Below are 208,868 nucleotides of genomic sequence, written 5' to 3'. Positions count from 1 at the left end.
TTATTTTTATACCTAACCCATAACCCAGACTCAGAGAAGGTCTGGAAAGAATGAATCTTTTTACTTTGATGCCTGATGCTGTATTCTTTCTAGCTAGTGTCTTCTATTTGGAAGGCTGTAGACCTCTATCTTGAGGTCTGAACTTTAGTTTCAAGGGCAGGTCAAATAGGCTGCTGCCCTGAGCCAACACACCACCTGCCCTGGGCTAGTTGTTTGTGCTACCGACTTGACATTCTTTTCTTAGAAACTGTACTCAAAATGCAACCATGTGGCTTAATAAAAGTTTTCAAAAATGACACAGAAAAGAAATACTTTCAGATATTGTAAAATCACTTTTATTTTTTTACCATATCCAACATTTCAGTGACCCATACATGACTGATTTAGGAGAAAAGATCTGGTTTTATGATTTTTCATGTCTTCTGTGGGGGTGAATATATTTTTTCCAAAGAACAGAGAAGGAAGCTGAATCATGAAATCATATGGTGAACACTGTCACAGCAGTTGTCCCGAAGCTTAAAGGAAATAGTTTTCAGACATACAAAAATATGTACTTCTTTATGGGAAGGGAGAATAACCATTGGAACTCTAGCCTTAGAGCCTATATGGAGAAAAAAAATTAATATGTCAAATGTGAACTCACAGATGATCACTTTATAATGGATTATGAAAATGAATTCAGAGATGTTTGGAGCCCTTAACCTATGAGGGCAATTTAATGGAAGAACTCTAACTTCCACTTCTGGGGCTAGGTAAGCTGCTTGTCTGACCCAATGTGGAGTTTATGACTTTTACACTCCTCTAGTGAGTTGAAGCCAGCTACTGACCCTTAATGGTGTCATCAAACTCAGCTCTGGGAGCCGGCACTCCAGAACCTCAGGTTAGGGGATCAGGGGAATGTGTAGGTAGGAATAGGTTCTGATTCCTATCTCTTTGTTTGGTACTCCCTTTGAAGTCCTCTGTGGACTAAAAAACTGGTTCCCACTTAGTCATGAAGAAACCATGAGAAATGAGTTGCATTTCTGAGATATTTCTATCTCTTCAGTCTGATGTTGAAAGCAAAGGGCTTTCTTTTGGGAGTGAGTGGACTGACTAAGCACACAGTAAGAAGCAAGAGGCCCTCTCATTAGCTGGACACTGAGACTGAAATTCTGGTGACTAGAATGAACTCAGAGGAGCTGAGCTTGTGGATGGATGAGATACAAGGGACGTGGGGGTCTGAAACACTGTTTTATGGGACTGTAGAACACAAAGGGTAATGTCTCTCCTTTTTCCTCCCCCACTTTCCTCCCTTAGGAAACCCCAGGAGTAGAGGTTGCTTTCAAACAAATAGCTGTTTCCATTTAACAATTATGTGCATTGCATTTTTCTGCTTGCTGAACAGCAAACTGGCTTTCCTCCTCTTTGTTCTTCTCTTTCTGCCTATAGGGCAATTTCCGCCTCTCTATTTTGCAAGGCCGGTAGTTCAAATACAGTGCTATGGTGATTACACCCACTCCAAGAGCGACAATAATGATGACAAAGATGGTGGAGCTGATTCCTTCATCCAGTCCTGCCCAAGCACAGAAGACAGAGAATTGGGAGGGGCAAGAGGGCAAGAGAACCACCCCCCCTCTCCAGCTTACCATGCCCACCTCTCAGTCTCACCCTTCCCTACCCACTGAAATTTTTCTTCTTTCTCTATTTGGGTAAGAATCCCAAACCCCTTGGGCATTTCCATCCTAGGCCTGGCAGCAGGAAAGCCACAGTCACCTCGAACGATGACAGCAATGTCTTTGCTGACAGAGCCCAGTTGGTTAGAGGCTGTGCAGCAGTAGGTTCCTGTGTGGTTCTGGGTTGCTTTCCGTGGCACTTCAAAGTTGAATATCACTCCATTCCAGGTACACACCAAGGTTGGAGCTGGGTTTCCCTTTGGGACGCAGGCAAGCAGCTGCTCTGTCCCCTTCACCCACGTCTGGTTGCCAGGGCAGTCAGCTTCCTCTAACCGGGGCTTGTCTGGAAAAGAGAGTCCCCCAAGGAGCTGAGCTCAGTGTGCCACATTCCTTCCTCACTGAGATGCTTAGCTTCCTGTCCCCTAATCCAAAAGCTGTGTCCCTCCCACCTGACAGCTTTACTTCCCAAGGGAAGGAGCACTGTTGCCTGCTTTGGGGCACTCTTCTGTCTTCCATTTTCTAGGGGCAAGGAGTCAGAGATGCAGCAAAGGCATCTTAATGGATTCAGACTCAATGATCTGGCCTGTCCTATCAATGCTGGCTTCCCTGCTTCCCATCTTTGCTTCTCAGTGAGTGAGGAGATGGGTAGGGGCGAACCCAGAGATGAGGGATTTTCTACTTTTCAAAAACACAGATTTTTATATGAAAATTTCCCTCCTCAGCATAAACTCCAACTATCACTTCCTGTGTTCTCGGCCATCAACCCTCAACTAATACCAGCTAATCACCCTGCATTCTCTTTTCCGTTCCCAGGTCCCCCTCATGTTTCTCTCAGCTTACTTTCCTGGGGATAATGTAAGCTTGGGGAGCTTTAATTTTATTTCACCCTTTGATGTTTTATTTTAATGAGAAAAATGTAGCAACTCTAATAATGAAGTTGCTGGCCAAGAACTCTGGAGATGAGAGACTAATAATAATCCTTGTTTTGACAAGAAAGATCAGGCCTCTACTCACATAAGACATGGAGCTGGACCGCAGTGGTTTTGCTCAACCGCTGACCCTGAACCTCCAAAGAGGCCTCACAGGAGAAATTTCGGCCGTTATCTTCCTCCCTGGTGGTAAGTAAAAGCCAGGCAGGTTCCCCAGGGGCAGGGAGATCTGGGGCTCCCTTAAGCCGAAGAGTAGGGCTGGGTGATGTTAACACATGCCCCAAACAGGTCACATTAATGTCTGTCCCTGCCAATGGGTATAATTCTTCTATCTCTAGGATTGGTGGAGGGAAGCCTATAAGAAAAGGAAAGAGAGAATCAAACATATTTCTCAAAATTCTCAGCCAGTTCTATACTCTTGCTTCTGATGGTATGGTATCTAGGCAGATAAGACAGGGAAAACTTTGGATACCCTACTGCTTCTGTGCTGAATGGCAAGAGCAGTGAGATTTGGGAATTTGAGAGCTCTTCTTATGACAAATGCAGTGTCCATACATTTGGCTATTGCCTCTGTGGCAAGGACAGCAAGATGGGTTTTCATCTTATAAATTTCCTCCCCACCTCAAAAAGTTGTTCCCAGAAACAAGCTGAAGGACCTATAATCACTCTGTAAGTAAGATGGCCACAAGAAACGGTGAAGGCTGAACACAACTACTGTCTCAATGCATGTCTCCAACCTGCCTGCACTCATCAGAGAAAGATCACATGAGAGTGTACCGAGGAAAGGTTAATAGGGATATTTGCAGTGGAACCACCAAGGATTTACTGTGGAAGTTTCAGTGGCAGAGAACCCTCGTGAGGAAGGGAAGAGGCAGCTCACTTACTATAGACATGCACTGGCTCTCTTGTTTTCTGTTCCATTGGACCCAGAGATACAAGGCAAGACAGCTCCTGATCACCAGTCTCCATGGCCCGAACTGTGGCATTGGCCCATGCTGTGTCTCCCTTCCAGGAGACAAACAGGCTCAGCTCTTGGTCTCCCAGGAACATGTGGAACATTACCTCTCTGGCGGGGAACACCCTAGCCAACTCGCAGCTCACAGCCTCTGCCATCCCAATCTCCAAAAGTGAGGAGACCCAGATTTGGGGACTCTCAGAGAATTCTGCCAAAAAATGAAGAAAAGGAAAGAAAGGAGAAAAGCCATGATAAATCATGTGCTATATAGGACCCCACAATTTAGGAAGGGAGTGTGGCTTAAAGCTCTCTGTCCCCCAGGGTAAGATTACAGCCCAGGTAAAGATGGGGCTCAATTACTCTCACACCCTAATCCTAAACTCTGTGGGAACTTAGTCCCAAAAGGCCAAGGTAAGATAAAGAAACTGAGCCTCAGGATCCTTCCATACCTGGGCACTGACTCACCAAAGATCCGGAGTACCTTGATGGCTGAGCTACTGTGAAAGAGCCCTCCACCATGTGAACTCAAGTCCAGTTCTGCACGGCAGGAGAAATTGCACCTATCATCTTCCCTTTGGGCTTTGACATTGATGGTGATCTCAGCTCTTTGGGAGGCCACAGCCAAGTTCATAAAGTCCTTTCTGTGTAGTTCCTGGTTACCCTGGAGAAGGGTAAGGGTGAGGTTCTCCAGGGGTGCTACACTGGGCACGTGGCACTTCACTGTGAAGGCTTCATCCATGGCTACCCATGCAGGCTGCAGCTCCAGGATCACCTGCTCGGGTGGCTCTTTAAGAGAAAAAGGTGGGCTTGATGAGAGAAGGCTACTCACCTCTCCAGAAAGAAATGGTATAGGACAGAAAGCTGGTGATACAAGGTGACCGTTACTCTTAAACCATCCGATCAACTGTGTCAGCTTTCTGCCAACCCTGCCCTACATAAGACAAGTCAGTCTTCTGGCTCTTCTTCTGCCCGTCAAAGGTGGCTAAAGTCATAGCCAAGAAATGTGACTGTTGAGGGGCAGGTCCCTTGCGTTGACTGTTGCTGCCATTCTGGAGAACTTTTATCTCTTACCAGAGGTGCTTCAGAGGCATGAGCAGCTTCTGAGGAGCTCCTTAGCATCACACAAAAACTACACCCTAGTCTACCAAGCTTTTACCCCAAAGAGATCACACTTACTCTTATGGCCATATCCTTGCCAATGCTATTTGCCCACCTGAAAGATCTTCCTCACCCATGCCCTTCACTTCAAATCCTTACCATTCTGCAGGAGTGAAGCTCAAGAGCCTCCTTTTCCATGGAGACAGAGACCCTCCTTTTTCCAGTCCCTATTTATTCTAAGAACTTGTGCCAAATAATTTACCACAAGTTGTATACTTTTCTGATCATTTATAAGCTGGCATTATTAGTATATGCCTCCTATACCTGAACATATTCTCAAGCACGATGTCTGGATGCCCTCTGTGGTCTGCTCCTAATTTAAAATCCTTCACCAAAGGGAAATAGAAGTAATTGGCTCTAGAATTCCTGAAGTATAACAGAAATCTCTACTAAGGGCCCAAACTGTCTCCCCCAAAAGAAATCTCTAATTTTTCCCTAAAGACATAGTCATGTTCCCCCAGTCTTCCCTTCCTCCTCAGCCCTACTCACGATACACAGTGATGTCAAGGCTTGTGTCCTTTTGGATCCCTGCACAAGAGAAGAAGCACTGCAGAACAGAATTCTCTGTGACATCCTCCAGAAGAAACTCCTTCCACTGAGGTCCTTTGTCCACCTGGGTTTTCTTCAAGTAAGTCTCAATTCCACCGGGTCCTGGGTCTGGACAGGTAGTGCTGCAGTTGATCATGAGGGACTGTCCAAGCTTTACCAGGGCCTGATCTGGCCAAATGGAAACCTCAAATATCTCTTCAGTTGCTCCTGAAATGATCAACCACACACATATGCCAAAGACTTTGGTGAGGACCACAAGACCCTAGTCTATCAAGAAGGCCTAGTCTATCAATTTGTAGGTTATAAATAGGAAACCTACCCTGAAGAAAAAGTTACAAAGAACCAGACAAGAAAAAGACCCTTAATGAACAGGTAGAACCCTGATTCCACCATTCCCTGCATTCATTATCTTTCTAGTAATCTTGGTTTCTCCATTAGTGTCACCTTGGAAACTAGAGTTGTTAAAACTCATGCCAAGGAAACCATTCGCTTCCTAAGCTTCCAGATGTCTTAGAAGCTCCCAGGACTGGCTGCTGAGGGCCCTCAAGGGCTTAGTAGGCCCTAGAGAAAAGAGCTCTGTGCTTACACCTCAAATCAGTGTTTCTCTGAAATTATGGTCTAAGAATTGCCTTCACCAGAATCACCTGGAATGCTTGTAAAACTACAGACTCTAGCTCCACCTCAGACTGAATGATTAAGAACTTGTGAAGGTGGGATGTGGAAATACGCAGTGAACAGAACAAGCACTCCTGATGATCCTTATGCACACTGAATTACGAAACCCACTAGCCTAAAGGTGACTCCTAGGGTCATTCATTTCCCAGAATTTTTCACCTCTTCTCAAAATAAGACTATTCCTTTTTTGCTTTGGTACTAAGGCAACATGTTTTTGGATGCTTAAGAGTTTAGTCTGTTAGGGAAATCTCAGGTGCAATGAGAGAGACATCAGGTAAAACTTTCAGATGCCTTATGTAGGTGAGAGGCACAGTCTCCTGGAAGCTTCCCCACAGGTCCCCTTTAGCTACGCCATGTCCACCATCTGTTTCGTCTACCAAACACCGGGCCCTTCTAGGAATACACAACTCATGTAGCAGTGTTACCCACTAAGGCTCCAGTTCCTTTCTTGCCGTCTAGAGCACTCGCTCCTCACAATTAAGCTATGGGTCCTCTCCTATCAAGACGCTATTGCAACTTCATGACACAAAAGGTGGCAACAAAGAAGTAAAAATATTCTTAAGAACAGAAAACTAGGACAGTCCTGGGCTGGCAGGGGGCCAAAGAGAGAAGGCATATTTCTTAGGGGAGAGTTTTCTCTGATGGTTTGTTATCCTGTTCCTCAATTTGGGTTCCCCAATTATAAGCTAGAGACACCTACAGATTCTGTGTCCTAATGATCCAAAAATAGGAATCTCTCCCAAGGGTCCAGACAAATGAATAGTATATTTTTGCTCCATTCAGTACTTCTTATACTCTTACTGACCAGCCACCTGCACTTTGGCACATACTGACTAAAGAAACTATCCCAAATAGTCTTACCTGGGCCAGGGTTCAAAGCCAGCAGGGCCCAGACACAAAACAGTAGCATTTCCATCCTTGTGAAAAGGGCCAAAAGCTGGAGAGAAAAGAGAAAACAGTGCTGGAGAAAAGTGACCAAATAAAATAAAAAGGATATAGAGAACTATTTCTTTGGTATTGCTAAAGATCAAACCCTTTCCTGACACCTTGAATAGTCTGGAGAAATTATAACAAGAGTAACAGTGGTATGGTGTGGATGCACTAAAAGGACGTAGCAAGGGGCACGTGGCGTGGGTGGCTCAGTTGAGCTTCCAACTTCTGGTTTTGGCTCAGGTCAGGATCTCGCGGTTTGTGGGTTCGAGTCCCATGTTAGGCTCTGTGCTGGTGATGCAGAGCCTGCTTGGGATTATCTCTCCCTCTCTTTGCCCCTCCCCACTCGTGCTGTCTCTGTCTCAAAATAAATAAAAACTTCTTAAAAATATACAAAAAAAATTAAAGGACATAGGAAAATAGTAGGGGATATTAGATTAAGTGAGATTCCTGTATATGTTTGTGTTGCAGTTATCTGTTTACATATTTGTCTCCATCTACTTGAGTCAGTAGAAGGCTATTAGCATGGAAACATGAAAAACGAAGTTTGGAGAGATGTAATCAATGTTTATCTAGCACTGTCCAGTGGGAAATGACCATGAATCTAAAAAACATGGTCACAGGAGTCCTGTTCTCGGATGTAAGGGAGAAATGTTTCATCAGGGCTCCGTTCATGACCTCTATGAGATATCCCTCAAGATAATCCATCTCTTTCTGCTCTGCCTCCATGTTCACCAAGCAACCTTTGGATTATTTCGTTGGCTGAGTTAAGTCCTAATTGTCCACCTCTCTTTTCTCCACCGATCTGTACCAAGTTTTTTTTCTTTTAAAGCCCCCCACTGAAGCTAATTTATTCTAAGAAAGGTTTCTTAACTAATCCTGTCCCTCTTCACAACCCCTCACTTACAGCAGATTGTCTGCACCTCCCTTTACACCAAATGTGATTTCTGAAGCTACATGTTAAAATGCAATTCACTTTAGTGAATTATTTTTAATGATGAATTCATTACTATGCTAGAAATTCCCTGAGGACAAGAGACTATATTTATCTTGCATCTCCACCTCCTAGCACAGCGCCTGGCATGTTATGGATACCCCACGAAGTGGATGACTACCCTCTAATTCTGTAGTATTTGAATTTTCATACGTTGGGTTTTATACAGGTGTACCTTTACTTATATTCTGGTCTGAAAGAGCATATAAGGTGTGGGGTTTTTTTGGTCTTTTTTATACATGCATAAGATAACAGGCATATCAAAATTTATATTTCCAAGTGAATGTTACTCTTCGAATACTGTGGGAGGCTATAAATTTATTCCAGTAATGACACCATTATTCAAAACTTTTTTTTTTAAATGATTTAGAGCTGGCTTGTAAGCTACACAAGAAAAATCAGTCTATTAAACTATTTTGTTATTCTTTGAGGAATAAATGATATGACTCAGACACCTTATTCACCAGATTTAGCTCTGAGTGCCTTAACATCTCTTTCCAAGGAAGATCTCCTATCAACTGAAGACATTCCTAAGTACCCCAGACTTTGAAGGAATTTCAAAATAAGAGTTTTAAGTAATAACAGCTGTTTGAAAAAGTACAAAAGCCCTGAGTGGAATTGCTTATATTCATACATTATTTCAGCAAACAATTATTGAGCACCTACAATATTCCAGGCTCTTTGAAAGGTATAGAAGTTACCAGGATTTATCCCATGACAATAGGAATCCCTGGAAGTTAGTGGGAAAGACAAATGTAAATAAAAATAACAATATTATTCCAAGTGTTACTACAAAAATGGGGGGGGGGTGACAGTAAAGTGAGAATTAAATGACTAAATTCAAGCCAAGTGTTTATCCCAACTCCTGGCACATAAGACTTCAATATGTTAGTGAATGATGGTGATTGTGCCACTGCTACTGATAATGATAAATTGATCCAGGAGCCTTGAGGAGGGAATCTTTACCTCTCTCTGAAGGAGCTGAGGTTTCTCAGGTCTCCTTTGAACTGCATTTTCTATTATGACTGGAAGTTTATTAAGGGATGAGGTGATACAGAGAGGAGGTCAGGTCAGACTTATTTGAGAAAATTCAATAAGTTCAGTATGGGTAGCATACAGGAAAAAGGATTGTGGGATAAAGAAGTAGGTATACAATTGGGTCAGTAAGCAGGAATTTACAGAGCTTTTAAAGCAGGGGGGTGAGATAATCAGCTTTATTTTTCAAAATGACAACACTGGCAGTGTGTGGAAAAAGAAAGATGGAAGAAAAGACTGATGGCCACGAGATCTGGTAGAAGGTGACTGCGGTAATCTAAGGGAGATCCAAGAGGGCCTGAAGGCATTAGTGACTGCAGAATTTTTATATAGAGGATATTCAGGGGGATCTCTGTCTGGTTGAAAATGGGGGTTAGAGGTTATGTTTGCATAGTAAACATACTTGTTTTACTTAAAAGCGTATGTTACAGATTAATAAAATAGCAGTGTTCTACATATTTTTTCACATCGCATAATATTTAGAATATATCAATTATTCATATCTACTTTTAAAAGCATCAAGGGGAGGACAGAGGAAAATGGCATTCCCCACTGTTTGAAGGGCATGCATAACATTCATTTAGCTATATAATTTTTTTTTAAATTTTTTTTCAATGTTTATTTATTTTTGGGACAGAGAGAGACAGAGCATGAACGGGGGAGGGGCAGAGAGAGAGGGAGACACAGAATCGGAAACAGGCTCCAGGCTCTGAGCCATCAGCCTAGAGCCCGACGCGGGGCTCGAACTCCCGGACCGCGAGATCGTGACCTGGCTGAAGTCGGACGCTTAACCGACTGCGCCACCCAGGCGCCCCTAATTTTTTAAAAATATCAGTCACGTTGGACACTGTAGAATCCCAATTTACTGTTGAATTCGTTGAGGTGCTCTCTTCCTAACACCCATTCCAAGCTAGGCACTTACTACGGATCTGTATCTCACTTCATTGACTCTTTTCTCAACCACATCTTGTCTAATAGCTTCTAACATTTAGTAACCATATACAGTACTATGTTCCAGGCACTACACTGACTGGTTTACTTTAGTTATCTCATAGCAATCTTACGATAATTGCCACTTTTACAGATGAGGAGATGGAGACTGGAACAGGTAAAGTAACTCACCCCAAATCACACAACTAATTAAGAGGTGCAGCCAGCATTCAAACCCAGGCATCTTTACTGCTGGGCAATTCTTACTACTTCACTGCTTCTTTATATTCAGTGACTCTCGATTATCTGTGCTTCAATGGGGCCACTGTGCCACAAACCATCCTGCATAGTGGTTAATCCAAGAGCTCCTGTTTCATTCATCTCTCCTTAGCTTGCTGATGGTACCTTTCTCTGCAAACCTAATCTTGCTGTGAATTAATCTTATAGATTATATTCTCCTAGAGCCTTGGCTAAAAAAGATCTCCCATCTTTGATCTCTATAAGCCAACCTAGGTGGTTTTCCCTTGTGGTTGCCACTAGTACATGCCACATAGATATAAGAAAATGGAGGGGGGGGGGCGGGGTTGTGCTGATTCTTGTTGTTTTCATTCTGGGATACTGACAATACTTTGTTCTATGTTGTTCCAAGTGCCCTCTCCCCGCCCAACTATCCTCACAGCTGTAAGAGTTCATCCTTGGGGGAGCCTGGGTTGCTCAGTCGATTAAGGGTGGGACTTCTGCTCAGGTCATGATCTCACAGCTGATGAGTTTGAGCCCCATGTCAGGCTCTGTGCTGACAGCTCAGAGCCTGGAGCCTGCCTTGAATTCTGTGTCTCCCTGTCTCTGAACCTCTCCTGCTTGTGCTCTGTTTCTCTCTCAAAAATAAACGTTAAAAAAAAAAAGTTCATCCTTGTTTTCACCTAGCATGTTACGATCAGGTACTGAAACGTTACGTTTTTTATTCATTCATTTTCTTTTAATTTTTTTAACGTTTAATTATGATTGAGAGACAGAGAGAGACAGAGCATGAGCAGGGGAGGGGCCGAGAGGCGGGGAGACACAGAATGTGAAGGAGGCTCCAAGGTCTGAGCTGTCAGCACAGAGCCTGACGCGGGGCTCGAACTCACAAACTATGAGATCATGACCTGAGTTGAAGTCTGACGCTCAACCGACTGAGCCACCCAGGTGCCCCTTATTCGTTCATTTTCTTAGAAAGCAAGCAGCATCCCTAAGAGGAAATGAATTTTTAAATCTTTTTTAACTCCTTGGGCTTACTTGCTTTGTAGTATTATATGCCAAATGAAAGGTTTAAAGTGTCTGAAATCCTAGGCCTCTAATCCAGCCACTGAAGGGTTGCAGGGAGGGCATACATAGGCAGGTGAGGGGAGGACGGCACACGCCGACATGCCCTTGGGATGGCTTTGGCTGTGGAGCGCACCTGGCCTTCCGGTCCGAATCTGGGGCGCTCCCAGGGTGTCGTGCAGTTTCTCATACATCCGGGAGTCACATCCCACCCTCTGCATGGTCTTCTCCCTCGAATTCCCTGGAATTCGCTTCCTCCTCGCGGAACACTCCCCCCCAGGTGAGCGTACGTTCGTGATCAGGGCTCAGCACGAGCACCCCCGTGTCCTCCCCCCATAGTGCCCAGGCCGCTGCCCGCCAGCCCCACGCTACTGCTTTCGGGACGCGCACCTCCCTGACACCTCGCTTGTCAGGCCGGCGGGTCTACCTCCCCTGCCGGACTGTCGGCCCCGGGAGGGCAGGGCATCCACACCTCGACCCGACACAACAGCTACAAAGACTCGAGGGCAGGACCGAGCCCGGCGCTCGGACGCGGAGCGCAACGCCCGTTCCCGCTCGGAAGGAGTCTCCCGTCTGGCCTGCACACAGTGTGGCTCTCACGCTCTCGGCCCGACAGGCCGGGAAGGGCTTCAGAGGCGGATGGTATTTAAAACGTGAAAGGTATGTGGAAAAACCACTCCAGCGAGTGCCCCTCTGGGTTTCCGGCCCACTGCCGCGTGACAAGGCGAAGCCCGTCACACGAGGTCAGGCCTCTGCAGACCTGACGGAAAAAGCCAGGAGGAGACACCGGCATGAACCTAAGCACACAAAGCAAGACCTAAATCCTCACGGAGGGCCGCTCCTCGCCGCTCGCCGCTCCTGTCACTCCTGGGATAGCTAGACCGCTCCGCTGCCTCGCCCGCGCTGTTCTCAGAAACTTGCCACGCGCTCAGACCGTTTGGTAGGCAGCGCCAGGCGGGGGCGCGCGCGCGAGCTTCTGGCCGGAGGATTTCCTGATCTGCCCAGAAACTCGTGACGTTTAGCCAGAAGCTTAGCAAGGGTTGGCCGAGGCCAATGGGGCAGACCAGGAAGCTGAACTCACAGGAGGGGGTTGCAAGGGAAAATAAAGGTAGAGAAGCCTGTGTCTCGCTTGGTAGAGAGCTCATGTTTGATTCAAGATAATAGGTACTAAGCAAAACAAAGTGAACACAAAAGAGTAAGGGTTGTTGTAGGAAATAGTGGCTCTGTTAGAAAAACAAAGGATTGTCCACCCCTGTGCCTATTCGTTGTGTGACGCGGCCTGAGCATGTGCGAAGTCGCGCGCGGAAGCTGGCTGCGCGCGCAGCTGCGTTCCCGTGTTGGGCCGCGCAGGTTGGCGTTGGGTGTCGGTTTCTCAGTTGCTCAAAAATCTAGCTGGCGTCGGTCTCGTCTCTTCCTGGGTGGCCTGGCAAATTGGTTCCACGGGACTTTTTGCCAGTATCAAAAAGACTTTTTTCGTACACCCCCGTTTCTCCACATACAAGTAACACGCTTGAGTAAACGAGCATTCCCTTCCTCACTTCCTACCAAAGGTGCCTGCGCTCTTGCTCCCCCGCCCGGCAGCTATCAATAGCCATAAAAATGGGGGTGAGTAAATCCTCCGTTGTGTCTCTCCACCCCGGACCCCTTTCCACCGCTTTCGTGGCAAACGTCTTCGGAGAGTTGTTTCTCAGAACGCTTTTCCGGCGCCCAGGTCGGGCCATTCTCATGGGCATCCTGTTGTGTCCTTGTCTCCCACAGTCCTTGGCTGACCGTGAGCCATGGGCTGAGCTCCTTGGTGCAGTGAAATTTGAGGATTTGGGAGTTTTCAGGGGACCAATTACGTGCATTCCCTATCTCATTTACTGTAACTCCTTTGAGGAGGCGCTACTATTACCTCTTTTGTGGAAGAGGGTTTATTTCTTTTAGATTATGAGTGAGTGACTTCTTGTCCAAGAAGGGCAGCTGCCTTTCTTGTACCCTAGTTGTACCAATGCTTTGTCGTCTTCCATACTGACATTTTGGTGGAGAATGTCACCTGGAATAGAAGCTTTGGGGCCAGACAAACCCCAAAGAGGAATCTAGGAAATTCCAAAGAGGAATCTATGAATTCCTCTACGATGTCTTAACTAACTTTGACACTGTGGGAAAGTTACATAACTTCTAGTTCTTCTGTTAAAAGGAATGACATTTAGTTTATGTATTTGAAAGTGCCTGCCATTGTTTTTGACACTACATTGGTGTTTGATAAATGATAGTCTGTCTTCCTTTTGTGATCACAGGAAAGGCCTTTCCTGACGACTCCCCACTAAAACTGCCAGGCTTTATTTGAGGCTAGTTTATAAGACCTATCAGAGTAACCCCTTTAGGCTACCCGCATTTCTCTTTTATGGCTTCGAATGGTTTTGCTCACTTATGTTAAATATTTCTACATAGTGATACCAAATCAACATCATAATCACCGCTTGCTAGAAACCAAAATCTCTGTGCTTATGCTTAGTGGGATTTTTTTCAGCTCCTTGTTTTTAGGAGGTGCCTTTGAACGTCGTTTTCTATTTTGTCATATGCTAGTATTTTTAATGTCCTTTTCCCAATTCCTGAATGGTGTATCAACCTTAACTTTGATTTCTTCAGTGGAAATCTTAAATTTTAATATTTTAAAGGCTGCTAATATAATCCCATCTAATAAAAATAGCTGTATCATATAAAAATGGTTTTTAAAAATTTACGGTAATTTTATAAATTGGCCAGTGAATTGAATCTTGGCAAATGGGCTTGCTCCAGGTGACCCATTTCTTTATGTGGATGGTGCTTTCCTAGGGAAGTTGAGAAGTCGTTCCTTCAAATGGGTAATTGCTTTGGCCTGGGTCAAAGTTATGACTGTGGGAGTGGGTTATAGTAGTAGTGAGTTTGAACCTGACAAAAGCAAGAGAAACTGCAGCTAGAGGGACGTCGTCTTCTGAAGTGGCACCTCCCTTTTAACTGCTTTACTTGGTTTCTGGGCTCCCCAGATCTGCTACTTCCCTGATCCCTCAAGACTCTTTTTCTCCCTTACCTGTTTTTTACTCCTGGAGCTGTCAATGCCCAAATCAGAGGCACCTTGTTTATAGAAGCTAAATGGTTAGGTGGGATCAGTACAGTCTTTTTTTTTTTTTTTTAATGTTTATTTATTTTTGAGACAGAGACAGAGCATGAGCGGGGGAGGGGCAGAGAGAGAGGGAGACACAGAATTCGAAGCAGGCTCCAGGCTCTGAGCCGTCAGCACGGAGCCCAACACGGGGGCTCAAACTCGTCAACTGCGAGATGGTGACCTGAACCGAAGTCGGATGCTCAACCGACTGAGCCACCCAGGCGCCCTAGGATCAGTACAGTCTTTTTTTTTTTAATTTTTTTTTTCAACGTTTATTTATTTTTGGGACAGAGAGAGACAGAGCATGAACGGGGGAGGGGCAGAGAGAGAGGGAGACACAGAATCGGAAACAGGCTCCAGGCTCTGAGCCATCAGCCCAGAGCCTGACGCGGGGCTCGAACTCACGGACCGTGAGATCGTGACCTGGCTGAAGTCGGACGCTTAACCGACTGCGCCACCCAGGCGCCCCTAGGATCAGTACAGTCTTAACCAGAATTAGAAGAGCAGATAAATTAAGGGTTAAAATCAGTAGTTAGTACTAAGTGAATCAACCTTGACCAGCCCATCAGAGTCAAGGTGAGGATAAGATCTGAGCTAAGAGTAAACAAAGAAAAATCCAAGAATCCAGGTGGAAGGTCACTAATCAGTAAAGTCTAAGAAAGCAAGAGCATAAAGCTTGAGAAAGATTTGGGAACCAAAGTTAACTGTTAAGATCTAAGCTGGTTTTAACCTTCTGCCCTGATGGGGTAACTCCTGATCAGGACTGACTTGGAACAGAGTTCTGGGGTGGGGAAGCGGAGGTAACTTTTATCAGAGCTATTTCCTGAGCAGGCATTGTTTCTGCACTGTCCTTGTCCTCTTAGAGTTCACACTGGAGGGGTGTGTGGTGGAGGCAGAACCCTAAACAAAAGCCACAGCACAATACGATGAGTACTCTTACAGAAATTTTGGCTGAGTGTTAAGGAAAACAGAAAACAACAAATTGATGATAGCAGTTAGAAGGTGGGGATAGAAAGTCATGGAAATTCCAGAGGCGGTGACATTTGAGTTGGCTTTGAAGAATAGACACTTGAATAGCAGAGAACTGGGGAGGAACACTTATTCATTTAATCAATGTGAATTGAGTACTTAACTTTGTTCCAGGTATTGTTCTAGGTAGTGGGGACACAGCAGGAAACAAAGCCCCAGCCTTGGAGGAGCTTACATTCTAGTGACGTCATAGGCACAAGAATCAGCGTGAAAGAGCTTGGTGTATTCAGGGAAGGTTAAGTTCAGTTGGGATGTTGGTGGAAAATAAAGCTATAGAGGTAAGAGGAGGACAGAGTAAGAGCCAATTATCCCATGCTGAAAAGTTTAGATACAGACTCTTCTGCAAGCCCTTGCCTTTAAAAAAATTTTTTTTTAATATTTACTTATTTTTGAGACAGAGAGAGACAGAGCATGAACAGGGGAGGGTCAGAGAGAGAGGGAGACACAGAATCCGAAGCAGGCTCCAGGCTCTGAGCACAGGCTCTGAGCCTCAGCACAAAGCCCAACACGGGGCTCAAACCCACAGACCGTGAGATCATGACCTGAGCCGAAGTCGGATGCTCAACCAACTGAGCCACCCAGGCGCCCCAAACCCTTGCCTTTTAAATATTTTAGAGCTGTGGAAACCTTTCTGCCAAAGAATCTTGCAAGGTCACTCAATATATAAAACAGTAAAAGCTGAACTCCTTGTTGAAGCAGGGAGGAGAGGTGGGGGTGACACAAGAGAGGATCTCCCAGTGCTGCCCTCCCTCTCACTCTCAGGTTGCCACAACAGCTCTAAGAAACCCGAAGGACCCCAGTGGGTTTAAAGCCTACTGCTAAATGTAATGGAGGGCACACAAATATGGGAAAATGGAGAGATGTGATATTTGCTGCCTTGGGATAAAATTGCCAGGAGGGATAGGGTAGGATGGCCTTTTAGCAGAGAAACTAGTTAGGTGGGTTATGGAAGAGATGCTGAGGACCTGACCTAGGTGGGTAGGATAGATCCAAAAAAGATTTAGGAGGGAAAATCAACAGAACTTGATGACTGAAGGGGAGCAAGAAAGGGAGAAGTGAAAGATGACTTCAAGAGAGCACAGTGAAGGTCCTTAAGACTTTCTTTATTCACCTCTTTGCTTTTTTATTTTATTTTATTTTTTTAAAATTTTTAATGTTTTTTATTTTATTTTTTGAGACAGAGAGAGTGTAAGTGGGGGAAGGGTAGAGAGAGAGAGAGACACACACAGAATCCAAAGCAGGCTCCAGGCTCTGAGCTGTCAGCACAGAGCCCGACATGGGGGTCGAACCTACAAGCTGTGAGATCATGACCTGAGCTGAAGTCAAACGCTTAACGGACTGAGCCACCCAGGCACCCCTCACCTCTTTGCTTTTGATTACAGGTGTCCTGGGCATCTGGTTGGGTCACCCCGTCTTTGGCTTTCATCTGCCTACAAGACCAGTTTGAATGTCTCATCAAGGCCCTTTGCCATGTCCTCATGCTCTGTATCAGGATAGACACAGGAGAGGAGACTGGGAGGGAGGACAATGAGACCTTGATTTTGGACAGATGGGTTTACATGACCTATGGAGCGTCTAGCAGTGAATTGGAAATACGGATCTGAATCTCAGGAGAGGGGTGGTGATTGGAGTTAGATATTTAGGCTCATCAGAAAGTAGGCAGTAATTGAAGGGATGGGAATAGATGAGTATGTCTGGGTAAGTCATGTATAGAGAAAAGAGCTAAGGATCGAACTGCAGAGGACCAGAGGGGAGGGAGAAGTCAGAGATCCCAGGGGAGACCTTTGCCTTATCTTCCCTCTGTCTTACTGGTCTGTTTTTCAGTCATACCAGTAGTTCTGGGTCCAAACTCAAGAGCCAGGAGGTCGCCTCTGAGGGGGTCTGGGAAGTGACCAGGAAGAGGACTCAGACTACAGTGCCACCCAGGTCTCTCAATGCACCATAAACGTCTACCTTGAATGGGGAGAGAACAAATGGTAGAATCATGCCCCAGGCCTTAGCTCCAGAGATTTCCAGAGTGTCACCTGGGCTGTAGACCTGAAACTCACTTCTTGAATCCTGGTATATACTCCCACTATTGGAAGACACTATTCTTGAGTTTTACCTGCTAGACTGTGAACTATGAAAATATGTATCTGTGACTTCATTGTGTACATAGAGGAGGAACTTTTGTACACTTGATGATCCGGCAAAATCGGATTCTCTTCACCCTGGGCTGTTTCATGCCTTTTAGCCTTATTCCATTATCTTTGCCTAACTCATTCATAGCCTTTTTTACATAACATCCCCCAAGAAGTCTTCACTAATCTGTTTCCTTCATTAAAGATTTCCCCATGGTACCTTATGAATACCTTTATGTTCGCAATTGTCATGTGGAGAAATGATCTGTTTATGCATTTACCTTCTTTACTAGAAGATGTCAGTGACTGGCACATAGAAGCTGCTCACTGAGTGTTTCTTTGCCATCCAGCACTTCTGCTGCTCTGACTGTGCGGTGCCCCAGGCCTGCCTCACCACCACAAATGGAAAATGGATGTGTCAGCTGCTTGGGATGCCACCTCGGCCAGGCTCCTGGTACATCCCCAGTAGTGCTGCCATTGTGCTAAGTGTTTCCCACCATGACCTGTCTACCCATACTTCTTCTTCTGAAATTCTAACCTCCTGTGGGCCATCAAACCAAGGAGTGATCTTTGCTGGCCTGCTGTAGCACAAGTACTGGGCCATCTCGCTCCAAGGGCCTTTCTCCTATGAACTCTTTGGCAGCTATTTTGTCCACCAAACAGCTGGGTCAGGAAGCATAGACCCACTGGGAATTGTCCCTCTGGTTTGGGTTTATTAAATACTTTTAAAATACTTTAATAAATTAAATACTTTAGTTCCATTAAGTCTTTGAGTGCCTGTAGATGCAATAGGGTCAGAGGTTATAGGAAAGTACCTCTTCTGAAACCATAGAATGTTTCAGAATGAAATTCTGAAAAGTGGTCAGTGAGCAGAGTAAGTATCAAGGGAAGAAGAGAGGAAGAGAAAAAAGGCATTCCAAGTCAAGGGAATAAAGGCATGGGAATGCTGCCTCCAGGACTGCAAGTCCTGTAACTGGCTACAACATTAGGTCCTATGAGGGTGGTGTGGGAATCGTCTCCCCTCCCCCCATCTCTTTTGATTCTTCAGCATTAACTTAGTGCTTTCACAAGGTCTTGAATTGCCCCTAGTGATGCATCAAATCCCATTTGCCTATTGGGTGACCATCAGTAGTATCTCCTTCAAATCAAAATGCTTCTAATTAATCAGGTCCTACCAATTAGCCTCTTTTCTTTGAGTCCCCATAGCACTGGCTTTTCAGTTTGAAAACTTTCTTTGCATGTGATAACAGACCAGAGGTAATAACAGAGAAATAACAGCTACGAACAAGAAGTCATACATAGCGTTAAGTGCCTGGATTTTGGATTCCAGAGCCAGCTCAGAACCAGGTTTGAATCCTAAAACCATCACAGTGAGAGCAGGGGAAGTAACTGAATCTCTCTGCCTTGATTTCTAAAATAGAGGTAAAATGAGTATTTACCTCATATGCATAGTGAAGGTTAAAAGAAGTAATACGGGGGCGCCTGGGTGGCTCGGTCGGTTAAGCGTCCGACTTCGGCTCAGGTCATGATCTCACGGGCCGGGCCGTGAGTTCAAGCCCCGCGTTGGGCTCTGTGCTGACAGCTCAGAGCCTGGAGCCTGCTTCAGATTCTGTGTCTCCTCTCTCTCTGCCCCTCCCCTGTTCATGCTCTGTCTCTCTCTGTCTCAAAAATAAATAAACGTTAAAAAAAAATTTTTTTTAAATAAAAGAAGTAATACGTGTGGTACTTAATAAGTGTCAGCTATTCTCTGCTTAATGAATAGGAAATCTTCTTTATCCTTACCATAACTTAGATATCCTATTTTCCCCCTAACACCTTGAGGATGTTTTATCATAGCAATTAACTCATTGTTGGTATTGTTTATCATTCTCTCTCACTAAAAGATCATTCACTTGTTTAAACACATGTATTGATTAGGTTACGACAGTGGTTAAAAGTAACACAATATATACCCCAAATTATTGAAAACAGGTACTTAAATACGTGTACATGCACATTCACAGCGGCATTACTTACGATAACTGAGAGATGGAAACAACCCAAATGTCTATCAATAGATAAATGGGTAAGCAGATGATGGCATATACATACAACGGAATATTATTCAGCCATAAAAAGAAATGAAGTGCTGGCACATACTACAACATGCATGAACCTTGAAGACATTATACCAAATTTAAAAAGCCAGACACAAAAGTCACATGTTATATAATTCCATTTATATGAAATAATCAGAAAAGGTAAATCCATAGAGACAATGCAGATTGGTGTGTACCAGGGGATAGGAGAAGAGAATAAACAACTGCTTAATGGGTATGGAATTTTCTTTTGGATGAAAATGTTTAGAACTAGATAGAGGTGGTGGTTGTACAACACTGTGAATGTACTAAACGCCAATGAATCGTTTGCTTTCAAATGGTTAATTTTACATTATGTGAATCTCAATAACAAAGAAAAAAGAGAAAGAATTCCCACCTTCAAAGAATTTGTATTTTAGCGAAGGAGCCAGATCAGACAGTAAGCCAGTTCACACCTAGGCAAGCAATTACATATTGTGATAATTGCTTGGTGAGAAATAAAGTAAGGGGAGAGTATGGAAAAGATAACAAAGGGCTGGAAGTAGAGAGGCTCTGAGGTTGGAAGGGGCTTAGCAGTTTGAGAAATGGCCAGGAGAACCTCTGGACTCACTCTTAGAGAACCAAAGGCAATGGTTTAAAATGAGCCCAAGGAGGTAAGCAGGAGCCAGGCCTTGCAGAATCTTACATGTCATGAGGGGGGAGTATGATATTCAACCTAAGAGCAATGGGAAGCTGGGGAGGGTTTTAATCAAGGGGAAAACGAGGACCTGAATTACATTTAACTGTTTTATCTTTTTTAAATTAAAAAAATTTTTATTAAGATTTTATTTTTAGTTATTTTTATTTATTTGAGAGACAGAGAGACAGAGGGAGGGAGGGGCAGAGAGAGCGGGGGGGGGGGGGGGGGAAGAGAGAGAATCCCAAGCAGGCTCTGTGCTGTCAGTGCAGAGCCCAACACAGGGTTCCACCCCACAAACCATGAGATCATGACCTGCACCGAAATCAAGAGTTGGATGCTTAATCGCCTGAGCCACCCAGGTGCCCCAAGATTTTATTTTTTTCTTTCTAAAATTTTTAGGGAGAGAGGGATACCTGGGTGGCTCAGTCGGTTAAGTGTCTGACTTCAGCTCAGGTCATGATCTCACGGTTGGGGAGTTTGAGCCCTGCATTGGGGTCTCTGCTGTCAGCGCAGAGCCTGCTTCTGATCCTCTGACCTCCTGTCTCTCTGCCCCTGCCCCACTCATGCTCTCCTCTCTCTCAAAAATAAATAAAAACACTAAAAGATTTTTAAAAAATTTTAATGTTTATTTTTGAGAGAGAGAGGGAGGGAGGAAGAGAACGGGGGAGGGGCAGAGAGAGAGAGGGAGACACAGAATCCGAAGTAGGCTCTAGGCTCTGAGCTGTCAGCACAGAGCCTGACGTGGGGCTGGAACTCACAAACCATGGGATCATGACCTGAGCTGAAGTTGGATGCTTAACTGACTGAGCCACCCAGGTGCCCCCATTACAAGATTTTTTTTTTTTTTTTGAGAGAGAGAGAGAGAGAGAGAGAGAGAGACTATCCCAAGCAGGCTCCACGCTCAGTAAGGATCCCATGACCCTGGATCATGACCGAAGCCAAAATCAAGAGTTGGATGCTCAACCCACTGAGCCACCGATTGTGCTCTACTCTCCGATTTTATTTTTTAAGTTATCTTTACACCCAGTATAGGGCTCGAACTCATGACCCAAGATCGAGAGTCGTATGCTCTACTGACTAAGCCAGGCAGCTGCCCCTTATCTCTTTTTTAAATGCACTTATTAGCTTGTCTGTTTTCTAGTGTAAAGGTTCTCTACAAGGCAGGTTGTATCAGAATTACTTGGCAGGCTTATTCTATTATTTTTCTGTAAATTTAAATTCCAGTATAATTAACATACAGTGTTCTATTAGTTTCAGGTGTATAATACTGGGAGGCTTATTTTTTTAAGTTTATTTTGAGAGAGAGAGCATGCAAGTGTGCATGGGAAAGGGGCAGAGAGAGGGCGGGGGGGAGGGGGGGAGAGAGAGAGCGAGAGCGAGAGAGAGAGAGAGAGAGAGAGAGAGAGGGAGGGAGGGAGGGAGGGAGAATTCTAAGCAGGCTCCACACCCTTAATGCAGAGCCTGATGCAGGGCTCGAACTCTTGAGCCAAGAGATAATGCCTAAGCTGAAGTCTGTTGCTTAACCAACTGAGCCACCCAGTCACCCCTGGGAACCTTATTCTTAAAATATAATACTGGAAGCCATTGGATTGTGTACGTGTGTTGTTTAGTGGGGGTGGCTAGAAGGGATAGTTTGGAATAGCTCCCCAGGGGATTTGCCCCTACTGCTCCCTCAAACTCCTTGGAACAAGCTTGAAAGTCTTGAAATGGGTACTAATTACATTATCGTGAATTCTTTACGCACTTTACAGGGGTGGAGAGGGGCCCTGATTCAATGACTGTAACAATTTCAGTGGCCTGTTCCGAGACTGGCAGTGAACCCAAAGGCGGAAGGAGGAGCATGATCTCTGAGAAGACCCAGAGGCAGGAAAGCAACAGCAAAGTAGGGTTCATCACTGGAGGAAAGATACCAGCAAGTACAGGTGAGCAGAACTGATTTCTAAAAAGGGTGGAGAACTGTACTATGAAGAGGATCTGGGTGCTATGATGCAAGACTTTGTTAGGGGTGAAAACAAAGCAGAGAATTTATATAGTGAAAATCTATCTTGGCTGCTCAAAACTGTTGTCTGAGTAGCAACAGCATTGCTTTTGGAGCTTGTTAGAAATGCTGAAGCTTAAGCCCTGTCTCAGACCCCAAACCTACTGAATCATAATCTGCATTTTGAACAAGAGCCCCAGATGTTTCTCTTGCTCATTGAAGTTTAAGCAGCACTGGTCTAGATCATGGGGAGAAAATCCCAGACGACCAGAAGGTAGGCTCTCTGACACAGCTGAAGCACTTTATTTGAATACTTTATGATACAGGACAGTGGCTTCTGAAAAGGTACTGCATTTTTTTCAATTAAGTACTATAAATCCTGGAGAAAAAAACCTTATTTAACTACAGGGAGGTTTCTCATAATGCAAATTTCCACCCACTAGAAACATTTCCTGTGGAGTAAAGTACTAGGCTTCCTTAAAGTGAGGCAGAGCACGTTAAAAATATGCAAAAAAACTCGGATCTTGGCCAAGTCAACCCTTCACACAGCTGGATCGGGTCTGGGGCAGCTGATATCCCTTGGCAGCTCTGAGCCACCAGGATGGGCTTTTAAACAAAGTCAAAAGTTGGAGGCTCTTCTGCCCCAGAGAACAGCTCTGTGTTGTCTTTAATGCTGAAAATGTAGGAAGGCGACTCGAGAAAACTATTTTCAGAGAGAGTAGGTATCTCGGGGAGTCGGCTACACCTGGGAGCTCTCAGCAACTACCCATTCTCTGTTGAAGCCCTAAGTGACCTTCGACCTCTGACCCCGCGCCTTGCACAGCGCTTCCTGCGCAGCTTTTCGCCCCCGCCTCTCCGGCCAAGGGCTGGTCCAAGGGGTGTGGGCGTGGCTCTGGGGCTGACGGTTAGGGGCGGTGCCCGTCAGGGGCGGGTCTCGCGATGGGCGGGATTTGAGGAGGCATCCTGGCATTGGGCCGCTGGGTATAGGTGGGGCCTAGCGCTGGGCTTGTTTGGGCGGGGCAGGGAGTTAGTTGCCGCCTCTGGGTAACTGGACTCTGTCGGCCAAACCTCCGGAGGCCGCGGGCGGCAGGCGGGCCTGCAGCAGATCCCGGATCCGGAATTCCCCGGGCAGGACCGGAATCAGGATCGGCCCTGCCCCAAACCGGGTCTGTGGGGAACTCGAGGTCTTGGACTAGGAAATCCCGGAACCCGGATCAACAAACCCCAGAACCCGGAATTTAGATCGGAAAGTCCCGGATCACGGATCGCGGAGCGGACTCGACACGGAGCCCGGAGCCCGGATCGCGACACCGCCGGACGGGACGGAGCGATGTCGGGCCGTGTCGCGGGCGGGTTCCCGCTGCCTCCGCTGAGTCCTGGCGGCGGCGCAGTTGCCGCGGCTCTGGGGGCGCCGCCTCCGCCAGCGGGACCCGGCATGCTGCCCGGACCGGCGCTCAGGGGGCCAGGACCGGCTGGAGGTGTGGGGGGTCCCGGGGCCGCCGCCTTCCGCCCCATGGGCCCCGCGGGCCCCGCGGCTCAGTACCAGGTGAGGAGCGCGGATGGGCAGGCGGCGCCGCGAGCACGCCCGGGGCATGGAGCTACTGGGGCCTCGAGTGAGGGCCCCGGGGCAGCCGACGGACAGAGGGCACAGGGGCCCAGCGTGCGGAGTGCACGGGACAGGGAGGAGGGCAAGGCCGGGTGGTGGGGCAGTTGGGGGAGAGGGTAAGAACGATTCTGGGGTGGAGGGTTTGAAGCGGTTGGAAGGGCCTGGAGGCTTTCTTGGAACCGGGATTCTGAGTAACTGAGAGATGGAGGAGTTGGAGCTAGTGAGTTGTAGGCGACTGGGTTGAGAATGCTGGTGTAGATCCTAGGGTAGGGGGTTCTGGGAAGTGCTGAGAAAGTTTTGCAAAAGGGCCCTCACTGAGAAACCAGGGTTACCCTGCATTGGCCTTGGTCCCACTCCAAGTCTGCGCTGTTTTGTTTTTTTTTTTCTAGTTGGGAACTGGCAGAGTTCTAGCGAGTCTGAGATGGTTCCCAGCTGCTGATGAGGAGGAAGAAGGGCCTGGCTTCCCAGGCATGGGAGGTAGAAGATAGAGGAAGAGGATTCCAATCTATGCCAGGCAGGGTCTACTCCTGGTCAGGCCCAGGAGCCCTTGCATGGGATGGTTCTGGGTTCGACCACAGATGGTGGTGGCGGGGCCCGAGGAAGGCGGAAAACCCAGCCCATTCTGGGCAGACTCTCTTTTTGGCTTCCTGCCTGGTGTCATAGTGTCCAGGAGTTGATTAGTCTGCAGGAGCAGAGAGGCTCCACTGAGCCCTGATGGTCTGGGGCTGGAGGAGCCTGTGAGAGTTGTTCAAAGAGTTCTGTCCTGACTCCTTTGGAGTTTGGCTTCAAAGAGAGAGCTTCTCAGGTTGCAGCTTCAAAGGCCATTGAGAAGCAGAGACTTCATCCTTAGGGTCAGTGTATGAGGAACTCATACAGTATGAGGATCCTGCTCATCAGTCCCCGCCAAGTGCATTGTTTCTGGTTACCCCAGAATGCTTAGGAATTGTGCCTGTCCTTTTCCCCACTCCCTCTCCACTTTTATTTAGACTTTAAGTTCTAACATGGCCATATTCCACCCAACCTGTGTGCCCCAGCATTTGGCACTGGCTTCTTTGCTAATCTCCCAAGGAAGCTGGGGCTTACTCTGTTATCTCCAGGTAGAGCCTCCAAAAATGGATCCTCATGGAGTAGGATATGCATTCCTCCCCTACCCATGAGCCTTGGGCCCTCGCTTTCGAAAGAGATTCTTAACTGAGGAGTGATTTTTCCCTCTAACTCCTCATTCTCACTCCTCCCTGTAAAGAAAAAGGGTCTGGGTATTGACAGAGATAGACCTGGTCCCAACCACTCCCATCTTGCTTTCCCACTTGGGGATTCGTGGCTCCAAGGTGTTGCTGAGGGGTCCCTGCATCAGTCATTCCATTCCAGCCCCTGGGCTACCTAGCTGAGGGCTGGCCTTGGAGCCTCCTTGTGGGCCTTTGGCCTGAGAAGGATCTAAGGAACAGATAGGAGCCTCTCCAGTTCCTTTGCTGGAAACCCATGGGCACTGTGGCCTGGGGAATGCCCCTGAGAAAATGAATTCCACAACCATACGTAGGGAGTGGACTAGGGCCAGTGGCAAGGTTTGGCTGGCTGGCTGGCTGGGTAGTCCCAGGCTGCTAGGGTTGGGAACCAAGGGGAAGGCACTGAGCCTCTGCTTCCCCAGGCTTTCTAGCCCACCAGCTTTTCATCACCTCCTCTTCTTCTGGGGAGGGGCATTAGAGGTAGAAAGGGAGAGGGCGGACCCAGTTCACTCTGGCTAAGTTTGAGGAAGATCTTGCTTGGCCTCTTTCCAAGTCCAGTTGTGTGACTTCAGGAGATGGGACTTGAGATCTCAGGAGCAAAGGGGTTCCTGTCAGAGCACGTGGGGTGAGCTAGAAGAGCAAGGGTTTCAGGGCCCAAGTTGGGCAAGTAGGGGAGCCAATGAAAGAAGGGAAGTGACGACCCATCTCCCTCCACACAGTGGAAGGAGTTCTAGCTGTGGATCATACTCAACGGAGGAGCTTAAGGAAAAACAAAACCCAAAGAAACACAGATTGTTGGGTTCACTCCAGAGTTCAAAATATTTTCTAGTTAGGGAGGGGTATGTTCTCTTCTCCTAGGCCCGGCCACCAGGAGCGCCAGGGCCACAGGCTTTGAGGCAGGGCTGTGTGTGTGCTCTCTGGAGACAGCAGCATCAGGCCCGGCCACGCGCCGCTGCTGTCCTGGGTGGTGGAGGTAGAATCACACTTAGGTCGTGGGCTGCTGCTGGGCTAGGGAGAGGACGTTGTTGCACACTTCCGAGGTTCAGGGCACTGAGCCAGGCCTACCTCGCTCAACTGCAGGCGAGGGACTTATAGAGCCTGAGAGGCCTGACCTGGGCTTTGTATTTTTTTTTTTTAAACTCTTGGGGTTTTTATTTTGAAGAGGAGTTACTGGTGCTTCAAAGAGCAGGTGTGGAGCTTGGCAAGACTAAGCTGGGACTAAGCAACCTTCCCCTGGGCCTCTTCTCCCTCTTGGGAGAAGCCTGGGGCCTGGGGTGAGCTGGGGGCCCTGCGCCTGGGAAGTTTGGAGCAGATGTCTGGGAGGGGCCTATTCCAGGCCCTGCCCCTGCAGCCTTGACTGGGGACTTCCTGCTACAAGAGCACCTGCCTAGGAGGGGTGGGTGGTGCCGAGGAGGTTTTGTGAAAGTCCTAGTGAGTGGCTTCTTGGGGACCTCAGGGCCCTGTCTCACTCTGTGCAGGTCCCACTGCTCCAGCTGTTCTTGCCCTCTGGCTCATGTTCAGGGTGGGGAAAATATGTCTAGCGTGTCTGGAGCCTGGGTTTACAGCTGTGGCCACACTGAGTTTGTTTCCTGTAATCTCTGGCCATGGCTCATTAAGGCCGAGAAACAGGCTTTCCTTTGCCTTTCAGCAGCTTGGACAAATCTCTTCGCGGCAGGCCTCCTGAAGCCCCAGAGTCCCCCACGTTCAACTCCATTCCCCCAGATGGCTTTTCCCACCCTACTCCCCCTTTGCCCTTCCCTACATCTCTGGGTCACTTTTCTTCATCTCTCCCTCTGGTCAGGAGTCTGACCCTCTGTGCTGAGAACATGAGTTTGGCGCTAGATGAAAAAGTGGGGGGAAAATTCTCATCTCCATGATACCGGGCTGGGGGTAGGAGGTTCTCTGATTTGGTGCAAGTCCCCACCTAGCCTGGCTTGGTGGGGTAGTTGTGCTGGTTGCATAATCTAGGCCCTGGGGCCAGCCCTGCGAAGCTGCCAGGGACAGTGTGTGCAAAGCAGAGCTGCCAAACAGGCCTTGCAGGCAGCAGCTATAGAGGGGGAGGCGGGGGGGGGGGGGCAGGGTTACTCCCAGAAATGTTGGGGAGCTGGACCTCAGTGGGAAATCCTTCTGCAGACTTCTACAGAAGTCGTTTCTGTAACCCGGGCTCCTGGTGACCCTATGACTGATCTTGCATAATCTTCCCTCCGTTCTCCAGTTTGGGATCGTGAGGGCTGAGTTAAGCACCCAACAGCCCCAGCCGCCAGGTGGTGCACGGACCGCGGACAGAGCCCGGGTGCCAGCCGCTCTCTGATAGGCCACACAGGAGCCACAGCTTTCCTCTTGGGGTCTCTCGGCATAGGGGTAGGGAACAGGGCAGTAGGGAGGTGGAGAGAAGGGTCCAGTTCTGGGTTGTGAATAGGGGCCATATGGTGACCAGATGGTCTCTGTACTGTACCCGAGGCCACCCGTACCGGTTGGGACATGCTCCGGCCCATCCTGTTGTGGCTTGCTCACCTAGGGTGCCCCTGCCTGACAGGCTTGCCAGCCCATTGGACTGTCTTCCTCCCTTTAGTCACACCACTAGGCTGGTGCCAGGAGATGGATGTTGGGGCCTTGCCTGCTCATATCACAGTGCACCCTTCCATCTGGCTGTCACACTGCCCCCAGGCCATGCTTCTGTCTCCAGCTGGGGAAGGAAGTAGATAGGAGTGCTTGGTGGGATCACGCGATGGTGTTGGGAGTGTCTTAGAGCCGGCTGGTTCCAGGGAGCAGGGCGTCGTGCGCTCGGGTTGGAAGGTGGCAGTGGGCCCCAAAACACTCCTGCGGGCCCTTCCCTCGCAGGCAGGACTCTCCTTCCCACCCCAGACTCTGGCAGGCCTCATTTGCTGGCACTGACGCCAGGGTGGTTGAAGGGGGCGGGGCAGGTGTGGTTTACATTTCTGCTCTTGGGCACCTGCTCCCCTTTGTTCCTGTCCTCCAAGAGGGGCTCTGCGGTGTGCTGCTCAGGGCCAGACCCAGCCCAGAGAGGGATGGAGGGAATGGGCTATGGGCCCCGTGGGGCTCTGCCGCTGACCTATGCACCCCCATTGGCTTGCTTCTTCCAGCGGCCCGGTATGTCACCAGGGAGCCGGATGCCCATGGCTGGCTTGCAGGTGGGGCCCCCTGCCGGCTCCCCATTTGGCACAGCTGCTCCACTTCGACCTGGCATGCCACCCACCATGATGGACCCGTTCCGAAAACGCCTGCTGGTGCCCCAGGCCCAGCATCCAATGCCGGCCCAGCGCCGGGGGTAAGACCATCTTGTTTCTCCTGCTCTGCCCGGCACAGCTCTGGTGGTAACAGAGCAGTTCCTTCTGTCCTAAGCGCTCTAATGACTGAGGGAGACTCCTGGTTCTTCTGGGGGAGGGTCCTAGGGACTGGAGGGGGAAGGGAGGGGGAGGTGTTTTGGACCATTGACCCCTTAAATGGGTTTCTGTCCTCCCCAGGTTAAAGAGGAGGAAGATGGCAGATAAGGTTCTACCTCAGCGAGTGAGTATGTTGGGTGGGGGCCTAGGAGGCCTTACCCAGTGGCTGGCAGGCTGCGGGTACAGTCAGGTTCCCCCAACTCTGGGATAGCGGAGCAAGGAGCCAGAGCTGCAGCTGAAACAAACTAATGAATTCCTCTCTTCTTCTAGATTCGGGAACTTGTCCCAGAGTCTCAGGCGTATATGGATCTTTTGGCTTTTGAGCGGAAGCTGGACCAGACCATTGCCCGAAAGCGGATGGAGATCCAAGAGGCCATCAAAAAGCCTCTGACGGTGTGTGCAGCCCCGGCCAGTCCTGGGCCTTCCCAGACTTCTCTGCCTCCCCCTGATGTTGTGTTCCGGCCTGGGTCTGCCAAGCATGGGTCTGTGATTTCTCACGCTGCAGGATGCAGCCCATTAGTGGAACATGAACTCAATTTAATGTGGTGGGGCCAGCATTTTTTTTTTTTTCAATGTTTTAATGTTTTTATTCGTTTTTGAGAGAAATGAGGGACAGAGTGTGAGTGGGGGAGGGGCAGAGAGAGACGGAGACACAGAATCCGAAGCAGGCTGCGGGCCCTGAGGTATGAGCACACAGCCTGATCCAGGGCTTGAACTTGTCAACTGTGGGACCATGACCTGAGCCGAAGTCAGAAACTTTAACCAACTGAGCCACCCAGGTGCCCCAGGCCCAGCCTGTTTTTAACAAAACATAAAATAGTAGAAATTATAATACTTCACAGTAGTATAATACTTACCATAGTAGTAAAAGTATTGTTTAATGATGTTTTGTTTCAGATATTTATATATGTATGTGCCTCCTGAGTCATTTAAGATGTAAACCTTACGGATCACAGTCAGAAGTTTGCAGGGCAAGACTAGAGATGGATAAGCATAGTTCCTACCTCCATGCACACACTCCCCTGGTTTAAAGATAATAATCTAGAATAATCCCCTGAGTGGTAAAAGCTTTCCAGAGGCCAGAATACTTTGGGGCCAGTGTTTGAGTTTCGTGTAAAATGTGTGCTGGAAGCTTCCAACTTGCCCGATGGCACCCTGTGCGCACCTGTCAACACCACCAATTGCACTGTGTTGGAGTTGTCAGTAGTGCCTTTCTCTCCTCCGTAGTTGTGAGTTCTCTGAAGTCTGGGACTGGGATTTCCTACTCCCGATTTCCGGTACCTAACAAGGTACCTGGCCCCTAGACAGCATTCAGTATTGATGTCGAGTGGGTTCAGACAAAGATTGGGTAGCATTGTTTTCCAACGTGTTGGCCCACCTCTAGCTGGTTGTCTTTCTCTCTTTAGCAAAAACGAAAGCTGCGGATCTATATTTCTAATACATTCAGTCCCAGCAAAGCAGAAGGTGATAATGCAGGAAACGCAGGGACCCCCGGGGGAACCCCAGCAGGGGACAAGGTGGCTTCCTGGGAACTCCGAGTGGAGGGAAAACTGCTGGATGATGTGAGTTGGGAGAGGTGGTGTCTGGAGGGGAGGTGGCCTGTGTGGGCTTAAGAGTGAAGTCCTGCCTGAGGGAGAGGGCACTGCTGGGTCACAGCTCCAAGCCAGAGCTTGAAGATTTGTATGGTGGTTACAAGAGCTATCCTGCGGGTGGCAGTGAAGTGTCTTGAAGAAGGGGTACCCCTTTCTAATTCAGTCCTCGTTGGCTGCCAGCGGGGTGCACCCAGAGTCCTTTCCCTGCATCCGGCGCCTCATTTTGCCCTGTCTCCTTGCTTCCTTCGGGGCCCAAGAGTCTCACTACCCTGAGATGCAGGATGGAAATAGTACTTTTTTGGGGGCTTAGCCTAGGTTAGGTTGAGAGGTCAGCAGCACCCCCAACTCACACCCATTACTGTTCCCCAGCCTAGCAAACAGAAGAGGAAGTTTTCTTCATTCTTTAAGAGCCTCGTCATTGAGCTGGACAAGGAACTGTACGGGCCTGACAACCACCTGGTGGAGGTAAGAGTGGCCCTGGGGTGTGGGGAGCACAGGCTGACATGCTGGGTGGGCAGAGAAGTGGCGTCGGTCCTGTAGAGGGCGAGGTGTGTGTGCTCCGGCCCCACTCCCTTGGTGATGAGGTCTGCTCCCCTCCTCCCTGCCAGTGGCACCGGATGCCCACCACCCAGGAGACTGATGGCTTCCAGGTGAAACGGCCTGGAGACCTCAACGTCAAGTGCACCCTCCTGCTCATGCTGGATCATCAGGTGATGAATGTCTGGGGCCCCAGGGAGTCATCTGGGGGAGGAGAGCCGGGTACCTGTGGTAAACCCTTTCTGTCCTGCCCGATCCTTCCACTTTGGTTTCTCACAAGACCACACCCCCCTGACTCCCCTCTGTCTATCTCCAGCCTCCCCAGTACAAGTTGGACCCCCGACTGGCAAGGCTGCTAGGGGTGCACACACAGACCAGGGCCGCCATCATGCAGGCCCTGTGGCTTTATATCAAACACAACCAGCTGCAGGACGGGCATGAGCGGGAGTACATCAATTGCAACCGTTACTTCCGCCAGGTGAGCTGGCGGCCATCCCCCCCCCGTCTCGTGGCCCTTGCCCTGCCCACTGCTTCACCTCCCTGCGGGGCTTGTTCTTGGCCACATTCTCCACACTGACCCTGGGATGGCCCATTTCCCTCTGTGCCCTCCAAGGCATCACCAGGCCTTTGGTACTCTCCCTAGATCTTCAGTTGTGGCCGACTTCGTTTCTCGGAGATTCCCATGAAGCTGGCTGGATTGCTGCAGCATCCAGACCCCATTGTCATCAACCACGTCATTAGGTAAATGGAAGGGGGGGGAATGGGAAGGCTCTTTGAAGAGCCATTTACCTCGGGGCGCCTGGGTGGCTCAGTGGGTTAAGCGTCCGCCTTTGGCGTAGGTCATGGTTTCATGAATTCACGGACAGCGGTGCAGAGCCTGCTTTGGATCCTGTCTCCCTCTCTTTCTCTGCCCCTCCCCTGCTCACACGCTCTTTCTCACGCTCTCAAAAAGAAATAATACATTAAAAACAAAAAGCCTTATACCTTAAGAACAAAAACCGTTTACTTTCGGCTTGATGTAAAACCAAAGAAAAGCAGCAGGTTTGGTTTCTTGCTACCTGAGCACGTGCAGGTTTGGCCCTGGTGGGTGGGATGAACGTAGCTGTGTGCTGACCCCTCCCCTCCTGTGTCCTGCCTACAGCGTAGACCCTAATGACCAGAAGAAGACAGCGTGTTATGACATTGATGTGGAGGTAGACGACCCACTCAAGGCCCAGATGAGCAATTTTCTGGCCTCCACCACCAATCAACAGGAGATTGCCTCCCTTGATGTCAAGGTGGGCCCTCTGCCTTCCCAGCCTCCTCAGGGACCCAAGATGAGGGTGGGTAGGCTGTGTTGGGGGACATTTCTGTACATGTAGCACCTTGGGAAGGGATCTTGCTCTGAGTCCTTTGGGGTTAGGCCTGGAAACAGGACATGCTAAGAGTGGGGACCAGTCTGACACACGGACTCCTTTCTCCAGATCCATGAGACCATTGAGTCCATCAACCAGCTGAAGACCCAGAGGGATTTCATGCTCAGCTTTAGCACTGACCCTCAGGACTTCATCCAGGAGTGGCTCCGATCTCAGCGCCGAGATCTGAAGGTGTGGTCCTCCTCCTGAGCTTGATCCCATGCTAAGCCCTGGGGGGACTTTTACCCCCTCCCCGTCACTACTTCTGCTCGCAGGGGTGGGAATGGCACCGCATACAGCTCTCCTCCTGGCTCTCTGCAGATCATCACTGATGTGATTGGGAATCCTGAGGAAGAGAGACGAGCTGCTTTCTACCACCAGCCCTGGGCCCAGGAAGCAGTGGGGAGGCACATCTTTGCCAAGGTGAGGCTCTGCCCTGTGTGCCCTCTTGAGGCTGCAAGTGGCAGAGGCCTGAGCCGCCGGTCTCTCCTTTCTCCAGGTGCAGCAGCGGAGGCAAGAACTGGAACAGGTGCTGGGAATCCGCCTGACCTAACTGCTCAGGGACCCCCCCCCCCCCCACCTCCACCTGGAAGGGGACCACCCTCTGGGGCCACAGACCCATAGGCTAAGGATGGGGTGAAGGGTGTCTGCTGTCACCCTGTGTTCCCCGGCTGTAGTTTCGTAAATGTAGTGATAGGATTCCTTGTTGCTTGGTCCCCGAAGCCTTATATTTACTTTACACTTTGGCTTTAAATGGGTTCAGAACAGATGCCTCCTCTGCTCCCTGCGGGCAGGCAGGCCCAAGTAGGTCCGCTGGAGGCTGTAGTTTGACATTGCAATGGAGACTTCAGAACCAGGCCCGCCAGCTTTGCTTGTTTACAGACCCCCTCGGAGCTAGCATCAGTGCTGGCTCCGAGGAGCTGGGTGAGGAAGAGGGGCACAGCTCACACTCTTCCTGGCCTTTCTAAACCAAAGTTCTTTGCCATTCCTACCAGCGCAGTCTTGCTGCTGGTTTTTTCCTTTCCTTTGGGTATTTGCACTATTTGGGAAGCAGGTTTTTCTATGCGGGAGCCACTTTTTTTGTACAGGGGTAAGTTGGGGTTTTCAGGGAGCCCTGTTTGGTGCCTCCTTCCTTATTTTCTTTCCTCAATCTATGCAAGCGGCTCTGGCCGCCATCATCTCCTGGGATGCCAGAGGGCGGCCACCCCAGCTCTTGGGCCCAGGGTGGTAGGGCCTCCTTGGAGGGGACTCCAGTTCTCTGGCATGGCCTGAGGTACGGGTGTGCGTGAGCGGTGGAGGGGGAGGTGGGGAGAACCGTTGTTGCCCTTTGGAACTCGGTAGGGAGGGCGGACCCCAGGGCTTGGCAAGTGCCACTTCTGGCAGGTTTGGAAATTTCCAAATAAATCCTTGTTTATCGGTGATACCCAGACTTGGTCATTGAACGGTGTGGCCACGCATTAACAGACCGAAGTCCTTAAGAGCTTGTCCTGCAGAGCTTTATTTGAAGGAGCCACACAAAAGACCACCGCTTCACTTCCATAGCTTCTTGATAGACATGTTCTTCTCGCTGTCCTTCTGCATGACCTGGAGGGAGAAAGCATTGGGTTACAAACTGAGCCGACACACGCTCTCTTCCCACTGCTCCAGAGGCCCCGTCCACAAAGGCCGGAAGGTAGAGGCCTGTACCTTGGCCACTGCCATCTCAAAGTCCTCCTGCGTGACGTGGACTCGCCGCTCCCGCAGGGCATACATGCCGGCTTCGGTGCACACGCCCTGAGCAGAGAAAGGAAGCCAGGCACTGTTGCCGTATGCCCTCGAACTCGGACCTTTCTGCCTCTGCCCCTTTCAACTCGGGCTCTCCGATTACCTTTACTTCAGCCCCTGACGCTCCAGGCATGAGCTCAGCAATCTTCCGCAGGTTGATCCCCCGGGTCAGGTTCATTTTCCGAGAATGAATCTTCAAAATGTCCAGCCGGGCCTAGAGAAGAGAGAGGAAAAGCCTGAGCCCCGTGGCCTCCCCCCCCCCACAGCCGGAGCCGCTCCCGGCACTGCCCGTCACAAACCTCCTCATTGGGGGGTGGGAATTCAATTTTCCTGTCGATGCGCCCAGGGCGGAGCAGCGCCGAGTCCAGGATGTCAATCCTGTTAGTAGCCATGATAACCTGAGTGGAGAAAGCGGCGTGGTGGCATCAACCGAGCCCTTCCTCGGGCTCACCTCACCCAGGGCCTTTCCTTGGACACCACCTCACCTTGATATTCTTGGTGGCCTCAAAGCCATCCAGCTGGTTGAGCAGCTCCAGCATTGTGCGCTGCACCTCACTGTCCCCTCCGGAACCCCCCTCCAGCCGTGAGGAGCCAATGGAGTCGATTTCATCCATGAAGATGATAGAAGGAGCATGTTCTCGTGCCATGACAAACAGCTCCCTCACCATTCTTGCCCCTGTGCAGAGGCCAGGCGGGCGTTAAGGAGGCAATGAGTCCCCTACCCTCACTTCCCCCCACTCGCTTCTTCGTTTTCAGGTGTCTAGTCAGTTACCTTCCCCGATGAATTTCTGTACCAATTCAGAGCCAGAGACACGAATAAAGGTACAGTCTGTATGATGAGCCACAGCCCGGGCCAACAGTGTCTTCCCAGTGCCTGGGGGCCCATATAGCAGCACCCCCTAGAGAGAAACGGGAGAACTCAGGGCAGAAGCCAGCCCCCACACCACACTCCGTGAACATTTCCTGAGCGCTCGCTCTGGGCTAGGTCTCACACTAGATGCTAGGAGCATAAGTACCGAATGCCAAGGTCCCTCATAAAGCTTCTTTCTGAACCACCTCAGTGCTGCTGCGGCAGCCCTCTCCCCCAGCCCCTCTTCCACGGGGAGGGCCAGCTTAAGCGGGGTCCAGTCTGTCCTGAGCCCTGTGCTCACTCTGGCCGGGACAGGACGAACAGTAACAGCAGGGCCCTCCCACAGAAGCCTTGCTTCTCACCTTGGGCTGTGCAATGCCCAGCGCTTCAAAGAGCTCAGGATGCTTGACAGGCAGCTCGATCACTTCTTTGATCTCCTTTATCTGCTTGTCCAGTCCACCGATCATCTCATAGGTTGAATCTGGCACTTTCTCCACCATCATCAGTGACACCAGGGGGTCCACCTTGTTGGGCAATATCTTGTGCAGAGTGTAGCTGTCGTTTCTTAGAGCCACTCGGCAATTGGGTGTCACCTGGGCGGGAGGAGAGACGTCAGCAAGTGTTGTGGGGAGAGCTGACCCCAAACCCCCACACGCCACACTCACATCGTTGATGTCGATGTTCTTGTCCACATCTACGACAAACTTGCCTTCGGGATGCACCTAAAGAAACGAGCGCTCGTGACCTTTCCTGCCGGCCACTAAACCACCCACCTTGCCCAGGAAGACCTAGGAGTCCTAAAAGAACAGTAACAGGTGTCCCGGCAAGGCTACACACAAAGGTATGGGAACGCCCTGGGCATTGGGCTGCTTCCTGGGGGCCATGGTGCCTTTACCTTAACCAACACTTTCTTCTTATCCATGGCCCGGACTACTTCCCCTACATAGGAGCCCTGTTCCTGCAGCAGCTGTAGCTCTTCCCGCAGTAGGCGAACTGGATGGGAAAGAGTCAGGGGTCACTCAGCTGCTTTGGTGTCCCCTCTCCCGTGAGTCAATTCAGTATGCGTGAATTAAGCACCATTTTAAAGTTTTGGAAGAAAGACCGCAAAAAGAAAGTCAAAACTTAGGTCTTCAAGGGAGTTACAATGGAGCTCAGGAGAGGCATGCGCATGAACAACCATATAACAGTGCAAAGCATGACCTTGGACTCTAGGAGAAAACAATAAGCACCACATGTGAAGTCTCAATTTAGGGAAATCTGAACAATCAGACTTCGGACAAAATGCCCATATAGTCTTCCCATCTTTTCCTCCTCACCTTTCGCATTGAGCTCATTCCTCTGTGCCTGCAGCCTGCGGAGATTCTGGCTCTTGTCATTCACAATCAGCTGTGGAGGATAAGAAACATAGAACAGAAAATATTAGAAGATTCAACTCTTGGCCAAGATCCTCAAGGCTGGTATGAGCTGAGGGACAGAAGAGTACAAGGCACCTGAACGTTACAGATTGTCTAACATGATCCTAATGACGCTATCCTTTCTTCCAAGATTCCCCCTGGGACCAAGGGCAGGCCTCAAACAGGCTAGTTGTCCTAATGCTGGTCCAGGAATAATAAGCCCTAATGGAGAAATGTTACAGCTGGCTGTCCTAGTTAATTTCTCATGGGTCAATAACATGATAGAGTGAAAAGATCATTGGATCAGAAGGCTAAATTCTAACCCCACTGCTGCCAATAGGTAGATAAGGCTAAAGAAAGCCATTTAAAAGGTCTGTTACCAAACTGTAAGTACACATGGATAACATCACCTATCCTGCCTCTCTTCAGGACCATCATGAAGAACAAACGAAATCACCTGTAAAAGCACTTCAAAAATGATAAACCTGATAGGTGCAAAAGTACCAAGAGTTCAGAAATTGTCCTTGTGGTTGTCCTTCAACATTTTCCTTCAATATTATCCTTCAATAATTTCCTTATTGCTGTAGTTCTTGCTCGATCTGTAGGCTAGAGCTCTGGGTTGCCCAATTTTCATTCAGTCCCATGGAATCAGCATTATACAGACTGGGCAATTGTCTGCCCTCCTCCTCTCACCCTGCCCCAACCCCAGTGTGCTAAATCTTTTCTGAGCTTATGTCTTCTCTTATATAAGAAACCCACTCGTTCAGGCTTCTTCTAAAAAGAACGATCTTTGGCTAAAAGGAATCTTTTAGGTTAAAATTTGACTCTTCGCGATGTATAATAAACTGAATATTGATGACTTTCAAAGGGGTGGGAGTGAAGAGAAACCAGAGACAACTTGTATACTTGTTATGGTTGACTAGTTATTTCTTCCACTGCGCCCCCAGGGGAATGATATGGATTGGTAGACACATGCTCCATCAATCCTTCATCCCCTTTCTACCTAGAAGGGGGATGCCTCTGGACCTCTGGAGTCCGTCCTCACCTGCAATTCTTCAATCTTGGACAGATAATATTGGCGGAGTCCACTGCCTGCTTTTCCCTCTTCCAGCTCCATCTGAAGACACAGTGTAATTATTGAAAAGGCTAAAAATCCAAGGGAAAATCCCATTTCCAGCCCGGACTTTGGAGGAATGATTTGGGTTCGAATTTCTCAGTCCATCTCTTTAGAACCCTCCACTCCCCATGACTAAACTAAAAGCAGAATAAGAATGCCGCCTACCTCCTAAGACTTTCAGGAGGATCAAGAGACAACATACACGGGAGTGCTTTGTAACGAATCAAGCGCTATAGAAACCCGAGGTATCATTACTTACAAGCGGAGCCACCAGGAGGATCGGGGGCCCTGCCTCCTGCGACTCGCGGACGGGCCGGTTTCCGTTCCCACCCTTCCCCTCACCCACTCTGGCTTCCACGGGGTCTTGTCTTCCTCTCCCGGCCCTTACCCGCCGGGGGCGGCACTGACACAGCAGATCCAGTCCCAGGCAGGGCCCCCTCTGGATTGGTCCGCCCAACCCCGACTCACCCGACCCTCTTGCCCCCAGCTGGCAGTCCACCTCGGATCACGCCTTCTTCGCATCGAGCCCCCAGTCCCCGCCCGGCCGCCGCAGCCGCCATACCTGCTCCGGTCCGTCAAGCGCCATCTTCCCTCTCCCGCAGAGACTGCCGGCATCTGAGCCGCCTTGGCGCGCAGGCGCAGAAGCAGGGGTTAGGGGCCCAACAACCCTGGCAGAGAAGAGTTCCGGGTCAATGGGCGGGTTGTGCGGCGAGAAGTTTACAAAAACAGAGGCCATGATGGGAAGGTGGCTACGCGAGGTCAGGCGCTTTGGAAAGGGATGAAGAGGCCACGGAATTCCTAAATTTTGCTCCCTAGGAACTCAGTTTTAATTCAGGTAATCTGTTCCTCTGGCCCCAACTTCCAACTTACAGTACTTGAGGCCACGCTCAAAATGGCGGACACTTGGAGCCGGGGACGCAAGCGACGCAAGCGGAAGCGGAAGTACGTGTGCTGCCCACGTGTGCCGCTACCCGAGTAGTGAAAAAGGTGGTGGGGGTAGGTGTTTGCCGCACCGAAGTGGACTGTAGCGCTTCGGGAAGAGGCTTTTCGATTTCTACCTTGTTTCCAGATTGAGTGACACTACTCCCACACACCCCGTTCCACCATGGGCAAGAAAGGCAAAGTCGGGAAGAGCCGGAGGGACAAGTTCTATCATCTGGCGAAGGAGACCGGTGAGTCAAGGCCCGCGCCGTTGCCACCAAGGGAGAGAGCGAACGAATGACCTTTTCGATTCGCCCCTTTCCGAATACTGAGTTTGAGTTTAGAAGACGGGGTGGTGGGTTGTGAGACCGCAGAACTCTTGGGAAAACGCCCCGCCGAGTTTAACGTTTTGTCGGTGCCCCCAGGTTACCGCTCCCGCTCTGCTTTCAAGCTGATCCAGTTAAATCGCCGCTTTCAGTTCCTGCAGAAAGCCCGAGCCTTGCTGGACCTGTGTGCTGCGCCAGGGGGATGGTGAGTAACAGCCGGTACCTGTGGCCCTTCATGGCTGTTCCTTGGTTTCCGGCCTTGGATGGCTGAGAGTTGCATTGGGGGAGGGAGGAATGCGGTAACAATATCAGCCTCAAATTTCTCTATTGTAGACGTAGGTCGCAGAGAAGTTTGAAACGTGTATTTTACATGCTCTGGCCGGTGCACCTGATAGCGGTTCTAATACGCATGGTGAGAGTTCACGTTGTCAAGAGAGGAAAAGGAACGGTCTTGGATTATTTTAATCGTTATTATTCTTTTTTTTACTAAATTTTTTTTTAACGTTTATTTATTTTTGAGACAGAGACAGAGCATGAAGGGGGGAGGGGCAGAGGGAGAAGGAGACACAGAATCGGAAGCAGGCTCCAGGCTCTGAGCCATCAGCCCAGAGCCCGACGCGGGGCTCGAACTCACAGACCGCAAGATCGTGACCTGAGCTGAAGTCGGACGCTTAACCGACTGCGCCACCCAGGCGCCCCAATCGTTATTATTCTTTAATAGGTTGCAGGTGGCTGCTAAGTTTATGCCTGTATCCAGCCTTATTGTGGGTGAGTAACAGGTGGCCCTCCTGAGGGTTTAAAGGGGTGGGAGTGTGAGATACTGATTGTGTTCTCCGTTTTCTTTCTCCCTGCTTGAGGCAGGCTTTTGGAATTCTCTGACCTGATTTCTTCCAGGAGTGGACCTGGTTCCAATCAAGCCTCTTCCCAATGTGGTGACACTCCAGGAGGACATCACAACAGAACGCTGTAGGCAGGTAATAGGAATCTCTCTGTCTCTCTCTCTCTCTCTCTGTCTCTCTCTCTCTCTCTGGTTTACATGCACGCAGCCACATCTGACTTCTCACTACCCAGATCCCCTGAACGCAAGCTTTTTTCTGTGTAACATGCCTTGAGCAGTGTCTGCACATTCTGTATGACAAGGCTTGTGATATGCTTAGTCTCCACTGCAGGTTTTATTTTAATCAGGAATGAGGTGTTTAGAGTTGGAAGTGCAGAGATATCATTGAAATCTTTTCCAGTAGGCTTCTTAGTAGAATGTAACTCCCTTGAAGGTGTGTTGTTGTTGTTGTTATTATGTTACTATTATATATTTTTATCATTGTGTCTCCTGTGCCTGGCACAGTATTGGGCCCATTGTGGGCATTCAGCAAGTGACTGGGTAGACAAATCACTGGACCAGAGACCCCGTTCATGGCCGTTTCTGTGTTCCTGTTGCTCTAGTCCCTCTTCTTCTCTGTAGGCCCTGAAGAAGGAGCTGAAGACCTGGAAAGTTGATGTTGTGCTCAATGATGGGGCCCCCAACGTTGGGGCTAGCTGGGTCCACGATGCCTATTCACAAGGTGCCAAGAGTGGGGGGCCTGGAGAGGAGAGCGGAGGTGGGCAAGCCCTCTCAGGCTGCAGAGGTCCTCAGCTAATTGTCTCTTTCCCACAGCCCACTTGACACTGATGGCTCTGCGTTTGGCTTGTGATTTTCTGGCCCGCGGTGGCTGGTTTATCACAAAGGTTTTTCGCTCTCGTGACTATCAGCCCCTACTGTGGATCTTCCAGCAGCTCTTTCGCCGTGTCCAGGCCACTAAGCCCCAAGCCTCCCGCCATGAATCTGCGGAGATCTTTGTAGTCTGCCAGGGTGGGCATCGCATTTTTGTTCTCGTGACTCGGTTTCTTAGCTGCCAAAGCACACTTGCTTATATATCGTATCGTCTTAGGATTCCTGGCTCCTGACAAGGTTGACAGTAAATTCTTTGACCCCAAATTTGCCTTCAAGGAGATTGAAGTTCAGGCCAAGACTGTTACCGAATTGGTGACTAAGAAGAAGCCAAAGGTGTGTTTGGGGAATGGGACCACTCTCAGGTTCTGGAACTCAGGGGAGGTTGGGCCTGGTGGTTCTTAGACAGCTTAGAAGGGCCTTTTTAACTTTCTTTATTTCCCTCCCTAAGGCTGAAGGCTATGCTGAGGGCGACCTCACCCTTTATCACCGAACTTCAGTCACCGACTTTCTCCGAGCTGCCAACCCTGTTGACTTCCTCTCCAAAGCCAGCGAAGTGAGTCCTGAGATTTGAGGGGTGGAAGGAAGCCTCAGAAACGTGAGCCCCAAATCTCCCGATTCCTTTCCTTACTCCCAAACAGATCTTGCTAGATGATGAAGAGTTGGCACAGCATCCAGCCACCACTGAGGATGTGCGGGCCTGCTGTCAGGACATCAAAGTGCTAGGGCGCAAGGAACTTAGGTGTGTGGCAGGGGCGGGCATAGGTGCCAGGAGCCCCAAAGGCAGGGAAAGGCCTTTGAAGACGCAGCAGCGGTTTTCTTCCTCAAGGCATTTGAGGAATTCAGCTAGCATCGGATTTCTGGGAACAGGATGCTGCTGTGCTAGAGATTGGGAGGGCGGGGCTAAAAAGGGGGCAGGGACAAAGAGGGAAACGGCAGGGTCAGTAACGGTATTTCTGGGGCAGGTCCCTACTGAACTGGAGAACGAAGCTTCGGCGGCACGTGGCCAAGAAGCTGAAAGAGCAGGCGAAGGCAATGGACATCAGGTGAGGAGGGAATTAGACCAGGGTAGGTGTTGACTGTGTGTTGGTGGGGAAGCATGTTGAGAAAATAAGCAAAGTTGGTGGGGAAGTGTGATGAGAAAATAAGTGCTTGGACCCCGTGGTCAGTCTCAGCTCGGGAGAGGAAGAGGAGGAGGCTGATGAAGAGTCAGCAGCCGGGACTGTGCGGCAGCCCTCGAAGGAGGAAGAAGAGGAGGAGCAACTCGACCGGACCCTGGCGGAGATGAAGGCCCAGGAGGTGGCGGAATTAAAGAGGTGAGGGGAGTGGGGAGGCGCTTGGGGAGCCCCGCTGCGGAGCGCCTCGGTGTGTGAAGCTGGAGGAGGGGGTGAAGGCACAGATGGGGAACCTTTAGAGCTGGGCAGGCAGGATTCCTCAATTGTCCGTCCCCTCAGGAAGAAAAAGAAGCTGCTGCGTGAGCAGAGAAAACAGCGGGAGCGTGTGGAGCTGAAGATGGACCTTCCTGGGGTTTCTATTGCAGATGAGGGGGAGACTGGCATGTTCTCCCTGCGCACCATCCGGGGTCACCAGGTGAGGGTGGGGTTAGGGCACACTGAGGAGACCGAATGATCTCATTAGGTATTTGGACGTGGGGGGCACTGAATGTCTGTTTTAAGTGTGCTGAATGTTCATGGCTCACGTTTGCTGTGTTCACCCATAAAATGAGAGGGGCCTCATTTTTGGGGAGAGGAGACGGGGGAAAGAACCCAGAGCTTTGTGCCTGAAAAGCCGGAAGAAACATACGACTAAAATGACGAGATTAGGGGCACCTGGGTGGCTCGGTTGGTTGAGCGTCCAACTTGGGCTCAGGTCATGATCTTGGGCTTTGTGAGTTTGAGCCCCGCATCAGGCTCTGTGCTGACAGCTCAGAGCCCACTTCACATTCTCTGTCTCTGCCCCTCCCCTGCTTGCACGATAAAAAAAATAAGTAACGTTTAAGGACATTTAAAATGATAAGCCCAGGAACGTTTATGAGTAGGATGTGCATTTATTCTCATAGAACTAGAATATTAGAACTAAGAGACACTCTTTGCAGTAAGCTTAGGTGCTAGTAGATGCAGCCAGGGTAACTGGGATACCAGGACGCATGATGGTTTCCTTCGGAGGAGGGCAGCCTTCTTCCATTCACCAAGACCGAGTTAGCACCTTGACGCCATAGGCTGCTAGGTGGTGCTTTCTGCCAAATACTGGAGAACTTGCTTTTCCATCATAAAAGCAGCATCAACAAGCACAGTGAACTTTTGTGGCCCTTGTGGGAAGGGAAACCAGGTCATCTTTGGTACAAGTGCAGGAGGGAGAGAGCACGGTGGTTCTGGAGCAGACTGCCAGAGTAGTTCTTTGCCTTAGTTTCCTTATCTGTGAAAGAATAATAGAACCTACTGACCAGGGTTTTGGGGACGAATCGAAAGAGGGTTTAGGTATAATCACTGCTAATGTGGTAAACTCGCAAGAACAGCTAGTTTTGTTATTAGGAAAATGGATTTTGAGGTTGAGTTTGTAACTGAAATCATTCTTGTTAGATGTATGTTGCCTGGGCTCTTTTATTCCGTGGAAACAAAACTCGTAGATTTATTTTCAGAAGGCGATGTGCTTTCTGAGAGTAATTTTTTAAAGAATAACCAGCGTTTCAGACTATTTTAACATTTGATGTTATATATAGGCTTTGGGGTATTTTTTAAAATTTATTTCTGGGACTACTGGAAGACAGCGCAGCACGTGGGATAGTGGCCTGGTCTGGAACGGGAGGTGTTAAACATTTAGTCCTGCCACTTCTCTGTATTTGCCACAGAGTATTTTCAAGCTCTGCTGATAACACAGCCGGGCGGGGGGAAGCAGTAGTATGTTCCTTAGGAGTACCCTTGATCTCTCTGTTTCTGTCAAACTCTAGTTGTTAGAGGAGGTAATACAAGGGGATATGAGTGCTGCGGACACATTTCTGTCTGATGTGCCAAGGGATGACATCTATGTATCAGATGTCGAGGATGACGACACATCTCTGGACAGTGACTTGGATCCAGAGGAGCTGGCGGGAGTTGGAGGATCTCCGCGTCTAAAGGACCAAAAGCGGTAAGGGCGGCGGTGCCCATGCAGGAGGGAGTACTGACCCCCTCAGTGTGAGTTTTGAAGCACAGCTGGTCGTACGGATTGCCAGAGGGTGTCAGGGAGCAGGTCCTCCGGGGCACCCATCCTCCACCCATTCTCCTTGGGTCTGCAGTGTACGATTTGCTGAAGTAGAAGATGGTGACAAAGAGGAAGAAGAGGAGAATCCGCTGCTGGTACCACTGGAGGAAAGGACGGTACTGCGGGAAGAACAAGCCAGTCTGTGGTTCTCTAAGGTAAGAAGAGGTTGGCAGCCCAGAAAGATAGGGAATGAGCATTCCCTGGGAGAAAGGCGGCTTGAATATTCCCCTTCTCAATCACAGGATGGCTTCAGTGGGCTTGAGGATGATGCGGATGAGGCCCTGGAGATCAGTCAAGCGCAGCTGTTGTATGAGAGCCGTCGGAAAGGGCGGCAGCAGCTGCCACCTCCTTCCAGTTTGAAGACCGAGGAAAAACCTCCCCCGTGCCAGGAGAAGGATCCAGCAGGGGCAGGGGCTCCGTCAGAGGCAGAGGCCACCAGTGGGCCTGGCGGGGAAGAAAGAGATGGCAGCTCAGACAGCGATAGCAGCAGCGAGGATGGGGAGAGGTGAGTGCCTGCAGGTGACGGGAGAAGGGATGAAAAAGCAGTGGTTATGACCGTTTCTCCACGTTCGGGGTTTTCACCTTTGGCTGTAGACCGTGAGTTTTAAGAAGTACCAACGGTTCTGATTTAAGTGGTGTGCGGTATGGCCTGGGAGGGTGTTTTTGGAAGTTCAAGTCTTAAATAGGAAGCGTGGTTGAGGCGTGAGGCAGGAGTGGGTCTGGGGAATGGCAGAACAGTACATGATTGTCCCCCTTCTGCAGTTGGGAACCAAAGCATGGAAAGAAGCGAAGCCGTGGGCCCAAGTCAGATGAAGACGGGTTTGAGATTGTGCCCATCGAGGACCCAAGTGAGCTCCACGCCTTATGGAATGGGAGGCGACATTGGAAGTTTCCGTGTTGGGAAGGAGGCTTTGACATTGTCCCTTTTTCTCTCTAGTGAAACGTAGGATACTAGACCCTGAAGGCCTTGCCCTAGGTGCTATCATTGCTTCTTCCAAAAAGGCTAAACGAGACCTCATAGATGATTCCTTCAGCAGGTAAGAGGGCCAGAAAGTCATGAGAAGTGGCCCTGACTGGGGGGTGGGTAAGGGGGTGATTTCTGCTTTAGGAAGCCTGGAGGGGTCCTCAGGGCTGCTGTTCTCTTTCTGCTTAGGTATACGTTTAACGAGGAGGAGGGAGAGCTTCCGGAGTGGTTTGTGCAGGAGGAAAAGCAGCACAGGGTACGGCAGCTGCCCATTGACAAGAAGGAGGTGGAACACTACCGCAGACGCTGGCGGGAAATCAATGCGCGTCCCATCAAGAAAGTTGCTGAGGCCAAAGCCAGAAAGAAACGGAGGGTAGGAGGGTAAATAGTGGGGCTGCCTGAGTGCAGGGAAGGGAGCTGGGAAAAGGTCTCACTGAGCACCTACCCCCCCGCCCCCACCCGACAGATGCTAAAGAAGCTGGAGCAAACCAAGAAGAAGGCAGAGGCTGTGGTGAACACCGTGGACATCTCTGAACGAGAGAAAGTGGCTCAGCTTAGGAGGTGAGGGAGAGGGATCACCCACAAAGGTACGTGGGGTTGAAAAGTAGCAGGAAGCCTTGAACCTGTTCCTTCCATTTACAGCCTCTACAAGAAGGCTGGGCTCGGCAGGGAGAAACGCCAAGTCACCTATGTCGTAGCCAAAAAAGGTGTGGGCCGCAAAGTGCGCCGGCCAGCTGGGGTCAGAGGTCATTTCAAAGTGGTGGACTCAAGGATGAAGAAGGACCAAAGAGCACAACAAAGGAAAGAGCAGAAGAAAAAACACAGACGGAAGTGAGCAGAGCCTCTGAGAAGACAGTGTGAGGACGCAGAGGGGTGATTCTGACCCCCCTGGTACCAGCTACAGTCTCGTTTGTATCCCAGTCAGCGGGTGGACACACAGGTGGGGTGCCTAGAACTCTCAAGGTGGTCCTGCGTGGTGAGGAGACGTCCTCCTGCCTGAAGGCAGGTCTTGGATCCGTCCTGTGGGGGTATTGAACACACATACCTTTTTTAAGGTTACTGTTGGGGTGGCGTATCGCTGGTCTTCCCCCATCCTCCTCCATTCATCCAAATAAAAACCAGGGTACTTTTTTTTCCGGACAGTTTAGTTCTGGGTGTTCACACCATGTGCTGCACTGTTATAAATCCTACTTTGTATGTACTCACTGTGAAGTACAAATGACAAACAATCCACAGGTCCCAGTAGTAAAACATTTACTAGAGCAAGCAGAAAGGAATGCACATCTTAAAGAAACCTTCACAAAGTCACAAAATTCGAAGGATGTATATTTCTTTTCCTTTTATAAACAAGATAGAACAAAAATCATCAAAATCATTTCAGCAAAAGATTTTTCTACCATTGTGGCAAGTTAAAAAAAAAAATACAATGAAATAGAAGACACTTTAAAAGCTGTCAGAGTTTTTGTTTAAATTTAGCAACACTTCAGACCTGGAGCAGTCTTGTTTCCAGGATCATCTTTTCCTCTTGAAGGGCAGAGGTTCTGGGTCTGGCAGGCGGCTGCTGCTTCCTGTCTCAGGACTGGATACAAACCTGGCTGGGGAACCTGACCATGGACTCCTGCTTAGAATCAGACATCTCCCTTCCCTGCAAAGTCTAGAAGCACCAAAATGCTTCCCCAAATCTCTAACAAACACTTCAGTGGGTTGGGTTTGCAGAAAGCCAACTCCTAAAAGGGACTGCCTGGCCACACAGCTAAGAAAAGGAATTTTATTTGTAGATGTTTATAAGGTGACAGTTTAGTAAAAAATATACGCTACATATAATATAAACCTAGAGTGAGTTTTGTGCCCTAGAAGGCCCTTTCTTCCAAGGTATTCTCAACTGACCTTGACAACTCACCCAGAGCCCAAAAGGAAGTTCCCAGCGCTCGCTGCTTCCAAGGACCAAAGCAGCTTGCTAAGAAGACATCTGAAAACTGATCCAGATGAAAGGGTAATGTCTCCAAGCTCCAGCTATCCACTAAGGGCAGGGGGTCCTTACACCGTGGGCCCCAACCCAGCCCTGAGACACCTAGTTACCAAAAATCTTTCTAAAAATAAAATTAAAGACAATTGATTCCACACTTCAGCACATACCCTCTAACTGTCCCATCGACTTTTCTTGCGCTTGGGTGGCTCGGGGACAGCAAAACCGTCAGCTGTCTTATCTGTCTTGCTGTCCATCTTGTCCATCTTGCTGTCCACCTTGGGGTCCACCTTGCTCTCACGATTGCAACCTTCTTTCCTGCTTTCACCATTCCGACCATCGTTTGCGCCTCGGCTCTCTCCATGTCGGCCTCCACCTCCTCCATGTCTGTTCTCCCCGTGACGGTGACCATCAGCATGACGGCTGCCGCTTTCTGGGTAGCGGTATCCATCTCCATGGCGACCACCATCTCCGTGACGTGGGCTGTCGCCATGCCGATTGCCACTCTCTCCGTGACTGTGGCGGCTGCCACCCCGATTTTCAGTATATCGCTCTCTCTTCCCGTTGCCTCCCCCAGGCCCTTCTCGGCTGTTATTCCCTGAAGCTGTGTTGTTGACTCCCTGGGCTCCAGCGGAAGGGTAGGTCACTGGAGCACTGCTGACGTTCCCGGTGTTGCCAAAGCCTGGGATGCCCTTGGCGGCGCTGGCGATGGGGCTGTCTGGACTGTTATGGCCCTGTTGGGCTGAATTGGTTGGAACAGAATTCAAGCTCCCTGCACTAGTCCATCCACTTGCCCCAGCAGCAGAGCTTCCTGCCTTCTGGTTGCTTAAGCTGGCAGCAACAAAGTGACTCTTGTACTGTGACTAAAAGACAACAGGAGTAGGTAAGATAGCGGGTTCAAGAAAATTGGACAGATAAGCTTGGCAATAGAAGGTACACAAATTCTATGTTATCCTGGCACGATGATTTGAGCATCCTGATGGCCCCATTACTCTGTGGTCTCTATGTTCCTCTATTAATGAGAGAGAATAAACCTAGGAATCCAACTGAAACATCACTGAGGGCAGGTAAAATGTATAAATTAAGGCTCAGCTGGTTAGCCAGCCAACTGGAGGATAAGTATAGAAGACGTGTTCAGAATTCGTAAGAACTACAGAATCAAACTTGTCTTAGCTGGAAAATGGCAATTACTCTCAATCAGATTACAACGGTCTTAGAGGCAGGCAAACTCTTGGCTGTGGAGGCAGGGAGGGAACACCAGCCCTGCTGCAGCACAACAGTCCTGGGCTTTGGGATGACGGAGGTCAGTGACCAGCAGGAGGAGATTCCCTAGCTTCTACACCTACACCTCTAGGTAAGCTACCACTAAGTTTATACTCCAAACTGAAAGCAGTGAGAAGGCTCTAAATCCAGCATCAAGCATATAAGCCCAGCCATCATCTCAGAAAGACTAGGCCCGTCATCACAGCCCAAGAGTTACCAGTGAAAGCTTGTTTATATGTTTAAATCCAGACCTGGAAAGCTGCTTTCATGGCCGTCAGCCGATCTCCCATGGCTCCTGTGGAGGGCTTGTAGGCCTCATAATTGCTCATTACATTGTTGTTATTTCCTCGGTCCTAAAAAACAAGCATACCCATGAGGACAGAATGGGCCTCAATATACTGGAAACAGAAGTGGGCGCTGCAATGGGAACAGGATATTTTTATTTATATTTTGTGGAAAAAGGTACAGTAATAATCATTTTAAAATGTTTTATTTACGACTTTTAACCCAGTGATTCTGTTTTGGGGGAATTAACCCTAATATATTAGAAATGAAGTCAGATAATGCTCAAAGCTGATCATGTGGTACTATTTATGCACACAAACCTGATATTTATATAATTCTGTGGAGCTTTATGCTACGGACAAAGAGGCCACAAGGCAGTATACAGCGTATGCATGTAGCATATACACTGTTCCACTCTTAAGTCTGAGTCTCCGCTTCAACACTTACTGGAGTGTAACTTGGGGTGCCTCAGGTTTATCACCTGTACTTGCTTTCACTGGGTGGATGTAAAGATGGACTTAATACACAGGACGGCCTGCAGTGGCTGGCCCTGGCATACAGTAAGTGCTCAATGGTAGCTATCGCTAGCATCTGTGTCCTGTGCATCATTGTTACTGAGACACAGGAGCAGATTCTTCTCAAAGACACTGAGTTAACTGTAACGCTCCAGAAACAGACTGGCAGCTTTCTACTTTGGTTTGGAATCAAAGTTAAGAAAGCCAGTGAGGGGACACTTTTGTTAACTGTTCTGTGAGAAAAGCTAGCTCTCACCTCACTCTGGTGCTATTTCCCACCGAATGTAGGAAGCATTCCTGAGTTTAGTTACAAGATACAGTAGAGTTTACAGAGTGACCCTGTGTTCGTAGCAGCAGGCTCTAGGCCATTGCTGGAGGGCTTGTAACAACAGACTGCTGGGCCCCACCTCCCAGAGTTTCTAACTCACCAGGCCTGGGATAGTGCACAAGTTTGCAGTTTGCTGCTGCCAGAGACCACAGTTTGCAAACCACTGCTAATCTAGACTATTTCCTGAGCAGGTCTAGTCACCACGTACACATGGGTGCTTCTTCAATAGAAGTCACAACATTCCCTTCTAGACAAGGTTCTGAACTCAGAGAGGCTTTCACAGGTAGATGAGGACAGTCATAACCTCTTCCAGGACTCAGGACCAGCCCTAAGGGCACTACTGTAGTCTGGACTCACCGTGTTCTCTGAGCCTAGGCCAGGCCGCTCCCTGTAGCCTAGGCCACCTCCACCAATGTTCAGCTTTTTGCCTTTGCCTCCTTTAAAGCGGGATTTCCGAAACCAGGCATTCTGTGTTGAACATAATTCAAGGTTAGGCGAGGGGAAGAAGAGGCGGCCAGAGAAAGAAGACAACATCAAACAGGAAATTAAGGGGGAGGGAGGAACTTACTGCTTCATGTTTAGCCAACGTTTTTATGGCAACTGTTCATAGGAACAGTTTAGTCCACCAAATTTGTCAGGAGTCTTAGCACCAGGAAGGGAAGTGATCACACAAGCCTCAGATATGAAACACTTACTCTGGCCTCTTCTAATTTCCTAGAGGAAAATGAACTGATTTTCTAGATCTCAATCTATACATACCACTGGACTATACAAATAATGGAGCTTTTAAGAACTGGTGGGTTCAGAAGTAAAGGAAAAAGGCTATGTAAAGTGAGGCTCATCAGAATTGGCTCTAGGGGCAGACGTCCAGGACTGGTAGCCCCATAACTGAAAGTTTTATTTACCCATAGCCCAAAATGTTCCTTGAACTTATCACTAGCAGAACACTACTCATGAGATTTATTCACATTCTCTTCAGAATGCCAACATGACTGGGAGAGGTTAGTCCTTTATCTGACAATCACATGTTACAATCTAAATGAAGTACTTAAGAGGTAGGGCTGGCTTCAGAAAGGCACTGGCCAGGGAAGCTGATCACACAGTCTGAGAGCACAGGAAACATGAGGCACAAAAAGGGATGTAGGAAAAAGCCAAAGACAAGATATATCCTGTTTGAAAATGTAGTTTACGACTGGCTCTCTGTACCCAGGAAAGAGAAGGAAACCGTATCCTATTCCTTCCTGCAATGCAGGTCCTTTATTCCCAGAACCCCGAGCATGGACAGCAGTACCACACTGTGAGTACATTATGGATAAGCTATTCTGTGAGCTGGCTTGTAAATCTAAAAAACACAAAGTCTTTACTATCAGAATGTTTATACTGAATCCATTTGTAATATGGGGATGATGTGTTCAGATGACTCGAGATTTAGGGGCGCCTGGGTGGCTCAGTCGGTTGAGCGTCTGACTTCGGCTCAGGTCGTGACTTCACAGCTCGTGAGTTCAAGCCCTGCGTCGGGCTCTGTGCTGACAGCTCAGAGCCTGGAGCCTGCTTCCGATTCTGGTCTCCCTCTTTCTCTGCCCCTAACCCACTCGCATTCTGTCTCTCTCAAAAATAAATAAACGTTAAAAAAAATAAAATAAAAGATGACTCAAGACTTAATTCAGTAGAACGCCCAGCTTTGGATCGGTAATCAAGGTTATCAAAGGTCTGAGACCTAAGTCTACGTAAAATAGTTAAATATATCGTTTTCTTAAGACATCACACATTTTTAACCCCCCAAGGAGAAGACTGGGAGAAAGAGTGGTAAGGGTAATAGTAGCCATCTTTGAGATTAAACTTACAAGTATGCTATGAGGCAAGCAGGCAGAAATTTCAGAGGGACAGATTTTTGCACAAAAAGGAATAGCTTTTCAAACAGATGTTGCTGAAAGGAGAGGATCAGCAGATGGACCAGATGAATTTTAATGTCCTATAATACCGATCTGTCATAAGCACTGTCCCTACCCACGGCACCAACTTTCCTGTCCTGTTTCTATGTTATCTTCTCAAGCTTGTTGAATTTTTTTCACTTAGTTTTATAACCTGGGGCAATGTGAAGTGTGCCCAGCCCCTCACCTGCATTGCTAGATCTAGGAGTTCCTTGGAAACATGTTGATTGGCTCCTTCCAAGTTCCGGACAAGGTCACCAGCAAAATTGCTGTCCTTGGGGGTCAGCAAGGTATATGCCACGCCCTTCTCACCCGCTCGTCCTGTGCGGCCAATCCTGTGAGTATGAGTATCAATGTCTCGTGCCACATCATAGTTAATGACGGTCTTAATTGAAGGAATATCCAGACCACGGGCTGAAATAAAAACAACCAAATTCTTTTATTTTTCAGCATGAGTCAGAAAAAACAATGTAATCCAAAATGCTAGCTCTTTAAGAAACCACGTTCCTCTACTCTAGGCAAAGTGTATGGTTTGGTGAGCTAATACACAAGCATTTAATTAAAGTTACCCTTCAAGAGCAAATCCCACCATTGTCGATTCTATGATGCCAGGCCATCTAGCCTGAGACAGATGCCTTCTGCCATGGCCTCTCTCTTGCACCAAGAACATATAAAATAACTAAAGCCAGCATCAAATTGCCTTGAAGCTGAGAAATTATCTCCTTTTGGGGAGAAAACACGAGTTTTTAGGGGCAACTATTAAACTGAAAACACGGGGCACCTGGGTGGCTCAGTCGGTTGAGTGTCCAACTTCGGCTCAGGTCATGATCTCACAGTTCACGGGTTTGAGCCCCATGTCGGGCTCTGTGCTGACAGCTTGGAGCCTGCCTCAGATTCTGTGTCTCCCTCTCTCTCTGCCTCTCCCCTGCTTATACTGTCTCTCTTTCTCATAAACAAGCATTAAAAAGAAAATTGGAAAACAAAAATAAAAAACAAAAAACCGAGAATACAATGCAAGCCAAGAACCATACTTAAAAACCTTTTTGATCTTGAGTGAAGTAGGCCCAATTAACATAAGACAGTGCTACATTCGGACATACAACAAAGGCCTCGCCTATGATTAACTGACTCAACATTTTTTTTCCCCCCTGAGTGTCTTCCCACTGCAGGGATTCTTTTTTTCTTTTAAATTTTTTTTTTTCAACGTTTATTTATTTTTGGGACAGAGAGAGACAGAGCATGAATGGGGGAGGGGCAGAGAGAGAGGGAGACACAGAATCGGAAACAGGCTCCAGGCTCCGAGCCATCAGCCCAGAGCCTGACGTGGGGCTCGAACTCACGGACCGCAAGATCGTGACCTGGCTGAAGTCGGACGCTTAACCGACTGCGCCACCCAGGCGCCCCAGGGATTCTTTTTTTCAAAGAGAAACATTAAGTGAAAAGTGGTACCCAAAGCTCCGGATTGTGATCACTATACTCTGAACCGCTTGTTCCATTTGGTGTGGCCAGCCAGGCCAGCAGAATGCCATCTCTCGGCCTGTTCAGAACACAGAAATGTAAGGTCACTGGGGGAAGTCATACTCTACCTGCAACATCTGTGGCCACCAGGACTGGGATGTCCTTTTTCTTAAAGTCTGAAATGACTTTGTTTCTTTCACTCTGATCCATGTCCCCATGAAGCAGCCCAAGATTATGACCCTCCTGCTTAAGGTTATTGGCTAACTCTTCAGCATTGGCTTTTTTAGTAACAAACAGGAGGACACTTCCTGAAGAGGTAAATTCCACCAGACGACGGGTAAGCCAGTTCCATTTACTAGGCCCAGAGTGAAGAATCTCCACAATCTGTGTCACATCTTCATTTGCCTGAAAAAGAGGAAACAGATGACTATAACATCTGCACCAAGGGGCACCTGAGCAAGGACCAGATGGCACACGTTCCACCTGCATCTAGAAGAACCCTGAACAGTCCCTCTTCTCCTTGGGCCTTCCTTCAGCAAGTCAAGTACAACTCAAAACCTGCATTCCTTCTCAAATTGCTGTGCTCTCCATCTCCCTTGATTTGTACATACACCTAAGTCGTAAGCCCAAGTACTTCGCAAGACCTCTTTATAGGCCTGTTCAGATTATCCCTAATCAATTAAGCTCCTTTTCTGTCCTTCCCACTCACTGCTCCTAGTACAATTCATACATGCACATAGAAGGCACTAAAAAACAAAATGCAGACAGGGGTGCCTGGGTGGCTCAGTTGGTTAAGTGTCTGACTTTAGCGCAGGTCATGATTTCATGGTCAGTGAGTTCGAGCCCCTAATTTTAGATGTAAATTTTAAAAAATTAAATTAAATTAAAAAAAGAATCAAAACGCAATATATTGTTTTGGCAATGCTGATGGAAATGTTAACCTTAAAAATAAAACTTCCAGGGGCGCCTGGGTGGCTCAGTCGGTTAAGTGTCCAACTTCGGCTCAGGTCATGATCTCACAGCTCGTGAGTTCCAGCCCCGCGTCGGGCTCTGTGCTGACAGCTCAGAGCCCGGAGCCTGCTTCAGATCCTGTGTCTCCCCCTCTCTCTGCTCCTCCCCGCCCCCCCTCCCCCAACTTGCACTCTGTCTTTGTCTCTCAAGAATGAATAAACGTTAAAAAAAATTTTTTAAAGAAAAAAAGTGGGCAGTGTCAAAACACTAACTGTACAGAACTTAAGGAATTCAAACAACTTAAGGAATTCTCTAGGCAACTTTAATTCCAAATCACAATTCAGAGATCTCCCACACAGGACGTATGCACAGGTAAGGAAAATGCCACGAGCTCGTTTTCACCAGGGCTTTCAAGTCTCACCCACTCCATGCTGTGCACTTAGCCTGCTACTCCTATAAGCATTCAAAATGTCAGTTCCATCCTAACTGACTAGTAGTCTTCCAGGCAAAGCCTTTTCTTTCCCCCTAAAAGTTTTTAACTTTTATTATGGAAAATTTTATTTTATTCTTTTTTTTTTTTTTAATTTTATTTTTGGGACAGAGAGAGACAGAGCATGAACGGGGGAGGGGCAGAGAGAGAGGGAGACACAGAATCGGAAACAGGCTCCAGGCTCCGAGCCATCAGCTCAGAGCCCGACGCGGGGCTCGAACTCCCGGACCGCGAGATCGTGACCTGGCTGAAGTCGGACGCTTAACCGACTGCGCCACCCAGGCGCCCCTATTATGGAAAATTTTAAACATTCAAAAAAAAAAAAAACCAAAAAACCCAAAATGAACGTAATCACCTCCCATGTACCCATCACCCAGCTTCAATAATTATCCCTATTTTGACAATTTAGTTGTCTCCTCTATCCTCCTACCTTGTGTTTTTTAAAACAAATCTGAATCGTGTTGCCTCATTTGTAAATACATAACAACATAATTTTCCTCTCAAAAGGGAGAAATTAATTCTGTTTTCTTCATAATTTGAGAAATAACCCACTGGGGTCCCATCTGGCCCTGCTTATTAGGGTTACCTCGCCAATGTCTCCCTGCACCACACGAATAGGGTCGATCAGGATGTCTCTGGCCAGTTTTTCAATCTTTTTCCGAAAAGTTGCACTGAATAAGAGGGCTAAAAAGTAGAGTAAATTCTGTTACATAAACAGTATGACTTCTTTTTTGAATATCCACTAAGCCTCCTACTAACATTCAGAATTATTCAGCTTATAAAATAAACCCACCTGAACTTTAAACTTAGTTTCAAAACTGATTTACTAAGGAAAAAACATTTTCCTTTTTCTATTTTTATACATTTTCAGGTAAGACAGGGACTGTCCGCATGGTTCAAAGAGGCTCCTGACTTCAAATCAGCAGATCTGCACTGTGCTTTGCCTCTACATACTGATAACATCGTGTAACTTGGGACAAGTCACTTAATCCTCAGCCTGGGGTTATCCTCCGCAAAAACAAGTGAGTTACATCTGATGATCTCTAAAGTCCTGTCAAGTTCAGACAGACTATTTTTATATCCTCCTCTATGGCTCTCACCAGGACACACATGATCATTTTTGCTGCCATACTGTGAGTGCTTATAAAATACTTAGTTGTTTATTCTGAATATAAATGTGACTTAATAAAACTGCTTCATACATACTCTGTCTGTCAGGACGGACATGACTTGCTATGGATCGCACCTGGTACTCTGGAAGCAGAATAAAATAACATTAGAAGTCTGTACTATAGTTTGGGATGCTTGGGAAAAAGTCATTTTAGTAAAAATCTTCCTGTGAGAAGTTATAACTATTAAGGAAAATTTGAAACTCTTAGACCTATCATTTAGTATGAAACCCAGAAACACTTTCCCTCCTCCCAGCTGGGCTGGGCCCAGCAGTGTTCCAATCAGGAAAGATGGGTTATTCAGAATTTCACACATCTGGCTTAGTCAGGGAGGACAGGAAAGCAAAGGGCCTTCAATGATACGACATCCACCTACCTAAGAACACAGAACTTGACCTCTATGATTAAAGGCATATGAATAAAAATATAGAGAAAATATTCCTCCTATATACAAAGGCACTTCCAAATATCTGTAACCCAGCCAAGCCTAATGTATACTTCCTGAGAGAACTCCTAAAAATAGCTAACGATCTAATCCTGTACAAGAGTATTTTTAGCTTCTCTCATACAGAAAGAAAAAAAGTTAAGTCTAGAAAGACAAGGAAAAAGCAAGTATCATGAGGATGGGAGCAGAAGAAACTAGTATTAAAGGCATACCAAATCCCATGTCAAACATGCGATCTGCTTCATCAAACACAAGGTAAGAGACCCTTTGAAGATTGGTAGCTTTCTTCTTCACATGATCAATCAGTCGACCCTATAAGATTCACAACATGCATAGTGAGTACAATTAAAGGCATTTACAAGAACTTTCTATAATTGTGTTCCTGGCAAAAGTGCTAATAATCCAGTTGTAGACTGTAAGACACTGGGTCTGACAGCCTTGGACTTCATGCACTACAGAGCACAAAAGAACAGAAAAATTAAAAACCTAAACCTAATTGTGAGAAAATGGCCAGAACTATTTTGTGAGGTATTTTAAAATGACCTAATTTAAAACCTTATTGATGGGCTTTAATGTTTAGACTATACTCTTCTAGGCAATTCTGACTATATTCCAAATATCTTTCTGATTCTTGATGCTCTCAGTAACCACAGACCCATTTTCCAAGAGAGCATTAAAAAAAAAAACAACACAAAAACCGATTTAAAACAAAGGAGAATTTACACCTATTAATCTTAATAGACTGCTAATCTAGTCAACCAGTCAAAATTAAACCAAAGTCACAGGGTGAGTATTCTTCACCCAGCTATATCACATTTTAGGGGGCATGCCATTCAATAACCAACCCTTTTTCCATACCATTCCGTAAGTGGCCGAGGAGCCATTTAAACCTAAGACATACTTACTGGGGTACACACAACAATCTCTGCCCCTTCCTGAAGAGCCTTGGCTTGCTCCCACATGCTCCCTCCTCCATACACAGCCACTGATCGAAGATTATACGCTTTCCCAAACCGCTTACATTCTGCATGGATCTGCAAAGTTGTGGACACAATGACATGAACAAACCATGACACTGACAAGTACCTGTTACTACGCAAAAGTGAGTTCTAAAAGTAAACGAACCATTATCACGTACATCCCAACAGACTGTCTACAATCTAGATTATTCATTTTTTTAACTTTTTGCCATTATAATTATAATCCATTCTACCCAAACAAAATGAATTAACCCAGGAGGAAAACACAAACAATTCCCATGCATTTTTTCTCTTAAAACAGTTTTTTTTAGGGAAAAGTATGTACTTCATTATGTAGAAAATACGTAACAGTATTTTCCAAAAGTTTCCTGGTAGCACAACATGAATGTACTTAATGCCACTGGACCATACACTTAAAAAATGATCAAAATTATAAAATGTTATGTTCATTTCACCATATTTTTGAAAAAAGTTTCCCGGGGCACCTGGGTGGCTCAGTCGGTTAAGTGTCTGACTTTGGCTCAGGTCATGATCTCATGGTTTGTGAGTTCAAGCCCCATGTCAGGCTATGTGCTAATAGCAGATCCTCTGTGCCCCACCCCCTCTCTCACTCCCTCTCTCTAAAATAGACATATTTTTGAAATAAATACATAATTAAAAAATGAAAAAAGTTTCCCAGTTAATCCTATCCAACTGACTGGCTAGTCCCACATTAGTTCACATACGAAAGGGAGCATTCTACACCAAGTACATACCTGCTGGCAAAGCTCCCTAGTAGGACACACGATCACTGCAATCGGTCCATCACCTGGTTCCAGTTCCTTCTGGTCCATTATATGAATCAACATCGGCCAGATAAAGGCGGCCGTTTTTCCACTGCCTGTTTTGGCAATACCAATCATGTCTCTACCACTTAACGCCACAGGCACGCCCTACAGAAAAAATAAAATATATCTACCCTAAACTTTAAAATTTTAAAGATGTACTGAAGGAAATCTTGGGGAAATCAATGACATTCATTTCCAAAGAAACAAGAAATAACCTGATGGGTTATGCACACTGTCTATAAATTAACAAGAAATACCTAGCATTTCCATAAAATTCCTGATTTATAGGAAATAATATTATCATTCTCTTCAGGTGGATCAGCCACCATTTACAAAATATGAATGACTATATTTAGCCTGAGATACAGAAATGAAAAATTGCAATTCATAGTGTAAGTGGATTGCTAAAATTAAAAAATAAAATTTCCCCATGAGAAGGTAGACTATCTCACTCATCCAGAAAATTCTCATATTCTGCATAGGAATGAATAAATCCAACATATAAATGGAAAACAAGTTATTACTTCCAGTTACAGAGGTGAGAATTTTCATATCAGAGACAAAGGATTCCTAGTCACTGACAGTGCTATATTTGTCTACACACAAATCTTTTTTGTTACGTTTAGGCCTAATGAATTGCTTTCTTCAGGATGTATCTTTAAGACATTTATCAGATACAAAAGAATATTTCCCAGCCCTATTAGCAACATCTTAGAATGGTAAATAATTCACTTCTGCTCTTTAATTTTTAAAGATTTCAAAAATATTCTTGGATTTCATGTATGTTCTCCCCACCCCCCCCCCCCCACCTTAATTAAAGCAAAAGGACTAAGCCAAAGAGGAAATATTTAGACCACTTCTTTCCACGTCAATATAATTCTGGACCAAATGCTGTTTTACTGTTTTGCATTGTTTGTAGAATACGTATGGTCACTGGATATGATTCTACCTTGTTTTTCTTTCATTATGTTTTACTTACCTGGCACTGTATTGGAGTGGGCTGTGTGTACTCAGATTTCCGAATCTGGTGCATAAGTTGTTCATCAAACCCAAAATGAGCAAAACTACTTCCTGGTCTAGGAGGTGCAGCACCAGAGACCTAGAGATAAAGACAACTCCCAGGAATGACTCATACTTCAAAATAAGCAGCATCGGAAGTTCAATGGTGTTTACCTGTATCTTATACTTAGCTTGAGTATAAAAAAGGGAAAATACAAGTCTGTGGCCAAACACATACACTGTTTGAAAAGGTAGAACTCAAATAATAACGGATCTAAAACCTCACATAAAAAACTCCATGTTAAATATTCCTGAGATAATTGTCATATGATTGAAAATGATTAAGTGCCCCTTTTGCAATGACATGGATGGAGCTAAAGTGTATTATGCTACACAAAATAAGTCAGAGAAAGACAAATACCATTATGATTTCACTCACAGGTGGAATTTAAGAAACAAAACAGATGAAAATAGGGGGAGGGAAGGAAGAGTAAGATAAACAGAGAAGGGAGACAAACCATAAGAGATTCTTCAACTATGGAGAACAAACTGAGGATTGCTGGAGAAGAGGTGGGGGACAGGGAGGATGGGCTAAATGGGTGATGTGCATTAAGGCGGGCACTTGTTGGGATGAGCAGTGGGTGTTATATGTAAGTGATGAATCACTAAATTCTACTCCTGAAACCAATATTACACTACAGGTTAACTAACTTGAATCTACATAAAATCTTGGAAGGAAAAAAACAAAACAGATAAACTGGGAAAGATTTGAAAAAAATTTTTAAATGATTAAGAGCCTAGAAAGCTCTTAAATCAAGATTTCCTTTTAAGAAATAAAAAATATTGCTCAATGATTGGAAAAAGACATGAGTATTTTTTGCCATTTTGCAGTAACTATTAACCAGATGGTAGAAAAAAATTAAAATTTACTCTTCAAATAAAAAGGGCAAATGAGCTCCAAATAAGACATGTCTATACCCACTGGATACAATCTATTGTTTCCAGTTTTAGTTCTGTCTGAAGAATTAAGTATCCCACTTAATGATGGTCCACAGCCACAGTAAAACATTGTTCAAACTACTCAGGTGAAGAATGGGGTTTATAGCCTCCTTTTTGACTCTAACAGTAGTAGCCTTGCAATGCTTCTCATACTGATATATCTAATCAGTATTTCACTTAAAGGGCTTTTTTGAGGGGGAGGAGTGGGGGGCGGTTAGCCTTGGAAAATAGACAATACGTGCATATGCATGCATCCTCTCTGGGAAAACAGAAGTTCAAATGTCACATAGAAACTGGTAAGGCAGATACAGGCCAGAAAGCTGTCTGCACTAGAGTAGATATTACTGTACCATCTGTGTGTTTCACTTAACTAACATCCAGGAGTGCCTAAACAATGTGGTCAATGTGCAACCCAAAGCTTTTTGGCAATTTAAAACTATTATTCTGAAATGAGTGCATATTCTAAGGTGTTAATTTCTTCTTCTTCTAATTATTTTAAACATATGCTACATATTAATTTGAGTATACCTTAATTTAAAAATATCCTAGGATTCCACATATTGTTTCCATCTATTAATCTTGTCTCCTTTTCCTGAAGTTGGGACTTACATTCTTCATTTCTAGCCCACCCAACACAGTTCCTAGCACACTGTACTCGTTGCAGAATTACTTACTGATTTTAAGGTCACAATGACTTATTATTTCAATACAACATTCAAAATTGAATATTCATGTGTGTTGCATTAAAGATATAACAATTCTATCCCCAAATAGGTGGAAGACTAAAACAATAAAATCAAGACACAGGAGCCTTGCTATCAAAGATAGTCCAAGGACCATTAGAAAAGAAGGTTATTTTAGTTTGGATAAGCAATAATAGTAACTGTCAACTAATTAATATAAGAATATTTAGCACCATGGCTGACTTACCCGAAGATTGAGCTTATGACGGAGATCTATTAGCTGCTGAGGGGTGAGGTTGGTTATCTCTTCATGCTCATTGTAAAAATTTTTTTCAAATGGTGGATAGTCAATCTGCAGGTCCAATTATTCAAAGTTAGTCTAGAATTCAAGAGTCAATCCTGTAAGTTTGATTTTAATGCAAAATAACCTTTTACACATATTACACAAGTAAAGCCTTAACCAGTTAGTGAGGACAAAAGAATTCACTTATTCATGACACACATCCCAAATGTACAGCCAGTATCTTTTCCTGTATTCATTTTCTATATAAACACCAACCTACTTTTTTTTAATTTTTTATTATTTTTTTTTTTTAGCGTTTATTTAATTTTGAGAGAGAGAGAGAGAGACAGAGCATGAATGGGGGAGGGTCAGAGACAGGGAGACACACAATCTGAAACAGGCTCCAGGCTCTGAGCTGTCAGCACAGAGCCCAACGCGGGGCTCGAACCCACGGACTGCGAGATCATGACCTGAGCCGAAGTCGGCCGCTTAACCAACTGAGCCACCCAGGTGCCCCACCAACCTACTTCCTAAAGACACTCTTAAAGGATACCTCAGATCTGAACAACCGTGATGCAGACTAAGGAATCTACAATGCCAAAGGCCTCAGAAGACAAGTATTTTAAAGACATTCCACCTTATAACATTTAAATACATGTTTTGGAATAAGCTGTTCACACAGCTCTGGCATTTTTAAAAAACTTTTTTTTAAATGTTTATTTATTTTTGAGAGAGAGAGAGAACAGGGGAGGAGCAGAGAGATAGGGAGACAGAATCAGAAGTGAGCCCCAGGCTCCAAGCTGTTAGCACAGAGCCCAAGGCAGGGCTCGAACTCACAAGCTGGGAGATCATGACCTGAGCCAAAGTCGGATGCTTAACCAACTGAGCCACCCAGGTGCCCCTCATAGCTCTAGCATTTAGAAACATTTCTAATATTTCCTCTGAGGAGAGCTCTGCCTTTAGAGGGAGTTCTACTCTTTTTAAAACCTGAAACGCTTTATGTAACTTTTAAAAACTGTATGGCTAAGTATTTCTTATTCTAAAGAGGGAAGAAGTCATTCCTGACACTCTTTTCATAACTTATTGTACCAGGACTATAAAAAGAGGCATATCAGGGGTGCCTGGGTGGCTCAGTCAGTTAAGCACCTGACTTTGGCTCAGGTCATGATCTCACAGTTAGTGGGTTCAAGCCCCGCGTCAGGCTCTGTGCTGACAGCTTGGAGCCTGGAGCCTGCTTCGGATTCTGTGTCACCCTCTCTCTCTCTGACCCTCCCCGCTCACACTCTGTTTCTCTCTCTCATAAATAATAAACATTAAAAAAAAAAAAAAAAAAAAGGCATATCACCACTTACACATTTGGCTGATTCTCTTTAACCACATAAGAGATCTACAATAAAATGACATTAATTGTGGATGCAACCTAAAGTTTAATTATATTTCTATGGTATGATCAACAAAAAAAGTAAGCATTGCTTTAAAGGTTCCCCTTTAGCACTACTAATAGAACCTTTTGGAATGCTCCCCACACTGTTGCACTAAGCTGTAACAGGATGTTCTTCAGTTCTCTTTATCAGAATGGAAGCTCCACAAGGGCAAGAATTCTTGTTCACAAATTTTACATACAAATATGTAATTTTTTGCATATGGGTATGAAATAGAGTCATAAAGTATTTATTTGTATAAATAAATACTTAATGTGAATGTGAACAAAGCTACTTATAGGCAGAAGGGTTATCCTTTTCCTTACTGCTGGTCTCTCTGGGCAGACTGCCCACACTACATGTGAACAACTGTGGGCCACCCTAGCATGATGATGAGATTTGAGAGCTTCACCAAGGATCTCAAATATTTTATGAGATGATTATTTCAAGTACTTATGTGTTTTTCCTTATTAGGCCGTCATCCTTTGTCATAGATGCTTCCTCTCACATCAGTCTCACATACTTAGTTTCATCTGCCACATGTAAAATACCAAGGCATTATTTGGTAGCATCTGTGCAAAAGGAAACATTTCAAAAACTGAATATAATCCATAGTCTAGACCAGTCGTTTTCAAACTTTTTTGTCTCAGATGCCCTAAAAAACACGAACTTTTGCTTGTGTGGGTTTCATGCATTGACATTTACCATATTAAAACTAAAACTGAGAAATGTCTTTAAGATCTACTCATTTGAAAATAATACACTCGTTATACTCTAACATAAAAGCTTTAATTTTTAAAAAGTCATAACCTTGTTTTACATTTTTACAAATCCTTTTTAAAGTTTTACTTAAGTGATCTTAATCTCTTCACCCACTCTGGCGCTCAAACTCACAACCCCAAGATCAAGAGTTGGATGCTCTACCGACCAAGCCAGCAAGGTGCCCCTTTTTTACAAATCTTTTTACAAGTCTGACTTAAAAGAAATTGGTTCCTACTATATTTAGATTGTTGCAACATATTGCTTTGATTGAAACCTATGAAGAAAATCTGGCCTCACAAACATGTAATTGGAAAGGGAAGAGAGTATTTAATAGTCTTCAAATTATTGTGGATTTTTACTCTTCTTTGATAGTATACTAAGACTTGATCAGTGGTCACTTTTTTTTTTTTTTTTTTTTTACAATGTTTGTTTATTTTGAGAGAGAGAGAACAAGCAGGGGAGAGGCACAGAGAGAGGGAGAGAGAATCACAAGCAGGCTCCATGCTCAGCTTGAGGAGCCTGACGTGGGGCTTGATCTCACTACTGACAGATCACGACCTGAGCTGATACCAAGAGTCAGATGCTTAAGTGAGCCACCCAGGCACCCCTGAAAATTCTTTTGGATTTTGTGGACTCCCTGAGAAGTTCCTTCTAGGAGTCCTTGAACCACAATGTGAGAACCACTGTCTTAGACCTAGACTCCCTAAGGCATGCAAAGTCTAGTCTGATATTTAACCTGAATGAAACACAAATTTTTTTCAAGCGGATATACCAATATCCTCATTCTCTTTTCCTGACTTAAGGAAACTAAAATTCCTAGTTCCACTTTGAAGCAACAGTCTCTCATCTGCTCCAGATCTGAGAAACAAGACTTAACGGCAATTAAAAAAACATCTGTGTTTTTTCACAGATGTTTCAACATCATCATTTTGAAAGGTAGATGATGGTCTGGAAAACAAGTACAAAACACTGCTTTAAAAACTTCTTAGCCTAAAATCAAACGGGAGCAAGAGATTCAGCTAAACCTTGAACAACAACATAGGCTATAAAGCCTGAACCACTCAGTCACTTTCAGTCTCAACTACACAGCAGACATGAGAAGATCCCAAAGAACACATATTTTCGTGACATAAGGAGTATGAATCAGGATTACTCAAATATTGCAAAAACCTAGTATTAAAGCTGAAGAGAACTATCAGCTTTTGAAATGAGAATCAAATTTAGCAGGAAACACCATACCTCTGAATGATCAATGGGAGGAAGAGGATCAATGATTTTCTTGGAAGGTGCAATTGGATTTCCATCACTATCATATTCCAAATTATCTTCTTCTTCCTCCTGAACCACACCAGCAGTTGGGTTCTCTGCCATGTACCGAAAATAAGCTTCCTGCAGGAAAGCACAAGAACATAATCATATTCAAATACAACTAAGAACATTTCTGCTCCTGTAATTGGTGCACACAGTGTACCAGATGACTGCACAGTTTAATACCTACCAAGTAAGGCAAAACTTTAACTAGCAATGATTCCTTTAACAACAGCAGTATTCATAGGGACAATCAGAAAAAACGAATGAGACAGTTAGTACTACACAATGATTTAACAAGAAGCTTTACAAATCTGTCTGTCCCACAGTCTTCCTGGGGTGGGGTGTCTACCTATCCTGTCCAGAGCTGTGGAACACATGCTATGGATTTACCATCCAAGTTTGGAAGTTGACACTGATTAGAAGGGTCACAAACCTGGAAAGGGCTACTGCTCATTCTGTTTCCCTTCTCACCATCCCACAACTGGACATTGGTGGAAAAATACTAAAGGCCAGTCATTAAATTAATGTTCCATCTTGAAATACAAAAATCACAAACAGACCCTTAGAAAGAGGTAGAGGTTAGATGTTGCTAGAGGCCATCAGTAGATCCCATATTACTTCTTGATTCAGCAGTATAAACATTAATTTTGAAAAAAAAAAAATCAGGCTGAATAAAGCTCATGATTTGTTTTTGATGTCCTAGTTGATCAAAAGTTCCATCTTCAACATGGGGGAAAGCCATGTGAATTTTTCTATTACCAACTAGTCATACATGTAGAAAAGGAGCAAGGAATGGCCATTTCAGTGAAGGCAAGCTCTAGCTTGTCCCCAGTATAGACTTTGTGGGGTAAAAATAAAAGATAGAAATACTGCATAGGAACTCACTTGGTCATCTTCCTCTTCAATGTCATCTCGAATACCCCTGGAAAAACAAGCGGAGAAACAAACTTCCCTGCAAATGTTCCACATACCCAGCTCCATACTTATAGCAGATTAGTGTTGAATTCCATACAGTAGCACAGGAACACTCAACACTAACAATAACAAAGCAACAATAAGCACACTGTAAACTATCCATCCATCATACATGTGTGGCTTCACTCTAGAAGCTGCAGTTTGCATGGGATGATATGGTACTCCTAGAAACATCAATTACTAACGAGGATAAGGAGTAAAAACTTTTGAAGATAGATACCCAAGGATCCTAGCCTTGTTGACCCCATACGACAAACACAATACAGTTGTAAAACGCATCTTAAAAAGCAAACTGCATTTTATAAAAAGACAAAAAAAAATAACCCTCTCTATTTGGCATACACTAAAAAGAATATCACAATTTTAATGTTCCCCGGAGTTTCTAATCTGGAGTGACTGGATTCAGCCAAAGTCCTTGGGGACAAAGAAAAACTATCTTAACTCTTTTGTAACTTTGGTACTAAAACTCCTAAGCAGTTCCCATGGAGAAGGGGGGCCATCGCCACTTGCAGCGCCTGTCAGGAGCTACAGAAAGTTCGGCTGCTAAGTTCCCACAACCATGTCTTTCTAATCAGACTTTCTGCCTGACCTAGAGCACTTGTTGTTCTCAAGGCAGGCAATATCACCAGTGCAGGGCAGCTGGAAGAGGGTACAACACACGGTAAGCACCAAAGAGAGGGCCGAACCTCCATATGGCACAGGAACCTTGCGGGGGGCCTGAGGCACTGACTGCCACACAGGAGGAAATCCAACCACGCCTACCTGTGCCTGGTAGCAAAAGCCTTAAGAGGGGTGTATTCAGAAAGGGAAAGAGGAGAATTCTCTTTCCCAGAAAATAAAGTATTTCAAGTTCTGATTAGATGCTAAAGCATGATATCACTCCTTAAGTAAACCAAGTTAATCATTTGTTAATAACACACTTTTTTATGGTAATCACCATTACTCCTCATAAGCAATCATACAGACATTAACCTACTTTATATTAATTATGGGACAAAACTCAGAACAATGAGCCCAAACTTTAGTAATTGTACTCTCTTAATTCCTACTGTAACTCACTCTTGTATCTACTAAAAACTATTTACAATTAAACACCAAATACTATTATACTAAAAAGAATGCTTATTATTGCAAATGCAAGACTTTTGTGATGTCTATTACCTACAAAAATAATATTCAAGATACAGGAGTAACTTCAAGTCAAGACATTTGAGAATTTTAATGTTTCTCTATAAACTTTGGGGGAATAAGCTTTGCAATACTTTAGCATTTTTCATGTAACCTTTGTGAGGGAGAAGAAAACAACTTACTTTACGTTTTTTCTTTCCTTGTCCTTTTCTTCAAGCCTCTTCATGTCTCTAGCCGCCTGATCCTAATGAAACAAAAGCCTGTATGGAATCATATCCACTAAAAACATTATGAAGGGAATTTCTTTATAAAGAATTTTTAGATTTGAACTAGTGAAATCACAGTTTTGGCTATGCATTTTGACAATTATATCTTGATGCAATCAAAGTGCACTTCTGACAATTTTTAAAATATTTATTTTGAAAGACAGAAAGCAGGGGAGGGGCAGAGAGAGAGAGAGAGAGAGAGAGAGAGAGAGACAGAGAGAGAGAGAGAGAGAGAGAGAGAGAATCCCAAGCAGGCTCTGCGCTGTCAGTGCAGAGCTCGATGTGGGGCTTAAACTCACAAACTCTGAGAGCTTGACTTGAGCTGAAATCAAAAGTCAGACTATTAACCAACTGAGTCATCTAGGCGCCTAACAATTATTTTTTCAAAGAGAAATGTTCTAAAATCTTGGTTATATATGGACTGCATTGCATACATGGAAAAATTAGAAAAAAATTCCTTGATTGGTTACTCTTTAAAAAAATGAATTGTGGCTGTAAAACGCCTTAAATTCAGGCAAATTAGCCTTTCTCAAAGCATAGCTTAAGACCTTTTACATCAAACTACCAATGGAGTTAGTAAAAAAAAAAAAAAGCAAATTTCTGGATCTGACTTTGGAAAAACTGTTCTCACCATTTGGCAATGTCTGGAGACATTTCTGGTTGCTTCTGGGTGGAGGGTGTGGGAAACAGGGGGGGTTGTTACTAGTATCTAGTGGGTAAAGGCCACAGATACTGAAAAACATCCTACAATACACAGGACGGCCCCCATAACAAATTAGCAAACCCCAAATGCCAAAGTCCTGAGGTTGGGAAAACACTGCTCTGAACCTACCAAATCAGAATCCTTGGAGATGGAGTTAAATGCATGTACTTCACATTTTTCACAGGCAAGTCTTGTATACAGCAAAGTGATAATCACTGATCTAACTCCCTGTTTTATACATGTGAAAATCAAGGTCAGAAGAATTAAGTAATTTTCCCCAAGGTTAAACACATCCTTGCACTATTGTTTCTTGTTACAAAGCAAGTTTTTCTGATTTCTGTGATTTAAAAAACTGTCACTAACTATAACCTAGCATGGTCAGGTGTTCTATCTAATCAAATGTTCGCGATAAAGAGGAGTTATTCTAAAATGAAATACTACATACAAACAAATCTACTTTTTAAGGAACTGAGACAGACATACACTATACTCGAGACTGTAACTGAAGTGAAAATGACATAATGTAACATAAGGAAAGGGCCACAAACACAGGACATATTTTTTTAAGCCCATATGAATCTTTTTTTTTGAAACACTTGCTAAAAATACATCTTCATGGTGAGTTCAAACACTAAAAAGTTTACACTTTCCAGAACAGAATATACCTGAGATCAAGGATTAATGCAATATCGTGGCAACAACACTCTCTCCAAGATCAGACAATATCCAGTCTCTCTATCCTAAAATCAGCAAAACCCTTTCCGACACTATCCCAAAAAACACCCAGGAGAATGATGCCATGTCAAAAAGATTTACCCTCCTACAGCTTCAACTACTTGAAATGCCAAACAGGAGAAACTGGGACATTCTTGGATACTTCCACTCAAAAAGGGTTACACCAACTTGTGTTACTAAAAATTTAAATCTGAATTAAAACTGAGAAAATCAAGAAATGATTTTACTTATTCACCATCAGGGATTGCAAGATATAATGAGAAACAGCCCTTTGGGAAATGTCCGAACGTCAAGAAGAGAGAGGGGGGAGAAAGATACATATACATATAAGACACCCCAAACATGACAAACCATTTATTGCCTTTACTTGCAGAGAGAACAGCTTAACATACTTACTAAATTGTTACCATGTTGCAAAGCACGTGAAAGTTCTGAATAGTTCTGGTAAGTGTTATGGCAGAAATACAGTACTACAAGAACTCAGATACAAAATGACACAGCAGAAAAGAATATGAGATTTGGAACTGATTCCGGCTCAGCTACTTATAAAGTGCATATTCTTTAAGAGGCAAGTAATTGGGGTTATTCTAAATCAAAGATGGGAAACTGAGTAATGGGTACCAATCTGACAATCGGTAGGAAGTAAACCAGGATAAGAAAAGTTTTCTTTTTCTTTAGGTATAGACATGCTTTGTTTGCATTTTAACAAGCAGGAATATTCTAAAGAAGCAACCTCTAATTTTTCCTGTATCAATCACATGGCCCTGAGTCTTTTATTTTCTGATATTTGACAAGAGACCTAAGCTCAGAAAAATATTTCTCCACCGTAAGAAAACTACAACACGAGTGTGATGATAAACAGTTCTAAGTGGCAGCCTCAAAGTCAGGAAGATAAAACAGCCTGATAGAACTAAGGTGAACCAGAAAAAGTGAGCCCTATCTAAAGGAGGCAACCATTTGCTCAGCACAAGCCTATTTTTGCCATGCAAAATGCAGGCTTAATACTGCCAGTGTCCACTTTTCAAGAGTCTGCACTTTTAGACAAAATCTCCTGATCTTAAAAATTCTGGCCCACATATTTAAAAAGCAGTATCTAGGCCAAACAAAAATATCTATATTGGATTCTCTCTTCCCTCTTTTCTTAGAGAGGAGATCTGGCTTAAAACTTAGGTTACAAGTAACTGAGAAACCTGGAAGGACTTTATTTCATAAGCAATGAAGTGACAGTTTTTAAGTAAGAGGAATAACACCATAAGCAACATGCTTTAGTCTAATTACTCTGTTTTTGTATACCACATAAATGGGAGAACAGAAAGCCTAAAACAGGGAGAAAATTTAGATAAGGCAAGAGGTAATGAAAGTGTAAAGCACACTGACTATAGTGGAAGCAGAAAGGAACAGACACAAAAAATACTACAAAGATGAACAGAACTTGCCAAAGGAGGGGAAAGGTAGCATGATTTACTGGAAAGAGCTAGGTTCTCAGGACTACTAAGCAAGAAAAAATATGGTCCCAGCTCTACCACAAAGCACCAATGGGATTTAGGACAAGGGCTCTGAATTACCATAGGGTTCAATTTATAATCTTCTTAGTTAAAAAATTACATTTCTATGTATTCTTTTCTGCCAATCCCTATTGTTATTTTGAGCATTAAATGAAGTCATGAACATGTTTGATTATCTGGCATTAAGAGGAATATATAAGACAAAGATCTGGTTGAGGAAGAAAAAGATGCCAGGGGGACACCATCCATGTAAAAATGGCCAATATGTTTTAGAAAAACAGAGCTGAAACCAAAGAGAGACTGTGGAACTAAAGGCATGAATTATTCACACAGAAGTTAAGTTTTAGAAGTGAATGAGGTCACTAGGAATGTATAAAGAGTGAAAATAGCAAATCGACATAGAGAACTGTAACAATAATCATATCTGAGAAACTGGAAGAGGATCTTAATAACAGTAACAGACAACAGAGAGATATGTAATGATTTTTCTTGGTATGATATGGTAGTTATGTTTTTTAAGTGTTATAGAGGTGCAGAAATACAAATGGATGAAATGGTACGTCTGAGATTTACTTTAAAATAATCTAAAAGAGAGGGCTAGATAACACAAGATGGGCCAAAAGTTGCTTACTGATAAAGCAGGGTGAAGGGTACGTGGGAGCTCATTATTCTACTTACATGCGTTTGAAATTTTTCATAATAAAAAGTAAATAAATACAAAAGTCAGAGAAATGGAGAAAAAGGACAAAATGCAAAATCACTAAAGCCTAGTGAGAAGAGTTTTAAGAAGGAAGTGGTTACAAATTTCAATTTCTACAGGGAGGTCATAGATGCTGATATTAAAAAATAAACATTAGAAGTACAGAATACAGGGGCGCCTGGGTGGCTCAGTCGGTTAAGCGGTCGACTTCGGCTCAGGTCATGATCTCATGGTTTGTGAGTTCGAGCCCCGCATCCAGCTCTGTGCTGACAGCTCAGAGCTTGAAGCCTGCTTCAGATTCTGTGTCTCCCTCTCTCTGACCCTCCCCCGTTCATGCTCTCTCTCTGTCTCAAAAATAAATAAACGTTAAAAAAAAAATTTTTTTTAATAAAAAACAAAGTACAGAATTCATAATTTTAGCAAGTTCCTTAGAAGTTTAACTGCCTTACATAAATTGACACTGAATGAAATAATGTTCATTCCATTTAAGAATATACAAAGAAATATTAAAACTTACACACATACAAATCTTGAGCTACCCTTGTTCAAGGGACACAGTTAAAATTTTTAGGCATTGATCATCTCTGAAAATGCTACAGGGCATGTGGATGTATGTTTAAGAAACTATAGAGTAGGAGAGCAAAATCCTCCCCAAAAAGGGTCAGAAAGCAAATTCTGAATGACTGAATAACTAGGTTAATTTGGTATCTTTCTAACTGCTGCAACTTCTAACAAAACAGCCACGATACTTGCCTCCACTTCAGCCATGAATGCCTCCAAGGGATCATCATCGCTGTCAGAATCTGGTGGCTTGGAATGGAACTGCTGGCGGGTAGGTGAGTTTTCAGCAGGAATATAAGGCAAATCAACATTGCTAGAGTCTTCTTCCTCATCTTCAAAATATCTGAAAATTAAAATGCACAATTAATAAAGGGAGTGTTTACTTTGGGGTTGGTGGATCCTTTGTTCAACAGAAATTTTTACTATGGTATGTGTAGGTTACTATTAAAAGATCTGAACTCTACATGTTAAATTAGAGATCTCCAGGCTTTAGCAAACAACCTAATTATTATTGTTTAATATATACAAAATTCTAATACCGAGAAAAAAAAAGCGGGGGGAAAAGCAGTCACACCAAATTCTCCCATTTCTGGCGTCTATTCAAATCACATTCTAGTTCTGTTAAAAGGGATGAGTTTTCAGTACAAATTTAGTATATCATTGTTGAATAGATATATCAAATATTAGAGTTTGTGCTATGGAAAAAATTACTTTTGTATGAAATATTAAAAATCTAGTGTGTTTTTTTTAATATAATCCTTCAAAAACATTTTAGCAATATATTCACAAGGCTAGGTAGGGACTTCAGAAATGTTGGGCTACTTTCTGAGGACAGAACACTTACAGTTAAACATATATGCTCAGGGACACCTGGGTGGCTCAGTCGGTTGAGTGTTGGACTCCTGATTCTGGCTCAGGTCATGACCTCACTGTTCTGTGAGTTTAAGTCCCATGTGGGCTCTGTGCTGACAACACGGAGCCTGGTTGAGATTCTCCCTTTTCCTGCCCTTCCCCTACTCATGCACGCATACGTGCACTCTCTCCCTCAAAATAAATAAATAATCTTTAAAATAAATAAATAAATAAATAAATAAATAAATAAATTCTTAATCTAAAATCATTCCCCATACTTAAGTATTCAGAAAAACAACTTCAAGGTCTGGAAAAGTATCCTTCTCTATAGCTCTTTATAAACTAAAACACAACAAAAACAATGTTTACATTTAACCTCAAAATTAAATAGTAATACAACCAAATATTTTTTTTTTTAATTTTTTTTTCAACGTTTTTTATTTATTTTTGGGACAGAGAGAGACAGAGCATGAACGGGGGAGGAGCAGAGAGAGAGGGAGACACAGAATCGGAAACAGGCTCCAGGCTCCGAGCCATCAGCCCAGAGCCTGAGGCGGGGCTCGAACTCACGGACCGCGAGATCGTGACCTGGCTGAAGTCGGACGCTTAACCGACTGCGCCACCCAGGCGCCCCTACAACCGAATATTAAATAAATAACAATTGCAGTTTAAAATTTTAAAGCATTTCAGGTTTTTGCAGGAATTATCTTAAAAGCTCTAACAACTGTTATATGCTATACACACACACACGCATATTCATTTATATAGGTCTCATTTAACTAATGAAAAAGTATCCTTGAACTGGTAAAATGCTCTTTAGAATAATGATCCTTGACTTTTCTAAGTCTTAAACATCTACTTCTGTATTCCTGCCACATACCAGTTTTTTTAACGTTTATTCATATTTTGAGACAGAGTGTGAGTGGGGGAGGGGCAGAGAGAGAGGGAGACAGAATCCGAAGAAGGCTCCAGGTTCTGAACTGACAGCACAGAGCCTGACGTGGGGCTCGAACTCACAGATTGTGAGATCATGACCTGGGCTGAAGTCGGACGCTCAGGCGCCCCGCAACAAACCAGTTTTTAAAGACACCGCTGTGTACTTGAAAAATTCCCATCTTGAGTTCTTTTTTTTTTTTTTTATTTTTTTTTTTTCAACGTTTATTTATTTTTGGGACAGAGAGAGACAGAGCATGAACGGGGGAGGGGCAGAGAGAGAGGGAGAGGCAGAGAGAGAGGGAGACACAGAATCGGAAGCAGGCTCCAGGCTCCGAGCCATCAGCCCAGAGCCTGACGCGGGGCTCGAACTCACGGACCGCAAGATCGTGACCTGGCTGAAGTCGGACGCTTAACCGACTGCGCCACCCAGGCGCCCCTTGAGTTCTTAATTAAAAAAGGAAAACTCTCAAGCATGTCACAACCAGGTTGGAAATAATAGCAGTGAGAGATTTCTTTAGAGTCAGTAAAAAATTTATAATCTATAGGAATTAAGAGTTCCAACCTTTAAACCCCAGCTTTTATTAACAACCACTTTACCAAGTTTAAAAAGATAATTGTTAAATATGTTTCCTGTGAACTGCTGGCAAAAACCTGAATAGATTTTTCTCCCACCATAAGATGTTGCAACCTGACAGTTTTCAGACTTGGGAGTTGAGACCAAATGTGTCTCTCTACCAGCTGTGACAACTGCCTGTGACAAAAACTTATCTGGGGTCAATAAAAGGCTTCAGTAAAGGTCATCAAAAACCACACGAATTATTTAAAACTCTTCAGTCATATTTAGGTTTCAATGGCCTCAAATCTTTTTTGGAGCAAGGAAAGATATAAGCAAGCACATAAGCATTAGGTTCCTTACAAATGAGTAAACTCAACAATTTAATTTATTAGGAACAACACAATTCAGTGGGAAAAGCAATTGAAGAGGTCTTATTATTATTTGGGAAACAAAGGGTTTCTTCATCTCACTTTCTGTTGATGGAATGAGTATCTCAAAGCCCAACCTTTGCTCAATTACCAGGATTACCACTTACGCATTTTCTTCATCAAAGTTGGCCCGTTTAGATCCAATTTTGTAGAAAGAAGGGAGCTGTGGTGGAGCTGACTTTCCAAATCCGGAAGAAGAGCTGGTTGCCCCAAAGGCACTGTGGGACTGTTGTGGGAGTTTGGGTTCCTCCTTCTTTCCAGCACTGATGGCAAAACCCCCAAAGCCAAATCCCCTCTTGGTGCCTGGACCACCTTTATTCCAATTCATGGTGTCAATGACTTATCTGTTAGGAACAAGATACATTAATAATAAATTCAACTTTTATCAATAGCTCACGGAGTTTTATGTCCCTTCCAACTTCTACCTACATCTTTAAACTTCTGCCTCTCGATGAAAACTCTAACTTTGTACTTCAGCTATACAATATGCTAACCTCAACAAACTGTCATATTTTCTAAAACACTGAAAAAAACTGTTGTTCATTTTTTGGAATCACAATCCAAACAGGAATGCAAGATTTAATATCATCCTCTTCAAAATGATTTGACCACTAATTTAACATCTTTAAGCTGCCAAAAATACTCACAAGGTAACAAATATTTTGGGGATATGATAGGTACTTGTGTTTGGCAACAAAAAGTACCAACAGAAAAAGACTTTAATCTCTTAATATTTATTCCCAGGAGTTTATATTATTGTCTACCAGGAAATAGATGATCCTCACCCCCCAAAAGAGACTAAAACAACCTATAATTACAATATAATGTAATGCCTATTGTAACAAAATCAAAGATTGTTCTCCAGTAATGATACCAAGAATGAAAGAATCGAAACTTAAAAAGATTAATTTAGTTATTTGTAGATAGTATCTATGTAAGTGTCTCTGAAGGATACTTATGAACCACACATTAATTGAGCAATGCCCACTAGAACACTAGCCAGGAAGAAACCATGATTCACTGATCTGTTGCTTGAAGTACTAGTTAGCCAATGGTTAAGGATTACAACGAAATTTCCTGAGCATCAATCAAATCAGTTTAAAAACAATACTGTATTTTAAAAAATGCTATATTATCTTATTAGTCTTGGCTCCAAAAAACCTTTTTTAACAACAGAAGCTACCTAAGTTTATAGAAAAGCAGAAAACCCACAAAGCAAAAAGGAACAAAATTTTAAACTACTTGAAATTTCCTCTCCTAGATACATAATTTTAATATCTTTGCTATTTTTTCTGTACTACGTGTACACACACACACAAACACACAATTTAAAAACAAACCATACTATATTGTTTTAGTTACCAATTTCTTCACCTAAAGATACACTATGAAAATCTTTAAATGTCAATACATCTCTCCACTACTGTTTTATGATGTTGTGAAAACTATCACTTACCTTTGTGCATACCTATAATTATTTCTTCAGGATCAATTTTCAAAATGCAATTGCTTAGCCAAAGGGAATATGTACTTTAACTTTTTAAAATTTTAATTACTACTTACATTTATGGAAAAGTACCTGATACACACTGAGTAAAATAAGAGCGTGAAACAAGGTGGGTGGTATGGTTCAATGTAACTCAATATAAAAGCATGTGTTACATATACAGATAGCTGGAGGGCTGTTTCTCAAAATTTTAATAGCAGTTATTCCATTTTTACTTATTTCTTTGTATTAAGGTTTACTATTAACAGGAAAAATTAAAATGTTTATAATGGACTCTGAAGCCAATGTGGAAAAAAGTTCCTAAAGCTGCTTTTTATGATGACATTGTTGAAAAGACCATTAACAATATGCTCTACTTTTCTGGTTCTATGCCCCTCCCCATATACACCTTGTAAGTTTTGTTTGAACTGTTATTATACAGCACGTAGTCCAGTCTACTGAGTATTAAATCTGATTTATGCTGTGTCAATCTCCACCCTTAGTTTCAAATAAGGAATTTCCTTTTTTTGGGGGGGGGGCGGGGGGGGACTGTCTTTAATAATTTTAGACCTTTTGGGGTACCTGGTTGGCTCAGTCAGTTAATCAGTTAAGTGTCTGACTTCAGCTCAAGTCACGATCTTACAATCTTTGACTTCGAGCCCAGCATCGGGCTCTATGCTGACAGCTCAGAGTCTGGAGCCTGCTTTGGATTCTATGTCTCATCTCTTCTGCTCCTCCCCTGCTGACACTCTCTCTGTCCTTAAAAAATAAACATTAGGGGCGCCTGAGTGGCTCTATCGGTTGGGCGACCAACTTCGGCTCAGGTCATGATCTCACGGTTTGTGGGTTCGAGCCCTGCGTCAGGCTCTGTGCTGACAGCTCGGAGCCTGGAGCCTGCTTCAGATTCTGTGTCTCCCTCTCTCTCTACCCCTCCCCTGCTCACATCCTGTGTCTATCGATAATGAATACACGTTAAAAAAATTAAAAAAAAAAAAAAACATTAAAAAAATAATTTTGGACCTTTTATTACAGTTACACATGGCTAAAATAAGTACTTAATAAGTACTAGTTCGCTTGAATTTAATTAAGACCATCTACTGCTTTCTTCTTGAATCCCTTAGGGAGAATCAACATAATTCTAATCAGATGGATGAAATTTAGTTACAATATTTATAAGCAAGAAAATTTTAGTATCTGATAATGTTGTTTAACCAATCTGTGAACCTGGGTTTACAAGAGCTATTCCCAAACAACAAAAATGATGGATCTGAATTTTAACCTCATTTTTCCTAATGTATATAAAATATTGCAATGGGCTAATACATAAACAGAAATCAGAATGTAAGCAAAGGAAGGATGAAAAAAAACATTCTGTAGGTTTGGGTAGATTTTAGGAATCACATGGGGGCAACAGGGTGGCTCAGTTGTTTAAGCATCTGACTTTCGGCTCAGAGCATGATCTCATGGTTCACAAGTTTGAGCACCTGCATCGGGCTCTGTGCTGACAGCTCAGAGTGTGGATCCTGCTTCAGAATCCGTGTCTCCCTCTTTCTCTGCCCCTCCCCAACTTGCACTCTGTCTCTCTCTCTCTCTCTCTCTCAAAAATAAAAAAAATTAAAAAAAAAAAAGAATCACATGAACAATCTCCTAGCAGGGAAACTTTCAGTGGTTTACTGAAAGCTTGCTGAGAAATGTCAGGCAGTGTACCAGATGCTGGGGATTTATTTTGTTTATTTAAGTCTATTTATTTTGAGAGAGAGTACACATGAGGGAGGAACAGAGAGAGAGAGACAGAGAGAGAGAGAGAACCCCAAGCATACTCCGCACTGTCAGTACAGAGCATGACGTGGGGCTCCATTTCACGAACCAGGAGATCATGACCTGATCCAAAATCAAGTCGGACACTCAACCAAGTCACCCAGATGCCCCCAAGTTCTGGGCATTTACATATGAAAAATACAGTCCCATTTTCAAGGGGTTCATGGTGTGGTTGCTAATAAACCAACATGATGTGCTGTAGCACAGGTACTGCACAAAGTGCATTCACTCGTGGCCCAGGAAGGAGGTATTAAACCCAGGATGAATGGAGAAGACTCAGCTTTTCTGGAGATGATGCTGGTGTTCGGTTTTAAAATCTGAAGAGGCGGGGCGCCTGGGTGGCGCAGTCGGTTAAGCGTCCGACTTCAGCCAGGTCACGATCTCGCGGTCCGTGAGTTCGAGCCCCGCGTCGGGCTCTGGGCTGATGGCTCAGAGCCTGGAACCTGTTTCCGATTCTGTGTCTCCCTCTCTCTCTGCCCCTCCCCCGTTCATGCTCTGTCTCTCTCTGTCCCAAAAATAAATAAACGTTGAAAAAAAAAAATTAAAAAAAAAAAAAATCTGAAGAGGCATTAGACCAGGGTAAAAGGGTGAGAGGAGGGCTTTTTTTTTTTTTTTTTTTAATTTTAGTTGGAACACATATAGTGCAATATTGGTTTCAGGAGAATTCAGTGGTTCATCAGTTACACACAACACCCAGTGCTTATCACAACAGGCCCCCGCCTTAGTACCCATCACCCATCTAGCCCATATCCCTCCGTCAACCCAGAATTTGTTTTTTATCATTAAGAGTCTCTTGTGGTTTGTTTCCCTCTCTTCTCCCCGCCCCCAACAAACATTCATCTGTTTTGTTTCTTAAATTCACACGAGTGAAATCATATGGTATTTATTGTCCTCTGAATTATTTCACTTGGCATAGTACATTCTAGCTCCATCCATGTCATTACGAATGGCAAGAATTCATTCTGTTTCACGGCTGAGTAATATTCCATTGTATGTATACACACCACATCTTCTTTATCCATTCATCAGTTGATGGACATTTGGGCTCTCTCCATAGTTTGGCTATTGTTGATAATGCTGCTATATAAGCATTGAGGTGCATGTACCCCTTCGAATCTGTATTTTGCTAACCTTTGGGTAAATACCTATAATAATGCAATTCTTGGCTTATAGAGTGGTTCTATTTTTGGTTCCCCCCTCCCCCTTTTTTCTTTTTTGAAGTTTATTTTGAGAGAGAGAGTGAGAGCACTCGGGGGAGGGGCAGAGAGAGAGAGGGAGAGGGAGAAAGAACCCCAAGCAGGCTCCGTACTGTCAGCAAGGAACCTGATGTGGAGCTCAACCTCATAAACCCGGAGTTGATGACCTGAGTTGAAGCCAAGTCAGATGCTTAACCAACTGAAACACCCAGGCACCCCTGTTTTTAGTTTCTTAAGAGAGGAAGGCATTTTAGATTGAGGAAACTGTAAGCAGTACCACGGAGAACTGGAAATAGTGCCGTGCAGCTAGAGTTCAGTGAGACTTCTAGGAAAGTTGTAGGTCACATATTCAGAAAGACAGACAGGGCCCAGATGTTGCTATGCTAAAAATATACACAACTGTACTTTACCAGCTATAAGAAATCATTACTTTTAAGCAAACAGGGGACATGTTTCAGATCAGTGTTGAAGAAAGATTAAATGGTAGACAATATGAAAAGTAGGAGGCAAGGAAAGTGGCTAAGAGGTTATCATAAAAATACAGATGTGGGGCGCCTGGGTGGCGCAGTCGGTTAAGCGTCCGACTTCAGCCAGGTCACGATCTCGCGGTCCGGGAGTTCGAGCCCCGCGTCAGGCTCTGAGCTGATGGCTCGGAGCCTGGAGCCTGTTTCCGATTCTGTGTCTCCCTCTCTCTCTGCCCCTCCCCCGTTCATGCTCTGTCTCTCTCTGTCCCAAAAAAAAAAAAAAAAAAACCAAAAACAGATGTAAAGTAACATGGTACTGAACTAAGGAAGTGGCTACAAGGAAGGAGAAGGAGTGGGTGGATCTGAGTTATTAAGTGTCTATGAGAAAGTTCAATAGGGGCGGGTGAGTGACAAGTGGATGTGGAAGCTAAGGAGCAAGGAAAGGTCTAGAATAAGTTTGGAAGTGTCTGGCTTTTACAGATTGGGGGAATGGTGGGGCCATTTACAGAGATAGAAGCCTAGAAAAGCCACGCTTGGAGAAGCAGGCAGAACAGGAGATGGGAGAGCTAAGGAAAGATGCTAACTTCATCTTTCTATAACTTCAAAAAGGGTCTGTGATGGAGTACAGATGTGATACAAGACATGTGCATTTGAGGTTAATGGTATAGATAAGCTAGCAGAGAGAGGGCACAGAGAGTGAGAAAAGGGACAAGACAAATGTTAGGGTTGATCAACAGTTAGGAATGGGCAGGGGAAAAGAAACTCATGTGGCAACCTGAGAAGGAAAGGAGGAAGGGGGCACAGTAGAGAATAGTGGCATAGAAGAGGAGAGAAATTTTACAGGCAGAAAGAAATGTCCAATGTTCCATTTTCAATGGAAATATGTTTGTTTGGTTTTTTTTTAATGGAAATATGTTTGAAGGGGAGCCTGGGTGGCTCAGTCAGTTAAGTGTCCAACTTCAGTTCATGTCATGATCTGGTGGTAGATCCTCGATTGGGCTCTTTGCTCACAACTCAGAGCCTGGAACCTATTTCAGATTCTTTTTCCCTCCTCTCTCTGCCCCTTCCCTGCCCTCTCTCTCTCTCTCTCTCTCTCAGAAACAAAATAAATATTAAAAATATTGTTTTTTGTTGGATGAATAAATATACATTCAGGCTCTTCAAAATTCACCCCAGTATTTGTGAAAACCATCATCTTCCATTATTACAAACCCTGCCATCCAACCTTCCTGATTAAATCTAAGCCAATCATCCTCAATGTACCATTAATTCCTTAGGGTTGACAATAATTCTTCCTATTCAACTATGTAGGCTTTACTACCTAGGTATATGACTACAGATCCTTGACAATCAGAGGTTTGAGGGATAACTGATACAACAAGCAAAAGACAGCTAACCTAATCTCCATTTGGTTGCATGTTTAAAAAAAAGAAAAAGATGAACCCTCCTCTGTTTTAAAACTAATTTCCATTCTCTAAGCAAATATTGTTTGGAGAAGAGACATCTAGTGGAGAGTTAAGAAAGAAATAAACCTAGTGAGATTTAAAAATTAACTATAGTCCTGCTATTTGTGGGTCTTCTCAAAGCTCCCTTTATTTGGTCTTAACATACATGCACACATACCCATGCTTCTAAGCCTCCTCTCAGATAATAATAACATAATAATATGCCTGGTACATCCTTCCTACCAAGCTGGCAAACTCCTATCAAACAGCTCTGAAACTTCACCTCTGCCTCCCTAAACACTTCTCACATTGACAAGATGAAAACACCTGCAAGCTTCAGTCCCTGTAAAATCACCACATGGCTTCCACACCCAGTTAAAGTTCAGACTTCCTTAAAAACAACAAACCACCAAAAAATCCTAAATAACCCAAGTTAAACATAGGCAAAGTACTTGAATAGACATTTCGCCAAAGATATATAAATGGTCAATAAGCATATGAAAAGATGCTCATCCCTAGTGAAGGGAAATGTAAATGAAAACCACATCCCCGGGGCGCCTGGGTGGCTTGGTCGGTTAAGTGTCCTACTTCGGCTCAGGTCATGATCTCACGGGCCGGGCCGTGAGTTCAAGCCCCGCGTTGGGCTCTGTGCTGACAGCTCAGAGCCTGGAGCCTGTTTCTGATTCTGTGTCTCCCTCTCTCTCTGACCCTCCCCTGTTCATGCTCTCTGTCTCAAAAATAAATAAACGTTTAAAAAAAAAGAAAACCACACCCCCTCATACTCTTTAGGATGACTACTAAAAAACAAAACAAAAACAAACAACACAACAGAAAATAACAAGTGTTGGCAAGGATATGGAGAAACTGGAACCCTGTATAGTGCTGGTGGTAACATAAAATGGTTCAGCCACTGTGGAAAACATTATGGTGGTTCTTCAAAAAACGAATCCTAGAACTACCATATAATCCAGCAATTCCACTTCTGGGTGGAATATCCCCAAAAGAACTGAAAGCAGGAACAGACATCTGACCTATGATTTTTTTTTTTTTTTTTTTTTTTTTTTGACAGAGACAGAGAGAATGAGCATGGGAGAGTGCAAGGGGGGTAGGGGCAGAAGGAGAAGGAGAGAGAATCTCAAGCAAGCTCCACACCCAGCACAGACCTGACGTGGGGCTCAATCTCATGACTGTGAGGTCATGACCTGAGCTGAAATCAAGTCAGATGCTTAACCTACTGAGCCATTGAGGTGCCCTCTGAACCATGATCTTAGCAGTACAATTCACAACAGTCAAAAGATGGCAGGAACCCAAGTGTCCATTGATAGATGAGTAAACTAAACGGGATATGTATACACACACACACACACACATATACACACACACATACCCTATGTAAACACGTACATATATCAACATTATTCAGCCTTAAAAAGGAAGGAAATTCTGACACGTGCTACAACAACATGAATGAAACTTGAGGACATCACGTTAAGGAAATAAGCCAGTCAAAAAGGACAAACAGTGTATGATTCCACTTGTATTAGGCAGAATATAGTCAAACTCAGAGACAGAAAATAGAACAGGTTGGGGCACCTGGGTGCTCAGTCTGTTAAGCGTCCAACTCTCGATTTCAGCTCGGGTCATGATTTCACGGTTTGTGAGATTGAGTCCCGCATCAGGCTCTACGCTAACAGCATGAAGGCTGCTTGAGGTTCTCTCTCTCCCTCTTTCTCTACCCCTCCCACACTTGTGCTGTCAAATAAACAAACCAATAATTAAAATTTATAAATAATAAATTTAAAAAATTAAAAAATAATTAAAATAAATATATAATTAAAATACTAAATTTAAAAAATAATAATAAAGTAGAATTGGTTGCCAAAGCCCAGGAGTGCAGAGGAATGGGGAGTTATTGCTTAATGGGTATACAGTCTCAGTCTTACAAGATAAAAAGAGTTCTGTGAACACTATGGTGGTGATGGCAGCACAACAATGTGGATGTAATCAACGCCACTGAACTATACGCTCAAAATGGGTTAAGATTTTTCTATGCGTATTATAAAAACAAAAAAAATCATGAAAATTAAAGGATTAGAATTCCATTTGCACAAGTGTTTTTAGGTTGCTATTTTATTAGTTTATAAGGAATAATGCTGTCTAGACCTCAGTCTCTACTCTGAAATGCAAACATATTTGTGAAAATTTGATTACATCTTTTTCTTAAAAAAAAAAAAAAAAACCCGCTTTTTAAAATTTCTAATTTGATGGGGCGCCTGGGTAGCTCAGTCGGTTAAGCAGCCGACTTTGGCTCAGGTCATGATCTCGCGGTCCGTGAGTTCGAGCCCTGCGTCGGGCTCTGTGCTGACCGCTCAGAGCCTGGAGCCTGTTTCAGATTCTGTGTCTCCCTCTCTCTCTGACCCTCCCCCATTCATGCTCTGTCTCTCTCTCTGTCTCAAAAATAAACAAACATTAAAAAATTTTTTTTGAAAAATAAAATTTCTAATTTGAGGGGCACCTGGGTGGCTCAGTAGGTTAAGTGTCCGACTCTTGATTTCCGCTCAGGTCCCAGATCTCTCAGTTGATGAGATGGAGTCCTGCCTCCATCTGTGCTGACAGGGTGGAGGCTGCTTGGGATTCTCTCTCTCCCTCTTTCTGCCCCTCCCCTGCTCTCACATACTCATGCCCCCCCCACCCCGTGTTCTTTCTCTAAATAAATAAACATCTAAAAATAAAATTTCTAATTTAAAAATAATTAGCTCTGTAATAGAAGCATAAACAAAGTTTAGTGAGCACCTGCTTTAAAGAGAACCTAAGTCTGGTCTTAGTAATAACTTTATTTTATACTGACCACTAACTACTTTGTTATGTGTCGATGCTATGAGGGATACCTCTCCTTACCATTTCCATCTCCACTATAGCAAGAATTTCTTAACAAGTCCCTGTTATCCAGCCTCTACACCACGACCAGAGTGATCAATAATTCACAATGTACTGAGTACCTATTTTGCCAGACCCTTTTCTAGGTGCTTTGGACATAGTAACACAATCAGACACAGTCCCAGCCCTCAGGGAGTTCAGTCTAGTCCAGGAGAAAGAAAAACCAAATCATAATTTCAGGTAGTAAAAGTGCTATCAAACCAAACCAAGAAAAAAGCAAGCAAGAAGAGGTAAGCTATTACAAGAGAAAGAAATCAGGTAAGGCCTCTCTGAGATGACTGATGTTGACAATTAACAAGTGACCCTCCACCCCCTCAACTCTACTATTCTAAGAATGTCTGTTTTATTGGAAAATTCTTGATGATGTACACCTAGAGAATGTATCTACAACCAGCAAATATTCCGTAAGCTATGAAAAATGTCTATGTGCTAAAGTATAAAAAAAATGAGAGATACATAACAAAAGAGAAAATGAATTTTCACCTCCTTTGGTCTGTTAATAGTGTGGAACTAGGGAAAGTCATATGACTTTTGGTGGGCCAATGCTTAGAAAAAACCCTCTTCCAGGTTTTTCCAGATCCTGACCCCGAACCTTCCTGCCGCATTTCTCATTCTGTCATTCCCTTCAGTTCAGTAGCTCTCCACAGTTAGTCAATCAAGCTGGAATGAGACTCTCCATTGTGGCAACAAACTATATATACTTCACCATTCATATCTCCCAGGGTTTTCATGCATGCATCAGTGTTCCCAGAAAACCAAGCACTTTGGTAAATGCCCTTCCCTTAACCTGGATTCCTTCCCCACCAAATCTCTCTCTTATACCTACCTAAGTCTTCTCCTTCAAAGCCCATCTCACATACCAACTCCTAGAACCTATGACATGAATACAACTCCCCCAGAGAAGTGGTAGCTCATTCCTTAAACTCCTTTTCTAGTCTTAAAACACCCAATATTTAATCATAACTATTAGTGCTCTTTCTCTCACCAACTCCAAGTTACAAGTTTTATAGGTGAAGAAGCTGACTTACTCATTTTTTATCTCTTTTCTTTTCCACAGCATGTAGTCATTATTCATGTTTATTCAATATGCAGGAGTCCCAAGGAGAAAAACTAAAGACAGCATAAAGTCTCACTTGGTATGGTTCTAGGTAATAAAATGCTATGACTTAGTAGAAAATCGTAACAGCATCGTAAACTAGCACAGACTATGCAACCAGAATATGTTCACAAACTCTAGCTTTGCCACTAACTTGATGTGAACCTCAAAAAAGTCATTTGGCTTCTCTAGGCCTATAAGATAGTGAGAATATCACCTACTTGACAGGGTTGGTATGAAAAATTGAGTTCATACAGAAAAATACACTTACAAGAAAGCTTGGCACATAGTAGGTGCACAATATGTATTAGCCATCATGTTTATCATTATTATTATTATTTCTCCAGAAGTCAATTTCTCCACTAGTAAATGGAGAATATCAAGCCAGAGTTCTCTAATCTCTTTCAACTCAGGGATCCCATACAAGTGCCACAAGACACTGAAGATGTCAGAGATCACGAAGAGCTGACAGGTGGGGATGGCTTCATAAGACAGCTAGAACCCCAGGCACAGAAAGATGCAAGCTGATTAGAGAAGTGTGAAGAAAGAAAACATGTTAAGGAGGAAAGCTAGATATAGCCAAGGTTAGGAAGAATAAGCAAAGGCAGAATAAGCGTGGAACATAAGGAAGATAATTTGGCTAGGGTACATGTTTTGGGCAATGGTGAAAAATAAGATCTGATCTAAATGACTTTTAATAACAGTGGACTACAAAACAATTGATTATAAAACCATGTTACTTATCATTTGTTTCTGGAATTGGAGAAACCTCTAGTGACGATTTGCATCCACTCTAATAATCTGCCCTGAGAACACCTCACACACTATACACTGGGCACTATACATTCTTAAATTAGAATCTATACAAAACCCAAGAATTTCTTCATATTCTTCTAAAGCCAAATACGAGTAAATTCTGGTTACATTTATTCTGGAAGCCTTTTTTCCCTCTCCGTTAGCTTAAAGAAACTAAGATGATCATATGAATTTGATAAAATTAGAATATAAAGAAATTCATTTCTCTGTGAATTACAATAAATTGTAACAATGTAAGTCAGATCATACCACTCCTCTGCTCAAAAGCCTCAGATGAGGGGCGCCTGGGTGGCTCAGTCGGTTGAGCGTCCGACTTCGGCTCAGGTCACGATCTCACGGTCCGTGAGTTCGAGCCCCGCGTCGGGCTCTGGGCTGATGGCTCAGAGCCTGGAGCCTGCTTCCGATTCTGTGTCTCCCTCTCTCTCTGACCCTCCCCCATTCATGCTCTGTCTCTGTCTCAAAAATAAATAAAAACGTTAAAAAAAAAAAAAAAAGCCTCAGATGATTCCCAACTCAGGCAGAGATAAAGTGAAATCCTCATAACAGCCTAAAAGTTCCTAGTTGTTCTGGCGCTCCTCCTCCAGATCCTCCCTGACCTTCTCTCCTACTACTCCTTTGCTCACAGTGGTCCAAAGCACAATGGTCTTCTAACTGTTCCTCTAACAGGCCAGCATTGTCCTCTTCAAGGTCTTTACACTTGCTGTTCCCTCTGCCTGGAACCCTCCTTTCCCCAGATACTACTGGGCTCACTCCCTCATCTACTTAAATATCAGCTTGTTTGTACTGATCTCCCTGACCGCCCTATTTCAAAATGCAATGCCTCCCAACCTTCTTTCTAGCCCCCCCCTTTTTAAGCCTAAATCCACAATCATCTTCTAACATACAGCATAATTTACTTATTTATTATCTCTCTTCCCCCCACTATAAAGTAAGACGCAGGACGGCAAGGGTCACAGACGTAGAACAGTGCTAGAAAACAGGCACGCAGCAAATGTCAATAAAAATATTCCTTGAATGAACTGCAGATTAGGCCATATAATTCCCCTTCTAGGTAAAGGAACATACAACATACTTTTCCCCTCCCACCGCTGAAAGTCTAAAATTTAATTTTTGTATGAAACACATATTGTTCACCTCCTATGTGCCAGAACTGAGCTTGGTTCTGGAAAGTTCAAGTGAATTAAGACATAATATCTGCCTTTTAGGAGCTCCAGGGCGTGCATATGGAGAATGGACATAAAGATATCATTTCCAAAAAAACCCAATATACAACTAGAGAAAATTAAATGACCACCTAAACAACTGAGGAGCAAAGGGGGAATCACCACTAAGGTAATAAGGAAAGCTAGGATTCCCCCAAATACTCGACTGGTAGGATAGTTCCTCCTTATAGTATTGGTGTGTATACTTGCAACTCCACATAAATTATTTACTCGCATCAGATAAGCTCTTAAGTAGGCCGCAAAAAAGTTTGTGCGACGATAGTGATGTACTCAAGTCTGCACAAAGATCACTTTTCTGTCTTCCGATTTGGCAACTTTTGCCTATCGGGTCTCCCCGATTTGGAGGCCTGCATCTGCCAAGTGCTGCCGACTTGGGTAAGAACCCTCCTTGTGGCTATCCCTGCCCAGAGACCGGCACCCTGCAAATCCCTTTCTTAGCAGGACGGGCGGGCGCCGCCTCCGGAAAGCCGCCAACTGGGCCAGAATGAGAGTTACGGGAGAAGCGGGAGCCGTGGGAGGGCAACGAGATTGGGGAGGACCCCTAGAGGCCTCGGCCTCGCACTCCCACCCCTCCCGGCCCCCTGGGTCTCCGGTGCCCCAAAGCTCCGCAGACTCTTTGTTAAGCGAGGCCGCGGTTCCCTGGCCCTCGCTAGGCCCCGCAGTTGCCTCCAATGGCCCCGAGGGGTAGCGACCCTGAGTCCAGAACCTCCTCGCACAGACCTGCTGCTTTGGCTGCAGCGGCAGCTGATACTACCGCCGACGCGGAGAATCCCAAGGCCAGAGGACGCGCGGTCCAGGCCGCGTCCGCCGCGCTCCTTCCTCTCCGCCCCCTTCACCACCGCCGCCGCCTCCGCCGCCGCCGCTTCTCGGCCCGTTGCTGACCGGGGGGAGGGGAATGCAAAGCTGACATGCGCAGTGCAGAGAGAGCGGGCCGGAAGGCGGAGCCTCGGGCTACGGTTCCCGGAAGGCGCCGCGGGCTCCGGACCTTAAAGCTCTAGAACGCCTCGCAGAATTTCACTCTCCGGACACTGATGCTTTGAGGGGGGCAGTGCTTGTAGCCCGAGAAGTGGGCCTACGGGTGAAGAAAGCGTAGCAGTGATAGCCGCCTAGAAATCTCAAGAAAAGGCCTTGGGCGGAAACTACTTATACATAAAATTGTGGACTCCCTAAACTCTGGTCCTTTTTAAATACGACCTAGGCAACATTTCTCTGCATGCCTCTAGCCACGTGGTCCCATAGAGCATGGCCACCTTTAGCTTCCGGAGCACCCAGCTCAGAGTGATGACAATTTGAACCCTAGTGGAGAGGGTTGGGAACAGCGTGGGCGGTTCCGGCCAGGGGGCCGGGATTATGTAATTTTCCCAGCAGCCCCACCTTGTCTCAGCAGGGCGGGGGAGGAGGAGGTCTCGCGCGGTTCCCGAGGCTGCGTCCCGCCCCCGCTCCCCAACTGCGCGCAGGCGCGGACAGTCCGCACGCATTCTACGTAACGGATAGCGGAGGGTACGTGAAGAGTGGCTCAGCGTGACTGAGCTACCTGGTACGGCTGTGTCCTAGAGGGATCGGGAGTGGTGAAATCTCGGTGATCGCGCAGGTGGCGGCCGGGCGGAGAAACGACGGCTGCAGGAGCGCTTGGCTAGGTTCTAGCCGCCGGTACAGGTAGGAAACGGGCCATGACGCGTTAGTTGGTGGGGCCGGGCCGGACCGAGCGGTGACTTTTAAGTTGCGTGGCCTACTCCGGTCCTGATTCCCACCCAACCCCCCTGTCAGGCTCAGGGTGACATGGATCGCTCCTTCTCACCTCTGCTGACCTTAAAAACAAAAAACAAGCTTTGCCCACACCAAAGCCCATTTTCTTTTGGTCTTCGAGGTTGGAGTGATTTTAACGGTTTTTGAGAACTTACCCGCAGAGCTGTGGGCAGATGCCAACTAGAAGGGCAAAGTTACGGGAAGCTTAAAGTGTGCAGCAGGAAGAATGGAGTATGACCGTTGGGATGAATTGACTCTCCATGGAAAAACCCTGGTGGTTTAACAGAAGCAACAATTTCTGTGGCCATTTCTAACATAAAAGTATTTTTATCCAACGGGTGTAAAGAGACACGGGAATGTCTGCATGTTTTCCAGAAGTCTCATAGTCTGGCAGTTGTCAGAAAGGCCTAATCTGAAACGACAACAAGGAGTGATTTCTCCACTTCTTCCTCTTTGGTTTTTAAGTCCAGATCCAGTTTTGGAGAGACTACCGGGTGAGCTAGCAGGAGATAATCAAACCAGACTTGTTAGTGCTTGTGTTCCCTGCCCCAGGACTCTCAGGACTGGGTGGCCTGGCAGGGAGTTGTGCTTTTGAGAAATGAAATGACAGGTGCAGCTGAGAAACTTCTCAGAGGGAAGGCCAAGGTATAAGTGACTTGGATAATTTTAACCTAAATAACCTTGAAGGTGGCTTGTTACAGTGCTGAGTTTTCTTCAAATGTTTCTATGGTGTGAACATTCTAAGTGGAAGTTCAATTGGAAATGATCAGACTTTTTGGCAGTTAAGCAAGTTGACTGTGCTAATGTTAATCTTTATTTGCTTCTATTTGAAAAAGTATAAAACTGGGATCTGAAAAGGGAAGCACTAAAAGTTAAGGTTTTTAAATCTTAAAGGGTGTTCCTAAGGCACAGGGGAAGGAAATAATGAGAACTAGTATTTAATGAATACTTTACATGTGCCAGGCACATATCTCCTGTAATAGCAACTACAGCCCTATGAGGCATGTAGTGAATGGATATCCCTTTTTTGTATGTGAGGAACAGGGAATTTTAAGTAATTAGTTTAAGATCATATGACTTGTAAATGGTAGGGCTGATGTTTTAAACTAAATGTAACTCCACCAAAGTACATACTCTTTTTCATATTTCTTTCAATTTTGACTATAATAAAGATAATTAAAGGAAGCTAACAATGTTTGGAGACACATCACAAACCTCTTTTGAGGTTGGTGTTGAGAAGGCAACTATGTTTTTCCATAAAATGTCCCCTGGTGCTAACTTTAAAGATCAGATATTGGAAAGGATTAGCCTGTCCTTTATGGCATTTCTCAAATCATTTGTGCCTTTCAAATTTTATGAACTTTGTTCAGTTCGGAGTATATTTCTTGAGCAGCCTTGCATTGCAAGGTATTAGGCAATAACCTTTGATTGAACTGATTCCTTTAATAATTTACAGTGTTGTTGGGGCACCTTGGTGGCTCAGTCACAAGAGCATGAGACTCTTAATCTCAGGGTCATGAGTTCAAGCCCCATGTTGGGCATGGAGCCTACTTTAAAAAAAAAAGAATTTACAGTGTTGTAAATATGAGATATAGAATATTCACTGTCCCAGAGCACCTTGAAAGAGTAGTGCATCGGGACACCAGGGTGGCTCAGTCGATAAAGCGTCTAACTTCGGCTCAGGTCATAATCTCGCAGTGCATGGGTTCAAGCCCCGTGTCAGGCTCTGTCTGCAGCTCAGAGCCTGGAGCCTGCTTCAGATTCTGTGTCTCCCTCTCTCTCTCTGCCCCTCCCCTGCTCACACTCTCCTTTCAAAAATAAATAAACATTTAAAAAAAAAAGAAGAGTTGTGCATACTCCCTTTTGCCACCACTCACCCTGTTAGTACTAAACTCCCTGCATTCTGATTTTCATCCTAACCACTTCCCTGCAGTTGCCAGTAATGATTTCATTGTTAGCATTTGGAAATTTCTGGTCCATATCTTACTTGAACTTTCTGCAGCAATTGAAACTGAGCTCTGTTTCCTTCTTAGAAATATACTTCTCCTTTTGACTTCTATGTTACCTCTTTGACCAGAGTCTCTTCTTTTTCTCTAACCATTCCTTACTTTCCCATTCCAGTTCTTAGCTGTAATGATATGTTTCAAGAGTTTTTGGTGCTTTAAAAAAATTTTTTTTTAATGTTTATAAGTGGGGTAGGGGCAGAGAGACAGGGAGACAGAATCTGAATCAGGCGCCAGGCTCTGAGCTGTCAGTGGGGCTTGAACCCATGAACCATGAGATCATGACCTGACCTGATATTGGATGCTTAACAACTGAGCCACCCAGGTGTCCTGGTGCTTTTTTTAAAAACCTAACTCTTAATACTCCATGGTGATCTCATCCATTCCTGCACCGTCTCTGTTTGCATCTTAGACTTGTATGCTGAACTCCAGACTTATATTTCAAATATAAGTATTTGAAATACTTATATAAGTATTATATACAATACTTACACAATATAAGTATTTCAAATACTTCCTTTTCTCCCTCTCTAAAATAAGTTATACTTTTTGTAGGGATTTTGTGAAAATCAAGAGATAAATGTTAATCATCTAACATACTGCCTGAACATACTCCAGACTTTTCAACAGGTAGTAAATTTAATTTATTGTCTTCCCCCTCCCGCTTTTTTCTTTATCTCAAGGATGACTTTGTCTGGCTATGAATCAAGCCAAAATTTGGGATCACCCAGATTTTCCTTTCCCACATTCCCTGCATCCCGTCACTGCATGCTGACATGTATAATTCTTAGTATCTGTCAAATCTGTTTTCCTCTTCATTCCCAATACCACTGCCAGTTCAATCTTATCTGACTATCTCAACACTTCTACTTTTCCAATTCTTCCTGTATATGAGCTGTCAGGGTTAACTTGCAAATGTGATAGTGCCACTCCTACCTAAATCCTTTAGGTGATTCTAATTATTCAGACTTCTTAGTGTGGTATTTAAATAAGGACCATCATGATCTGGCTCCTGCTGTCCTTTCTAGCCTAATTTCTCTGACTTGGGTCTACAAACCCAATGCTCTATCATACCAGACTTTAAAATACATTATTTCAGGAGTCTGTGATATAGCTATTCCATAGTCTGCAGCACCTTCTTTCATGCAGGAACCATGCTTTTAGTTTTTAAGAGAATTTTTTTTACAAAAACACATCATAGGGAAAAAAAAGTAAAGGCAAAATGCTCATTATCTTACCATACAAAATAATTACTTATATTTATGTCCTTCTAAACCTTTTTGGTTTTGTGTATGTGCTTCTAAAACAACAGGTTTCTCGCTTCATTTGTAACGATTTTTTGTTTATTTTTTTGAAAGAGAGTGTGTGAGCAGGGGAGGGGTAGAGAGAGAGGGAGAGAGAGGAATCCCAAGCAGGCTCTGCACCATCAGTACAGAGCCCAATGTGGGGCTCATGACCTGAGTGGAAATGGAGAGCCGGACACCTAACGGACTGAGCCACCCAGGTGCCCTATTTGTAATGATTTTTAATGGACAAAAAGTAAATTTATTTTTTGTATGTGTCCATAGTTTAACCTAAGAGTTGCAAATTTTTTACTATCATAATATTGTAACACATATCCTTGAAGCTAAAGTATCATGCAAATTTATGATTATTCAGGAATCATGTTTTACTTCTCTTGCCATAGTTAATCTGATGTGGTGATATGTTCAATGAGGGTAATTTGATTGGATATGGTAGGATCATCTTCTGAAAAGCAGTAAAAGCCAGAGGAGTTTATAATATTCTGTAGGAATTTGTTAGCCTTTGGTGGTTATTGAATTCTTAGGTAACAAAAGTTGTATTTTAGGAAGACGATACAGTTTTTTTGGTAAGAGAAGTAGGGAGCGAGTTGAGATGGGGAGACCATTTAGGATAATACTTTGATTGTTCAGCAGGTGATGGTAACTTGGATTATCATGGTGACTTTGGGAACCAAAGAAGGAAACACAAGGATTAGATATGTCACTCTTTTCAACAAGTTAAGACTGGAAAAATGGGATTGATATTAATGGAGAAATTCAGGTACCTGTTGATTTTGAGATGATCGTCAGGCAGTAATCAGCAGACTGCAGCCTGAGAGACAGACTGTTTCTGTATAGCCTATTAAATAAGAATGGGGTTTTTTTTTTTTTGCATTTTTAAAGGGTTGTTTTAAAAAAGAATATGCAATTGAGACCAATATGTTGTTCACAGAGCCTAAAATGTTTATTATTTGACCTTGTACAGAAAAAAAGTCTGTAGGACATGAAAATGGATGTGTCTGTTAGAAAATCGGTGCTATAGGGCTGGTGTTTAGATGAGAGATGAGGACTGGAAGTACAGCCTAAATAGATTTGATGGTTTAAATCTAACTACTTTTCAAACTCTAGATCAAATGTTCTCCTTTTTTTGGTAAAGCCTTACCTGTTTGATAAGATGATTTCATTGTCCTCTATGTTTTCATATCATTTGGCACATTTTTGTCACAGATCTGATTTCATTTTATTTGTTGGTTCAGAAACTTATTTGGGTGGTGGAACATCTAGTGTTCTTTTTAGAAAGCTGTGAAATACTGATGAATTTAGTTCCATTTATTTAATTACTACTTTAAGTAAGTAAGTGATATAAAAATCATAGTCACTGGCCTACATTTGAGAAGCCACTTGAGAAGTGGTTCATATGGTAGGGATTCTGGAGACATAACTGGGATCAAATCATAGCTCTATGCCACTTGGTAGTTGTGTTACTTAGCGTAACTAGTTGTGTTATTCTGCCTCCTTTTACTTGTCTGTGAAATGGGGATGTTAATATGTTACTTTCCTCAAAGGGTTGTTATGAGGATTAAATTAGTTGCTTTTTGTAAAGCCTTTAGGACAGGGCCTAGAACTTTTGTATATTAAACATGTGCTTTGATTATTGATGTTGAGATATCCGGATACACACAAAGTTGATCTAAGGATGAGTAGCTTTTCTAACCATGTATTACTGCTAATAGATCAATAGTTGGATCTCATTCTTATTTCATTATACCACTTCCCAGTTCCTGTATAAAGCTTTTATAGGCTCTCAAAAACAAAACAAAACAAAACAAAACAAAACAAAACTTAATACCCAGTGTTAATGGAAACCAACCTAAAGAAATTAAACGACTTGTCCAGGATTTAACAGATAAGTAGTGACACAGTCCAGACTAGTACCCAGATCTCTTGACCCTCACCATTGCTCTTTATATAACACTGTTTGAAATGAATAGTATTAAATTTTTTTAAAGCAGGAGAGAGTCATAGATGTATTTTTTATTACAAAATTTGGTATGTGCAGAATGGCTGTCCATTAAGGGTTTTTGTTTTTTATTTTTTTTAACTCATTTTTAAGGTGCAATGAAAGCCTTCCTTGCTTTCTGTGTTATCCTTTTGGTGTTTGAGAGTGTCTCTGAAGCCAAATTTGATGATTTTGAGGATGAGGAAGACATAGTAGAATATGATGATAATGACTTTGCTGAATTTGAAGATGTCACAGAAGATTCTATTACTGAATCTCCTCAACGGGTGATAACTACTGAAGATGATGAAGATGAGACCACCGTGGAGTTGGAAGGGCAGGATGAAAACCAAGAAGGAGACTTTGAAGATGCAGATACCCAGGTGAAGTTCTTTTTCTTGATTTTTTAAGAAAGTGGAACCATGGGAAAATTTGTAACTGACACTTTCCCTAGACATGAAAAGTAACACCCAGGGGTGCCTGGGTAGCTCAGTCAGTTAAGCGTCTGACTTCAGCTCAGGTCATGATCTCGTGGTCTGTGAGTTCAAGCCCCGTGTCGGGCTCTGTGCTGACATCTCAGAGAATGGAGCCTGCTTCAGATTTTGTGTCTCCCTCTCTCTCTGCCCCTTTCCTGCTCTCACTCTGTAGAGACAGAGTGAGACACTCCCTCTCTCTCAAAAATAAATAAACGTTAAAAAAAAAAAAAAGTAACACCCACATCTAGGGAGTGATATCTTACCCTCTGGTATCTTTATTTTTGTTTGGTAGGTGGAACTCTTCTAAATGTTTTTGGTAGGTCCCCACCTTTTACATTGATGGAAGAATGGATTGTATTTTTCTCCTATGGAGAGCCTGGCTGGAAGGGGTAGTGAATACCATGTGTGGGTGGGAATTGTATCAGAGTTGAAATGCACGGAGAGTTATCATTTGTTACAAACATGGAATATCTGTGTTCTGTGCTGCTGCTTACATGTTCTGTTTTCCTCTACAAATACTGCCTACAAAAATGAGATGCAATTGCTGGCCACATTTGTAGGGGGAAACAGATTGTGCCTCGTTTTTGTAGGAGGGAGATACGGAGAGTGAGCCATATGATGATGAAGAATTTGAAGGTTATGAAGACAAACCAGACACTTCTTCTAGCAAAAATAAAGACCCAATAACAATTGTTGATGTAGGTATACAGGATTCTGAATTCCAAACTAACCAACAAAATATCTGGTTGTCATTAATCCCAGAAATATAACTAGTGACATGTAGCTGGTGTTGATGTAATGGTGGGAGCTGTGAAAGAGTTTGTCATCAATTCTTCTGATAAAACCACACCTAGAGAAGCAACCCCTATGTTCTTATTCTGGCCCTCCTAGTTTTATTTATCGAGGAATGATAAGACTAGAAACTGGCTTTATTTGGGGTGGGACTCAGAATCAAGTTTAATACAGAGGGCTTTCCAGCTTTTCATTCTGTTTGATTGTTCTCACATTTCCTTAAAGAATCTTTTTGAGGCTGACCTAGAAAACAAAATGGGCATATTTTTCAAAGTATAACCATGATCAATGACAGTTATCTAAATTATCCACTTCTCTTTATGGGTTTTTTTATTCTCCTTTATCTCATGAGTTGGATGGATTCCATCTCCTTCAGCCTCAGCCAACATTAAATGGAATGATTGTTCATCTTTAGGTTCCTGCACACCTCCAGAACAGTTGGGAGAGTTATTATCTAGAAATTTTGATGGTAACTGGTCTGCTCGCCTACATCATGAATTATATCATCGGGAAGAATAAAAACAGCCGCCTTGCCCAAGCCTGGTTTAACACTCATAGAGAGCTTCTGGAGAGCAACTTTACCTTAGTAGGTAAGTTGGGCCAATACAAATCCAGCTGCATGCTCGAACGCCACCTGGTAAGAACTATTTGTTGCCCTCAGTATAAGCCTCTAACTGCTTTCGTGGACTGCTGAAGAGGATGCTTTTTTTTCCTCAAGGACCCCATTTTTATTAGGTTGCATGTACTGAATTAATTGCATTTATGAAGTAATTTTCTAATTTTTCATTAGTCAGTAAGGAATTTTGACATTTTAGGTAGCTTGATAAATGCTTTCAGTTCATCTTTTAGAAATTAGAAATCCCTTAGAATTCCCTCAAGTTCTGGGAACTTTAGTTTTGGATCTACTGAGAAGGTACGTACTAAAGTACCTTAGAGGAACCCCTGGACTTGTGTGACCTAGAGAGTAAAGTGAACTCAACCCACCTTCACCTCAGTTTGATCTTTCATGCTTTGTTTCCTTTCAGTAAGCAAGTAAGTATCTATCTGCTCAGCTCTTTAGCAGATTGCCTTTTTGTTATATTAGGTCCTTTGCATACATTGTTTCTTATTTAATCCTTGTAACAACACTTATTTGGAAACAGTTTCTGTTTTCTAGAGGAACTAAAGTCCAAGAATGTTACAATTTGTCTAAGCTAGTACATTGCAACATGATACTAGAATGTAGTCTACCTGCTTTCAAAGTCTGTGCTCTCTCCACTGTACCATAGTATTTCAGAGTACTTTTTGACTTGGAAATTAGGAAAAAAAATAAACAGCCTTTAATGCCTTCCACTTCCCCTCATGTGTTTTCATTTGGTGTGTCAGTCTGCTTTACCTTGTGAGGTCGAGCAATTTCTTTTGTACACTTAATGGATTAAATGAAGGGAGGAAATGATTGGAATTTGAGGTCTTTCTAGATCTAAAATACAACTCAATGCCAATGTTACCATGTTGCTGTTGGAAAAGCAAATTTGGTTAAAGTTAATCCATAGGATACACAAGAGGGAGTGGTGAATAGTTTGTATTAATGGTATTTTTTATTTACTGCATAGGAGTTTCTTTTTTGTTAGTTTTAACTTTTGACAGACATTTAAACTGAGTTTGCTCCATTTTGTATCTAATTCTGAGGCATTTATATTCCAATCAGATCATCATTAATAAGTCATCTTGAGTCCATAATTTAAAAATAAATGTTTTTTTTTTTAAAGTTTATTTATTTTGAAAGAGAGAGAGCAAGCAGGGGAGGGGCAGAAAGAGGAGGAGAGAGAATCCTAAGCAGGTTCCATGCTGTCCGTGCAGAGCCTGTGAGATCATGACCTGAGCTGAAACCAAGAGTCAGAGGCTTAACTGACTGAGCCACCCAGGTGCCCCTTTAAGATTATATTTTTAAGTAATCTCTACACCCAACATGGGGCTCGAACTCACAACCCCAAGATGAAGAGTTGCATGCTCTACCAACTGAGCCAGCCAGGCACCCTGGAGTCTAGTTTTTTTTGGTAGAGACAATAAAGAATATTAAAAGGAATGATGCCCATCTGTTGTAACATATGTCCAAAGAAGAGTTCTATAAGATAGCAAAGTATTGCTTCACTAAAGGTATGATCATTTGGGGGTCAGAATGGAGGAAGATGTGGTGATTAGGCCCCAACATTCTCAGTGAATCACATTAAGTGGGTTTACCCCTAGGGGATGATGGAACTAACAAAGAAGCCACAAGCACAGGAAAGCTGAACCAGGAGAATGAACATATCTACAACCTGTGGTGTTCTGGTCGAGTGTGCTGTGAAGGGATGCTTATCCAGCTGAGGGTAAGTACAGAATTTCTGGTACAATGTATATCTTCCTTTAATTTTTCTCCAGTATGATTTCAAGTCCAAATTCAGTGTCTTATCCTTTCTTTTTTTTTTTTTTTTTCCAACGTTTATTTATTTTTTGGGGGACAGAGAGAGACAGAGCATGAACGGGGGAGGGGCAGAGAGAGAGGGAGACACAGAATCGGAAACAGGCTCCAGGCTCTGAGCCATCAGCCCAGAGCCTGACGCGGGGCTCGAACTCACGGACCGCAAGATCGTGACCTGGCTGAAGTTGGACGCTTAACCGACTGCGCCACCCAGGCGCCCCTTATCCTTTCTTTTTTGACTAAATTAGGTCTAAAAAATCATCTTTCTACTAACTGGTAAATGTAGAGTATATTTGATAAAACATGTGATTCCCCTTTCAAGGTCTTTTCTTTATAGTAATAAAAGTTGCAACTATTCCCTTGTTTTCTCAGTTCCTCAAGAGACAGGACTTACTGAATGTCCTGGCCCGGATGATGAGACCAGTGAGTGATCAAGTGGTATGTATTTTTAATAGTTTTCTATGTATACATTGAATTCTTAACTTCTTAGAGTCTATTCCATTCCTTGCCTGGATTCTGTTTGAATTTCAGGCAACTTGTGTCCCTTGCCAAAAATGGACCTTTTTCTATTTCAACAGATTACCTTCTACTTAGGGTGCCAACTGTGAGGAGTGGGAACATGTGCTTTTTGTAGGGAAGGAGATAATACTGTATCACTAGGTAGGTTTGCTGAGTTAGCCTGGATGATGGGGGGGGGGGGGGTGGGTATAGTTGTCACAGACAGTTTGCCCTCATGTCTTACTCTGTGCCTTGTGTATGCTTTTATCTTGACAGCAAGATGGGTTTCTTTTCAAATATTTTTTGCTTCAAATAATACGTCTTTGGCTGAATGAGCTTAAATTGTGATCTGGGGACCTTATTGTTTGGTATACCTTCTTCCCTTTATTTAAATCAACATGTTGATCTGCAGATTGTGTCCTTTGTCAAAAATGCCACATTCCCCCCTCTCCATTCATTAAGTAAGTGCTGCCTCCCAATGCTACAAGAATCCAAAATATAAAAAAATACAGTCTCTCATATATACTAGTAGAACAAGAAATGGCTGCATATGTGTCAAAATACAAAGCAGTATTTGGTTAACAATTGCTGTATAAGTAATATAATTAGATACTTTGAAATGTCATTGGATTGGGGTACTTGGCTGGCTCAGTCTGGAGTGTATGACTCTTGATATTGGGGTTGTGAGTTCAAGTCCCACATTGGGCACAGAACTTGCTGGGGGGCCAGGGGGAGGTCATTGGCTTGAAACTCATTTTAAAGGTCTCATTTTTAGTTGCAAACCTATCTTTTATTCATTTAATTTTTCTAATATGGCCGCTGATTGTTCAATCTACTAATTTTTAGAGACTCGTCAGTTAAGAGTCCTGTCATTCTTTCTCCTACTAGTTACCATCTGATTAGGTAGAAAGGAGGAAATTTTGCTGCATCTTCAGCTATCTTTTTGTGGAAATTCTTCTTTAGAGTGTTGTTTTAATCCTTTTCAGTTCTTCCCTGAGGTAGATTTAATCTCTTTTCCCTCAGCCAGCAATCATTTTATCCCTTTTTTTCTGCAAAGATAAACAGCCTCAACAAACATGATTTTCTATATTTTTTAGTCCTTTTCCTGGGTTTGTTTGTTTTCTTTTAAGGTGTTGTTTTGTGTAATTTCTGCTCAACAATGGAAAAGCAGAAAATCTTTCCTTTTATAGCTGCCATCTTGCCAGGTCTTTGCTATATTTCTGTACTAACACTTCCCTTCGAAATACTGATCATTTTTGGCCCAGACGTTTTAAAATATGGTTAACATGACAAATAGTGTCATGTTTTATCATACCAGACTCTTTAGGTTTTTTTACTTTATCTCCCTGGTCCAATGCAGTTTATTAAAAACTATTTACCTATCTCTGTGGTATTTTCCAACATGAGCAAGCAATTCTCTGATTGTCCAGATACCAGCTGTTTATGTCCAGCAATTCAGTTCTATTCACTTCTGATACTGTATACTTGGAGTTAGTGCCAGATTCCACAAATTAAAAAATCTCAGTCCCATAAGACTGCTCGCACTTCAGATGCCAGTTGCAAGTCCCAGGCCATCGTACTTCTGATCACCTGGCTATAAATCAAGAGTTCCTTGGCTCAGTTGGTAGAGCATGGGACTCTTGATCTTGAGGTTGTGAGTTCAAGACCCATGGTTGGATGTGGAGATTATTTAAAAATGAAATCTATTCAGGAATAGCCACATGGAAGAGAGGCATCAGGTAAGGTGTGGGGGTGGAGGTGGTGTGCAGAGCTTCCAGGCTCTCTTTGGATTGTACTGCCCTCCCAGCAAATCTAAATGTTCGGCAACTTGAAGTTCTAGAGCATGGGGTCCTCTTCTCAGGGTCATTTAGGTGGTTGGCAGAAGTCATGTCCCCATGGTTGTTAAGTTCCCAGTTTCCTACTGTTGCCAACTGGAAACCATTCAGCTCCTAAAGGCCATTCTGCAGTCTTTGGCACATGGTTCCCCCCATAAGCCCTTTCCCTCTTCAACTAGGGCCCTGTCCCTTTTGAGTTGAGGGCTCACTTGGTTAGATCATTCCAGGATAAAGTCCCTTTTGACTAACTCGGTCATCTAATCAGCAACCTTCTGCCACACGACACAACATAATCATGGGAATGATATCCATCATTTTCACAGGTTCCTCCCATTCAAGGGGAGGATGTACACACCAAGGGGTGGGAATCTTGGGGGCTATCATAGGAAACTAACAGGTGAGTTTTGTAATTGTTTTTAAAGCAAATAAAAGTAACCATGAACGATGAAGACATGGATACCTATGTATTTGCTGTTGGCACTCGGAAAGCCTTGGTGCGACTCCAGAAGGAGATGCAGGATCTGGTATGTTGTTCCAACTAAATACATGTAAAACTGTCCCTCTTTATTACATAGACATTCAACTTGAGGGCATAGGGTATTTAATCATATCACTTGAATCGTTAAGCACCACTTTGAAAGAGGTCAGAACATACTCTCTTGAGAAAGAAAGTTTGTTTATAATAAAATGTCATGTCTTATCTTCAATTACTTCTTCCTCTAGAGTGAGTTCTGTAGCGACAAACCTAAGTCTGGAGCAAAGTATGGACTGCCAGACTCCTTGGCCATCCTGTCAGAGATGGGAGAAGTCACGGAGGGAATGATGGATACAAAGGTAAATGCAATAGAAGACAGAACATTTGCAGACCTCAGCATTTACAGGGCACAAGTCCTTCATTTTATGACAATGCTCTATTCCTTTCCCTCAAAAACATTAAAATACCTTCTTTAAGCAATAGATTAGTTTGTCAAAAAAGATAGCTTGATTAGTCAAGTAAATCTCTCTAAACCAAGAGCAAGTTATTCCTAGGATTGCTAGTGGCTTTCAAGTTTTTTGCTCAAGGACTACAACATTAATCCTTATCACCATGGCATTTAGTCCATTTTTTTTTTCTATTGATTGTGGAATGGTAGTAGCACATCTCAGTATCTTAAAAACATGGAGTAGCTTAAAGACAGTTCTCATGTAAGTTCAAGTTGATGTGCTTATGAAGACTCCCCTGAAACCATTTTAGATTTTATCTTCATGCTTTCATTCTTGTTTGGAACATTATTTTGAGACGTATTTTCAGCTGTTCAATAAGAAATTCGATCATTGGTATGACCAAAGAAAGATGCTATTTTCATCATAGACATCCCTTATCTTAAATTTCATTTTTTAAAAGCTTTAACCTTAATGCCATTTTGAAAAAGGAGGATTAAAAAGTGAATATCTTTATGAAAAAAAGGGAAATGCATCAAACCCTACATAAAAAAAAATTTTTTTTCTTTATTTCAGATGGTTCACTTTCTTACTCACTATGCTGACAAGATTGAATCCGTTCATTTTTCAGACCAGTTCTCTGGTCCAAAAATTATGCAAGAGTACGTATGAGATAAAAATATTGAAATTAACTGTCCCCGCTAGCTTTCTGTGTTGAAACACCCACAAGGTGCTTCTGCAGTTTTTCTTGTTGAATGAGGGAAGTTGATGACAGGCATCCAAAGTTTTCCTTTGCTTGGACTGCATGTGTCATGAAGGTAACTGAAAACCTATGGGAGACAAGCCTCCCAGTTTGCTGTGTGTCACCGAATGTATGCACCAGCCGCTCAGTGAGGTGTATGATAATCTTACAGAATGGCAAATACTAAGAAAATGTAATTGCTAATCTCTTTGTCCTTTGTAATCGAGATTTTTCTTTCCTTTTTTAATTTCTAATATGAATCTGTGATGTTTGACTTATGTTTGATTGCAAGTCTCTGCATTTTATAGTTCGTGGCCCTTTCTGGCTTCCTTCTTTGAATAGTTCAGTGATTGTATTCTTTCGTGGTATATTATCAGATGCTGTCAATGTGATAAGAGTTTCTGGCTTTAGAGTAATACTGTTTGAATGTTCACATTCAGGACCCGAATTTGTTTGAAATCACATCCTGTCTCAGGAGCGCATACTCATTTAAGTTTACCCTTGGTGTAGAATTGGTTCTGACCTAAATTTTTGGTTAGGGGCTTCTCTCTCATAAACTATGGAGTTGGGTTAAAAGCCAATCCAGATTTTAGTTGCGTGTCAAAATTATTCAGGTCCTTATGCCTCTGGATAGTATTGCATCATCCTTGCTTTGCTCAACTTAGTAACAACACTGTGGGCAAAGTATCACATTGTGACATTCATGGAGCCTTTTATGTGTAGGGGGAAGAGAGGAGGGTTGATAGTCAAAGATTACAAAGGAATCTTTGGTGAGTAGGAACTAAATTCTGTATGCTATAGTAGGTCATTTATAAATTTATTCTGAGCCCTGACTCAAAAATAAGATGTTTCATTATAGGAAGATAGAAGTTGGAAGTAAAACATAAAAATCCATCAAAATAAGTAAACATATTCTTTAAATGCGGGCCTCATACTTAAATACAAGTTCATTTCTGGCTCCCCAGGTAAGAGGAATATATCCCGCCTGGGGAGCATCACTGGAATTCCCAGGTGTAAAATGAAGATGACTTGGGAATGCATCCATTAGATAGACGAGTGGACCAGGGGATCTGTAAAGCTCCTTCAGGCTTTGAGATTCTATTCAACTTTGGGATGCCAAGCCAAATACTGTGCTGATTATTTGCAGGTATCTGATCATCTAAGTGAATTGAGTGACTTATGTGAATGGAAAGTATCTTTCTTATGTTCTAAAATAGCCTTTCTTTTATGACAGGGAGGGTCAGCCTTTAAAGCTACCTGACACTAAAAGGACACTATTGTTTACATTTAATGGTAAGTGTTCTGTGCTTAGCCTGAGTTCTTCATTTTCTGTGAGACGATCTTAAGGAGAGTATTGTTCCCTCCTAAAAGCCACAAAAACTTACCTTAAAATTACCTCCATGCCTGCTTTTTGGTTTTTGGGTTTCTTCAATAAGAGATCCTTTTATTTATTTTAATTTGTTTTTTCCTGCTGCATTTTAGCTGCCTAAGACACTAAGGAGAAAGGAGCCTATTTAAAACAAAACAAAACAAAACAAAACACCAGAGTTGGGTGACCCAGAAGTATTAATGCTGCCATTAACTCAATAGGTAAATGGCTTTGTTTTCCAGTGCCTGGCTCAGGTAACACTTACCCAAAGGATATGGAGGCTTTGCTACCCTTGATGAACATGGTGATTTATTCTATCGATAAAGCCAAAAAGTTCCGACTCAACAGAGAGGTAAGACCCACAGCCTTTATTATAAGTTGGCACCTTTTATTGTTATTTTCCCCCCAGGGGAGTCAGTGAGCAATGATTTCAGCAATTATATCTTTGCTAGTTTGCTAGTTGACTTGAAAGTACTAAATGGGAATAGTTTTTAAAAAAATACTAACGGTCGTCTGGGTGGCTCAGTGGGTTGAGTGTCTGACTCTTGATCTCAGCTCAGGTCATGATCTTGTGGTTTGTGGGATTGAGCCCCACGTTGGTCTCTGCGCTGACAGCTCCTTCTCTGCCTCTCTCTCTCAAAATAAACCAACTTAAGAAAAAGAAAAGTAAAAGAATACTAAAGGGGACTTGAAATGGATTGAAATGGATTTCTTATGAAACACTTTGTTTCTTGGGGAAAAGGGCAAACAAAAAGCAGATAAAAATAGAGCTCGAGTAGAAGAAAACTTCCTGAAGCTAACACATGTGCAAAGACAGGAAGCTGCACAGTCTCGGCGTGAGGAAAAGAAAAGAGCAGAGAAGGAGCGAATCATGAATGAGGAAGATCCTGAGAAACAGCGCAGGCTGGAGGTAAGACTTTTCTTCTCCCTGCTTAGTGGTAAAACTAGGATTTATTAGGATACCTATTGTGCCATATTGACTGTTAAGGTAATTCTGTGTAGGAATGTACACAGACTTAAAGGTTTAGCATTTTCTCAGTACTTGGGATATTATTAGTTACTTGATAGCACTATAAAGGAGAATAAATTATCCTTCCTTTTCAAACCATCTTAGATTGAGTCTGTGATCCTGGAGGATGATATAAATGATCCTTTCCCCAGCACAATCCCATTTTGAAAGTTCCACTATGATTTTTCAAACCAAACACCTAACTTAAGTAGAAAGAAATTAGGAATTTTAATAGAAGCCAGCATGTGTCCAAATACATCTTGTTTTATGAGATTTTTAATTTGATTATAGAATTAGACAATTCTAATATTTTTGTTTGTATTTTTGTTTTCTATTTTGTATGTAACCAAAATCTCAAACTCAAGAGCTTTATAGGTTGTGGTATGTTTTAAACATCAGCACAGTCTCACATTTTTTTGAAATAAGATGCCATGGTCCATCTCTAAATTTTAAACCCTGTGAATGCTGGTCAAAAAAAAAGAGAGAGAATAAAGTTCTGGGAGATGTGAATTCTAATGAGAATAATCTCGACAACTGAAGAAAATCCTTAGAAATGAAGGAGACCTGCTGCCAAGAAGCGGTGAGGCTGCTGAGTGGCACTGCAGTTGCAGTGGTGTCATTAATGCCGTTGAGTACAGTCCCCAGGATACCACAGGCCTCCTCCCATTTTATCCTTTCCACCATTTTTCATTTGATTTTGTTTTCCTATAAAAGCAGTGTTAACGGGACACTGGGTGGCTCAGTTGGTTAAGTGTCCGACTCCTGATACCAGCTCAAGTCGTTGCTTTTGCAGTCATGAGATTGAGCCCCACGTGAGGCTCTGCATTGACAGCACAGAGCCTGCTTGGGATTCTCTCACTCACTCTCTCAAAATAAATAAATGAACATTAAAAATAAAAGCAGTGTTAACAATGATGGTTCGGTTCTTTGGGGTACTTACACAATAGCACAGCTATGTTTGGATAAACATTCAAGCTTCCCACTGCTGCACTGGTAAATAGTTTTTCCTTATCTAATGTTGAAACCTAACATAGTCAAAAGTTCCCAAACCACTAATTTTACAAGTCACCCTTTGAAATGTAATTTGTTATGCTGTCAATAACTGTCCATACTACGTGCTTCTGTTTTCCCTATTCCATATCTTCTCAATCCTATACCAATAGGGGAGTATATTTCTCAGCACATTTCTACCCCAAACCTCTACAAATATTAAGTTTGAGATTACATATGAAATAATCTTTAATCAGTTGTGACCCCTAGTAACCAACAGTGAAGTCATACTTTGGCTTGGCCTCTAAGGTTTCCCTCCGTACAGGTAATAATAACCAGTGACTTTTACCACCAAAATAAGGTGTTTGGAGCTTCTTTTTCTCTTTCTATCTAACCTCGTAATTCCTAAATAAAAATAGGATAAAAATTCCCAATTGAACATTACACATTGAAATATTGTGCTTAGGTTTAACATCTATGCTAATAAGAGATGCACAATTAACATCTCTTGTTAGCCTGAACAAACAAGATCTTAAGGTTTTCTGAACTGCAGTACAAATCCTTGGCAGCTACATGTAAATGTGATGATAAAAGTTAAGTTGGTGTTTCCCGAGTATAGGAAAAGTCAGTATTCTGATTTACTGCTTAAATGCTGTTTAAGGCTGCTTAAACGTAGTGTTTAATTTCTTTCTAATTTGAGATTTGAGTTACCTTTACTTCATTTCAAGCTAATTTTCTTTAACCACCATAGATACAAGGAATTTTTATAACTATTTTTTCAAATGTTATTTATGGTACAAGCCTAGGTTTTTGAATAATAATATAGTCAGTATTCTAGTTTTGATTTTTTTGTGTGTGTGCTTAGAACTTTAGATTCCCTTTTTTTTTTCTAGGAAGCTGCCTTGAGGCGTGAACAAAAGAAATTAGAGAAGAAGCAAATGAAAATGAAACAAATCAAAGTGAAAGCCATGTAAAGTCATCCCAGAGATCTGAGTCCTGGTGCCACCTGGAAGCTCTGAATTCACAGAGAACAAAAAATACCAGTCCCTTTCTCATCTTAAAGTCCAAACACTCCCAAGTGACTAAGAAATCCTTATTTCATCATCTGTTCTGTTTTTGGAGTTTTACAGATGCAAGGGAAGGACTCTGTTTCTGTAATTCTCGTCCAAATAACCAAATTGTTTTGATTATTTTATGAAAGGAATATACAAGATTTGTGTAGTGTTAAGATATTTTTAAAATTATAACACAAATCATCAGTGCTTTTAGTGCTTTGATGTTTGAAGAAATATCACGAAGTTTATAGATATATAATTAGATTGTTGCTTTTTGTTTAAACTGGGTAGTTGCAAAGGCTATGAAGACTGACTCTAAACCAAGATTCCACAAATAACTATTGGAATTGCACAATAAACATTGCTTGGTGTTTTCTTCTGTGTGTACATTAACATTATAAAAAAGTAAAATTTAGAACACTATGTGTGGTAGTGCAATTTCAGGGACTCAAAACATAATGTAGTTCAATGTATGTTTTGTAGGTGGGAGGTGCTGATGACAGTGTTATATCTATAGGGTTTAGGATACTTACATGTACATGGAAAATTCTAAGGATAGGTAGTACAGGAGCACAGTTTCTTCCTTACCTGATACCATGAGCTAACGACAATGTGAATGCTGTATTTAAGTGGGTGTATGTTTTCCTTGAGTAACAAATGCATGAAAAATTAACTGCTTCACCTAGATCAGATCAGTGGTCTATGTGAAGTCACACATGTTTTTCCTTCTTGGTTGTTGCAAACTATTGGATGTTCATAGAGAAGCTCTATTCTCTGTGTATGGCTGTGTCCCTTTGCTTCTCCTTCTGCTTTTATTTCTTCCACAGTTGAGGCTGGGTATGTTCTTTCAAAGAAATAGCCATGAATATGCATAAATATACTTTTAAAAATGAGCTTTCCTAAACTATTGAGAGTTCTTTCTGCCTCTTGAGGAAGGAACTCTTTGAGGAGAGGCCCATCTATCTGCACGAGCATTTAGCTTGTTCAGATTTCTGCATTTTATAAATGCTTCCTACTAAGAAAGCATTTTTTAAGTCACTGCTTGTACCAGGTAATTTTTGCTGGGGATGGGAAAAGGTTGGGTTTTTTGGTGGGAGAGGGGTGGGTGGATATTTTTTTGTTGATGCTTTATGTACAGGTGTGTTCTTAGGCAATAACAAGTTGCTGTGAAAACAGTATGTGCTGCTGCCTTTGTAACTGCATGGAAACTTTCCACATGGGTTTTTCTCTAAGTTAATGCAGAAATGTGTAAACTGGGAGATGCAAATGTAATATTTTTTTTAACAGTTCATGAAATTAAGTTATTAAAATAACAAAAATAACATTTAATTACTTTAATGCTATAGAATTCTAGAATTCGCCTTGTTTTACAAAGTTTAAAATAGGTTTTAGAAATCAAAGTTGATATGCTTAGCTATCTTTTGATTAATAAAAGCTTTCTTAAAGTCCCACACATTTGGACCATGGCAGCTAATTTTGTAATTTAAGCATTCATATGAACTACCTATGGACATATATTAAACTAATTGACAAAAATCTCAGAGTGCCGCCTTTACTTTTCTGGGGTTGCCCTATTAAAAGTATAAGCCCATAGAAGTGTTCTTTCTGTTCCACGCAAGTCAGCACTGAAATGCTTTTCCTTCAAAAGAGTTGGCCTTGATATTAATCCCTTAGTTGTTACCAGTTATTTTTAGGATGTTTTCTATTTTTAGAGCCATATATATTATTAACGGGCTCCTCAAAGTCCCCCCTCTTTAGTTAAGGCACCATTATCTCTTTCTCCTATAAATGAGAGAATGTTGTTGACTGTCACACATTGGAAAACCATTAAGCCCTCCTTTTCTGCATTGCCTGGGCGCTTAGCAATGACAAAACAGGCACTGGCCAGGAAGATAAAGACCTGGCTTTAGTGCCAGCAAAATCAATACTAAGCCCTTGACTTTGGGCAAGTCACTAGCCTCTTTGAGTCTCTGTTCTGTTCCTCTTCCTAGAAAGTAAGGATAGTAATTATTTTCTTTCCTACTCCATAGGTAGGTCAACACTAAGAGGTAATGTGTAAAATTCTCTTATAAACTATAGCACTTTAAAAATGTAAGGTATCATTGTGTCTCCCTCTCTCTGCCCCTCCCTGGCTCACACTCTCTCAAAAATAAACATTAAAAAGAAAAAAAATTTTTTAATTAAAAAAAAAGGGAGCACCTGGGTGGCTCAGTCGGTTGGGCGTCTGACTTCAGCTCAGGTCATGATCTCATGGTCCAGGCGTTCAAACCCTGTGTTGGGCTCTGTGCTGACAGCTCAGAACCTAGAGCCTGTTTCAGATTCTGTATCATCTAGGACTATTCTCCAAATAGTGTATCTTTGCTTTACTCTCTTTTGCTTTCCTTTATCCCAATGGAAACCAAGCAGATCTTCTCAGAGTTCTCTAACTTTAGCTGCAAAATCTGACAGGGTATTTTGGAATGAGGCGTGGATGATATACATTTCTGTTTCCTTAGTAATAGAACCTTTCCCTGTCATGCACTGGCTGTGAAACTCGTTTCTTTAGATGGGAAGTAGACCAAAGGAAAACACTGATTGGTATTTCATTCCACCTGTCCAGTGGGAATAGGCAACGTGAAAATTATTTAGAGCAGTGTTCTACAGTGGATTTATTGGTTTTCGTGGGACGAGTAAAATACTGTATTATCCCAGATTCTCTTTCCTTACTGTTCCTATTTCTACTTATCTTGAAGGATTTTAAAGGATGTCAAAGGGAGGAGGCAGTTCTACCCAATAGGAGTGGCTTCTAGTACAGACTGCTAAAACAATAGTGAAAAGTATTACTTTTCTCCGTTTCTGGAGTTTGGTGACCAGCAAAAGATTTGTTTGCATTTGGAAGAAAGTGTAATGTTTTAATCTTTGGACAAGCTAAATGCCATCTTCTCAGCTCCATTAACTGAGAAGTAATACCGATTTCAGAAGAAAACTGACTTTTTTTTCCCTAAAAGGCAGAAACTTGCATCTCCCGTACCACTTTTAATGGCTATTGTGTTTTCATTTTCATCTTTTAAAATTAACTGCCTTCTTTAACTTCATCTATTTGGTCTTATCCAAATAGTATAACTTTTATTTACTTAAAAGACACCCAAGCCTTTTTAAGTGATTAGTTCTGTGGAAGTTACATTTGGAAATCAGATAGTTCATCTGCCTAGGTTATTGTATCAGTTTTGCTTGAGGGAGAACTCTTAACTGCTTTCCTATCACATTTTGAACGTAAGTGCTCAAATAGCTTTCTTCTGCATCTTTTTTTTGCATGTAACTGTATCACTTAGAAAGTTTGTAGCCAAGCTGGAAGCTAGTTTTCCGCTTTAGGAAAGAGCCCTGGGTTTGTAGGCAGGGACCCTGGTGCGGTCTTAGTGTTTGAACAAGTCTGTTTCCTCCTCTATAAGTGGGCATTATCCACTCTTCCCCCTTCTGAAATGGCTCTTCAGAGGACCTAACAAACACCATGTATAATGTGTTTTGACGTATAAGGTGTTCCACAAGTTAAATAATCCCACCCAATTTACTAAAACCAAGTATCATGAGCATTTCTCTCACTTGAGTATTCTAGGCAATTGGTTTTACCTTACCTTTCTAATCATTTATCTTGAAGAGGCCATTGCGCTTAGTTTAAACTGGATGCGCAGAGGGGCGCCTGGGTGGCTCAGTCTGTTAAGCGGCTGACTTCGGCTCAGGTCATGATCTCACGGTCCGTGAGTTCGAGCCCCGCGTCGGGCTCTGTGCTGACCGCTCGGAGCCTGGAGCCTGCTTCCGATTCTGTGTCTCCCTCTCTCTCTGATCCTCCCCCGTTCATGCTCTGTCTCTGTCTCAAAAATAAATAAACGTTAAAAAAAAATAAACTGGATGCGCAGAGTTCAAAGCAAAACTTGCCCGTAGCAAGTCAAAAGCAAAGCAGGAAGACTTTGTAAACTCTGAAAGTTGACCTTCCATTAACACTGGTTTTCTAAGCTATCTGGATTTAGGAGATGCTTTCGCAAGGAAAACTAAAGTGAGTGGAAATTTGCTCCCTGAAACAGTCACAAAGTCTGGGCCAAAAGTTTCTCTAGCTAGCTTTTGTGGGCAATCATGAAGATGGTGAGACCTTGGAGCCTCCTTACCTGATTAACATCCAGTTAGAAAATGACAGCTGCCTGGCCACAGGTGGTGGGCGGAGCCTCCGTATTTAAATTCCTCATTGTGGGGCGCCTGGGTGGCGCAGTCGGTTAAGCTTCCGACTTCGGCTCAGGTCACGATCTCGCGGTATGTGAGTTCGAGCCCAGCGTCGGGCTCTGTGCTGACTGCTCAGAGACTGGAGCTTGTTTCAGATTCTGTGTCTCCCTCTCTCTCTGCCCCTCCCCCGTTCAGGCTCTGTCTCTCTCTGTTGCAAAAATAAATAAACGTTAAAAATAAATAAATAAATAAATAAATAAATAAATAAATAAATAAATAAATTCCTCATTGTGACGGCTGCATCACTTGCCATCTCTAAAGGCACTGACCTTTCTAGCACCCTCAGTTGCAAAGACCACATGTGAAGGTCTTTTCTGAAGAACTGGCCAAGAATTTGACTTCGTTTTCTACCATCTTGCTTTGTCAGTTTAACATCTGCTGCAGACAGCGCCATCCTAATTTGAAAATGATAGAATAGGGGCACCTGGGTGGCTCAGTTAAGCAGCTGTTGATCTCAGCTGGGGTCTTGATCTCTGGGTTGTGAATTCAAGTCCCGTGTTGGCCTCCACTGGGCCTGAAGCCTACTTAAAAAAAGAGAGAGAAGGAGAGAGAGAGTAGTGAGGGCCGTGCTTTGGAATGTTAAAGGACTAGGTAACATCAAAGTGCTGTATGTAAAATTGAATGAGGCCCCGAGGCGCGTTATCAGTCACTAGGCAAAGTTCACATTGAGTTTCAGCGTCATTTATCCATCAGTTTGGATGCAGCAGAACTTCTCCCCCATCTTGGAAGTTAGACCAGTACAAATCTGTGTCGAGGGTCAGAGTTGCGAAGAGCCGGTGTTCAATATTTGATGGGCTACCTAATTGTGGGCACACCCCCCACCCCGAGGGTAAGTCACTGGAAAAAAACCGCAGTCTCACAGATCTGTCTCACTTGGTTGTGTCCTCCTCTGTCAAGACCAACACAGCTCGGCTTAGGCTTGACGGGTGTCTACAGAACGTCTCTCAGAGTTGTGCACTGGGAAGGATCCAGGGACGTAAAGATCCAGAAGGGGAAAAAAAAAGTTCGCGTTAGTTGAGCTATTTTTCCTCCTTTTACAAATAAGGAATCTGAGGCATCTCCAGAGAAGGAGTGGGTTTCCCCTTTGCAGCTCGTTTGGTGCTGGAAGGGCGTTTGAGAGGTCTTCAAAGAAGAGTGCGAAACAGCTTTTTCCATTGAAGTACTGCCACACAAAATGCGAAAAATAAATTTTTTTTTAAAGTACCCAAGTCATCAGCTATTTGCCCTACTCTAGTCCCTCTGACTCTTCATTATTGAAATTATCCTACTTCCTGCTGCAGGGGCGCGGAGGCTCCCGGGAGCTCTTGTCGAACCCCACAGGCCCCACCGAGGACGAGCTAATGCCTTCGGGCTTCCACACACATGGGGAAAAAGATCCCTTCTGTTAGAGACAGACTGCGTCTGATTCCGTCAAGGACCGAGCTAACTCTGAAGCGAAGAAGCGCATTCTACGCGACCGCAAAGGAAGGCCCTCCGTTGGGGCTGGACGCCCCCGAGGCGACGTACCAACCGCTGGGGAGCTGCCCCACTGGCTCGCAGCTGCGGGGGTGGGGCGGAGCTTCCTCACCCGCCTGGGCCGGGGAGGGCGGAGCTTCCGTGCTCGCGCGGGCTGAGCCGGGGCGGGGTGGAGCTCTCAGCCACCAGCCCTCCCCGGGTCCCGCTACTGCGCATGGCACGTTGCGTACCTTCCCCCCCCTTCCCCCCCCCCCCCCCCCAGCAACCGGCCTGGCTGCGCGGCCCTAAACTCAGGAGGCGGAGCTGAGACGGGGTCGGGACTGCTTGCTAACTCCAGGACCAGGTACCGGGCTGGCGGGGCCGCCTGGTGCGCTCCAGGACCAGTTCTTTCTCGCCCTGACTCCGATTCCATCTCCTCAGGGGCGGGCCTTCGTCAGATCGGCCATCCCGGCCCCCCCTCACCCTCCACGGGCCCCTTTTTCACCCAGTTCCTCGATTCCCGCAATGAGGGACTGCAGCCTGAGAGCAGAATAGGCTTGGGCCTGCCCGGGAGACACCGGAGTGGAGTTGCCGGGAGAGGCGAGCGCTTGCTTTCCGTACCCATCTTACCCCCCACACTTCCAGGTGGGGAACCTGGGGCCCAGGTGTCAGTTTGTCCTGCTCAAAGAGGCGGCCGATCCTGTGTTGACCTCTTCCGCTCCCCCCCCGTCCCCCCCCTCCCCGATCCCATAACCCCAATTTCCATCTATCCCAGGCTGGACAGGCAAACCCCCTTAGGAGAACGATTTAGGTGACTCCCTGAATCAGCAAAAACAAAGAGCTGCTAATTGTCTTGTTTTCCAAGAATGTTTCAGCGCCCACAGTAGATTTGGGGTGGAGATGGGCGGTGGGGGTAGGGAAGTGAGCTCGAGGGAAGGGGAGTGGTTAAATAAAATTGTTCAAGTTTCCAGGAAATGGGGAACTAATTTATCAGCCCAGCTCCCTGTTAAGATATCCTAGCATATTCTAATTTGATTCCCTCAAAGAGGAAAAGCCATTAGTATTGGTCCCTTTCTTATTGTATACTACCTGTTGAAGTAGAACCGTATTCCAATATGTATTTGAGGGATTAAGACAGTTCTTCACTGACTGATTGATACTGTCTAAAGACACCCAAGACTTTCTTGTCCCTGAGAATTGAAAGCAAGTCTCACTCGGTTACCTGCCTTAGGCCAGGATCCTATTCAGCCATTAGTTACAGTGCTGAACTGGTTAAGTCTGTTCCCCCAGCCTTTGATCAGGTTTCTTAGAATTTTGTGACTCAGATGCAGTGTTTATAGTTGTAACCCCAGACATTGAAGAAGTTTAGGAAAGCAGTGACAAAAATAGGGAAAAAAGAAAAATAAATCAAGGCAAATGAATTATTTCTGTACTGTTTGGCATCTGGTCAGCAGCATTGTCAAATCAGGCGATGTCTTCTCAGTCATCTTTGCATCTTCGCACACACAGTCTTGACACTTCTCCCTATGTTTCTGTGTTATCACTCTGGCTTCTAGAGCACGGGCTTTGGAAAAGATCTAACAAGTCCTCTACCACTTGCCTGTGGGGAATTTGGGGCACTTAACCTCTTTGAGCTTTAAGTTCCTGATCTGTAAAACGAGGATGATAGTGCTTATTGTGAGCTGATCTCTGTGAAGCGTTTGGCACAGATCCTTGCACATAGTAAGTTCACCATAAATGCTTACTGTTTTGTTTTGTTTTTTTAACTATTAATAATTTAACAGATACGGGAGTGCCCATATTATGTGTTGGGCAGAGTAAAGCACTAGTGGACAAGACTCTTGGCAGTTAACATTGTGGTAGGTGTAAGGATTGAATACTGAGACTGAACACCTAACATAAGTGGGGGCGGGGGGAGCGGTGGTCAGGGAGAGCTTCTGTAGCACAGGACACCTGAGATGAGTAGTAAGCAGTGACAAGTCAAAGTTAACCAGGTTGGAGGAGCAAAAGTGGTCCAGTAAGGGAAGCAGAACCTTTAAAGTTTTTCCTTTGGGCTCCATTTCCTACCTGCCTTCAAGTGCCATGTCCTAAGTATGGACCTATCCCAAGGCTTGCTGCCCAGCCTGCTTTGCTCTCCCCATTTTCTCCTTTGGTGAGTTTGTCACTTGTAGAGCTTTAGCTGCTAACTCCCAAGTCCACATAGCCATCTCTAATGTGTCTCTTCTAACTGACTGCTACACCTTCCCATTTGGGATGCATAACTACTTTCTCAACCTCCTTATGATTTAAAAACTCGAACTCATCGTTCCACTTAAACCACTTCCACCTCTGAGTTTCCTGTTTTGTCGCTGACACACTACTCTTTCCCAGTTCCTTGGGCACAAAAAAATCAGGAGTCATCTGAGTTGTCCACAAGTAGAATGGGTTCCCTGATAAGGTAGAGTCTCGAGTGGGGGAAGTTTTCAAGCAGAGGTTAAAAGTAACCTTACATTCAGGAGTTTGTAAAAGCTGTTCCTCTGAAGGGTGGAGGATGGGCTAGATGGCTTATGGTGTCCTTGCTAATTAAATATAATTTCTTTATTTTTCCTTCTCCCCTGTCCATCTATTTCTTACCATTCCTTCTCCTACAGGCTCTTATCACCCCAAATATGGTCCACTGGCATTGTGTTCTAACTGGCATTCCTTTCTCTGGGTTTTTTCACCTCCCCTTCTCCCATCCCTTTGCAGATTAATATTCCTTAGAATGTTCTTTCCAACAAGGCTTCTCAAACATTAGTCAGTACGATGGTGCACAGATCAGCAGCATTACCATCATCTGGAAGTTTTTTAGAACTACCAGGCCCCAGTCCAGATCTCTAAATCAAAATCTGCAATTTTAGCAGTATCCTCAAATGATTTGAATGCGTAATAAAGTTTGAGAGACACTTAGACCACTGTTCTGTGTTTGTCACCTTTCTGTTCAAAACCTAGTTACTTCCTACTGCCTGGTGAAGAAAGTCGATACTCTTAGCATTCACATAAGGCCTCTTCATTGTTCTCATATATGTGGACTTGTGCTCCTATTACTGGCCTCACATTAAGTGGAGAGTATGCAAAGTGCCAACACATTTGTCAGTATATTTGGTTGCTCATTTATTATTACTGAGTGCCTACCATGTGATAGGCACTATTCTAGAAACTGGGAGATACATGTGTGGACAAAACAAAGAATGTACTAAAAATCAGTAGTAATACTATTTCATGCTTGGAATTGCTGTTTTCTTTAAGTTGTATTTGACATTCAAGCCCCACCCCCCATCCCTTCCATAAAACTATTCAGGTCCCTTGTCTTTTCCCTTTGCTGAACACCATAATGAATTGCCCGTTTCTACTTGTGCATTCCCCAGACTTGCTGGATTAAAATTTTTGAAGGGGGGAGTTTGAGCATCCAAAGGTTTTTATAACTAACAAGTTAATTTGAAACACATCCTGGTTTGGGAGCCAATGGTTCAGATAATTAATGAAGCTGTTGGTGTGGTGGTCTAGGACCAGTTTTTAGGTTTGTTATATTAGTTTATACAGTGTTTTGGGATTGACTTTATTTTCTATTGCTAGTATTTTTCCAGATCATAGGCAGTTCCTTCAGATAAAAATCATCTTTTTATCTACATTAATATTCTATTTTCTTTCTGTTGTAGACTACATATGGATGTGGACTTTGTTTCCTCTTAAATTTCTTTTGCATGATGCTTTGTGTTTAATGTTATTAAATAATGTGTATTCTAATAATCTTTTTTTCTTCAAATTCAGTCAATATGTTTACTATTTAATGCCAGGATAAATGATTCTTAACATGATGATGATCTTCTGTAAGAAAATTAGGATAGGGGTGAAGATAAATGCAATTTGATAAAAAACAAAAAACAAAAAAAACACTATAGATTATTTTGAAAGGCCTGCTCTCTCCCCTGGATTGAAAACTATTTATTTGATTTCTCTGAAGCAGTTCTAAGGATTCCTAGAAAAAAAAAAGGAGGAATTTGGCAGTGTTTTTTTTTTTTCTAGACTATTCAAAAGCATTTCTGATTATTTTAGTCATTTGAGTTTTTTTTATAATTAAAAAAAATTTTTTTTAATGTTTATTTATTTTTGAGAGACAGAGACAGAATGTGAGCAGAGTAGGGGCAGAGAGAGAGGGAGACACAGAATCCGAAGCACGCTCCAGGCTCCGAACTGTCAGCACAGAGCCCCATGCGGGGCTTGAACCCACGAACCATGAGATAATGACCTGAGCCGAAGTCAGCCACTTAACCAACTGATCCTCCCAGGTGTCTCTCGTCATTTGATTTTTAAAATCATTTTTGTTGTGGGGTGCCTGGGTGGCTCAGTTGGTTAAGTGGCTGACTTAGGCTCAGGGCATGATCTCGTAGTTCGTGAGTTCGAGCCCCACGTCGGGCTCTGTGCTGACAGCTCGGAGCCTGGAGCCTGCTTCGGATTCTGTGTCTCCCTCTCTCTCTGCCCCTCCCCTGCTTGCACTCTGTCTGTCTCTCTCTCAAAAATAAACATGAAAAAAATTTTTTTAAAAATCATTTTTGTTGAGATGTAATTTACCCTCAATAAAATACACCTACATTAAGTTAATGGTTTTGTTGAGTTTTGACAGATACACTTAGGTAACTACCATGTAATCAAGATACAGAACATTTTCATCACCCAAAAAGTTCTTTTTGTTGCTGAGTAGTATTCTGCTGGTATATATACTACATTTTGTTTTTTCATTTACCAGTTGATAGACGTTTGTTTCCAGTTTGGGGCCAATTATGAATAATGCTGCTATGAACATTCATATACAAATCTATATGAACATATGTTTTCATTTCTTTTGAATAGACTACCTAGGAGCAGAATTATTTGGTCATAGGAAGCTACTAAATTATTTTCCTAAGTGGCTATACTACTTTGTATCCCTATCCCCATATATCCCCATTAATGTATGAAAGTTCCTGTTGGTAACTATCCTTGTCAAGCACTTGGTATTGTCAGTTTTTATTTTTAGCCATTTTGGTAGGTGTGTAGTAGTATCTCATTGTAGCTTTATATACATTTCCTTGATGACAAGTGATGTTGAGTACCATTTCATGTGCTTAGTGGCCATTCCTATATCTTCTGTACAAATCTTTTGCCCATTTTTTAAATTGAGTTTTATTGAATTGTAGAAGTTCTTTAAATATTCTGTATATAAAATGTTATGTACACACACACACACACACACACACACACACACACACACACTGTTTTCTCCCAACTTGTTCATTTTCTTAGTAGTATCTTTCAAAGACAGAATTTATTAATTTTCATAAATTTATCATATTTTTCTTTTTCCTTTCATGCTCTTGATATTCCTTTTTTTTTTTTTTAATTTTTACTTATCCTAACATCATGAAGATTTCCTCCTCTGTTTTATTTAGTAGTTTTAACTATTTCTTTAGTTCTGTGATCCACATCAAGTTAATTTTTGTGTATGGTGTAAGGTAAGGGTCAAAGTTCATTTTTTCTAAATAGATAGACATTTGTATTCGATTATTTTTCCCCAGGGAATTACTTTGTCCTCTCTCTGGAAAGAGATCTATTTCTGGATTCTCTACTCTGCTTCATTGATCCATTTGTCTATCCTTAAACCAAAGTACACTGTCTTGATTACTATAGCATTAAAGTAAGTCTGATCAGGTATCATAAGTCTTCTAATTTTGTTCTTTTTCGAAATTATTTTGGCTATTTTAGGTCCCTTGTATTTCTGTATAAATTTTAGAATCAGCTTATCAATTTCTTTTAAAAAGTCTGCTGGGATTTTGATTGAGATTACACTGAATCTATAGATCAAGTTGGAGGGAATTGACATCTTCACAATATTGAGTCTTCCAATCTATGAACATGGAATATCTCTTGTTTAGCTTATCTTTAATACCTCTTAGCAATGTTTTATAATTTTAAACATACATATCTTATTTATAATTTAAGAAAACGCTCCTAATTATTTTATGTTTTTGTTGATACTGTAAGCTTTCATTTTTTTTTAATTCATTTTCTACTAATTCATTGTTAGTATATAGAAGTACAATTGTGTTTTGTAATTGACCTTCTTTCTAAATTCATTTTTTAGGTCTAATGTCTTTTTTGTAAAATATTTATAATTTTCTATGTATACAATCACGTTGTCTATGAATAAAGGGTTTTAAACCTTCTTTTCCAATTTGTATGCCTTTTGTTTCTTTTTCCCTTTTTGCATTGGCCAAGACCACCAGAACAATGATGAACAGAAATGATGATGAGATAACAAGAAAATTCTTGTTTCGCTTCTATTCTTAGAGGGAACTCATTAATTCTTTTTAAGTATTAAAAGAATTCATATTAAGTATGATGTTAGTGATACATTTTTTATGCATATCTTTTACCAAGTTGACTTGGTAAATTCTATTTCTATCTTGTTCCTATTTTACTATTCCTAGTTGCCTGAGAGTTTCTTTTAAATCATGAATGATGCTGAGTTTTTTCAGATGCTTTTTCTCCATCTATTGAGATGATTGTATTTTTTTCTTGTTTATTCAAGTAAAATTACATTGATTTTTTTTTTTTTTAAGTAAGCTCTACACCCAGTGTGGAGCTTGAACTCGCGACCCCGAGATCAAGAGTCGCATGCTCTACCAACTGAGCCAGCAAGTGCGCTTCATTGATTCACTTTTTAAAATTCCTTAAAATTGGTTGTTTTTTATTTGCCAACAACTTCAGACAAAGACAGTTTGTATACATTGATTCATTTTTTAATGTTAAGACTGTCATTTCTGAGATAAACCCTATGTGGTCATGATGCATTAAGCTTTTAGCCATTCTAGATATAATTTTAACTATAAGCAAACATAAAAGAAGATCAGGATGACATGAAAAAAGACACATTTGAGAAATGGCAAAAGGTCTTGGAAATGTGTAACCAAGATTTAAAAATTAATAGAAGGGTTAGAAAATAAAATGGAAGGAATCTCTTGGAAAAGAGAGTTGTAAAATAGGAGTGAAACAAGCATAAGTTAATTCTAGGTAATTCTAGAAGTAAGTCTTCAACTATTAGGAATTCTGTAACATGAAAACAGAGAAAGTGAAGGAGACAAAATTATCAAAGAAATAATACAAGAATATTTCTCAGAATTGGAAGATCCAGATTTCCACACTAAAAAGGTTGTTGCAGGGTTGCCTGGCTGACTCAGTCAGTAGAGCATGCGTCTCGATTTTGGGGTTGTGAGTTCAGCAACAGGGGGATGGAGGGCCTTGGAAAGGCAACCTCCAGGGAAAAATTGGAATGGATGAGTTTGAATGTATGAGAAAATATATTGATAAGACGAATAGCAGAGATATTGAAGTACTCAGAAAAAGTTAACTATAGCTATATGGGAAACCAAGCAAGTGAAAAAGAAATGAATCCGTTATTAACTTTAGGAAAACAAATGGTGTACAAGAAGAAAGACATGGTCATCTCTAACTGTTTGCCTCAGCTCTAAACCATGTTTCCACAGTCATAGCAATGTAAATGCAGACTGTTGATTTAATAGAAAAATTATGCTCGAATTATGTTGGGAGAATGAAGGCAGGAAACTAGGGTGCAGGAAGGTGATATAAGAGAGCTTAGTCTTCATCTACCACAGTAGTGAAGTTAGTAGGTAACTGTCTCAAATGGATGAGTCATGGCCATGTAAACGTTATTTAAGAATGATAGTAAAAAGGATAAACTTGAAACAGCCAAAAGAACTGAAGGTAACTGCTTCTGGGAAAGAGTCAGTGGGGAATTTGGTCAAGAGAAATTTGAAAATTAAGGAAGAAACCATATAATAATAAACCTGTCTTTTCTTATAGAGATTGCAGTATCTCACAATGTACTTGGCCAGTACATCCAGTTTTACTGTCACTGAAATGTTCTGTAAACAAATCATTAGAATCTAGAAATGTATAGGTCTAGTACAGTGCTTTGAATGGTAGACTCATAGTAAGTTTTTGTTAATCAAAAAGCATTTTTATAAAAGGAGATTTGACTAATTCAACCTGTTTATATTTCCCTTTTAGGTTTAAATTTTTGAAATTGAAGTAGGTCTACACATTAGGAACTCATGTCTTTTCTTGTAAGTAAACCAGAGCGAATTAGGGTGAGTGTTTCTATTCTTCTGGCTTTACTATTTTTATTTTCTGTAAAGCAGTGTAGGTGGTATTTTTATATGATGCTCAGAATCCTACAAACATGAGGGATGTAGGAAGTAAAGCAGACATTGCGGCCTCCACTCCCGAGGAGAGAGCTTGCAAGCAGAGGGCTGACCAGAGACACTAAATATACCCAACAGTTTGTCCGATAGAGAAGAAACAAGGTGGCTTATTTTATGAATATCAGTCATACAAAATTAAATGAATCAGTGACACTTTTCACTGTAGGTATGTAACCGCTAATAAGCTGCCCATTTCCTACGTATTTTCAATGAGTTTCTATGTTTTAAAAATCAGTATCAAATTGTAATTATTGGAACACATTTTCTAAGTATAATCATAGGTTTAATTGGAGCCTCTTTGAACATGAAAAATGTTACTAAACCTGAAAAACCTCACCAGCTAAAATGACCCCAACAAACACTGGAGTTAGCTTCTTTATAATAGCTTCCATGATGCCATAAAAAAAGTATTGTATTCTATTTATTATCTATTATCAAGTATTTGATTTCTAAATGCAGTAGTTATTATTTTAAAATTTTGTAACAAGATATAAGTGCTATGACGCATGAATATATCACTTTCTAAATATTAAAGTATACGTTATATTTTGTGATACAGTACATATGATTTTTTTATACCAAATTTTTTACTTTGGGTGTTCCTTTTTTTTTTTAAATTTAGAAAAAAATTGATATAGAGAAGGACAGAGAATGATGTTATAGTTCCAATTCATGAACCATATTATGCAACCTGTTTTTTTTGAATGTTAATCTTCTTTTTTCTTATGTTTGTATATATAAGAATAATTTATACTGGAAAGAGTAAACTTCACTGTTAATTAAGAGGAAAAAATAGAATCTCTCCTTAGTCTGAACTCTGCCAGGTGGAAAGAATGCCCCCAAGCCAAACTTTAACACCAGTCCTTAAGTGAAATGCTATCTTGATACTGTTACTTTTACATGTGAGCTTCTTTTCTATTTCAACCTTGCCTGGTTCGGGTGACACCAGACCATTGATCAGTAAGGAAATCCAATACTCATTGGAAATAGGATAGTAAAGTGAACCACACATTGGTGATGCTAGTTTGGTCCTTGTAAACTTGATAGAAAATGTAAGTGTGGTGATGATGTTTTTAGAAATCCTAGTGGATGAAAGAACATGCAGCTTACTGTTTTCTTTTACAAACTAATAGAGGATTGTGAAAAACAGTTTCATCTCTGTTTTCTGTGTTGTCAATTTCAGTAGTATTTTTCACATTGGCATTTATGATCCAAAGCATCTGTAATAGCCATTGAATGAGTAAGATGGAACCAGAAGGTAGTTGTATATATAGGAAGAACAAAAACATTCTTCTTGTTTAGGGCCAGTCCTACATGGTTCTCATCAGTCTGTGAGATTTAAGGATTATTTATCAAATTAGGCACAGAAGGATAGAGGAAGGAATTAACCTATTGTTTACAGTTGATTTAAATTCAAGATTCTTTTTAAAACTTTTCCATAGAAATGCATCTTAACTATACTGCATGATTCTGGTTTTGTAGTTTATTTGTTTGTCTAATGGCTGATAGCTAATTTTTTGTGGCTTGGAAGAAATACTAATTCTCTTTGGGGTTTTCCTCTTTAGCGGTGGGTCTCGGAAAAGTTCATTGTTGAGGGCTTAAGAGATTTGGAACTATTTGGAGGTAAGTACAGTCTGGCATTTAGCCATCACTTCAGGATAAACATTACTACTCTTGTTGACTAAATCAATTTATAGAAATTAGCAATTCTAAGGGCAGGTGTAAATTACAGTTGTTATATTTGTTTGGTTCCATTTTGAATCTATGGTTTCCCAAAGATTTGAGGACTAATCTGGCAGTTGACCTTGATCTGTCTTGATTGTTAGAAAGTGAGTATTTACTTAAAGGCATATTTATTTCTTCTAAGTATTTGTCCAGTTAAAATACATATTCTTAAAGGAAAAAACCTAAGTGTTCAAAAGCTTCTAACCTTGAAGATTTTAAAAATAAAACTATAGTCAGGACAGTGGTAGCAATGATATAAAAGTTCTGGTTTTACTGATCAATCTAGTTGACTCATCTTTTCGTGGTAGAAATTATGAGACTTAGGAGAACTAAGGAAAAAAATCTGTCAGGACAAAAATATTAACTTCCTGTTGTAAAATCCACATGTTGATTTCGGAAGTAGCCTTGCAACTTTGAGGTTTAACAGGGCCAGGCATTGTCTTTGGCTGTTTTCCAATTGAGCCTTTTTGAGAACTGCTATGTTAATTTAAGGCAAAGAAAATTCTTTTCTATACAAATGATAATATTAGAGCCCCATTCTTTGTGTCTGAATACCAAAGACACTCTCTTCAGCTCCTATAGTTAAAGAAACAGGTTATCAGATTGAGTGTGTTGGTTGACTGATCCAAACAAAATACCCTGGGGTAGGCTCAGGTCATTGAAAATTCAAACTTTTTAGTTACTAAATGGTACCTGTTAATTTATTTTCCCTAATGCATTCAAAAACTTCCAGAGGAGTATTATTTGTGAACTCTGTCAAAATGTTATGTTTTAGACAAATGAGAGTTTAGAAACATGATGAGTTGTTTTTGTTTTAGTTCTGAAGAATAAAAATTAGCCACACAGTAAAGGAAAAGCTAATGGAACAAAACTACAGCATTCTGGTCCTGTTCTCATTTTCTTCTCATCATTAACAGGAGTACCATGTTTAAAAGTAAACATTGGCCCTGGTGAAAACTGAGTTGGAAGTCCAGTTTACAATTAGTTAAAAATATTACAGGATATGTGAACTGAATGAAAGGATTTTGGTTTCAGTGTCTTGAGTGTGGGATCTCTGGCGGTCTTTTGACAATTGCCTCATCACTGACTGATCTGAGGAGGGTGAAGAGGTTGTTCCGTATATTGCTTACAGCTTGATGAAGTATATATTATCAAATTTTATACAACCTGGAATTTGCCTTCTACTCTGTGAGACTGGGCTTGATTTCCTTTAATCTATTCACTTGGTTTTTTACCTTTAACAGACTGTCTTAAGCAACTGCACCTGCCATTTGTGTACCAGAAAACTGATGTCCAAGGCCAAAAAAAAAAAATCTTATTTTGACAAATTGAGGCTAATTTACTGTGCAGCCAATCTCCTTCAATAATACAGTTGGATGCTGTGATTTCTAATTTAAGATATTTGGAGATGTGTGATCATTCCAGTACTTTCCAGTTAAAAATCTACTTTGATGATTTTTTTCACTTTTATAGAATGGAGAAAATAAAAAGGACAGATACAGAATTTATCTGATTTAAGAGCAGAATGTTATCTCCGTTGCCCTTTGCTTTATTTTCACCAAGGGTAGCAGAGGCCCAGAAAGCCCTTGCTTTATTTGTGTTCAGAATAGAATGTATGTGTCTGGTGAATCTAATTGGGTTATGGTCTCACATGTACATGTTGCTGCTAAAACCTTTTTTGCCTTTTTTTTTTTTAAAGCCTGTTTTCTAGCCTCTGCACTCTCTGGGAAATAGCCGGCCATCTCTATAACTTTATAATAAATTTTTTGTTCACAGTATATGACTCTGAAACCAGCCTATTGAAACTAACATTGTGCTGATGGAAAGTAAATGTAAGACTGGGATTATAGCAGTTGAGTTATACTCAGAAGAATACCCATAGAATAGTAGCCTTGCCATGTTTTCAAGAGCCATAGATTCATGTTGAAAATCCCATCTATGTGTAGTGTTTTTACTCTGTGTGTGTGTGTGTGTGTGTGTGTGTGTGTGTGTACGTACATGTATGTGTTTATATATAGCACTGCGGGCACTTTTTACTATAATGACTCTTAGGTGGTTTCTATTAATAAATGTAGTTCTAAGTGTAATAATTGCTGTTCTGAATGTGGATGTGTCTTCTGCTAAAAAACAAAATGCCAACAATCAATTTCTCTACTCCAGAGCAGCCTCCGGGTGACACTCGGAGAAAAGTAAGTGACTTTCTAGGCTTGAGCTCTATGGCTGTTGCATGGGAATGACTTCTTGTGGAAATTTGTGTTTTTTGTTGGCTTATCATTTTGTGTTTTTGCTTATTTCATTGAGTTTTATTTGTAGTATAATTCTTTTACTTGTGGAAAGTCAGGTTTCACCCTGGAAAGATTTTGACCTGTACTTTAGAAGCTGAAAAAGTCTCAGGCACTTTTTGCTCTCTCTTGGGGATTAAGGTCTCCTCCCCTTCCCAACCTTACCAATCGCCCAGCACCCCCTCCAAAAAAAAGAAGAGAGAGAGAAAGAGAGAAAGAAAAGAAAAGAAAAGAAAAGAAAAGAAAAGAAAAGAAAAGAAAAGAAGAGAAAAGGAAAGGAAAAAGAAAAGAAAAAAGAAAAGAAAAGAAAATTTCAACAATCTAAGATATGGTTACTTTTAGTGGCTAGTGATACTAAGTTTTTCCTCTGTGGTCTATTGCTGATAGATTTCAGTTCACAGAGATACTACAGAGCTTTCCCTAGATTATAGGCAGGATATCAAATCTCCTACCTTAAAATCAAAACCCCACATTAAAAAGTACAAAACAGAAAGTGTACTTTTTTTTTTTAATTGGCAAGGGTTGGAAGACTTGTTCTGTTTCCTACTCTTGTAGTTTATTTTACCAAAGTAAATAACACCACATGTGCACAGATGTGCACAGCGTACCAAGCTATTTTTGATAATGTGAATCAGTGTCTTCTAAAGAGAGAGGATAAGAACGCTTTTCTAAATAAACTTCTTCTTTTCAGATGACAGACATCTGCACCTTTGGCAGGCAGCCCCAACAGCAGAAGGGTGGTGACGTTGACTAGGAATTTCTCTTTGAGTGAAGCTTTGACTACGCTCTAGTAAGGAGCACCTCTCTATCAGATCCAAATATTTTCCAGTTAGGAGACTAAAAACATTCCCTATATGATCAGTTAAATATTTTTCCAGATGAGAATGCCCATTTTATATAATTTTTATATTTTCACAGCTGCCGGTGTTATGCCAAGACTTATCCTGTGTGAAACCTGTGGGGGGTTGGATGTAGCATTTCACAAATATAGTCTTTGTGTGCTCTCTTGTATTTTGTTTTAAACTCTTTAAACAGTGTTATTTTATGGTGCTTTCTGGATATCAGTAGCTTATGTATTTTTCAAATGCTTCAAAATAAACAACAATGCTTTTCATGGTGGGAAAAAACTAAGAAGCATAGCTTTGCTAGAATTAGTTTCTCTAGACAATTTGAGATTATATATCATACTAATAAAGCTATGCTGTGCTGTGTTTTTTAAAGAGACTGGACTAAACATTTCATCCTTTTCATCTGAATTTTGTCCTTTTCTAACTCTGAAACAGTCTACTGAGCTAACCCGCCTCTCTTGTGGCGATATCTCACCAGACCTCTTCCTTTCAAACACTGTTTTTGTTTTCCTAAATAAAGATCGGTTTCTGAGTTCAGACTTGTAGAACATCCACAATGTAGAAATTGCCCATTTTAGGAGTGTTCCCAGTGAGACAAGGACAATAACCAAGAGACAAATTCATTTCTTGCAATTCCAGATTGCCAAGAATTCATATTCCCAATTAACTAAGGAATTGTATTTCCTAAAACTAACACTTTTGAGTACTATTCTGTAGTCAACAGAGATAGTAGAAATATTTGGTCAAGTTACTACCTAATCATATCAGTAGTTTAATGCATAATTTCCTACCTTGGCTCAGCAAGTGTATGTCTTTAGTGTATTGCCTAGACAGCATGTCTTATATGCACTTCTAGCAAGGAAGAGGGTCATAGGTAATAAAAAAGTATCTATCAGTAGTTTTTCCCATGGGAGTTTTTTAAAATGCATTTAATAAGCACTTTAATCTCACAACTCCAGCTGTCCTTCATAGCCTCTTTTTCAAATTAGAGAAATATTTTGGAGTTTGCTTGGAGATCAGGGGGAAGACCTTCAAATATATAGTGGTTCTAGATTCTACCTGCTAAAAAATGCAGTACTTTCTCACATCCAGGTACCAGATTCTGATCTATAAAGTGCCCCTAGCAGCAGGGGATCCAGTGAGTGCGTTGCATGAGGGCTGGTTTTTCCAGTATAGGTCATTATGTTGAACTCTGTCTCCAGTGGAACTGGCTGGTACATGTACCCTACTGTCCTCTTTAACTCATGGCAATGACAAGGTCATGGCCAGGAAACCTCAGCTCAAACTTGTTTAAATCATCTTTTTATGTGCCAGCATCACTGTAGGCATTGGGAATACCAAACTGACAAGACAGTCAGGATCTATACCCTCATGGAGCTTGCATTCTAATTGAGGAGGCAGGCAACAGATCAATGAACACAATAATAACTACTGTGAGGAAAGTAAAACAAGATGACATAATAAAGTGACTGAGAGCCTACTTTACTTTCTGCTCAGAGTCCTCAATGCATAGATGACATTTAAGTTGAAATCTCAATGGTAGGGAAGAAGCAGCTATGAGAAAATAGCAGGGGCAGGAAGGAGTAGGGCAGGAATCTTCCAAACCAAGGGACTGCTGGTGTGAGCTTCCTAAGATTGAAGTGCACCTGTTTGTATGGGTCAAGTGTAGCAAGTCACAGGGATGTGGTAAGGGATGAAGTCATTAGAAGTAGGCAGGGGCCGAATCATGTGGATACTCACAGATCAGAGTAGGGACTTTGGGTCTGAAAGCCACACCCTGGGTTTTGTGTTAACTGATGACGCCGATTTTATGAGGGGTAGATTGATAGTTGAGAAAACAGGATCTGTAGAACAAGATTATGCACAGGTGGTGAGAGGTATGAAGTTGGTGGGACTCAAGACTAACTTAGCTTGCAGCTTATAAATTCTAAACAAATGGTAGGTTGCCATTTCAGAGCTCCTGGTTTGGGCTTTTTGCTCAAATTACTACTCTGTTTTGTCCCATAGTTGTGTGTGTGTCTCTCAGCTGGCAGAGGCACTTGGGATTATTCTGAACACCACAGTGTCAAGAAGCCACAATGGCTATAAATGTTCCTAGAACGTATTTTCAGAGCATTTGAAAACAGATAACTGTAAAAGTGAAAATCAAACCAACCTTAACTATTGATCAAGCTCTACCCCCGCATACTCTGGTTTCTCCATTTTCTCTGTTCCATCTTATTTGTTGAACAGGAGAGTGACCAAACAGTAGGCAGCAAAAGAGGGAGGAAAAGAATAGAATTCACATTTACTGAATACCTATGAAACACCAGGTAGCACTAAGATCTTTACATATTTTATCTCATTTGTCATAGCAACCCTATAAACTGGGAATTATTCCATTAATGAGACAACAGAGATCCCAAGAATTTAGCATGATTTACCCATGGTCACAGAGCAAGTGATAGACCTGAGTTCAAGTTCTGCCTCTGTCTGGCCCCAGAGCCTATAGTCTTTGCATAATACCATATGTTTTACTTGTTTTACTTAAAATAGCCTTTCCCAAATTACCTTTCCCAAAATTTAACAGATATGAGATACAAAAGGTTCTCTGGACAAGTAGATTTGGGAAATGCTAGGTTAAACAAATTAAACAAGTTTCCTTACTACAAAACTTCTTGAAGCCATTTTATGCCAGCACACCTTGTGATTCTCCATGAGAGAGAATGCTTCATTTTCTCATTTAATTGGACGTGTAAACCATTTATATGTTTTAACTGCCAAGGTCAGTGTTCCAGGCGGCCTACTTTGGGGAAATCCTACATTAAGACATTCCAGTAGAGAAATGGACAAGAGACACAAAGAGCCAATTTCACCTGAGAGAAAACCCACATGGCTAATAAATACATGAAAAGATGCTCAATTTCATTAGCAATCACGGAAATATAAATCACCCTCACAATGAGATTGGCAAAAAATTTAAGTCTGATTATACTAAGTGATGGGGGAAAATGGATCAATGAGAACATACATACAGTACTGGAGGGAGTGTAGATTGGTTTAACCATTTTGGGAAACAATTTTGCATTATTTTGTAAAGTCGATTGTTCATATACTCTGTAACCTAGCAATTCAGTTTCTGGGTATAAGCTTTAGAATATCTCTTGCATATACACATCAAGAGACACATTCAAATGGGTTTCTAATAGCACAGTTCATACGAGCAGAACCAAAAACAACCCCAAAAGCCTATCAACACTGGAATGGATAAACAGGTATATTCACAAGATGACTCTTACACAACATGGGTGTACAGCATGGCTAAATACAACAATATGGGATGAATCTTGGAAATATAAAAAATTGATTGAATTAGAAATTTGCTGACAGGGCTCACTTTTGGTTGAGTAGATTCCTCTTACTGTCATACTTAAGTGGTGCAAGAGGAAGAACCCCACTTGGTTTCTTTCCCCTTGGCAGTTCCATCAACTCTTGAAACCGGATGCCTTTGAAACGTCAGGGATCCCCAGCAAGGAGGTACCACCATGTCAGAACATTCTTGACTCCCTGTCTTCTGGCTAGTGCTGGGTGAGGGGCCTTTCTTGTGTTCACAAAGATCTTTTCCTAACTAGAGGTCAGGTTTAGGAATACAGCATATGAAATTTGAGCTGGCCTAAGGTACTCCATCTCAGTAGGAAAGAGGATCCAAAAGAAAGAAAAATATGGCCCCTAAATCACACAAATAAATTTAGGTCTGAGCCTTTTGAGCTGAAGGGAGAGTTGGTCTGCCATCAATTTTGCTGGGCACTTTTCCTTTAGGACCTCAAAGCCCAGAGGTGTGATGCCCACATCCTAACTGGTTGAGGTCCAGCTTCATTTACGGCAGGAACCAGGAAGCAGGTCACTTCCTCTGCCTGGGATGATGGCTGAGACGTGACAGCCCTGTGCCTTGCCTGCAGCCCTATGTGTTCTGTTTTCTTGCTTCACTTGAAAATGTCAGAGAATTGGGGTGTCTGGGTGGCTCAGTCAAGTTGGGCGGCCAACTACAGTTCAGGTCATGATCTCGCGGTCTGTGAGTTTGAGCCCCGCGTCGGCTCTGTGCTGACAGCTCAGAGCCTGGAGCCTGCTTCCGATTCTATGTCTCTCTCTCTCTCTCTCTCTCTCTGCCCCTTCCCTGCTTGCTCTCTGTCTCACTCTCTCAAAAATAATAAACATTAAAAAAAATTTTTTTTTAAAGAAAGAAAATGTCAGAGAATGATTGGTCTGGGCTCTTGGTTTGCTCAAGAGGGTACTTCTTATGGCCAAATTTCCCCTATAGCAAAATTCAGCATGTGACCTTTGGAGTCTTGTAGTCAGGGCCCTAAAGTAGGACCCCAATACAGCAGGAAATTCAAGAGAACCCCTCACTTCTCCATCCCCCTTCTCTTTTCTAAACATGACTTTTGTCTAGACATCCTTTCCCCAAGTAAGAATTTCATAATTTTTAGCAAATGAGCCAATTGTTGGAAAGGACAAGCAAATCAACAGTTGACTAGGAACCAGCCCTGTCCCCTACCCCCATTTGTAGATGGTGCTCACACTTACTGGCTCTGATGTCAGTGCTAATGACTACACTGAACATCTGGTGTTCTACATTTCTCATCGAATAGTGTTGGACCTATTTCTTTGACCCCGAGTCAGAATTTGTATGTTTAGACGCCAGTCTCCTTGTGGGTCTGAATCACCCCCTCCCCACTCCCATCCCACACCCAATTTTCTGTTATTAACCTATTTTTCTTTTTCTTTAGACCAATGAGGCGAGCTCAGAGTCGATAGCATCCCTGTCTAAACAGGAGATCATGAGTAGCTTCCTGCCGGAAGGAGGGCGCTATGAGCTACTCTCTGTCATAGGTAAAGTCCTAGTACTGCTATTTTACCTTCAGGCTCCTGGGCACTCCTGTGGCCTCCTCTGCATCCCCAGATCAGCGTGTGCCAGAGGCTGTCAGCTAGTTAGCGGGACTCAGGGTGACAAAACTGGCTTTTGTGACTCTCCTTTGCTTCTGTCTTCCAAATCTGGGAAAAGAGATCATGTTACCAGGAGAGAAGCTCTTTTTTTTTTTCTTAATTTTTGTTTCACATTTATTCATCTTTGAGAGACAGAGAGAGAGCGTGAGTGGGGGAGGAGCAGAGAGAGAGGGAGACACAGAGTCTGAAGCAGGCTCCAGGCTCGGAGCTGTCAGCATAGAGCCTGATGCGGGACCCGAACTCACTGGCTGTGACATCATGACCTGAGCCAAAGTCAGACGCTTAACTGACTGAGCCACCCAGGCATCCCTAGGAGAGAAGCTCTTTTGCAATTTTTTCTTTTTGGCTTCTGATGTCCTGGACCATAGGCACTTCAAGTGGTTGGCTGAGAAGGAACTGATAGGAGAAAAATCAAGAAATGTCAGCCACAAGGGGAATTGTTAGTGAAAGTTTTGAGTTTTCTTTTTATTATTATTTTTTTTAGTGTTTTTTTCTGAGACAGTGAGAGACAGAGCATGAGTGGAGGAGGGACAGAGAGAGAGGGAGACACAGAATCTGAAGCAGGCTCCAGGCTCTGAGCCGTCAGCACGGAGCCCGACGCAGGGCTCGAACTCACAAACCGTGAGATCATGACTTGAGCTGAGGCCGTTCGCTCAACCGACTGAGCCACCCAGGCGCCCCGAGTTCTCATTTTAAATCAAGTCTCTTTAAGGCTACCTCTGTTGCCATTGCCCTTGTTCATGACATTCTCCTTTTCTTTTAGGCAAAGGATTTGAGGACCTGATGACAGTGAATCTAGCAAGGTACAAACCGACAGGAGAGTACGTGACGGTACGAAGGATTAACCTGGAAGCTTGTTCCAATGAGATGGTGACGTTCTTGCAGGTAATAAAATGTGTTGGGACACTTCAAGGATGGGCTCTTAGTTCCAATCGCAATTACAAGGCAACTCTTACATCTGTCTTCTGAAAATAGCTGGCAGAAAATGAAGGCGGACCAAACCAGGAAGTTAACAGAAGCTCTTAACGAAGAATCGTGGGCATTTGGCACTAAGGATTCTGTAATTCTGCTCAGGCCAATTTATACTCCCTTCTTCCTCTCCAAAGATGCCTTTGTGGCTCATTTATTCATTTATTTACTATTCAGAGAGGCCGAGTAACTTGCGCACAGTCACACATACTAGTGAGTGGTAGAGACAGGATTCAAACCCAGGCAGTCTTGTTCCAGATTCGGGGCAGCCTGCTTTGCTGTGACAGCCACCTTCTGGCTCTCATTGTCCTGTTTCCTGAGGTTCCTTTCTGTTGGGGAAGGAGGTAGCTGCCCTCTTGTTACAGGGGACACCACAGATCCAAGAGCAGCCGGCAGGGGCCTGGGTTCCTCCCTGACTCAGGCTTGCACCGGGAGCTCTTTAGATTCAGGGCCTGGGTCAGTGTGTTTTCAGCAGTTTGACTGCAACCTATCCCTCTTCTTCATCACAGTGTTTCCCTGAATTCATGCTCTTCTGATGGTGCTCTAACACCCATTCGTGTTCAGAGTAGTTTTGTGGGTCTGAGGATGGAACCGAAAGAGCTTAGTTATTTGGGAAGAAAGATATCTGAGTTCATTCTAGAGCATGTTGGACTTTAGGATTCTTTTTTAAATTCTTTGGAGCAGTATATAGGCAGAAAGTATTGCCTGTTTGGCCTTTAGCTCATGTCCCAGAGGCCAGGACCCCTGAGTTTCTGTAGTTCTTTTGTCCAAATTCATTCTAAAATCCCATAGGTCTGACACTTTCTGTAGCTGCTCTCTCGCTCCTAGGTTGCTGGAGAAGTACCTTCGGCTGTCTAGTAGTTCGTGTTTGCTCTCTGATAACTTTGTTTCCTTGTCCTATCGATTACAACATTTTCCTTTATAAGAGGAAAATGTTTTTTGTTTTCCTTTTTTTATTTATTTTTATTTTTTTGATGTTTATTTTTGAGAGACAGAGAGAGAGAGAGAGAGGGTGAGTGTGAGTGGGGGGAGGGGCAGAGAGAGAGGGAGACACAGAATTGGTTCCAGGCTCTGAGCTGTCAGCACAGAGCCCGATATGGGGCTCAAATCCACGAACTGTGATATCATGACCTGAGCCGAAGTCGGATGCTTAACCAACTGAGCCACACAGGTCCCCCAGTGTTTTTTGTTTTCTTATCTTAAAGAGGAGTTCTGTGCCTTGGCCCTTGAAGTTGAACTAAGCTTATTACTTTATAAGTCTTCAGTCAACTGTTGGTTCTCATCATTTCTGACGTGGCAAGCTGTGACCCTCTACCGTGTTGTTAGCAGTTTCACTGTTGGTGGGGAATTTTTCTTGAGGCTCTCTCTTAGATTGGCTAGTGGAGCCAAACGCAGGCAGAAGCTGGCAGAGTAGTGCTGGCTTCCCTGTGGAGACAGCAGAGCCTGGCTTCTCTCATGTGGGTGGCCACCTGCTTGGGCTGCTCCCAGGACTCTGAGAAGAGCTCCAGGAAAGACTGGGTCCCCATGTTATTCATGCCACCACCTTCATGTTGAGCGTCTTCTTCAGGACCCCTTGATTCTGACTTCCGCTTACCATTGTTTTCAGGGGGAGCTTCATGTCTCTAAACTCTTCAGCCATCCCAATATCCTGCCATATCGAGCCACCTTTATTGCAGACAATGAGCTGTGGGTTGTCACATCATTCATGGCATATGGTGAGTGGAACAGGGGTCCTGGCAGAGAGGTGCTTTGAGAACGCTGTTGTCAGCAGGTTCATGTCTGTTTCCCTTCTTTGTTACTCTTCCCCGTGTCCCCACAATTCTTCAGGTTCTGCAAAGGATCTCATCTGCACACACTTCATGGACGGCATGAATGAACTGGCGATTGCTTACATCCTGCAGGGGGTGCTCAAGGCCCTGGACTACATCCACCACATGGGATACGTACACAGGTGCATTCTTAGGCATAATCGCCCTTGACAAGAGCAGGGATCTGTGCCCAGGAGCCCTCAAGTAAACAGGGGAAGGGAGGAGAAGGTTGACTGAAGTTAGTGAAGTCAGAGTTTAAATCAAAGCTTGGGATTTTGTCCTTGCCTCTGACTTGGTAGAGCATTTAGCCTATCGGTGCCAACTTTGTCTTTACTGAGCAGCTCGGTCCTGAGTGCTGTGTGAGAAGAACATCTGGCATGGGCCTCTGTGCCCCACCCCCCTCCTTCCTTGGAGCACCTAAAGTTGCGTGTGTGCCCCACAGTCAGCCCTGTGCTGAGAGGCTGGGGCAAGGGGCTGCTTAATAGATGGTATTAGGAAAAGACACTCACAGTAGGGAAGCTGGACCCTTACCTAATTCCATGTACAAAGGAGCACTTTTCATATGGATTAAGGCCTAAATGTCTGATATAAAACTACAGACTTGGATAGAAGGAAATATTTTTGTGACCTGAGGCACAGAAGAATGTCTAGATATTTTAGAAGCACAAAACAACATATGATGGATTTGATTATATCAAGATTAAAGATATCTCTCCAAAAAAGAACACCATGGACAAAATTAAGAAATGGGTGACAGCGTGCAAGATGTTAGCTGTGTCTAGAACACACAGATTAGTAACAAGGAAATTATGTGAATCAATAAGAAAAGGATAAGCAAAGCAACAGAAAAATGAGCAAAGGGTTTGAAGTTTATAGAAGAGGAAACCCAAAGGACTCTCAATATGACCAGACACTCAAATCTAATAAGAATCAGAAAAGCAAATTAAACAGGAGGATGTCACCCTACACACCTGAGGCCAGTGTCATTTGGAGGCTGGCTGAGGCCCAGCGTGGTGAAGTGGGGTCTCCTGACCGCACAGTGGAAGATGGCCCAATGCAACCAGTCAGGGTCACTCGGCACTGGGGCCGTCAATGCTGCTCTGGGGGTACACCCCAAAGAAACCCTCACACAGGCCTCTCAGGGGACATATGTAGATGCCATCATTCATATCCATGGTGGTTCGAGGCAGCATCAATGTTCCTTCCTGGAAGAAGGGGTCAGTAGAAGTGTTCGATCCCACCCCAGAGTGCAGGTGGCAGTTAGAAGCAAAGGTTGGTTGTATATAGGTGGCCACACGGATGGATCTTACAAACAGCACTGAGGAGTGAAGGAAGGATGGGATGCATAACACAGTACCTTTAGGTAAATTGAAAATATATGGATATCACACCATGATCCGCTTTGTAAGAATACCCACAGATTCCAAGCAGTGGTCTGTGAGCCTAAAAGAACTTTAGCAAAATATAAAGATTTAAAATCTGGTGGTATGTAAATTGGGTCATGCTATTTTCTCTTTTTTTATGCATGTATTATATTAAAATGTGTTTATGTGTATATAATATTTACCTAGTATGTGAAGATCAGAGGTCTGTGACGTGAAGGGCTCCTGTGGCCCCGTGACACCCTCTCTCTGCTCCCCACCCCACCCCACCCCAGGAGCGTCAAAGCCAGCCACATTCTGATTTCCTCGGAGGGAAAGGTCTACCTGTCTGGTTTACGCAGCAACCTCAGCATGATCAGCCATGGGCAGCGGCAGCGTGTGGTCCACGACTTTCCCAAGTACAGTGTCAAGGTTCTGCCTTGGCTCAGCCCAGAGGTCCTCCAGCAGGTCTGTGGACTGAGTCCTGAGAAGCCCCTATCCCTCACCAATTCACAGTTTCCCTAGGGAGCCCTCAGGAATTTCCCCAGATGGGAGTGCTCTGCTTCTGAGTGGAGTAAGGGGTTCCAGAGGGAGGGGTTCCCTGCTGGTAGGTGGACCCGGGAGGCCTCTCAGCCCGTTGCACATGGTGGTGTTTCCCCTCTGTGGGGTCCCAAACTGGACCTAATGCTATTTCAGTTCCCTTCAGAGACCTTCCTTATAGGAAGAGTGAGCATTCCTGAAATACTCAGTGCTCTCCACATCCTTCCACTAAGCAGGAGTATGGGGACCCACACTTCTTCCTGCTTGTTACACAGCATCATTCATTCCTTTACAATATCAGCTACTCTTCAGTAGTACAGGCAAGGAAAGTGGGCTGGATTTGAGACAGATACTGTCTTCCTCCCCTCGGATGTTGCCCCATGCCGGTCTCTTCTAAGAACAACCGTGGCTACAAATGGAGTGATCTATGGCTTTTTTCTCCTGACTTAGAATCTGCAGGGTTACGATGCCAAGTCTGACATCTACAGTGTGGGAATCACAGCCTGTGAGCTGGCCAATGGCCATGTCCCCTTTAAGGATATGCCTGCCACCCAGGTGAGCCCTCAGCCTGTTTTCCTTCTTACCTGCCCACCACTGCCTTCCCCTGCTGTGGGAGGGGACCCTGGAGAAGGAGAGCCCAGGAGCAGGCCTGCCACTGACTGTTGCAGGGCCTGGAGCAGGGGTGCAAATGGAGGCCCACATACCATGTTGTCTACTTAGATGAATTTCATAAATTTACAAAATATGTTCCGTCCTACCTTGATAAATATACCTGGAAGGCCAGTTTCTAATTTAGAGTTCTCAGGCTTCTCAGGTTCTGTGCTACCATATTCTGGCCAGTACCTTTGGAACCTCCAGCCTACAAGTTCAACATCTGTTCATGCCCCTTACAATGACTGTCCTTTGGCCACTCCTTGGCACACACAGCCAGTGGCATAGTCTACCTTTGGGAGACAGACCAGGGAAGAGGCTTATCAGGCTTTATCAAGTCTAGGAAGCAGACTCGGGTCATTTTGGCAAGAATTACCTGAATCCTAAGTATCTGGAGCATGATCTAGAACTGGGAGGGGGTGGAGGGGTGGAGGCTCTGAGTGAGTCTCTCCCTTGAACCCACAGACTGCCCTGTGGGAATAGGGGCAGCTAGAGAGTGGCCAGAGGGGAGCTCTGTAGAGCAGGGGACCCAGGGAGGCTTCTGGGAGGAGGTGACATTTGAGTCTTGAAGGCAAATAGTAATTGTTTGCTGTGTGAGGAATGGGAACTAGAAGGAAACTTAGGCAGAGAGAACAGCATGTGCAAAGACCCAGAGTCAAACAGGGATAGGATCTGGGGAATAGCAATGGTTACAAATAGCTGAAGTACAGGTGCTTCTGGGGGCTGCTGGGTGATGTTGCTGGAGCAGGAAGCCAGGGCAGAGCATGAAGGACTTTGTGTGCCACACCAGGGCATTTGGTTCCGGTCCCAAACCACATGGAGAATTGCTGAAGGCTTTTAAGCCCAGGAGTGATAGCATCAGATACATAGTTCAGAAAGATCACAATAGCAGGTAGATTAGATCTAGCAGACTCATTAGGAGGGTATGGAAACCTCAGTAATAAGTCTAGAAAATCTAAGTAAGAGAGTCACAGAAAGCGCTCAGGACAGGTAGGCGGCTATTTAAGGTGAACGAGAGGTACAGGAGCTACACTATCCAATAGCATCTTCTGAGGTAGTGGCAGCGTTCTCTTATCTATGCTGCCCAGTACAGTGGCCACTAGCCACCTGTGGCTATTGAGCATTTACAGTGTGGCCAGTGAGGTTGAGAAACTGAATTTTAAACCAAATTTCATGTAAGTATAAATAGCTACATGTGGCTGGTGGCTGCCACATTAGACAGCACAGCTCTAGAGAGACTTCTGGGTTCTGGCCTGGAAGTTCAGGAGGACAACCCCAAGGGCAGCAATCCCCAAGCTGGGGCTGTTTTGCATGTGTGGCATCAGAGGACTTTGTGGCACAGCTGCCCAAGCTTAGTCGGCCCTTGGGCACCCTGCTCCGGTGCAGCAACAACCCAGGGCGTGTCTGGCAGGCGCTGTGTAACACACCCCTCCCGAACCACCTGGGCACAAGAGACTGGGGCTGGGCTCCAAAGACAATGACCTGACAGCCGCCTTCACCCTAGGGTGAGTGCTCTACAGTTAAAAGGACGTGAAGAAGTCTTATAAACGGGAGAGAAGACGGGGACCTTCCTTACAGCCATGGCGGAAGGGTGCATTCTTGCAGGCCCTCTCCTCCTCTTCCCTTTGGCTGAGCTGGGGTATGGCTGCGGAGCCAGTGGCCAGCATACCTTTGAGAAAACTAGACTTACTCCACTTTTCTTTTCTCTGCTCCCCTAAACCACACTTGTATACTGGGAAAAGTGTATTTGTGAAGAAACTCCATAGATCTTCCAGGGCACCCCCCTCCAGCCCGCGTCCTGGCTCTGTCCTCCCCAGATGCTGCTGGAGAAGCTGAATGGCACCGTGCCCTGCCTGCTGGACACCAGCACCATCCCTGCCGAGGAGCTGACCATGAGCACCTCACGCTCAGCAGCCAACTCTGGCCTGAGTGACAGCCTGGCCACCAGCACCCCCAGGACCTCCAATGGCGACTCGCCCTCCCACCCCTATCACCGCACCTTTTCCCCCCACTTCCATCACTTTGTGGAGCAGTGCCTTCAGCGTAGTCCAGACGTAAGGTATTTCCTGTGGGCTGGGAGCCGGGCTTTGTGGGGGGCAGAGAGGGCCTGGGGGGTCGAAGGCAGGGTTTGAGAGGATTCATCTGTTCTGTGGAGGGCTGGGTTCCTGGAGGAGTCCCGAGCTCCTGCGGCCAGAGGGATCAACACAACGGTTTGCTAAGAAGCGACCTGGGTAGCTCGGGCTGTTGTTTCTTCTAGAGCTGAGGGAAGAAGCAGAGGGAGCCTGGGGATAAGGTGTGAGCAGCAGGATTTGGGAATCCTGGGGCACAGGGGTAATGCTGGGCTCTCTTCCTCTTTCTCCACAGACCAAGTGCCAGTACCCTCCTGAACCACTCTTTCTTCAAGCAGGTATGGTAGCACTCTCCTGAGGCTCCCTGGGATTTTCTTCTTGCCTGTGCTTCTAACGACCCTCAACCCCCTTAGCTTCGGGGTCCTTAGGTGTTCTCTCCTCCTCCCTTTGAATCAAAGAGAAATGCCCAGTTTTCTGAAGCCCCTTAAAGGCGCTGTGCCTTCCTCTCATAGAGATTCTTGGCTCTAACAGTCCAACTGTCATGGGGTCATAGTTCTTGCCTGATGGTGTCCTGGGACCCAGAGCAACAGGATCCACCCCTAACTGCCTCTCCTCCCTCAGATCAAGCGGCGCGCCTCAGAGGCCTTGCCTGAGTTACTTCGCCCTGTCACCCCCATCACCAGTTTTGAGGGCAGTCAGCCTCAGGATCACAGCGGGATCTTTGGCCTGGTAACAAACCTGGAAGAGCTGGAGGTGGACGACTGGGAGTTCTGAGCCTCCGAAGAAGGTGCACGTTCTCAGTCCTGGAACATGTGAGCCTCAGGGGCCCTTTCTGAGGGCCGGCCACACTCCCACCCTCCCAGGTGCAGGTTGGTAGAAAAGACATTTCTGCCAGGAGAGTTGGCCGCTTACTCACTGGGAAAGAAATTCTTGGAGAGAAACCTTTTTTTACTGCTCCAGGACTTCCGAGACACCAGGGAATCCCAGCAACCGGTGATCAGAGGCCAGAAATCTGACATTCCATCCTGGGAGTTCAGGCAACCTCTTCAGAAGAAAGAGATGCTGTTCTGGCCCTGGAAGGCTAAAGGCCAAGCCCAGGGTTTGACTCCTTGACCTGGGGACTGTGTGACTTCCTCTTCTCACTGTAGCTGTCCTACCAGCCTATTGCATTCTCTCCCTCTGCTCTCAGATCTTAGAGGTCCGTGGAGGGGTAAGCAATAAGCCACCTGCCCCCCCTCTCCAGCCCCCAGGCTTCTCCCTGGTAATTGAAGGGAAGGGCATTTTTTTTCTTGTTAAGCACCAGGTCAAGGCTGGGGCAATCCATCCTCACCCCTTTCATCACTTGTGCCCCAACACCTAAAGCCTTCCCATAGTTCCTCTGTGCAGCTCATCCCTTTCACACCATCTTACTGCCTCCTGCCAGCCTCCTTGAGGCTTTCTCCAAGGCCACAGTGTCTTGCCTAGCCTGAGGACTTAAGTCCTTATGCCACGTTAGTTTCATTGCCAGAACAAATTAAACATTTCAGAGAACCCATTGGAGAGTGGCATTGCTGTGTGCTGGCCTTACAGGCTCAGATGGGAGTCCTTCAGTGCCACATTCTGCCATCCAAGAGTGGTCCCACGGGTGCACGTGGAAGCCCAACCATGACCGCTTTCATTAGATAGCCTCACAACATGCCAGTTTCTTTTAAAACCCGTAATAGATGTATCACCTGACTATTCATTTTAGCCTGTGGCCGTCAAACCACTTTGGGGCTGGGAAGGTCTAGGTGCTAAAGACCAGCCCTTCAATGTGTGGGACCACTTCTGGGCTGCTAGGAGTCCAGGCAGAAGAGGCTTACCTTTGGCAGGAAACGAGGTAGAGGGTTTTGTTTTGTAACATGACTTGGCAGTGTCTCCTTACCGCTGGAACTAATACCCAAAGAGCAGGTAACCTAAGAGCCAGACCTGTCCCCTCTCTGTCATCCTGGCTGCTGGCCGGCAAGGGTGGGGGGACTCTGACCTGGGTCTCCATGGTGCTGCCTGCAGCACAGGCCTGGCGAGCCCCCCCCCCCCCCCCCCCCCAGCCCAGGCACTTCAAACTTCAGGTGAAGGAAGTGCCCCTCCCTCTTCCCTGCTTGAACCATCAAATGCTCTCACTTTCCCTTCCCTCAGAAATTGTAACTCCAGTTTAAAAGAAAAATACCCCCCCCCCCCTCCTTTGGGCAGTTACAGCAGTTGAGGTGAAGGGAACGATGCCATCCCCACTATGAGGTGGAGGCCAGGTCACATTTATTTCCAGCCTTCCTCCTTCCTCTTGCCCAGCTCATTTTTTTTTTTTTCTCGAAACCTCAAGTTCCCTTTTCTCAACACCATTATCAGCCTGTTTTTCTTTCCTTCTGAACTGCTTTCTTCACCTTGCTCTCCACTCATCCTTAGTGCCCAGGCTGCCTGCTGCTTCTGTGGTAGCTGTCTGCAGACCCTACCACCTCTGGGCCCAGGCTGCTGCTGGGTGTCTGCTGTCCACCCAGCCTGCTCCCTGCTGCACCTTGGTGCAGCAGGGCGGCCGCCTTTGAGAATTTGATGACCTCTGTGCCATCTGCCGGGAAAGATGCACACAATTTTTGAAGTTACACACACACACACAAACCATCATGGGAGTCCTGGGCCTACAGCTCCACCCAAACATATATCTCCTCTAGGGAGAAGTGGGAGGCTGGGGAGGAAAGCCAGTTGCAGTGTGGGGGCCCTGAGGGAGCCAAGGGAACAGCTAGCGGGGTGGCTGGGGAAGCCTGCTGCCTCCCTCCCTCCCATGCCAGGCACGGAGGCGCTGAGTTGTTCTGTTCCCTAACGCTTGTGTGGGCTGCGCTCTGGAGCCACCAGTTCTATTCCTGCCACAGTGTGGGAACAAGCTATGTTTAGGGCTGTGTGGTGAAAACAGTTTCCAGCCAGACATCAGGCAAAGCCCAGCAGTCCCTGGGGCCGTTTAGACCCCGATCTCCCAGCAGAGGTCGTCCAAGAAGCCGGGGCCCCACGTGTGGGGCACAGCTGAGGCTCCACCCCGACCAGGTGCCAGCCACTTGCCTCCCGGGTGCCTTGGACCTGTGTTGTGTGCTGGAGGCACTGCAGCCGGCTGGGCCAGAGGGGCTGGAGGGCCTGGCTTCTGGCACCGGCCCTGCTGCTCTTCACATCTTCAGGCCTCGCTCCCTTGTGTTAAATGGGGTCAGGGGACACCGAGATTTGCTTGTTTGACGGATGTAAATTTCCTTCCCTGAAGGGGGGAGCCCCTGATTTCTCGCAGGCAATAGTGCCCGCCCGCAGGACCCTGGGGTGACTAATGCCACAAAAACCGGCCACAAACGTTTTAGGACGGCGGGCCTTGGAGGGCTGCTGCCTTTGGTGATCCCGGGTACCTTGTCTATGGGGTCGCGCGAGAAGGCTCTAGGGAGTGGGGGTGGTCCGCTGGACCTCTAGTGTAGACTGGCACTCGGTGAGCCCGCGGCCCAAGGTGACAGGACACAGGGGCAGCCGGGCCTCGCAGCCTCGCGTGGCTGGACCGCGTGCCAGCAGCCGCGGCCACCTTCCTCGGGCGGCCGTATGGGGGCGGCCCCTGGCGGCGGGAGGACTCCGCGGCCGGCGGGGGCGTGGGAGCCGGGACCGGGCCGCCCCCGCGGGGTCTGTCAAACCTCAGCGCCCACGGAGATCCGGGCGGGCCCGAGGGCCAACCGGGGGAAACTGAGGCACCTAAAGGCCCAAGGGCACTCCGGTTATCCTTTTTCGCCCCAGGGGCGTCGCCGGGAGCGCCATTTGTCCCGGGACCCCCGGCGTCTCAACCTGAACTCGTCCGCGCCCGGAGGCGTGCGGTACCCTCCGGCTCCAGTCCCGGCCTCGGTCGGGAGCGGACCTACCGACGGGGCGGCGGGCAAAGCGCGAGTGCCGGGAGCGCGGGGTCGGGGCGGGGGGCAGACAAAGGCAGGGGACGGCGAGCGAGGGAAAGACAAAGCGCAGAGGGGGTCGGCGGCGGCGCGGGGGCCCCGGAGGCGGCTCCGGGCGCGGCGGAGCCAATGGGCGGGCGCGGGGCGGGGGCCGGCGGGGGCGGTGCCGCGATAAGGCGGTGGCGGCGGCGGCCGCACGGGGACCACTGGCAGCGGCGGCAGCTCGCGCCCGCGCCCTCCTCGCACCCGAGGCGCCCCCCGGAGACCGACCCCCGCCCCGCAGCCCAGGCCGGGGCCCCGGTGAGACCCGCGGACGGGCCGGGGAGGGGGCCTGCATCCGCCTCACGAACCCGGGCGCCGAGGTGGGGGTGCAGGCGCGAGGGCCGCCGCCCGCGGGGGTCCCGACGCCCAGCGCCTGCGCCCGTCGCTCTCGGCTGGGGCTCCGGGACCAGCGGCCGTCCTCCCGGGCGGGCTTCCAAGCGGGGACGGGGCCGAAGCCCCCTGGCGGGGCCCGCGGTACGGGTACCGGGTCTACGGTCCCGTCCTCGCGGGCCCCGGAGCCGAGAAGCGGGGCGCGCGGGCGGCGGCTCGGGCGGGGCGGGCGGCACGGCCGGGGAGCGCTGTCCAGGGGCTGGGCCGGCCGAGTGGTGGGCGCCCGCGGCCTCAGCAGCGTCGGGCCGGGGTCAGGCGGGGCCAGCGGATTCTCACCGAGGCCCCGCCTGGCCCGCCTGCCCCTGACCTCCCCTCATCCAGGCGGGGTCCCGGGCGGCTCACGGCGGCTGCGCGGTGCCCCCTCCCCGGGCCGCTCCGGCTCTCTCCGTTCTTCCCCCACACCTGGTTAAGCTCAGGGACCCCCCCTGCCCCTCCGGGAGCAGCGTGGGGGGCGGGCGGGCGAAGGGGGAGGTGGGTGGGGGGCGGAAGTGGCAAGACCCAGAGCAACAGGAAATGACTTAGGGAAAGTCCCAACCGCAGCCCCCCAGCCCCCTGCCTGTAAACACTCCCACCCCACCCTGCAGGCTGGGGAAGGGCTTGTGGGGCCCGACCCACCGACTTCCCCTTGCAGAACCCAGCGGGTGCCGCGTCTCTACCTGGGGCCTCCATCACCTCCACCGAGCCATGTACCAGGCTGCAGGAGCTGCCCAGGCCACCCCCTCTCATGTAGGTGATCAGCGGGGTGGGAGACCCCCGCCGCCGCAGGCGTCTGGCCTGGGGGTGAAGGGGTGAGGGGCGGCGGGTTTGCCTGCCACCCTTTGCCCCGCCCCCATGCCCCTGGGATCTGGGCCGGTGACCCCAGCAATGATCTGGGGCATCCCTCCGCTGACCTGGCCCTGACTGGCCCTCTCCCATAGGAAGCCAAAGGCAGCGGTGGCAGCAGCACTGTCCAGCGCTCCAAGGTAGGGCCCTGAGACCCGGGTGTTGGGGGAGAAGGGGATGGGCATGCGTCAGGCCCCCAGCTGACTCTCTCCCCGGGACAGTCCTTCAGCCTTCGGGCCCAGGTGAAGGAGAGCTGTGCCGCCTGCCAGAAGACCGTGTACCCTATGGAGCGCCTGGTGGCGGACAAGCTCATTTTCCACAACTCTTGCTTCTGTTGCAAGCACTGTCACACCAAGCTGAGGTGCGCCCTTGCCCTGCCCCTGCCCTCGCCCGCCAGCCCTCACCTGACCTGACCACAGTTGTTCTGCTTCTGCAGCCTGGGCAGCTACGCGGCACTGCACGGGGAATTTTACTGCAAGCCCCACTTTCAGCAGCTGTTTAAGAGCAAAGGCAACTATGATGAGGGCTTTGGCCGGAAGCAGCACAAGGAGCTCTGGGCCCACAAGGAGGTGGACGCCGGCACCAAGACGGCCTGAGGCCCCTCTGCTGTCCACCCCCTCCATAGAAGAGGGCCTGGAGTGGGGCAGTGGGAAGGGTGGGAAAGAGATTGGACCTGGGCTCCGGTTGGGGGGCAGGGTGGGAGGGGGATAAGGTCATCTTGCTCAGGCAGAGGGTTGGGGGGGCAGAGCTCCAGGATTGTTTCATTCTCCCTGGGGGTGGGTGGTGGTGGTTTGGGAATCAGGATTGGGGGTTTCTCACCACCCTGCTTCCTACTTCTTTCAGCCTACCCCACTTCACCCTATGGCCCCCTGGGAGGTCCCCAAGCCCAGCTTCCCTATCTAGGTGCCTTTTCTCCAGCAAGGAGTCAGCATGCCCCCCTCAGGGTCCCAAGCTCCCTCACTGCCACCTGGGGCCCTCTGTGGCCCCCACATCTCCCCATCTACCTCTGCCCTTAGCCTGGTCCTGAGCCATGGAGACTGGAGGAAGGAGAGCCAGTGTGCCCTCGCTGGGCCTCACAGAATGCCCACCAAGGAAGGCCCTGTGGGGGAGTGGAGGGGGAAGTTGATTAGCCCTGCCCTCCACCCCCCCCCCCCCCGGCCCCACAGGCGAGGCAGGGCATGCCCAGTGGGGCTGGGGACCCATCTTGCACCACCGGAGTCAAGAAGCGGAAGCTAAAGCACCGCCAGGCTGAGAGCCACAGAGACTGGCTGGGTGGGGGCTGGCATTGGCCATGCTCCCCTCCTCTTGTCCCCTATTGCTGCCGGTTCTGACTGTTGCGATCAACCCTGTTTTAAACATGTTTTAACAGATCCTGACTCTGTATTATGTGGCCTGATGGGGGGCTTTGTGGCAGGAAAGAGGCAGACTAGTCATGTAGAGGTGACAGGGGACATGGTCAGCCTAGAGCACTCCTGGACTTGATTGGGGTGGGATGGGGGCTGAGAAATGGGTGTCAGGGAAATACCAGCCAGCCTGAGAAAAAGGGGGTGCTCCTTTTTCAACAGCCAGGTCTCCATGCTGTCGTACCCAGAGTGGTTTTAAAACTGAAACTCCACGTCGGTTGAAAAATTGAGGTCAGGCTGGGGTGCCTAGCTTGCTCAGTTGGTAGAGCATGTGGCTCTTGATCTCAGGGTTGTGAGTTCAAACCCCACATTGGGTGTGTAGCCTATTAAAAAAGAAGAAGAAGGAGGTCAGGCCATCAGCAGGTGATGTGGAGCCGGCCTCACTGCACTTAAGTATATCATTGCAAGGCAGAACCCTTCTTGTCCTTGCCTAGACCCCCTTTGCCCTAGAAATCAACAAAGGCTGGTGGAAACCAGCAGATTCAGCAAGTGCTGTTAAAGGGTTTCTGGTTCTCTGTGCCCTTCCCCATCTGTTATCTTCCCCTTGCTTTTTCAAGCTCTGGGGAGTGGGGCAGCCATGGTCACTCCCATGTAGTTCAAGGAGAAACAGCTCCTGTGCTTCTCTGAGGGACAACAGTTTACAGCAGGGCGAATACTGCAAGCTTGGAGGAACTGAGACCCACCCCACCCCCAGCGGATTACAGGCAGGAAATCTGGGTTGTCCTGTCTCAGACCCAACTGTCCTGATTTCCCCCAAACTGCCTGTGGGCTACCTGAACTGATGGAACAAGAGGGCTGACTCCTGGGGGATTTGCTGCCACCGCCCCATACAGCTCAAGTTCCTAAATGATCTCATGGCCATAGGACAGGATAGGAAGCTGGGACTCAAATTCCAGTGGCAGATGGGCCACTGTGCTGTGTTGGGGGTGGACCCTGCCCCTCGAAGCAGTAGAGCTACCACTCAGCAGAGGTGGCACTGGGTCCTCAGCATGAGAGCTGATAGCCTCATGCAAAGCAGGCCCAAATTCTGCACTGGAGGTCTCAGGTGGAGACAAGGACAGTCTCTCCTGGCTCCGAGCTAAGCACCAGCAGCAGGCAGACCAGGGGGAGATGCCAGAGAGGTGGCTCCTGGAGGTACCTGAACTCTGCCCTGCAAGGATATGGCTCTGGGGAGTACGTACCTGCAGCGGGATGACTACTAGATGCCCACAAAAGTCCTGGGAACCCAGCACTGGTGACACTTGGGTCAGGTGGGGCTGACAGTAGTATACCACCTTGATAATCAGCTGCGATAGAAGCACCCTCAGCAGAGCTCCTGGGAGTGGGGGGAAGAGGGGAGCCACCTCTGAGCTAACAGTGGTACCAGTCAAGTCATCCCCTCCTAGGACCCCTCTTGGAGTCAAATTTCCTGCTGAGGGACCCAAGCTGGTTGTCGGGCACCATAGCTGGCTCCCCCCAGGCAAACACCTACTCCACACCTCAACCAAAAGCATTTCCACAGGACCCCTTGGGTATAAATGATCCCTTTTATTGTAAGTAATGCGCGACACTGGCCTGGCTTTGCACTGCAAGCCCTCGGTCGAGATATAGTCAAATAACTATGGCTGCAGGTTCTTCTGCACGATCCACAATTCAGACACAGACACAGAGTGAGGGGGACGGGAGGGGCATGGGAGGGGCAGGAGGGTGGCAGGGTGTGGACCGTCCCCAGCCTTGACCTCTCCGTGAAGGTTTGGCCAAGGCCGGCATAGCCCATGGAATGATGAGCAAATGGCAGCATGGCCCTTCCCACAGCAAGCCTGGGGCTGCTAGGGGGCTGCCTTTCAGAATCTTTGGGCCCAGGCTGTCCTAGGCCCACAGCTTGTCATCTGGGTTAATTAATATAAAGACAATAAATTAAAATTAAGCAACAGCTTGGTCCTGAGGATGCTGAGCCAGCATGTCCACAGTTTTTGGCACAAAAAAGTCAGGGTCTTTTGTTTTTTTGGAGTGCAGCGTTTGTTGGCTTGTTTGTAAATTCACTTTTAAAACCCATTCCCTGTGAGGTAAGACCCCGGGGCGTGGGGCTCTGTGAGAGCCTGAAGCTGGGACACACAGAGTCGTCTTGCGGCAAGGGCACTGTGCTCTGTTTCCTCTTGGGGCACAGGGACTGGGCACAGGGATGTGGGCCCAAGAAGAGTGCTGCAGCCGTCAGGACGGGGTCGTGGAGAGGCCGAGCTGCCATCTGGCAGCTTTGGTCAAGATGAGGGGCCAGTCCCCACCCTGGGCAAGGGCCGAGGTGGCGACAGGAGCACATTGCTCACTGTCTTCACAGGGCTGGGCTGGAGGTGCCTGACAGGCCCCTGACGGACGAGGATGGAAACAGAGGGGCCTCGGCCCAACTGGCACCGTGCAGCACACATTCCCGCAAAACCAGCTGCTTTCATTTTCTCTTCTCTCTCTCGAGGCGTCCATCACCTGTAACAATCTAGAATTGATATATATAAAAACCATCAAATATGATCTGAGATATAAATTAACAAGTACAAGGCCTCACATTACATGATGTGAAAAGGCTAAAAACAGCGATAGAAACTACATTCATAAAAGTGCATCGTCAACATACAACGAAGGCTTTGGCTTGTTCTGGTGCCCGTGGGGAAGTGGGCATGGCTGGCAATGAGCTGCCTGGCACTAATCCCCAGCTCCCTGGAGAGACCCATCCCTGGGCACTGGCTTTGTTGTTGTTGTTGTTGTTGTTCCTTTAATGACAACTCCCAAGGAACTGGGTTTTGGGAGGGAGGAGCTCTAGCAATAGGCACATTTTGGAGGGGAGGGGCCGGAAGAAAGGACCAGCGCCCAGGCTGAGGTAAATAAGGCCAACTCTAAGCTGCTTGGAGATACTGGCTCCCTGACCCCTGCTACCATTCCTCCTCCAAGAAGGGAAAGGGGCTGAGACCTCATGGGGGAGGGCAAGGCTGGCCAAGGAGGAACAGAGATGGTAGTCTGGGACACAGTTGGTGACATCATATGGACTCTCCCTTCTACCAGGGAGGGCTCTGGCCTAGCAGGGTCACAACTCACAGACAACCTGATACAACTTCCCTGGCTATCCAGAAGAGCCTGCCCAGGGCTCAGGGCGGCTAGTGGGGTCAGGTGCCCTCACCATGCTGTCCATCTTCCTTTCTGCTCCAGTGGGGAGACAGGTGCCAGGTCAGGAACACAAAGGCCATTACCTTCAGCTCTTTCCAATCCAGCCCAAAGGCCCAAGCCCACAACAGGGATACTCAGAGCCCAAGGGCACACAAAGTCTCCAGTTTAGAAACTGGGTACAGCATAAGAGTGACTCCAACTTGTAAAACAGAGACAATTGCATTGACAAAACTGGGTCTCCCCACCTCGAGTGGGGGAGTTCCACATCTCAGGCCCCTGCTGGGGGTGGGGGAGGGGTGCAGGGTCATGGGAGCAGGCAGGATGGGCTCCTCCTTCCCTGAATAAGGCAGCAAAACATTTGCTTCATTCATCTTTGGTAAAGGACAGGGACTGGCAAAGCTGGCCTGGGGGCTCTGGGGAGAGCACAGCCCAGGCCTCTGCCTTCCATTGGCTGTGGGATGCTGGGCGTGACCTCAGGCTTGGGTGGGCTCATCCAGCCCAGAGACGCCCTGGTGGTCTCCAGACATGGGGAGGAGAAACAAAATAACACTCTGCATGAAAGTTAACACTATTCAGACCCTTGTGTCTGTCCTGTGCCCCAAGACCCTTGGGGCTCTGGTGCCGACTGCAGTGTCAGGACACAGCCCTGAGGGTAAGGCCCTCAGTGCTTTGCACACTGTTCCTAGCCCCTTCCCCTCCACACTGAGCTTAGGATGCTGGAGCTCTCGGGTCTGGCAGGCTGGGGGCTCCCAGTCCTTGAGGCCGCAGCCACCCCACCCTGGCTCTGAGCCCCAGCAGTGGAAGGGGCATAGACAAACGCTGGTTGGACTGGAGCTCCATGGTCCACAGCCTTGCCTGGGAGAAGCAGCAGCTTTCCTGAGCCCCACAGCAGCCCCATGCCTGTGCAGCAGGGGCGGCGGGCAGCAGCGTGCCTTAAGAGCTCAGTACACGAGCTGTGCAAAGTGGTGTGTGAGCAGCTCCTCGGCCGAAGGTCTCTGGCGAGCCTCCACAAAAATACGCCTCAGGAAGTCCCGGCCGTGCTCAGAGATGTGGGAGGGCAGCTGAGGATTTGTGGGCTGGGTGGCAATCTTGAAAATGGCGGCCATGGCTTCATACTCTGCCCAAGGTGGTTTCTCTGTCAGCATCTCTACCACAGTGCAGCCCAGGCTCCTGGAGAGAGAATCCCATGTCACCCCTTGGCCAGCCCCAGGCTCCCTAACCTGCCCACTGCCGTGGAAGGAGGTGCCTTTCTCAGAAAACCCTGAGGCAGGATGGGCCAAGCTGAGGGTTGACATCTCTGTAGAGAGTCCTCAAAGCCAGAAGAGGCCTCAAAGCACTGTTGGCCTCATCTACATGGGCTTCATCAACCAATACCCATGCAGGGGGGTCTTGAGATTGGGGAAGAGATCCCTTAGGCATGGACAGAAAGAGCTCTGAGATAACCGTATTAGTCTCCTACTGCTGCTGTAACAAATTACTATGAGCCCAGTGGCATAAGAACACAAATTTATTCTGGAGACCAGAAGTCTAGTAGAACTAGTCTCCATGGGCTAAGGTGAACATGTCAGCAGGGATGGCTCCTTTCCGAGGCTCTGCCTGGAGAGGCTGCCAGCACTCTTTGGTTCATGTCCCCTTCCAGCTTCTTGCTTCCACTGTCACATCACTTGCTACCCACTCTGGCCTGCTGCCTCTCTTTTGTAAGGACCTTTGCAATTATTCTGAGCCCACCTGGATAATCCAGGATAATCTCTCCATCACAAAAGTCTTAAATTAATCCTATCTGCAAAGGCCCTCTGCCACGTAAGGAGACATTTACAGGTTATGGGGTCAGTACGTGGGCACCTTCAGGGAACCATACTCAGCCTACCACAATGACATTGTGAGGGGAAGAGATGCTCTCACGACCTCCAGGCCCTTTCAGAGGATGGACATAAAGTTAGGGCGAGCAAATGCAAGCCATCTGAATGCTAGGAAAGGAAGAAGCTTGCTAATATTTAGAGACTGACCCAGGCCTTCAGAATGGGTGCTACTTCCTTTAGGGATGTTTTCTGTGGCCTAAGTTCCCAGCAATAACAAACCGGTGCTATCTGGGGTTAAAATGCAACACATTTGCCCTATGGGCTGCTGCAGGCACCCACTTCCCTGCATATGGCTCAGGTGCCAGGAGGGGAGCCTCCTCTTCCTCCCACCACACTGAAACATTTCAAACGAGCTCATTTCTAGGTTGGAGTCACTACAGACCAGACACAGATATGCCATCCCAGCACGTCCCCGGCACTCACCACACATCTGCCTTTCTTCCGTAGCCCTCACCGCTGATCACCTCAGGGCTCATCCAGTAGGGTGTGCCCGTGACCGAGCGCATGCCTGTGCCCGACATGCAGATGGTCTGCAGGCGCTTGCTGGCCCCAAAGTCCCCCAGCTTCACGTTCCCAGCAGAGTCTCGGAGGATGTTGGCTCCTAAGGCATGAAAGAACAGAGGCTGCCACCCTCTGGGCATTTTCTACCATCCACCCTTTCCCCCCACCTTCCCAGGTCACAGGGCTGCTGAAGAGGATGGACTCTACCATGAATTGGACATGAATAGAAACATGCTATTGGCTCAGCCCTACAGCATGAAATGATCATCACCAGGGCCAACAACTGCACAACACCCAACAAGTATTTTCCCAAAGTGCTCAACCAATCTGCACCAATCCCCCCAAGAAGCAATTAAGGTCCCACTTTTCAGAAAATCCAGAATTCTTAAGTGGTCAGGTCTTGGGGACCCCACAGCTTGTGCCTGCTCACCCTTGATGTCTCGGTGAACGATCATGTTGCTATGCAGGTAGGACATGCCCTCCAGGATCTGCCGGGTATACTTGCGAGTCACACTCTCTGTCAGAGCTCCGTAGGCCTTCAATTGGTCTTTCACTGAGCCCTACAGCCACAGGAGTCAGAGGGAGTCAGCTCAGGAAGGGGTAGGAAGGGGCAAGGCTATTTCCAGCCCCCAGCATTGTAGCAGGAGCGATTTAGCCACCCACCATGAGCAACGCACCAGGCTCATGAGGCAGCCCTTTCATCAAGCAACGTGTGACCCGCATCCAGAAGGGAAGGCCCTCTGCACCAGCTACAGGCAGTACTTACTGGATGGTGCAATCACCCTGTAAGCTTCGGGTCAGGGTGACCTGGGACACTTCACATCTCACACCGTCATTGTGGCCAGATGGAGGACCCCCCCCTGACTTTTGAGTATCACCTCACCTTCTTCCCTGAGCCTCCGGTGTCTCAAGTGATCAGAAGCATGTCCAAGGGGCCCCTCCCCCGGAGCCCACGGCCCAAGTCTGGCCCTCCTTTGTGTGTGTCCCACATGCACCAAGGAGCACATACCCCTGGCATGTACTCCATGAAGATGGTCAGAGTCTTCTCGGCGCGGTCCCGCAGGCAGCCATAGTACTGAACTATGCGCTCGTGCTGTAGATTCTTCAGCAGCTGGATCTCACACTCCAGGGCACTCACCTCCTGTGGGAGGGGCTCAGTGGTCACCTTGGCTTCCAGGGTCCTGGCTCTGCCCATGTGGGATCAGCTCAACTTCCCTAGTAAGTGACTTTAGAGGGGTCTGTCTGCCTCGGGAACTTCAGCTGGAGCAAGGGAGTCTCTCCCAACTGTTTGGCCCTTGGACACAACGCTGGGTAGCCCATGGGACGGTAGCATTCCCATGCTGGAAGAGGGCAGGCAGTGGGGTGGGAGAATGGGCTGTGGTGCTTAGTTACGGTAACTGCTCTATTTGTCCACTCAGACTGGAGTACAGGCCACAATCACAGTTGAACTCCAAAGATAAGCTCCTTCCTGGACTGAGGGCTGAGAGAGACTGTGCATCTGGTGAGGGTGGCCAGGACTGGCCACTGCCTCTCGGTTTGGGTGGTTTGGTACTTTGGCATCAAATTAGTTCCTCATACCTAATCCCTCCCCTGTAGGGTTTGATGCTCTTTGGACCACAGTCCCTTTGCCCCATAGCCATGGCCAGAGTGGAAAGCAAGGGAACTTGGGAAGGAGAATAATGGGGGAAAGATCCTGCAGCATCTCGAGCAATTAGTTTATGCAACAAGACAGGCATTTTTATTGGGGAGGGGGTAGGGGACTGTAAGCCAGACCATGCGGAAGGCAGTACCTTGCTTGTCTCAGGGCTGTCTGGGTCAAATTGGACCTGTTTGGAAGCAAGTTCACGTCCTGTGTCCACGTCATAGCACAAATAGACCCTGCCGAAGGCACCCTGGCCCAGGAGCTTCCCACGGCGCCAATTGATGGGGGCACTAGGAGCTACAGGAGAATGGAAGGAAAGAGCATTAGCTCGGGCACATTATTTACTGAGATGTTGCCTTGGTTTCCAGAGGCTTTGTGATGGCACCTCTGGCTCAAGACCCCCTCTAGTTCTCAGCCCAGCATCCCCACCCACCTGGAGCAGGCCCAGTGCCCCAATCAGTTGGACCATTAGGCCCAAGTCCTGAGAAGCAGATGATTAGCTAACGTCATGGTTAAATGCTCCTCTGCATTGATCAAATATCTTTATTTCCTAAGTCCCTAAATATTTTTTTAAGTTTATTTATTTTATTTAGGGGGGCAGAGAGAGAGGGAAAGAGAGAATCAATCCCAAGCAGGCTCCGCACCATCAGCACAGAGCCTGATGCAGGGCTCGAATTCATGAACTGTGAGATAATGACCTGAGCTGAAACCAAGAGTCAGACGCTTAACTGACTGAGCTACCCAGGCGTCCCCCTAAATATCTTAATACGGCAAGGACCGAGAACACTGCTCTTCTGGTTAAACATGGTCAAACTAGAGACCAGAGAGGGGAAGTGGCTTGTTGCACAGCAGTGGACTGAGGGATCTGCTGCTGACCCACAGGCTCTTTCAGTGTGGTGAGGATGGGCCAGAGCAGCTTGCTGCTGAGCTGAACGAGCCCGGTGGACCACCGGTCTCCTGCCCTGCAGCTTGTCTGAGCACCCCCTGGGCAGTCTCCTCCTAGCCAGGGCCCACTCCTCACACTTGGTAGGCACGTTCCTCTCCTGCACAGAGAGGGCATTCTCGCTGTCCGCGCTCCGCAGGCGCCCTCTGGGGTCCAGGTACTGCACTGCCAAACCCATGTTCTCGCCATTTGTGCTCAGGGAACGGCTGGATGGCACCAGTGTAAAGAGGTTGCCTTGATGACGCCGTATTCGGGGAAATGTTCTTCTGCCTGAAGGAGTGCAGGGGCCAGAGAAGAGCAAGTCAGACCCCTGCCCACCAGGCTAATTGTGCACGTCACATCATTCAGCCTCACCATTTGCCCTTTCACCTAACTCAAGCCAGAATGGTTCATGTCACAAGCACCCTGAGAATCAGGACAAAAGCAGGAATTAGAAGGCAGCCACAGATGGCTCAGGAAGCCCTGGCCAAAGGGAAGGCACGGGGCTGGCCCTCGGGTGCCACATCACTCACAAGGCCAATCCACTGCTGAAGTCTGTCTTCCCTGGCATGGTAATCCCAAATCAAACCTTTGTGGAAGCTCCATTCTGTCTGCTGCCATGGGGCAGAAGAGGGCGCTGGAGAGCTGGTGTCATGGAGCACGCTCAGACAAAGGACAGTGTTCCCAGTGCCAGCATCTTGGTTTCTAAATGCCGTCCTTTCCCTCATCTCCCCTCAGTCTCTAGTGCCTCAAGTCTGGGCACACTTTCTCAGGAATAAAGGAAAGAAACATGGGGTCTGGGGTGCCTAGGCCCAGCCCCTGGCAGTGCTTTTGTGTGGCAAAGCTCTACCTGAGTCCGTTCTGAGAGAGCCAGCAGGGGGCAGGGTGGAGGTGCACTCACCCTCATTGTAGTCCTTGTGGTGCACAGATACATGGTAGCGCCGGGGGTAGGTTCCACCTTTGACCCCTTTGTCATACAGCTGAGTTTCCCGCTCTGAATAAGATAGAGGAATCGCTGGTTTCTGGGTAGATCAATGTGAGTAAGCCATTTAAGCCCCTATGTCACCTGAGACCTCAGGACAGCAGGCCCGAGGAGAACTAAAGTACAGTCCTGGCTTCCCAACTCAGCTAGCAAGAGTAGAATGCCTGCAGCCCCACCCGGAAGCCCTGTAGTACTCATCCAGACTCTGGGGAACTCACCAGAGAACTCCTGTCTGTTGTCGGGGAAGCTCTGGGCTCGGGACATCCTCGATTTCCGGAAGGATGGGCTGGAAAAAACAAAACGAAATCACGACGTGGACATCGGCTCAGTGTACTTCAAAAGGCTGCCCACTAGGGCAGAAGGCAGGATATCCAGATGCACTCCCTTTTCTAACTCCCTCCCGCATCATTACATGGGATAGAAAACCCAGAAAACAAGATATCCAAACTGCTTAGCTGTTTGGTGTGGAGTCTTGTTCTCACAGTTTGGGAAGGAAGCAGAGTTTGAGAGAAACGGCCCTCTTCTGAGTTCAGCCTTCTACCACTTTCTCTTTACTAGTCTGAGGCCCAAATCTGACAGAACCTTGAATAGTAAACCCCTCCAGGCCTCCCAAATTCCACCTTGGCAGCACAACACTTTCCCTTCTTGCCCATTCCTCCCACCTTAGTAACAGGGGAAGAGTTGAAAAAACTCCCTTGTCCAGGGCAATAATAAAAATAGCAACAATACCAAGCATCTTCCTTTCAGACTAATCACCACCATCCCATTTTAGAGATGGAGAAACTGAGGAATAGAGAGGTTAAGGGACTTGTCCCAAGCTATTAGACTTCTACTTGGTGGAGCTGGGCTCTATATGGCTCCAGATCCCATAAAGAGGAGGAGAGGAAAGCCCTATGCTTTAGGCTGGGCCTCAAGGGAGTAAGTCCAGGTCACTGGGTTTCATTCCCAAGCGAAAGAAAACAAAGTATTGAAGGGGCAGAGGAAAAACCCAAGAACCAAGTGGGTACATTTAGCTATCTTTCCTAGCATTCACCTGAAGGGTCTTCTCTCTTACATGTAAGTGCCTTTTGAGAGAGCCACAGGTCAGAAACGGTCAAGGCAATGACACAGGGGCCGCCCCCTACTTCACAACTACTAGATTTTCTGTAGTCTTGTCCCACTGCCCACCCCACTCCCCACCCCTGCTCAGCCACAAAGCTTAGGAGATAACCCAAAGCCAGAGTTGGTCCCTGTCCTGGCAGAGCCTACAGTTTGTGGAAGTAACTCCTGGCACTTTTGCCACTTTTGCCTGGGCCTTCTTGCTACTCTGGCTGAAGAGCAAGCTCCTGACAAGGCTATGAGCTGGATACTAGCAAGTAACTATGACTGAATTCTATGACACTGCTCATCAGTTTTCAGATCTGTTAGGAAAGACATAATACAGATCTGGCCATAGTCACAAGGTCAGTACCCATATGAACAATTAATCAGTTACACACAGGGAAAAAAACAAAACAAACATCTCAAACCTGCTCCAAAGCCTCTGACCACAGCCCTAAGCCCAGCCAGACATGATCAAATGTGCTATTGGAAATAACAAGGTCAAGGTGAGAGGCTGGCTGGATAAGTGCTAAAGCCAACTCTAAACATACCCCTGCCGATGGGTGAATCAGCTCCACAGAACCATTTGGTATGTAAAAGATAGCACTTGTTCCCTCTCCAAGTGTGTGAACAAAATTCCACACCAAGCAGCATGGTAAGCTAGGCAGTCTGGATATTTTGTTTTCTGTTTTTTATAGCCCAGTGTCTTATTCCGCCAGAAACACTTGGAGGAAAAAAAATAAGGTAAACCCACAGGTAACAATTCAATTTTGTCCCCAAAACATTGAACTTCACTGCTTGTCAGGCCAGATCACAGCAATGAGGCCAAGAGCACAAGAGCAGCGTGTATATTATACAGAACCTCAGAACATGTCAAGCACTCAGAATAACAGAGCAAGCATTTAATACATGTGAATTGCTATCATGAGCTTCTATTACATTCATCAAACTATACAAACATAACATTCTTCACGGTATTTGAAAAATTAAGGAGGGGCGCCTGGGTGGCGCAGTCGGTTAAGCGTCCGACTTCAGCCAGGTCACGATCTCGCGGTCCGTGAGTTCGAGCCCCGCGTCGGGCTCTGGGCTGATGGCTCGGAGCCTGGAGCCTGTTTCCGATTCTGTGTCTCCCTCTCTCTCTGCCCCTCCCCCGTTCATGCTCTGTCTCTCTCTGTCCCAAAAATAAATAAAGGTTGAAAAAAAAAATTTAAAAAAAAAAAAAAAAAAAAAAAGAAAAATTAAGGAGATGGCTAGGAATCCCAGAAAGAGATTTCTTTCCCAGAAGTATGATGCTTTAACCATGGGTCTGCAGACCAGTGTCTAGATCAGAGACATACTAGCTAACTCTATTTTCTCAGCCCACCAGTCCCAAAAATGCCTACGCACTAACCCCCAGAGCAGCCACAGTCCCGTACCTGTCGGCTGACCTGTCCAAGGATTGGCAGCTTCCTGACAAGGAATTTTCAGCACTGCTCAGAGGATCCAACATCTGCAAGGCAAGTCATACAATAAAACCCAATCCCAGCCAGGTGACTCAGGGCTTTACGGCCCAGCCAAGTCCAGCAAATGGTGCTTTTTGTCAAAATATGAAAGTGCCCTTTCTCTGCCTGTGCAGCGGGAAGAATAATTAGGAAGGTATCATTCTCCCCCATAGTTTGAAGGCAAGTTTCCAGGAGTGAGAAAAGTGCCTGGCCAGCATCCCAAGGAGCTCTGCCAGGAGAGCAAGGCAGAGATGCTACTTCTCCTGTTGGCATTTTGTTGGCTCGTGAACATTGGGAGCCTGGCGATGGAGCTGGTACTACCCTGCAGAGGCTTCCAGTGCATCTGGGTGGGACTGTAATGCTTCTGTTTACACTCCATAATTTAAAATTTATAAAGACAAGTATTGTCCTCATTTCACAGACAAATCACTGCAGGTCTAGAAGGTTAGGAGAATTGTTTAAAGTCATGAAACTAGTTATTGTACAGCTGATACAGATGAAAAATTTCCTAGTTCCTGGTTCTCATATACAAGCAATAAGTACCTACTATGTAAGTTAAAGTGTTTCTCTGGCCCTTGGTCGAATGCAGTAATAAAAAGCCTTCAGATTAGTTTTTTCTCCAACTAAACTCCCTTCATTTAGCCTAAGGGGGTATTCCCTATCAGCGTATTCATTATCTGAGAGACAAAGTTAAAAATTACATAGAGAAGCAGAAATGAGACTTATAGAAAATTCACTAACAACTTTCATAAAATTAGTTTCCAACTCAAATTATCTCTTCCTATTTAATGCTAGGGTCCATCTTGCCCATAATTTCAAAGAGAGACCAGTTAACAGAAGAAGAATGTGCAAGTACAATAACATGGCAGGTATGATGAAGCAGGAATACCAAAGGTTCAAAAGGGGCCTTTGGAAAATTCACTGAATCCTGCTAAGTCTTCTGTAAAAAAGGATAATTTTTTTTAATGTTTACTTATTTTGGAGGGGCGCCTGGGTGGCTCAGTTGGTTGAGTGTCCAGCTTCAGCTCAGGTCATGATCTCACGGTTCGTGGGTTCGAGTCCCGAGTTGGGCTCTGTGCTGACACCTCAGAGCCTGCAGCCTGCTTCGGATTCTGTGTCTCCTTCACTCTCTGCTCCTGCCTCATTCACTCTGTCTCTCTTTCTCAAAAATAAACATTAAGGGGCGCCTGGGTGGCGCAGTCGGTTAAGCGTCCGACTTCAGCCAGGTCACGATCTCGCGGTCCGTGAGTTCGAGCCCCGCCTCAGGCTCTGGGCTGATGGCTCGGAGCCTGGAGCCTGTTTCCGATTCTGTGTCTCCCTCTCTCTCTGCCCCTCCCCCGTTCATGCTCTGTCTCTCTCTGTCCCAAAAATAAATAAACGTTGAAAAAAAAAGTTAAAAAAAAAATAAACATTAAAAAAAATGTTTATTTATTTTTGAGAGAGAGAGCAAGGAGGGGAGGGGCACAGAGAGAGGGACACAGAGGATCTGAGGTGGGCTCTGTACTGACAGCAAAGAGCTCAATGCAGGGCTCCAACTCACAAACCGTGAGATCATGACCTGAGCCAAAGTTGGACGTTTAACTTACTGAGATGCCCTGGAGCCCCCAAAAAGGACAATCTTTATGACAATGCTGAAGAAATCAAAGAGGAAGTCAAGGAAGTTACATTGTGTTAGCAAAATTTTTGATATAAAAATTAAGCCAAAAAATTTTACCTGAATCATGCTTTTGTTCATTTAAAAAATTAGCAAATAGATGCAACTATCCCCTTAATCTGATTAAAGAAACAACAAAATAAACTTATCTTAGTTTCACTTTTCCAGAAAGGCCCAATTGAATATTCTTTCACTACATACATGTTTTGGTCTCCGTTAAGTGGATTTATCTTGAATGGTCCGTTACCAGGAACAATTCACTTTAGCTAAAGAGGCCGGGGCACCAGGGAAGGACCTATGCATTCCTTCTTTGGCCTCTTTCTAAAAGTCTGTCCTCTCTAGGAGTCTAATACTCCCACACCTTCTAGGGCTAGCCAGGTAAAACAAAGAAGTAAAAGGACCAGAATATAGGGCCACGGGGAGGGATCAAGACCAAAGGCAATAAACTCATTTGCAATCTGAGATTTTACACCCAAGTCACCTCTAACACAGCCAATGTCCAGAAGTGCTCTGGTTAAAGAAAACAGAAAGAATAGTCAGTAAAATACCTAAGAAGGGAATCCTTATCTAAAAGCACTCCATAAACATAATTTTATCTGGAAAGCAAGAGTTAACAGAAGAGCGAAGAAGCAGTGTAAAGGGCTTCTCACAGCCTGTATAGTTTGGATAACGCTTTCAGAGATTAGCTATCATGGGGAAAGAAAAGTTGTAAGAATCAGTTTTAGGGGAAAGAAAAGTTACAAGGATCAGTTTTTTTGTAAAATCCCTCATGTGATGGTGCTGGTCCTTCTACTGGACACTTTACTCTTAAGAAATCCCCCTTTCCCAGACGAACTCCTAAACATTTATAAGTGCAGATCCTTCTCTTACGCAATCAAAGCAAAGCTCTGTGACAAGACTTCAGAACGAAGCCAGAGATCTCGCTCTCGCTGAATTCACTAAGCTAAAATGTCATTTTCAACAAGCGAGCCACTAGTTAAAAAGTTAGCCATTGAAATGGGTAAGCTGTACTGGAGGACGTACCCTAGAGTGACCCCCACAATGAGTCACAGCCTTGTATAAACCCCTTCCCTTAAATAAGGGGAGAACTTGTAACTTGCTTCTAGTCAACAGACTATGGCAAAGAGGGTGGCATGTTCATTCCTGTGATTATGTTACATTTGATGACTCCATCTTCATGTTACATTTTATGATCCACAAACTGGAGCAAGAGATTCTCCTTCTGGCCTTGAAGAAGCTGCCATATTGTGAGAGAGCCAAATGGCAAGGAACCGAAGGTGATTTCTAAGAGCTCAGAGTGCTCTTAGTCGCTCTTAGCGACCACTGAGAAGCCCCTTCATAGCCTTGGTCTGACACACTCCAAGGCATATCCCGGACCCCATACTCACACACTGCTCACTGGTCTCTGGGATGAACTCCCCCTCGCTGTTGATGCTGGTATAGGACCCCTGCCGGGCAATGCGCTGCTGCCGCTCAGGCACATAGCCAGGGGGAGGTGAGCTTCGTCCGGGGTTCTGGGAGCCTAGAGCACAGAAACAAGATCTTTTACAACAGAGGCCAGGATGTGCCCTTGAGAGGAGCAGACACAGGACCAGGTCGGACCAAATGTCTGTTGCAGAGGCTGGTACAAGGTAGGAGCTCAGCAGAATTCCATTCGTTTCCTTCACTGTATGTGGCCGATAAAATGGGTTAGACTCAAGATCCATTCCACGCTTCAGGTATGCCTTCCTGCACTTTCGAAGTTAATCAGCTAAAAGCTATTACATCTAAGACCCCCTGGGGTCCAGCCAATCAGATGCACTTGTGTGAGATTGAGATGGCTTCCTGCTATTCCTACCACTCCTGGACACAGTCATGGGAGCCGCGGTTTTCCTGCTGCAGTGTTACCAGAGGCCCCACACCTGGTCTCCAGTTTTTCCGATGTCAAGACACAGACGCAGGCATCCTCTATGTATGTGGTGTGAAGCAGAGCAGAGGGGCACTGTGCTTCTGAATCTGGTAGCTTCCAGATTACAGAAGAGGGAGTAGCTCTGTGGTGTCTGTTTCTCTCTCTCTCCACCCTGTAGGCCAAGATGTGCACTAAATCTATTCTTCCTGAAACTAGTTAGAGTGGATTCTACTCTGTGCACCTGAACCCTGAGCAATACGTGCTGGGGTAAAAAGGTATTACACATCTGACCTAGAATGAACAAAAAATGTCTCTTGTAAGGGACTGATGAGAGAAAAAGAAAAACCCACTTATTGATGAAATCCCCAGACAGGGATCTAAACTATCCCCAGACAGGATGAACTGCCCCAGTCTGTTACATGGAGTGTCTAGGTGAAGCCTCCCTGGGATAGAATATCCAAGAATGCAACATCCATTCTCTTCTTCACCAGCTACCACTGAACTCTCCCCTGGTTTTCCAGGTAGGATGGGACTGGCTCACAAGGCCAGCACTACAGACCCAGGAGGGGCTGGGGGAAAATAGCAAAGGTTTTCTGAGCTTTTATTTCCAGCCAGAGACTTTCACTTTTTCCAATACACATTGCTGCCTGCAGAGAGCCAGCCTTATTATCTGATGGGCAATGGGCCAGGGGCTATTGTGCACAGGCCCACAGCTTGGGGCAGGAAAGGGAAGTCTCCCCAAACCAATGGCTATCAGAGGAAGCAAATGGAAAAACCAGGAGTTGGCAGAACTGCTCCAGAGCATTTTCAGTTTTGTTTTTATCTTCAATTCAGAAATTGGGGGCTACAACAGCAGTCGAGACCAAGTAAGAGAGGGACCTGAAAAGGACAGGACACTGGACTGCAAGACTCACTGATGCGCCCACATTTACCAGCAGAGACAGCAGTGAGCTAGACAGCACAAATCACAGCACTATGCAAGCAAGACCACTCAACTCAGGCCTTGGAAAGCAGGCATGGCAGGGACAGCAGGCTCTCTGGGATGCCCTTCCCTGGCATTCCAGCCCAATCTTGTTCTATTCTCATGAGGCCATTTGTGCCAAGGGGCCCCAGCAGCAACAGCTGAAGCAACAAAGCAGAGTAGTAGGCCTGTGTCCAGAGTGGCCCACTGCTTTGCATGATGGTGCTCTACACATAAGGAGAAAGCCAGGGCTTTAAGCTGCTGGCCGTCTGTGCTCCTCCCGGGCCATGCCAGCTCTCTGCTAGGTCCTTAACCCATAGTGCAGAGTCCGAGCAAAACTCTCACCCAAAGCTGAAAGACTGGCTCTCAGATTCTACCCGTTCTCATAGGAGATTCCTGTCAGGAAGCTGATGCAGTCAGGAAGTTGCCTCTGCAGGGAGTTCTAGGGTTTGGGGTCAGTGTTAATGTGCAGGTCATTCCAAGTACAAAGAGATAGCTGTTTTGGACATCAACTATTTTCTCTAAACTCTGCTGTCTCTTGCTGGGCAGATGAGATTGGGGGAGGAATTGAATCTTTTTTTCTTCTTCAGTGGGAAATCTTAACCAGTATTTCTTAGTGTGCTCACACTGGACCAGGCTGTGCAGAACATTTCATCCCATGAGACCCGGAGGACATCCTAATGTGTTTCAACTTTCAAAATTCCCATTTTATTCTGAAGTTGTCACCACTACTAAACAGTTTCTGGTCTCATCTAGCATCACAGAAGAATTTCTGGCAAGGAGAAGAGCCCTGTGGAAGTGAAGGGAGCTGACTTGTGTGATCCCAGGCCCCGCCCTTCCGACTGCACCAGGACAGGGGGGACAGGAGGTCTGCACTGTGCACAGCTCTCTACCCCACTGCTGCCATGGCTCCCTCCAGTCACCTCATCCTTTCAACACTTCTCTCCTCCTCTGCCTGAACTTTTCCTTCTCTCCTTCCCCTGGCCAAAGCATTCTGCACCCTCTACCTGCACTCCTCGCTTCATCTGCCACAGGAGTCGGCTTCCCCACGGTTCCTTTGGCACCACCCTCAGCACTCTTTTCACCTGACTTTGCGCCTCCCTTCCTGGTGAGCATGCTCAGATCTCTAGCTTACAGTCTACCTCTCCTATAAACCACTAACCCATCTCTGATTTTCTTTCACCACCAAGCTCCTTGAAAGAACTGATTGCCTTTGCTCCCCCACTACCCATTCCTTAGGGGCTGCAATCTGGTTTGCCTAACTGTGGGATTGCAGTAGCAAGACAAGGAATAAGATGGAGCGGGAACAGAGGCAAAGGCACTTAACAAGACACACTAGATGGAACATGAGTCAGAAGGTGGCAGGGCTTGGCTACATGGCTTAAGGGCACCACCCAATGTATATGGGAAAAAATTTGGTGCTCGAGCTTGGCTTCAAAGGTGGGTAAAATTTCTACAGGCAAGATAGGAGGAAGGGCATCGTCACATAGGGAAACTCCATCTGCCTTGTCTGAAGATCTCCCCACAGGGATCTTTCTTTTGGGTTAACTCATCACCTAGTTGTTTTTGTTTGTTTGTTGTTTGTTTTTAGCTTTTAGCATGAACTAGTTTAATAGACTAATTGGCTTGAAAAAATTAAAATTCAAGGTATGTATATTACAATGGAAAGAACAAAAAGTAAACATGATAAATGGTTTCAAATAGTTGAAAAATTGTCAGATGAAAGATGTTATCTGTACATCTGTGTTGCTCAAGAGAGCAGTACCAGAGTCACTGGGTAATGTGAGAGAAGGCAGATTTTCAATTCAATATAAGGAAAAACTTCAAACAAATAGCATGATCTAAAATTGGACTTGCACTTCCCCATCACTGAACACGGTGCGGTGGGGGCTGAATGATGTGCATGTTACTGTCTCTCACTAAATACAGGTTCCTTCATATTGGTGGAGGGAGGAGGCAAACCCCACTTGCTCCTGCTGGTTGGGGGCTGAATGGCTAAGGCTTCTTGACCCCATTTCTACTCCAAGCACTTCTTCTACTGCCCAATGCTTAAACCCTGACTCTTTCCTCTTCCTGTTTCCTTCCACTTCCAAACAGCCTTACGCTGCACCAACACAGCAAGCACTCAGACATTTGTGGACCAAACGATAAGTTGCCCTTGGTCTGCCCTTTCCAACCTGGCTGGTACCATGTAAGGCCTCCCTCTACCCCCTCCTGTTTCTCTGGTCACTCCTTTGCTGTGTCCTTTGCAGGTTCATCTTCCCCTAATTGGCCATGAAGTGTCTGGATTCCTAAGGCTCAGTCCTAGGCTTCTTCTTACTCTGCAGTCTCTCCTTAGGGCCCCTCACCTGGGCACATGGCTTCAGCTGGACAATTTCTAATTTTTTTTTCTAGTCCTGCTTTTCTCCTCTAGAGACCTGTATATCTAACTGTTCATTTGCTATCTCCTCTTAGCTCTCTCAAAGGCACCTCTAATTCAACCTCTAAAACATCAGGTCTGCCTCTTCTCAGCATGCGAAACCAGGCTCTCGTCGACCGTTTCTGTTTTGGTGAAAGGCAGTGCCATTCACCCAGATCCATAAACCAGTAACTCATCTCCTGCTCATTCAACCCCTGCAAAATCAATATAGTATCACGGTAGTTCTGAAATCTTTGGTCTTAGAACCTTTTACACTTTAAAAACCAAGGACATCAAATAGCTTTTATTAAGAGGGTTTTATCAATTGATATTCACTGTATTAGATATTAAAGCTCAAAAATTTTGCAAACACACAGGGCGCCTGGGTGGCTCAGTAGTTGAGCATCTGGCTCTTGATTTCAGCTCAGGTCATGATCTCACAGTTCGTGAGAGATCAGGCCCCAAGCTGGGCTCTGTGCTGACAATATACAGCTTGTTTGGGATTCTCTCTTTCTCTCCTCTCTCTCTGCTCCTCCCCCACTCGTGCTTTCTCTCTCAAAATAAATAAGTAAATAAATAAATAAACTTTAAAAAACAACTTTTTTTTGAAAACACATTAATACACAAGCACACATTCTATTAGCCATCAGAGCAATGACATCAACTCACGCATGAGAGAATCAGTAAAAAGGCAAACCGCAGACCCCCTGAAGGGATCTCAGGGACCCCCTGCACTGAGTCCCCACCCTAGACCACACTTTGAGAACCACCACAATGCTGTGTTCTGTTGTTTTTACCTTCTAAATGTCTCAAATACACCTGTGCCTTCTCTCCAATACTGTCACCAGCCTAATCCAAGTTTCTGTCTTCTTCCTCTGGACCAAACTGCTTTAGCCTAACATGGTTTCTCTTCTTTCTTCCCTCCCTCCCTCCTTCCATCCATTCATTCTAATTTACATCCAAGTTAGTTGGCATATAGTACAATGATTTCAGTAGATTCCTTAATGCCTCTTACCCATTTAGCCCATCCCCCCCACAATCCCTCCAGCAACCCTCTGCTTGTTCTCTATATTTAAGAGTCTCTTATGTTTTGTCTCCCTCCCTGTTTTTATATTATTTTTGCTTCCCTTCCCTTATGTTCATCTGTTTTGTCTCTTAAATTCCTCATATGAGTGAAGTCATATGATATTTGTCTTTCTCTAATTTCACTGAGCATGATACCCTCAAGTTCCATCCACATAGTTGCAAATGGCAAGATTTCATTCTTTTTGATTGTCGAGTAATACTCCATTGTATATATATACTACATCTTCTTTATCCATTCATCTGTCAATGGACATTTGGGCTCTTTCCATACTTTGGCTATTGTCGATAGCACTGCTATAAACATTGGGGTGCATGTGCCCCTTCGAAACAGCACAACATGGTTTCTCTTTGATCTGTTCTTGCTCCCCTGCAATCTGTTCTCCACAATGTAGCTAGAGCAATCTTTTCAAAACACAAATTGGAATATGTCACATTACCCATTTCTATTCACTTTAAAAACAAGAAAGTGGATTTTCACTGCTTTCAACATTAAAGATCAAAATCTTTAATCATAGGACCATGGACCATAAGGCTCTGCCTCCCTCCCTGGCCTTAGATGGTTCCTCCCCATTGTTCTCAGCTCTCCAGCCTCAGGGCTTCTTTCTGTTTCTCAGTCACACCATATTCCCCCAGCCAGCAGGCCTCCACACGTATAGCTCCCCCTGCCTCAGACTTTCTTCCCTGTTTCCCTTTGCAAAATTCCCACATTCATGCTCTGGATCATAGGCTACGGCTTTTCTGGCCCCCCAAGTCAGGGCACATCTCTCTGTTATACATGCTCATAGCACCACACACCTTTCAGCCACAGCCTGTAAGTCATACATTAATCTCATCATGATTAAGTATTTGTCTTCCCAAAGACAAATTGTCTTATGCATCTACAAGAGACATAAGGGGCAGAAACCAGGTCATTTTGCCTTCCCATGTTTCTGGCACATAGCTGATATTTTGACAATTAAACCTGAAGTGAATAAATGAATGAATAAAAATGTCATTTGATACGGAGATAATGTGACAAACACTGTAACAGAGATGGGCATAAGGGAGCAACATTTTCAGTGGCTTCCCACTGCCTACCAATAAGCCCAAGGGCATTAAAGGCTCCTTAGGAAGTGGCCCAGGCATCCTTTCTCACCTTCCTTTATTCTCCTCCAAATACATCAGCCAGTCTGAAGCACAAGTGAGATTTCCACAGGCTAACAGTCAAAAAGCCCTCTCCCCTCATCCTTGCCTATAGAAGTCCCCCATGATCTCTGAGCCACACTCCACACCATCTGGGGTTCTTGGAACCCAACACCTTCTTTTTCAATTATGTCTGGCAGGTACCCCTTCCTGTGCCTTGAATATCTCTATGCTAAACAAATCTTCATGTGTCAGCTCTGGTGTTTCCTCTTCTGTGGAAGACCTTCTCCAAAGCCTGGGCAGAGTCAGTTATTGCCTGCTCTGTGCTCCCACCCCACCCTGCCCTCCACTGCAGCCTCATTGTACATGTGTCCACTGTAGCCCTCATCTCAGCCCAACGGCTGGTATATCATGCTTGCTGAAAGAAGGAACCCAGGATCTACACATGCTGGGAGGCTGTACTGCCCAATCTCTAGATACAAAGGAACTACTTCATAAAAATCCTATTCCTCAGCATTCTCAGATAAGGAAATTCTATACATGGCTCTTCACAACAATGCCTAGCATTTAGGCCCTGCCTCTACACACAAATCATGGGCTCTTGCTTAGGACCAGGAGGCCCAATGGTCCAATCACTGCCCCATGTCGATCCTCACTGCTTACTGTACAAATGAACAATACTGCCCTCCTCCAGCCCCTCAGTCTCTCTGAGGGTTCTGGAACAGAAGCCATTCTGGCAGAGTCAGGGCACCTAGATACCAGGACTAGAGATGTTCTGGACAGTGTCTCCTTGCTGGGGTTCTGGCTCTTTCTCCTCAACCAGCTTATTAAAAACATAGCCACCAGTTATTTACAATGTTAGAGAAATATGGAACTCATATGTGGACCTTCAGCTGGGCAACACTTACTACCAGTGTTTGCTCAGGTTCCTGAAATTACTCAGTAAGGCAAAGTCAGTGCCTTAGTAACACATTCTTCCTGCTTATCACTCACAGACAGGCTCAGCAGCAGGAATGATGTTCAGAACTCCCCAAGCTCAGCTCAAGATCTTCAGAGAGCAGTTTAATTTGATGCAATTCTACCTTACGAAGAGAACTTGCCTTCCTAGCAGCAGCAGTAACCTCACCACAAATGTTTGAAGGCCTGGTTTCCCTCTTGATACAGATGCCACAATTCAGGATGTGGCCTTCTCCTCAGACTTGGGAAATGGGATCCAGTACAATATTGGATTATCTGGCATAAGGCACAGACCTGACTTAGATTTCCTTTCTGGGGAGGCCTGGGAGCAGCTACATAGCTTTCTTCCTAGTTAGCCAATCATATATACTCTGTCAACAGTCTGCTGTCCTTTCCGGACAACTTAGTTTGATTTTCTAAGAGTTTCATTGGTCAACATCTTCCTCAGAGCATAAGGACTCTTCAGGAATCATAAGCAAGAGGTCTAAGGTCAAAACTCAAACTTGGACCTGACTCCTAACCTGACAAGTCCCCAGTTCTTTGGCAAAATGATGGTCAAAAATGAGAGTGGACTGGGAGCCTGGGTGGCTCAGTCAGTTAAGCATCTGACTTCAGCTCAGGTCATGATCTCATGGTTCGTGGGTTTCAGCCCCACGTTGCACTCTCTGTTGGCAGCTCACAGCCTGGAGCCCACTTTGGATTCTGTGTTTCCCTCTCTCTCTGCCCCGCCCCCCCACTCATGCTCTGTCTCTCAAAAGTAATATAAATAAACGTTACAAAAAATGAGGGTAGACTGTCGTTGGAGGTCTTCAAGCAGATGTTTGAGGAGATCACTTTTTCAGACATATTCAAAAGGAACTTGGTCATGCCATCATGTTGTTACACTATAAGCTCCTTGAGGGTTGGGACACTATTCCAGTCATTTCTCTACCCATTCCCCCCAAATAAAGGCACAGAGGATTATTTTGCATAGGGTAGTAATCTACAAATGATGGTTTTTAAATTAATAAATATTTGATTTTTAAAAAACATGGGCAGATAAATTAGATGACAGGGAAAAAAGGGGTGAAATACTCACTGACAGAGAGGTGCCTGCTTCTGGGCTCGGGGGGCTGGTAGATGGTATTTATATCTCCTGCAGACTGGGAAGCTTTGATCCGCACCTGCCTGGACACCCCAGAATGGGGAGAGGGACTGGTCTGCAAGATAAGAGGAAAAAAGCTGAGCTATCTTTAGGCAGGCAGGCCAAGAAAGGCCTCCTCCCCTTCCCTAAGACTCATGTTCTTAGCTGCCTTCATGCTTTCAATACACGAGCTACCCAGTCTTCCCCCAAATCTCACTCCTCAATATGTCTTGGCAAATCACTATTTCCTCACAGTAGTTTTACAGCTTCAGTGTTATCTGAGCACTGAGACCCACTGCCCCAGTTTAAAGAGTGATGACCTAGGCATGGAGGAATAACAAGTTTTCCTATAATAATATGCCAAACAGAAAAGACAGTTGTAAACACTCCCTCATAAAATTCTCCAGAGAGCTTGGGAAAAATAGCAGGAAATTATTTCGGCAGCGAGATCACCTGCTGAGTGGGGGGTCAGAATAGAGAATGATGGCAACCTCCCTGCGCAACAGAAATCTGGGTGATAAACATGTATTTCTCAAAGTAGCTTGATGTGCTGCTTCTGCCCCAATCATAATCACTACCTCAAAATTAAGGCAAAGTCTCAGTTGATTAACATAACCAGGCTTTCCATGAAAACCATCTCAGGATTGTGTTCATCTGGGAAAGGCTATCAAAGGTACCATTCTGCCAGAGGTCAAGGATCTCAGAACAGAATGGGATCATCAACATTACCACATGCACCCTTGCTCTGGCACTGTCCCAGTCAAGCCACCAGTGAGCCCTAGAAAAAAAATCAAAGCAACAAAGGGGGCCCTTGCACTGAGAAAGCTAAAAACTGAAGCTCAGTGGTGAGCAAGTGGCGTCAGGATGCAGTCACAAACATGCAGAGCACTCCAGAGAGTGGGGATGGGAGGTCAGGACTCTAAAGAACTTGGGTCAAATTTCTAGTTGCTTCTCGAGCTCTTCTACCTCGAGTAAGAAAAAAAAGTCTGACCTAAACAAACTATATCCTGTCCTCCAGGAAAAAGGCTTCCCGCTTTCAGGGGTAATTCAGCTGCCAAGCAGCCTCCTCTGGTCTCCCCACACCAGACTTTATCACATGCAGGGCTGTCTTCACAAACTGTCTTGCTCTAACGGGAAGTCAGAACCAAGGGGAAGTGAATGTTCTTGCAGAAGCCTCCGATGTGCAATAGCTCTCTGCTGAGAGTCAGAAAGGAAAAAACAGTCAAAGCCACATACTGGGGAAGCAGGCCAGTGAAGGGCAAGGGAAGGCCACAGCCCTGCAGTCAGAAAGAGAAGAGCCACGTGATGAGCCCCCCCCCCCCCCCCGAGGACACCTACTTACACACAGGGCCTACTCCAGAAATCTTGGTGGCGTGAATTTGAAATGTATCAAAGAACATATACTCTAAACTCTCAATTCTAAATTCTAAAAGCTGAGATGAGAAAGTAGGTTCCACGGCCAGCAAAAGCACAGACCTACAGAAGGAAAGGCTGCAGTTGTGGCAACAGGTTGGAAAACATATGAAGGTTTCAAAGCAGGCTTTTCACACCTTAATGTGCACAAATCCAACTGGAACCTTGTTAAAACAGAGATTCTGACTCAGTAGGTCTGGGATGGAGTAGAGAATCTGCATTTCTTTTTCTTTTTTTTTTTAAAGATTTTATTTTTAAGTAATCTCTACACCCAATATCGGGCTTGGGATCAAGAGTCACACACTCCACCGACTGAGCCAGCCAGGTGCCCCGAGAATCTGCATTTCTAACAAGCTTCCAGGCATGCTAATGCTGATGATCCATGGGTCACACTTTGAGCAGGAGGTCTTAGGAGGAGAGTGACACTTCAATTTAAGGTCACGGTTCCCAATCCTAGCCACCCACTTAAAGAGCTACCTGTGGGGCCACACACACCTCACACCAACTACAACAGGATCTCTGGGGCTGGGGCCAAAGGGTTGGTATTTTTTAAATCTCCCCAAGTGTGTGTAATATTCAGTCAATTTTGAAAACCCTGATTTAAGGGGATAAAAGGCAATGGCATTGTAAACAAAAATGAGGTTCATGCAAGGATTCAGGGAACCTTGAACAAGACAGAGAAGTGGGAAAGAGAGGAAGGAGGAAGGTGGGACTAGGAAAACCAAAAGGGGACAGCAGTGGAGTGAAAGCAGAGCCCACGGGTATAGAGTGGGTGGCCAGCAGAACGTTCTAAAGACAGCAAACAGAAGGTGGCATTTGCCTACCCCGTGCCTCACTGAAGGACTCTGCAGGTAGCAGTGTGTCTGGCTGATACAAATGACATGAAAAATTACCAGGGAACCAATTTCATAAAGATTGCAGTGACTGGAAGCTAGAAAATCAGAAGAAGGTCACAAAAGTGGATTCACAAATTACCTTGCTAAGAGATCTGGTGGTATGAGACAAAGTGAACAAGTAGGCTCAACTATGCAGGGGGAAGGGGTGTGTGTGTGTGGTTGTGTCAGTTTGGTTCGCAGGAGCATCAAGTGAGAAACGGCACCTGGATCTCACCAGGCCTCTGCCTCAAGGGTGGCAACAAGAGACTTTGCACCAAATATTCCCCCCAATATTTAAGGGGTTCATCCAAACCAGGACAAGGTGACTAAATCTGTGTTTTCATTATCCCTACTCTTCAGTGCTTCGTAGCTGATTACATATATGCTTAGGCTGCCTTTCCAGACTAAAGAGTTCCAGGCTTTTTAAGCTATTCATATATAAAAGTGAATTTTCAACCCCTTGAAAATTTCATCTTCCCTTAGACCTATTCTAGTTCAGTTGCCCTCTGAGCTGTGGGGAAGAGAGTGACATAACATCTCACAACTTCTCCCCATGGGCAACGTTATATTTTCTGTTCTGTTTCTAACAAACTGTGGAGGAACCTGGAGGAGGTTTCCCAAGGACTACAATAATTCTAAGATCCCCATCCTGGATGGTAACTGACAGGTACTGAACTACACAGAACATCTGGATTCTAGACCAGCTCTGTCACCATTTACTGCTTCACCTCAGGCAAGTCACTCTGTCTCAGTCTTCCCAGGTTTAGACTGGCAAGAACAGATACCTGCCCTGGACCCCTCAAAGTTGCAAGAATCAATGAGAGACAAAAGCACTTACACACGTAAGGTCTTTCCATGTTTAAACAGGGACCAGACTGAAGCTATGCCACTCAACAACTTTGATCCTGTCTTCTTGCACTTGCCCCATTATTTTAGTAAGACAAAAAAGAATGGATTACTCTTTACATTGTCCTTGATATTTTGAACTTAAATAGCAGACAAGATAGCATCAAACTCATTGATGGGATATTTGGGAACTGGGCAACATTTGGAAGAGAAGATTAGAAGTTTACTTTTGTCAGGGAGAATCTGAGGTAATAAAATAAAGTGCCATATTCAGTTTAAGGTGGCTGGGTATTTAGTTTTTATCATATTCGGATATAAGTGACAAAAGAACATTAAGCTTGAAGTGGCTTAGTCGGTTAAGTGTCCGACTCTTGCTATCAGCTCAGGTCATGATCTCATGTTCGTGAGATTGATCCCTGTGTTGGGCTCTGTGCTGGGCATGGAACCTGCTTAGGATTCTCCCTCCCTCCCTCTCTTCCCCCCGCCCCCCCGCCCCATGCTTACTTGCTTGCTCTCTTTCTCTCTCAAAAAAATAAAAAATAAAAATTATAAAAAACCTTATTAAAAAAAAAGAATGTTAAGCTTGAGATTACTTTAAGAGAGTAGAAAAGCTGGGTCTAGGAAGTTATAAGATCAAGAGAGGAAAGATAAACTAACAGATGCACACATGTTTAGAGAAGTCTGTAATAGCAATAATCTAAGAGGTGATGGTTCCAGGCACAGGCCTAATGTGGCAAGAACTAATGAAGGAGATGATGAAGTTTCTTAAAAGGGCAGGAGAAAGTAAGGCTAGAGAGAGGCTCTTCAGACTCTGTGATGACCAAAATCCAGGAGTTCTCAGGTAAGATCAATATTGAAGCCTAAGACATGGCCTTGGACAGGTGAGGTGAGAGGGGTATGATATACACCTTGGTGAGGGGTAAAGGCAGAGGAAAGATTAGAAGTTGTCATAGAAGGATCAGCAGAAAAGGAATTCAGAGAGAAGAGACCACACATTTATTTATTTATTTGTTTGTTTGTTTGTTTATTTATTGAGACCACACATTTAGAAACAGGAATAAGAAGGAAAGTAAAGGTATAAGTGATAACAATAGGTGGATGAGGCAATCGCTTGCTAAAAAGAAAATAAACTCAGTAGAGAAACGAAGTGGCTGAGAGTTGCCAGCAAGAGATGAGGTAGGCAGGGTGCTATGGTATCCTGGAGCAGCATACCAAAGTATGATCTGTAGGCTGGCACCAGGCCACAAGCCGTGGTATAACAGTCCTCAACGAGGTAAATACAGAAACGGAGAATAACTCTGTACAGACTTTTACAGCAATTTGGCAGACTGACTTTCTGTCTATTGAATCTAATAATAAAAACTGTGGTCTTGTATTTTGTATGTCACTGGTTTCCTTTTCCATTTCATTTTTCAGTTTTTGTGTTTTAAAAGGAACTGATGCATGACAGACTAGAAATCAGAACAAAACTGACATTGCATCATAGATGCTTAGAGAAGCACTGTTCTGGAGGTGGGATTCCTGAACACATAGCAAATCTGGATCATGATACTTGTGTTTATTAAGAAGTCTGAGGTCTAGCTGAGGAAGTTCCCAAAGAAAGGTTTTATCACCACCATTACCACTGCTAGTCTTAAATGTAAATCTTTATAAATGCAAAAAAAAATAAAATAAAGCGCTTAAATGACTTGACAGTAACAAAAATGGTTATTATAGTATATCCACTCAAGGGAATTATGAATGCTTATAAATTATAATTATGAAGATTGCATATCAACATAGAAAAATGTGCGTGACAATATTAAGTGAAAAAATAATTGAGAAAATTATATTACTACCATGACAACATTTGAAGTATGTACACATATGCTCAAAAACTACAGGGGCACATGTAAATATCAATCAATGTGTCATACTGATAGGATTACATAGGATAGTTCTCTCTTTTTTAAACTTTATAAAAAAGTTATACTGACTTTATAGTAATTTTTTAAAATATAGGTCCTTAGAAGGGGAGGCATCAGTGCTTGCTCTGCCAGCACAAATACTAAAACTGGAATAATACAAAAATTAGCATGTATAAGGATGACATGCAAATTCATGAAGTGTTCCATAAAAAGGAAGGAAGGAAGGAAGGAAGGAAGGAAGGAAGGAAGGAAGGAAGGAAGGAAAGAAAGAAAGAAAGAAAGAAAGAAAGAAGAAAGAAAGAGAGGCAACAATGTGGCATTTATTTTATGCAACATCTAATGCAATGCAATGCAATGCCTTGGGTATCAGAGCTCAGATGGTCGTCTTTCAGGCAGCTCACAGTGTTGTGTCAGTCTCTGCAGCCATGTACACTCCTTAATGGATGGGAAAGTAGATGTAAGGATCAAGTTGTCTATACCTTCTCATCATGGGAATGGAGGGATCATGATCAAGTGTGCTAGCTCCCAGTCAAGCAATCACATCATTAAACCAAACCCCGATTCTAGCTTCTTCCATATAGAAGATTTGCTGAATATGATTTCTGCTTGACTTCTGCTAATAATCAAGAAGCATTCACTGTGTTTTCTTAAGAGGATGGGTGGGGAAGGGTTCCAAAACAGTAAGTCACAGCTCCTGTTCTCAAGGACCTCAATAATCTTTTGGGATAACATGTACAAATATGCAACAACTAGAGGGGAATTAGTAAGCAACTTATAAACAAGTATACAAATTATATCCAATGACTAAAAGAACAGAAAGTAATCAAGATGGCTCAGGCAAAAACACTGACCAAACTGTAGCAGGTAAATCAAGCCAGATACTAAAAATAGCCACGGTCTGGGAAAGAGCAAAAAGTAAGAACTGTAGAAAGGGGAGAGTATGCTGAAGAATGTGGAAAGATGAGACTGGGGAGTTGAAAGCAAGGGTAGATAGTGATAAGCCCTGGGTGCTAGGCTAAATTTAGATCCTATGATAGGATCCTATGAAAGAAATAAAGCCTATAAAGAGGAGGTGAGTAACTTGAACAGAAAAGTAAAATAATAAAGGATATATTTCATTTCAGAATACTTTCCAGCACAAAGCCAGAAAAAAGACAGAGAAGACCATCCTCAATCACAAGGACACTTCGGTAATATTAGAAAATGTCTTCTTGGGGCACCTGGGTGGCTCATTTGGCTAAGCATCCAACTCTCGATTTTGACTCAGGTCATGATCTCAGTTGTGAGACTGAGCCCCATGTTGGGCTCTTTGCTGAATGTGGAGCCTGCTTGGGATTCTCTCTTTCCCTCTCTCTCTGCCCTTCCCCCTCCTAAGGCCTCCTAACTGCATTCTCTTGCGCTCCCCCCTAATCAGTAGGACAGCCAAATATCAATGCATCTTTTTAAAAATAAGTGGTCAGCATGAGCACCATTCCACCTAAACTCCGTCCTGGTATGGTGTGTTCATGAAGGTATGTCACAGCTGGCTGTCTTCGAGCAAAGGGAAGGGAAAGAGTGCCAAGAAACCTTTAGGAACATGCATCTCAAGAAAACTGGCACAGAAATCAGTGATTAGAAGACACACAGACTGCAATCATTCTTGTGAAATGTAGGCCCCCAGGGACCTTTTACAGAAGTTAACAAGGGATAATCCTTCACTTCTGACGGCCTCTGCAGATCGTCTGCCATTTGGTAAGGGAGTGGCTGGTAAGTTACAAGAGGCCCTCCACTCCATGGCCTTTCTCCCATTGAAAAGAAGGAAAAGCTTGTTTCCTACATGTATCTCAAGAGACAGGCACGGTTGCTGAGGGGTTGTAAGAGTAGGTCTACAGGATAGTCTCAAATCCCTAGCAGCCTTCGCTAAGCACCTTCACCCTCATCAAATCTCTCTTGTTAGGGTCCAAATCAAATGGAAATAACATAAATATAGAGAAAAAGAATTTTCTCTTTAATCATAAATGTTTTCCTTCCTCCCATGCCACAAGCCAAGTAACCTTTAGCTTCAACTTTAACACAGGTGACTTGACTTCACAGTGAAATCACATGCAAACTGCTATCTGGCCACTGGCACAGTGGGCTGTGCTGGGCTCCATGTACGTGCTTGCTTGCTTTAGCAGCAGCTGAGGAATACAAAATTCTGTCAAGGAAACCAGGTGAACTCTTAAAGAACAGCAAGTTTTGCCCTCTGTCCAGCCGCCAGGTCATCAGAGGGGCTACTTACATGGTTTCTGTCTTGGGACAGCAGCAATATCCTAAGGCTTTTCATGCTTGAGCTTCTGTCTAATATGTCAATTGCTTTATCAAGATCATCTTGGTTCTTCAGCAGGATGGAAAGCTGGGACACAGACACAGAAAAAGGGAATCATATAAAATATGTCTTTAGTTTAGAAACAGGCTAAATTAAAAAAAATACCTGAATGAAAACAATCTAATTGGATAGTATGGGGTCGTAAAATTAATTCAAACCATCTAGGTACTTTTTCTTTTCCTTAGTGTACAATTCAATAATTTTTAGTAAAGTTACAAAGTTGTGCAACCATCATCATAATTCAATTTTAAAACATTTCCATTGTTTCAAAAAGCTCTTGTGCCCATTTACAGTCACTCCCTCTTCCCACCTGTAGCCCCAGGCAACTATGAATCTACTGTCTCTGTAGATTTACCTCTTTTGGATATTTCACATAAATGGAATCCTATTAATTCATACATGTTCAATTCAGTTCATAGTCTTTTGTATCTACTTCTTTTGCTTAATGTTTCTGAGTTTATCCATGCTGTGCAACACATCAGTAGTTTGTTTCAAGATACTTTCTGAGAAGAGCTTCCTCTCTAAAAATACTCTTTTCTCCAAAGCATCAAATCCTAAACAGTTAAAGCCCCATTTATTTCTTCCCAAATTAATTAAATATCTCACCTTAGCCTGTGCTGCAATTAACACAACAAGCAGAGAAGGCATAGGAGGAGGAGGGGGATAGGCAGAGGATGAAAACTGTTACTCAAATAAGAACACGAATTTAGGCCACATAACAGAGTTTAATATCTTAACGTTTAAAGATAAAAATCAGTGACTAGAATTCAGAAACAATCTCCTCTGTTTTCATTCCCCTGAAGTATTAAAGAGATCGCCCTTGAGGGTATGGATAAGTCTCACTTGCTGTTAAATGCAGAGGACACTATGAGTACTTAGTATTAAAAAATGCAAAAGTAGGGGCGCCTGGGTGGCGCAGTCGGTTAAGCGTCCGACTTCAGCCAGGTCACGATCTCGCGGTGTGAGTTCGAGCCCCGCGTCAGGCTCTGGGCTGATGGCTCAGAGCCTGGAGCCTGTTTCCGATTCTGTGTCTCCCTCTCTCTCTGCCCCTCCCCCATTCATGCTCTGTCTCTCTCTGTCCCAAAAATAAATAAACGTTGAAAAAAAAATTAAAAAAAAAAAAATGCAAAAGTACACTTTGCCTAGGACCCAGCAAATGTCAGATCTTACACGTTTGTGGCAAACACAAAATCAAGCAAAAGTCCAATTCATTTCTTCAGTTCCCATTTTATAATAAAAGGAGATGGCAACACTAAATTCTAGGCCAGGAGAAAACAAAGAGCAAGAACAGTATTTAAAATAAAATTTCAAGGGGCACCTGGCTGCTCAGTCAAAAGATCATGAACTCATGATCTTGGGGTTGTGAGTTTGAGCCCCGTGTGGGGAGCAGAGATTGCTTAAAATAAATAAATAAATAATAAAATAAAATAAAATTTCAAGACAACTCATGGAATGGGAGAAAATTTTGCAAATCTTATCACATCGTAAAAGAATTCCTTCCTGTAACATTCAAAGTATGAATAAACAAGAACTGTTGTGGGAGGTGGAGAGAGATAAAGAAATAACTGGAGTAGGCTTTAACTTAAACAAATAAACTACAATTGTGCAAAAGTATGATATGGGTCTAGTATCCAGAATATATATAGAACTCTTACAACTCAACAGTAAGAGGACAAAGAATCCAATTCTTCCAATGGACAAAAGATTTGAATAGACATCGCGCAAAGAAGACAGACAAATGGCCAATAAGCACCAAAAAGACACTCCATGTCATTAGTCATTAGGGAAATGCAAATTAAAACCACAATGAGATACCACTTCGTACCTACTAGGATGGCTATAATTTAAAAAACAGATATGCAAAAACCCAAAAAGTAACAAGTCTTGATGAGGACATAGGGAAATTATAACTTTCCTATGCTGCTGGTAGGAATGTAAAATGGTACAGTGGATGTGGGAAGGATGGACAGTTTCTCAAAACGATAACATAGAGTTACCGTAAGACAACAGTTCTACTCCTTGGTATATACTCCAGAGAACTGAAAAAAAAAACGTGCATATGAAAATGTGTACACAGATGTTTATGGCAGCATTACTCATAATGGTCAAAAAAGTGAAAACAATTCCAGTATCCAGATGGGTACACAAAATGTGGTTTATCCATACAATGGAATATTATTATCTTGAAAACATTATGCTAAGTGCAAGAAGCCAAACACAAAAGGCCACATATTATATGATTCCATGTATATGAAATGTCCAGGACAGGCAAATCCAAAGAGACAGAAAGTAGGTTTGTGTTTGCCTGCCAGGTGCTAGGGAGAGGAGGGGATAGGAAGTGACTGCTAATGGATACAGGCCTTTTCTTTGGGGTATCTGGAGTTAGATAGTAGTGTTGGTTATACAACTCTGTACATATATTAAAAACCACTGAATTGTACAGCTTAAAAGGGTAAATGTTATGGTGGGTAAATTGTACCTCAATAAAGCTATTAAAAACATAAGTAAACATAAAATAAAATACCAACCGATTTCTCACATGTGGTTCTCAAATCCTGACGTGGCAAGGTTTAGAGGGCAAAGAAAAGAAAAAGGTTGAGGGATTTTTAAATTAATAAAATGTAAACTAGTCAATTCTCGGTCATTCACATTAGCAGAGCATGGAAAGACATGCATCATCTAAAATAATTACTAAACTACTAATTATGTTTGGCTTTAGAATTAACATCTGCATAAATATTTAAATAAAGGAACGACTAACATTCTGGGAAGCCACTTTATTGCCCAAAGAATTTGAAAATGGATTTTGGGACATGTGGAATTCTTAATGGAAAGAGAAATGAGCACTAAATCATTCCGAAAAGTCTTTCCTCACTAAAGAATACCTTCTTTAATGCTGATTAGCTGGCAGACTTCAGCCTTGCTTTCTATGCAGTGACTGAAGCTTGAGCTGCAATTTTTAAAAGTTCATCTGCATTACTTATTAACTATAGAGCTAGTGGTTTATTTTCCAAATCTGCTGTATTTCTAAAATTTGTCACAAAAAAAACAAAAGATCAGACAGTCTTATTTTTGTTAGCTATTGGGCAACATATCCAATTGTAGTTGTATATTTTGCATAAAAGGGGATTGGGGGGTTTTAGCCAACAAATCTCAGCCCCTATAGATGTCAGCCCCAAATTATGGAAGAAATTCCTTTTTTCTCCAGCTGAAGGTTTTTTGCTTTTATTTTTTAAAGTATAGTTGACACATAATGTCACGTTAGTTTCATGTGTACAACACACTGATTTAACAAGTCTGTATGTTATACTGTGCTCACCACAAATGTAGCTACCATCTGTTGCCATATAACGCTACTGCAATACCATTATATCCCCTCTGCTGTACCTTTTATCCCCATGACTTCTCATTCTATAACTGGAAGCTTGTATCTCTCACCCCCTTTACACATTTTGCCTACCTCTCCCCTCTGATAACCATCAGTTTGTTCTCTGTATTTATGGGTCTGTTTCTGTTTTTCATTTATTTATTCATTTGTTTTGTGTTTTAGATTCTATCTATAAGTGAAATCATATGGTATTTGTCTTTCTCTGTCTCACTTATTTCACTTAGCATAACACCCTCTAGGTCCCTCCATGTTGTTGCAAATGGTAAGATCTCATCTTTTTTATGGCTGAGTAATATTTCACTCTCTATATATACCATATCTTCTTCATCCATTCATCTATTGATGGATGGATGGACACTTGGGTTGCTTTATGGAGGAGATTCTTAACTCTTTAACCAATAAAACAAAACTACACAGTAAGGACCCAATTCTCAAAGAGCCAGGATGTGGCCCAGCTTTCTTGTCTTGTCCCCCAATTCAATTCCCTCAAGATGCACACTTTTTACTAGGCACCAACACACTGCCTCTCAGACTAATGCAAAGCATCAGCCCAAGCAGACTGTAGCCTCTAGCACCTTTCTTGGAGCTGGAAAAGCAGCCAAGTAACTGACACTCAGAAGAATCCCTTCCTGGGTGACATTCAAAGTATGAAAAAATAAGAACTGGAAGGAAGAGCAGGGGACAGGAGGAAGAAGAGTTAAAGAAATCACTTGAGTAGGTGCTAACTTTGGAAACAAACTACACTTGGGAGTTAAACTTTGAGAGAAGAGTCCAGTATTTATGACTGTCAATAGAGGAACTACCCACCAGTTTTCCACACCTCTCCAGCCCCTCCTAAACCTCTGCTTCTTGTTAAGGTTGTGCTGGAAAGAAAAAGATAAGCTACAAAACATAACAGAGACAATATACATCCTGGCCCCAGTACCATACCTGTTCCCACCATGGAGTATTAGAGCTACCACCACTCACTGAGCAGGCAGAATGGAAGTAGCTATGGAATCCCCCATGTAGCAAAACCCAGAAATCCCAGAATTATTGAAATTAAGGAAAGAGGCTCCAGAAAAGGAAAACCTGCAGATGATATTAGAGGAACAAACTAAAATATCCTCAGTTAAGGAGAAAGAAAAAGGTAGTCAGCTGTCACCCCATCTTGTCTCCATACCATCCATCTACTTTCTTACCTCATTATTCATGTAATGAAGATCAAGAGGCTGCCCAAACACTGTTGTCACCTTGTGTTCCACATCTTCATATCTAACAGGCCGGCTGAATGCTATAATTCTGAAAAGGAATAGGAAGCATCGTTAATTGTATATTTTAAAAGTCAGATTTGGAAAGCTAGGACTTCTGAATATCTTCCTGTTCTTTTAAACATAGGATTCTCTTTTTCTCCTTCATACAGTTTGACTTTTTATTTTTTCTTTTCTTCTCTTACCTACTTTATTTATTTTACCTTTCTCCTGAGCATCACAAACATTGCTCAGTCCCAATAATTGTTCTACCATTTCAGCTCAGATCTTTTCTATCAATGACAGTTCAGTATCCAAACAGGACACCTGGGGCGCTTGGGTGGCTCAGTCAGTTACGCATCTGAATTTGGCTCAGGTCATGATCTCACGGTTCGTGAGTTCGAGCCCCACATTAGGCTCTCTGCTGTCAGTATGGAGCCCGCTTAGGATCCTCTGTCCCTCTCTCTCTGCCCCTCCTCTGCTTATGCTGTCTCTCTCAAAAATAAATAAATAAACTTAAAAAAAGAAAAAAGCAGGACATCTGGATTTAAACATTAGGTTCTAAACACTCTTGTTAGGAAGAAAACCTGGAGACTGGAGCAGTGGTCCTGAAAACATGGTCTTAACTCCTAAATGACTCAACTCCAGGACTTGAAAGGTCTTATCCATTGCTGATGCCAGAGGAATCTCAATGCTGATTATCTTCAGAATTGAGATTTCCTACCTAAGAGTCAAAAGAATTCCCCTTGAGTTGGTTACATGCCTAAGTTTTTTTTTTAACAAGTGACACATATGATCATATAAGTAGTGTTGATATTGACACTTTTCTAGAGAAACTCATTAGGTCAGTTCAAAAAACAACTTTTCTTAAAACGTTTTATTTATTTTTGAGAGAGAAACAGAGTGCGAGCAGGGCAGGGGCAGAGAGAGAGGGAGTCACAGAATCTGAAGCAGGCTCCAGGCTCCAAGCTATCAGCACAGAGCCCGATGCAAGGCTCGAACTCACGAACCGTGAGATCATGACCTGAGCCGAAGTCGGACGCTTAACCAACAGAGCCACCCAGGTGCCCCCAAAAAACAATGTCTATAAATACAGAGTAGAGTAAGAACTTGTTCAAAGATGTGTTAAAAGAATCTGTCAATTAAACATCACAGCAAAATTTAAAACTGGGTTCAGATTAAACATACAAAATGAATGAAACAGAAGAATGAAATATACAAAAAAATTGACAAAATATTGGTAATATCAAATCTGGGTTACAGGTTCAGAAGGGTTCAGTATAACATTCTCTCTACCTTTGTCTGCTGCTGGTAGTCAACAATTTTTGATGTACAAAAGCAGCCATATGGGTCCAACCCAATACATTACAACTTAAATACTTAAGATAAAAATAAACAATGAGATAAGTGAAAACAAGAGAATATCAGAAAGTAACTCATATATTCTCTCTCTCCCTCTCTCTCTCTCTACATGTGTATGTGTGTGTGTGTGTGTATATATATATACACACACACACAGAAGAATGCATAGGATTAAAAAATATTGGAGTGGAGAAGGTCTTCCTAAGCATTATATAAAATACAGAAGACAAGGAGGAAGAAGGCAGATTTAACAACAAAAATTTAAACTTCTGATAGCAAAATGATCAGCCCTCAACAAAGTTAAGAAATATCAAACGTGGAAAAATAATCCATGCAAAATCAGTAAGACAAACAACCCAACAGAAACATAGACAAGGATATTATGACAATTCAAAGAGTTATGAATGACTAATAAACACATGAATTTATGCTTAATGTGATGGGGGAAAATATATATCAAAATGACCTTCATCTCTTAGTAGCCTAGACTGGACGAAATATGACTAGTGCTTGGTAGAGCAGCAGTATTCAGCCATGGAGCCTCTACAGTTCTTGCCCTCCTCATGCTGAGAAGTGTGTGGTTTTTTTACATCTTCTCTGCTCCTCCAGAGTGGGAAGTGGTATAACCAGAGTAAGAAGCAATAAACCACAGGACAGAGGGATCTAAGCTACTGGATTTTAATGGAATCTGACCAGATAATTTCTTTAATGTTCTTCTGTGCCAGGCTGGCACAAATAAGTAGGCAGCATAAAAGCTTCCATCATCCTAGAACTGTACTATTCAATGTGGTAGCCACTAGCCACATGCAGCTGGTTAAATTCAAATTGATTAAAATTAAATTTTATACTGGTTCCTCAGTCTCACTAGCCACAGGGCAATGTGACCAGTGGTTACTATACTGGACAACAAAGGTACATAACATTTACATTATAGCAGAAAGTTCTTTTGGACAACCTTAATAGCATACTTCTTTCAACCAGTCTATCCTTCACACAAAGCCTAACATCCCAGGAAGATAATTTCTCCATAACTTTTCCTTTATCCATCACCACCTTTCATTTTTGGAAATTATATTGAATATGTTAGTTCATATCCCACCTGGGAATCCATTCATACTGTAATCCTTGTATTTTTTTTCCCTCAAACCAACTGTGCCAAGAAATGATACTGTGTAATGCTATCTAGATATGGGTTATCTAGATATGGACGTTTTCTGGAGACTTTTGAGAGAATGGCTTTCCACTAATTCCTAATAGCAAATAATATCTCCTTCATCAGCATCTCAGCAACAGGGGCCAGTCTTCCTGAATAAAATACCAGGAGACCATTCGTATGTCCCTAGCACACCATTAGAAAAGGATCAGGCTCAGATAAATTCTCCTGCATTTTGCCTGGCAACAAGCCATTCAAAACCTCAAAAGCAGCCCCAAAGTCAAGATCAGAAACCAGGACTATCAGCATTGGTAAGATCGAAGCTGCCGCCATCACCCTGAATGGTAGGCATTTTTAGCCAATGCTTCAAAGAGGGGACTAACACCTGTGACAACCACCTTCACCAGTGTCCAGACAGGGAAGCTTTCCAAGGGAAGGAGTTTGAATCTACAGTCCTCTTCTGCCCTCCTGGGGCTAAAAGGTAAAAGCGTTAGGAGCCGGATCCCTACCCTTCCAAAGCAAAGGGAAACAGAATGGATACTTAGCATAGGTGAATGGAAAAAGACTATTTCTTCCCTCTTTTCTGTACATTCTAATTCTCTAAGGGCCTACAACATTTAGATATATACTATCCATATTCCCTGCAAAAAGTAAAGAAAGCCCACAATCATATTCTCTATAAAATCCTAAGACATAAAACACATGAAACCAGAGCTGTCTGGCATAGTGCAGCTGCAACTTGGCTTCCCCGCACCAACTTAAAAGTCCTCAATTCCACACACAGTACACAAACAGTGAAGTGCAATGGCTCCTGAAAACAGCTCCATAAAAAGAGAATGCACAGTTTTCGAAATCTTGATACCAACACTCTGCTGTTCAGGCTTTGAAAGGCCATTCCTACCTGACCACCTTAAATATTTGTGGTTTCGATCTGGCAGCTTCTCTGAAACTAAACACATACACTTTCTCAGTGTAAGTCTGCTCACTGTAACTACATACCACTTTGGGAACAGGAATTCAGGAGAGCGTAACCACATAATTAGGCTCCAACACAATTGAGCTTTTGATTTTGTATCTACTTCTGAAAACTCTCTGCCAGTCTGAGTTTGGCAATCCTTCCAAAACCCAGTCAAGTCAGAAGTGTGAAAAGCAGCAACAATCAAGTGACAATTCAACTTCTCTGCTACTCGCAGGACACAGGATGAGCCGCTGGGGACAGAAATCAGAAGACTTTCCTCCCTCCAGGCCTGAAACAGCCCTAGAACACACACCGCAGTAGCAGGGCTCTGGCTCTGCAGACCACAGTGTTTTCACCAGGCAACCTCTGACAACCTTGCAGGCTTGTTAACATATCTTTTTAAGGGAGAACAGCAGCCACATATCTGGACTTGTGCTAACAATGTTTGGAGGCACTAATGTCCCTCTGATGGAACTAATCTAATAGGAAGAGCTTATTCTCATGGGTTTGCTCTTCACATTTCCAAATGCTCAAAGCAAAGGCAAAAGTGGGGTATCAATGAGAGAGACTGGAATAGCAGGAAACATATTGAAAAGCACACTCAGGCACATATGCGCCACATGCGTGCACACACAGGGTCCCAATTATCCCATTACCAGAGTTCTGTATGCTTTTCAAAAGTTATTCCTTAAGCGGCGTCTGGGTGGCTCAGTCTGTTAGCATCCAACTCTTGATTTCAGCTCATGTCATGATCTCATGGTTGTGAGATCAAGCCCCACACTGGGCTCAGCATTGATAGTGTGGAGCCTGCTTGGGATGCTCTGTCTCTCTCTCAAAATAAAGTTTATTTAAAAGTTCTTCCTTAAGGAGCATCTGGCTGGCTCAGTCAGAACATGCGATTCTTGATGTTGGGGTTGTGAGTTCAAGCCCCATGTTGAGTTTAAAAAAAATAAGTTTTTCCTTAAATAACTTTAGAAATTAAGTGGAGTCCTATTTTTCTCCACTAAAAACTTCTATCTTGGTTTCCTACAAAAAACTAAATACTAACAATGGAGGAAAGGACAAAAGGGTTTCATAACATTACTTTCACTTCCCTAACAAGGTAAGATACTGAATATAGACTGAAAAACTCCCTCTTTCTATGTCCTCAAATGATCTGAAATCTTTCACAACTGACAGACTTGATGCAGCTTCCCATGACCCTGACACATTATAAAGAAACTTCCAAGTCACTAACCTGGCCCTGATGTGGACAAAGCCAGGGGCCAGGGCCACTCTACTGGGCTGGAAATAGTACCACACCACAGGAGAATCTTGATCCTCTTTTAACTAATTTTTTATTTTTATTTTTTGAGAGAGAGAGAGATAAGAAGAGAGGGGCAGAGGGAAGAGAGAGAGAGAGAGAGAGAGAGAGAGAGAGAGAGAGAGAGAGAAGAGGAGAGGGCAGAGGGAGGACAGAGAGAGGAGAGGGGCAGAGGCAGAGAGAGAGAATCTTAAACAGGCTCCACACTTAGCATGGAGCCTGACATGGGGCTCAATCCCATAACGCTGGGATCATGACCTGAGTGGAAATCAAGAGTCGGACCCTCAACCGACTGAGCCACCCAGACGCCTCCTGATCTCCTTCTGATGCTATCAGGTGGCACAGTGACAGTGTATCTGGAAGTCATAACTGAGTAGGGCTGGAGTCCTGACTTCCTCCCCTAGCAAAATGGTGGACCCCACAGGAGCAGAATAATAGCAGAAGAGTAAAAACAGTAAAAGCAGTTGAAATGGCTTCCATTCCTAAGACCAAAAATAAAGTTTAATTGGTAAGCCAAGCCAAAAGTAAAAATTGCCCTTTTATGCCAAATCAACCCCATCATCTAGCCAGGGAGCCCACAGGGATCACTCCAGGGAAACAGCTTCCATAAGCTCGATGCTTTCTGAGAACCGCAGCACACGTGAACACAACCACTGATCAGAAGGCAGACTTACCGCCTTTCCCCGTTGTGCTCAAACTTGATTCTGACGTCACTCTGTCAAAGGAATGATAGACAGGTTAGCGGGTTCTCTGGCATGTGTTATCCTGCCATTCCCAGGTAAGCTTCAGGTAGTCCTTTAGCAACCTTAGGCAAACATCCCTGATGGCTCCCGTTACAGCGTCTCTACCTCATACGCATTCCTTTCCAGTGACTTGTAGCCTTTGAGTTCTAACTTCAGGGGCAACAAAGCTCTTAGGACAAGATCTCTAAGTGGCTGCCCAGCTCAGCTGCTATGCTGACATGTCATTTCTAAGTTCATACACTCTATTTCTACAACTGGCTCTGGAGTTTCTCCTACCATATCACCTCCTGGCCAGGACACCTTTTCTTCTTGGCTGATATGACTGAAGAGAAAAAGAAATCTTGGGATGGATACTTCCTAGCTATAAGTCCACAAGCAAGTTACTTATGCTCTATGAATCTTAGTTTTCCATGTGTACAGTGAGGCTAAACATAGCTGATTTGAAGAGCTATGAGAACCAAACAACATAATATACACGAGATACCTCATACATAGTAGACATGCAGTTGCTGCTGTTACAATGGATTTCCATGACCCTTTCAAGACTACCCCTGGTGGCATAAAGCAGGACCCTGGACAATTTTCCTTAGAAGTGTCTCCAGATTTGTCTTAACTGATTATCATGGGTAGCCTATGGACCGTGTCTATCTTGGTTCTGTATTACCAGTGACAAGCAAAGGAAATGGTATCTAATATTTGTGCCTAATATTTATTAAATTGATTGAGCAAGAACAGAATTGAGTGTAAACGTCAGAAATAGGAAGAAGTAGAAGCATTAGAATGTTAAGAAACAAATCAAGGACGAAGAAATACTGTAAAGAGCAAGCGAGTTTAAAATGGCAGGAAAAGGGAAGAGATATTACAGAAGAAAAGAACACGTATAGTGAAAAAATAAAACTAAGCCTGTCAGGATACCAACAAATAACAGAGATGGAGGAAAGGAAGAGTGGACAGTGAGTGAAAAGTATACTGAGAAAGAGAAATTAATAGGCTGTGGCTTGGAAGAAAGAAGAAAGTTTCAGAGTATCTTTAGAGAAACACAGAGCAGACAGAGAAGTCGACAGAAACAGGACAGAATGTGAAAGGTGGGGTGGGTACATAAAGAACTTCTTTTTCCCAAGAGATGAGAAAGCTAGAATTCTCTTATAGTCCACTGAACTGGACAAGTGGTTCTAATTTACACCCTAAAAATGACTGAGGATAGGGCACCTGGGTGGCTCAGCTGGTTAAGCCTCTGACTCCTGGTTTCGGTTCAGGTCATCATCTTGCAGTTTGAGACTGAGCCCTGCGTCAGACTCTGCACTGACAGTGTGGAGCCTGCTTGGGATTCTCTCTCCCCTGCTCTCTGCCCCTCCCCCACTCATGTCTTTTTCTTGTCCTCAAAAATAAACTTTTTTTTTTTTTTTTTTTTTTTTTTTTTTTTAAGGCTGAGGCGGTTCAGTCGGATGAATATCTGACTTCGGCTCAGGTCACGATCTTATATCCATGGGTTCAAGCCCCACCTCTGGTTCTGTGCTGACAGCTCAGACAGAGCCTGGAGCCTGCTTCGGATTCAGTGTCTCCTTTCTCTCTGCCCGCCCCCCCCCCCCCCAAACGCCGCCTGCACTCTGTCTCTCTCTTTCAAAAAATAAAATAAAACATTAAAAAAATTAAAAGAAAAAAAGGCTGAGGACCTCAAAGAGCTTTTGTTTGCATAGATTGTATCCACTGATATTTGCCACATTAGAAATTAAAACAAAATTTATATTTATTTTGTTCATTTTAAAACAATTTAAAAGATATTACATGCTAACATAAACACACTGTTATAAAAAAGAATTATATTTTTAGAGTTTAGTGACAGAATACAAATCTCCTTAATGCATGGCTTAATAGGAGACAGCTGGATTCTCATGTCAACTTCTGCTTTTAATCTGTTGTGATAATACGTATCATGCAGCCGCTGGAAAACTCTACTGTACATTCTTAAGAGAATGAGGGTAAAAAGGGCAAGTAACATTTTAGTATTAATATGAAAATAGTTTTGACCTCGCAGACCCCCTGAAAAGTTCTTGGGAACTTCCCAGGGATCCCTAGACCACAGCTTGAGAATCATTGAATCAAAATATAATAATGCCATCCTCTATCCCATTATTTTAAAGACAAGGTGGAATTGGGGCTCAAAGAGCTTCATGTCCCTGAAAGTTCATATACTAAACAGTGGATGGCAAAGCTCCCACTCTGCTGACCTGCAATGTGACAACTCTTCAAAACACAGCTCTGATCTTGCCCTCTCACTCTTTAATGTAACATGTAGACCACTTCATCCATTAATAGTATATGACAATAGCTAACATTTACTGAACATTTATTATGTATTAAGCCTTGTTCTAAGCCTGTTACATGTATCAATTAAGCAAATCCTCACAACAAATACTATTATTGTCCCTATTTTACAGGAGAAACTGAGTGACAATAAAGTTAAATAAGTTCCTTCAAGGTCACCATGCTTTAAAGAGCGAGCCAGGATTCAAACCCTGGAAGCCCAGCTCTTAACCATCATGCTTTGCCACAACTTAAGTGTCACACAGGCAAAGGAAGTTTATTTTGGGGCACCTGGGTGGCTCAGTTGGTTAAGCGTCCGGCTTCGGCTCAGGTCATGATCTCACAGTTCATGAGTTCGAGCCCCGCATCGGGCTCTGTGCCGACAGCCCAGAGCCTGGAGCCTGCTTCGGATTCTGTTTCTCCCTCTCTCTCTGCTCCTCCCCTGCTATCGCTCTGTCTCTCTCTCTTTCTCAAACATAAATAAACATTAAAAAATAAAAATAAAAAAGGAGGTTTATTTTACTCACAGACGCAGAGCTTCAATGGGACCTTACTTCTTGGAACTCATGGAGGAGATGGGAGTAATAATGAAGTCAGAACCAGGACACTGAGGTGCCAATCATGCAGCAAGCTATGGGGCCTGGGGAGCCAGTAGGGGATGCTCTGGCTGAGGTTGTGAGTAGATGGGGATGGAGGAAGTAGAATGGAAAAGCACCGTGCCCCATCTGGTCTGCACTCTAGGTGAGTGTGAGCGTGTGTGTGTGTGTGTGTGTGTGTGTGTGTGTGCCCGCGCACGTGCAGGCATGTGCAAGCAGAAAGGTGGGGCACTGCTGCAGAGAAAGTTACTGTGTGGATTTGAGGTTTACACAGGTGACAGCAGTTGTCTGTCCTCTTTTTCTCCTTCCCTGGAATGCTGAGCAGTTAGCATGGCAAGGGCCCTCCACAGCACAGTGCCCCGACATGCCGCTGCACACGGACGTGCCACCTCCAGCTGCCTACACTCTCTGGTCCCACAGCTGGCTCGGGAGTACCCAAGTGCTCACCGAAGTCTGAAAACCTGTCTGCCCCCGCAGGGGGGCTACCAGAGCCTTTCACCTGCTGCTGCTCACAGTCCAGCATACCGTGGTGTAGCTTGCACTGTTAGTATTTTCTATTAACAGATTCTGTTTCTAGAACAGCTTTAGAGTTTCAGAAAAATTGAGCAAACAGTTCCCACATACCTTTCCTCCCACCAAACAGTTTCATTTATTATTAACATCATACATTACTATAGTACATTTGTTTTTATTACAATTAATTAACCAATATTGATGTATTAACTAAAGCCCCTTAGGATTTATTTCTCTCTGTTGATTTAAAATAAAATTGTATTCTTTTGTTGCTTTTCATCTCATTTTTTATAGCAATAAAAAACATATAGCAATAGCTCTTATTCATAAACTGGGACATTATACTTCGATGTACTTACAAAGGAATCCCCTCTGTCCCTTTGTGGGACTGAAGGAATGAATTTATTTAATGATGACCATAATCCAAGCACTATTCCGTGTGAATTCAGTTAGAAAGGGAATTTAAACTTTTGCCTTAAACCACAAATCACTCCTACTCAAGACCAACCAAGCCTGTGATTAGTAAGCAGTGTAAACAAAGATGCTTAGGGCTCTGAATCCCTTCTTTGATGTGGTGACAGCCTTTCTAGGGCAGGATGCTGGCATGTACCACATGGTGTGTCCACATCTGCCAAGTTCCTAAATCCAAGTTCCCCCTGTCAGGCTGACCAGAATAAGCCATGGATAAGAAAAGTTCAGATAAAGATAAATATATTCAATTCCTCCTGCCAACCATTCTCCTTGCTTCTCTGAGACATTTCACACTGGTGGCCAAGTTCTCTTTCATGAGGTTCTCTCCTCCCCTGCCTTCTGTGACTCTATCCCAGCCCAGGGAACCTGCCACCACTCTAACCACTTCTGCTTCTTTGCTGGTTCCTCTTCCTCATGCCTTCTCCCACCCCTCCCCCCACATGTTGATGTTTGGACTTTTGGCCTCTGGATTTCTCCTGCTTTCCTCACATCCTCTCTTCAGTAAGAATAAAAAATGGGCAACTTGAGGGGCACCTGGGTGGTTCAGTTGGTTAAGTGTCCAACTCTTGATCTTGTGAGGCTCAGGTCATGATCTCATGATTTGTTGAGATCAAGCCCTGCTTCAAGCTCTGTGCCAACAACGTGGAGCCTGCTTGGGATTCTGTCTCCTGTCTCTCTGCCCCTCTCCTGCTCATGCTGGCACACACATGCTCCCTCCCTCCCCCACCCTCTCTCAAAATAAATAAATAAACTTAAAAATTTTTAATAATAAAAAAATAGGCAACTTGTAAATAGAAAATTTCCAAATCTCTATGACCAGCCCCAATCTCTCAAGCAAAACTTCCTCTGTCTGCCATGTATTTGAGGCAGATATGTTGTTCTTAAAAATGTGACAGCAGGGGCGCCTGGGTGGCGCAGTCGGTTAAGCGTCCGACTTCAGCCAGGTCACGATCTCGCGGGGTCCGTGAGTTCGAGCCCCGCGTCGGGCTCTGGGCTGATGGCTCAGAGCCTGGAGCCTGTTTCCGATTCTGTGTCTCCCTCTCTCTCTGCCCCTCCCCCATTCATGCTCTGTCTTTTTCTGTCCCAAAAATAAAAATAAAAACGTTGAAGAAAAAAAAAAAATTAAAAAAAAAATGTGACAGCAGAGTCAAACCATCTGGCTTCAAACCCTGGCTCTACAACCTCCTAGCTCTATGACCTTGAATTTGACTAACCTATCTGTAACTCAGTTTCCTCATCTGTCAAGTGCGAATAGTAACAATATTTATCTCATGGAGTTATCAGAAGAATTAAATGAAATAATTAGGCAAAGACATGAGAATGGTACCTGGCACATAGTAAGTGCTCAATAAATGAAAACACAGGTCCCATTAGCCTTTAGCCAAAATTCTTGGGGCGAAAAGGGTTTCAAAATGTGTTTTTTAGCTTAGAGAGGAAGTATGGTACCTGTCATATATATTATGTGACGCCTCCCCCCAGGGAGGGTCTCTGGGGCAGCGCTTCCACGGCACAGGCAGAACATGAACAGGTATTCCCCCATGCACCTCTGTCCTGCTTAGCCTCTCTTGAAGTTAGTTTGGGACTTTATCACTAGTTCTGACCAAGAGCTGGGAACATAACTGAGTTCTACACTCTCTTCTTTGGTGGCCACATGTTCCAGGTCAGTGGGGCCACCCTCGATCAGGGTTCTGACTGTGGGGAACACTGTCCTTCCCTTCCCCACACTGGGCATATTGTGTTAAGTCACCTAAGACTTAGGGTTTTTCTGTTAACACAGTACAAGCTAGTTTTTGTAGTGAAAAGTGTGAATACTCACAATAAGTGGAATAAAGAAAGACTATAAACAGCCCTACGTCCACTCAAACCAGGTTTTGCTGCCAAATGAGTCTGCCACAAATTTACCAAAAAAAAAAAAAAAAAAAAAGTCTTTCAGTTTCCAGTACCCTTTGGATTTCAGAAATGCAGATAAAGGATTGTGGACCTGCAAAAACACACATACACACATGCACACAATCTGAATTTTTTTTTTTTTTTTACTATGATCTCAAACTGAACCTCACTACATGTATGTTTGCACCAACCATCCTCCTAAACTAGTCTCCTTTCTCATCAATGCCATTTCTAACATTGGTACCACTGCTCTCTTGACTGAAGACAAACCTCTGAGTTCCACTTGATTCTTTCCTTCCTCTCCCCTCCAATTCTCCCTTCAAAGGCCTCTGGGACAGAACCCCATTCTCTCTGTCATCACTCTCACTGAGACCCTTTCCCCTTACTCCTGGATTCCTAAAGCGGCCTCTGCACTTCTGAGCTCCCTCTGCCAACACAGTGTACATTCCTCTACGGTTTCAGTCATCTTAACCACCACTTTCACCATGTCCTTTCCTTGTTCAAAAAGTAATCAGTGACACCCCTGATCTATACAATAAAGTCTAAATCCTCAGCTGTCATTCAAAGTCCTCTGGAATTTAAGCTCACTGACTTTACCTAGCCATCTCACACTGTCCTCAGCAGGACTGCTCTCTCCGGCCCAAACAATGCCCACTCTATTTCCTGAAATAAGCCAGGTTCGTTCTTTGCCCTAAGCCTTTAGCCTTTCAGTTGCCTGACCTGGAGTGCCACCCTTCCTCCTGTCCACCTAGCTAAACATTCACACATTCCTTCACAGGCTAGTTAAGTGCTACCCCCTCCAGAAATGACTCTGTAACTCCTTCGGCTCAAGCTCACCTTACACTTTCGTGGCACTCACTATCTGTATCATATATTTAGGCATAGTTGCATCCTACCTCAGTTTCTTTTTTTTAGTGTAGTTTTCATTTCCCAATAAGACTGTATGGCTCCCAGGGTACAGGGAACATAACACATTTCTTTGTATATCTAAGAGGCTTGACTACAGGCACATGTTGAACTGAAGGGAGAGGTGCCATCTCTGCTAAGAAAAGAAGTTCCAGTATAAAAATTCAGGTCTAGGCAAGTTCAAGTCGCCTGCCACCACAGCCAATCTCAGGAAGATAGTGTAGGCCTCCTGGCTGAACTACAGATTTGGGAACTCAGCAGGGACAATAGGAGTAATCAACAATGATGCCAAACTGAAGTAGAAATAACCTTCTCAAAGTCTAAACTCAACAACTGAACATGCAACCCAAGAAAGCTCCCAGGAATCCCTGTGCAAATCTGGGTTTATTAAGCAAATGTTTGTGAACTAACTGGACTTGACAAAGGTTTCAGCTAGCCATTGTTCAGAGTGCACTCTGATTCTGTAGCTCTCCTTTTCCCTGTATTTGCTATGTATCTTTAATGGCTCCCATATTTTTGGCACTAGAATCCTTATTTTGCCAAAGATAAAAAATGAAAAGGAAAAAAAAAGGACAACAAAAATAATTTTGTGGGGGTCTGGAAAGTCCTAAGGGCAACGGAAGAGATGACTGTAAAGCAACCTTCTCTGCCCTAGTTCTTTCTATATGCCCAGTCCTTGCACTGTGTCTGGCATGCAGGAGCAGCTCAGTGAGCATCTGAATGAATCAATGATTGAATGGTATATTGCTTAGCTATTGCTGCCTAATAAACCACTGCTACACACACACGCACACACACACACGCACAAATATAAATATATATATATATATATATGTATAAAATATAAATAAAGCAGCCTTCTTACAAAATAAAGTATCAAGCTTATATATTGCTTTATGTTTCATTTTCAAACTAGCCAGACAATCTTATCAAGAACCCCTGAAAGAGAATGGAAGTCCTGAAGAGCCAGGTCTGTCACAGTAAAAGCAAAAGACAGTCTGCTCAATCACTGGCCATACTGGAGGAACAGCCCCCAGAATTTTCCTCCTTTAGAACTGATAGCCAAGAGTCCTGTCCTGCTAGTGCCTGAAATGAGGAAAGCAACTTTTCCATTCTGAAGCACCCACTAGTGAACACCTGCAAAGTCAGACCCAGAGCCTGGATGCTATTCAAGCCTCTACTTACCAGTTACTGGTAAGACTTGAGAGAAACGGGAATTAAGGATTCTATTTCTTCCTCCCCTGGGATTTTAAGAAATTAGGCTAGCTTCAGAAATTTGTAAAGAACTATCTGATAGACAGGAATAACAATCCAATAAAGGTAGAAAACCTTAACCTTTTCAGTTCCATGACAGTATGCAGAATTCTGATTAGAGGCTTTCACTAGAACTCATACCTGCAGTGCCAGAACATAACAGAGTGATATAATCACTACCACTTTACATCTGTACATCTGTTTTACGATGTACAAAATGCTTTACATTCTGCCTGTGACCTTACAACAACTTTAAGAGGTAGACACAACGGGTATTATTTCAGATGGAAAAACTGAGGTTTAGAAAGATGATTAGACTTATATACAGTAAAATTACTGTGACCAGGAGTCAGAAGATCTGGGTTTGCTTCCTGGCTCTACAAATACCTTTGCGTAAGCACTCTGCAAACTTTTAAGCATCATACACATGCTTACAGTTGTTAGTGCTATCAACTGTTGTTGTTGAAAGCACTCGGTAAACTGTAAAATCCTAGGTTAATGGATTATTAACAACTCCAAGACTTCTAGGCCAGTACTCTTTTCAGTACACTAAGCTGTCAGCTTCACAGAGAAATTGCACCTATTGATAAAGCACTGTGAGCTGATGACTGCTAAAGGGGTGTTGTCATCACCGCCTGCAAAACTGTCCGTAGGCCCCAACCACACACTGGGATGGGCCACACATCTAAGATTGTTCGGCCAGCTCTAACAAGGCTGTAGGCTTCCAGGGATCTAACGTACAAGAGGAAGAATGCAGAGAACCCAGATCCTACCTCCTAGCAAAGAGTTCATAGTTGAGCACCTCATTGCCCATGTACGTCCAAAGCTGCTCAGAACGCTTAGTTGTTGCCAAACGCATTCTCTTTTTCAATTAGTTACCTAGCTTGCTCACTTAGGCAAGAGGATGCCTGAAGTCCTGCTAAGCAGAGATATTAAATTAGGTTTTCCAATTCTTCCAGGCCTCAGCTCCGCAGCAATTGTCAATCCATAGCTCCTCTGGCTTTCCTTTGCTGTGTCCAGCTTGAGCCCCGTAAGGCTCTGCTAATCTTAGCGCTGCCCTGTGGCCAGCACTGCGCTTCTCATGCTGCAGTAAGTGCCCTTTGCCTCTGTCAGCGCCATCCCCTGCCTGAAAAAGCAACCTTTCTAACCAAACACTTGGTTACTTTCAACTGGTACTCTGCAATTTGAATCTTTAGCCCTATTTGACATTTCCTAGCTCAATTTGGCATCTCTTAGCCATTTAAATTAGGTTTTGATCTTTCATTCTTCTCTGCTAAGTATGGACTTTCTGGCAGAGGAACTGGTAATGGAGAATACAGTTTAATCCTATCCCAAGCCTAAGCAAACAACAATAATAACAAATAGAGATTCAGTCTGTAAAGTCCTACGTTAACAGATTATTAACACTGGCAGACTCCTAGGCCAGGTTCTTTTCATTACACTAAGCTATAAACACATCTCCCTCCAAAGGTTTCCTCCACTTTCATCTCACCCCATCCTTCCTAGAAATATATTCACTGAGACTTTCCCCCCCTTTCTCCTTTTGGATTTTGCTGAAGAATACCTCCCCTGGTCAGAAGCTGAACATCTGCTACAATTCCCAGGAGAGGCCATTCTACAACCTTGACTTTATTAAGGGGGAAAAATGATCTTGACATTTTCATTGCCCTTCTGTCTGATATTAGCATACAACTTTGAGCTTCCATTTCTAAACAGTCATGTCAGTTCCACAGCTTCACTACCCTCCAGCCCCCATGCCTCTGGAATAGAATCTTAGATAGGATTCTCATGAATGAGCTTATCACAATGTATAGAAACACATGACCTGCGTGGAAGAATGAATGTACACCAATGAATTGCTAAACACCTCCAAGCATGCACTTAATTTCTTGCCCAGCAAACCAACAGTATCTTATAGTATATAAAGTTGTGCTGTCCAAGACAGTAGCCACTAGCCACATATGGCTATTTAAATTTAAATTAATTAAAATTAAATAAAATCTAGAGTGCCTGGGTGGCTAAGTTGGTTAAGCGTCCGACTTCGGCTCAGGTCATGATCTCACAGTTCGTGGGTTCGAGCCCCATGTCAGGCTCTGTGCTGACAGCTCAGAGCCTGGAGCCTGCTTCGGATTCTGTGTCTCCCTCTCTCTCTGCCCCTCCCCTGTTCATGCTCTGTCTCTTTCTCTCTCAAAAATAAATAAACATTAAAAAAAAATTTTTTTAATAAAATAAAACCTAAAATTGACTTCCTCAGTTGATCAATAGCTATGTGTGGCTAGTGGCTATCACACTGGACAGCACAGATACAGAACACTTCTATCATCACACGAAGTATACTGGACAGCACTGACAGACACTGCTTATGAATAATACTATTCTGCAAATTGGTGGCTAAGAGCACAGAATACAGGTTATAAGTAACCAGTGCTCCCTACAAATCCACTAAAATGACTTGTCTGGGAAATGAACTCCACACTCTTCCAGCACTTGGATCAGATTTGAAAGCACATTTTAGCTTTAATGAGTAATGTGGTTCTTTCCCAAAAATTTCTTTTTCTTACAGCCCCTGCACATGAGCTTGTTGTTACTGTGGGGCTGTTCAGAAGGGCTGAGCTCCTACTGCTGCTGTGTTTTTTCTTTAAAAACAAAAAAACTGAGGTTAATAATGTGTATCCTCCATGCAACAGAAAAAGTATGATGATATTCAAGTAAATTGTGGGTCCTTAGAGCCACTACCTCTTGTTAAGGTTACTTCTTAACCAGCAGTCAATCCTTTTCACAGCCTTCTCCCTTCATAACCACTAACTTTATTCCAATAACACAGCAGCAGGCACAGTAAAGATCAGGACTTTTCTTATAATAGTTTTTAGGCTCTAAGCAGAGGATCTCTAGGGGCACCTGGGTGGCTTAGTCGGTTGAGTGTCCGACTTCAGCTCAGGTCATGATCTCACGGTTCCTGGTTTGAGCCCCAAAACAGGCTCTGCACTGACAGCTCAGAGCCTGGAGCCTACTTTGGATTCTGTGTCTCCCCCTCTCTCTCTGCCCCTCCCCCGCTTGTGTGCACTCATGCACTCTCTCCCCAGAATAAATAAATAAACATAAAAAAAAAAAGAAGAAGAAGAAGAGAAAGAAGGATCTCTAAAAGGTAACTCCCTTCAAGGAATGATCAGAGGCCATGCCACCCTCCTCTTTCCGGCCTGGTCCATTTGGGCCTTCCAACTCAAGAAAGCTTCCCCTTTTCACCTAACTGATATCCACACTATCAGCCCCATTTGGAGAAAGATCAGCTGACTGGAGCAGCACACTCCACATAGGAAGACAGGAAGGAAAGTGAGGTCATTAGGCTCAAGCCTGGGGGAGGGGACTCACTTCTGGTAAAATGCTCCTTCCAAAAGCAGCTTTGAATAGCAAAGAGTTACCACAAGGCAGAACCCACACAATTAGACAGAATAATGTATGAAAATAGTAAAAGAATGGGCCCTATTCCCCCAGTTCTGTAAGGTAGCCATAAAAACAAACCAGCCTTCTAAGCTAATCCTTCTGTTATATCATGAAACAAAAGGATGCAGGGTCCCCAGTTTTCCTAAAGGCAGGAAATACTCTGTGAGACTATATCTAGCAAGACCTTAGACAGAAAAGGTTCTAGGGCCTTACTTTTTCTCTAGGAACCAAGGATTCTTCTGAAGAATTGGTAAACAAGGTACAAATGAGGAAAGAGAAGGAAGGTTAGCTGATAAGGAAGTGAACCACAAAGGAGAATGGCATGTACAAATTTTCACCAAATACACTAAATATGCCATATGATATAGCACTAGATAACCCACTAGGGAGGAAAGCTCCCCATCATTCACTCCTCTCTGAAGGCCAAAGTACCCAGGAAACAGGGAGTTTGTAAATGACAAAAGAGATGGGAAAAAGATTCTCAACAGTGCACAGGTTTAAATGTTAATAAAAATAGTAACTATTTTCCTAAAGAAGCACACAACTCTCAGTAGAGTAGACACTCTCAACTACCTAAGTTACTATAAGGGGAAACAAGTGTGAACAAAAATAATAAAATCACTCATTGTTACCTTTAGAATATATTATGTGACATCTTATTAAGTAAATTTCCCTTCCTGATTATATTTTACATATGCTAAAACTAAAATTAACTAATTTTTCCTGAGTATACACTGTAAGGTAGCTAAAAAACCTCCTGAGAGATTATGAATCTGGATTAAACATCTGCCAATAATCAGTAAAGGAAGAGTTACATGAATACTGTCCCCATAATACATGAAGAATTATTCTTATTCTCCACAGATACAACACTATACACAAGGTCAGATGCACAAGGCTTTGGGGATCCAGATCAGGACCCACACCTGGCTGGTATATACCACTCACCATTTACTAAACTCTGAAAGAAAGGGGCCAAAAGCATTCCAACCTGGTATTAGAGTATCCTTGGCTTCTCAAATATTGCCCATTTGAAAACCCCTTCCCAGCAACGTAGGTGGGTCTGCCATGGCCACACACACCTGCCTATTTGGGTGACCCGTGTCTTTGCTCTTCATGGTCTCATATCCAGGCACCCGGTGACGTCGGCTCATCTGGAGGGCCACCAGATCCTTCATGATTGAGTTCAATGCCTCCTGTTCGTCTGCAATGAAAGAGAACACATGGGCTAAGACACTTTAAAATGGACCACAGGTAAGTGCTGAATCACCAAATTGTACACCTGAAAGTAGTATTACACTGTATGGTAACTAATTGGAATTTAAATAAAAACTTAAAAATAAAATACAGGCCAGCAAATTAGTACTAAAAATTGTAAGTTCTGCCCAGGTAAAACGACAGATCCTATAACTATAATCACATGCATTTGATGTCTCTGAAAAGTAGATAACTGAGGTCAGATTCTGGCAATTTAAATTTTAATGGATTCTTAACATATCTCCAATCAGATTTCTGGCAGCAATATTTACCAATTCACTGGCAGCAAGGGAGTTGCTCAGACAGGGCAATTCTTCCAGTGCCAGAGAAACTCAATCAGGAAAAACAAATGAAAAGTTGGAGTGAACAACAACCAGCACAGTGTAGTAGGGTACTGAGTGAAAAGATGAATTCATGGAGAGCTGATTATGGGACAGAGTCACACACAGACTTATTCTTAAAGCATCCCAGGTAGAAAAGCACATTAAAAAAAATTTTTTTTAAGTTTATTTATTTTGAGAGAGAGAGAGAGAGAGAGAGCGAGCGAGCAGGGGAGGGGAGAGGGGGGAGAGAGAATCCTAAATAGGCTCTGCACTGTTTGCACAGAGCCAGATGTGGGGCTCAAACTCATGAGCCATGAGATCTTGACCTGAGCTGAAACTAAGAGTCTGACTGAGGCACCCAGTTGCCCCTAGAAGAACACACTTTATTTATTTATTTATTTATTTATTTATTTATTTATTTATTATTTTAAGATTTATTTATTTTGGCGGGGGGGGGGGGGTGGGGGGGGAGAGTACATGAGCAAGCAGGGGAGGGCAGAAAGAGGAGACACAGAATCCAAAGCAGGCTCCAGGCTCTGAGCTGTCAGCACAGAGCCTGATATGGCGCTTGAACTCACAAACCATGAGATCAAAACCTGAGCTGAAGTCTCAGATGCTTAACCTACTGAGCCACCCAGGTGCCCCTAGAAAAGCACATTCTAAAAGGTACCAAACAAGGACCTCAAGGTAGCTGCTTTGAACAGAAGTTGTTTTACATGCCTAGCCTTTGAGCAGCCCCCCTCCCAACTCTTTACAAGTTTATAGGCCTTCTGCTTCCCACAGGGAAGTGAAAAGGCAGTTCTATTGTTTTTCTTCCCTAACTGGCCAAGCAATGCATTGTCTCTGCCTTACTGGCATTACTTTTAATCCCCTTTTCTTGAAATAGCAGAGTACTGGAATTCTCATGCATTGAAGACAAGTGGCCAAAACCCAGAACTCAAACCAGCCCAATTCCATGTTTTGCAAAATTCTCCCAGGTCTTTCAAGACATCCTTGTCTACTCAAATAGCATTTGGGAGTTGAAAATAAATCTGTTGATCTGGAAAGGAACATGACAGATGAGTTGTTACACTTGTTTTGGTGACGACTGAGTCACTTGAGGACCAGAAGCACAGCTTAAAAGAAGCAAGTACAAAAGACTCCACCCATAGAGCACCTATCTTTTGTCTTTCATCATCATGCCTTGGAAATATTCTAATACCTTGTGGAAAGGAAAGAACAGCCTGAAGTATAAGAAGTAAATCTGTGCTATTTGCCTCTCTTCTTTCTAGATCAAATCTGCTCAGGTACCCTACATGCCCTCTGAGAAGGTGCAGGAAAGGAAGGAGAAAGGTGCCCATTGTAGAGGTTTCTGACTGCTCATAAACGTAAAATTAGACTTAAAAATGTGCAGGAAAAACATGAGTAGAGTAGCTTCCTATCTAATTCCATTTCAAAATATATACCAAAGTATGTTTGAGAGGTTATGTAGAACCAAAAGGATAAATAAATGGGATAATGAGTAAAAAGAAAGTGGGTACCTACAAAAAGACATTTGTCAAAATTAAAACACATACATCCCATCAATTATTTTATATTTTCTAGTGATTTTCCTATAGGCTCCTTAAAGAAAGAGACTTGCATATTTTGTTTTTTTAACTTCCCAACAAAAGTTTAAAAATTAGAGCATAACATCTAAGATAGGAAGATTGGCTTATATATACAATATACATAAGCTTATATATTATGTATATTTAATATGTGTATACGATGTTTGGACCAACTGTAACAGTAAATTGGGATCACTATAAGGAGGATCATGACTAGGTATGTGTTTTCTGAGGCACATCCAGTGAGTGATATTCCTAACAGCAGAATACATGGAGTTTTCATTATCAAGATAACCACTCTGAGAACTGGTAATTTCTGTTGTTGTCTAAACTCAGATACTGAACTGAGATGGATGTGAGTACACACAGAGACGCATGCTTTTTAAGTCAAATCCACAACAAGCAGGACTACAGAAAGCGTTTCTAATTCTGTGTAAGATGATGCTATTATAAGAGCTGGTTTATCAGGTTGACAAATTCTGTTTCCAGGAAGCTAACCAGTTCCTGGCATTACTTCATGGATAAACTTGTTTGGTAGTTCCAGCGCTGAGAACACATTTGAGGAATGGTTTGGCACTATCTCCTGAAACCCGGGATAACTGACACAAATGACACAGGGTAATAGAATTCTGATTTTGTGTCAAAGTCGAAAACATTGCTAGAGGCAGACAGGTTCTTAAACTGAGACTTCAAACTGAGGACGTGGATAAAGACAGGAAGTAAATCAAGTGGCTCTTTTAGGCATTTCTTCCTGGATTGAGATTTTAACTTAATTATTAACCCTCCAGTATGGTATTTCTTACAAATAAAAACAATCAAACAAAAATTTTAAAAACAAATAGCAGCTTTCTTAGCGTTCAGCAGTCATTTATATGTAGTCAGAAAGACCTGGATTTAAGGAGGCTTTGAACAAATCACTGTTCTCCCTAAACCTCAATTTCCTCATCTATAAAATGGAGATAAATAAATATATCATATCACAGAGCTGCTGTGAGAGTTAAAAGAAAAACGAACTTACAAATTATTCCCTCGTGGTACCTAACACTTAGTAATGCTAAAAAAATGTTGGCTATTATTTTCAATGGAGAAAGGTCAATGGGAAAAGACTGGACACTACTTAATCTATCCTAATGCTTAATTTTATTCCTGAATTTTTATTAGTCATTACCAATAACCATTTACTGAGTACTAATATGTGTTATACATTAGATAGTTTTGAAAGATACTTCAAGCTGTTCAAACTCTAGGAGTAAATGGATGAATGACACCGAAATACAAGGTTAAACAAGTAAAGCAATTGATTTAGACAATATACAAACTAGAGCACATAAATACATCCGTGTAAAAAACATTTTTTACAGTGTGATTAGCAAGAGGTTTTATAGACGATTTTACATAACTATTAATAGAATAAGGATTCTTTCAGAAAAGTAAGCTTTTCCAGCTATGTAGGAGAGATTAGAAAAATAAACTTAAGAAAGGACCTAAAAGCAAGTGAGGGGCTGAGGGGAAGAAAACTGGGTCAGGGATTGAAGCTCAATGATATTAATCCTTATTGAGTAGAGTAGGAAGAAGGTATGCTGGCAAAGATTTTAAGAGGTCTGGAAAAATACAAGAGTGACACCACAGCAAGTCAGGACCAAAGAAAGACAGTAGCAGGCATAGACCAGGCAGGTCCAATACAGTGATAGAGGCAGAAACAAAATTTTAAAGGGAATCAAGAAGTTGGAGATTAAAAGGAAGTTGGAAGTAGTGGAAATCAACAATTCATTTGTGAACTTTACACATGAACAACTTGAGGCTGGGGTAATAGTGTGCTATCACCTTGAAAAGATTTCCTGAGGATGGAGGTGGTTTGACACACTTAAAAGCTACCAGGAAGAAGCACAGAGGAAGAAGTTAATTCTAGAGATTAAGAGGTTATGACTATGGAGGCAAGTATTCATAGAAAATAGAAAAGAAGGGGTCTATGAAACTAGGATTAGAGTTCAGGCTTGAAAAGTGGAAGTCTTAAGCAGTGGAAGCAGTCTTAAGCGGACGGCTATCCATAATTATCCAGCAGCATGTACTTCTTCTCTGGATACCCTGACCTATGGTATGGGGGCTGCCAGGCAGCATATACCTCTTTCCTTAGCTCCAGCAGGAAGTCAATCTTCCAGAATGAACTATTCTTTCAAAAAGCAGGGTCTTGGGGCGTCTGGGTGGCTCAGTCGGTTAAGCATCCGACTTTTGATTTCGACTCAGGTCATGATGTCACAGTTTGTGAGTTTGAGCCCATCGGGCTCTGTGCTGACAGTGTAAAGTCTGTTTGGGGTTCTCTCTCTCTCTCTCTCTCCCCCCCCCCCCCCGCCCCCCGCCAGTCCCCTGCTTGCATGCTCTCTCACTCTCAAAATAAATAAATAAACAAACATTATTTTAAAATAAAACATAAAATAAATAAATAGAAGCAGAGTCTTGGGCACCTGGGTGGCTCAGTTAGTTGAGCATCTGACTCTTGATTTCGGTTCAGGTCATGATCCCACAGTTCATGGGATGAAGCTCCGCATTGGGCTCTGCACTGACAGTGCAGAGATTGCTTGGGATTCTCTCATTCAAAATAAATACATAAACATTTAAGTAAATAAAATAAAAGCAGGGTCTTAAGGCACTCCTGTTTATGAATCCCCTTGGCTAAAACCCCAGAAAAGTTTCCAGTAGCACCATGTCCTTCAGTAAACATTGTTGTCCTGTTTAACATCTGTTTACTATGTCAGACACCCCTTTCCATATATACAAATCCCTACAGTAATGTTTTAATTGTTGTGTTAACTAACAATGTTATTTCTTCATGTGGCCAACTCTTTACCCAGTTCTCCCAGATCATCTGTGTATACTGCTAATCCAGGAGATGCTGTCTTCAGAATGTCTTTATGTCAGATTTTACTATCTTACTCTTCGTGACATTTCTCACACTCCCACTGCCTCCACATTGTCAATACCCGGGCAAACATCATTTTATAGTAAATATAAGCAAAAAGGTCTGAGCCTCAATTCATAAGAAACTTTTTCCTTCATGGATATGGTTGAACCTTTGCTAGATCTCAAAGTCAAACCCTGGTGTTTATTTTTCTGTTTCTGGGATATCCCATAACAGCCCTTCAAAAATAACTAATGGTGGGGGGGCACATGGGTGGCTCAATTGGTTTTGTCCAACTCTCGATTTCAGCTCAGGTTTTGATCTCAGGGTCGTGAGTTCAAGCCCTGTGTTGGGCTCCACACTGGACACGGAGCCCACTTTAAAAAACAAAAATTTTTTTTAAAGTAACTGATGATCCAAAATTTAAAAATACATATTACAAAGTAAGCCATTGCTTCCTCATAAGAATCAACATATCACCACTATATTTTATTTTAATGTTTAATGAAATTAACCCAAAGGTCTGGAGACTATAGGATTATGTATGTTTATCCCAAAACTATAGAATTGATGTCTCCTTCCTATGCATCTTTACACAGTTTTGACAAAGTACCTACAACAACTCCTTGCACTTATTTGTTTACATGTTTCTGGTTCACCTTACCTAACTGTAACTTCTTAAGGACAGGATAAATGCAGATACAGGGCCTAATACTGCACCTGACACATAAGAGACATTCAAATGGGCAAAGAATAAAGGAATAGCTTACATAGACAGGACCAAGAAAACGGTTTCTCATCTTTTATGTATTCCCCTAAGTAACACTCAGTTGGATAGATATTTACTTTTTATAAATGCCTAAAATTCAGTTTTAAAGTCCAACTGTCATTTAAAAAATATCAGAAACCTAGTCAACACATGGCCAGCTTGACTCATTAAATTGTGACCCAAATTTCAATCAAAACAGTTGTTGACCAGAGTCTACATAGAGACTGGTCTAACTGGGAGCTCCCAGTTAGCCTTGGAAGGAGCCTCGGAAGGTTGTTGGAACTTTAGAGATGCAAGGTGTCTGTAAATCACAATGATTCTGACTTCTAACCAAGCTATCAAACCAGAACCACACCATCCTTAATCCTGTACTCAGTTTACTATAGTTTCCTGTAACATTTCCAAATTGTTACATGTTTTTCAAAAACACTTCCCACTAAGTTTCAGAATGCACATATAAAAAGTCCAAATAAACACTCGAGATTTAGTCTCAAGTGTTACTAACAGCATTTGCCACATAATTACTAAAACTGGGATAGGAGCACCTGGGTGGCTCAGTTCCATAAGTGTCCAACTCTTGATTTTGGCTCAGGTCATGATCTCACAGTTTCTGAGTTTGAGCCCTACATTGGGCTCTGTGCTGACAGTGCAGAGCCTGCCTGGGATTCTCTCTCTCTGTCCCTCCCCTGCTCTTGCTCTCTCTCTCTCTCTCTCTCTCTCAAAATAAATAAATAAATACAGTAAACTTTAAAAAAATAAATAATAAATAAAACCGGGAGAGAATTCTAGCGTGACCAACAAAAATGACCAGTTAATCTGAATTTTTTTAATAGCCATAGTATCAAAGCCAAAAAAAATTTTTAAAAAGGTGAATTATTTCCATATTTCCTATTATTTACAGGGATAAGTGTAGTTCCCACTAGAAATTTACTGAGGCTAACAGCCAATATAAAATTTAACCTGTTTTTATTACCAACCCAAGCTGCCAAACAAGCTTGAGTGCGGGGCTTTGAACAGCTCAGGGAAACATGACTGTTAACCAAAGAACCTACAGGGCAGGGAGTCAAATTAGTTTTGATCCTTTCCTCACTGGGCTGAAGTTTAACAAGTATAATGAATATACTAATAATTCTGTACGTCTCTCTTATCAACCTCTTGTTGATTGCAATTTATTTAGAACTACAGCAACTAAAGGAAACTAACCTGGGAATTTGAATTTTCATCACATACATCACCAAAGTGGAAACTAGTATTTAAGAAACAGACTCTGTGAGTGTGTGTGTGTGCGCGTGCATGTACACATATCCTTGCTGAACCTTATATAAAGTAAATTAAAGTTCTAGGTAGGTTCTGGAAGATTCAGTACTAGCTCTAATTGCATATCAAGGTCATCCACAAAAAACAGAGAATAGTATGAGAGGAAACTGCTGAAGAAAGGTAGGCAGTGGTTCTTAAACCAACTTGCCTAATATACTGCAGCCACCATGCACGTTACTTCCCCTCTCAATGCCTCAGTTTCTTTACGTAAAACTGACATGCAGACAAATGATAGGGCCCTTTTTTTTCTCTGGGGTTCTGGCCCCTACCTATACAGTTCCTTTCCTCCCCATCACTGTCCCTCTATATACTCATACACTTAAAGTATATTTTTTAAACGTCTTGAAATGTGAAAACAGGGTGACATCTATTTTCATTTAGATACTAAAATGTAATCAACACATCTGTGCACTCTTACTGATTTAGCAGTCCAGAAAGTGGGGAATGGGAGTCAGCCCACCCTCAAGTAATACACACTCCCTTTTGGGACTTAAGACTGCCCTCACAAGACAAAGAGGAAAGACTATCACAAACCAATTCAAGGATTGAGTTCGATCATCAAATTCCAAAACACAAGATAAACGTTGAAGGGGAGGACAAGAAGAATTACGTGCCCCATTTATAGTAATAAATGTCTGATAAGTATTTGTTGAATTCTAGATTTAAATCACAGGCCTTACTGGGTTCCTTTTCTGCTTACTGTCACAGGAGACTTACCCCAGAAGAGCAAGCACTTTCGAAGCAAAGCATGGGAAGGAAGCAGTAAACCCAGCAAATGAACAAACCAAACCCATCCATTTCTGTACATGGGCAGCATGGAACAGAACAAGGCAATTCATTCAAAGCCATAGTGTAGAGACGGGCAGCAAAACAATATCTGCCCAATGTGACACAGCATACACTTAACCTTCTACAAAAATGACCTGACCTTGCTATAAGGCAAAGCAAATATTAACATTCCCTCTTCACGTGGGCACTTCACAGATGCAATGAATGCCTTTGCAAAGGATCCTTTCACTGAAATTTACTCCTTGATTTTTAGGACAATACCAAACGCTTTGCAAAACTTGTGATTGTGGACAACAGTATCACAGTAACTGATCCAACAAAAGCAGCAAAGAACATCTAAAATGTTACTTGCTTCATAACCTAGTCCAATAATCATTTGCTAAATTACCAAAAAGGACATGAAAATGTCAAATGCCGCGTGTGGAAGACATTAAAAGCGATTCTTAGATTACATCTTCACAAAAGAAATCGCAAGTATTGATAAAAAAAAAATGACTGAACAGATTCTTTTACATAGCGAATGCTCCTTTAAAAAGTTACATAATTTCAGGGATGCCGCTAACTAAACATAATAAATGTAAAACACTGCAACCGTATTTTTCAAAAAGTAGGACTAACTGGCAGTCCCCGACCAATTCCTAACCTCCGGCAATCTGCGTGCGTCTCGCATTTCTCAACCGCGCTGCTGATAACAGAGATTGTCGTTTTAATCACCTCCCAGCCTATCTCCCCGCACGCCCTGCCCCCTGAGCTGGGGCGCGCACAGGGCTGAAGAGCAAGCCCCGGGAACTCTCGCTGGCCGGCCTGTGTGAGCAAAGGGAAGGAAATGACACAGGCAGGAAAAAAAAGCAAATCAAGGAAAAGACACAACAGCAGCTGGGCCTGCACCAGCCTCCAGCCCGGGCCCCACACTGAGCTCCCGCTCCCCCGCCCTCGGGCTCGCGGTCCGGCTCGCTCGGGCCGGAGCGGGCTGCCCCGCTGAGCACGGGCCCTCGATTCCGCCGCCTCCTCCTCGGGATGCGCCTGCCGCGCGGCCCGGAAGGAGGCTGCCCAGTGGGCTCCGCCGGCCCGGACCGCCCCGGCGGGCCAAGAAAAACCGAACCCCCGCCCGGGCCGCCGAGCCGCGAGCGGGGCGGGCGGACGCCGGCGGTCCGCAGCCCGGGCCGGGCGGGCTGTCCATGCCTGTCAGGCGGCGGCCCAGGGTCCTCCTCCCCTCAGCCCGGGGCGGGGCGACGCGAAGCAGCGCGGGCAGAGGCCGGGGCGGTGGCGACACTCACCCATGGTGGCGATGGCGGCGGCGGCGGCTCGGACCCGAGTGTCACCTCCGCAGCCGGAGCTGCATGCCGGGGGCCCGGGCGGCGGGGACGGCAGCGGGCCTGGCTCCGCGCGGGGGGCGCGGGCTGCGCTCGGGGCCCCCGCCGCCTCCCCAGGCTCCGGCTCCGGCTCCGCCCGCGGCCGGGCGCTGTGGCATGGGCAGGGTGGCCCGCTACATCCCCGGCGCTCCTCGGCTCGGCCCAGCCCGGCCTCGGCGGCGCCGCTCGGCCCGCCCGCCCGCCCGCCCGTCTCTCAGTCCCGCAGTCGCTCCGTCCGGCCACCGTTCTCCACCTCAGGAACGCTCCGAAAAACAAACCGCTGGTCGCGCAGCTCGCCCCCTTGTCTGTCACTCACTGCAGCGCCCGCCAATCCCAGGCAGTCGCTGGACCTTCGTACCACCCCCGCTCACTTCGCTAGCCAATAAGAGGGAAGAAGTCTCTGCCCCAGTAGCCCCCCAACCCCACTCTCTCCCCAACACCCTAACTCTCAGCCGCCAGCTAATCATCAGCACCACACCATGAACCAATCCCGCCCACTCTCTCAGTATGCCAATGGGCGAAGCCAAGGCCGTTTCCGAAGGCTGTCTACCGCCTGCCAATCATCGAAACAGCACCCGGTTCCCTCTCTTCTAGCCAATCACGTAGAGGGCTCTGAGCACCCGCCTCTGCGCATCCTTGCCGTCTCAGCCTCCCTCTCTCCCCGGGAGGTGTTTGTTGCTCCAATCACAGCTCGCGCGTGAGGCTCCGCCCACATTCCCACCTCCCGTCAGTCACTGAGGGCTCGGCTGGCGCGCGGGCTGGCGGTGTTCCCCTCCGGCTACTTTTGGGGCTGGAGTTTGGGAAAACGGCTGGAGGGGCCCCCGGCCTCCCGCCCTCTCAGCTCTCGGCAGTCCAGGCGGGCCCTGAGGCCAGCGTCCTGCCCCCCCCAGTGCCCACACCGGGCGCGTAATAAGCGGGGAGAGTTCTGGTTCTGAGCGCTTCCCGGCGTGTGGCCACCTTTGCTGCCAGACCTCCTGACAACTCCTCTGGTCCAGACGTTGCGCTTGCCCGGAGGCGGGGGCGGCCTCACCGGTGCCCGCCTTTTCCCGGGTCTCCTACCTCCGGGGCCACACCCTCCGAGGGGCTGGGATAGTACTGGAATGTGGGTCCTCGGGAGCCTGGGAGTTCCGCTGCTGGCCAGGGTAGAAAGCAGTAAGTGGCAAAGTCAGAGAGGTTCTTTCGGATAAGAGTTTTTCTTTGGTTATGAAAGCAATACAAGCTCTTTGAATTAAAATTGAAAGAAAAAATTGCACCCCAGAGATAGTTTTATCTCTTTCCTACAAAGGTATACAACGTTTGACAAAAATGGCTTCATACTGTTTTGTAGTATGCTTACATTTTATTAAAAGTGTTTTCCCGTGCCACTGAAATATTGTTCCAAAACAATTGTACTGGCTGCATGATATTTCAAAATAGAGAATGACCGTAATTAATTTCCCCAACCCCCATTGTTCAACATTTTCTACACCCACATCTTTAGATGCCAAGTCCATCACAATTAATATGTGCTCCCTTCCTCTAGTCCCTGTTCCAGTGGAATATAAATCAGACGCCAGAATAATCTTCCCCTGATGCCATTTTCAACCGTCAGCTAAGAACCTTTGGTGGTGGCTTTGCTTTGGGTGTCAAATCGCTCAAGAACTACCTTAGACTCCTCTCTTTACACTCCCTCCTCCCCACAATATTTAATCAGGCCCCTTGTCCAAGCTGTTTCTTTTTCTCCAACGAGTTTTTAAGTCTGTCATTCTTCTTGATTAGATCCCTATTCAGTTTATTGTACTTCCTTAACTATAATAATCTCTTTCCTAGGGAGGGGAGAAAGAGCAAAGGGGAAAGAAAATTTATAATTATGTCATCTATTATATGCCAGGCACATCGTCTCATTTTATCTTTCCCATAACTCTGAGGTAAACAATACTATTGGCATTTAAATGATGAAAGTGAAGCTCAGAGAAGTTTAAGTACCATGTCTGGGTAGGAGCGCCAGAATTCATACCCAGTCTGTCTGCCACCCAGAGGTCATGCTCTTCTACTAAGCCAGGCCAGTGTTTCTCAACTGCTTTTTCATGATCACCTCGCAAGGAGAAAATTTTGAATTAATTAAATGCAATTTTTTTTAACGTTTATTTATTTTTGAGACAGAGACAGGAGTGTGAGCAGGGGAGGGGCAGAGAGAGAAGGAGACACAGAATCCAAAGCAGGCTCCAGGTTCCGACCTGTCAGCACAGAGCCTGACACAGGGCTCCAACTCCCAAACCATGAGATCATGACCTGAGCCAAAGTCGAACACCCAACTGACTGAACCACACAGGCAACCCTAATTAAATGTAAATTCTAATGGGAGAAATTAAATACTAAGGAATAAGATTTTGTCAAGTAGGGTTGAGCTTTGAAGGCCACATATGATTGTATTATCTAAGGTTTTTCTCATCCCTTACGAATCATTTTTTACCTCACTGGAGTATCACCCCGTTGAGAATGTGTGTAATAAGCCAGTGCTAGAGGTCCCAATATACCGGTCTGAGGCTCATATCTGACCCTTAATTGTACTGACCCATGAGATTAAAAAAAAAAAAAAAAAAAAAAGACAACCATGCAAGTGGAAATCTGGTTAGTATTCTATTGCCTGTGTTGGAAGGTTTATTCAGCAGCTTGTCTTGGAAAGTCTAAAACACATCTCCAATTTCACAAGTTTCACACCAAACTCTTTATCCTTTCCCCCTCCCCACCAAACACCCCCTCTCCTCTGTTTTCCCAATTGTGAAAATACAAACCTAGGAGGAGTCTTCCTTGGTTTTACTCTTTCCCTACCCCTACATCTAATCCTTCAGCAAGTTTCTCACCTATTGTTTCAAAATGTATCTGAATCCAATCCACTTCTCACCACTACAGCCTTGGTCCAAGCCGCCACCCTCTGTTGGATGACTGCCTTAGCCTCCTAACCCATCACCTGTTTCCTCTGTGGCCACCCAAAAAATGATTCTCCACACAGCAGCCAGAGCAATACTTGTAAAATGTAATTCAGATCATGTCATTGCCCTGCTGTTAACCCTCCAATGGCTTTCCATCACACTTACAATAAAACCCAAACTCTTTGCCATGGCCTTTCAGGCTTAGTAGGAGCTGGCCCTGCCATCCTCTCTTGCCTCATCTCTACTTCTCTCCCATGACCTCTCTCCTAGCCACACTGGCCTTCTTACCCTATTTTGAACCTGTCAAGTTCAGGAACTTTGCACTTGCCATTTCTACCTGGAATGCTCTCCGCCATCCCCCCTCCCCCACAAGGTGTTCCCATGGCTAATTCCTACATTTTATTCAGGTCTTCACTCAAACTGTCAACTCTTCTGAGTTTCTAACCACCCCATTCAAAAAGAGCCTCTCTCCTCTCCATCATTCTTTATCCCCATATTTTGCCTTATTTTTCTTCAGTGTCTATGTCTAAAAGTACGTATTTACAGGGTGCCCGGGTGGCTAAGTGAGTTAAGCGTTGGGCTCTCAGTTTCAGCTCAGGTTGCAATCTCACGGTTCATGGGTTCGAGCCCCGTGTCAAGCTCTGTGCCAACAGAGCTCTCTCTCTCTCCCTCTCTCTGCCCCTCCCCAACTTGCGTGTGCAAGCACACTCTCTCTCAAAATAAATAAGCACCTTTTTAAAAATTACATTTACTTGTCTTTCCTTTAATTACAATGAACATAAGCTACGTAGGAGCACAGATTTTGTCCTGTTCACTGCCCCATCACCAGCACTCAGAATACTGCCTTGCACATGGTAGAGAACTATAGTACAACCACATAAGTACTTGGCTGAAAAAAAGAGCCTTCTGATTGTCTTTCTTTCTAGCAAGAGCTTTCTTTGAGGGCTTATTTTCCATTGTCTGTACCTTAACCAGCCATCTCAAACATTCCCACGCTGAAGTTACCATATCAGACTTTTTCTGAGCTCCCAAACATCATCCATTAGCCTCTCAAAGGCACCTCAAATTCTACAGGTTCAAACTGAGTTCATTATTTTCCTCCATAGTTCTATATTTCTTCTGCCATCTTCAGTTTCCCAAGTTGGGTTCTCAACTCCAAGTTGAGTTCTCTACCTTGGAGAACTCTTCCTCACCATTTCCTTCCCCCCTTCAGCTAATCTTGACCATGTTACCAATCTGTCCACTCCTCTCCCATCCTCAGCTCCACCATCCCAATTGAAACCTAATGTAACAGTATCTACTTATGTCAAAGGGTGATCTTTTTAAAATGGACACCTGATCTTGTCACGCTCTGCTTAAAATTTTTAAGTTTTTTCCTATTGCCCTTAGGATAAGTCGAATATATGAATGTAGTTAAGAAGGCCCTTCAGGACCCAGGCTATGCCTCTCCAGCCACAAGTTTTCCCATTTCCTACCTCTGCCAACCTCGTCATATGTTCTGGCCACACTGACCACTGGCAGTTTGTTTTGCCTCTTTTCCTCTGCATGTGCTATTTTGTTTTCAACACTCTTCTCCTCCACTTTTGCCCCCATCCTCATTCTTCCAGGAAAGAACTAAGCCTGAACATCACTCCCTCCAGAAAGCCCTTCCAGACAAATACAATTCTGGGTACCAGAGCACCTAGTACTTTCTTCATCAAAGCACCTGTTCCACTCTGTTGTAATTGGCTTTAAAGGAAGTAGGCACAGAGACAGAAGCTGTCATTCAAATTGGTATGCCTAGCATCTTTCATAGTGCATTAAAAAAAAACATATTTTTTTGAATGAGTAAGTGAACCTCAAATGGGGAGGTCAGTAGTTGTAGCCTCCACAAGTATGTTATGTATCTTTTCTTTCTATATTCTCTCCTCACTCATTTTCCCCATGTGAAGCCTCCCACCTGTGTCATATCTTCTCAAGTCTGTTACCCTGGTTTTATACTGAGTAGATGCCCCTGATT

The 208,868-nt window shown here is 44.4% G+C and overlaps 9 protein-coding genes across 33 annotated transcripts; 5 read left to right on the top strand and 4 right to left on the bottom strand.

Annotated features, from left to right (window-relative positions):
- Positions 1-319: 319 nt before the first annotated feature.
- On the bottom strand, positions 320-12,073 carry LOC122485771 (intercellular adhesion molecule 1). Of its 3 annotated transcripts, none has more exons than XM_043584980.1 (8): positions 11,927-12,073; positions 6,780-6,855; positions 5,184-5,450; positions 4,002-4,322; positions 3,466-3,744; positions 2,667-2,936; positions 1,753-1,995; positions 320-1,552 (listed from the first exon to the last, which is right to left on the bottom strand). In XM_043584980.1, exons 2-8 carry the CDS (start codon positions 6,832-6,834, stop codon positions 1,344-1,346), a joined length of 1,644 nt encoding a protein of 547 aa, XP_043440915.1. In that variant the 5' UTR covers positions 6,835-6,855; positions 11,927-12,073; the 3' UTR covers positions 320-1,343. The 3 variants fall into 3 exon arrangements, with proteins under 3 accessions (XP_043440915.1, XP_043440914.1, XP_043440916.1); XM_043584979.1 differs by having other exon boundaries at positions 11,939-12,073; XM_043584981.1 differs by lacking the exon at positions 2,667-2,936 and having other exon boundaries at positions 11,939-12,072.
- A 441-nt stretch (positions 12,074-12,514) lies between these two features.
- On the top strand, positions 12,515-33,297 carry SMARCD2 (SWI/SNF related, matrix associated, actin dependent regulator of chromatin, subfamily d, member 2). Of its 3 annotated transcripts, XM_043584974.1 has the most exons (14): positions 12,515-12,714; positions 21,936-22,064; positions 28,054-28,238; positions 28,435-28,477; positions 28,624-28,746; positions 29,760-29,915; positions 30,315-30,410; positions 30,554-30,655; positions 30,799-30,960; positions 31,126-31,223; positions 31,624-31,759; positions 31,946-32,068; positions 32,198-32,299; positions 32,376-33,297. In XM_043584974.1, exons 3-14 carry the CDS (start codon positions 28,063-28,065, stop codon positions 32,427-32,429), a joined length of 1,371 nt encoding a protein of 456 aa, XP_043440909.1. In that variant the 5' UTR covers positions 12,515-12,714; positions 21,936-22,064; positions 28,054-28,062; the 3' UTR covers positions 32,430-33,297. The 3 variants fall into 3 exon arrangements, with proteins under 3 accessions (XP_043440909.1, XP_043440906.1, XP_043440907.1); XM_043584971.1 differs by lacking the exons at positions 12,515-12,714; positions 21,936-22,064 and adding an exon at positions 23,143-23,666; XM_043584972.1 differs by lacking the exons at positions 12,515-12,714; positions 21,936-22,064 and adding an exon at positions 27,286-27,310.
- A 53-nt stretch (positions 33,298-33,350) lies between these two features.
- PSMC5 (proteasome 26S subunit, ATPase 5) lies at positions 33,351-37,836 on the bottom strand. 3 transcript variants are annotated; one of them, XM_043584976.1, is made up of 12 exons: positions 37,564-37,836; positions 36,930-37,001; positions 35,807-35,876; positions 35,386-35,483; positions 35,156-35,212; positions 34,853-35,083; positions 34,413-34,539; positions 34,126-34,316; positions 33,940-34,038; positions 33,744-33,854; positions 33,563-33,649; positions 33,351-33,460 (listed from the first exon to the last, which is right to left on the bottom strand). In XM_043584976.1, exons 1-12 carry the CDS (start codon positions 37,735-37,737, stop codon positions 33,407-33,409), a joined length of 1,371 nt encoding a protein of 456 aa, XP_043440911.1. In that variant the 5' UTR covers positions 37,738-37,836; the 3' UTR covers positions 33,351-33,406. The 3 variants fall into 3 exon arrangements, with proteins under 3 accessions (XP_043440911.1, XP_043440912.1, XP_043440913.1); XM_043584977.1 differs by having other exon boundaries at positions 37,470-37,621; XM_043584978.1 differs by lacking the exon at positions 37,564-37,836 and adding an exon at positions 37,167-37,270.
- Positions 37,837-38,058: 222 nt separating this feature from the next.
- FTSJ3 (FtsJ RNA 2'-O-methyltransferase 3) lies at positions 38,059-45,297 on the top strand. The gene is made up of 20 exons (XM_043584970.1): positions 38,059-38,173; positions 38,348-38,453; positions 38,970-39,016; positions 39,143-39,222; positions 39,708-39,807; positions 39,900-40,094; positions 40,174-40,289; positions 40,405-40,509; positions 40,595-40,695; positions 40,919-40,999; positions 41,123-41,269; positions 41,408-41,543; positions 42,901-43,079; positions 43,228-43,348; positions 43,436-43,698; positions 43,956-44,041; positions 44,131-44,230; positions 44,347-44,530; positions 44,624-44,718; positions 44,800-45,297. Exons 1-20 carry the CDS (start codon positions 38,107-38,109, stop codon positions 44,990-44,992), a joined length of 2,502 nt encoding a protein of 833 aa, XP_043440905.1. The 5' UTR covers positions 38,059-38,106; the 3' UTR covers positions 44,993-45,297.
- Positions 45,298-45,394: 97 nt separating this feature from the next.
- On the bottom strand, positions 45,395-86,057 carry DDX42 (DEAD-box helicase 42). Of its 2 annotated transcripts, XM_043584968.1 has the most exons (18): positions 85,770-86,057; positions 72,676-72,912; positions 69,989-70,139; positions 65,509-65,570; positions 64,109-64,145; positions 63,152-63,301; positions 59,694-59,798; positions 57,745-57,864; positions 56,694-56,870; positions 55,864-55,992; positions 55,171-55,270; positions 54,551-54,598; positions 53,931-54,028; positions 52,032-52,308; positions 50,633-50,859; positions 48,872-48,982; positions 47,638-47,739; positions 45,395-46,986 (listed from the first exon to the last, which is right to left on the bottom strand). In XM_043584968.1, the coding sequence occupies exons 2-18, from the start codon at positions 72,894-72,896 to the stop codon at positions 46,297-46,299; spliced, it is 2,805 nt and encodes a 934-aa protein (XP_043440903.1). In that variant the 5' UTR covers positions 72,897-72,912; positions 85,770-86,057; the 3' UTR covers positions 45,395-46,296. The 2 variants fall into 2 exon arrangements, with proteins under 2 accessions (XP_043440903.1, XP_043440904.1); XM_043584969.1 differs by lacking the exons at positions 64,109-64,145; positions 69,989-70,139; positions 72,676-72,912; positions 85,770-86,057.
- Positions 86,058-86,246: 189 nt separating this feature from the next.
- On the top strand, positions 86,247-105,743 carry CCDC47 (coiled-coil domain containing 47). Its single transcript, XM_043584975.1, has 13 exons — positions 86,247-86,705; positions 92,195-92,463; positions 93,147-93,254; positions 93,764-93,938; positions 95,575-95,696; positions 96,161-96,226; positions 98,544-98,645; positions 98,845-98,955; positions 99,619-99,704; positions 101,019-101,077; positions 101,396-101,505; positions 101,896-102,063; positions 104,046-105,743. The coding sequence occupies exons 2-13, from the start codon at positions 92,200-92,202 to the stop codon at positions 104,124-104,126; spliced, it is 1,452 nt and encodes a 483-aa protein (XP_043440910.1). The 5' UTR covers positions 86,247-86,705; positions 92,195-92,199; the 3' UTR covers positions 104,127-105,743.
- Positions 105,744-110,149: 4,406 nt separating this feature from the next.
- On the top strand, positions 110,150-136,941 carry STRADA (STE20 related adaptor alpha). Of its 15 annotated transcripts, none has more exons than XM_043584953.1 (14): positions 110,164-110,256; positions 111,449-111,614; positions 117,978-118,033; positions 119,737-119,794; positions 122,057-122,085; positions 127,793-127,895; positions 128,773-128,894; positions 130,585-130,693; positions 130,806-130,929; positions 132,444-132,615; positions 133,138-133,242; positions 135,156-135,397; positions 135,703-135,745; positions 136,029-136,941. In XM_043584953.1, the coding sequence occupies exons 3-14, from the start codon at positions 118,022-118,024 to the stop codon at positions 136,179-136,181; spliced, it is 1,272 nt and encodes a 423-aa protein (XP_043440888.1). In that variant the 5' UTR covers positions 110,164-110,256; positions 111,449-111,614; positions 117,978-118,021; the 3' UTR covers positions 136,182-136,941. The 15 variants fall into 15 exon arrangements, with proteins under 15 accessions (XP_043440887.1, XP_043440882.1, XP_043440892.1 ...); XM_043584950.1 differs by having other exon boundaries at positions 117,978-118,057; XM_043584952.1 differs by lacking the exon at positions 111,449-111,614 and having other exon boundaries at positions 110,150-110,256.
- Positions 136,942-138,458: 1,517 nt separating this feature from the next.
- On the top strand, positions 138,459-141,951 carry LIMD2 (LIM domain containing 2). 4 transcript variants are annotated; one of them, XM_043584965.1, is made up of 5 exons: positions 138,459-138,795; positions 140,385-140,479; positions 140,671-140,715; positions 140,797-140,936; positions 141,012-141,951. In XM_043584965.1, the coding sequence occupies exons 2-5, from the start codon at positions 140,438-140,440 to the stop codon at positions 141,169-141,171; spliced, it is 387 nt and encodes a 128-aa protein (XP_043440900.1). In that variant the 5' UTR covers positions 138,459-138,795; positions 140,385-140,437; the 3' UTR covers positions 141,172-141,951. The 4 variants fall into 4 exon arrangements, with proteins under 4 accessions (XP_043440900.1, XP_043440902.1, XP_043440899.1 ...); XM_043584967.1 differs by lacking the exon at positions 138,459-138,795 and adding an exon at positions 139,492-139,621; XM_043584964.1 differs by lacking the exon at positions 138,459-138,795 and adding an exon at positions 139,522-139,621 and having other exon boundaries at positions 140,338-140,479.
- Positions 141,952-143,490: 1,539 nt separating this feature from the next.
- MAP3K3 (mitogen-activated protein kinase kinase kinase 3) lies at positions 143,491-204,002 on the bottom strand. The gene is made up of 16 exons (XM_043584946.1): positions 203,883-204,002; positions 194,748-194,869; positions 182,222-182,262; positions 176,724-176,823; positions 172,068-172,181; positions 164,722-164,842; positions 156,620-156,753; positions 153,512-153,585; positions 151,235-151,302; positions 150,936-151,028; positions 150,134-150,325; positions 149,261-149,409; positions 148,480-148,611; positions 147,901-148,030; positions 147,393-147,570; positions 143,491-146,280 (listed from the first exon to the last, which is right to left on the bottom strand). Exons 1-16 carry the CDS (start codon positions 203,884-203,886, stop codon positions 146,052-146,054), a joined length of 1,881 nt encoding a protein of 626 aa, XP_043440881.1. The 5' UTR covers positions 203,887-204,002; the 3' UTR covers positions 143,491-146,051.
- Between the last annotated feature and the right edge of the window lie 4,866 nt (positions 204,003-208,868).

Source organism: Prionailurus bengalensis, chromosome E1 (genome assembly GCF_016509475.1).
Source record: "Prionailurus bengalensis isolate Pbe53 chromosome E1, Fcat_Pben_1.1_paternal_pri, whole genome shotgun sequence".
NCBI classification, from domain to species: Eukaryota; Metazoa; Chordata; class Mammalia; order Carnivora; family Felidae; genus Prionailurus; species Prionailurus bengalensis.
The sequence above is the reverse complement of the archived record's forward strand: the minus strand, read 5'-3'. Positions and strand labels throughout refer to the sequence as shown.

Excerpts from the sequence above, each read along its gene's own strand:
- STRADA (XM_043584947.1), top strand. The coding sequence starts at position 118,022 with ATGTCTTTTCTTGTAAGTAAACCAGAGCGAATTAGG. Across the intron at positions 130,930-132,443 it reads CACATGGGATACGTACACAG|GAGCGTCAAAGCCAGCCACA; the intron begins GTGCATTCTTAG and ends ACCCCACCCCAG. Across the intron at positions 132,616-133,137 it reads GCCCAGAGGTCCTCCAGCAG|AATCTGCAGGGTTACGATGC; the intron begins GTCTGTGGACTG and ends CTCCTGACTTAG.
- MAP3K3 (XM_043584946.1), bottom strand. Across the intron at positions 172,182-176,723 it reads TTCATTACATGAATAATGAG|CTTTCCATCCTGCTGAAGAA; the intron begins GTAAGAAAGTAG and ends TCTGTGTCCCAG. Across the intron at positions 156,754-164,721 it reads AAGCAGGCACCTCTCTGTCA|GCTCCCAGAACCCCGGACGA; the intron begins GTGAGTATTTCA and ends TCTGTGCTCTAG.
- FTSJ3 (XM_043584970.1), top strand. The coding sequence starts at position 38,107 with ATGGGCAAGAAAGGCAAAGTCGGGAAGAGCCGGAGGGACAAGTTCTAT. Across the intron at positions 39,808-39,899 it reads CCACGATGCCTATTCACAAG|CCCACTTGACACTGATGGCT; the intron begins GTGCCAAGAGTG and ends TCTTTCCCACAG. Across the intron at positions 44,719-44,799 it reads AAAGTGGCTCAGCTTAGGAG|CCTCTACAAGAAGGCTGGGC; the intron begins GTGAGGGAGAGG and ends TTCCATTTACAG.
- LOC122485771 (XM_043584980.1), bottom strand. The coding sequence starts at position 6,834 with ATGGAAATGCTACTGTTTTGTGTCTGGGCCCTGCTGGCTTTGAACCCT. Across the intron at positions 4,323-5,183 it reads CCTTGACATCACTGTGTATC|AGCCACCCGAGCAGGTGATC; the intron begins GTGAGTAGGGCT and ends TTTCTCTTAAAG. Across the intron at positions 1,553-1,752 it reads CATTGCTGTCATCGTTCGAG|GACTGGATGAAGGAATCAGC; the intron begins GTGACTGTGGCT and ends GTGCTTGGGCAG.
- LIMD2 (XM_043584965.1), top strand. The coding sequence starts at position 140,438 with ATGTACCAGGCTGCAGGAGCTGCCCAGGCCACCCCCTCTCAT. Across the intron at positions 140,716-140,796 it reads GCACTGTCCAGCGCTCCAAG|TCCTTCAGCCTTCGGGCCCA; the intron begins GTAGGGCCCTGA and ends TCCCCGGGACAG. Across the intron at positions 140,937-141,011 it reads CACTGTCACACCAAGCTGAG|CCTGGGCAGCTACGCGGCAC; the intron begins GTGCGCCCTTGC and ends CTGCTTCTGCAG.
- CCDC47 (XM_043584975.1), top strand. The coding sequence starts at position 92,200 with ATGAAAGCCTTCCTTGCTTTCTGTGTTATCCTTTTGGTGTTTGAGAGT. Across the intron at positions 93,939-95,574 it reads GAGCAACTTTACCTTAGTAG|GGGATGATGGAACTAACAAA; the intron begins GTAAGTTGGGCC and ends GTTTACCCCTAG. Across the intron at positions 102,064-104,045 it reads AGAAACAGCGCAGGCTGGAG|GAAGCTGCCTTGAGGCGTGA; the intron begins GTAAGACTTTTC and ends TTTTTTTTCTAG.
- PSMC5 (XM_043584976.1), bottom strand. The coding sequence starts at position 37,737 with ATGGCCTCTGTTTTTGTAAACTTCTCGCCGCACAACCCGCCCATTGAC. Across the intron at positions 35,213-35,385 it reads AGAAGAAAGTGTTGGTTAAG|GTGCATCCCGAAGGCAAGTT; the intron begins GTAAAGGCACCA and ends TCGTTTCTTTAG. Across the intron at positions 35,084-35,155 it reads AGAACATCGACATCAACGAT|GTGACACCCAATTGCCGAGT; the intron begins GTGAGTGTGGCG and ends CCTCCCGCCCAG.
- SMARCD2 (XM_043584971.1), top strand. The coding sequence starts at position 23,451 with ATGTCGGGCCGTGTCGCGGGCGGGTTCCCGCTGCCTCCGCTGAGTCCT. Across the intron at positions 23,667-28,053 it reads GCCCCGCGGCTCAGTACCAG|CGGCCCGGTATGTCACCAGG; the intron begins GTGAGGAGCGCG and ends TGCTTCTTCCAG. Across the intron at positions 30,411-30,553 it reads CTGACAACCACCTGGTGGAG|TGGCACCGGATGCCCACCAC; the intron begins GTAAGAGTGGCC and ends CCTCCCTGCCAG.
- DDX42 (XM_043584968.1), bottom strand. The coding sequence starts at position 72,896 with ATGAATTGGAATAAAGGTGGTCCAGGCACCAAGAGGGGATTTGGCTTT. Across the intron at positions 59,799-63,151 it reads CTCCCATTGATCATTCAGAG|ATTGACTATCCACCATTTGA; the intron begins GTATGGTGTTTC and ends TTGGACCTGCAG. Across the intron at positions 48,983-50,632 it reads TCCTAGATCTAGCAATGCAG|AATGCCTGGTTTCGGAAATC; the intron begins GTGAGGGGCTGG and ends TGTTCAACACAG.